Genomic DNA, 206,175 nt, shown 5'->3' with positions numbered 1-206,175 from the left:
AGAACTGGTTGTGGATTAATATGTGATCTGCTTGGTAAATGTTAAAGTCTGTTCTTTGTTACAAATTTGTGATACAGATAGTAAAATGAAAATACTTGCCTAGCTCCTTATCTCTAAATTGGAGAGATGTGGATTTGATGGGTGGACCATCCAGTGGATAAGAAACTGGTTAACAGACCGTAGCCAAAGGGTGGTGGTCAATGGGTCTATGTCCAGGTGGAGGCCGGTGACAAGTGGTGTCCCCCAGGGATCTGTCTTGGGACCTGTTCTCTTTAACATCTTTATCAATGACATCGATGATGGAATTGAGTGCACCCTCAGCAAGTTTGCGGATAACACCAAGCTGAGTGGTGTGGTCGACACCCTAGAAGGAAAGGAAGCCATCCAGAGGGATCTTGACAGGCTGGAAAGATGGGCCTAGGTGAACCTAATGAGGTTCAACACTGCCAAGTGTAAGGTGTTGCACTTGGGCCGGAAGAATCCCAGACACAGATACAGACTGGGAGAAGAGCTTCTTGAGAGCAGCCCTGCTGAGAAGGACTTGGGGATTGTGGTGGATGAGAAACTTAACATGAGCCAGCAGTGTGCTCTTGCAGCTCGCAGGGCCAATGGTATCCTGGGCTCCATCAGGAGAGGAGTGGCCAGCAGGGACAGGGAGGTGATTGTCCCTCTCTACTCTGCCCTCGTGAGGCCCCATCTGGAGTACTGTGTCCAGGTCTGGGGCCCCCAATACAAGAAAGATGTGGAACTGTTGGAGAGGGTTCAGAGGAGGCCATGAAGATGATTAGAGGGCTGGAGCACCTCCCCTACAAAGAGAGGCTGAGGGAGCTGGGCTGGAGAAGAGACGGCTGCAGGGGGACCTCATTGCAGCCTTCCAGTACCTGAAGGGAGCTTATAAGCAGGAGGGGATTCAACTTTTAAAAAGGATAGACAATGGCAGGACAAGGGGGAATGGATTAAAACTAAAGGAGGGAAGGTTTAGATTAGATATTAGGGGGAAGTTTTTTACAGAAAGAGTGGTGAGGTGCTGGAACAGGCTGCCTGGAGAGGTAGTGGATTCCCCGTCCCTGGAGGTGTTCAAGGCCAGGTTGGATGGGGCCCTGGGCAACCTTGTGTAGATCCAGGCCTGGACGTTGGTGTCCCTGCCTGTGGCAGGGGGGTTGGAGCTCTATGATCCTTGGGGTCCCTTCCAACCCATGCCACTCTATGATTCTATGATGCTCCCAACGGTTATATAGGATTCCATCATTTATTTTGAAAAAAAAGAAAAAGAAAAATTCAGGTGTTTCAAGTCTCTATAGTACTCACTAATTAAAGTGTTTCTAATATATGCTATTATTACAAGTTCTACGAGTGAATGAATTTAGATGTATTGTTGTAAAATGCAAATTGAAGAGCAAAAAATAAAACCTAGAAGACTTTTCGCATAGAAAAGTTTTCTTACATTTTATTTTAGCTTTATGTTTTCAAACTATTCAAAATACCAGCTTCACACTTACTCATGTAAGACATGCAGATAATAAGTAGGTTTATAACTCATGTTTCCCTTTCCACTTATATATGCTCTTCTTATTGCATTTTCATTAGAAATTGCATAGATAAAACTTTCTCAGAGGCTTAGAAATCATGCTGCTTTTGATTTGCACATCACTGTGGTGCTTCTGAAACTTTGTCACATGTGCCTGAGTAGTGGAAACAAAACTTGATCTCTCTCTTTATATATATATAAAATTTCTCCCTATAGGTCTTTGTATAGGGAATTCAAATTGCTGCTTCTGTGCTTACATAAAGTACTGAGTAATGATAAAGTCAATCATCCCTGATTTTAGTTTTTTGTAGTCAAGTTTAGAATTACGTAAGTGTGGAATCCCATACTAGTTTGGGTTAGAAGTGACCTCAAAACCCATCTAGTTCCAACCCCCTGCCATGGGCAGGGACACCATCCACTAGCCCAGGTTGCCTAAAGTCCCATCCACCCTGGCTTTGAACACTGCCAGGGATCCAGGAGCAACCACAACTTCCCTGGGCACCCTGTGTCAGTGTCTCATCACCCTCACAGGGACAGAATTTCTTTTTAGACATTTCAGAATGTCTAATCCATTCCGCATTGTCCTATTACCCCCTGCCCTTGTAATCACCTCCTCTCTAGCTTTCCTGTAGCCCCTTCAGGAACTGGAAAGCTGCTCTAAGGTCTTCCTGGAGCCTTCTCCAGGCTGAACAAGCCCAACTCTCTCAGCCTGTCTCAGTCTCTCAGGAGAGGTGGTCCAGCCCTTTGATCATCTTCATGGCCCTCCTGTACTTGCCCCAACAATTCCATGTACTTTTTGTACCAAGGACCGCAGAGCTGGACACAGTACTGCAGGTGGGGTCCCTTGAGAACGGAGTGGAGGCAGAGAATCCTCTCCCTTGACCTGCTAGTCATGCTGGTTTTGATGCAACCCAGGATAGCTTTTGTGTTGGTTTTGTGCCTTGTCCCTGTGCTGTGCAGTTAGAGATCTCTGGAGTATTTACATCACTGTGATAGCATTCCTTCTGCTGAGGCTCTGATAACTGTCCAAAGAAAAGCAGCAGTGGCAAGTCTGCTTCCCTTTCATAATGGATCTCTCATTTTGTCCTTCTCTCTCCTGGGTTCCTGTCCCAGCTTTAAAAAACCTCTGCAAGGGACCCAATTCCTGTGCCCTAGTGAAAATGGTAACGAAATTGCCACACTAACTACCCGCTCAAGTGTGGTTTTTTGGTAACTCCCTTCTGACTTGAGTGGTGACATTAGTTACTCTGTCAAATAAGTATGCTCTTATCTTCTGGGACTTACTAATGAAATGCTGGAACACTTTAGCTTCTACAGAAGACACAGAGGTGAATATTACAGATTCACAGATGGGTAAGGGTTGGAAGGGACCTCTGCAGATCATCTAGTCCAACCCCCTCTGCTAAAGCAGGATCACCTACAGAAGGTTGCACAGCATTGTGTCTGGGCAGGTCTTGAGTATCTCCAAATAATATCCATCTACTGGCAAAAAGGATGCTGGTTATTCAGATAGTACAGCATTTTGGGGTAGTCCCTTGTAAAAAAGGCAGAGGAAGGTACTGTGAACAAATATGAAGACCTAGGGTCTGTGCTACATAGGGAAAGCCCCGAAGTAATTCTGACTGTAACAGACAACGTCCCAGCACCAGTGTTGCAATATACAGAAGGATAAAGCTAAAGATGACTGCATTGATTTAACAGCTTGCCATACTCCATGAAGGAGCTTTTGCTGCTTAGTCCTGCTGTTGCCTTCACAAGTCAGTTCTTTTCTGATTGTGATGCTCAATGGACTGATTCATGAACTGATTCATTAGGCTTAATCGGTATGGCACAGAAGAACATTTACTTCTCTTATCTTCAGTTTGCTGCTGGATTATTGTGTTGAATTGTCCCTTGGAGGAGTCAGACAAGCTGCAGACGTGGCAAAAGGCAATCCTTGACTATCTTTTCCACTTGTGGCAGCAGAATGTTAAATGAGTTCAAGCTTCCTTGTGTGTAATGTCACCATGAGAACACAAATGGCCTGTTACTGTTGCAGAATGAATTCCACCGTGGCTGAACTGCCTATAAGTTTTCTATGGATTGAGAACAAGTTTTTACAGAAAGGCAATTTCTTCTGGTGCTTTTTCAGCTTTTGCCTTCCCAAGGCACTGATCTTTTGCATATAGCAAGCAGAGATTCTTCTAGTGGTTCTTCTAGTAAAGACTGGGATGCCAATGTGGAAGACAAGGAAAATGGAGCAGAATTAAATGAAGCAGACACTGAAATCCTTTTAGGTGTTAGGGCATAAATGATATGAAAATATAGGCCTTTCTGCTCTGGGAAAACAATAAACTTCAATTTGGCCATGTTGTGACTGCCTGAAGATGACCATTCTGACCATTTTTGCTTTCCTCATAGCTGCACTGGGGTGCCCTGAAGCCTACTGATTTCCTAGCTTTCATATGCTGAAGGAGCAAAGGATAAGAGCGTTGTGAGTTTTTTTCTGTGCCTACTTACACAGATTTAAATTGCATTGCCTGGTAAATACCTCACTTTACTGATGGTGAGTCACTGTTACCCAGTACATATTCTCTGGAGTTTTACAGAATAGTGGTACTGCTGTGGGTATCACTCTTATATGTGTTTTGGCAATTTTGTCTGCTTCTAGCTGTTTGTTCTTTAAAATCTTCTGCTGCAGCTGGAAGAGATTTAGTAGGTACAGGCAGAAGCAGGGATCCATTTCAATTCTGTTGGTGAGCAACATAACAGCTTTAAATTTTAAAAACAAGTTAAAAATAGGCACCACTGTTACGGACATTTGAGTTTGTTGTGTGATTGCATCGTAATGCAAAGTATGAAGCTTATTTTTTTAAATAGTTTCCTGTTGTGAATTTCATTTTCTCAGAAATGAGAGGCTAATAATTCTCTGTGGGACTTTTTGTGGTCAGATGTAAGAAATAAATACTTGCTCCAGAAGTTTACAACGTCTTCTTCAATTTTTGACCTATTCAGGGTAATTTATGGTTGGAGGTTTCCTGCTTTCTTATTTTTCTTAATTTCTTTTATTATACAGAGAAATTAGAATACTTGGCCTTAGAGAACACCATTTCCTCTGGGTAGTTTGAAGCACTTAATGCAGGATACTTCTTTTAATCCTCACTGAGTCTGAAGTACAGAGTCTTTCTGACTTGTCTGAAATCACTGTAGCAGACAGGAAGGTCTCTGATTTCTCAGACCTATGTCCTGACCACAAGGCTACAGTAACTTCCTTGAATTCAGCCTGTGTAGTATTCCTTCAGTCTACACTTGACTTTCAGAATAGGAGCGAACTATTTCATGGTTGTTGTGGTTTTGTGTAGCAGGGTTCTGGTGGAAGAGGGTGGCTTCCTGTGGAGAGGCCCCATGCTGGAGCAGGTGGAGACATACAGGACATGCTGTGACCCGTGTTGGAGCAAGCCCCTGCCAGCACTTGCAGCCTATGAAGACAGAGACACGGAGATGAGAGAGACCGACACCAGAGCAGGTTTGCTGAGCAGGAACTTGTGACTCTGTGAAGGACCAGGCTGGAGCCATCTGGGCCTGAGAGACTGAGATACAGTCTATGATTTATGACTGCACCCCACAGCAGTGACCCATGCTGGGGCAGCTGGGGAAGAGCTGAAGCCCTGTGGGAAAGGATTCTCATTGGAGAAGTTCGTGAAGATTGTCCCCGTGGGTGGGACCCCATGTTGGAACAGGGGAAGACTATGAGGAATGTGTGCCCCCCTGGCAGCTAAGAAGGAAAACAACTCATGAGGAACTGACTGAAAATGGCATTCCCCCATTCCTTGCCCCTCCCCATGCCACAAAGAAGGGGGAAGAAAGGAGCGAAATCATGACTGAAGTGAAGTCTGCTAAGAAGGGAGGAGTGGGGAGGTGCTTTAAGATCTGGTCACACTTCTCATTACTCGACTCTGCTGGCACTAGCTGTGTAGGGCAGTGTCATAAATTGGAGAGTTTTCTGTCCTTTATTCTGTGCTGAGTCTGTTCTGCCCATGCCGCTCACTGCGGAATGATCTCTCTCTGCCCTTATCTCGACTCCTGAGCCTCTTAATCTATATTTTCTACCCTGTCCAGCTGAAAAGGGGAGTGATAGAGTGGCTTTGGTGGGCATCAGGCCTCCAGCCAGCGTCAAACAACCATATTGCTCTTTGAAACTGCTATTGCTGCAAAGTTGTTTTGACAAAGATAGTGTGTTTGTAGAAGAAAAAAAAAATGCTACCAGGGACATTTGCACTTACTGTTTTAACATTTCTGCTGTCAGTAAAAACTGGGGAAGAATTTTACACAGACGCACACACACACCTATTTCCCTGCATATTTAAAGCATTGTCTTTCCTTGAAGAATACCCCAGTGGCTCAAACAAACCGTCCCCCTAACAAAAACCTAAGTATTTCACTGATTTTCAATCCTGCGTACAGATCTGTAGCAGTTGACTGAATCACCAGAGGTTTAGTCTCTAGTCTCTTTAAAAAGAAAGTGCACTGGTGTGAAATTGGAACAATACGTGAGTAAATCAGACTCCTGAACTTTGCGTGATCACCATGCAAAGGACAAATTGAAGTACACTCAACCTCCTGATAAAAAAAAAGCAATTGAGAGAGCAATAAAAGGATATGAAGCTGTAGAGAAAAAAATATAAGCAAAGGACAGAGTTCAGATTAAAGACAGAAGCTGAAGAAAGTCAAGGCAAGAAATAAACAATTCTTTAAAATAACTCTTGTGAAAGTCCTGCAGTGTAAAAGAAAAAATGCCTTCTCCTGCCCTGACCTCTAAAGAGAAGCCATCAGTTTTCTGAGATTGTGTGTGAAAAGGAAGTGCTAACATCTGTTTCCCCATGTTCAGACAGTGAAATTTATATTGTTTGAAGAAATTCACTTCAAGAATTCAGTCACGTTGGCTGTCCCTACCCCGCAGTGTAAGGAAAGCCCTTTTCTGCTGCCTATTTATGTTGAAAATGCATCATTCTCTCAGATCTTGAAGCAGGCACTGAATTAAATTGATGGAAATGAGAACCTGGCAGATTGCAGGGTGAATGAAACTGGATCTGTAGGTTCCACTTCTTCCCTCAGTCACTACAAGATTGATTACTTCAGTTACAAGCACCTTTCCTTCTCTTGTTAAGAAATACCTTAATAACTCCAAATCTCCACAGTTTAGTTAAAATTAAATCTACTTTTCAACTTTCCAGTATGAGGTCAATGAAACTGGTGACTGAGGAAACCTGCTATTATAGAATAACAGAATCACAGAATTACAAGGTTGGAAAAGACCTTTAAGATCATCGAGTCCAACCGTTCCTGTCCTGTGCTAAACCATATCCCTAAGTACCTCGTCTAGCCTCTTTTAACACACCCAGAGATGGTGACTCAACCCCCTCCCTGGGCAGCCTGTTCCAGGCCCTGACAACTCTTTCAGTGAAAATTCTTTTCCTAACATCTGATCTGAACTTTTTTTCTTTGTGAATGGCAGGCATGAGAGGGCAGGTCCCATTCATGGCTTAGCCTCTTTTCATTGCTGAATACCGTGATCCCCAAAAAAAGACCTCTTCACACATCTTTCAATTGCTACTCAAGAAGTGCAAACCAAACACCTTTCCTGCAGCTCCATAGTGGGAGACTGAAGTGAAAGGATGTATGGGGAGTTGAGTATGTCCCGCCTGAATCTTACTGGTGACACAGACTTCAGCTCTGTTCAATTATTTAGTGTTAGAGCATTTAACTTGCAGGTTCTTGCCCTTCAGCAGCTACTGATGGTCAGTGAAACTGATGCAGAGTTTTACATTTTGTGGTTAAAAGACTACTAAAACAAACAGAGAACTTACTAGATCTTTCTTGGATGCTAAGAAGGGGCTGTGAAGGTCAATGGTGGTTGCCATCCAAACCTGTAAATGTGATTCTCTGATTAATATGACATTAGTTTTCTGTAGAACATATGGAACATTTAATATACTATATTACTGTGTTATAGGAGCATCTACTACCTTAGATGGGACTGAAGTTACGTAGGAATGCCTGTGAAATATGGCACTGTCACCACACGTACTTGACTGAAGGTTTTACATGAATATTTCACCAAAATATGTAATCATTGTGTAAGCTCTTCCCTGGAGAGCTTAAATAAAGGCAGTCTGACTTAACTATAGCATCTCATTGAATCCTTGAAGAAATTGTGTTCTACAGTCTGAACCCACAGGGTGAATCATTTAGGCAGTCCTCTGGCAAGAGGGGGCTTAAAAAAGAAATGTTGCCAATATTAACTTGTTCTGCTGGAACAAGCCAAAAATATTTGAAGAAAGGGAAAGTGGGGAAATTGTGTGGAAAGCTTGTTTATTGGTATTTTGAAAATAAACACAAAATAGCCTCAAATTGCAGAGGTTTTGATAGGAGAATAGACATGAACAGTCTATCCAAAATAAATTTTATAGAATTGCATCCTGACTAGCATCAGACCTCAGCCTTCCTCACAATGTCCTTATCATCGGTCCCTCTTCTGATGCTCTTGATCTTCTTCATATCAACTTTCTGGACATCACAATCATCCAACACCATCTGTTATTGTCTAGCAAAATTGTCTGGCTTCCACAGCATCTGATGATGTGCTGGTACAGGGGTGGTGGGAGTGACAATGTCTGTAGGGTTGGTGTTCTACTAGACAAAGAAGGAGAACACAGACTCACAGAAGGGTAGGGGTTCACAGGGACCTCTGCAGATCATCTAGTCCAACACCCCCGCTAAAGCAGGACACCTTGAGCAGGTTGAACATACTCGCTTCTAGGTGGGTTTTGAATGTCTCCAGAGAAGGAGACTCCACCTCTCTGGGCAGCCTGTCCCAGGGCTCTGCCGTCCTTGCAGTACAGAAGTTCGTCCTTATCATAGAATCATAGAATAGAATCATAGAATCATAGGGGTTAGAAGGGACCTCAAGAGATCATCAGGTCCAACCCCCCTGCCAGAGCAGCTCCCTAGCTCACACTACACAGATAGGCATCCAGACAGGTCTTGAATATCTCCAGAGAAGGAGACTCCACCACCTCCCTGGGCAGCCTGTCCCAGGGCTCCGTCACCCTCACTATGAAAAAGTTCTTCCGCATATTGGTGCAGAACTTCCTGTGCTCCAACTTGCAGCCATTGTCCTTTGTCCTGTCTCCACAGACCACTGAAAAGGGGCTGGTCATTTCCCCCTGCATCCCATGCTTGAGATATTTACGAACATTAATAAGGTCCCCCCTTAGTCTTCTTTTCTCTAGGCTGAACAGCCCCAGCTCAGTCAGCCTTTCCTCATAGGGGAGATGCTCCAGGTCCTTAATCATCTTTGTAGCCCTTCTCTGGACTCTCTCCAGAAGATCCCAGTCTTTTTTATACCAGGGAGCCCAGAACTGGACACAATACTCCAGGTGGGGCCTGACAAGCAGAGTAGAGGGGGAGGATCACCTCCTTCAACCTGCTGGCCACACTCCTCCTGATGCACCCCAGGATCCCATTGGCTCTCTTAGCTTATGTTTATGTGGAACTTCCAATATTCAAATTTGTGCCCACTGCCTCTTGTCTTGTCACTGAGAACCACTGAATAAAAAAACCCCACATGACAATCTCCTGCTCTTCTACATGCAACTGCTTTTAAGTTTTTTGGGAGCTGGTCTGCAGGAAGTTATGTGAGAGAGAGCACATTAACTGATATTTTCTGGAAGTAAAAGGTAAAAGAGAAAAATAAATTTACATTCTAAGTAACGAATCTTAGAATATCTCATACATGTTACTAACCTTGAAATAAAATAAGCTTGTGGTAATACACGCACGGTCTTGAAAAATGCTGTTAAGAAGGTACGGTCGAGAGATGGAGCATTTCCTTACTCCCTTGTCCTATTTATACTTAGCCACCAGATGGCAACCACAGACTGCCCACTGATCTGAGCTTATCGCCTCCTGTTTATTTAACTTCAATGACCCGAGACCGTAATCTGACAGACCTGCTTTGCTTTCAAGGAAGTCAGCAAAAAGAAATGCAGCTGTAAAATGAACATCACGGGGTTAGTTCTTCTGATTTCCACTTAGACTTGCTTTATTATAAGTGCAGCTACAGCATTTACAATTTGGGAGAGCGAGGAATCGGGTCGGCTGAATTTGTATGTGTGCAAAGATGTGTCTATGGAATGCATTTAAATCCTCAGAGTAAATTCATTCTTTGAGAGTTACATTCTTCTCACAGCTCTTTTTCTGGTCTGGTTAGGTAAGGTCAGGTCAGGTCCTCAGCTTGCTGAGAGAGACAATGAAATACATTCAGTCGAGTTAGGTTGGCTTAGGCTAGTGAAAACAATAGTCCTAGTTTTACAGCATCTGGTGTCACGCAGCCTACCAACTCAGTGACATTCAGTAACTCTCATGCATTCAATGTCAGAGGCTCTGTCCAATTTCCTTCACCCCCATTCATTCTCTCCTTCCTTCTTATGCCTTCCATCCTTGCTCATGCCTACTGACTGGGAGATAACAGCAGTGCTGTAACTTACTTGGAATATGCCTTCTATGGGGACCCTGCTAGGATCCCATCTCCTTGTTTAAGCCCAGACTTCCACTCTTGTATACTAATGTTACAAAGATACCTCTGTTCTTCCATTCTGACATCATCAGTAGCATGAAAGTTGAAGTCTGACTTAAGGACCTTGAAAGCAAATGCTTTATATTCTTCATTTAGAGAGATGATTGTGTCAGAATTTTGCAGAGGTGGAGTACTGCTGCACTGAACCCCATGTGCAGGTTTGTCATGAAATGGGACCTTCTTAGAAGAGACTTAGAGGATAAGAAGGGAAGGGGAGGGGGTCAGTGTTGTGGCCAGACTTTATCGAGGGAAAACCCAGAGAGATCCCTGATATTCTGGGTGAGCAAAACAAATGATGCCACTTTTCCTGAACTCTCAGCAGTGGTTTTAATGTTGATGCAGTGGCTACCTAATTTTGAAACTGCTGTCCAAGGAGGACACAAGAATAGCAACACAAGAACAGGAGTTTTCCTGTGAACTGCCAGATGTATGCTTTGTATTTGGCTTTTATTTTCTCTGTGTGCTGTGAGTTTTTCTTAGCTGGCAGGATTTGGGGAACATATAAAAATCCATCATTTTGATACCTTTGCTACTTCAATGGATATTTTGAGCAGGCACCTGTAAGGATCATCTGGCTCAGAGTTCCTGAAACAGGTTTCACAAATGTCTAGTGCACCAGGTGACTCGGGGGGGTTGTAAAGGCGACTCAGCCTTGAATTGTCTTGAGGCTTTGTCTCTGCAGAGATGGAGACGACTCATGACAACTCATGGGGAGCTGTGTACATAGCTCAAACTTGAGTTGTCCTGTAAACTGAGACTAAACAGGGCAGTGCTGCACGATTCAACGGACAAAAACCGGGGTTGAGCCTTGAATTCCTTCAGCAAACAATATGGCCTGAGTCCCAATCAAGCCACTATTCAGCTGTCTGAATAGTGTCTGTAGGATAAAAGCAAGCCAGAGGGTCCCCATTTGGCCTTAATGGCCCCAGACAATGGAAAGATGTGCAACAGATAGGGCATAAGATAAGGGGAATCACTGCTAATGACAAACATAGAAGGTGGCATTGTCCACTGCGGCACAACCCTGCCCACTATCACCTACATCAGGCATAAAACCAAATAAAACCCCTCGGATTCGGTCTGAGATGGGGGAGCCGCTTCTCCAACTCTGCGAGGAGCCCCTTCCCCCGTGGCGAGGATGCTGGCTGAGGGAACGTACTGAGAGCCCTTACCAGAGAGATGGTAAGTGAATATTTGATGTGCTTTAAGTTTGTAGTCTCGGGTGATTGACTAACATACGTGTTATATAGTTAGTGAGCTTGTGATGGTGAGTTCCATGAATCTGCGGTGGTTGTAATACTGAACCTTGTGACTTGCCCGCGGGCGGTAACGGAGTGATGTGACCCTGTTGCGGGGTGTAACACCACATTTCGGGACTCTGCCGTGCTGGTAGTAGCCCATCTTGTGAATCAATTGTGGTTGTGATAAGCGTAGTCGTACTTCCGAACTGCAATAGCGCATTTCTCCCTCGTGTCCATGAAACCTGCAGTAGTGACATATTGAATCCGCATGTAGGTTTTAAATAAATTATTATTTTTATTTATTTATTTTTAAACCCTGCAGTCGAGTGTCTTTCCGTCCCAGCACCCTGGTAGGGGCCACATGTAACAGACACGCATGAAACAAAATGAGGCCTAGTGGCTAAACTTTGATTTATTATTTCCAGAAGGAATCTCTTGATACTAGTGGAGTTTCTCTGTATTTTCTGGATGCGAAGAAGGACAGCAAATGTCTTTCTAAATCTAATTGGGCATTGGCCAGTATTGAGAGTATTGATCTAAAAGGACTGCGGGATTTTTTTCGGTTCTTTAAATACCTGATTTCTTAAAAGAAAAAAGAAAAAAGAAAAAAGAAAAAAAGAAAAAAGAGGTCTTCAAAGGAAGTTTAAATACAAAAGAAAAACTTCCATAGATGAGCAGATGAAAAGAAAGGATATTAGAACTTCCCCAAAATTGGTTTGTAATATAGAATGGTGTAGGGTAGGAGTTGTGTGGTTTTTTCTCTATGGAAAAAAAAAAATCAAAACTTTTTGCACAGTTGGGGTTTCAGGGTGTGGTAATGACTGGAGAATCTTACACTTGTGTAGGCTGAGGAAGTAACAAGCCAAGTAGCATAATTTCCTTTTCTTCAGTCACTATGTGATGCGGGCAAACAAAGGGAGGCTTCTTCCTCGTTGCAGAACTATTTTTCTTCAGATAAATCTCATCACTCTCCAACATGACGTCCTGGCCACCAGCAAGCTCCTGGCTCATCTAAGCCTTGCTCTAGTGCCACTCTGGTTACTCCAAGTTGGTGGACATCAAGTCATGTATAAATTTAAATGGAAAATTGTATTAAAGTCCTGGGATCACGGTGTCTCATGGTAGGACAGTGTGCTCTCTAGCAGGATCCCGTTGGACTGTAGATCTCTAGCTGAAGTGTAGCGCCACAGGCTCTTCTCGTGCTCTGTTTACCCAATGGAAAGGTGCAGCACGGTGCTGGGATGCAGCTCAGGTCAGCCAGTTGCAGCCAACACATTAAATTAGTTAGCAGGAAGCGAGCTGTGATGATGTACCTTAAAGTACCTGGGGGGAACGCAGAGCCACTAGCTCGGGTCACTCATCCCCTCCCTCTTTATGCATTGGCTGAAGGAATGTGCAAGAGGCTATTTCAGTGTTATTCTTGGTTTTCATCCAACTGGTCTTCAAAAGGGATGTGGCTGTGAAGTTGATTCCTAAGTAGCGGCTTGTCTCAGTTCTACCTTAAACAGCAGCCTACACATGTGGAATATTGCATGGATGAGAAATCACAGGCCCACTTCTTTCCTTCCCTTGCATTTCATTTGCTGGTAGCTTTTCTGAAAGGCTTTACCATTGACTGCTTCCTGACCTATTTTTTTTTCACATGTGTATTTCAGGGATATCAGCAGTTACTGTTCATTCTTTTCTGGTAAGAAAAGCAGGCAATACTATTTTTATTTTCATCTTAGAAAAATAGAATGTTACTCATGTCCTAAGGCAAGGTCATCATTTGCCTTCAGTTCAAGGAATGCGAGGGAACACCCCAATTACAGCTTTGGATTTGAATATTAATTGCCAGTCCTTCACAAAAATAAAAGATGCTGCATCCTTATATTTTCAGGACTTTTTGAGTCCAACATGGATATCCTGAGCTGTGGGTGCTTTTCTGTTTCCAGTCTTGAAGATCAGGCGGTCATGCCTGAATAGCTGGTCACGTTGTGTTCATTTCTATTAGAGCTTTTTAGACTTCCTAACATCTTTTTTAAAAAAATGACCATCCAACCAAACAAGCAAACAAAAAACCAGCCACCCAGCTTCACATAGCTGAGAGTATAAAATTAACCCTTGCTTCTGTGAAACAATATCACGATTCACAATAAAAAAAATGGTTTATTCAATTTAGAATTGCACTTAGCATTGCATACCTCCTAGAATATATACTGTATAATTTATAGATCTTGAATAGCTGCTGTATTATAAACTTCTTCACTTTCAGTAGACAAATACAGAGGAAAAAACAAACACATTATATTGCTATTACTTAAGAGTGACAAGGATTATAGAGCACTGCAGGAACTGTAAATTACTTGCCAGACTCCACTTTGCTGCAAAACCAGAGTTATATTGTTCTTTTAAAATGCATTTGCAATGGTACTGCCAATGGAATATTTATATTATGAAAGATCCTTGAGGTTGCTGAATTGCTTCAGTTGAGGGTGGGTGATATTTTTTTAATGCTAGATAAAGTATTCTTGCAAACTTCATTATCTGGTATTTTGCTGGGCTGTTGGGATACTTCATCATTTTGTGAATGGAGTCATTAGGAAGGATGATGCTATGGTGCTTAGCCAGCTTTTAACAGGAAGAATGTTTGTGAAGCTCTGTTTGACCATTGGTCCTTGCCTTGATCCTACTTCTTGGGGAACTGGTCGTGCAAGGACTGTACTCTTGGACCTTTCTGAAGTGTTCTGTGCTGCGTGGCAACAGAAGAGCTCAGTGGTTATTTTTACCAGACGTTATACATGAGGAAATTCCATCTTGCATATTTGGTTTTTTTTAGAATAGAGACATCTTGGCCTTTTGTTATTATTATGGAAGATATCTGTTTATATTCCAGTGAGCAATGTTGGTACTACTCCTGAGATCACATGAAAATGCCTGTCCCTTTACATCCCCATCAGCTGTATCGTTTACACTGTATGCTCTGATATCTTTGCAGGCTTCTCATATGCCACAATGGAATACGTGTTTCAGGGGGAAGTTATCTAACAACTGCAACAGAAACCTGTGTTAAGACTTTCAAAAATGGCTATTTATTGCAAGAATTTGATTTGAGAGAAAGCAAAAGAACTTACCATTTTGTTGCTATTGTTCATTTGATTTTGCAGACAGGCGTGAGAACCTACTTTTGGAAAATCAGACTCTGAGTTGTGTGCAGGTTTGCATCTGAGATCCTGTCTTTACTCTGACTCTGACTCGCTATGTCAACTGGAAAATGATCCCCTGTGTTATTACAGTCTACTTTAGAATAAAACACACTCTATTTTACTCAATTTTCAGTTTCATTCACATAAACATATAAAGTAGTCCTCAAATTGTTAGAGGTTTTTTTCCACTCGTTTGTACTCTTCAGCTATGTAGAGGACAGTAGAGCAAAAGAAGACAGACTACTTCTGCAATCATAACAGTCGTATGACAATTTTACCTACAAAACTCTTATGGAATAACTGAATTATGCATTGGAACAAAGGAAGGAGGCTGAAAATCAGGTGGGCATAGCTGAAAGGGCATGTTGAACAGCCTATATCAGTGACCGATTGGCTAATCAGATCTGCTGCCTTGAATTTCACCCCAAAATAATTCTGAGAGTAGTTTTGTTAAAGCACTGCAGTGCTTTCTGTGTTTGATACCATAAAGAAAGTGTTTCTGGCCAATGGCCTGGAGAATGTGAATGCTGTTGTGAGGTTAGAGATGAGCACTAGGATCACATCACGTCAAGAAATGTTGTGCTGTTGTGTATACATGCTTCCTAATGTTTGTGCATGGTTTCTAACATACCCTTGGGTACTATGACTCATAGACTCCTCTGCGTATGAAACAGAAGATAAATCAGCAGAAGGTGAAAGAGCCTCACACCGGAATATTGCCTGCTGTGATGTGGTATCTTTCCTTCCTTCATTTCTACCCTATCCCATCTCCTCCACTGCCTCACTCTGACAGCCAAGCTCCTCTACCTTCAGCCTTGGGTTTTTTCCTCTTTCTACCCATCATTCAGCAATGTACATCCATGTGACTTAGCTGTCTCTGCAGACTGGTGACAGGTACTCAGAAATCAATCTACTTTATAAATGAGATCCTATCCTATTTTAGGTCAGCAGATCTACCCAGGCTGAGGCAATTGCTTTCCAGTTGCAGAAGGATGAGAACTTGCTCCCTCCCTGGCCAAAATTTGTGCTGTAGTGTTTACAAGAGCTTTGAATAGTTGTATTAATGTTTCAAATGATCCAGACAAAACAAAGCTTGATATTTGGCTTTTAATTCTGTGTATATTCATGTGCTATTCTTGTCCCCAGCGTCTGAACTACTTTAAGTTAAAAATCAGACTAGAGCCTGAGGTCTGCAAGGCTCCCTTTCTTCTCTCCTTGTAGAAATTTATAACTGTGTATCCTATCCTGGACAATTAGGGAAACAATATTATTATTAAATTTAATCTTCCTTCACACAGGTATTGTTGCATTAATATTCTCCTCTCCCTTCTTCTCCTTTCCTTTCTTCCTTTTTGTTAGCATTCATGTCTGGATCTGGTCCTTTAAATTTAATAGGCAACTTTGAAATGATAAACCTGCCCTCAAAAGTTCTGCTCGATATTGCTTCCATAGAACATTTCTGCTGACCTTGGGACATGTATTCGGATGTTGTGCTTTCAGAATACTTTTCCATTATGATTTCCAGAGCAGTGATATTTGGATAGAGATCCTTTGAATGGCAATATTTTCAAGTAAGGGTGTAAAGACAGATGATGCTTAGTTTCTAAGCCATGTACTGCTTATTTGAGATGAGTCGGTTAGATGGTTAGATGTCCATCTCCTTGCATCCTGTTTGAATACTATTCATAGACTTCAGTCCTGCTTTTATTAAAATCAGTGACAAATCTCAAACTGTAATGAAAGTAAAGCCACACCTCTTTGTAATGACTTATTTTAGGAAAACTTCCAAAGCCCACAGATGATATAAAGAAATCTTCAGATGATATGGTCTGATGCCACAGAATAGATTCAGGTGCTAAATTTTGTTATATACATCACATGCATATAATTTCTGATGTGTTTTTTTAAATAATAGTGATGAAATAATTTGTTTCGTTTAGAATGAAACTTCCTTTTGCAGTGCTTGTAGTCTGCAAATTGCAGCTCTGTGTTAGGATGAGAGCCAAAAAGTGAAACTACTTGGGAACAAATGAGCAATTCATTTGTGACAGCAATACTGCTTCAATGTGGAATTGGAGTGAAATCAGTTTTCTCTCAACAGACTAAGAAGCTGGGAATTTTTTTTTTTTTGGTGGGATTAGAGCTTTACATGAGGAAATTCACATGTTTTCCTGTAAATTGTAGTCTAGGTGGGGTTATCCTTCCCATTATCAAGGTTGCCTAGGATGTTTTTTTTTCTGAGTTAGACAGGATTTTGATTAGATTTGGTAGTTTTTTTGAAGAGCAGGACTAACAGCCTTTGCTCTCCAGCCTTAATGTGTGTGTTTTATGGGTAGCTTAAGTCTCCAGTATGATTAAAGCTGTCACTGCCTGAAAGACAGGTCAATCTCAAAAAGATTTTAAAATATAATACATTATGCTGCCAACATCCTTTTCTTGTAGGATATTTATACTTGTCATTATAGTTGCTGTCTGAAATGAACAGCAGTAGGGATACTAGTCCCTTGTGAACTTTGCAAAGATGTGGTACTTGGGTCTTTTTAGAAAGGGTAGTATGAGTGGAAAGTTCTTACTGGACTGAGTTTGTTTTTTAATTAGTGTTATTTCATCTCTGGGTGGTGGAGTGCATTGGCTGGTAAGAATTTAGGGACAGTAAATTACCTAAAGGTTGTCACGTGTAATGAAAAGACCTTTTTCCAGCTAAAATAGGCACGAAAAAAAATCAATCAGCTTCCCTAAGAGAGGCAGAGACTCTGGATTTACCCCTGGTCTCTATTTCTGCTTTCTTCTGTAATTTGCCTTTTTTTTTTTTTTTTTTTGTCCTTGGATGTCACACAAAAGAACTACCTTTTCATGCCTTTTAAAAAATACTTTCTGTTCACTATTCATCACAATTTCTACAAAACTAAGGAGAAATTGACTTGGCACTTGAATCTGAGGCCATTTCAACAAGCATCTTCATTCTGTAGCGTTTTTTTCTCTCAGTAGTCTAATTAAATGTATTATGTTTTATTTGCAAATGGTTTAAGCCTGCCTTAGTATCAGATGGTTGGGTTACATTTCTGTAACCCTAATCAAGAGCTGTCATCTGTCCTCACGCATCTCTAGCATTCAGCTATGCATATTGACTCAACAGTGGCAGAAGACAATAAACGATGATTTCTTTTCATGGGAGACCAAGTACCTGAGTTCTGTTTTCACTCACAGTTTGAAATAGGCACAGTCCCTTCTGCAGCAATGTCTGTTGCTGAAGGGCATGTCGAGGACTTTACTGCCAGCTTTTTTTAAGCATGTAATTTCAAGCAGGATTCCTGAGGTCTGGCCATCCCTTCCTGGGATTAAAATGGGTGTAAAGGCAAAGACTTCAAAACAGGAGGACTCTCTGAGGAATATCTGACTGATGGCATCAGACAGAACGGGTACAAAAACAGTGCCAGTATGAAAGCAGCAAGCTCATATAAGTGCAGAGAGCAAAATTGATGGTGAACTTAAATAAACTCCGGAAAGAGATGGTTATTGGACTTATCAGCATGTGATACGCTGTGTGCACTTTCTGTTCCTGGAATGCCAAGGATGCTGTCTTGGTCTGTCTGTTCTTGTGGAAAAGATAAGCCATCATTGACACTGCCCTTTTTTCCTCTCAGTGTGGCATAAGAAGCAGGCATCACATCCTTAGTGCATCTGTGTCAATCTCCCTCTGCACTGACAAACTGGGGGTGGGAGCAGCACTGACAGTGAGGTCTGTGGGGCTTTTGGAGCCTGGCATAGAAATCTTGTGTGCACAGGAGGTCACCAGACCTGCTGCATGTTCACTGTCTGCTAAGCAGGTCTTGCACAGCTGCTGTTTGGGGTGTTTCATGCTGAGGCCCTTTCACACGATGGGTCTAGGACTGACACAAACCACAACAGAACAGAGCACTGAAAAATGGAATAACTCCTATCCCAAAGCAGCCAGGTTGGCTGAAGAAGTCACTGCAGCTCAGAAGCCCTCATATGCTGCAAAATGGCAAGCCTAACAAATGTTTTCCTCTTTCCATTGCTCTTGGAGTTGGCCAGAAGAAATGTTTTATACTCTTCCAAGCTTTGTTTTGGGAGGATCTTGTTTTCCCTTCAATGTACCCATAAAATGAGCAAACCATTGCCATAAGGTGTCTTTTCCTCCTCTAAGGCCTGTACGGTGTTTTTACAGGATTTTAGACACTCTGTGAATGCACAGCTTGCAATGCTTCTCGGTTTTGCTGGCAGTACTTCCATAAACTCTAGGTGTGCCTGTGTAGTTCCTTATCTGGTCTTCAAAATAATACTTGGGTCTGTCAGCATATTCTTCTGCATTTTTGCAGAAAGCCAATTAACCCCTCTGCACCCCTTCAAAAGCAGCCAGAAATCATTTGCTAAAGCTCAGTGAAGTGCGACTGCTTTGCTCCTATATCTTAAAATAACATTTTTAAACTCTGGCAGTTAATAGCTTCCGTAGAAAGGAACCTTCCTTCCATCAAAATAGCATGACTGAAACTTTGCAGAGGTATGTGTCCTTTATTTCCTCTCTGGAGCCCTAAAAATGTTGGTTTTTTTTTTCCCCTGGCTATACCACCTCACAGCTAATGAAGCCCTTGGGTATTCCAGGATGGGAAAGCTAAGCAGGTTCATATTCTAAAGCTGTTCCCTTTAGCTGTAGTTAAACATAGTAATTATGGCCTTACCCTTTAAGAACACTGATTGCAGTGGAGACTTTCAGTCAGGTTTTTAATTTGGCATAGGTTACTATGTAATTCAAAGGCCTTTGCACAATTTCTGCTTATTTTTTAGAAACAATGTGACATATGATGATATTGGCATGTTATATGAGTGTTCTACTCTTGTGTATCCAATGTGAAAAGATAACCTACTTATCATGTCTTTTAATTGGTGAAGCAGCAATAAAAAGAAACTTCCTAAGTTGGTTGTTCAGAGCTACACACCTGCATCTAAACAAAGGGGTCTTAAGGATTTAAGTTATCTCCCAGTATAACTGGGACCTATATCTGAGGTATCAGGAAAAAAAAATTCACTGAAAGAGTTGTTGGGGCCTAGAACAGGCTGCCCAGGGAGGGGGTTGAGTCACTGACCCTGGGCAGATGAGGTACTTAGGGATATGGTTTAGCTTAGGATGGGAACAGTTGGACTCGATGATCTTAAAGGTCTTTTCTGTGATTCTGTGATTATTTTTCTTCAAATACTTGCCAGTATTTCTTAACCAACAAAGCTAAAATTTTCTCAATTATTTTCCTTTTTCTCATTTTTTCTCTCAAAATCCAAAAATCCCAGTTTGCTAACTGAAGCCATCCAAGGGGAGTGAGTCATGCTATGAGAGAAAGAAACAGAAAACTTGAGGACATGGTCTATAGGTGGACTAGGCAGGGTTAGGCTGTGGTTGGCCTTGATGATCTTAAAGGTCTCTTCAACCCTAAGTGATTCTATCATTCTAAAACATCCAAAGATGACACCTCTGGTAAGTTGACTTGGTTACCAGCTCTCAGCCTACATCATTTCAAAATTTGCACTGGTGTTTCATTTACTTGGGTGTTTTACAAAGCAGGGAACTCAAAGCTTTTATCAATTTGTGTTTTGGCACTTTAAGTGAACCAGTAATTTATGCAGCTGCCTATCTGAAGTATGTCACTGCTCAAAGGTCTTACGACATCATATACCCACACTTGAAAATGAGTAAATATCTATATTGTTTCTTACATCTAACATTTGTCATGTCAAGGAAATATGCCTAGCAACACCAGGCCAGTTGTACCACATAGATACTATTCCATGTTACTATCTCCTTAGTTGCTTCAGCTGACTATCCACTAGCTAAAAGGCAAAACTGTGTGATACCGTTTTAATACCTTGAGAATTCTGCAGAGATGCTCTGAAATCAAAGAAGTGTTCTTATCATGCAGGAAGCTCTCTACTGAAGATTAGACTGCTGCACTGTCCAGCCTATCCGAGATATTCCCAGCTGCTTGTTCGCTGCAGAATCTAGGCATCGAAAGCGGTTTACAAGAGGTGGACGTTAGTCAGGCAAATCAAAATGAAGAAGAGTATCAGAAGTATCATGAGGTGCACCTGGAAAATGAGGATGTTAGATCAATGTTAATTTAATAATGTTTTTTTAAAAGGCACATGAGCAACAATTCTAATAAAAGCAACATTTTTTCTTACTTTTTTTTTATTTCTTTCATTAACAATGCTTGTCATCTTATATGTGGCAAACACTGTCGGGTTTTTTCCATTGTATATTGTTTGAAGCAGAGAGAAATATATGAAAGAAAGCTGGACAGGAAGAGGAAAATTCCTAAAACAAAACAAAACAATGAAACCAAACATTTCTTTCAAAATATTAGAGAAAGCACACATAATTTTTGCAATAGTTTCTTTGTTGAAATCATAATTTTCCTTTTTTTTTACAAAATAATTTTTTGCCTACTTGAAAATAAAAGTGTTCTTGAAGTCGCTTGTTTTAGATAACATCTGGTGAAAAAAAGGAGAGGTTTAGAACCTTTTTAAAGCACAGAAGGTAAAGGAGTGTAAATTACCACAGCGAATCTTGAGTTATATCTGAGGCTGTGTAATTCTTCAGTATAGACTTTCCTTATTCCACATAGAATCTGTGCTTTGCAGGTGAGGTTTAGGTTGTATTATTACAAAACCAAACATTGAGCAACTCTCAATGATTTTGCCAGAATTCATTGCAACCAGGAAGTATAGTCTGAAGAAGTGCTACTATGCATTTGTCCTGGTATTACACTCTTCTCTTTATAGCTGTTAGAGAGAACATTCTGGACTGTGAGGACCTTTGAATTGACCTGATATAGTTGTAGGCAGTCTAATTAATTTTCTAATGAATCAAAAATAGGAAGAGACTACCCACAGCCAGGGTTTGTTGTTTGTTGGTTTTGGGTTTTTTTTGGGGTGGAGGCTTTTAAAGGTAGGTGTCATAAGTTTATGTGGCTTTTAAGGGGAGAAAGAATGACCAAGCAGGGAAGTGGGCTCTATACTTCAATTGTACTTCATGATTGCAAGGTTGAAAGTCATGGAAATGTGCCAGGAAAAGGGAAGAGTGTGCTATTAGAAAAGAGCACAATCTGAAGTATTTTTTCCAGTCACTTGTGCCAGAGAATTACGTGAATAATATAGCCACTAGGGATAATGTGATAATGGCAATGCCATTGTGGGTTGCATTTGTATCACAGATGTCCATTGCTTATGGCCCTTCTCCAGATTAGAGAACAAGGAAGAAGTGTTTCCAGGTGAGTCGATAATGGTCTGCCAGGCAGGCAAGCTTCATCACTCACTGAATAAGCAATAATATATTGATCATTCACAACATATGTCCTGCAGAGCTGCTTGGCCTGGAAAATCAATCCTTGACTAATTGGTGCATTTTGTAGAAGCAGAATCTACAATAAGTCTTAAATTACTTGCATTTCATGTTCTGTACTTTCAGCTGGGTACCTTGTGGGTTTTCTATAGAGGATGTTGAATATTTGTTCTGAGCTCACTGTTTAGAGTTAATAAATTGTACTAATGCCATTTCCTTAGCTCTTCAATGACTTCAGATCTTCTAAGTTTCTCAGATCTTCTCAGAGTTGGGAAGAAAATGGACCTTAAGTAGAGGTAAACTTCCACTGTACTTCTACTGTACTATGAGGAGCAGAGAATCCTGATCACTTTCAGTGATGAAGAGAAAGGCTGAGCTTTAGGGCACTTTAAAAATTGTATATAGACTGAAATATTTTAATAAGCTATGTAAGGTACTGCTGAATACTTTATCTTCTGTAATGGAGCATTCTTCTGCCCTTCAGCAAATACACAGTTTGATTTATGTTGATGGGGCTGGTGGCTGACTGTACTCTACAGTCATCATTCAAGGGTCTAGAGCAAATTGTTATGTTAATAAAATAAGTCACCAAGTGAACTAGAAAAATATAATATTATTGCAGCCTTGCTCTTTTCCCAGAACTGATTCAGATGAATCTTGGCAGTTTGGGATTTTCATATCAGAAAAGTCCATAAACAGTTATTTAATTTTCTATCAGTATTGTCCCTCATAAGACTTTTAGTAGAGATATATTTGAATCTTGTGCAGCAAAAAATCTGGCAAGCAAGATAAGTATAAGAAATAAAATGGGCATAATCAAAATTCTGTGGCCTGACACTAATAAAGAATGCTAAAATGCACTTATCACACAACCCCTCATAGATTTGGTATTTATGTAGCGAAATAGAGTCATTAGCTGCAACTCCATAGCTATCTTTTTCTATGCAATCAATGGAAATGTCTGGAAAGAAAAAATGGCATATATTGGGGAGGCTGCAATTGCATTTCAGAGCCATAGAAAAATCCATGACTTAAACATCAAACAATGAATCTTCAACTGAATGCTTCTTTCTATTATCTGAAAATGCTGAAGTTGAAAGTACATCGTAAGTCACAAACAGATGTCTAAATGCCTTCTGAAGTGGATAGGACTGCCTGAAAAACCATCTCTTTGAACCACACTTAAACAAAGGACTTGATCATAGAAAATAAGGTTGCAAAGTAGCATAGGGGAAGAAAAATATAGTACATATGAAGGTATACATGAAGTAGGTGTACATGAAATGGATTTTTTTTCTGAAAGGTGCCTATCCAAGAAATTCTTGCAATCTAGTATGGTAGACATTCTATCAGTGTTGCTTGACAACTTATTCCTATGCTTCATTGTGTTTATTGCTAGGAAGCTTTTCTTTCCCAATGTTGAACAAAATATCTACTGCTGTAATTTAAAACACTAATACTGGTTTTATTCACGGAGGGCATAGAGAGTAGTTTTTATGGGTACCTTTTACATATTTGAAAAGCCAATACACATCTTCTGAGTCTTCTCTCCCTAAAGAAAAGAGTTCATTTTTCTTTTTCTTTCCTCTAGTAAATCACAGAATCACAGACCGGTTTGGATTAGAAATGAACTCAAAGCTCATCTCATTCCAAACCCCCTGCCATGGGCAGAGACACCCTCCACTAGCCCAGGGTTCCCAAAGCCCCATCCAACCTGGCTTTGAACACTTCCAGGGATCCAGGGGCAGCCACAGCTTCTCTAGGCAACCTGTGCCAGCATCTCAACACACTCAGAGTAAAGAATTTCTTCATATATCTAATCTAAATCTACTGTCTTTTAGTTTAAACCCACTCCCCCTTGTCCTATCAGTCCCTGCCCTTGTAAACAAACCCTCTCCAGCTTTCTTAAAGGATTCTTCATGTACTGGAAGGCTGCTGTAAGCTGTCCCTGGAGCCTTCTCTTCTCCAGGATGAACTAGCCCCAACTCTCTCAGCCTGCCTTCATGGGAGATGTGGTCCAGCTCTGATCATCTTCATGACCTCCTCTGGACAGCTACATGTCTTTCCTGTCACAGAGACATGACACAGAGCAGAGGGGCAGAGTCCTCTACCTTGACCTGCTGGTCATGCTGCTTTTGATGCAGCCCAGGACACTGTTGGTTTTCTGGGCTGCAAGCACACATTGCCAGCTCATGTTGAGCGTCTCATCCACCAACACCCACAATTCCTTCTCCTCAGGGCTGCTCTCAATCCAGTCTTGACCCAGGCTGTAGTTGTGCTTGGGACTGTGCTGTCCCATCTTCAGGACTTTGCAATTGGCCTTGTTGAACTTCATGCGGTTCATGTGCACCCACCTTTCAAGCCTGTCAAGGTCCTTCTGGATGTCAGCCCTTCTCTCCACCATGTCAGCAGCACCACACAGCTCGGTGTCATTGGCAGAGTTGCTCTCAATCCTATTGTTCATGTTTCTTACAAAGTTATTAAACATGGCCAGTCCCAATGCCGAACCCTGTAGCATGCCAATGGTCTAGATTTGGACAGCGAGCCATTGGCCACAACAGTGCGACTGTCCAGTCAATTCCTTATCCCATGTTAGTTGTCTTTATACCAGCCCTGTACTCTGAACCTTCTCTAGTTGATCTACAAACTTTCTGGATTGCCATGTGAAAAAATTAGGTGGCTTTACATACCAGACATGTAAAGAGTTGTCCTGAAAGAGATACAGATGGTAAAAGATAGTCTTTAGTTGGCTTGCATGGAATGCTTCCAGATTAATGCATATGGAAAATTGAAATGCAGGCGTAGGTGAAGTTGTGCTTAATTGGTCCAAGCAGCTGTCATTGAAAGTCACCAAAATCTGATGCCCAAGATAAGGTTGTAAGACATTCATAGATATATCAATTGCAGTATGAATTCAATATATCTGGAGTCAGATTCTGCTGCACCACACCCTTGTGTAGCTGAGACTTCCATGCTTTAGAAGGTATGAAGTGAAATATGAGGTAGCTGTTATTTCTTTTGAACAGGCTGTTAGCATCAATCAGCTGGATTACTGTGCTTTGGTGCACTTGAGTAAGGTAGCAATTCAGTGGTGGAGTTAGTGCAAGAGAGACATGAACATCCTGGAGAAAGATCATCAAAGGATCATGAAGATGCTGAAGGGTGTGGAACATCTCTCCTATGAGGAAAGCAAGTTGGGACTGTACAGCCTGGAGAAGAGAAATGTCAGGATGGATCTCATTAATGTCTATAAAAACCTGAAGAAAGACTATACAGAAAATGGAGTCAGGCTCTTTTCAGCGGTGCCCAGTGCCAGTACCAGAGGCAATGGGCACAAACTGAAACACAGAAGCTTCTCTCTGAACTTCGCAAAACATTTTTGCTGTAAGGGTGATTGAGCAATGACTTGGGTCACCCAGAGAGGTTATGAGGTATCCATCTTTGGAGATACTCAGAAACTGTTTGGAATTGGTCCTGGGAAACCAGGTCTAGGAGAACCTGCTTGACCAGGGATGTTGGAGCAGATGACCTGAAGAGGTCCCTTCAAACCTCAACCGCTTTGTGATTCTGAGACACTCCAAATATAAGGAGTTTAGTTATGGTGCTAAACATGTGCTGTGGCAGGGGGATTGGAACTGTGTGATCCTTGGGGTCCCTTCCAACCCACACCATTCTATGATTCTATGATTCTATGTGAATGAGAAAAGGTGAAAGCTGGTCACAAGTACAGCTCAGTGTCCAGGGAGATGAAGATTCTACCCCAGGTCATACCATTATTGAACTACTCCAGAATAAAGGAAATAGACAATAATGCAAAAATTATGGAAGCAGTTCCAGTAAGCATTGGCAGTATAAAAAAAAGCTGTTTATAAAGGAATCATTATAAATGCAGGACTGGTTAGCAAAGAGCATCACACATATCCAAAGGAAATCTCTTTCCTGCATTGAAAAAATACCTCGTTAAATGGATAGCTTTGTTAGTGTGAGGAATTAATTAGGTCTGCAGCTGAATAATAGCTTTTAAGTTTTAAAATGCCAGAAGGAAGTGGCAAACTCCAAGGGAAACTCTTGGAAAAGGCATTCTAAAAAAAAAAAAAATGTGGGAAAGGTGTGTGTGTTCAGAGCAGAAGTTCTCTAAGTTGAGTTTGTAATCCAGGAACATGCAGTCATCCAAAAATGGGATAAGTTTACTCTAAAATCCAAGAAAGAAGTTTGGGTCATGGAAAAACTGATCTGTATTATAGCATAGCTAATAAGTTGAGAATCAGTCCTATGGCAAGTATCTGGGAAAACCTATACAACTGTTGAACAACGGTAGAGCTGAAAAAGAAAGGGGGAGAGGATGAAGTTAAATTTCAAAATCTCTGCATGGAATTTTTTGGTTTTGTGCAAGGCCATATGATTATATGGGGGACAGGAAAGCAGTCAGAGTTCCTGTTTCAGAATTACAGTTTTGACTCAGGGTAGAATAAATGTTATGAGGAGCGGCTGAGGGAACTGGGGGTGTTTAGTCTGGAGAAGAGAAGGCTGAGAGGAGATCTAATTCCTCTTGACAACTACCTGGAAGGATGTGGAGAGGTGGGTGCTGGCCTTTTCTCCCTAGTAACAAGTGACAGGACAAAAGGAAATGATGTCAAGTTGCTTCAGGGGAGGTTTAGATTGGGTATTAGGAAAAACTTCTTCCCCGAGAGGGTTCTTAGACATTGGAACAGACAGGTGGAGTCTCCATCCCTGGAGGTATTTAAAAGATGGTTAGATGTGGTGCTGAGGATTTAGTGGTTGTTGACAAGTTAGGGTGATGGTTGGACTTGATGGTCCAAAGGGTCCCTTCCAACCAAGATAATTCTATGATTCTGGTCCAATGTAAAATTGATACAGGATATCCCAACTCATTAAACAAACTCGTGATTTTAGTGGTAGAAATAAAGAATTCTAGTTCGCTTAAGAAAATACCACAAAGGTTCTAGTGAGGTTTTAGTCCATAGTGCTGGTTGAGAAGCACCAGATTCTGGACAGAATTCTTCTGGACAGAATTCTTCTGGACTAAAGCACCAGACAGCACAACATGAGACTAAGTGTAAACACGTCTTGACTGTAAAATAGATGATACCCTGGAGGATGTAGCAAGTCATCCAGATCTCTTACACACAAATTGAGCTTCGGAAAGTGTAAGATGTTGAAAAACAGTTGTTTTCAAGGAAAATAACTTACAGATTAATTAGGGGCTGTAAACCTGTCTGATCTGAGGCTTTGCAGTAGTGGTGGGCTGTTGGCCTCTTAACAGATCTGCTAACACTGATAGGTCTGAAATGGGTATGCAAAATTTTATTGCAAACCCTTCAGTAAAAAGTGGAATGCCCTTTGACCCAAGAGAGCACAGATCACTAAAGCTAGTACTTCACTGCTAAAAGTGGAAGGGTTAATCCATGTGTCGTGTTTTCCCAAGATGTTTATCCTAGGACAGTACAAAACTTCAGAAGAAGAGCTTGTGTATTTGTAGATTGGCAGTGTGTGGAACTGAAAGTGACAACATGGACTAGAATCCAAAAAAATAACATTGGGTCCAGAGTCAGGAGGAAGAAAGATGATACTTTGGCTCACAGAGAGATTTAAGCTTGCAATATCAGAATTTCACAGCTCTTCTATTAGAAATTATTTGGATTTTTTGAGGCTTTAAAAAAATTATTATTATTTTGGGCAGTTTTGCTGTTATTCCTACACTGCTGCGTGGACTGAGCAAATCTCTACAGTAACCAATCTGATGTTATGTAGTATTTTCAGGTTTGAGGTCTGTGCCCACTGTTTCTGTTCTGGGCTAGCTGTGTGTTTTGAGAACCTTTTCATGTTAGGCACTACAAGTGCTATTAATTTGGGGGGTGGAAGTCTTGATGAGCAAATGTAAATTATTAAACAAAGAAATGACTTGCAACGTTAAAAGTCTAAATTCCTATGAGAGGGAACATTGAACCAGACTGATGAATTCCTAGAGATGATTAATGATTAGAAATCGGTCTTCAGTTGTGTGGGAAGAGCCTTGTGAATAGAGTCCCTGTAGAAAACCCTTATAATTTTACAGGGTGATTTGCCAAATGGTTGATGACATTGTAATGCTGCTCTTCCAGTCAAAAGTGGGTGTAGGCACAAGTGTGGTAACTGTGATACCTTCTTTAAGGCTTAAATAGAAAAGAAAGGAATTCATTGCTCAAGGACAGTGAGCATGTTCAGCATGAGAGTTGTCTCCTGCTTTTCATCCATATCTCACAGAGGTGCAGGTGGTGCTGGCCTTTTTGCTCAGACACTGATGGTAAAGCTGCCAGAATACGCTGCAGTAATAAAGTTTTGCAGAGGTAAAAATAAATGCATAGCCCAAGTCTGCAATAATGTAGATGCCTCTATACTGGTGCTTGCGGGGTTTTAATTTGCTAAAAGCAGCTAATACAGTGAATTTGCATATTCCCATATTAGTTTAGGGGTTCTGATGTCAAAGTACGTGAAACTGATTTATGGTTTTACCTGACTCTTCCTCCCCTGCCTCCAACAATCCTTTGTTGGTTTTGTTTTCTTTTCATGCTGTGATTTCTCTTCCTTCTTTTTGTTCCACTTACATTTTGTGATTTCCCTGGAATCTAGGGGAAATCTATCAGCATTCACAGTCATGCCTAGAACAGTCTGTTAGAAAGTGGGTTGATGAAGAATAGCTGATGAATTTCCCACACCAGATGTTCTGTCCAACTGCTAACAGTTCAGCGAGAACTGTGCAAAAGTATATTGCTCAGTCATCCTCACAATCTAACAACATCTGGTTCATTTGCAGGTGCCCTCTGCCTCAGTAGCATTATATTACATTCTGTGCACTTTATTACATATGTAACTAATTTATTTTGTATCAGGCTGTGAGGAAAAACAGCTTCTTTTCTCAGTAAATAAATAGCTGCTTTTGTCAGTCTACTACTAGCTGTTGAAAGAAAATGCCTGGAAATAAAGAAGTTTATTTGCTGCTGTTTAGATTCACAACTTTCAGATAATCCAGAAAACTGTTTTCAGCCTAGCTGCAGTTTTTCTCCTGCACGATTGCTTAAAAAAAACCAACCCCAAAACAAACCCAAACCACAAAAAGTAGAAATGAGATGCATTCTTTTGCTTTCATTAATTTTATTATTTCTGGAAATGCAGTCACAAGTTGTTAATCTCTTGATTGTGAAATTTCATAGTTCAGGAATTCAGAAAGCTATGGCTTTGGAAGATTAGATAGCTGAATGTCAAGCTGGGACAAAATTTATCTGCAGTGCAGTACTTTGGTAGAGTGATATGACACTGCCTACACAATCTTATGAAAGGGAAAACAGCATTGTTGTTAAAATCATGCTTGAGTGGCATGTGCACAAGTGATTCCCACTGCTGGCAACCTGAGACACCTTAGATTCCACACTTTGAGGTGTGGAATAGAGGATCAAGATCCCCAGGTCTGTCCTGGCCTCAACATGGCATTTCTCAAACATGAATTTTGTTAACCAGTTCATTTCTTCCTGACTCCCTAGTTTCCTGTAGCTGATATTTTCTCTCCTTTATCATTAAAGAAGGAAACTGCCTTGCTAAGGCTGGTACCTTAGACCCAGGCAGTGGCATGTCTTCTTGGTCCTGCAAATCCATGGGGAGAGGGAGCTGCGTGGCTCTGGAACTGGAACTCTCTGGCTCTAATGGGATGTATGTTCCTAAAAGAATGAGGAGAAAGGCTGCTGTGAGGTCTGACAGAAGAGGTTTTTGCCTGCTTCTGCTGAGAATGGCCACAACTAAAACTTCCCTGTTGCAGGCAAATTTAAAAAAACTTATGACCCTACTTTGTCCTTTCTTTGAGGACAGCTGAAAAAAATGCTAAAATGAATTCTGCTTCTGCACAAAAGTGGCCAGATTAAATCTTTAATCAAGATATGTGTCTCATCCAGAGCCAATTTCTTCTCTTTCAAGCCTTCTTTTATGTTTGTTATAATCTAAAGACCTTTTCCAGAGATCCGGATATCCAGATCCAGAGATTTGATGGGAACACAGTGAAATTAAATTCTTACTTCTTCATCTGAGGACTCACTCTGCTTTAATTTGATTTGTCCAATAGTCTTCTAGATTAGTATAATAGAAGGTACTTGAATGAATGCCCACGCCTCTTCTAGCAGCCAAAATAGGATTTTAATAGCCCCTTTATTATGGGGCTTACTGTGATATCTTTATTTCTTTTAATAGGTCTGTTCAAATACACAGAACAACTTGGGGTACCACAATCTGTCAACAACCAAAATAATCCAATGAACTCTTGGGTCAGAAGTCTAATTTTATAATTTGTTACACTCATACAATATGTCTGTGAGAGTGGATCTGAACAAGTTCCAACTTGGGGCTGTGGATGTTACTTGGAAATGTGAGACATATTATCCTCTTTGGCTGGCATAAATCTGGTGTAAATATGAGATCAGCTTGGCCAGCAAGTTGGCCAGCAAGCTGACCACAAAGACATCTCCTTGGTCGTCTGGGGTAACAGCAGGGTAAATGCTCTGCCTTAGTCCTGGCCCTCACTGTGTGTCTTAAGTCCTTTGTGTTGATGCTATCTTCCTGTAAGCCAGGTATGCAATGCTGTGGTCAGAGCAACTCTTGTAGATGGTTGTTCTTGAGATCAAACACAAAATGCAAGAGGCTTCAGAGTCATTAAGCCTTTCACCTCTGCAATGAATATTAAATTAACACTGTAGGCCAGTGTTGATGGTTCATATACAGAACCATACATGAGATCCAGCTCTTCTGCCTCATTTAAGGCATTTGTAGGGCAGGGTTAATGATATTCTTCCCAAACAATCAGTTTAAAACACACTGCCCTGTCTTGCTTTTAAAGCCCTTACAAACATCTTCACAGAAAAGTGATGCAAACAAATGCAGAAAAGCCACAATGAAAACATCAGGTTTTCTTCACAGCTTCCCAGAATTGCTATCAATTAGATCATGGGCTCTTTTTTATAAGATGAGAGAGAGAGGGATTTGGATGTTGAATGCCTGCTGTTAATAGCTTTAGAAAGAGCTGAGGTATCTAGATACATATCTTATTTTGCCAGTATTGACCTAGAGGAAAGAAAGGGCTTCAATTCTTAGTAATAATAGAGAAAAAATTACGCTGAAACAGTGGGATAGAAAAATCCCTGAGCTGTTGCTTGGTTGTTTTTAGACAAAGAACTTGGTTAAAGTCAAAACTATCTATGTAGCATTTTTCTCCATTGGCTATAATGTGTGCCTGCAATCAGGCACGTCTTACAATCAGCTCCTGTTGTCTTGGTGTGCTTACGGTCACAGATGGGATTGTCTTCATTCGGAACAGTGTAACTGACTCCGGTATTCTGTTTCCAGGCTGAGTTTCACATTCTGTGAGGAACCAGTCTGTGAATCACACTGTCCCTCAGCCAGGACCAGGGCTGTCACTCAGTCCAGAGCAGTCACCAAACTCTGCAAGATGGATGTGGTGTGGAGCATCTCTGCTCTCCCCAGAAAGCAGCTTCACAGAAAGCACAGAGATGGCTTATAGTGATCTAGAAATGCAGCTCTGGTGCAATTGGGCAGTGTTTCTATTTTTGCTGCATTCCATTCTGCATTGGCAGAAGAGGGTTGAGCGGTTGAAAGGTGGGAAGATAAATAGGAGTGCTACTGATTTTTGGAGCAGGTGAATTGCACTGTTGAGGATATTTTGCTATTAGTGGTTGTACTTTTTCTGGCTTGGATGAGATCAGCTGTGGATAAGCATTTCTCTCTTTCGCAGCTGTTTGTAGCGCTGATGCCTGTGTACTCCAAGAAGCACTTGAAGTACTTGAAGAAATTTGATCTACTGAGTTAGATATCTAAGTTGGGATAGTTGACTGAATATCATATTGTTTCCATCATAACAGAATATTAAGAGGAAAGCTGTCCTGTAAGTTTTGCTGGGAGCAATGCATGTGCATTGTGTAAAGGCATCCTTCATGAGAGTGTTTTGTTCTCTTTCCTCTGGGTTCACTTTTATGTTCTTAGTTCCTTCCCAATAATGTTCGTATACTTTGTGCTGCACTTCTCTTCTACCTTTGCTTTTTTGATGTTATGAGGTTCTTTCCTAAGGCTAGGCCACTCGACTCTGGATTAAATGATAGCAGTCTGGGACTTAGTTTGATTTGTAGTTTTTATCCCCTCAAAGCTGCTAGTGATGGGAGCTTGATTTCTTTTAGAAATTATTTTCTTGGTTTATTTTTTTCAGTTTCCTTATAGCATTACCATTTTTGTTTCTTAATGACAGACTGTGGTTCATTTGATTATATTATTATTGTTATATTATTGTTACTACTATTACTACTACTATTAATTTTTCTTCTTTGTTTTCCGGAGGATTTCATGATTCTAGGAACTCAGGCTTTTTCACTAACTCTTCTGACCAAGTGCTTTCTCTTTAAAAACTCAGTGCTGTTATATTTTTGCTTTAATTTCTTTATTAGCTTATCAGTCAAGAATAATCTAGACATATCTCCTCATATCTGGGCCATCTGTTTTGTGAAGAAATTGATTTATTGTAATTATTCCATGTTCCTATGTAAGTATTTGTGATTTCTTTTTATTTCTTTGGCGGAATCAAATTGCTATAAATTCCTGCATTGTCCTGAGACACGTTTTCCTGTACAGGTTTGTTATTTCAGTGACGAGGAAGGATATAGAATCCCTTAGGGTACTCTGATGTTCTGCTGAGATTTGTGTTTCTTGTACACAAAATATTGCTGCAGTCATGAGTTCTAGTAGCCAGTATAGTGCTGTGGTTTGGATTTAATATGAGAATGATGTTTATACCACCCTGATGATTTAGTTGTTGCTAGGCAGTTGTTGTGTCAACATTAAGTCAAAAACTTATAAGCTTTTCAGGTGCGCAAGAAGATGAAAGCACAGTCAGGACAGCTGACCCAGGCTGGCCAGAGGGATATTCCCCACCACAGCATGTTGTGCTCTGGATATAACTAGGAAGTGACCTGGGAGGTGGGATCATTGCTCAGAAATAGAGTGGGCATTGGTTTGTGGGGTGTTTTTTCATTCCACATGCACTGAGCAATTGCATTAGTGCATCACTTATTTTCTTATTGCTACTTTTATTATTGTTATTACAATTATGATTTTATTTTTTTTTGTAATTGTATTAAACTGTCTTTACCTGAACCCACAGGATTTTTTTCCATTCTTCTCTTGGGGCGGGTAGGGATGAGCGAGTGGCTGCATGGTGCTCAGTTACCTGTTGGGGTTAAACCATGACAAGTCAAAACATTGGTCTTCCTTGTATGGCATTTCTTAATCCCAGCTTCCAAATAATGCCAGACAAGTTTCACAATTCCTGTTGTTTTGGGAGAGATAACTGAAGTACCAAGCAGACAGAATGCCTTGTTGCACTTGCACAAGACATAGGACCAGATCCAAGGCCTCTTAGATATCCACTTGCCTCTGTAAATACCCTCAGTTTTCTCACAGTTATTTCTATACCCGATAATATTAACGGGCTCCTTAGCTGGAAAGCATCTCATTTATTCAGTGATATTGCTCATGAATAGGCATGTTAGTAGGGCATATCTTGCTTTGGATGATTTCCATTACCTATCATGGCAAGAAGGATGTTTAATTTGGAGATAAAATGCATGTGCGTAAGGCAAGGTCCCTGGGATCTCGTTCTGACTGATGCACTTCTTCAGTTATATCGAAGGGTTTATTCCTGTGCTTGGGTTTCAGCAGTTCTGCTGAATGAACTGTAAACAAGGTCTGGTTCAATTACTGCTGTGGGGCTGAAAACAAAATGACTGTATAATGTGAAAAAAACTGTTCTCATGAAGAAATTACTATCACAGTGCAAACAATGCCAGAGTTCTGCTCTTAGACTTGTTGTGAGACATTGGGAAACTCGGATGTAATTACTACCTTGCCTCAAAGGGATAACTATGTGAGGATAAGTATATTAAGACTTAAATGATCTGTGATGGTAGAAATGGTTGGCCTTGGAAAGTCCACATGGAATTTGATACTAACCTTTTGTCAGCTCTTGGGTTTGATTAAACAAATATTTTGCTCAGTGTAAAAGTCCCAATTCTAATGCACTTCTCCCTTGAAGAGAAAAAAAAGAGACTGTACCTCATGTTTATAGATTAAATCTCAAAAACATGTTCAAAGTAGCTTAGATATTTAAATGTGAAAATCTGCCTTTTTTAATTACTTTTTTTTCAAGCTGCATTCTTTGGAGCTGACTCATAGATGTATTTTTAATGCTTGAATTTGGCAATCTTCTACTAGTTGAATTGTCACCCCAAGGTAAAATAAAAATAATATTATAACTCTTAAACAAGGAAAAGAACGTTTATACAACAAAAAGCTAAAACATCTCTTGGTGAATTGGATAGAAAGAGTTGGATGTTACTCATTTCTGAAATTTCCTGGCAGGGTTTGAAACCACTTTTTGACATGGTCATAAGTTAACTACTGTGGAATTAGTCCCTGATGCAAAGCTGGACTATTTCAATATGTGGTAAAAAGACAGAGAATTAATTTTCTTAACCTCTTTTATCTCAGCAGTTCCCCAGTCTGCGAGGCATCCTAAGGATGGCTTTTTAATTTAAACAATTACCTATTAATATGTTTGAAGCAACAAGAAAAACTGAGCAGCTACTGAGTTTCTGGATTCAACAGACTGAATGCTAGCTTTAGCTCTGAAGTGCAGGTTATGACGTGCTCTCCTGAAAGTCAGAGTTCCTCTTTAGGGGCCTGATTGTACTGTTTGGGATATATAGTCTCTTCTTTTCCTTTGTTGGGAGATATTCTTAGTGAAATGGTACAAGAAACTATCTGGGTGTGAAAAAGGACAGATTTGGCAGAGTTCCCAATTTCCTGCTCTGGAATCCACACTACCAGTTGGTAGATGTGCTTCTGCTGCTGAGGTTTTGTGTGAAGTACCTCAGCACCCTCAGAGCTGTCACCTTTCTTCAGAGGAGTAACAGACTCCTAGGGGTGACTGCACCTAGGACAGAGCCTAAGTGGAAGCAGATTTAGGTCAGAGAACTAATGGTGAGGATGAACTTCCATTCTCTCTAAGACAGCTAAGCTCCAGTCCCTGAGGGATTACTGGTTGCCATGAATGTTGATTAAAAGAAATGGAGCTTATACCTTTCCTCCAGGTTTTTGGTTTGTGAAGACAATTACAGATTATGCACTCCATAAAATATTGCAGTGTGAATACAATACCTTTGTAAATATGATTTGAGTAATGAACAGGATAAAATTCCAAGTTGCAGCTCCTCAGTGTTGCTGTAGTCCAAAGCAGTTAGGAAAGAATTGGGCTTGGGTTCTTAATTCCCATGTATCTTCAAATGAAATGTCAAAAGACTGGAATCTGTTAAAAAGCAACTCGCCAGTTGGATCACATACCTGGGGATCACGCACCTTGGGCTGTGCATGGCATCTCACCCCAAAGGATACTTCCCAGCCCTAGAACAGCCAGGGGGGTTATGGCTGAGAACAGTGAGATGAGATGAAAGGATTGCCCACTTCCCAAACATACCTGTTTACTGGAAAATGGTTACTTGGGAAGTTCTTCCAAAATTTCTACAAAGGGAATCTGGATTTATCTCTATCTGTGCATTGCTCCTCGTGCTTTCCAGAGCTGAAAGTCCCTTCCTTTGAAGGCAGAGTTTTGGTTATTCCCTCAGTCTGAGAGAAGAAAGTTACTACCTGAACTGATACTAACCCGTGTCCATGGATTCACAGCACTGGGATCATTCCTGGCTGGCTGAAACATGTTAAGGGCAAAGATGATGAGTGCATGTTCTGCAAAATGAACCAGTGCATCAGAACTAGATGGCTCATTGCTCTGTTAAACAGTGTTCAACTGATGTCTCAACATTAAACTTCTGTATACAGTGCAAATCTTCACTACATATCTTAGAACAATGTAAACATTCCTACATTGTGTTTGTTTGCTTAGAATAATTAAATGAAAGTACATGTCTGAATCATGGTTCATACTGATATATTTGGGAATGTATTTCTTAGCTGAAAGCAATAATTAAGGCTATGCACTACCTAAACCTTAATGAAGCCCAGGCAGGAACCAACCCTCTTCATTTAGGCTTTATCAGTCTACAGGTACTTGGCTGTTTTATGCGATCATCACTGAGGACAGAATTTGCCATTTACCTAAGAAAAAGGAAAATATTCTTTCAAGCATAAGCATAATCATATTTTAGGGCAATGGACAGGAGGAAGGACAAACTAACAACTGTGTACTGGAAGTATCCGAGGTTGTGGAGCTTGGACACCTGGAATGCATTCACTGAACTTGCAGCAAGGGAGTCCAGCAATAAGGTTGAAAACACAGAACAGCATTTCTTGCTATTTTCCTTCCTTCTTGTTCTTTCAGCCTCATTTATGGACACACAGATAGACACAGGGGGCATTGTTACTGCCATAATTAATATTATCTACCAAATCATAATCTTCAGAAAGCTAAGCACAGTAGGGATAACCGGATGACTGTTCAATTTAAAGCTAATATATGAAACTATATGAACTTGGCAATGCTGAACGTAGGTGATGTCCCCTGATCTTACATCTGGGTCTTGTAATGTGTCTACTTCATACAACATCTGTTTCCTATTATATTGAGTGTATTTTAGCTACCTAATTCTTTCTACTGTTTCCAGTTGTAAAAGTGTTACTTTTGCAAATAAAACATTTTCAATAGGCATCTCTCTACTGTGCAATGACTCTCCATCTCTAGGGAACTGGAAATGAGCCTTATTACTAACACTGTCGAAATTTGAGGGAATAACAGTGTTCTGTCTGTCTGCAGAGTGCTGATGATAATTGCTTCCTTTCTCTGGACAAGGACAGCTTTCTTTTAGTCCTGGACCTCTTGCTCTGCTCTCTTCTGCACCTGCTGTGTTTTCCTCCCACTTACCACTTCAGCAGTGCCCTTGATTTATAGCAGTGTAATGTAGTGATCCTTCTGTGAAGGACGAGGAAGTGTATAATATTCCAGTCATTATTATATGTCATACCTATTGAATGTTGTAAGGAAGTGAAAGTGGGATCAAAATACATTAATGCATAAATATATATGTATCTTTTGCACACTGAACCCACGTACTGCCCACTGATGATATCTATTCAGTATATACTGTTTGATATTACTAGGTGTGTTCTTGATTCATAAAGGGGAGTGAAAGTTTTAGGCAAAATTTTAAAGCTTTTATGAAGAAAGCTTATGGAGTCTTCTGAAGATGCCTAACACATTCCCATGTGGTTTATCATTTTCACGTCCTATGTACAGAGCAAGCAAGCAAGCCTCATTGTAATGCTAGTAATTTCTAAGCAACCAGGGTATGGACAAACATTGTAGAAATTGTCTCTATAAATATATTTGCACATAGGGAGAGCAGAACGAGGCTCTCAAGAGAACTTGGATAATATGACATCTTGTTCATCCATGCAGGCCTGTGGGCATTATTGCCTGATTTCCTCTTTGTTGGGATATTCCACTCATGAGCTTGGAGGAGGTGATCCTTGAATAGTAACCAGCTGTCCCCTTCAGGACTTTGTCCCATGGTACTATACCAAGAAGGGCCCCAAAGAGGTCAGAGTCTGATCTCCTGAAGCTCAGGGTAGTGAGCTTGTTGTGCACCCTCCTCACTGCCCTAAGGATCTTGTGCTCCAGCATTGCATGGTCAGTCCAGCCCTTATTGCCCCTGAGCTTCACATCACCTACTAACCCCTCCTTGTTGGTGAGAACAAGGTCCAGCATGGCACCTCTTGTCATTGGCTCCTCTGTCACTTGGAGGAGGAAGTTATCACTAATGCATTCCAAGAATTTCTGAATTGCTTGCACCCTGCTGTGTTGTCCCTCCAGCAGAAATTGGGGTGTTTGAGGTGCCCCATGAGGGCCAGGGCTTGTGAACATGAAGCTGCTTTTATCTGTCGGTAGAGGACATCATCCACTTGGTCTCCCTGATCAGTTGGCCTATAGCAGACCCCCACTATAGTGTCCCCTGTCCCTGTGTGACCTTAAATCCTGACCCATAAACTCTTGGTCAGCTCCTCACCCATCCCTGGGTGGAGCTCCATGCACTCCAGCTGATTGTTGACATAGAGGCTGACATCCCCTCCTCATCTGCTCTGCCTGTCCTTCCTAAAGAGCCTGTGTCCATCCCAACACTCCAGTCATAGGAGCCATTCCACTGCAGGTTCTGATGTACTCTCCACATCTCACATGGTAGCCAATTAAACTGTATCCATTTAAAATACATAAAAAAGATAAAACATTGACAACTGTTGACCAAAATGCTTATGGATGACTTGGAAATCCCTGCTCTTTCCTCATTCTGCCCTCCTGGGGTCACAGAGGAGGGGAAGCAGCGAGCCTGCCACACAGATGCTTTCCAGAAGAGACAGATGCTTGCCATGCAAATAGCACCTACCACAATGGGAAACCTGCTCTGTCTCAGGTCTCTCAGCACTTGCAGAACACATTTAAACTCTCAAGTCCACTCCAGGTTCTTCTAGACGGAGGAGAGGGCCTCTTCTCTTTGATGCAAGCTGGGCATTGACTTTTTTCCCATGGTAAGGCGAGCTAGTTCCTCATTTGCAAAGACATCAAGGGTGAAAGAAATGCCATTTTTGCTGGGGTCGATCCATGTCTATTCTGGAAGCTGAGTGTCTTCCACATTTTAAGGTAGTAAAAGGAGTTTCAGGGTGGAAACAAGTAGCAGGTTAAGAGGACATGAGGAGATGAGGTAGCTATGTATGTATGTGTTACATATGTATTTTATCTTGCTATAGAAGTCACATCTGTGGTGTAACATAGTGGAATACAACTCATGGACAGCCTTGTTTTCTTTAAGTCTCATAACATATGGCTCAAGGCAGTACTGCTGTTACTTCACCATGCAAGAATCACAGCCATAAATCATCGTCAAAACAAAAATGGATAAGAAGACCTGCTTTGGGAGGTGAGCTGTTTAACACTGGGGCCCTTTTTAAACTTGTCTTCTCAGAGTTAATTAAAATAGCTACTACAAATCTATCCTGTTTGGCCTGAATTTAGTTTTCCATAACACTGAATGCATGACTACCATGATATGCACTGACATACCAGAGACTGAACCAAGCATATCCTATATGAAAAACATTAAAAAATTACAGCTGGAATTAAGAAACCAGTGTTTCCAAGTTGGTGCTAGAACATTTTTGTCTTTGCTGATTCTGGCCTCACAGGGAATGATCCACAGTGTGCATCAGAGGAGAAATTAGGATTCTGTAAAGATTTGGGGGAGACCATGGGCATTAGCAGGCTCAGTACTTCCATGAATTCAGCTGCACTATATAGTTCCTATTCTATTTTACCTCTCAGATATTTGGGTTGGAACCATCTTATTTAAACTGGAACTGTGTCAACAACTATCCTTTTATTTCTATATTTGATTAGTGGTACCACAGTTAAAAAAAGATTGTTTCCCCATGTCATGTCCAGCAAAGTTTATGAAAGCCTTGGATCAGATGTTCTGCTGTGAATCTGTCAAAATCCATGGTGTTCTTAGATGCAACAAGAACTGATTTTGATCAATGAAAGAAAAGAAAAAGACAAATAGACCATTAATCTTTCTTAGTTTTACATGGTCTTTTTTCTGGAATTCAGGATTCAGTGCCAATCCAGTCTCCAGAAGGTACAAATAATATGATTTTATGTTGGATTTACTCTCCTGATATGCTTAGGAAACTATATTGATTGAAAGATGCCATCAGAATAAGAACTTTAAAAGGATAAATCACTGGACATCACCACCCACTGCTAATATAAATATTTTTACTGCATTTACAAACTTGTATTATATTTTGCATCCCAAGTAAATAATTTATATACTTGACAGATAAACCTTCCAAACTTTTCTTTATCTAAATTAACTTTATCTCACAAAGGCAGCAAGATAGTCTACTTGTCCTAAATTCTACTTCTCTGGAATCATTATATCTTTTTTATGAAAAAGCCCAGGAAAAGACTGGAAAAATCTGGAGAGTCACACAGATGGGCTCAGAATATTATGCAGACAAATTACATACTGCCTGCTCAGGTCAACAGATTGCCCATTAAGGATAGATAATCTGATAATGATTTAGGATATATTTGTGGGCAGAGGGGAGCAGAAGTTCTGGCCAAAGTTGTTCTCACTGGGTTGGAATTATACCAGTGAACAATAATTTATCACCTAAAGCCCAAAGAACTGAACTGCGTTAGCTAGTTGGATATACTACCTCAACCTACCATGCCAGAAATGGGCAGCTGTATAAAAGCCACTGCTGAATTACACTCTGAGGCAGCTTTGTGTTGGCTCTTTTCCACAGACAGACTTGTGAAGGGCATGCAGCAAGTGGGCCACATCTCTGTCAAGTCAGATTTGTACTTACCACTTTTCCTTTTGACCGGTTTCTTCTTTCTGCAAACTAAATACTACCATTGAAGCTGACAATGAATGCTTGTGTTCCAATCCAGGTGACTATTTTTTGTTTGTTTGATGTTAGAACCAAACAAAATAAAATATTGCCTCTTAAACACAGAAAGCAAAAAATATGGGAGCATGCCTTTCATAGCTGGAGAGAGACTGTTTACAAGGGCAGGGAGTGATAGGACAAGGGATGATAGGTTTAAACTAAAAGACAGGTGAATTAGAACAGATATTAGGGAGAAATTCTGTCCCTGTAAGGGCGGTGAGGCCCTGGGACAGGTTGCCCTGAGAAGCTGTGACTGCATCTCGATCGCTAGCAGGGTTCAAGGCCAGGTTGGATGGGGCTTTGGGCAACCTGGCCTAGTGGAGGGTGTCCCTGCCCAGTACAGGGTGTTGGAACTAGATGGGCTTTGAGATCCCTTTCAACCCAAACCGGTCTGTGATTTTAATGTCAATAGAGAAGTTGTCTTTGGCTAATTTGATTTATATTCGTAAATATTCTTATTTCTGTTTTCTTTGATTATTTTATTAAGTGTTGGATATTTCTAATGCTTATAAGACTTTTGCACTAAATGGCCTGATTTATGTATAACTATTTATAATAATAGTTTTTAAAACCCTTTTCTATGTTGAAACTGAAGCATTTAGTTAAGTCATCATCTCGTAATGCTTTGCAGTGGCAGTTCTGCTACCATCATGGTATTAGCTGGCAGAATGTATTTAAAAAGACTGCTCAAAATGAATTCTGAAGGTGTTCCCCACGGATGTACTCTGTACTGGGAGAAAAGATGGCTTTGAATGCATTGCCTTCTTTAAAAGGAACTTGCAAACTGCTAGAAATATTTTGATTTATACACTACAATAGAAATGGGGTGTATATTTGGGGTGTTTGAACAGGAGCTGTGAACTGCAATAGGAATGCTGCAGCATGGAACTACGCCCCACTATTGGTAATGGATCTATGGATGCTTCCTTTCATATACTAATGTCAATGAAATAACCAAGTCTGGTCATTTTGGCCTTCTCAGATTTATTCTTTATACAAAATAACTTTACACTGCACTGGTATGGCCGCATCTAGAGTCCTGGGTGCAGTTTTGGGTGCCGCAGTACAAGAGGGACACAAAACTCTTGGAGAGTGTCCAGAGGAGGGCAATGAGGATGATGAAAGGTCTGGAGGAGAAGTCTTATGAGGAGAGTCCTGGGTTTGTTCAGTCTGGAGAAGAGGAGGATGAGGGGAGAGGTCACTGTGGTCTGTGGCTTCCTGACAAGGGGAAACGAAGGGGCAAGCGCCAATCCCCTCTCTTTGGTGACCAGAAATAGAACCCAAGGAAGCTGTGACAGGGGAGGTTTAGGTTGGATATTAGGAAGAGGTTCTGTACTGAGAGGGGGTTGGGCACTGGAACAGGCTCCCCTGGGAAATTGTCACAGCACTGACCTGGACTGAGTTCAAGAAGCATCTAGGCGATGCCCTCAGTCCCATGCTCTGACTTGGCTGGGCCTGTGTGGGGCCAGGAGTTGAACATCATGATCCTTATTTCAGACATTATTTTATTATTTATACAGCAATAACACTTACAAATATCTGATCAGATCATGTTCCCTATGAGCTTGGTACTATACTGTTAAGTTGACAACCTAAAGTACAAAACCAGAAGAATATTGCCTGCTTATACTGTCCTATTGGTATAATCGGAATTATTTAAAATATTTGATATGCAAAAACATTTTAAAAAACCCTATAAATGAAACAGGCTTTAACATTGTAGGTTGGTTGGGGAATTAAGGCAATGAAACAAAGAATCAAAGTAAAAAAGACTTGCTGGCATCCAGGGGGTTGTGAGTATTGTAGGTAAAGATTCACTTGTCCAGACCTACTCTGTGTGTCTGGATCCTCAAAAAAAATGTAATTTAGACAAGATATCTGAACTAACACAGCTTGTTTTGTTTCTAAGGCTGTGTTCAGATTCTCTGCAGGGTAAATTAGCCCATGTCAATCTCAGACTTACCATGGCTGGGCTGCTTCTTGCAGGCAAGCTAACTTGTTTTCAGTACGCTCCGCAGCAGAGTGCAATGTCGATGTGATGCTGAGACCACAGGAATCCTTGCCTCACAATTTGTGCCAAGATTCTTGAAAGTCTGGTCATACAATTAAAAATTACTGGGTTCTGTTTTGGTTTCTACCTGCCTGCCGAAGGGTGGTGATGAACCTGATAACCAGTGTTAGATGTCTGCAACTGAGAAGTAAATCACCTTAGTTTTATGACTAACAAGAAATAAACTGTTATGCTGCAAGAATAAAACCAATGTTTATATCCTGCCTTATGTAAGCTATTCTTTTCACATATTGTATTTTTTCAGTATACACAATATGTTTAATCTGAGCACAACTGTTTATTTTTCAAAGTAGCACTTGTCCTATTTTTTTAAAATATTGATTTTATTTCTTTTTAATATTAAATAAAAGGTAACAATTTCAGAGCTCTTTGTAAAGGGTGGGACAAATCAGGATATCTGTATGAGAGCCAGGTATGATATTCAGCCAGGAGACGTTCTTGGTAGCTTTGGGACTGCGAGTTTATGTCACTAAACAGTTTCACATGAATTGTTTCTCTCAAGACATCCTATTTTTGAGAATAAAGCAGACAGATGATGACATTTAGGCTGACCTTCCAAGAAAACAAATTTTGTTTTTATTATTTTAACAAGAGCTACAGATGTTTATCTGAGCATCTGCTAAATTTACTCTGATTTTGAAGTTTGATACAACAAATGAATGCTCAGAACATTAATATGAATTATTAATATTTTTTTAAAAAATAAAAAGGAAGTTTTGACCCATCCTGGGTGGGCAAAGGCTGTAAAGCCCTGACCTACGTTTCATCATATTGTAAAGCCAAGAAAGCATTACTGTCATGTTAATGGTATTGCCTCAGTTTAAAGTGTTAGTGTCTGGAGTCAGGGGTGATTTGGTTACTTGTTTCATACTGGGGTAAAATTTGCAAATTGTGGCACCTTTGAAAAGCTGCATAAAAGCTAATTGGTGGCCTTGCAGAATCACAGCAATATTTGTAAACATGAGTCATTCTGGGTCACAGTAACTGAGGCTATGAAAAAATGAATGTTAACCATTTTTTTCCCAAAAGTGTGCCTGTTTAAAGAGGAAGGAGCCCTTCTGACTGCAGTCACAGCATTCCAGTTGTCTTGTAAATAAAATCTCAATCAAAAATTGCATTAAAGCACTGTAAAGCTTCCCACATCTTATATAAAGCCATCTATTAACTAGATGCACTTAGTTGTGCTGCCCTGTGAAATAATTTAGCCACAGCAAACATATCAATGAGATTCAGGTGTCTTAGATATGTCTGTGCATGGATTCCCTCAACTTTCTTTGGACCCACAGAAAATCGCATAGATCCCAAAGGGAGGGACAGAGTATGGCAAAGCTTGGGACAGCTAACCAAGCTGCTGCCCCCAGTTGTCCTTCTGTCCATGCCACACAGAGGATGGGGCTGTTCATGGATTATCTTTGTTATGTTAAGGGCAAATTGGCTTCTTACTGCATGAGGCTTATGAGTCACTGGGACACCTCACTGATAGAAGGACCAATGAAGCTGGAAGCTCTGACCTGGTCAATGCTGTTGTTCTTACTTTCACCTAAACAGCTGGAGCACACAGAATAGTTCACCAGAGCAGCATGGGGCTCATCACTGTGCAAGCAAACAGCCTCAGCCTTCATCCCGTTTCATGGTTGAGACTGAAACCTTGCTGATCTCACAGCCTTTGTAGCCTAGTGAGTCTGAAACTGATTAAAATTTAGAAACATGTCCCAAATCTTTAAAATATTTTGCTCGCCCTGTATTACAAAGTGCACACTAATAGGTTTGGTGCTGTTTATGTGTGTGTCTTGTTTTTCTTTTACTTTGATTACCACTGGAAATTTGGGGATTGTATAATTTTAAAAAGGGAGAAAGAGAAAAAATGTGCCTAATAACACACATATGAATAAATACAAAAAAATGAACTGTAGCTCAAAGTCCCAGTCATCACGTCTGCTTGGTTTGTTCGAGGGGGTAACACACCCCTGTTCCCTTCTGTCCTGAGTGAATTCTGTTTCAGAAAAGGCTCAGATTCCAGAAATATGTGCAATTAGCCTTCAGAAAAATGCATGACAGCAGGAGGAAAAGGCATAAGGATAGATCGCCAGTTGACTAATTGATATATTCCCACTGAGAATCTTCCTCAGAAGCAGATCAACAGCCTACTCCATTTTTCTACAAGAAAGGCCCCTGCTAATACCTATGTGAACAGTACTCTTACAGTCCTTTTCCTAAGTAAGGACAACTCTGATGAGCTCTGCTTCTGGTTTTCCCCAGTTCAGAGCAAGGACTTTATTGCAGCTGCCACGTGCTGGAGCACTATCTTGGTTGGGTTGGATGCACAGCGTGGAAAGAGAACGTACCTGCTGCACCACAGACAAAGCAGATACATCCTCATGCACAATGAAGGGCAACTGCTCAGCTTCCAATGGACCTGAGCCATTGCACACACCATTGGATAACATACTGTATTCTTTGCTGAAGCTGAAATTACATTATTATTAATATAGGTCAGGAAATGTCTGCTCTCTCTCCCCCTGTTAAAAGACAATAGCACTTAATTTTGGGATATGTTTGTTAGCCCCTTGTTTCCAAGGGATTCATGGTGGCATTAGTGGGATGCTAAATGTTTTGAGTTAACCTCTGGGGTTAATGAAACTTAATTTCAAACACAGATTTGAAGATGACAGGCCAGCTCTCTGAAGGACACATGCTTTCTGTTCCCTCAATTAGTGTGAATGCATGTTAATTGATATTTTTGCAATGCCTCATAGATCTACTCTTTTAAGGGGACGCATAGAATTGTCTTTGCAACATTGTCTGACAGGCCCTTTCAACTTACCAACTCCGTGTGTCTATTCGGGAGCAAGAGCTTTTTTTTTTTTTCCTCTTTAGGACACTTAGTAGATGAACCTTAAAAATAAGGATTAAGGGTGGTAAAAATAGAAGATTGCTCAATTATTATATAACAAATATGACAAGTTCCAACTTCAGAGGAATCCAAAAAAGGGTGGGAACAAGCCGAAGAAAAATAATTTCAAGGAAATCTAATTTGGTTCTCATCAAGCTTCTTATAAAAGCAAGGGCGTTCATGAGAAGGAACAATTTATAATTTTTTAAATACCACCGAATAACCAATCATAACTCTTAATTTAGAGCCAAAGACAGGGATCAATGTGTTAGTATGCCTGTGCGCTGTAGATTTATTAATCTGATTCATCAGTAGTTGTAGGAGCTAGTTTGAATTTCAAGGAACAAGTAAGATTAGAGGAAGCTTGGATAAGGTAAAATCTTTCTGGCATTGCTGGGATATTTTTACTTTACAAATTTGATAATGGAGCATGAATATGCCTTGGACCAAAACAACTACTGGAACATTTTTATTTTTCTTCCAGGGTGACTTTGCAATATTAACAAAAAACATTTTTAAATTAAATAACTTTTGAAACCAGGCAAAAGGAGACTTAATGAACAGAAGATGAAATAGAATTCTTTTTCATTTTGTATTGAATTGTAATTTTTTCTCTTTCCTTTACTTTGCTTCCTTCCCTTTCTTGGAAAGGAGTATTGAAAAAATCACAGAATCACAGAACATTAGGAGTTGGAAGGGACCTCAAAACGTCATCTAGTCCAACGCCCCAGCCAAAGCAGGATCACCTAGACTAAATCACACAGGAACACATCCAGGCAGGGTTCAAATGCCAAAGTTGGCCGTGCAGTCCTAGTTGGTCCAGGATTGCAGTCCTACTTGATATTCTTTTCCTGCTGCATAAGATCCTGAATTCCACCATCTCATGGTCACTGCAGCCAAGTCTACACTCAACCTTCATCGCTTCAACCAGTCCCTCCTTGTTAGTGAGTACAAGATCCAGCAGCGCTCCTCTCCTAGTAGGCTCATCCACCATGAAGTTATCGTTGATACACTAGAGGAACATCCTGGACTGTGAGCAGCTGGCTGTGCCGGCCTTCCAGCAAATATCTGGGTAGTTAAAAATCCCCCATAAGAACAAGGGCCTCTGATTGCAAGGCTACCATCAGCTGTCTGTAGAAGGCCTCATCAACTTCCTCCTCTTGATCAGGCAGCCTGAATAGACACACATAACAGTATCACCCATGCTAGCCGGTCCTTTAATTCTCATCCACAAAATCTCAACTTGTTCCTCATCCACCCCTGGACAGAACTCAATATATTTTAGTTGCTCTTTTACGTAAAGAGCAACTCTACCTCCTTTCCTTGTTGACCTGTCTTTCCTGTAAAGGACAGCCATCCATGGCCACATTCCAGTCATGTGAGTTGTCCCACCATGTCTCTGTAATCGCAACTAGGCCATAACCCCTTGATTTCCAGCCCCTGTTTATTCCTATGCTGCCTGCACTGGTGTACAGGCATTTCAGGGAACAAGCCGAGCACACCGTTTTTGCTTTAGGGGGCTGTGAGGTCTTCAGGTTCTCATTATTACCCTAACACTGCCTCACACTGGTGGGAACCCAGCAACAACCCCATCCCCCTTTGAATCTCGTTTAAAGGCCTATGGATGAGGCCAGCTAATTTTCTTCCTAGAACCCTACTCCCCCTTCCCATATACTCCTGTCAAGCCTGTTGTCTTACAAAACCAGCTGTGACCAAAGAAACCAAAGCCCTGCCTTTAGCACCAGTCTCTGAGCCATGGGACAATGTTCAAGGGAAAAAAACCCCATCACACCTAGATGAAATTTTTTTTTGAAAGAGAAAGCAATTATTTTGCTCCACATTTTTTTTCCTTAGCAATTGTCACTGGAAAAACATTGAGTGTTGAAATTTGAGCAAAACATGAAGGGTTTTTTTCCCTCTGAAACAGGCTACCTCCTTTCTCCTTTGCCCTTTATCAGCTCCAGTTAACTTGCAAGCTGTCTTGATGCCATAGTACAAGTATGAAGGAATGATTTAAATATTTATCAGAGACTTTAAATTTAGTCTTATGCTTTCCCGTGCCACTCCTCCAGTCTCCCTGTAAAGAGCTCTGAAAGAAATAAGCAAAGGAAAGCACAAGAAATGGCTTCCAGGACCACAGGGTGCCAAGCAGACTTACAAGGCCTTGTTTTTAAAACTGTTGCTGAATTTTTAGGCAAGTGTAGGGTCCTGCATCTGGGGAGGGATAACCACAAGCAGGTCAGGGGTTGACCTGCTGGGCAGCAGCACTACAGAGAAAGACTTGGGAGTCCTGGTGGACATCAAGCTCTCCATGAGTCAGCAACATGCCCTTGTGGCCAAAAAGCCAATGGTGACCTGGAGTGAATTACGAAGAGTATGGCCAGCAGGTGGAGGGAGTTTGTCTCTCCATCTACTCTGCTCTGTTGAGTCTGCTGCTGGAGAATTCTGTCCAGGTCTGGGGTCCCCAGTTCAAGGCAGACAGGGAACTACTGGAAGGAGTCTAGTGGAGGTCTACCAAGATGATGAGGGGACTGGAGCATCTCGCATATGAGGAAAGGCTGAGAGAGCTGAGGCTGTTTAACCTGGAGGAGACTGATAGGGGATCTTATTTAATACTTATAAATATCTAACGGTTGGATGTCAAGAGGATGGGGCCTTCTCAATGGTGTCAGTGACAGGACAAGGGGCAATAGGCCTAAATTGGAACACAGGAAGTTTCATCTGAACATAAGGAAAAATTTCTTCACTCTGAGGGTGACAGAGCCCTGGGACAGGGTGCCCAGAGAGGAGTCTCCTTCTCTGGTGAGATTCAAAACCAGCCTGTACACAATACTGTTTACCCTGCTAGGGGTGATCCTGCTTTAGCAGGAGGGTTGGACTAGGTGATCTCCAGAGATTCCTTCCAACCTGTACTGTTCTGTGTGTGATAACTTCTGTAGGTTACCCCTTGTTTCTGGAAAAGAGTCACATTTACAGACCCTGTGCTTGTTATCTGAAAACTGAATCATTTGTAGAGTTGTCTGCTTGGACAGAGGAGATGTTTCATGTGTAAGTCTGAGGTGGGACAAGGTAAGCTCACTGCTACTCGGATGGAGGTGCTGCTCTCTGTTCCACCCTACACAAGCTCCCTGAAATGTGTTCCTGCTGTTTCCTACATGCTGTCGGGTCTGCTCTATAGCTCCAACAGAATTATTTGTTTAATGGGGGTAGATGTTTTTTTCCTGCCTTTAGTGAGCTCTACCAGTTCATGGAGACATCAGGAAAGCATAAGCACAAAGTAGCACTCAAGCATAAAGGAGATTGGGAGTCCTGACTTCTTTCAGCAATATCCTAGATTTGATTAGATTAGCTGTAGAGTAACTCTTAGTTTATAAATTAGCATATTCAAACAGTCACTGCATTTTCATTAAAACTGAAGCAATTTTGGAAGGTGATCCATAGGGGCAGAGATGCATCAGCTAGTCCAAATGAGAAAATAATAATGCCAAAACTGCACTCTTTCTGCAGTCACCTTCATGTCTTTCCCATGTTAATTAAGACTTCAACACTCTTGCCAGTTAACTGAGGTAGGAGAACATGAAGAATCTTGCCCAAGGTCACATAGCAAGGAACTAGTGGCTCCCAGGAGCCTCTGCCTTGCAAGAGCTAACTTCCCTGCTGGAGTTGAGAGGAAACAACAACACTGCTTAATTGAACTGGCATTCTGTGCCCCATTCTGTTCCCTGGAAACAGCAGAGGTCTGGTATTGGCAAAGGCAGAATATTCCTGCTCTCTGATCCAGGATTTGATTTGAACCAGATGCCCTTTTCTGTCCCTAGTGAAGGCTCATTCCCTTTGGGAGTTACTCCCTGGCATATCAAAAATTCTTCTGGAGGAAATGCTACTGGGCTTGGCAGGTCCCAAGAGGAAGCAAAAAAAAAAAAAAAAAAAAGAGAGGGAGTGAGAGGTGACTTTTCAAAGAGAAACCAGGCTGTCTTGGGAACCTTTTCTACCCTGCAGCTGAAGCCCCCATCATCTAAAATTTGGCATCCTTGGGTGCTGCTGCTGGTGTTTATTTATTTTTGATTGCTATTTTATGCTTTAAATTGCAGAAATGGGGAGTACTTTGCAGATTATCCATGAGAAAATGCCTCTTTTCCCAAGCACTGCCTAAGAAGCAGGTTTGTTGTTTTGTTTTCTTTTCTAATGTGACTGTGGGCTGTCACTGTTGCTCTTTCACTGGCGACCTTTCAGTCCCAGGACTGACTCCAATCCGCAGTTAGTTAACTCTGAGTATATTTAATTAAAGCTGTGTTTCACAGCAGGGGAAGTATTAGCGGTCTGTATATCATTAGGTTTGTTTGTTTGTTTGTTTTTATTTGCCTTAGAGTATTTTAGGACAATCACTATGAAAATATCATGACATCTCCATCTGCTTTCTTTCGATACAACCTGTAGCCATCTACAAAATGTAAACTTTGTGCAATCTGAGAGAAAACTATTCCCTCATCAACCTTGTCTGAATTGTAAAGCACTGTGACTACAGCCATGCTTTAGCTTTTTGTCACCAGATTTTGTACTACCTTATGCAATATACCTCAGTGATGAATATTACAGTAACACCTGTCAATGGCTTGTGCCTGAGCAGGCAAGGGAAAGTGGGAAAGAGGGATTATAAAACAGAGAAAAAAGACCTAGAGAGATTTGGAGACGCTAATCAAAGAATGTCAGTGTTTCTGTATAAGGTAATAAGGGGAAAAAATTAATTTGAGACATAATTACCTGAGAGGACTTTTTTGCTTCCCATTCCTGTTCCATCCCCTTTCTTCCAAACACACTCGAGAAGTTGCCATTGGAAATTCCATGGCTGGAGGCTGAACACCTACCTGCTGGTTCACCCATGCATTTTTATCCACAAACCCCAGAATCCTTCAAAACCCAAATGTTTCCCCTGTCATTACAGTCTCTGTCAATCTGCTGCTGGATTAGAAATGAAACAGAAAATATTGCTGCAATATTTTCACCTTGTACGACCTTTGGTGAGATTCTCTTCACAGTAAGAACTTATGCCAGCTCCTGCATTTACTGGGAATTTGGAAACTGAGCCAAATGCACTTGTAATTTTAAAAAGAAACAGTGGCAGAAGACTGAGGTGATTGTTAGAAACTGCCACTGATTTTGATGTTTTAAACCCATTCATTCTATCTAGATGTATTTTTATACAGCAGGTATCTAGTAGGAGAAAACTGGTAATAGAGTCAGACAAGTGGGTTTCTTTACAGGTTGCACTTAAATGTAATGGAAATTCAAACTGGTCAAATTAGAGCAAAAAAGAGGTAAAGCATTGATGAATCACAGCTTTGTTTTATTTTGGAGCATGGGAGCCATAGTCTAATAAAAATAATAAACTCTTGTCTGAGGTTACAGGTTTGCCATCATAATTTTACAAATTTCTGCTGCAACAAACACAGTTTGTTTCAGCTGCAGAAGCAGGTCCTAGTTTAAGAATTACACCCTTACTCTTCTCCAGAGAGTCCATTAAACTTGTGGTCGTCCTTACAGCATGTCCAGAAATGCAGCCTTAGGCTTTTTAGGGACATCCTGTGTTTTAAACTTGACCAGGGATTAAGTGGCTGATGAAATAGCAGGACTACCCTGAAAAGTGACTTGAAATTTTGTTGTGATGTTTGCACAGCATATGTTTTCTATGCCTCTCCCGGCTCCATTTGAAACTGCAGAATTAACAGGACAATCTCAGAGTGACCTTGATCAGTATTACTGTAAAAAAACCATCTCTATTATATCCATTTGAATACATTGACATTTACAGAGTCAATAAATGTTGGGCTGTGTAATGACATTGTAAAGAATTTACACCATAATTTAACAAAACATTTTTATACAGGTGTCAAAAATTTCCCAAGACTGCTACCCCCAACAAGGAACATTTTAGTTTCCCCAGAAGGACAAATGGAAGCAACTGAAAGAGTGTAGCATCTCTGTCTCCCTCCATCCCCCCCGGCCCCCAGCCCGGCCCCTTCAATGCTTTTGTTCTTGATTTCAACCTCCTGGAGTTTTGTCCATCTCTCTTGCTGACCATGGAAAAGATCTAGAGGGCAGATAAGAGCAACAGTGAAGGGGTTCTTCTGTCTTCTGCTGCATGCAGAAACGGGTGACTATAAAAGGGTTCATGCAGATAGATGCACTATTTCCAGTCTCTTTACCAAGTTTAGATTGTTTATCCTTTACCTTTCTAGAGCTTCTTCTTGTCAAAACCATGTAGGGTAGGGTAGGTACTGCTTTCCCAGACTACCATGATGTCTGAGTGCACCAGCAGGCCTTAATTGTTCTGACTGACCTCACCTTGGGACCTCCCTCCATGCACCTTTTGCTCCATCTAAACTTGGGCTACCTCTTTATGCCTTGCCTCAGCTATATGGTATGCATACATAGCCTTGTCTCTTCCCTGGATTTTGGACCTATCTTGCCAACATGTCTCTAGTCTTGTCTCCAGCCTGTCTCTGGATCACTTAGATACATGCTGGACTGCATTAATCACCTGCCCTTGTCTGGGGCTGCTGATGGATCCTGTTACCAGCATCCTGCTCTGCTCAGATATGTGGGACATGCATGACCCTTTTGCCATGGCCAACTGCAGCTCATCCTCCCTCATGCAGTCCTGCTCTTGCTGCTCCCTGACATGGGAAACATGTGTTTTCCTTTTCTTAGAAATTCTAAACAGGATCTTAGATATTACATTACAAACTACCAGAACTCAAGTTCCATTCAATCAATATGTTTCTTACACTGGTTATTAAAATTGCCAGAACTGAAATGGAAGCTAATCTCAAAATGCTTAGCATCTAAGGGAGATATCATATCACAGAATGACAGGGGTTGGAAGGGACCTCAAAAGATCACCTAGTCCAACCCTCCTGCCACAGCAGGGTCACATAGACTAAATCACATAGGAACACATCCAGGTGGGGTTTGAATGTCTCCAGAGAAGGAGACTCCACAACCTGCCTCTCTGGGCAGTCTGTCCCAGTGCCCTGTCATCCTTACAGTGAAAAAGTTCCTCCTTATATTCGCATGGAACCTCCTGTGCTCCAGCTTGCACCCGTTGTCCCTTGTCCTATCTCTGGCTCCATCCTCCTGACTCTCACCCTTTACAAATTTATAGACATTAATGAGATCGCCTCTCAGCCTCCTCCTCTCCAAGCTAAACAGGCCCACCTCCCTCAGCCTGTCCTCACAGGGAAGGTGTTCCACTCCCTCAATCATCTTGGTGGCCTTGCACTGGACTCGAAAGTTCCAAATCTTTCTTGAACTGAGGGGCCCACAACTGGACACAATATACCATCTGCGGTCTCACCAGGGTAGAGTAGAGGGGGAGAAGAACCTTTCTTGGCCTACTAACCACACCCCTTCTAATACACCCCAGGATGCCATTTGCCTTCTTAGCCATGAGGGCACATTGCTGGCTCATGGCCATCCTGCTGTCCACCAGGACCCCCAGGTCCCTCTCCCCTACACTGCTCTCCAACAGGCCAGTCCCCAGACTACACTGGTACCTGGGGTTGTTCTTCCCCAGATGCAAGACTCTCCACTTGCTTTTGTTAAAACTTCTCCCTGCCTAACTCTCCAGCCTGTTCTGATCTCACTGGATGGCAGCCCAGCTTTCCGGAGTGTCAGCCACCCCTCCCAGTTTTCATTCACCAGCAAACTTGCTGATGGTTCACTCTGTTCCCTCATCCAGGGTGTTGATGAATATATTGAATAGTACACGTCTCAGTACTGACCTCTGAGGAACTCCATGAGATACTCCAGCTTGACTCTGTCCTGTTGACCACAGCTCTCTGATTTCTTTTCTTTAACTAGTTCACAATCCACCTCACTACCCAATTCTCCAGACTGCTCTTAGTTTAACTGGAAGATGCTGTTGGCAACAGTGTCAAATGCTTGACTAAAATCAAGGTAGACCACATCTACTGCCCTACCATCATCTATTCACCTGGTTATGTCTTCATAAAAGGCTATTAGATTGGCCAAACATGACTTCCCTTGGTAAAACCATGTTGACTGCTCCTAATGACCCTCTTATCCTTGATGTGCCTAGAGACAGCACCAAGGTGTTCCATCACCTTCTCAGGGATAGAGGTGAGGCTGAACAGTCTGTAGTTATCAAGGTCTTCCTTCTTGCCCTTTTTGAAGACGGGAGTAGCATTTTCTTTCCTCCAGTCCTCAGGCACCTCTCCTGATTCCCAGGATTTAGCAAAGATGATGGGGAGTGGCCTAGCAATGACTTCCACCAGCTCCCTTAGCACCTGCTGGTGCATCCCATCAGGACTCATGGATTTATGGATGTCCAGATTGCATAATTTATCCCTAACCCAGTCCTCTTCAACCTGACTTCCTCTGGGGCCTCAGGGGTCTGGAGCTCTTGAGGACAGTCTCCATCAGTATAGACAGAGACAAAGAAGGCATTCAGCAACTCTGCTTTCTTACTATCCTGTCATCAGGGCACCCACCTAATTCATCAGAGGGCCTACACCTCTGGTGTTAGTTTTGTCTGTAATGTTTTTGAAGAAGCCCTTTCTGTTGTCCTTGAGTGAATATATGAGTAGAATAGGATATATTTCATTCTGGAATTCTGATAGTCTCATCGTATTAAACATCAGAATATTAGCGAGGATTATTGCCAAATGGTAGAGTGAAGAGGGAGAAAGGTGAGAGAGGGGTGTTATGTATAACTTTTAGAGAAGATAAAACAGTATCTGAATATGCTGGACTCAGTTATACAAAAGTCTTAACAATTTAATTTGAAGAAGAAAGAGTCTTACCCATGGGATGGTGTGTGGGAAACAGAAAAAGCAACATGAATTTCCCAAGAGCAAATAATATTCAGTAACTCAACCATTCTCTTTGATAAGATTTCTGGGTTTTGCTAAATAAAGGAAATGCAATAAATTTCCCTTATCTGGGCTTCAGTAAAGAATTTTAAAACAACAAACACAATGCTGTGATATATTGGACAACATATTTCCACCAGAGAGAAGGAAGTATTAATACCATTGGCCAAGGCTCTGGCAACCTGTCTGTGATTGTGGTCTCTTCCCAGAAAGGGAGTCATAACCTAGCCTTGGTAGACATCTGGGATGCAAGACTTCAGGCTACCCTGGAGAATATCCATGTTCCAAGTTTGGCTTAGCAAAGCCTGTCGGTCGTTGGTCCTTGTAAATGTGTTGGTAAAGAACAGCTGAGAAAAAGAGAAATTTAAACTAAAAGAGAGCACTGGAACAAATTCAGGGTTGATTTCAGAGATTGTAAATATGTTTCTAAAGCTGGATAACAGAAGAACGTATCTAGGTATTTTAAGAATGAAGCTGTGTGATCATTTGGTAGTAACCGAAGGATCAGAACTGAAATGAGAATGAATTTTAAGACACAGCTTAATCAATTTATAAAATAAACTTCCTTGAGTGATTCCTCAACGATCTGAGAACACTGACTGAAGATGTTCCTCCCATCCAATTTATAATTTTTTGCAATGGACTGAGAATGCATTGATTTGGACAGAGAACAAGAGTATACAGCAACTCTAACAACTGACATTTCCACTTTATACTTGTATATGGTCTATGGTTTACTGCCATGTGCTTCAACTTCTCACAAAACATTTCAGACTATTTAATCTTCCTCTGAATATTCAATGAGAAATATATAACTTATGCTGAATTAGCTGGTCCTGTATTGTTGGTTAGCAGATGACTGAGAGATCTTTCTCCATTACTGAGTGGTAAGACTGTGTCCACTGTGATATAAAGAATAATAAATTCATAGAATCATTTAGGTTGGAAAAGACAGAATCACAGAATCACGGAATCACAAGGTTGGAAAAGACCTTTAAGATCATCAAGTCCAACTGTTCCTGTCCTATGCTAAACCATATCCCTAAGTACATTATCTACCTTTTTTTTAAACACATCCAGGGAAGGTGACTCAACCTACTCCCTGGATCTCAATGTCCTTCTTATATGTAGGAGCCCAGAACTGGACACAGTACTTGAGGTGCAGCCTCACCAATGCTGAGTACAGCACAGTCACCTCCCTAGACCTATTGGACACGCTATTTTTGATACAAGCCAAGATGCCATTTGCCTTCCTGATCACCTGAGCACACTGCTGACTCATATTTAGTCTGCAGTCAACCATCACCTTCAGGTCCTTCTCTGTCTGACAGCTCTCCAGCCAGTCTCCCTCAAGCCTGTAGCTCTGCATGGGGTTGTTATGTCCCGTGTGCAGGACTCTGCACTTGGCATTGTTAAACCTCATCCCATTGACCTTTAAGATCATCAAGTCTAATTGTTAACCTAGCACTGCCAAGTCCAATCACTAACCCATGTCCCTCAGTACCACATCTACACATTCCTAAAATACCTTCAGGCTGGTGACTTAACTACTTCCCTGGGCAACCTGTTACAGTGCTTGACAATCCTTTTAATGAAGATTTTTTCCCTCTACTATCCAATCTAAGCCTTGCCTAGCATAACTTGAGGCCATTTCCTATATAAATTCAACACCAAGCAAAATTATATTTTCTGCTCCAAGTAGATGACTGTACCTATTTTCAGAGATATTCACGCTAAAAAAACCCTTACTTGCTTGCCAGCTTCCTAGAAGGGTACAATTTCTGGTGTCTTCTTTCAGCCTTTGAAGAACTACAGCAGGAAGATACAGACAAGACAATGATTTACAAAGAACAAAATGCTAACTGGCTTAAATATCTTCTTTAAGTACACAGACAAAATAAAAAACCCCGAGCTTATGATTTTCTACTAAAGAAAACAGCATTTTTAAAGTACTACTATGAGCTAAGATGAAGAAGTCTATCATAAACAAACCACAGTGAGACAAAATTTTTCAAGTCATGAATGATCGGCTAAGTTGTCATATATTTTTTTAATGTTCAAGGACCTAAAATTTCTTTAAAAGCACTTACAAAAACATTTTGTTGCTCGTTTTCATATAATGAACCAAATTTGGCTCACAAAAGTGAAATAAATTGTTTCGAGTCACAGCGAGAATTAATGTCTCTGTTGTGGTATTCAGGGGTCTTGTGCTTGAGGATGTTTTAGTTATCAGCAGAAATTTCTGCTTTTGAACTATAGTGATAAAACCAACTAAAAAATATGTTTAAAAACTTATCACTTCTATTTTTTGTCTGTGCAAAGCCAACTAAGCCAATAAGCCAGTGATACAGACAATACCACAGGTATATGACTGCTCACAGGAATACCTTTTTGTTGATAAGCCTCTAAGAGCAAATACAAAACTCCAGAGAGTGGCAAAGTATCAACCTATTAAATGACCAATATTAATAAACTGAGGTTTCTTTTGCTGAAGGGAAAGTAGAACTTTATTTGTAGTCTCTTAAATCAGAAAATGTAATAAAATAAAATTGAAGCACAGTAAATTACCACATGAATTTCCATGAAAATGTGCATCATAAATTCAAGGCAATATTTTGTAAATGCTGAGGATCCAGCATTTCTCCCAGGGCTGAGAAAATCTACCTTGAACTTGCAGGACAACTAGAAGTTTGTGTTTCCTCTTCCAAGGAGAAGAATTATATTCAGGTCAGTGCAAAACTTTCCTTTGGTATACATGAGGGAGTATCAGGGATGTAGAACAAGTACATTAATGGCCATGGGGTCTTCCTGGCGAAGGAGGAGAACTGGTGTTGGGAGCTGGAGCAGTGAGATGAAGGCAAATAAACATCCTCCCTCAAGCACTGAAATGCCCCTGTATTGCTCTGTGAACTCTAAACTGAGGTATGATGGGTGGAGAATAGATTGAGGGCAACCCTGAGAAGGATTTAGGGTATTGATTGATGTAAACTCAACTTTAGCTGGCAATGCATGTTTGCAGCCCAGAAAGCCAACTGTGCCCTGCGCTGCATCAAGAATCATGTGAACCAGCAGATGAAGGGTGGGGATTCTGTCCCTGTAAATCTGGTGAGACCCCACCTGAAGTACTGTGCCCAAATCTGGGGTCCTCAATACAAGAAGGACATTGAGCTGTTGGAGCAAGTCCAGAGAAGTCCATGAAGATGAACAGAGGGCTGGAGCACCTCTCTTGTGAAGACAGGCTGAGAGTTGGGTTTGTTGAGACATAGGGAGACCTTAGAGTACCCTTCCAGTACCTGAAGGGGCTACAAGAAAGCTGGGGAGGGACTGTTTACAAGGTCATGGAATGATAGGATGAGTGGAAATGGCGTTAAAATGAAGGAGGGGAGATTTAGATCAGATATGACGAAGAAATTCTTTACTATCAGAGTGGTGAGGCCCTGGCACAGGGTGCCCAAAGAAGCTGGTGCTGCCCCTAGATCCCTGGCAGGGTTCAAGGTCAGGCTGGATGGGGCTTTGGGTCTAGCGGAGGGTGTCCCTGCCCATGACAGGGGGTTGGAACTAGAGGGATGGGCTTTGAGGTCACTTCCAACCCAAACCATTCCATGACTCTATGATTCTGGGATACATCCTGTGAGAGACAGAGAGGTGAAACTGCTACTTTGCAAGATCAGGCAGCATCTCTGTGAAACAAATAAGCTTCTTATAATACAGAAATTCCCATCAGGCTGTATCATGGTGCCTGGCAGCCTGCTGCTCAGGAATGTAAAGGAAGCAACAATCTTCCCTCCCATTATACAATTAACTAATTATGCTCCTCATTAGAGTTAATTTATACATATATATATATTATTTGCTCATTCATATTCATAACTCTCATGTCTCTAGCACAGTTGCTAGGATTTTCCCTTATTAGAGTTTGAGTTACAGGAGCCTAAATCTGCTTATTTTTCCACTTCCAAATACTTCTCATCCCTTCATGTCTTTGGCATGGCTGCTATTTCTGAATCAAAGGCAAACTGAGAACACATCATTTTCCTCCCTTCTGTGTCTTCTCAGAACTGTTTTATTGCTCCACAGGGAAAAACATTTTAGCAAGGCTGCATGTTATGCACAAACCGTTCCCCGTTTTGTCTGGAGGAAACCATCGTGCTTTCTGCTTCATGGTCTAGGTGGTGATTCACTGTCACTACTGAGCTTGTGTAACCTAGAAACCTTATTTGTAATGTAAACCTCTTTCATTATATGCAGCATCCCATGTCTGAAGACCATTTTTCACTACTAGAGATGAGGATGTGCTGAACGAGGTATTTAAAACTCTCAGTGGCAAATAACCCCCAAAACTTCAAAATTTGTTACATAGTTATACAAACACACAGAGAATTTAACACATAAACTTTGGATCAGGGTATGCAACCCTTTTACCTTCACCTCAGCTACTATCTTGCTGTGAACATAAACCCTTTTTGCAAGAGGAACCAAATATTTAGTTGTCCAGGTAAACTGCAAATATCCCTTAGACATTTGAAATGAAACTGAATTAAATTGACACTGCAGTTATCTAAAGAAATGTGACCAAATCTAATGAAATTGTCTTGGATTAGGTTTGAAGAATCACACTAAATCACACTGAATCACAGAATCATTAGGTTGTAAAAGACCTTTGAGATCAGCAAGTCCAACCCCAAACTTACAAATCTTCTCCCTAAATTTCTAACATATTTTTGTACTTGTAAAGAGCTGCCAAGAAATCATTTATGATCCCTAAAATGTTGTCTTGATTAAAAAACCCCAAAGCATAACCCAAACCCCCAAGTAAACCCCTCCAGTAATAGAACTAACTTTTCATTTGTTATTTGAGAGGAAGTATGAATTGAAAGTATGCAACTTTTTTTTGAGAAAATATGGGTTTTTTTTGTTACTGTATCCAGTCAAAACATTGGAGAGAAGTTATCTCTGTGTGCAGGTGTACCTTTGCCTCACTGCAATGAGAAAGACTTATAGCCCTACTGCAGGCTGGCATCTCATTTCCTTTTAAAAAGGAGAAATATATGGTCCTGCTTGATGAGGAAATAGCTTTGTGCTGGAATCAGCGAGTGTGGGCAGATGAATTAGTTCTAGACATAGAATCACAGAATCATTAAGGTTGGAAAAGACCTCCAAGATCATCTAGTCCAACTGTCCCCCTACTACCCATATTACTCACTAAACCATGTTCCTAAGTACCTCATCCAGCCTCTCCTTGAACACACAAAGGGACAGTGACTCCACCACCTCCCTGGGCAACCCCTTCCAATGCCCAACCACTCTTTCTGAGAAAAAAATTTCTCCTAATTTCTAACCTGAACCTCCCCTGGCACAACTTGCAGCCATTCCTTCTTGTCCTATCACTACTTATCTGTGAGAAGAGGCTGACCCCCAGCTCACCACAACCCCCTTTCAGGTAGCTGTAAAGAAAACAGTCCCAGTTCCCTCAGCTGCTCCTCATAAGACTCGTGTAACTACAACTAAGAATTACAAAATTTCAGCTAGTGCCTTCTCCCAGTTTGCTTGAAATGTAGTCCTGGTTAGTCTGAGGTTTTTACTGGGAAGCCAGAAAGGGATATAGCTTTTTTTCTGAAACTCAAAGAACAGCTATAAGGAAAACAGACCAGGACATAAGTTGAGGCTTGGACCAACTGTGGAGAGATAATTAACTAAGCTGAATGCTGCACAGAGTTTCATGGGTTTGGGATACTTATCTAAGTCTGCTGGAGAACAGAAAGCAAGAATATAAAGAGCAGAAGATGAACTTGCAGAGTCACTCTCAATAGAAAATAACTTTTAGATTAGATCCTTTTCATTTTAGTTTCAGATTTTAAGTGAAAGCAGATTTTTTTCTTTGTTTTTCTTAGAAAAGGAATTAAAAGCAACGTCTTTCCTAACTGATGTCTTACAAAGACAAAAGAAGGGCATTCAGGAATGAATTTGTTTTCCCTGGGTTTTTTTTCATAGTTTTCCCTACTGCAGAAAAATACCTTGGATAATTTCTCTTACTGCTTACAGAGCATACTGTGATATATTCCTTTATGATGTGGTTAATGTTCCTATAGGAGGACTACCCTTTCAGTTTCCTTTAATTTTTGTACAGTTTAAACTTCCAAAATATCTAGTACATTTATGTGGAGGAACTGCATTACCCCTCTTAATGGTGAACTCGACTTCTCCAAAGAATTGCTGGAACATATTCATGGCCAGCTCACTTCTTAGAACCAGCCGACTCAGGCAAAAATAGGATGAGGTCATCTCTTCCCAGTGTCTGAACATTTTATGCTATGCTACTGAGTACATCTACTTTTCCCTTAGGTTTTTGTGCATCTCTCCAGACACGCAAATACTAAAAAAAGAAAAAAAAACCCAACAACAAAAAAAACCCCAACAAGTTGATCTAGCAAATTAAAAACAGAGAATCTTGCCAGGAAAAAAGATATTAAAACACAGTTATTCAGTCTCTGTTTATCTCAGCTGGAATGACTGATGGCTGTTTTTCTTGACTGTTTCCTCTTTTCCAACTCAAGTTTAAAAACTTCATGACAATATTTAAATTTAAAGTAATAGTAAAATCTAAACATCCTAAATCTTGAAGTGCAGATACTTAAGCCCCTAACTTAGTCTTCAAAATTTCTCAGTGTGTGAGTTTATTAACTTGCTAAGACTGTCTCCAGGAAAGCAATGGTACCAGATATGTTTAAACTATTGATACATTTTATTTGCTTGGAGGCTAGTTAAGAGATTACGTTCATGTGTGCATAAGTGTAGCGTATATTGAATAATAAAAAATATTCTTGTTTTCCTAATAGCAAACCAACAAACATCTGATATTTCCTCATGATGGTCTTGACCCCGTGCTTCTCAGCTGGTTACTAACTGTTCAAAAGGAAATGTTAAATGAGCACATATGCAGTTCTCAAATAATATGCAAGTTGGAGGACAGGTCAATTATACAAACAGGTTTCTACAGCTTGATAAGGACTGCACCTATGAATAATTTACTTCTTTATAAAATCATAGGGAATGCCAAGGAAAAAGATGTGTACATATGGTGAGGAACCGTCTTCTGGAAAAGTGATTCTGAGATAGGAGCTGGGGTGTAGTAAATAAAGTGCAAACGTCAAGTGTGGTGGTGTAGTTAAAGTAAATAAAGTACTTGGATCTACTGTCAGAAGACTGTCATCTAGAATAAAGACGTGATGTTATTGTCATGTACAGAAAAGACCACTACTAGAGTATTTTGTCTAGATCTGGCTGCATTCCTTAAAACTGGGCCTAATTATTTTACAAATAGAAATATCATAAACTATAAAAATACCACTATAAAGTTGATGAAAGGACCTTTTGAATATACCAACAGAAGAAAAGAAATCTGATAGAATGTGCTCTTCAATCCAGGCAAACATGGTATGCCTGAGATCTTGTCTCTAGAGATTGATGACATATCAATTCAGGCTGAGAATGGAGTAAAACATGTGAACAGGCATATTAATAAACTACTAAGATCTATTATCAAAAGCTGTAGAAGACTTTTTTTTCAACATATTCATAGAACTGTTTTGGTTGGAAAAGACCTTTAAGATCATGAAGTCCGATCATTAACCTAGCACTGCCATGTCCAACCACTAACCCATGCCCCTAAGCACCACATCTACGTGTCTTTGAATTACCTCCAGGGATGATAACTCCACTGCTTCCCTGGGCAGCCTGTTCCACTTCCCTGGGCAGGCCTGTAGTTCCCTAGAACCTCTTTCTGGCACTTCTTGTGGATGGACATCACATTGGCTAACCTCCAGTCAACTGGCACCTCCCCAGTTAGCAAGGATTGCTTATAATTGATGGCAGCGGCTTGGTGAACACATCTGCCTGCTCCCTCAGTACCCTTGGGTGGATCCCATCCAGCCCCATATACTCATGAGTGTTTAAGTGGTGTAGGTAGTTGCTAACCATTTCCCTTTGGATTATGGAGGCTTCATTCTAGTCCCTGTCCCTGTCTTCCAGCTCAGGAGGCTAGATACCCCAAGACCAATTGGTCTTATTGTTAAAGACTGAGGCAAAACAAGCATTAAGTGACTCAGACTTTTCCTTGTCTTTTGCCACCATGTTTCCCCCCCTGCATCCAATATAGGATGGAGCCCTCATTTCGTTTTTAATGTATTTATAAAAACATTTTTTCTTTTCTTTTATGGCAGTAGCCAGGTTAAGTAGCTGGACTTTGACCCTTCTAATTTTTTCTTCCTGTATAGAGTAATTATATCCTTGTAGTCCTCCTGAGTGGCCTGTCTCTTCTTCCAAAGGCCAGAAACTCCTTTTTCTCTTGAGTTTCAGCAAAAGTTCTCTGTTCAGCCAGGCTGGTTTGTCTTCTCACCAGATTGTCTTTCAGCACATGGGGATGTCCTGCTCTGCTCCTGCAGCTTTAAGTTTTCCTTCTTGAATAGTATCAGCCTTCTTGGGCTCATTTGCCCTTCAGGACTGCCTCCCAAGGGACTCAGCCAACCAGTCTCCTAAACAGGTCAAAGTCTGGCCCCTAGAAGTCCAAGGTAACAGTTCTGCTGACCCTCCTCCATATTTTTCCAAGAATTTGAAACTATCAATTTATGATTGTTATGCCCAAGACATCCTCCAAACACCACATCAACCACAAGTCCTTCTCTGTTTGCAAGCAACAGTTCCAGTGGGGCACGTTCCCTACTTGGCTCACTCACCAGCTGTGTCAGGAAGTTATCTTCCACAGACGCCAGGAACATCATCATCTGTTTCCTCTCTCTGTCTTCTATTTGCAGCAGACATCTGGTAAACTGAAATTCCCCATGAGAACAAGGACCAGTGACCGTGAGATTTCTCCTAGCTGCTTATAGAATATTTTGTCTGCCTCGACATCCTGCTTGGGTGCTCTGTAACAGACTCACACCATGATATCTGCCTTATTAGCCTTCCCCCTGATTCTTACCCATAAACGCTCAACCTTATTGTCACCATAATTAAGCTCTAAACAATCAAAACACTCCTTAACATACTGGGCCACCCCACTGCCTGTCCTTCCTTGCCTAACTCTTCTGAAGAGTTATCATTTGAACATTTAAATGAGAGAATCTTTTAGAAAAATGAGATGGCATCAAGTATTTCTTCTATATGTTTACAGTAGGAAATGCTGGATCAAGTCCTTTAACCTGTGATACACAGAAATTAAGGCAGAATGATCTTAATTGTATAGTGTGTTTTAAATCCTGACAGTTTTTTAAGTCTCCAATCAATTGTATATTAGGTTTTATGGAATTTTTCAATTGGATCTCTGTAAGTCATAATTATCCAACAAGTGGCATCATTTGGAGACTGGGATTTAAGATTTAAGCCCTCTCTCCTTCAAGTCAGAAGCAAAGAATTCCAATACTTCACAGCAACTCCTGAAAGAATGGAGCTAGCTGTAGAAATAGACCATCAAACCCCACCCCTTTGAAGAATATGAAAATACAAATAATGCTATCCTCACAAATAAGTTGTTGGAAAAGAAAATTATGCCTAATGATTTGTAGGAATTCCTGTTGACTCTGAGAGTCCTGATACATAGCCAGTATCATTATCTGTTAGGTTTTTCTGGGTATAAAGTGCTTTACAATATATTAAGGTGTACATGATGGACATTGTAAATGATGATTCATTTTTGGGATATGAAGAAGGTAACCACTTGCTCTGTTTTTGCTGCTGGGTATCCCTTAATGTTTGGGGTGGGTTTTGGTGGGGTTTTTTTGTGGGGTTGTCTTTTTCTTTTTTTTAATGTTATCACCTATTTTCTGCCATGTCCTGGCTCCATTCCTGACACTTGTGCATTGTTCATTTCCTCTGCTACAGCAATAAAGATGCAGCACACAGTGAGATTACATGAAGCAGAGGGAGAGTATGCTGATAGCAGTATTTTATTGCAATTGGTCGCACCCCAAAGTGTAAGATGTCTTTTACTGCTCCAATTGACCCAAATTCTCTTTAAAATGCTCAAAATGCAAACTGTAAGATTGATTTGTAGCAGAGCAGAAGATTCAGTTCATATCTGTGATATCAGAAGCACCGTTTCAAAAGAAAACCTGAGCAGTAAGAAGGTATAAACTGCAGAAACACGTGTTGCTGATGTCCCAGCTGATACATGGTACAGACTCAGGCTTGCAGGTTTCCTTCTCCAGGAGCTTCTGGAGGATGCTCTCACTCCTTTTTCCATCTGCACACAAGAGTTATAAAATGACATTGAATGCAAATGAGAATTCAGAGCAGTCCCAAGGAACTCTCAGTTCTTCCTCCATAACAATCAAGGTTCAGTGACTTCTATTAACTGTATTCTTTGTGAGAACAAAACCATGCTTTTTGTCTGTATTGGAATTACATGTTGAAATTCTGTGAGGCTTGATTGTGTTACTTTCTACCTCAAGATGACCTCTCCACTATGAATTTAATTGCATTACTGTCTGAATCTGATTTTTTTCCCATTCCATGTGATTTTGCCCTGTGTAACTTTCTATGGCTTCACAACAGCAGATCATAACATAAATATTTATCTGTAGACTTTGATACTCTTACAATTCTTGACATGTCTCTGGCTTTGCAGGAACCCTCATTCCAAGTTACCAACACAGAAGTCCAAGGCAGACTTCAGGGTGGCTTCGCTTTCTCCTCCTGCTTCCAACTTCTGGTTGATTTTAGGGGCCAGGCCTGATGACTCACTCTATGAACTTCTGCAGCAGCCCAATCCTTGTTTTTATGCTTTCTGTGGATTTTTTGTTAAGTTTGAATGTTTTACAGAATTGAACTTGACAAAATCCCATTTAATATGGACAAGGACTGGGAGTTCTTCCTCTCCTTATTCCCATTTCTCATTTTTTAAAGTGCTGTTTACCATTTTTTTTCTTTGTTTCTTAGCAGCTTCACATTCTTTCAGATGACCTTTTTCTATTTGTCTTCAGATGTGGCTAAACCCAGCTCTGTTCAGATAATTAAATGATATCCATTTTCCTCTCTTCCCAGCCTGCATTGAGTTATCTTTCTTCTGTACAGCTCTGTGATTGGAGGCTGTCATACTGCTGCTTCTTCCAAGTTGGCAGCAACATTTCTTTCCCAACAATCTTCTCACAATTTATTTCTTCAGCCTCTCCCAGGAGATCCCCAATGTACCATCCTTCTCCAGTAATTTCTCTTTGCATGGTTTGGTTCTACTTTCAGATACTTTTTGACACTGCTCATTATTTCTAAGGCATCCTTTTCTTTAGTTTTTTTTTTTTTTTTTTCCAGTTTCTCCTCCTCTTAGACTACACTGCACCATTGCTAAGTAAGTAGCATTCTTGCTTAGATTTAGCAGGTAGCTCAGTACCACCCAAAATGTTTGAAACTTAAGACACTGCATCCTTTAGTGATTCCATCCAGCTTTGTTCCATCACCTGCAGCTCCTTGACATTACTAAAATGCTGATGTGTTTTAGCTTTTATTTAGTCAACATTAAAGAACCCCAAGCTTTTCTTTTTTAATTCCAATTGATCTTTTTTTCAGAAATTTGAGCTACAGTTTGATATTATTTTTCCCCATTTTCTAGTAATATTTTTTCTGCATAGTCAGTACAACTTTTACATATTATAGGGTGGTTTGGGTTTTTTTTATTTTTTGTTTTATTCTTCAAACTGTTAATTGTCCTATTCTGACCAAACATGACAATTGTCTTAGTTTGCATTTTTTTCTAAAATTCTCGGTGTCTTCTATGCAAACCTTTGATTCCTTTGATTGTTGCACATATTCTAATTACAGAGTCCAGAGACAATGTCAAGGTTCATTTGAACCGGTGCTACACTGTGTTTGACCCTTTCCAAAACATTCTTGTACAACTGAGTGAGCAACAGAGAAAGCAAAGTGACTCGCCCTTGAGAAATAATTAATAGCAGAATTAGAAGACATTGCCCAGGAAGAAACATAACTTTGGGTACATAGAAATCTTCAAAATGCTGAGCACTTTGGTAAAAATTAGTACAGAACAATTGTACTTCTAAAACAACAAATAGGAGATATATCAGATGAAACTGGGAGGTGAGTGGTCTTAAGTAAGTGAAGAAAATATTTGTCCATTTACAGTTCAGCTGCAGAATTTCTTACCCATGGAGGCAGTGGACACTGAAAGTCTACACGATTCTTAAAACGATGGACAATGAATGTAAGGAAAAACAACTCAGGAATTCCCTAGACCACAAATAATTAGACTCTGGAAGATTATTATGAGGGTGTCCTGGTCAGGCCAGAGTTACCCTCCCCAAGCAAACAGCACACGTAAGCTGAGTCAGCCCGAGCTGTTTTCTACACCACCTGACATCACTCCCCCAGAAAAGGGGCTGGTTTGGGAGGGGTGCTCCTGGGAGCCTCTGGAGCAGTCTGAGTGTGGCTGGGGTGTTGCATTGGTCCTTGTGGCATGCAGTACTCAGTGTTATCACTGGGTTGGTAAGGTTCTCTGTGTTATCACTGGGTGTGAGTGAAGTTTGTTGTGGGCTGTAATGGTTCCCCTTTCACAGTGATTTTGTCAGTAAACTGTCCTTATCCAAACTCACTGAAGTTGTGTTTGTCCTCCAGGAGTAAGCCAGCGGTGTGTGGTGTTCAGCTACTGTTTAGAGCTGAACCACCTCAGAGGAGCAGACTGTGTTTCCTTCTGGTTTTTGCTTAGGTATCTGACCCTGGCCATCCTCAGAGAGAGGGCAGTGTATGAGGCCGTTTGCCTGACCTGGGATGGATACTGCATGCTAAAGCATTTTTTATCACTTTTATAATCTGAACTTGGATGTTTAGAATTCAATAAATAATACAAATTGCATGCTGTCTTTCTGCATTTTGGGGCACTTAATATAGCAGAGACTGAAGCCTCCAGGACAGTCAACTTTGAAAACTGGACTGGCTTTGCAGTGGTAGAGTCTTATCTGCTATGTTTAGTCTACAGAACTACACGTAGGCTGGAGAGCATGAGTCCTTAAAGCAATTCCCTTGTGAGCTGAATCTGCCTGTATTAGAGAGCTATTTTGTAAAAGTGGAAGCAAAGGAAAGGTACTGAGACTCCAAACTTTCTCTCTTCCCCAAACTATTGTTCAACCAGTGCTTGACATGTGCCTGGAAAGCTGGCCAGAACCGCAAATTCTTTCTCAATCTGTGTGGGGAAAAATTGTCTTCTATCATCCTGCTTTGTTTATTTATTTAACACTGACAAGACACAAGGATGAGGAGGCTATTGGTCTTGTAAATCTTGTTATGTAACAAGTGGAAAGCCAACATAACTAGAGATCAGAAGAGGAAGAAATTGAAGGATGTAAGAGCTGAGGAAACTGAAGGATGTTAAGAACTGAAGAACCCCTCTCACTCAGAACCAGTAAGCCTTTTAGGGACAAATCACACTAGTTTCTTTTCTGTAGAATAAGGACATTTCACAAGGCTGCATCCAAATTTGTGAAAGTTAGAAATGTTTATTTTCTGCAGTAATACACACAATAGAGAAGCTCCCAGGGAAACTGAATATTCTGTGCTCAATGCAATGCAGAAAACTGAGGCCACACATTGGATGAAGAGGATTTAAGATCAAAAAGGAATAAATAAATAAGAAGAAAATTCTGAAGACCAAGAAGCTTTGTTTTCTGAGCACTCTCCATCAAAAGATCTATTTAAAAAAAACAACCCAAGCAACAAGATCTATTCAGAATAGAGAGACAGTCTTCTGAAGACAAAAGAAACAGCCTGATTAATGCATGTTATCCTACAGCAGGACTGGGTTAATGTGAAAGCATGGCATTTTCATTTTTTTTCTGAGGGCAGGTTTTTTCCTACTTTTTTCCCCCCTTTCAACTCTTAACTAGTCACTGTACTTTTCTGAATACTTGTCTGCTGTCCTCTACAACCTTGTGCATTTTCTGAAGCCATTCTGGACCTCGTGACACAAATGTCTGCTCCCTGAAGCTCCCAAGCTACTCATTTTGTTGGTACTGTGTCAATTTTCTCAGTCTTTGTGGTTATGGTACTGGATGCTGAAGGTATTCATATGGCCCTAGTTGCCACAGTTCCTGCATGTCCTTCCCTGCACAGTAAGGTATCTCCATTTTATCGGAGCTCAGTCAATACTTCATGTTCTTTTAGATGCATCTCTTTCACACTGGCAATCCTCAAGCATCTTAAAGGTTGTGCTTCTACCCAGGTGTAGGCACCTTGTGTTCCCAGCAAATATCAAGCTGCCCATTACATGCTCTCACCCAAGTCCTGGTCTCATCTGAAAACTTTAATGACATTTAATAGGCCCTCTAACTCTTGTCAAACTGTGAACTTTGTTAAATGCTACTGGATTTTTGTTTTCCTTCAAATATAGAATAAGATGGTATCTATTTTCATCCAGTAGCTTCATTGTGAGAGTGTATAGGCAAGGTGCAAGAAGATTAATGATGAATATACTCCTCAGCCACAGGGAGCGTATCCTAACCATCAAAACCAAACACTGTTCATGCTGGTGGGTTTGTACCACCTTTTAAAGTTATTCATTTTCTTGATAATAATTGTCTTGGCTTCAGTCCATCCTCTTGTGTCTTTCCTTGGAAACGATGGAAAGACACAGTCAAGCATGATGTAAACCTGGGGTGGCTATGCTCTTATAAAAACTGCTTCTGACATTCTCCTCATTGAGAATGTTTCTTTTAAGTGTGTTTTTTTAAACATAAACACATGAATCTTGGTGTAAACCTGTGGTGCCTTTTGAGATACAGTATTGCCAGACCTTTTCTGTATTACGTTAGCTTTATTATCTCTGGAATGGAATGAATGCAAAACCAAACTTCCCAGCCTCTAGGCTAGGGTTACCCCAAGGAACTGACATTTCTAAGAAGTTTGTTGTACTGTTCAGAATTGCTTCATTTTAGTTCATTGAAATGACAGGAAGGCAATTTTTAATGTAACAAACAGGTTAAATAACAACTCTAAAAGCTTTCTTACAAAATGGTTTTAGTTTCCTTTTTTTTATTTATATGGCATAATAAAGGTACTCACTATGCATCAGCCTAATTGAATTTGAACGAATACAACTCCCATATGTTTCTTTCATTTATATGGTTTGGTAATCAAAGCATGAGAAATATCCAGTTAAATTAGAACTGCACTGATCACACTTCAGTACACATCTGACACTCCTTTGAAATATCACTGTCTAGGCTAGCTTAAAATAATGCAAGTGATGGAAGGACAACAGTTGTGATGAGAAATCTTATATAATATTATATAATTTGTCAATTATTCTAGCTTTCAGAGAATAGATGTGCTGTCTGAGTTGTGTGAACTAAACATTGACTCAAAGACTGGTTTGGGTGGGAAGGGACCTGAAAGATCATTTAGTTCCAACCACCTGCTGTAGACAGAGACACCTTCACTAGACCATGTTGCCCAAAGCCCCATCCAACCTGGCCTTGAACACAGCCAGGGATCTGGGGCAGCCGCAGTTTCTCTAGGCAACCTGTGCCAGGGTCTCACTGCCCTCAAGGGAAGAATTTCTTCCTAGTATCATCTAAACCTGCCTTCATTGAGCTTGAAGTCACTGCCCCTTGTCCTATCACTGCACTCCCTGATGAACTTTCTCGCTTTCCTGTAGGACCCCTTTAAGTATTGGTAGGTTGTAATTACGTCACCGCAGAGTCTTCTCCAGGCTGAACAAGCCCAACTCTCTCAGCCTGGCTTCACAGGAGAAGTGCTCCAGCCCTGGCTTCCTCTGGACTCGCTCCAACAGCTCCATGTCTTTCCTGTACTGGGGAGCCCAGAGCGGGACACAGCACTGCAGGTGGGGTCTCACCAGAGCAGAGAAGAGGGGCAGAATCACCTCCCTTGACCTGCTGGTCATGCTGCTTTTGATGCAACCCAGGACACAGTTGGCCTTCTGAGCTGCTAGAGTACACTGCTGGCTCACATTGAGCTCGACACAAAATGCTCACAAAGTCCTAATACAAATAGCACCCCCAAGTCCTAATGTAAGAGTGTTGCAGATCTCCAACTGTTTGCTGCTTTGGTTTTGTTGGGTTTTTTTTTTTAAATTTCTGCAGCTCTGCATATGTAAGTCATCCTTGCTGCCTTTGTTCCTGCAGAAGGAAGGTTGTGTGAGCAAGCACGGCTCCACAAAATACATGGTTATTTACTTTCTTTGACCAATAGGGTTTCTACATACCAGTTTTTCATTTCTATAGCAAAGAGAAAGAATAAAGCTCAATGGGAAACCTAAAGTCAAATGTTGCCTTGGAATTCAATAGACAATTGAGAATTCTATCATTTAGGAATTATATGGAACAACAGGTGAGCAATCAAAACATTCCCCAGCAAGAACAGCAGTTTCTCTGTGGTAAGCCCAGATTCTTTGTTTGATGAGAACAATTTTATTTCAAAGGACTGGGAGTTCTTTATTTAAAAAGATAAATTGTATATATATTTTTTTATAGCTCCAGCAAGCGTAAAAAAGGAAGTGGATGCAAAAAGTGTTCCTATTAGGTACTTAAAGTTGAAAATAATGCTGCTTACAAATATTGTGGTATATAAAACAAATGGATAAAACCATAAAATGTTACCAGAATCTTTAAGATGCATTTTCCAATTTATCACCACAGTGGTTTCTTTTGTTGTTGCTACAACAAAGAGATGTTGTTTTCAGGAAATACGTTCTTGTCTTTATGCAAACATAAGCAAGGTACTGTGGATTTTTGTTAAAAGGGGTTGAAATTTAGTACTGTGGCTATACAAGCAGCACTTATTATGCATAGGTTTGCCTGGAAGATGGGATGTAGCAGTGGTCAGTATTAGCAGTGGTCAGTGAATGATGCCTATGTTTTATCGCTTTATTCATAGAATCACAGAATCTCCTAAGTTGGAAGGGACCAATAAGGATCATCGAGTCCAACTCCTGACTCCACACAGGGCCAGCAGAGCAGATGTAACCCAATTTGCTATCACACTCTGGGCCTGACCCTTCAGCCAATTGCCCACCCAACACATTACGGCTTTGTCTAATTGTATGTCCAGCAAAATACTGTGAGACACAGTATTATTGCCAATCACTGAGGGTGTTTAGGGGCTGTTAAAAGAAAGGGAAGGGACTTGTTTGTTTCACAAAAAAAAAATGGTTATTTTAATCATAATTGAAACTATCTTCCACATTTGGTCCAGAGTGGAAATTATAAAAATCTTATTTTGGAAAAACCTAGCAGTGTTTTTAGTCTTTATAGCTCCATTTTGTAATGCCTTGTTAACACCACATCTCCTTGAAACACACATAGCATTTCAGTAGGAACACTGTGAAATTCTGTATCTCAAATTACAGCAGTCATTGAATGTTAACAAAAATACCTGATTTTCTGGATCCAGCTGCTTCTACAGTAATCAGGTGCCATGTCACACAAAGGAAGGTGGTAAGCGCCTGGTGAACTAGTATAAGGAGCAGCTGGTTTTGGCAGGTTGTGTTCACTTGTCAATGTGCTACTCAGCAACAACGTCAGGAGCAGGGACTGCAACTGCAAATTTATACTTTCTATTTGTGCTTCTCCACTCATGGCAGAGTCAAGATGTGCTCTTCTTCCCTTTTGCCACTTGAATTTGGCATCATTTAGAGCACAAGTGATGAGAGTTTCAGTGGCATATCCACAGTCCAGCCTACTCTGGAAACTGGTGGTAAGGAAACACAGGTCTGAATCTCCTCGGACTGAGGACAAAGAGCATAGGTTCAATATCAGATGCCACTCAGTGATTAGCTCTAGATTTAATGCTCATCGTCCATGATCTGAGATTCCTTAAATTGTATTCTTGCTTGCTCTACTGTGACCATGGCATATGTTTTGGTTTCTTGGAGCTAATTGATCATGTATTTTCAAAATGAAGGACTTCCAAAGAAGACCAGAAATCTTTACATAGATCAACTGTTACAAATCGATCAAGTTGCTGTGTGTCTGGAAATTTCAGATGGGGAATTAAAGTCCTCAGTTTCCCTCAGGAAAGCATGTCTTGGTGGAAGAAGATGTATCCAGGGCAGTCTAGATGACAGGTACCTTCACTTGCAGAGAAACATGATGAGAATGCAACTGTAATTTCACAGATTTATAATAATAATTAATAGTTACTATAATGATAAATAATTCCTATATGGACTAGAGAATGAATAGGGGAAATTAAAAGCCAATAAGACAAGTCCATATAACCAGGGAAGATGTATCCAAGGGTGTTGAAAGAACTGGCAGATGCCATTGTGGGGCCATTCTGCATCATCTTACAAAGGTCATGGCAATCATGGGAGATTTCTGAGGGCTGCAGAAAAGGCAAATGGCATACAGCTCCAAAAATATCAGGGGACTACAGGCTGATCAGCCTCACATCAGTCTCTAGGAAGGTGATGGAATAAATTCACTTACAAGTTATTTCTAAGCTCATGAAAGACAGGAAGGTGATTGGGAGGCTGTACAGGTTTACCAACAGCAAATCATGCCTGAGCAGCCTCATTCCTTTCTACGATGAGGTCACCGGTACTCTGGACATGGGAGAGTAGTGGATTTTCTATGCCTTGATTTTAGCAGGGCCTTTGAAATGTTAGGAGTTGAAAGATACCTCAAAAGATCATCTAGTCCAACCCCCCTGCCAGAGCAGGATCACCTAGATGAAATCACACAGGAACACACCCAGGTGGGGTTTAAATGTCTCCAGAGAAGGAGACTCCATAACCTGCCTCTCTGGTCAGCCTGTCCCAATGCTTCATCATTCTGAGAGTGAAAAAGTTTCTCTTTATATTCTCATGGAACTTCCTGTGCTCCAGCTTGCACCAGTTGCCCCTTGTCCTATCTCTGGCCATCACTGAGAAGAGCCTGGCTCCATCCTCCTGACTTTCACCCTTTACATATTTATAGACATTAAAGAGGTCATTCCTCAGTCTCCTCCAGGCTAAAGAGTTCCAGCTCCCTCAGCCTCTCCTCATAAGGAAGGTGTTCCACTCCCTTAATCATCTTGGTGGCCTTGCACTGGACTCTTTCAAGGATTTCTATGTCCTTCTTGAACTGAGGGGCACAGAACTGGACACAGGGTAGAGTAGAGAGGGAGAAGGACCTCTCTTCACCTATTAACAACACCCCTACTAATACACCCCAGGATGCCATTGGCCTTCTTAGCCAGGAGGGCACATTGCTGGCTTATGGCCACCCTGCTGTCCACCAGGACTCCCAGGTCCCTCTTCCCTACGCAGCTCTCTGATAGGCCAGTTCCCAACGTACACTGGTACCTGGGGTTGTTCTTCCCCAGATGCAAGACTCTCCACTTGCCCTTGATAAATCTCATTAAACTTCTCTCTGCCCAATTCTCCAGACTGCCCAAGTCTTGCTGAGTGGCAGCCCAGCCTTCTGGAATGTCATCCACCCCTCCCAGCTTTGTGTTGTCAGCAAACTTTCTGGCTGGACACACTATTCAGGTACTTCCTTTACTGATGTGTAGCAAAGCAAGGAATGGAGAGAAACATTAGAAATGAAAGTGTGCTGCAACAAGTTAATAAAAACAATTTTCTGCTGAACTAGCTTTTTCCTATTAAAACCATTAATTCTCGTCAAATAAAATCTTATATATTTACATACTTTAAAATGCCAGTACCTTAATTTTCCAGCACTCTCCTTGTAGCTGCTGGGGAATGTTATCTGATGAAAGACTCTGGCATTGAACTGAAAAATTTATTTCCTGTGGGAAGCAATGTAATTACAGAAAAATGTCTTTTCATTTTCACAGAGAATTGACTGTATCTTGTTTGTTTGTCTTTTTGTCTCTGATGTCAGTCAGTTACCTTTACTGGCAGGGAAATGTAAATGCATTTCATTCCTGGTAAGGGTATTTAACCTTCCCCTAGTGTCTCTTAATCCAATAGCAAAGTTTGTTTTCTATTAAATTATTGAAAAGTTATGCTATTTACTGACCTTTGGATTTTAAACATCCTTATAAATCTTCCCAATCTAAATTCCTTAAGATTAATTAACTGCTTAGCTGATACAGCAATTCACATTTTTGGCTTCCAAAGTAGATGATGATAGTTTAGATTCCACTAAGCATCCAGGACAATAAAAAGAACATCCAAAAAAATCTGTTTAGGAATACTTGGTGTATCATTCATCATTTAAATGATATACTGTGCTTCAAATTGTGTATGTGAGAGAAAAAGAAGTTTTGCTTTTTAATAACATTTAAAGAGTGAAACTGCTTTCAGGCAACAAATTACTAAGTAACAAGGAATTGCTGCTGTAATTCCAAAAGCCCAGCATAACTGAAAATAGATGTTATTAATCTATTCTAGTTTATAAAGTATTCATAATACTTTAAACAAAAAAGATGAATAATGATAAAAGAGTTTTTACATGGTGACTAAGAGCCTTTTAAAAAAAAGTTAAAAATCTTATATATTTTCCTTGAGATGAAAATTGAAATTACTGAACAATTAATTTTGAGTGTATATGAATGGAAGAAACTACATCATTATTGTCTACACTATTCCTTTATTGTTTTAACCAGTGGAACTGCACTTGCAGAAAGAAAAAATATTTGAAGAAAATATACATGAAGAAAACACGCACTTCCTGACACAGTATTTGCAAAAAGTTTGTTCATAAAGAATGGACATTAAGATCCATAGCAAGGGATCTAGTAAGAAAAAAAAAATATCTTGTATGCACCCAAAGCTTTTTTTAATCAGCTGCAAATCTTGATACTCTTATTGAAGGCGTCAGAGCTTTCCTGTGTGCAGACTTCCACGTTCAAGTGCAAACTTTGCTCCTCTTAATCATTACGTAGCAAACTATGCCCTGTAATAAATTCCGCTTCGGAGAGGGAATGTGCAGCCTTTATAGGGATATTCGCAACAACCTTTTTCGCTGATGCACCTTGAAGACTTACTTTTCTCTTAAATGAGAAAAATAAGGGAGGTGTGTTTGGTTACTGCCCTTAGTTTAACATAATCTCCAGTGGCACTCTTCTCAGGGGGAAGCCTTTGGCAAACACAGTTTGGATCTGCGATACAGAAAGGGACACCACATAAATAAGAAGAAAGAGAACAGTGCTATTGTAAAACATGGTTGGGGAGGGTATTAAATGGTTGTGGAAATGGCTCACTTAACTGCTGAACTGAGAGGTGAGACTGCCATGCAGAAGTATTTATTTCTCAGTAGTGGAATTGGTCTCACACAAACTCAACACCCACCTTTAACAGTTTGGTTGGTCGGTTCAGTTTTAGTAGCCTCACCAGAAACTGTGTTTTATTAATTCACAAGGGTTTGTGTAATGCTTATGGCTCCACTCCAGAGGAATGAAGAACATTAATATAAGCACTTATACAATGAGACCTTCAGCTTCTCCCAGAAGACTGCCTAGTTAGAAAGCCCAGAATAGTTTCAGATAACTAAGACCTGTCTTAACTTTTAACTTAACAAAAGAACGGCATGGTCTGAATAAAAAAGTCACAGAGTCAGTTAGAAGCACATCTGTCTATGCAAGCAAATCATAAACCTCTAGATATTCAGTAAAACTTACATGTGTTATCAAACTTTAATTGCATTTAAAATTAAGGTTCTCCAGCCACCAGCATTGTGCGTCAAAGCTTTGTCATAAAGTCTGTCTCCAATAAAACTGTCTCTGCCTGCTCAGACTACAGAGGGGAGAACAAGCAGAAATAGCAGCCATATTTCGTCCTCTAAGTGACATGACTCCATGTGTTTCGGTAATGTTGCTTCTCATTTATTCCTGTGTGAGATTTTGATTCAACAAAGCTCTTACATATGTAATGACAGCTCTCACCGAGCAAACAAATCCCTTTACTTAACTGGAAGAAAAGTCAGATTGGACCCCAGTCCTTGGGGTTTTTTTAAGTTAAATGTGTGCCTAAGACCTTTATTGGATGAGAGCCTAATTGAATAAAATAGGAGATTCCAATCTATCCACTGTAATCTTCTCCATAAGGTCCATAGACTTTCTTCTCTAAACTGTCTTGCCTGACACTGTTTACCTTGTCTTAGCACTAAATGCAACATGATCCGCAGGAAGTTCCTCATGTCATTGGGCTTCACCAAACTGAACGGGGGTGGGGATCCTCTACCATGAGGATCCTAGCCATGATTTGCTCTGTAAATTGCACAAGGCTGAGAATATGAGTTAAATTTGCTGCACAGTTAACTGCTAATTAAGAATATTAAGTATTACTTCTGCAAAAATTGCTGAATGCAGGAGTAAGGCCCCGTACTTGTGACAACAGGACGCTCATTCTCAAGGAAGTTTAAGATGTTTTTTATAGAATTACAGACTGGTTTGGGTTGAAAGGGACCCCAAAGCCCATCTAGTTCCAGCCCCCTGCCATGGGCAGGGCCATCCTCCACTAGCCCAGGGTGCCCAAAATCCCATCCAACCTGCCCTTAAACACTGCCAGGAATCCAGGAGCAGACACAGCTTCTCTGGGCAAACTGCGCCAGTGCTTCACTAGCCTCACACTGATTAGTTTCTTCCTAATATCTAATCTCAATCTCCCCTCCTTCAGTGTAAAGCCATTCCCCTCTTTCCTATCGCTCCCTGCCCTTGCAAACAGCCCCTCTCCAGCTTTCTTCTAGCCCATTCAGGTACTGAAAGCCTGTGGTAAGGTCTGCCTGGAACCTTCTCTTCTCCAGGATAAGTAACTCTTTCAATTAAACGTGAGAGAAACATATTCAATATTAAATTGAAAATCAAGCATCAGCAATAATTTGGCAATTCATACCCAAAAAAGGTTCTACTAATCACGGGAGGACAGTGCCTGACTGCTGGGAGTCCTGGGTGGCATTCCCCCAGCCATTGCAGTGATTGCTCGGAGGTGTGTTTGGGCTGGATGACATTTTCTGAAACTGGATCATTTAACAGTCTTCCCCTTACTCTGGAAGATATTACACAGTTCTTTTCAAAAACCAGTAGAGCTCTAATGTTTAACAAGTTCTTTTTTTCCTTCTCCTCTTACCGGAAAGCCGTTCCAGCACTTCACTGCACCTCATCTACTTTTCAGGCTAAATTTAATCATGAACAGGGTATAAATATTTATTCACGTACTGGTGTTCTCCTTTATTTAAAGAGTGGTAGAGTGCTTTCCCTCATTAGTGTTTACTCTTTTCCTGCCAACTGCAGTTGCGTTGTCTGACTGAATTCCATACTCAATTTCTCTCCAAGCTAGGCAGATCTTTCACCATATTGTCATTACTCTTCAATTCCCTGATGAGCGCTGCTATGAGTATGGCTCACTTAACTCTTCTGCTCTAAATCTCTACCAGCAGCCTGGCAGGCTCTGGGCTTATGTGTTGGGTTTGTTTGTTGGTTGGAGTTTTTTTCTGGTGCTATTACAACCTCACAGCTGCACGTGGGCATCTGGAGATTTCTGTATCTCTGGCAATAGCATGGATTGCACTTTTGATCCTCTATCTATACAAGACAAGTCTTGAAGGCAGCCTAAAGGCACCTTTCAGAAGGCAAACCTTTTCAGACAGAGTAATTAGGGGGGGAAATTCCTGAATAGCTTTTCTCTGCATTCCCATGGAAACTTCTTTCTCAAATATAGAGACATCTGTGAACTTCCATAGGAGCGATCTACACGATTGATTTGAGCAAGTTTTGCAAAGAAAAATGTAAATTCAGATTCAAGAAGAGTAATAAAGTTGGCCAAGGCATTTCTGTAAGAGGACTCTGAGGTGTGACAATGTGAACAGACAAAGAATGAATTCTTCCTTAGGTGGGAATCTCCAGTATCTAGTATCTGGGATATCTGACCAAAATATTCACACATTTATATTAATGTATCAAAGCTGCTTTCCTGATTTTACTTTTGTTGATCATGGAAAAAAAAGTCAGCTTTAGGCCTCAGAGCTCCTTTGTTAGCTTTGTGCCACCTTTTCCCTTGTGTTTCCATTTTTTTTTCCTGCCCTGCTAACATTGTAATAAGAGTGCAAATACCAGTTTGGCAGCATTAATGTAGAGGAATGTGCCGGCTTCTTGGATCTGCAGTCCTGATGCTTTTAACTTTACACTCTTCCAAGGAGAAAATTTTTTCCAAGTATTGAGGAATTATGAGTGTTTATTCAATGTTGATATTTATGATGCTTGCATAAGCATGTTGTTGGATGCTGTACTGTAGACTTCAAGAGCTTCTGTAAACTATCCTCTGTAAACTATGAAAGCTGAAGTTTGTACTGTAATTGTTTAAATTCTTTCAGTTAACCAGGACTGATGTGATTTGGATGAGCACCCCTGGGAAACCTGGATACTGCAGATTATTTGGCACTGCCCTTTGAGTTGCAGCACTGAATTAGGATGCCCAGGCACAACGTCAGCATGCACTATGCCACCTTGGGATGCAAGCTACCAGAGATCTAAAGGAATGTTTTATTTCTTGTCTTAAATAAGAGCTTTAAACCAGCTCTCCTCCTCTACCTGAGAAGTGACTGCACTGATACGAAGCATTTCTTGCCCACTCTTCACTTACTTCACAGACTTTTCCAAGACTCAGTTATTAATGATTTCACTAAAGCCCTGGCCTCCCTTAGAAGGGTATAACTTTTTTATTAAGTGCATATTGTTATTCAGTGGTAGTGTGTTAGTGTGATTGTTCAATAACTTTTTTCCATGCCAGCTCTGTTCAATTCCTTTTATTCACGGTCTGGAAGCATTAATAATCCTCAGTGCAGTGTTGTAGCTAAACTGGCAAATGCAGTAACTTGGCATATAAGCAGAGAAGGATCCTTTAATCTATTAAGATACTTGTACTCCTACCTATATTAGTAAGCCTGGCTTCATACTGTCATATAAAGAGATGGTGTTTCCTCTTCAGAAGGGAAGATTAAGTCTACCAAAATCCTTCCAACTCTGGAAACCTTGTCTCAGAGGGAGGAATTAAGAACTAGAAGCACAGTATATTTATTCAGTTAACCAGAAAAAAGGTAAAAAAGGTGACTTGATATTAAGGTATATGAAACTGAAGAGAAAATGGATCATAGAATTGTAAACTATACTGGGTTGGAAAGGACCCATAAGGATCATTGAGTCCAACCCCTGACTCCACACAGGACCAGCCAATCAGAGCATGGGACTGAGGGCATTGTCCAGATGCTTCCTGAACTCAGCCAAACTCAGTGATGTGACCCCTTCCCTGGGGAGCCTGTTCCAGTGCTCGACCACCCTCTGAGTCTAACATCCAACATAAACCGCCCTTGTCGCAGTTTCATGCCATTCCCTTGGGTTCTACCCCTGGTCACCAAAGAGAGGAAGTCAGCCCCTGCCCTTTGCTCCCCCTCGTCAGGAAGCCACAGACTGTGATGAGGTCTCCCCTCAGCCTCCTCTTCTCCAGGCTGAACAAACCAAGGGACTTCAGCCTCTCCTCATGTCTTCCCCTCCAGACCCTTCACCATCCTCTTTGTCCTCATTTCTGAGGGTAGATTCTGAGGGTAGATTCATTTCAGTGTAACAGCAAAATACATGATAATCCCAGTGCTCCTGAAATGTTTTTTGTCTTGTTTAAACTAAAAATACGGTGCATCCACAAAAAGAGAAAGTTAAAAAAAAATTAAAAAATAAGGCATTATTTAGCTTGGTAGGTTGTATTTATCTAGAAAAGATGTCCCTGCTTACTGCAGTGGGGTTGGACTAGATGACCCTTAAAGGCCCCTTCCAACCTCACATATCTATGATTCTATGATTTCCTTCTTCATAAGACTAGCAAATTTTTATATTACTTTGTTTTGTCTTTTTGAAGGACTGCTCAAGCTCAAATAGAACTGATTGACCAAATACAGGAATAATTGGCTGAGAATCTCTGGCATGCCAGTTTGGAGGAATATAATAGTTCCATTAACATGTAAAATCAATGCAAGGTAGGTTTTAACTACTGCACTACTCTCAGACCTGATCCCCACTCCTAGAAAAATCAAGGAAAGGCCCATAAATTCATTGGAAGGTGGATGGGACCCCAACACTTTTAAAAGGTATGAGATGCTGTATGTTAATGATCTGTGTATATGGGGCTCATTGCTGTAATAAGTGTTCAAGAAAATCTTACAAACAGTTGGGAAAACAAATATAACTGACATTTCTCTCAAATCGTCACGGAATGCACTCCAGCTGTATTTATAATACACATTTTCCCCATGTGCTATGCACTTGCATTCTTTCGTGATGAATGATGTTGCCGTGTGTCGGAGTTGTCATGCTATCTTTCTTGTTTGAAGCAGGAATGTGTGGGAGGTTATTTAAGGACAAAATACTGTCGAACCTCCTGTCATATTTTTGAACTTGGTGTTGGCAGCATGGAGCTGAGCAGTGGCTAAATCACTTGGTTTAGGCCAGAGTTCCAGCAGAAGGCCAAGGCAGCCTGTTAATGGTACCAGTGCACCCATGCCTTGCTGCCTGTTCTGCTGGCTGTGAGAATCACGGCTCAGATACCAACCTGTCACTGTCTGACTCTTCATCTGAAGCCTTTGGGCAGAAATTTTACTCTTCTGGTAAGGTAAAGCATGGGCTTGAGCCCGGCACTCCTAGACACTACGGCAGCAGTAAATAATGCATTGCCATGAATCACTGGAGCTCCACTGAAATTAATAAACTTGGCTGTCACCCAACTCCAGAGAAGTGTTTCACCCTAGGGAGGCCTCCGAGTCCATCAGGGAGCATACAAGAAAGCAAGATGATCTTGTGGTATGCAGCAAATGTAAAGCTCCAGTTTCAAAAAAGGAAAGAAATGACACAACATGTAACACCATCAAAGCCACGTGCCATTGCTCAGGATACTGCTCCCACAGTACAGGCATTAAGATACATTGTGATTGCTATGATTACCCTTCGGTTTGACTACAAACTAGAGGTATAGGGAAAATGATAAGCTCAACGTGTAGCTTAAGTTTAATGAGAAATTTTCTTCAAATGAATCAAGTCCATTTGTGGGGAAACCTTTGTCCTACAATTGTCATTTTCTCCTGAACAGTTTGAAATTTGTCTCACATCTTTACTTCTTATGGAAAAAAAAGAATTAACTACCACCTGCAATCTCCTTTTCCCCAATGGTCCTCTTCCTTCCTTAGACTTATGCTGTCATCATCTGACCAGCATCCTTTTTCAATTTTCTTTAACCTGTGTCTGTTGCATTCCTGGCTGCACAGTGGCTCACTTGGACATCGCTTCCTTCCTTGACCCCAGGAAGGGCAGTGGTTAAGGAACCTTCCCAGGATGTGAATAAAACGGCTTTGGTTCTTTGAGAAAATTCCAGCTCTCCCACTGTTGGGCAAGTGCTCTAATCACTCTGCTGCTATGCAGAGACTGCACTTTTTTGAGTCTCCATCTCTGGAGATATTCAAGACCTGTCTGGATGCCTATCTGTGCAATATGAGCTAGGGAGCTGCTTTGGCAGGAGGGTTGGACCCGACGATCTCTCAAGGTCCCTTCCAACCCCTATGATTCTATGATTCCATGATTCCTGTTCTCTGTAGTGAAATCAGTGCCAACATTTCCTTCTCCTCCCATGAGCTCAGTGTTAAGGGTAAATACTTGGAGAAGGCATGCTGGATCAACCCCCTTAGGGATGCAGGCAGAATTTGAGGCTTGTCTGACTAAGTCTAGATTGCACCAGAGGAGAAAACGAGGTTCCCAGATCACTCCCCAGACTGGAAGGACACTGTGTTGTGCTCACATGTGCAGTCACAGCAGGAACTTGCAGGATGATCTTGATATGCTGAGAAACAGAGACACCGAGGAGTTTAGGTGATTTGACTCTGTATCACTCAGGTATATAAGCAAAATTTAGGCACCAGAAACCTTTTAAACTATGTCTGTAACATTAACCTCAGCAAAGAGTTGTAAATTACCCAAACAAGCTCTGGGAGGGTAGATTTTGAATGTAGCAGAGGTTGGTGGGAAGTGTGTTGGTGGCGAGTGTGCAGTCAGGGTGACTTTGCGATGCAGTAGAAGCAGTATTATCAGGGAAAGCATGTGCTTAGCCTCTACCAGGCCCTTGACAGTGGTCTGCTCAGCTGGTGGGACAAAGACTGGCATAGCTGGGGGATGCATGTTCAGGAAGCAGAGAAGAGATGAGCTGGTGCTTAAATGATGTTTGACAGTCCTGTTATATCCTAGTTATTTGGGTTGTAGCTGGCATCTGTGGGCATTTGTGAGTGCTCTTAGGAAGAAGATACATGCTCATATATGTCTGGGGTGGTTTAAAACAGAGAAAGAAGACAGATGACTTCCAGAGATCCCCGGGAAGGCATGAAATAGGCACTTGGAAACAGCCTTCTGTGCGGAGGGAGAATGAATGCAGCTGTGCTCCTGTGGCACTGGCCTCTGCCAGCCTCTTCTGGGGATACTGATTCAAAACCCTTGGTTGTTTCCAGGGAGAAAGAAAAAGGGGACATTTTCTATAAAAACACGCTCCTTGTACCTAGATATGATGCAGGATCCAATGTTGACGGAGGCATGAGTCATTTACTCCACATGCATTACGGCGCTGGGTAGGTGGGCAGTGAAGTATGGTCGTGAGTCATCAGCTTCATGTGAGTGGGCAGTCAAATTCTGCATAAGCTGATTTTTCAGACATTTCTAAGGGTATTTTGAAGTACAGCATATGGCACGGGCAAATTATTTTGGTTTTGTTTGTGCTTGCTGCAGCTTCAGCTTTGGCCAAGGCCCTGTGTTATTAGGCATGACATATCCTACAAGTTTGGGTGTTTTTTTCTGTCGTTCCAGCTTTGACATGGTTGTCTTGAGAAGTTTCATCATCTACTCCTCTGTAAGCAGCTTCCATTTCCCGTTACGTTCCAAGGGAAATGAGGAAACAGCAAACAAGATAAATAAACCATACTCTTCCTTCTGCTGTTGGAGCTGTTTTGCCATCAAACTATGGTTCCAGTGAATTTTAAATTCAAAATAGGAAGTTTCCTTTTCACTAGTTCTCCTTTTAGTGTCATTTGACTGTAATCCTCTGTCCTGCTGTTTCAAAACTTCACCTGGCACCTCACAGAGGCAGAGATAACCTCCACTTTCTGAGACAGGGCTCCTGCTTCAGCCAAAACAACCCCAACTGAGTTTCACAGGAGCCATGCACTACTAATACTCTTTTCGCTTAGGGACACATATGGGTCAGATGCTCCCTCCATCTTCATATGGAATTGGAGAAAGATGCAACTTAGCTTCCTCCCAATTTTCTCTGGATCACAGGGAGCACAACAAATGGCAACTTTCTGAGTTGTAAGAGGAAGACAGCCAGCGCAAGCCAGACTGGATGAGACTTCTCGGCATGTCTTGGTTTTGACATTGGACTTCACACCTCCTGGAAAAGCTGCCTGGCTCTGAAGCCAGATGTCATGCTATCTCCTTGAGATAGCAGCACAATGCCTGACTGAGAATGGCAGCTTCCCTGATGATTCATGAGGGTATCCTGCTAGCAACAGGATACTTCTTAATATAAAAATCAATATCTAGTGGAACTCGCCCTCCAGAGAACCCCAGACAAAAAACCCCACAAAACCCAAACGACACATGGAAATCATATCACAAATCAGACTGGTCTCAAAGCACAGCAGCGATCGGAACTGGACGCTGTGGCCGCGGAGGTGCCCGCAGCAGCCCTGCTGCTGGCTGCGATGCGATTACACACCCTATCCCGGCACCGGCGGCTGCTTCGTGCCGGGCTGGGAGCCGGCCTCCCCCAGTCTCCCCACACACACCTGATGGATCAGGGCCAGGGGCTCGGTGATGGCACAGTCCAGCCTTTCCCAGCTTTCGAGGACCTCATGTGCCGCCCGGCAGCAGCTCCTTGGGCAGCCTCTTTGTTTTACCCCGAATTGCCGCTCCCCCGCTCCCTCCTGCTTCTTTGGATCGCATTTCAATACGGGGGGGGTTGGGAGGAGGGCTAGGGACAACCCCACGAACGGGTTTCTCCCGTGGGGAGAGGCGCTTTTCCAGGTGGGGGGATGCCAGGAGCCGGCCAGACCGCTCCGGAGCGGAGGCGCTGGCGGCCCAGAGCCCCTTCGGGGATGGCCCCTGCCGAGCTCTCCCCCCTTCTTCCCCCCCAGGCACCTCCGCCCGGCCTCGCTGCGGGTCCCGGGGAGCCCCGCGGGCAGCGCGGCGCACAAAGGGCGGCCGGCGGCAAACAAAGGGGCAGCTCCCGGTGGCCCCGGCGGGCCGGGACACCGCGGCGTAGCCGGGACAGGCGGGTGGGGGTGGGAGCCCGGCGGGGCCGGAGCGCAACGCCCCGGCGGCCGGAAGACAGGGCGGGGGGTGAGGGGTGGGGAGAGGGGAGGACCGGCTCAGCCCAGCTGAAAAGGAGGGCTCGCACGCCTGCCCGGCCGTCGCCCCCCCACCCCCCGCCCACCCCCCCGGTGCTGCCCCGCAGGCGTCCCGCACCATGGCTCTGTCTTGGAGGAGCTGGCTGGCCAATGAGGGGAGCAAACACCTCTTTCTGGTAGGGGGCTGCCCCCGGGGGGATGGGGGTCCCCTCGGCGCGGTTGACCCGCAGGGAAGGCTCGGGACGTGGGCGCGGGGGTGCTGGTAGGTGGCCGGGGCCGGCCTGGGAGGCTACTGGCTCGGCGGGGCACCGAGGAGCCCCGGGGGTCGCAAGCCCCTAGCACGGGGCAGGAGGTCCCAGCCGCGCTCGGCCTGAGGTGCCCGGCGCAGGGACGTGGTGCCCGGTGGCTGGGGGTACTCCGCGCCGGCGTGCGGCTGGCAGAGGGACATGCGTGTGCCGTGGCCCGGGGACAACGCGGGCGCCCGTGTCCTGCTGGGGCTCGGCACACGTTGGACGCGTGTTGGCTCTTTGTTAGATCCTCTCTGGGAAGCTTTTGGGGGAGAAGCATCTTCTGGGAGGTCAGGTTCTTCCTGCCTTTGTCTCTTTGTTGCCAAGTTTGACTCTTCGGGTCTTTTAACTCCGCACGTAACTGAAGGTTTGGGGGGGTGGGGGGAGGTTTGTATGCGGAGGGCTTTGCCAGCGCTCGGCGAGACACAAAGGTAAAGTTTTGTGAAGTGCGGTGACATTCCCGACTTCTCACACAGGGGCTTTGCCTTTTAATATTTGAAAATCTCCTATGCTAAATGCTTGAGGTTTGTTCTCCCATTCCCTTTACGTGTGTTTACGAAACTTTGTGCCTGTGAGTTTTATGAATGAAACTAACGCTGAAGGGTTTGCACATGTAAACTTTCACTTACAGTCACTTGTTTCTGTTTCATTTTAGTTTTTCTGGCTCTCCCTCAACGTGTGGTTCTTCTGGAAAACCTTCCTGCTCTATTATCAAGGGCTGCAGTATTATTATTTGCATCAGATGTTAGGGGTGAGTGACCCGGACGTTAAATTTTGCCCTGGAAATTGGGATGCTGGGAGATGGGAAGGTGGCAGAATGCATTTGCTAATCAGGAATGATGCAAACTACTTGGTAACTGGGTAAAGTGAGGTAAGATCCAGTAGGAAATTACAGGGATACTGTTGACAATTGTCTAGGAATAGCAAATGAACAGTGAGAAGAGCCAGTCAAGAGTAGGACAGCTATCTCTCTCCTCCTTTCCTCCCTCCTGGTGTTTCCAGCTGCAGAAAGGCTCACAGGAATACAAGCGTGCTCAGTGGATGGGGTTTTTTCACTTTTTGTTATCAAAACATTAGCCAAGCTTATGGGCTCGTGCTAGAAAATTCTTTCTAATCCAGTTATTGTGGCACATATTTGTGGAAGGCATTCTTCTGATAAGAGTTAGTTCTGTTTGGTCTCTGTCATCCCCATAGTTCCTCTGTTCTGTGTAAATCATTGTCATCTATTTAATTTTAGCTTTGTTTTCTAATAACAGATTCTTGGAACCTGAATGCTTTAACAAGGATTTGACTGTTTTGATTTAGTAAGGGCAACATCCACCGCAAGAATCCAAAAAGATAATTTGGGAAATGAAATACCAGTCCATCTTGTGAAGTTAGCCACAGCTACACCATTGCGGTTGCTTGAAATGACTTCTATCTAAAGAGATAGATTAAGGCTTAGCAACTTTCTAGAAAATGCTCTAGGCTTGCTCAGTTTGAGAATCTAGGATAAAGTGGGTGTATAACATGATGCTTTGCAACACTGTCGTGCTTGGGAATGTATTTCAGTGGAAGACTCACATGGGGTTAAAGCAGACGATGCATGTCCTAACCTGCTCTAGAACATCTCATTTTTATCTTTGATAGATCCAGAATACACACTTTTTTCATAAGGTTGATGTCATTGGCATAGTTAGCCAGTTCTGTAAACTTCTGTGAACTTGCTTGAAATTCAGTTGACCTAATAAACTTTTCTTTTTTTTATTTCTTATGACTGACGCAGATGTGCCTAAGAAATGAGGCTTAGCAAAGGTAATGGAGAAAAAGGGAAAGAAAATAGTTAAATCCTTAATTATGATGACTTTCTCAACAAAAAAGCATGGAAACGTGTTTAATTTTACCGTCATCTCTAATGGCCTTTCAGCCCAGTGCATCCATTTGAAAACTCTGTTTGTTCCTGGCAGGGCAAGTGGGTTGTTTATAAAGCAAATGTTCTGGAGTCAATATGTTGGGCCAGATTGTCTGGTATCAATCAGCAAAGTTCTTCTAAATTCAGAAGACTAGTCTGCCTTGTACCAGCTCATCGTCTGGTGGTTTGGTGGGTTTTTTGGTTTTCTTACACTTAAAAATGAAAGACACATACAAAGTAATACAGTGTGTTCAGAACCTGTGGATGATTTAAGCACAGATTCCTTGTCTTGGTCAGGAGATGAAAACCAGGAGGCCACGCTTTTGAGTTTGTATGTGTCATCAACTGTGGGGAAAAATACCAAAGTTTAGAGACTTTCTAAAGTGAAGAGGAAATTGAAGATCTAAGTGTAAAAGATACTTTTGCTCAAACTTCTGAAACTTTTACATTTTCAAAAAGTTTTAAATGACATTCTTGCAATTCTTCTTTTATAGTATGCCTGAGTATCATCCTTGGACCCCAAAGCTAGCTTTCTCCCTTCCCTTTGGGGTATTTGTATGTGCATAAAAATCATACAGATTATTTTGCAAGGGTTGAGAAAACTAAACTCAATTTTATCCTTTTCAGGAAAGACTAAGCGTATTCATCATAAAACTGTAGCTACTTTCCATGGGGATTATCGTTCCTCTTCTTTGTCTGTCTTGGTTTGTGCAGCCACTGTCCCGTTGGCCCATCTGCATAACCAGTCTCCTCTCTGTTCCATACGTGGGTGAGGGGCCTGCAGTGCCTCTGTGTGCCACCTCTTGAAGTTTCAAAGATTTTGAGAGCTAGATGAAAATTCTTAATTTATAGTTTAATGGCTGATTATTTTTTGTCTTAACAGAATGGACGTTTTTAAAGATAATTTTATGAAAATTGATTCCTTCTTCCCGCCAGTTAACAAAAAATGGCAAAAAGGAATGGCAGTTCTTGTAATAAACATCTTTTGTCTTTCGGTGAGGTCCACTAAGTCGTTTTCTCCCCTCTCTTTCTGTGCAATGATAGCCTAAAAATCTCAAGAACTTCTGTACTTGGCAACACTGACAGATTTACCACAGGTAATGTCATTGTTTGTCAAGTAACAGAATGGAGAACCAAGAAGAGTTGCTGCAGGAAATCAGCTTGTGATATAAAATTAGATCTTTGACTGAATATATTCAACTCTGCCATGTTTTCATGCCATGTCTTTTCTTTCTGCTGTGAAGGAGAAAGAATGAGGTTAGTCTTTCATCCAGTGGTCACTGAAGTGCTTCCCTTTCCTTCAGCATTCTGCAGAAGAAGGAGGCTTGGATTTGTTCTTTGCTGATGTGCTAGGATATGGAATTAGCGGGTAAATGTGTCACACGTCAGCACTTTGCTCAGTTGCAGTTCTGTTGATGAGACCATGAACCCCTCACTGTGGAATCTGCATCCCTGGAGGTTTTCAAAAGCTAATTGGGCAAAACTCTGAGCAAACTTAGTCTGAATTTGGCATAGAACCTGCTTAGGAGCAGGAGGTTGGAATAGAAACCTCCCAAGGACCCTTTTAACCAGAGTAATTCTTGTGTAAGTTAAGCCAGATCCTAGCAGAGACAGACCCCTTCCCAGAACATTTGCCTTCATTAGCTACCCCATTGGATTCTTAATTCCTTGTAACACTGCAGATCATAGTTTTACCACATGAATACATTCACTGCTGAATGTTTTTGAACATGATTTATGAACAGTAGTTTATGAACATGATTCAGATAATAATAAATTTTTTCATAAATAAATATAAACTTGTGGCATGGTTAGCCAAGAGAAGTACTTGAGGGTCACAACAGGCACTGATTTCATATAGGAAGGTATGGGAAGAAAGGAATATTCTCATCTCCATGTTCATGGTAGATAATAGAAGATGTAAAAGGCATGAATTACAGATAGGAAGATTGATAGACCACTTGACATGCCTCCAAAAATCCTTGTTGGAGGTTCTCAGGGAAATTGTCCAGATGATTCATTTCCTTTGCAGACTTCACATTAACTTAGCCATTTTTTTTTTGAATCAAGTTTGCTTGCATCTGAACAACAAATACAGTCCTAAATTCAGTACTGGCCTTACTATAGAATTAAAGTCTTGCTTTCAAAACCATTAAATAAAATATGTCCTTCTTGTTGCTTGAATTCAACTTGAACAGAAGGAGCATTGGGTTCATTTTATTGTGGCATAAAAGGTCTCTCTTTACTTTTTTCCCTCTCTAGTCCCTGCTCAAATAACTCTTAATGTAGCCAAATGGGTGTTAATACAAGAGATAAGCTTCTGGGTTTCACACTAAAGTGTAATTCACACTAAAGTGGAATTCTTAGAAGGGTCTCTTTGGGAGAAGATTGAATAACTGAAAATGGGACTGAAAAGGAAAAGTGCTGCATCACTTTTTTTGTCTACACAGTTGCTGTCTTATTTCTGTGCAGTACTGTACATCACATTTATGTCATCTTTATTTACTGCATGGAATATGTTCCAGATGGTCCAGTAACTTGCACGTCTTTCCTTGCTAGTTTATTATAACGATAAAGATTTTGGTAGTTGAGGCCAAATCCTGCTTTCGTTGATCCATATGCAACTGCTCTGCAGCCTGCTTCCCCCTCACATCTGAGCAGTGGAGGGAGTTGGGTGTCTTGACCCTTTATTTTCCTTAATGCAGCGCATGTTTTCCATTTAATTGTCTTGTAACAGGATATTTGGGATTTAGTCTTTAGAGTATTGCACGTAGCAATAATGTTTAATATTAGATTTATGTTGCTATGGAAGCTCTGTGTGTGTGTGTATATATATATGCACAGATGCAGGGTTCCCTAGCGAAGACTGAGGGTGTTAATCCACAAGACCTTACCGTGATAGTCACCTTGAATTTGGAAGTAGATCTCTTATTGCTTTTTCTTTGCCTCCTAGATATTTATTTTTTTTTCCCTAAATATTTTTCCTTCAACATTTTGTCCTTCCTAGACAGCCCACAGTTTAGCATCAGTGCTGAGATTATTCTCAGATATGAACCAGTGAAGAAGCTAGATTTTGCACCATAATGTTCTGGGGTTTTTTTCATGTCTTCCCCCACCCCTCACCCCTCCCAACAGGAGTAATCCCATGAAGGACATGTATATTAAAACATTTTATGGGAAAGCTTCAATCTTTGCAGAACTTGTGAAACACTCAATATTGGGAATTAACAGAACTACATCTCAAATGATTACTGACACTTTTACCACTGTATCATGTAGGCTTAGGTTAGAAATATTCCTGTTGATAAGGAGTCTGATAAACTCAAATCTGGAAGACAAATTGAGATCACTTCCAGTCTGTGCATGTATTGTTCTGCCTGGCACAACAGCTTAAATTGACTTTTTAATAAATCAATAAAGATGAACATTTGGTCTGCAGCCTTGTAAGTGTATCTACTTTGTTTGGAGTTGCCAGAGAAGTTGGAAGCTAGTATTGAGTTCCAGATGAAGATAGCTCTTTCTTCAGATTGCATGACTGAGTTAAGCAGAAGTAGTAGATTTAACACAAATGAACTACATATAAAATGAGAACATGACCTAAATATGCAGACAGAGAGAGAAGGAAAGCCTTCAAGGAATGCCTGATGGGTAAGTTACAAGTGAATGGTGGTTCTCAGTAGTGCATGTCATATACCCATACCTCATCAAAGAAGTAAAAATACTGTTGCCCTTGCTTACTCCTGATGTGTCTCTCGTTCTATAATATCTCATCCAAGTCCTGATTCATATGTGCAAGCAGAAGACTGAAGTTGAATAAACATAGAGGAATAGGCTTCTGTTAAATACTTTGCATAGGGAGTTGCCGGATTTGTGGGTTTTGTATATATGTGATACCTTTTTAGGTGTAATTAAAAATATCCTAATTAGCCTTAAAATGGTTTTTTAAAGTTTGCAATACATAAGGTTGGGATTTAGAGCCCATCCTTCAAACATTCTATGTTCAGGATCAGAAACAAGTCAATTTTTGTAGAAGCTTTCGTGTGTTTTGGTAGATTTCCACAACTCTTGCATTTTCCTTCTTTTTACCTTCCTTTCAGCTGCTTTGAGTGTTTTTTTTTTGCTACATCTCCAGCTAGATTTGGCAAGCCTCTGGGGAATAATCACTACCCGTACAATTCAGATCTGTCCTTCATCTTAAATTATCTGTTCTCTTATTCAAAACATGGAGCACTCTGTGAAGAAGAGGAAGTCCGTTCAAAGAGTCACATTGTGCAGCACAGTTTGTCCCACCTAGAAAACCAACTATTTTTAGCTGCTCTGGTACAGATTTGGGGAGTTGGTCTGTGACCTGTGGCTCCAGAGCAGTATGTGGGTTATGAGTCTTAGAACCTTTCAGGTTGCCCTAAATCATAGAAGAATGGAAAAGGTCAAAGAAAGACCTCCAGACAGAGAGTGAAATGTCTGCATTATCATCTATTTAGGATTGTTGCTTATCCGTAGTGAAGGCTTGAGAATCCAAGACACATCACTTTTAGGTATGGAAGGATTTGTCATGTTCTTTCTCTTATTTTTCTGTACAAGGTGAGCTTAAAAAGTAAGATAGGTCAATATATGTCAAAGGCTTCATGTGTTCTGCTCTCCAATATGCTTTACAGCCATGTATCGAATATTGGGTGTCTGTGCACAGCAGTTGCAGGTAACCTTCATCTCTGTGTTTCTAACTGATGAACTTTGGGGAACTCTGTGATACACAGTCAATTACTTTAGACCTCAACCTAGTAAACCATTCGCCCAACTACGGACATGGTCATTTTCCTGCGGCAGGCAGAGCATCCAATGGGAACAAACACTTTGCTTCAATGTCCTGCTTTCTGTGTTGTGTGAGTGTAGTGTGGGGAGGAGTCCATCCTGATTTCTGTGGGACCACACATCAGGCAGGGATAGCTGGAGAACTACATTCCCATTGTATCTCTGAAGCCCTTTTCTACTCTTATGGAGAAGGAAATACAAATACTTGTCTGGAGATATAATCTAGCCTAGGTTTTAGGGTTTCAGTTTGTAGTGAGGCCAGTTCCCTACTATTCACACCACAGATTTCCCTTCTAAATTTGATGAATCCTTCAGGTTTTTCTATGCCTGTTTTTCCCTTGATGAAATAGGATAACAGTGTGTGTGGTACCGGGTAGGCAGAGTACAGAAAGATGTTGACAAACACTTGGGTTTGATACTAGCAAAGGTGGATGAAAGAGAGTGTCCAGCAGAGATTCTGGGTGTGGTTTTTTACTCTCTTTTTGATCTTACAGGAATTGTGCATGCGACTAGCATGAAATAAATAACACTTTATTTTCCTTAAGCCAATGATAATCTCTAAGAAGAATATTATGTTTCTCTTATTTTTTAGCTAGTTAAAAAGGATATATATATATATATACCCTTCCAGAACTGGCAAGTTGCCGTGGAGCAAAAATCTTGTATTTTACTATTGTTTAAAAATCCAACAATACACTATGTTAATTTGTTCCTTTACCACCCAGGCAATGCAAAGGAAGTCAAGAAAGAGACCACTTGGAAACCATTTGGAAAGAATTAGTTTCATGGGGGTATTTTTAGCCTTTGGATATATGTTAAGAGCAGACTTAGAACTCTGTTATTCATCAGGGTCTTGAAATGAATTTTAATTCTAAGCATCACTAAATGTATTTCTTTTACTGTTATTTTCAAATTGGTCATGGGCTTATTACAGCAAACATTGCCCAACCTTATTTCTTCAAAATAAAACCTTAGATGAACTATTGGTGAAAGTATTTGGGATGCACTTTCCTAGAAGTTCCCTGCTTATTTGGAGAAGTTGTCTCTTTTTTTTTTTTTTTTGAACTCTTTCTACAGCAGCTGATAGCATTGGATTGGAATCAGTGTGAGGGCATTTCTTCACAGTAGTTACATTATGAATGAGTATTTACTATTTGTTAAATAGTGCCATGGAAAACCATGAAGGTGAATAGGGTATCTTATTCTACTCATCATAGCAGATTCCTGGTTTTTTTTAGCAGTTAAGTAAAATGCCAAACAATTTATTTCTTAAAATAAATTATTTATTTAGTACTATACAGTGTAGAATTAAATAAATTCTAGAGTATTCCAAACTAGGCTGTTTTTATGGACCTTCACAAGAATAGAGACAGTTGGGCTTGTTCTTTTTGAGGAAGAGAAGGGTCTGGGGGGAACTTACAGTGGCCTTCCAGTGCCTGAATGGCGCCTATAAAAAAGCCGGGGAAGAACTGTTCACAAGGGCATGGAGCAACAGGATGATGGTAATGGTTTTAAACTAGAAAAGGGGAGATTTAGGAAAAAAATCTTCAGTATGAGGCCAGTGGATCACTGGAACAGGTTCCCCAAAGAGGTGTTGGAGGCCGCATCCCTGAAGATATTCAAGGTCAGGTTTGATGGGACTCTGAGCAACCTGATCTAGTGAAGATGTCCCTGCTTACTGCAAGGGGGTTGGAGTAGATGGCCTTTAAAGGTCCCTTCCAACCTAGTGCATTCTATGCTTCTGTAATAGTTGCACCTGATAAAGGAACTTGTGTCTAACTAATATCATGCCTGGTTTGTGTTTAAACTCAGACACCTTAAATTGTTAAGAAGCTAATGATGTATCATATAGACCATAAAAGAGAAATTATGACAATTTTCAAATTGCTTTATATGTTAATGGCATTGCAACGTTTTTCAGTTTTGGGATGTTGGTAAAGAGCTACAAAAATGGTTCAGTTTACTTCTGTGTAAAACCAGTTCTACGTAATTCCTGTGTTTTTCAAATCATGCTCATTTAATCACTGAAATACTGTAGTACATCAGCAAGCTTTAATAAAAACACTTATATATGTTTAATGACCATATTTTTTGAGTTACTACTTTTATGAGGTGTAAAGCTCATTTTAGCTTCTCTTTAGAGAGGTAATAATTAATGAAAATAAGAGAGACAGCCTTGTATTTGTGAATGGACATTATAGAAACATTTTACTTCCCGCTAAGTCAAATAGTTTCAAGGTTATTGCTGTTTTCTCTGATACTCCAAAAAATATTTATGATGTTCTAAAATCACTTTAAGCTACTTTGGGCAAGGATAGAGAAATATTTATTGTGGTTGTTCACATTTTTTTGATCATTCTTTGACGTGGAAAGTGGCATTAGCATTTTGTAAACATCAACTCAGTTGCAGGGGTTGTTGTGGCCATTGCAGCTGGTGCTTGGTTGTAGTCATTGTGTTTAGGCTCTGGACCAGTTAGGAGAGTCCAGAGGATGAGAGGAAGTCTGAAGAATGTGACTGTGAGGGAAAAGTAGCAAGAATTACCTCTTGCTGTGCCAGTGAACAGAGTGTGAGGTAACAGATGAAATAGAAGCAAGGAAGGTTTTATGTGAAAAAAATGAATTGAAAAATTTTAATGAACAAAAAGTGCATTGGAAGAAAAAGTGAGTGAAATCTGGAGAGTGGGAAAGAGGTGATGTGGTTCATTCTATTCTTATTTTCTATATTTCTGTAGGTTAGGGATGACTCTGTTATAAGCCCTTCACTCAATATAACGTAAATGAGATCTGCTCTCAGGATGTTTGCCAGGGATTACAAATCTGCATAGTAGAGAACAAGACAGAGAGCACATATTGTGTGGTAATTGCTCCCACTTCTCATGAGCAGCTTTGGAGAGAAGGTGCCCTTAGTAATGCTTTGTTATGTAGAAGAAAGAAGATGTGAAGTTCCCACTGATAGGAAAAGGGGACACAGAACCCCCATTTTTAAAAAGGGGGAAAAAGGAAGACCTGAGGAACTACTGTCTGGTCCGTCTCACCTCTGTGCCTGAGGAGATCATGGAGCAAATCCTCATGGAAACTGCTCAGACACATGGAAAATAAGAAGGTGATTGGTGACAGCCGATCACTAAGGGCAAATTGTGCCTGACAAATTTGGTGGCCTTCTGTGATGGGGTTACAGCACTGGTGGATAAGGGAAAAGTGACAGACGTCATCTAAAAGCGTTTGACACTGTCCCACATGACATTCTTGTCTCTAAATTGGAGAGGTGTGGATTTGACAGATGGACCACTTGGTGGAGAACAAATTGGCTGGAAGATGACAGTGAAACAGTTGCAGTCAGCTGCTGGGTGACATTGATCACAGGTTGGTACTGAGACTGGCACTGTTTATAGTCTGTCAGCAACATGGACAGTGGGATTGAGTTCACCCACAGCAAGTCTGCCAGCAAGACCAAGCTGTGCGGTGCAGTTGACATGCTGGAGGTAACAGATGCCATCCAGAGGGACTTTGACAGGCTTGAAAGGTTGGCCTGTGTACACTTCATGAAGTTCAGCAAGGCCAAGTGCAATGTCCTGCACATGGGGTAGGGCTATCCTAGGCAAGATTACAGGCTGTGCAGAAAATGGATTGAGAGCAGCCCTGAGGAGAAGGAATTGGGAGTGTTGATTCAGGTAAAGCTCAGTGTGAGCCAGCGGTCTGTGCTTGCAGCCCAGAAAGCCAACCATGGCTTGTGCTGCATCACAAGGGAGGGGATTCTGCTCTATTCTGGTGAGACCGCACCTGGAATCCTGTGTCTGGCTCTGGGGCCCCCAATATAAGAAAGACATGGAGCTGTTGGATTGAGATCAGAGGAGGCCAGGAAGATGATCAGAGGGCTGGAGCACCTCTCTTGTGAAGACAGGCTGCGAGGTTTGGGGCTTGTTTGTCCTGGAGAAGGGAAGGCTCTAGGGAAACCTTAGACCAGCTTGCAGTACCTGAAGGGCCTACAGAAAAGCTGGGGAGGGACTGTTTACAAGGACAAGTGGCAATGGCTTTAAACTGAAGGAGGGGAGATTTAGATCAGGCATAAGGAAGAAATTCTTCCCTATTAGGGCAGTGAGGCCCTGGCACAGGTTGCCCAGAGAAGCTGTGGCTGCCCCTTGGTCCCTGGCAGTGTTCAAGGCCAGGCTGGATGGGGCTTTGGGCAACCTGTTGTATTGGAGGGGGTCCCTGTCCATGGCAGGGGCTTGGAATGAGATGATGGTTGGGATCCCATCCAACCCAAACCAGTGTGCGATTCTGTGAACCTGGTAATGTCCGTCCAGTTGTCCCTACCACTCGGGTCTAACTAAATAGTGTAAAGTGACCAGAAGAGAAATGGGGTTTATCCAGCAAGCCTGATGCATCTGGTAGATTGAACATCTTCACCTTCTTTTTGCCTACTCTGTACAAGTGTGGTACATGGGTGCTACTAACTGTGAGCAGGGAGTTCTCATTTTGTATGGTACTGAGAATCTCCTGTCATGCTAAAGTCCAGTTATTTTGTTTATTTATACTGGTTTATATATTTATCCATTTTTTTGGCATGTAGGTTTATCTGTAAAAAAACTCCCAACTAATAGCAACCATAAATTTTGAAATAACAAGGCTTTTCTAATAATTTTTGTTAAAAACCAAAACTAAACTCTTTCAATTTTTTTCTTTTTGGTAGGAAAGATAGGAATATAATGTTTCACTGAGGAAAATAATTGAGAAATAACAGATGTTCTTTTTTAGATAAAGTGGAAAAAGTAATACATCTTTAGCAATTTTCATTAGATAATTTGTACCTGCTCAAATCATTCACTTACATCTGCAGTGTCTGAGTTATAATATTGTAATAGTTTTTTATTAATTTCTTCAGTAGTTGAAAAACTTGCATTGTAAAAAGTATCCTTCCAGAAATCTGTTGTCAGTCGAAAAGCATCTTTTATATAAGCTAGCAAAATGGTAATTCAACCTAATAACTAGAACAGTGACATTTTTCTGACTTTTTTTTAAAAATGTAAATGAATGAGAGAATATAATAAGATTAAAAAATACAGGGTTATGACATTAATGTGTGCACTGTTCATTTGTTTGACAAGTGTTTTTGTTCTAATTATGTAAGTTCCAAATATACCAGTAAAGCATTAGCGAAATTAGATTTCATTACAGTTCCCAGCTATTGAGTAGTTTCAGTGAAGAAAACCTACTTTCCTTAGGTCCAGCTCTGCCACTGCATAGTCTGAATGGACAAGAAGTTCTGTGACAATTCCATAATAGTTCTTGAAACAATATTATCATTTCAGTATCATCTTTTCCTAGCTTGTTTATCAGAAAATCATTACTCTTTATTTAAGTGGCTCTCTAGGTTCTTCATAGTTTTTATCTCTCTTTCTTATTTAATTTTATGCCTGTTGAAACTTTGAGTGGACACTTCTTTGTCTCAGATGTGTTTTGTTCCATGTGGCTTTGAGCACTGATGAGGTTATTAGTTCTTTTGGTAGAAAGTTCTCATTTACTGACACTATTGGTAACAAAATAAATTTTGAGTAATGTTTTTGCTGTGAAGGTGAGAGCTGCTTTCCCTCAGAGAACTGGAGAGCATGCTTTGTGTACAGTGGTTTTTCTAGTATGTGTAAAACGTCATCAGACTACTATTCTGATTAGTCAGAGCATGGGAACTATTTGGGTTTGCAGTAAAAGAAGGGAGGTTGGATACTGACATCTGAACCATTAGACCGTCTTTTCTCCCTGTAATCTAACTCTTGCTGTATTTGTTCAGCTAGGATTGTGTATTAGCAGAGCTTCAGCATCTGTCCTCAATCTCAACTGCTGCCTGGTCCTTCTGCCAATGTGTCGTGTTCTCTTGGCCTTCTTGCGAGGCTCTCAGAAGGTGAGTGTTGTCCTCAGATGGTTGCAGACTGAAACTATGAGTTTTGTTCATCATGTGACAGTACCTATAAGATTTGATGCTTATAGAGGCCCATATATATGCAAATATACCATTCCCTTTGATCCTGCTCACTGAAACTCAGTGACACCTACAAAAATTAGTGCTGGAATTCTACATTTTAAGATCAGAAGGGATATTACCTTATGTACTCTTGACATCTATATCATACAGATCCAATTAATTCCTTCATTAAGACCTCAGAATTGACTCACTGACATAATCCTATAGCTTTTAAATTTACGTGCTGGGATTGCAAGGGGCTTATACCTAGTAAAAGCTGAAGTGCTGTTATGTTACTGCAATGCTGTTGGTATTTTCTTTCCTTTGCTTTGTTTTAGAAGAGAGATTGCTTGAATTCTTCTCTTACTAGGTTGCCAGCAGGAAAACCAGAAGGCTGCTAGATAAAAGTAAAACTTTCCATGTGACATGTGGTGTGACAATCTGCATCTTTTCAGGTGAGATCTTACTGTGCTGAGCAGCAAGCATGTTTGGGAAACACACTGAAGCAGTACTTCGTGGTTTTTCTTGTGCAGTACATTTGGGGGTAGTCTTGCTCTGTGCTTCCCTGCCTTAAATTGTGAGTGCTTTCTCAGATGCGTGTGGGTTTTGGTTTATTTTATCTTTTCCTTTTCTGAGCCTTTCCTTAAAAATCCAGTTTCTAAAAGGACAGGTATATGAGATCAGGTCAAACTCTGGTGTTATATCTAACCTTCGATTGTGCCTGAGAAATTTGAGTGAAGAAGCAGGGTGCTACAGGCTTATATCTGCAGAAGAGGGAGCAGTCCTTTCTCTGAAGAGGAAATTCTCTTTGGTGGACACCTTTGAATGTTGTCTCCCAGCTGAATTATTGCAGTACAGAAGTGATTGCTGTAGTGTTAAAAAGGGTCTTAAAATACATACAGCTTTGTGCCATGAATATCTATAGCATGATTTACTGTGGAAAAATAATTCCTTAGTCCCTGAGGCATCTTGTGCAGGTGATGTGATTATGACTTGGCATCTGGGTAGCTACTTTTCTTTACTTCAGGGGAACATCTACCTCTTGTTTATGAATCTGTTTTACCCTGTATTTTTTTTTTAACTTTAGTCTTACATGTTGCTGCTCATCTGGTGAATGCTCTTAATTTCTCTGAGAACTACAATGAAGAATTTTTGTCACTAAATGCAGCAAACTATCGTGGTGAGGTGAGCCAGCCATCCTTTTATATTTTCCTTTAAGTATATTATCTAAATATATGATTAGTTGTATGTCCAGTTCCTTCGTAGGATCAGTACAGTGCATGCTGATGATTTTGTGCATGGAAAACTCACCATCAAGTGGACTGGTGTGGACTTTCTTTCTTTCTTGGGACAAAATGTGTCTTAAGCACTTAAAGCCAGCAGGACTCAGATCTATTGGGTTGTGAGGTGGAGAATTCTGTCTTCAAGTCCTTTCACACTGTGCCCTATTCTGCTTCTCTACAACATGCTTTAACTTCTGGTCAGCCCTGAAGTGATCAGGTAGTTGGACTAGATGGTTGTTGTAGGTCCTTTCCAACTGAAAAAGTCTGTTCTGTTCTTCTGCCTCTCTGCTCCTTCAGCAGGCCTGATAGAGACACTTCTGCAGGTGTTTTGGGAAAACAGATACTGCTTTTGGAGTATTTAGGGTATGGCGCTATGTGACATATACTGGGGATTTGGGAATAGTGAGGTTTGAGTGATTTTTGCACTTTTAAACTGCAATTGGAACTGTAGTATATATGCTGAGATTTTAATTAACTGGGCTGGAAGCTGACTTCTGCTTAGGAAGTCACAGACAGAATCACAGAATTGTAGGGGTTAGAAGGGACCTCCAGAGATTGAGTCCACTCCCCTGGCACAGCAGGATCCCTAGGACAGGTCACACAGGTCGGAGTCCAGATGGGACTTGAATATCTCCAGAGAAGGAGATTCCACAACACCCCTGGGCAGCCTGTCCCAGGGCTCTGTCACCCTCACTGTGAAAAAGATTTGCTTGACTTCTCTGTCTGTGGTGCAGATCTCTTGAAGGTGTACCACAGTCCTAGTCCCTCCTCTGGGTGCTTGCTTGTGCATTTGGTGTTGGAGAGATGTTTGCAGATCCTAGGAGTAAGACCATAGTCCAGGACTCTTTCTTCTTTGGGTTACAATCAAATACTCTCTTGTTTATATTCTTTCTAGTCCCAAGTCTGCATTTCTTTTCTACCAGCTTCATTAGAAAAAATTTAGAATGACCCTATCCCAGCTGCATCCTTTCCTGGAAAAGCAGAGCTTGACTCAGCCTGGGCTCATAAGGACCAACAACCAAGGTCTTCTACTCCCTGGGTGAATGATCTAATCATGGAGCTATTCAGTGGCAGACAGACATGCCAACACCAACTATTGTGCTGAGGTTCTGGATTGAACTCAAGTGTCTGCATGTGTTAGGAGTGGTCTGATAGACTTTGTCTCATCAGGAACACTACTGGGAGCTTGCCTCAGGCAAGAACGTGCCACAGTGTGCATGGCAGCCTGTGTGAAGCAGCCTTAGGGATTTTGCAATAGAAAATAGAGATGACAACAAGTCTTAGTAACTCTAGGATCAAAACCTCACAGATCTCTATTAGTACTCTATTAGATACTCTAGGTATTAGGTACTCTGTTAGGTCTTGAGTATTTGTTCTTGAATTCCACTTAAAGCTATTTAACTGTGGTGGGCAGTCTGGATGCTACCATTATCTTCTGTACATGGGTGTGCACATTTGGATGCAGGCAAGGTCAGGAAGAGGGAAGCTTCATTTTTCCTGACCTGTATGAAAACTGCCAATTGCATTTTACTGCAAGTTTAAAAAAAAAGATTTTCTCCTCATTGAAGAAGAGAAAACCCCACAAAGTAAAGGACTCAAGGGGAATGAGGCAGTTTCCTGGAAGGTTGACATGTCCCCTCTTCCTTTCACATGTGGTGAAGGATACAGGAACATCTGGCCTTGAGTTATCAGCTCCTTTGTGTTCAGTCCTGCTTTACTGGAGTCCACTGCTCATCTCTCAGTTAAATGCTCACCACTTGTCTTTCATTTAAATTCAGCATTTCTTTCTCTTCTGCTTCACTTTGTCCTCTCAAAGAGATACCTGAGTAAAGTTAGGCTTTCAAAAAATAATTATCTTTAAAATTACCTCTTATTTTTCGTAACAGATGAGAATTGTTTCACTGGGGGAATGTAAAGGCTAAAGGTTTAGTTCATATTGAATTGCAGTCGGTGTAGACCAAATCCTGAATCCATTCCTGCATGCAGATTTAGGGACTGTGTATGCCATCGAACATGGGAGCTTTATGAGCTAGTTATAACCATTGCATTATTAATATGGATATAAAATCGAACATGTTGATTCTTTTTTTCCCTTCCATGTTTTTTTTCAGGACCCAAGGAAACTGCTTTTTGCTACTGGTAAGTCTGCTGCAAAACTGAGTGAGAAAGTTTGCTTCTTCTCATCATCCCTCTCCAGCCAAAACATTTTGATCCTGTGTTTGCATGCTTCGTTTGTCGTATCTCAGCTAGGTTGAGATGTGTTATTTGTGTTAACATAACATAACCTGGGTTTGCTTATCTGGTAGTCAGGAGGGAGAAGTTACATAAGCCCTGTAGTAGGATGAGCAGCATCTTCAAAGCTGTTGTACAGATGAGTCAGTGGAAAATCATCAGTTTCAAACAGAGATTCTGCATAATATTAAAACTAAATTCCTAAGTGATCCAATTTCTAGAAAAAGAAACACAACAAAAAGTGTACTTCTTGCTTCAGCTGGTTTATTTAATGGACAGTTTGATTTGAGAGTGATCTAAACTGCTACATGGGAATCAGACTTGAGCACTCATAAAGAATAAATAAAGACATTTTTGGTGCAGGAATTTAGAAGGGAGCAATGTTTGGGTATGGAGGGGTAAATAGAAGCCCAAGCTGTAGTGCTTCACGAGCAGGTAAAGGTCATTCGGATATCAACTCTCTTTCACCTTTATTTATAAGAAATGCAAAATTCCCCAGCTTGATAGCATTTAGGGCAAGGTCTGAGGGAATCAGTCTGACAGCAGTAAGTGTGGTTCTAGACCTGTCAATTCCAGTATTTTTAATAGAATTGGTCGTCTGTGGGCAAAGGCTTTCAAGTACCCTAAGCAAGGTCTAGATCAGTTGAGAGTTGGGAAAATGAGGTCAAATGATAGAAATTGAGGTATAAGTGAACTGTGAACTGGAAATAGTTGGGTAACTGGTAACAGAACAGCGGCCAAGGATTATTTTTAATATCTTGGAGGTAGGAGGAGGGTTTTAGGTATAGAGGCCCCATCAAATACTGTTTGGCTTCTGGGGACACATTGAGAGCTCTTTAGCTGCGCAGAGGATGTTCAAGGTGGAATTCCTTTTAACCTTCTGACAGCCAGGATAATACTGCATGTTCAAACGTTTAAGCACACTGCAAAAAAGCAGTGTCTGTAAACTTGCCTTCAATTTAAAATTACTCAGATCGCCACCCATCCTAATAATGGGTAACTAACATTTATTATTTATCTGAAGGAGTGCCCAGACTGGGACCGAGATTTTCCTGCACTGGGAGATGTACAAATATGGAAAAAAAAAGATCTCTTCCCAAACATATTAGAGTTAGTGCAGGAAAAGGCAGGGAGGAGGGCAATGCTAAAAATTTGCTCAAGAATTTGGGCAAGGTTGTGAGTGACTTCACATTTGCAGTTTGATGGAGAAGAGAATTTAAGAATTGGATATGGAAGGTGATCTGTGGCTTGAGTGACAGTGTAGAAAGCTGGATCAGGTGCTGAACTGCAGTTGGGTTGGAAGCATTTGTGGCAGAGACGAGATTGATTGCATGCTCAGATTAAGAGAAAGAAAGAATAAATGAAGAAGGAGGCAATTGAAAGAATGTATGTTTTGTGGGGTTTTGGGTTTTTTTCATTATAACTGCTTTTAATTGTAATATTTCCGTGAAGGGATGAAATTACATTTCTTATGCAGTCCATGCAAAACTTCTATTGATTGTAGGACTAGGGGGTTTTCCCTATGGTTAGTGATTTGGGATGTATCAGATTTTGGGTATTAGACTTTTCAATAAGTGGCTATTGACAGGTTTATATAAGTTAAGATTTGAAATTGTCCCTTTATTGATACAGGGTCTAAAATCACAATTATTTGAAAATTAGCTTGTTCTTATCATTAGGATGTGATCCTGTAAAATGTCCTGGACCATTAAAGTCTCTGGTTTTGCCATTTACGTCCATGAAAGCTGTTTGAGATATTTATATTCTGACAGAAAACCAGCACTTTAGCACCAATTTAGCTTTGTGCTTGGTGATAAGTCTGACTGGCTTGATTTAAATCCAAACACATGGCTGTAAGGGTGACCAGAGATTATGCCTAAAAGCTATCATTCTTTGAGAAATGAAAGATTTTGATGTAATGCTTCATGGATTTTAGGTTCTTAATTGAGATTTTTAATTCCTCGCATGGCAATCCTGAAGATAAGGTGCTCAGAAAAAGAGGCAACTTTGGGATTTTTCTAATCTGTTTTTCAGCTGATGGTTTACTGTACTTCATGGGCAGATTTCAACTGTAGGATGAGACAAATCAGTCCATAGAAATACTTGTTTCTTTCCTTTGACTTAAAAAAAGAGTCAGAGGTAGACTAGTTTTGATACAAGTCTGCATTCGAACAGATGAATCCAGTCCTTAATGCTTTTAACCTTTCCTTCTCAAATGCTGGCTGTAGATCACTCTCACAGACCTTGCTCTACAGGCAACAATTTCAAGCATGATACAATGCCATGGAGAGTAATTTCAGGCTCTTTCTCATTCCAGGATGAAATGGGTTGGCAAACAATTGAAGTGACAGCTTGCATGGAAACTGATTTGCTTGAAATTCTGTCCCTGACCAGGTTTTTAATTGTTGTGCTCAACAGAGTTTAGGGATTAGAATAAAAGAGATACAGAAACTTGTACAGTCACACAAATAGACAGGATTTGTTCTTGCTTACCTGTTCAGAGACAAATGTCATGAACAAATAAGTACAGGAGCAAAGACTAATAGGAAATTAATGGTGCATGGTGAAATGTAAGGAAAAGGGCAGTTTTCTCTGGGAAGGTGGGAAATAACACAACTGCTCTGCTTTCCTATCTAGTTTGGTACCTGAATGGTCTTCAAGAGCTAAATACATACAAGAGTTTCATTGAATTGTGATTTGTATGTCTTAACTTCCACTCTTAAAAGGTCATAGAATACAGATACACCTCTTTACAGTTCAAAAGTAACCTCTCTTATGTCTCTTCTAGTTCCAGGTCTGACTGGAGTCATTATGGTGTTAGTATTATTCCTCATGTGTACAGCTTCTACGTATGCTATCAGGTAAGACGTAAGCTGATCATTAGACTGAAAAATGCCATTTGAGTAATTATATTCTCATACTGATGAGAGGGAATGAAGAGTAAATGCAATGCAAGGCAAGTATTTAAACAAGTGTCAAAATTACTAGTTTTCTTCTCTCCCCCCCTTTTTTTTTTCACTTGTTTACAGGTAAAATAGCACTGTGAATTTTGTATTCAGAAAAATTACAAAACTGATTTAATTGCCTTCAGAAAAAGAATTGTGTTTGGTTATAAATTGAGATATTTAAACAACAGCTTTTTGTTCCTGTTCATACAGAGCAGCAGCAAAGTAAACATATGGAAAATTCTGTCCAATGCATAAATTAAGTCCACTGGAAGTAAAGTAAGATATCTTTATCCTAATTATTTCCACCAATTAATTGCAACAACAACCATAAACAAAAAAAAAAGACAACCAGAAAACCCCAGCAGCGAAGCAAACTGAAACAGAATTGGGATACTTAAGTAGAATTAGAAAGTTGTGGGTTTCTTTAAAGCCCTGCTTCTGGTTGTCAGATACATTCTTCTTAAATGTTGATTATAACTTTGAAACATCGATGCAGTATTGGCTCAGAGTAGCTGGTTTGGTCCTCCAGTGGGTTCACGTTCTGCACCGTTATTGAACGTGTATTATTATACATTTGAGTGACCTTTCCCTTGGAGGATCTAGTCCAATGTTCTAGTCTTTTTAAGGCTTAGATTCTGCAATTGAAGCATATGAGTTCCATTCCCCACACTCCCCCCCACCCTTGCCCTTGATTTTTATAACCAGTCTTTGAATTCACCAGAGACTCTTATGTAAATACATCATCTCAACCCAGTGGACACTGAAGGATATTTTCTATTCCATATCTTCAAACGTTGATGTTGCTCCAGTGATATGAGCTAGATAACATGGGTTTGAACTTTGAACTAATCAGTCTGAGTAGCAATGTTACCAGGTACTGATTGACAAAAATAGTTCAACAGCTGTGCACTCTTTGTGAACAAAGATGCTTCAAGGGCTGAAGCCTCTGTGAGATACTGTAGGCTACTGAAGTACAGGGTAATCTGCTGCACAACATGTCAGGCATGGCTGCACATTGCATAGTCCACACAGCTGGCTTTACTTGCAAAAGAAAGCCAGTTTTGGGAAGATGGAAAAATGAAACAATTACTTCACTCAGCAGCACTGAGCCAGAACAAAGTCCTGTTTTCTCCAAGGCCACGATAAATTAGAAAAAAACCTGAAACCCAACAGCATTTCTTAATGATTGGGAAACCTAGGAAAATATATGTAGTTTCAAGCATATTCTTGGAAATAATAATTTTCCACATCACGCAACAAAGGTTTCCATCTTTCCAAGTTACATGCTGGTTATTTCCTCCAGTTACTCTGAGTGCAAGTGCCTTCCCGTCTTTCTGCCATCTAGCCAGTGGAGTCAAAGCCCTTAAGACATCATCTGCATCTCCTGTTACTCTAGCAATAATCCGTATTTAGAAGTTTTATCCTGGCTTCTCCCTCAGGCGTATAGCTCAAGTTTGTCTGTACAGTGTGTTTTACTGAGGAAACGAGCTTCCAGCCTGCATCTTTATGTTGCTTTTCAATCTCTTTCCCTGTGGATTCTCATGTGCCTTGTGACGGCTAAGCTCATGCTAATGTCTTAGAAAAAAGAATTGTAAGTGTTCACTGCCTACCAAAAACTGGGCTTTTTTAATAAAAAACCCTATCATACTCTCTTGGTTTTCAGCCTTAATCCACTCTTGCACGCTGACCTGCTTCATCACTTCCTCCTTCATGTGTTCTTCCTGAAATCTTTCTGTGCATGATTTTCCTGCTGGTTTCTTGCCTTTGCTTGTTCAGTAAACTCTGTGAATGAGTATTAGGAGGATGGGATTAACTGCTAATGTTTTAAAGTGGGAAAGCAAGTACCACTTAGAATTTTTTCTAAATTTTTGCTGCATCATGCCTGAGAATTCAATCAACATTTTTTGGTAAGTAGTTGTTTGTTTTAAGGGTAATAAAATTATTAGGAATACGATAAATCCTGCAAATAAATGCTGACATTTCTGCTAACTTTCAAATTAATGTTGTTCAGGACAGTTTCCACTGAACACAATTGCTAGTGACTTTGGAAATCATATACCTAATGGAACGTTAAAATACAGGCTGCTGCCATCTCTTTAACATCTCTGTAACAAAATATTCCAGTCTTCAGTTTCATCTTTTAACTACCACATGCATCTTCCTTTTCAAAACTAGCTGTAACAGAGTTAAAAATATTTATGGAAAACTGTGCTGCTCATTGTGTCCCTTTTAAGCATGGCAATTTCTCCTTAGGTTTGCCAGTAAGTTAACTCTCGCAGGCTTTCACATGCAAAATTCTAGACTTAAACATTCAGCTTCATATCAAATTTTCAGGAGTTTGAGTTCCTAAGAAATGCATTAATTCTGTGAATAATATACATTCTAAGCCCTAAAAAGAATGTAAAGAGAGTAACTAATGATCTGAAGAACTGTAAAAATAAAATACAAGCAGTAGAGGAATTATTGAGTGTATTAGAATGTTGTATTTATCTACACAACACACAATTGAAGAAGGATACAAGTAAGAAATGCATAATTATTAAAATATTGGAAACTATGTTTCATGGTAAGAGGTTCAAGGATCTCCATACTTTTAGTTTTAAGGAGGTGAAGTTGAGAGGGTTTGATTACATTTAAGGGAACTTGATACATGTGAAGAGACAGTGTTTTCTAGTGGAGGTATCTGCAGGAAAGCTGAAAGAAGACTAAAATGCTTAACTGGGTGGAAGCTGACGTTTAGATCTTTTCAGACAAGACATGTACAGTAATTTCACCAGCACTAATAATTAGTGGTTGAAAACAACACGTCAGAAGCTGGGATTGACTTTCCATCACTGAAATTTTGCAAGATTTGTGCATTCTGAAAAAAAGCTTTTGGTATTATAGCAAGGTAACCGAGACCTGTTTTGGGTCTGGGGGTAAAAGATACTCTTTGTGCCTTTTCATTTTGTTTCTGCTCACCACATCATCATCCAGGCTTGTATCTAGTGAATTCCCTCAGGGGTTGGTACTGGGACCTGTACTATTCAGTATAGTAACTGATGACCTGGATGAGGGAATAGAGTGCACACAAAACTGGGAGGGGTGGCTGACACCAGTTCAGCAAGACTTAGACAGGCTGGAGAGTTGGGTGGGGAGAAGTTTAATGAGATTTAACAAGGACAAGTGTAGGATGTGGCATCTGTGGAAGAACAACCCCAGGTACCAGTGTAGGTTGGGGACTGGCCTGTCAGAGAGCAGTGTAGGGGAGAGGGACCTGGGAGTCCTGGTGGACAGCAGGATGACCATGAGCCAGCAATGTGCCCTCCTGGCTAAGAAGGCCAATGACATTCTGGGGTGTATGAGAAGGGGTGTGGTTAGTAGGTCAAGAAAGGTCCTTTTCCCCCTCTACTCTGCCCTGGTGAGACCACCCCTGGAATCCCGTGTCCAGTTCTGTGCCCCTCAGTTCAAGAAGAACATAGAGCTCCTTGAAAGAGTCCAGCTTGGGGCTGCCAAGATGACTAAGGGAGTGGAACACCTTCCCTATGAGGAGGAACTTTTTCACTGTGAGGGTGACGGAGCCCTGGGACAGGCTGCCCAGAAAGGTTGTGGAGTCTCCTTCTCTGGAGGCATTCAAACCCCACTGGGATGTGTTCCTGTGTGATTGAGTCTGGGTGATCCTGCTCTGGCAGGGGTGTTGAACTAGATGATCTTTTGAGGTCCCTTCCAGCTGCTAACATTCTTTGATTCTGTGATCCTTTAATCTTACTCATGCTCACTCCCACAACTCCTTGCAGATACTACTCAGTGATGGCATGGAAATGCCTACCAGACTGTGGGTAGTTAGAAATGGTCTGAGCAGCCTCAGAGATGAAGAAGTGTTAGCATGGTGCCGAATGAGGGAAGGAATGAAGGCTGAAGCAGGGGTTTCGGAGCCCCTTGCTGTTGCTGGCCTCCTTAGAACTGCTGTTGTTTAAGTTTTATTTTGGTGGCACTCAGAATATTTGAGCTGTTTCCTTTCTCAAGAGGAGAAAAAGTAACTAAGCCCAGTATTGACAGAAAGAAATGCAGTGGATGTGTTGGATGTATTGAAGCAAGGGTAGCTGCCTGGTTATGTAAGAGGCTGTGGGAGGGGGAAAAGTCTGAAAACAGCTAGGTATGTCTAAAGAGTAGCTTCTAAACTCAGAGTTAAGGTTGGGGTTTATTTAATAGTTTTGGCTTATGAATGGGGGTAGGGGTTTTTTGTTGTTGTTTTGGAAGGGGCTGTCCTGCCATGCTGTGTAGTGTGAGATGTGTGCTTGTGCTGTGAAGTAGGGTATTTTCTTAATCATTTGGTTGTTGGCTTTTGGTGACTATTTTACTCAAGAAAAAACAAACAAGCTTTACAAAACCGGTTCTGGGTGAGTATTTTCTTTGGTCTTGGTTCTTCCTATGTTACCCAAGAAGTTACAGATGAAAGTAAATCCTCACAGTGATAATGTTGTTCTTATTCCTCCCAAGACCATCAGTCCTAGAGCTCTGCTGTATGTGACCTCCAGCCCTGAAAATCCTCCTAATTGTCTTTGTGTTACTTGCTTGCTCGAGTTCCCTTTCCTCCTGCATCTCCTTCCTCTCCTTACCCTCTAAGTTTCTTTTACCATTCCTACTAGCCCTTCTGCTGCTGTCTAGGCTACCCATTTGCATGTTGCTCCAGCAATGACTCATTAAACAGTGCAGCCCTGTGCTGGGGCAGGGAGAACACAATGAGGCACTTCCTGTGAAGAGGTTGAGTTCTGAGGCTGGAGCCTGAAGAACTATTTTAGCTGTCGGTATCTGATAAGGGCTAAGTAGGATCTGTGAAAGCAGTGAAGTTTTCAGCAGGCTCTATGCTTAGATTCCTTCATCTTTCTCAGCTTTTTACTTCTGTGGCAGTCATCCATTCTTCTCAACGCTTGCGAAGATGGTGTGCCTGAAGGGATATGTTCTGGGCTTTCACTATCCTACATGACTCCATGGTATATAATGATGTCTTATGTGCACAGATCTGCTTTTAATTAGCACTGGTTCCATCTGAGCGAAACAGCATTGAAACGTGGTTTATTCTTTTCAGGGTTTCAAACTATGACATCTTCTGGTATACACACAACCTTTTCTTTGTCTTCTATATGCTGCTGATGGTGCATGTTTCTGGGTAAGTAAATGGAAAACACTGTCCCTTTTCCAGAAAGAGCACTTCCCTTGACTACTGCCTTTCCTGAGCTCACTTGTGCATAGTGGGCCAGTTCCTTTACAAAATGGTCATCAGTTTTTCAACAGGTTATTATTTAAATAAAGTTCAGACTATGGGTTGGAGAATTGTGTGTTGCCACAGCCAGCTAGCACTGACTTCTTCACTTTTACATTTATCCATTGTCCATTTTACTAGCTTATAGTGGGAAATCAATCAGTATTGTTTCTTTTCTGCCCACTCTGGCTGCTGAGAGTAGAATGTGAAGTAAAGCTGCTCATCAGTCTTTCCTCTCTGTCTTCTATTTTGACTGCTAAGGAGAGGGAAGGAATGGCCTTGCCCTAATTATCTCTTAATAATTGTTGTGATACAAATCTTACTAGGTTTTTTTCTTGTTTTCATAAATGAGATGGGTATTCATGTACCGTGGAGGTGACGATTAGGTCTGTACCTGGCACAGACGAGCCTAACTCTACTCCAAGGTAAAGCAGCTTCCACAAGTTGTAGATGAGAAAATCTGGTCCATTAATGTCTCTGAAGTTTCCTTTATGGATGTAGGTGCAGAGATGGTGTAGGGAAAGGTGTGTTTGAACGAGGTTTATTTTTCCACATCATCAAACGTCTGCTGAAACACAGGGTGCTGGAATGTCTCAGACTGTGACACTGAGCACCGCTGCTTCAAGTAAACAGTGAAAGGTAATTAGGCCTAGAAAGATCATTGGAGGACTATGTTGTTGAACCAAACAAACACAGCTTGAGGCCTGGTGAATTGAAATAATGAGTTCAAAACAATTGAAACTCCTGGATACAATTCCAGTTCTCTGTGGGTTGGGTTTTTTTGTTTGTTTTTGTTTGCTTGTTGTTTTGTTTTTTTGTTTGGTTTCCTTTGTTTTTCTCCTGTGGCATAGCTCTTGTTCATAGCTGGAGAAGGTGGATCTAACCTGTTCTCTACAACTTGGGGCAGGATGAATTTCTGCTAAATTATGGTGACCAAGGTTCTCTAAGCTTCCTAAGCAATCTCTTCAGAGCATTTTTCATATCCAGTTTAATTTATCTCCTTTACTGTATGGCCCTCTGCCCATTGTCTTCCTAACCATGTCTCCACTTCATGAAGGAAGAAGTCTAATTGGAGCAGATAGCAAACCAAGGCTGCAGGGATATGCCAAGTGGGAAACAGGCATCTTCTACGCAGCTTCTTTACTATTGAATTGGAAAACCTTTCAGCATGAATATAAAAAATGTGTTTGTTTAAAGTGGGAGAAGAATGAGTCATGGAGAGTGAAAGTCAGTTCAAGTTTGACACGTAAATGTAGGTACCTACATGTTTTCTAAGCTTCTGTCTCCCATTATAGTCTAATGAGTTGAAATAAATACAATCAATGGAGCCTCAAGAATGCTTTAGTTAACCTGCTGCTGCATAGATTTACATTCAACTGAGCTGGATCAATTTCTGTGCTCCATTGAGGATGTTAATTAGAAGATCTCTTCTGAGAATAAAGGAAGCATAGACACCCATGTTTAGCAGCCCAAGTAATTCCTACATAGCTTGCCTTAGAGATTTGCAGACATATAGAATCACAGAATGTGTTAGGTTGGAAGGGGCCTTTAAAAGTCATCTAGTCAAATCCCCTGCAGTATGCAGGGACATCTTCACTAAATCAGGTCGCTCAGAGCCCCATCAAGCCTAACCTTGAATATGTCCAGGGATGGGACCTCCACCACCTCTCTGGGCAACCTGTTCCAGTGATCTGCCACCCTCATAGTGAAGATTTTTTTCCTAATTTCCAACCTAAATCTCCCCTTTTCTAGTTTAAAACCATTATCCCTCATCCCATTGCTAGATGCCCTTGTGAACAGTTCTTCCCCTGCTTTCTTATAAGCACATGGCCAGTTACTTGACAGAGCAAGGCGACTCCTATTGCTGGACTGCAGAGGCAGACTGGGTGACAATTTACCTTTCTGGGGAGTCTTCTGAATATTTCCACAGAATTTCTGGATTCTTGTTTTGTTTTGAACTATTATGGGTATGTTCTTACAGTATCCTCTTCAGGTTAGCTGGGTACTTCTATATAAAGTGACGTGATTCATCATACTCATTTTTATGTCATGTTACTCATTTTTTATTTCATCCTTACCCTAAAGGAGAAGAGAATCTTTCAGGGAACTAGCCTTAAAAACATCTGTTGTACTTGCAGTGTGACTTTCAGACATTTTAATAGCTTAGGACTTGGTGTATCTATACATTACATTATCTGTTTTTAAGCCAGTGCTACCAACAACAAATAGTTTCTGTAAAAGCAGAAGCTTGATGTTTCCAGTACCAATAAAAGGAGTTACGAAACATGTGAAACGTTTGGAGCTCAATCATCATCTGATCCCGAGTACGTACTACTGTGGAGTTAAGTGGGTAATGCCAGTTCCCGGGAACGAGAATAAGTCACTAGACATATCCAAGAATTCATCTTCCAAAGGGTGGAAATTCTTAAGATTCTACCCATATGTTCACCTTTAGGAGACTCCTCAAGCAACTCACCTTGAGTTGAGCAGAACGTGGATGACAAGAAGAGTGTAGTTCCCTATAAAAGCACTGAGAACCATTGACATCTAGCCTAGGTGAAGATAGGCTTAGAGAGTTGGGCTTGTTCAGCCTGGAGAAGAGACCTTAGAGCAGTCTTCCAATACCTGAAGGGGCTGCAGGAAAGCTGGAGAGGGACTATTCATCAGGACATGTAGTGACAGGGCAGGGGGTAATGGCTTTAAACTGGAGTGGAGTTTAGATTAGATATAAGGAAGAAATTCTTTACTGTGAGGTTGATGAGGCCCTGGCACAGGTTTCCCAGAGAAGTTTTGGCCTCCCTGGATCCCTTGCCCTGGGTTAGTGGGATGTGTCCTTGCCCACAGCAGGGGGTTGGAACTAGATGGAATTTTGAGGTCCCTTCCAACCCAAACCAGTCTGTGATTCTATGATCATCATAAATCAGTCAAGAAACAGTGATACATATTTTTTTACTCTATCCATAAGTGAATGTTGTCTCTAGTTTGGGGATGTCGGGGCAGGGTGTGCCCATACCAATAGACAGCATGCTGTGTTGTTCAGTCGGTGGGACACTTTCATCTGATTTGCCCTTTTTGTCTCTACCACTTTTGTTTGCTAAAGGTGCCCGTCTCCTACTTACTGATACCCACATACTGTATTCAAGTGTTGCACAAATAAATACGTGAGGGTATATCTTAGGCTCCTTAAGAGTTGTGCAGAACTCAACCTTTCTGGGAACTGATCTTGGGTGTGTAAGACAACTTGCCTTTCTTTGACAGCTTTAGAAATGGGAGCCATTGCAGCTGCTGTTAAGAGGCAGCTCTGTCATCCCAGTTTGCCACTCAGTTAGCATGTTTGTAATAGTTTGAACAAACTCGAGATCACTGGAAGGGATGCTTATGTTTGCAGTTCAGCTATTCATGTCTCCAGGAAAATTTTGAGTCCTCTTTTGGGATGTTCTGAGAACAGAGAAGCTGTGAGAGCAGCTGACAGGCATGCACACAAGGCTGATTGATTGAAAAAATATTGCATGTGCTGTGACTTCCAGCTAAATCCGTGAGGCACCATAATATTTATGGAGCAGGGAACTAGCATAATGCTAGGGGTATCTGCCACTTTGCAAATATGTGATGACCAGCAGTGATGCCAGATGCAAGCGATAGGCCTGATTGGGCAACAAATACATGCAGAAGCATGGGTGTAGGCACATGGAGACTTCACAGGTAATTCTCCCAGGGTCAGATGTGGAGTGTAGAGTGAGCAGGTCTAACTTTCAAGCAATACATCATTCACTGAACCATGTGGGGAGCTTGTTGCTAGCTGTCAGGACTTCATTTCAGTAAGGAAGATTGCCAGTAGCTTGTTGGAATCCATTTAAGTTGGGAATATTGCTGATACCCGACTTCTCTCTCTCTCTCTCTCTCTCTCTCTCTTTGTGAATTAAACAAAGTCTTTGTAGCTGCTGCTACATGTATATTAGGGAGAGGAGTGGGGAGCATCTGCTCTTATGTTTGATTCTATACCTGAGATGAGCTTTCATCACACGGCCTCATGCTCAGAGGACACTTCTCACCAGACTTGGTGTCAGCGTTCCTTATTTCCCACCCAGCACCATCTTGTGCAGCTGTCATTTAGCCCTTTGTTTTTTTAAATATTCCTCCTTGTGGTTTTACTGTCTGTAATTCCAGACTGGGAGGCGAGTAGTACTTCCAAGGAATTTTATTACTGTATTATCAGTTCTTCCCTGTTTTCAATAATTCATTCATGTGTTGAGATAGTCCAGAGTGTCTCAGGTTTCTACTTCTTTCTTCGTACATTCTAGCTACAGCTGCAAATTTCTCACTTCATTTTACTATAAATTTAACTTTTGCTTAAAAACCAAGCATGGACTCCACAAAATAATTGGCAATAAAGGTTCCTTGGCTATCATGCAGGACTTTATTTTTCCTTCTGTTCAACAAGCTGATATTTAAAAGAGCAAGTGTGCAGACTTGATAAACACCAAGTAGCAGGAACATTCCTACAGTTGATGATTTCACAGCTTTGGCCCCTTCAGCTACAGGTTGCCAGAAAAAAAAAAGAAAAAAAGTGCTTGCTGACTGTAGGGAGGATGAGTAAAAACAGCCTGGGTGTGATTGAACTGGAAATGTGATTATTTAGTGGTTTTTTCAAGGCTTCCACAATATCTCCCCCTTTTCAAGCAGTATTAAGCTTGAGGCTGTTCAGTGGGGGAGTGCCAAGTGAGCTGGAAAAGTTAAACCTTGCCTCTAGTAACAGAGGGCTCTATTGTTGCAAACATCGATCTCATGGAAAGTCCTGAAAACAAATGGAATACAAATTCTTACAGAGGATGAGCCTTTTGACTGCTTTCTAGAACCTCTCCGAATTAAGATAAGTACCTTGGCTTTGACTGTTAACTTCAGTGTCTTTGCTGGTTTTATTTTCCTGTAGGGGAGTGCTCAAGTACCAGACCAATTTAGAGGAACACCCTCCTGGTTGCTTTAATCCTAACAAAACACTCCGAGAGAATATGACGGTGCCAAGGGCTTTTGAAGAGACATTTCCTGACTATACTACTGAGCCTTTCCCAGAGGACTTACCAATACCAGAACCCTTTGTACAAAATAACTTTATGAGAATTTGTTCTGAGGAACCCAAGTTCCAGTCACACTTCCCAGAGGTCTGTATGATCCGACGTTTCAGGTATTACAAGCCATGCCAAGTCTTTCAGTCAGTCGTAACCACTAATTATTGCTTTTCCAGACCAGATGTTTTAATAATGGAAAATATTATTAAAACCTTTTCAGGCATTCAAAGATTCGGTGGGGAAAAAACAATCTGCATTAAACTTTGAACTGCATTGCAATGTGGTGCATAGAATAGGGTAGAAAAACATCAAGAGATTGTAGTGTTCTTTTTTTGTACCACACGGTAAGAGATGTGTTGGTCTTGCTATAAATGTGACTTTAAATTACAGTGTAGCATTTTGGAGCAAACATTTATATAACATTCATCAGGTCCCTTTGTAAGCATTGTGCAGCAGTAGTTAATTGAAATAATCAAACTCAATTTGTTCTCTTTTTTTACTGTGTGGATGCTAGTCCTAATACTCATTTCTGGGTTTCAGTTGGCTGTGGTTTGGCTTTGTGAAGCCTGTTGTTTGCAGACAGGCTTGTTTTATATGCGGCATGTGTAAATGAGTATGATGACAGTGGGATAGAAAAGCCTTTTTTTTTTTTTCTGTTTTCCTTTTTTCCTTTTGTTTCTTCGTTTTGTGGCAGCAGCTTTGTCTTCATCCACATTTTTTTCTTCTCTTTTGAGAAAAGATGAGCTAGGCTGTCTTGGCAGAGTAGCCTGAGGAAGTTTGGGAATATGAAGTTCTCAAGTCCCACAATTCAAGGTGGTCCCATAACAGACCTCACAGGAGTTTTTTAGAATTGTTTTCTGTAGAACATGTATACCACTTACTAGCTGCAGTGGGAACCCATTTTACTATAGAGCACATCATTGTAATAAGAAACAGTCAATTCTATGTGAACGGCCTGCAACAAAGTTCTTTGGATTTGTATTTTGTTGTGGAAATACTCCTGAATTACAGGCATCAATGTATACCAGGCTCCATATGACCAACAGGTTATCAGACAGTCTTCTTTGGGACTTACGATGTCTACTTGAGAGCCCTTTATGGGAAGAGAAGAGCCACGGAAACAGTGACCACTCACTTTTCCCCTGGCAGCTTGCAACATTTTTTTTTTGAAAGTGTTTTATGCACGCAGCAATACCAAGGCAAAAAAAAAACCCCAAAAAAAACCCCACAACCCACAAAACCCCACCTTAGGTCTTACGAGCTACTGAGGTTTTTAAGGTCAGAGATGCTTGAGGAAATCAAATATTTTGTGAGTCACAAGAGATCCGGATGTGTAACTTCAAAAATTGGGAAGGGAGGATGGATGAGAGCCGAGGGCGTTTCAGTGCCATGGCTTGAATAACTGAGCAGATGTGGAATTAGCAGTAGTTAGGTCCGCCATAAGCTGTTAGTAATTGCCTCTTTAGGATGGGATTTAGCTGAGCAGCAACCAAGTGTCTCCATCTGAGGTAGTCACCCAGAGGCTGTGCAGAAAAATGGGCATTTCCGTGCATTATTTATTTAGCATACGCATCTTTCACAAGGGCAAACGAATCATGACTCTGAAGTGCCCATTCCTCTCTCTTGTGTATGACGTTACACTAGTTTTATATTGAATATAAATTCTATAGCACAAGAATTGCTTATTTCCCAGCTTTTTTCTTGTGCCTGAGATGATCAAAGTAACGTAGTAGTCAAATAATATCGCCAGACAGTGTGAACCAGTTTTACAGTTGTATTTTGAAATACTGTGCCATTCAGTGCTGAAACCAGTTGCAGTCTAACTACATAAAACCAGAGTAACATGATTGCAAATGAGGTAATTAGCATTTTGATCCTGATGAGTTTTATGATTGAAATTGTGCTTTTGGATGCCAGTTAGACTGATTAAGACTCCATAACATGCTTGGATTTCTGCACGTAGAGATGTGGATATTACTTTGTGACCAAAACACAGTTCCACAATAGATGAGAGCAAGCACTCAGGTAGCTTTGAAATTAGAGAATATAAAAGGAAAAGTGCTTGAGGTATCATATTTTTATTGTCCCATAGACCTGGTTTTGGATTTCTGGACCTCTGTGCCTGTACTGCATGGAAAGGCTGTACCGCTACATCCGCAGCAATAAATCAGTCACAATAACTTCTGTGATAAGCCATCCCTCCAATGTCCTTGAAGTAAGGATGGTGAAAGATGATTTTAAAGCAAGGCCTGGTCAGGTGAGTTAATACACCCCTAAAAAAATCACTCTTGTTTGTGTAGCATCGTATACAGGGATGATTTCTACTTTCTTTGTACTAACCCATGACTGACTAGTTCGAACTTGCCTTTCCTGTCATTTTATTTTCTCTGTTTGATTTTTGTTTTCAGTATGTTATTCTGCACTGTCCAAGAGTGTCTGCACTGGAAAGCCATCCCTTCACGCTTACAATGGTAAGAAATACGATCATTTTTTTCTCTCTGTACCTTCCCTTTTATTTCCATTTCGTAAACAAATGGTTTTTATTGCCTTCAAGGTGAAAATTCCCTCTAGAAGAGCTTATGTTTCATTTATGAGGGTACTGATGAATATGAAATGGCATGATTATTATGTGTAGCAGTAATCAATACATATTTAATTTTCTCCACTGTTGAGAAAATAATGGGAACTCTTTTCAAAGTCTTCCATAAGTGAAAAACTATAATAACGAAGTAAATGCAAACCATGTGATTTTGATAATTGTTTCATGAAAAAGGTTTCAGCCATTTATGTGGACCTTAACACAGAATGAGCATAAACAGTAATAAATTTTCTGTCATCTTTCCTATTCAATGAAAAGACATTTTACAACTGCCTTTTCCAAAGTTAGAAAAGCAATATGCTTAAAAAAGAAGCTTCTAAAACAGTATTTATTTTTGTATTGGGGAATATATCGATGACTTAAAGTGATTTATCAGTGAAATCATTCAACGTAGGGGTTATTCCTACCTCAGTTCAATGGATCTAGAAGGGGAACTAGAACCCCTGGAGACAGACTGGACTAAAGTCTGACTGTATAGAAACATATGTGAAGCTCTTCAGGAGTGAGTAATGCAGAGGCCTGGGAGCTGCTACCAGAAAATCAGTGTACTGCACTGGCTATGTTGTTACAAAAAGCAAAGTCTAAGGTTGACTGTTAGTGGCAGCCTCTTCCTTCCAAAGGGAGTAATTTAGGATTGCCTGAAACAGATAGTCTTCTTCCAGAAGAGCGTGGAAATAAGTATTCACATTTCGTTCTTTTCTTTGGACTGATAACTGATGCTTTATCCCCGCTGAATTGTACCTAGTGTTGTGGAACAGCTGAGATGTTTAACATTACTTGAGATTCAGAGGACAAAACCAGTTCTTGTTCAGTTCCAGCTCTTGGGTTTTGTGAGGGGTTTTTTGGTTTTGTTAATGTATTTATCTATATGCTGAGCTGGCAGGCAGGTATAGTCATAAGGGAACCCACATTAAATTCCATCCCGAATAAACTTTGTTTACTCCCATAAATCTGGGAGTGAATCTCACTTAAAGGAAGCTGCCTCTTTATAGCTTGATGAAGCAATATTGGCTCTTGCATAGCTTTATTTTGGCAAAGTTTTCCTGGCTATTCACTTAACTAGTAGAAAACAGGTGCTTGGTTTTTATCTATTGTTAGCATCAGTAGGTGAATTTTTAAGGCTTTACTCTACAGTGTGTGAGGATAAGTAGATATGTAATGCTGAAAAATGAATGCATTGCAGTACTACATTTTTCATAGAATCATATGATGGGTTTGGTTGGAAAAGACCTTCAAGATCATCGACCTTCAACCATCTATCCAGACCTACTAGGTCCAACACTAGACCATGTCACCAAGGACATCTGCTCTTCTTTTAAACACATCCAGGGATGGTGACTCAACCCCCTCCCTGGGCAGCCTGTTCCAGGCCCTGACAACTCTTTCAGTAAAAATTTTTCCTAACATCTAATCTGACCCTGCCCTGGTGCAGCTTTGTGCCATTTCCCCTTGTCCTATCTCCTGTCACCTGGCTGGAGACTCCCACCTCTCTACAACCTCCTTTCAGGTAATTGTAGACAGTGATAAAGTCTCCCCTCAGCCTCCTCTTCTCCAGGCTAAACACCCACAGCTCCCTCAGCCACTCCTCATATGAATTGCCCCTTCATCAGCCTGGTTGCCCTTCTCTGGACTTGCTCAAGGAGCTCAATGTCTTTCTTATGATGAGGAGCCCAGAACTGGACACAGCACTCGAGGTGCAGCCTCACCAATGCATTAAGATACAGGGGTACAGTCACCTCCCTACACCTACTGGCCATGCTATTTCTTATACAAGCAAGTATAGTCTTTTCTCTGACAGAACTATTTGTTAAGCTGAGAGGTTTTTATGATCTAATCCAGCAGGCCCATGTCATCAGTTTCTTTTCTGGTAGATTGAAGTTAAGTAGGATGTTTTACTTAAGTCAGATTCTTTGCATGACTTGAGGGTTTCAACCAGTATTTAAAGTTACATACTATAATAATGCAGGTTGCAGAATCACAGAAGGGTAGGGGTTGGAAGTGACCTCTAGAGATCTAGTCCAACCCCCCAGCCAGAGCAGGATCGCCTCCAGCAGGCTGCACAGGGAAGCATCCAGGCATGTTTTCAGTGTCTCCACAGGGTCCCAGCCTGTCCCAGCATTATGAAAGATGATTTTTGTACAAAAACATGTATATGTAGGAGCTATGGAAGACAGATCTCTTGTTGTGAGCCTGGGTTTTCTTAGTGAATATAACTTCTATATATGCTGAAATATACTGCACAGTATCTGAATATATATTTATGTTGATAAATTACAGTCTATGTAATTTTTAGTCACGTATTAAATAAGTAACATTAGAACTAGCAATTTCCACTCAGGCACAATACATTATATTTTAAGTATGTAATACTAGACCCAGCAATCTCTGTTCAGGCTTAATACTGTGCACTTTACAGCGATATCCTTCAGCGCAACAGCATATCCTTCAAGCTTGCATATCTGTGTTAACTATTACAAGACACGGTTACCACTGAGTTGCTGAGCTTTGTTTTATTGCCACAGCCGTAGAATGTCAGCTACACTGGAGCAGTGTGCCCACTGGGTAAAGGGCTGTTTAACAGTGTCGCAAGGATTTGAAATATCTAGGTTTATGGCAGTCTCTTTGCCCAGCTGAAGGAGAGGACAGTTGTTTCCACATGTGTTTCTAGGTAATAGGATATGCCTTGGGCTGCTGTCATGCTTAGAAAGCTTGTTTCTATTGTCTTGCTGCTGTTTAACATGATGCCAGGCATGGGGCTGTGCTTATAGAGTGTGCAGGCAATAGAATCATAGAATCGTAGAATAGTCTGGGTTGGAAGGGACCCCAATGATCACATAGTTTCAATCCCCTGCCACAGGCAGGGCCACCAACCTCCAGATCTGGATCTACAAAGGTTGCCCAGGGCCACATCCAACCTGGCCTTGAACACCTCCAGGGATGGAGCATCCACCACCTCTCTGGGTAGCCCATTCCAGCATCTCACCATTCTTTCTGTAAAAAACTTCATCTAAACCTTCCCTTCTTTAGCTTTAATCCATTCCCCCTTGTCTGGCCATTGTCTACCCTTTAAACAAGTTGATTCCCCTCCTGTTTCTCTGCTCCCTTCAGGGACTGCAAGGCTGCAATGAGGTCCCCCCCACAGCCTTCTCTTCTCCAGGCTGAACAAGCCCAGCTCCCTCAGCTTCTCTTTGTAGGGGACGTGCTCCAGCCCTCTAATCATCTTCATGGTCCTCCTCTGAACCCTCTCCAACAGTTCCACATCTTTCTTTTACTGGGGACCCCAGATCTGGACATGGTACTCCAGATGGGGCCTCACGGGGCAGAGTAGAGAGGAAAACTTCACTTATTAATTTCTCTGCTCCCCTCTGACGTAGTTGTAGTTACCAAGCGTGCTGGACCAGTACTGCTGCTTCTTTTGTTGGATGGTGACAATCCCTGGGTTATTTTTCTAGGCTGGTGTAGGATCATGGGTCTTTGGATGCTGGAAGTACACTGAAGAGATGACTGTGGCAGAGCTAGGGGGAAGGCTGCAGCCATCTTCCTGGTGCTGTGGTCCTGTTTAGGTTCTATGTGATGTCCTGTCTAAGCTGACGAAACATCTCACTGTGCCTGGGATATGCTTAAAAGACAAGAAGTGACCGGTTTAGGCATATCTTTTACGTGAGGACTGTAAGCAAAAGCAGAAAGGAAGGGGTGAGTCAGCGTGAAGGAGTCATGCAGATATTTTACTAGTCCCTTCCCTTTTCGAGGTTGTGTAATATTTACAGTTTAGCTCAGTCTCTTACATAACGCTGGAGTGGAGAAAAACACTGGGGGTTGTGGCCAGGGCCTGAACCCACTCCCTTTGCACTTTGGCAAAGCTCCCACGTGCTTCACTTGGAGCCAGAGGGTGCTCCAAATTGTAACCAAGCGAGCATAAAGACAGAAGCATTGCTCAGAAATGTGTGCAGTGGAGATTTTCTTTTTGTCAATAGAAGGTGTTCCTTCCCCTGCTGATGAAAGGCATAAGCAGAAGTCACTGGTGCAAAATGTGCATGGGAGTTTGGAGAGGCAAAATCCATGTTGGTCCAAACTCAGATCTGCTAGTCTGGCTGCTCTGACCTGGCCCTGGTGTCAAAAGCTTCATGTCACAGAAGCATAGAATGGTTGAGACTGAAAGGGACCTCTGGAGATCATCCTGTACAACTCCCCTGCTCAAGCAGGGCCATCTAGAGGTGGTAGCCCAGGACCACGTCTGGATGGCTTTTGAGTACCTCTGAGGATGGAGACTCCACAACTTCCCTGAGTAACCTGGACCAGTGCTTGATCACAGTAAAAAGAACATTTTTTGGTGTTTAGAGGGACCCTCCTATGTTTCAGTTTGTACCCATTGCCTCTGGTCCTGGCACTGGGCACCACTGAAAAGAGCCTGACTGCATCTTCTTTGGGCCCTCCCTGCAGGCATTTATATTCATTGATAAGGTCCCTTTAACCCTTCTCCAGGCTCAACAGTCCCAACTCTCAGCCTTTCTTCATAGCCCTTTAATCATTTCCTCCAGCCCTTTAATCATTTTCATGTCCTTTAGTTGGACTCTCCCCTTTGTGCATGTGTCTCTTGTAGTGAGGAGCCCAGAACTGGATGCAGTGCACCAGCTGTGACCTCACAATTGCAGAATAAAGGGGAGGCATCTCCTTGTCCGTTGGCAATGCCACTAGTACACCCTGAAGTTCAGGCACTGTGAGATCCCAGTTTTATCTCACAATCAATGTGCAGATAGCATTTTTAGCTCTGCTTTTGAAGCATGATTCCACCATATTGTAGTTACTAGTGTGACTGCTTGAATTTGTTACCCGTGGGAAAGGCAGGGAATGGTAACGAAGGGTTGACTCAACATCTGGAATTCCTGCAAGTGATCTGCCAGCCAGTTCTAGGTAGTTCATAGCTTGCTATGAAGACAATGGAGCAATGACAATACAAAGCTTGCTATGAACTACGTTTTGTATTGTTATTGCTCCATTGTCTTTGGTTTCACTTCGACAAAACACTTTCTTTTTAACATGTTTTACTGTTCTTCTTTCACCAGTTTCTGCACGCAACTGTTAACTATGCTGTGTAATACAGTGAGTAACATTTTCCATCCTGTACTCTCTTTACTTACTTTGTTAGGGTATTACTGCATCTCACAGCTGAATCTGAACAGAATGCAGTCAGCTTCAAGATATTTTGATCTGTACTGGGGAGAAATACTTTCTGTGAATAAATATTTTAGTTGAGGGTTTTTAAAGGGACAAATGATATTTTTGTTTGTTTGTTTCCACTCCACTCTTAAGGAGATTTGTCTTTCAGACCAGGTGCACTGTATGGTCTGGAGATCAGACCATCCAAAGAAACACCAGGAATCTTCTTTAGTGCTCTGCTTCCCAAGACCGACACTTCTTTATGCCTCTGTGGAAGAAGTTGTGGAACTAATCTTCTCTGGAATTGAGTTTAAATGTCATTGTCTATAGAAATCTTTAAACACCTTGGAAAAGAAAACAAGCATTGGCGGTAGTTTCAATTTCTAGTAGAGAGGATGGTCCTTCATTGCAGTTCAAATACACAGAACATTGCTACCATTTTATTTAGTAAACAAAGTCCCACCTCTTATCAAAACTAAGAAAAAATATGGAGATTCTCCAATTTTTAATATTTTTATTTTTTGAAAAGTGTTTGTTTCCTCCGACTTCATTATGGTTCCTTTTTATTTTAACTTCTGCAAACCAGAAGAGACTCAGGCTTTCAGGTTTCTGGTGGTGTTGGCTTTCCTTCCATCCCAGTCTTATGTTTTCCACTTAGTATTGAGCTCTGCCTCTTTCCAGACACTTAACCACACCACTTATAATTTGCAGTACCATAGTACTGACCATTTGTGCTGTGCACTTCCTTTTCTTTGCTAATGAATGATGTCGGAAGTAGGTTCCTATTTAGAATATATATTAGTGTCTTACAAGATAAATCACCTTTAGTGCTGTGCTTGTGGAATTTCTTGTGTTGGCCTGAAGTAATTGGCAGTAAGCCTCATGGAAATAGCCTTGTGTTTTGCGAGTGTTAAGTGCTTCAGAAGATGTGTTGGATCCTTTCATGTGGGCTCTGCTGAATCTACCACAGAGTCCATGCAAGCCACAGACTCACAAGTTGCAGCTTGGACACTTTGGCTACCAAAAGACTGGTGTCTAGTCCCACCACCTCATAAAGCTTGGTAACCTTGTTTTAGTAGTGTTGATTTGCTTGTGGCAAGAGAAGGTGGGAAATAATCACATCACTTCATATGAGACTTGTGACATAAGAGATTGTGACAGACCTTGAAATAAGGACAAGACCAAAAGGCAAATTCTTCTAAATCTGGAGATGGCTCAGATCTTAGGTTTGGTGAAAACTTCTCCACTGTAAGAAGCATCCACAAATGCAAGATCAAATGATCAGTTATCTCAAACTTGTCACAGTTTTGGTTGTCACTAGCTGCTCTCATGCCTCCATTTCCCTTTGGAACTGAAATCTGTGTTGCACAGAGATAGGAGATACTATTCTGTTGTGGTGTGAATTTAGAGCTCACTTAAACTGCTGGCTGAACAGCTTAAAGTTTAAAATCCTTCCTTCTCTGGCATGCAAGAAACAGTGCAAACTGTTCAAAACTGTTCCTTCGGTAGGTACCATCTCTAAAATAGAAGTGTCACCTCCAAGGAGGAAGGAAAAGTAGTCCCAGTGTTACATGCAGTGGAGAACTGAGTCTTTCAGCAAAGCTTCTTTACATCTGCCTTTTGCAGTGGTGAATATGGAGGAAAGAGTATCAGGTGCCATGGTGATTGGATTGAGTCTGTTTGCAGTATCCTTTGCTTAACTGCTGATGGAAATACTAAGTTTTGGTTTATGGCAACAACATAGATCTGCTATTTGGAATAGTAACTTACATTTTTTCCAGCTAAAATGTTGGTTCTCAAGAGACTGTCCACTTATTTCTGACAAGTGTATGTATAATGAATTGTGTTTTCAGGAATTATGATATGTCATGATAACAGATACCAAGAGTATTACTTTAGCACCCAAGACACGCAACATCAGTGTTATATGCACAGTATGTGGACACTGAGACATCACCCCCACTCAACTGGGACTCTTCTTGTGCTAATCCATACTTCTCTGGTGTGAGGGTGGGAGAGTTCCCGGAGACATTCAGGACAGGAGCCAAACCTTAAGTTGGCTGAATAACGTTATTGCATTGACTAGAGAAGGTGCTAGAGTTAGACCTTGGCATTTCTCTTTCAGATGCTCTCGGTGATGGAGAGGAGGGAGGGTTTAGGAGTTTCTGGGAATTAAATTCTGCACTCAGCCACAAATCATTGAAGCCACTCAGGAAGGGCTGAAGGAACTGGGTCTCTTTGGCCTGCAGAAGAGGAGACTGAGAGGTGACATTATGAATGTTTATAAATGTGTAAAGGATGAGAGTCAGGAGGAGAAAGCCAGGCTCTTCTCAGTGATAACCAGGACAAGGAGCAACAGTGCAGGCTGGAGCATAGGAAGCTCCATGTGAATATAAGGAGAAACTTTTTTCACTGTGAGGGTAACAGAGCCCTGGGAGGTTGTGGAGTCTCCTTCTCTGGAAACATTCAAAAATGCCTGGACGTGTTCTTGTGTGATTTAGTCTGGGTGATCCTGCTCTGGCAGGGGGGTTGGACTAGGTGATCCTTTGAGGTCCCTTGCAACTCCTAATGTTCTGTGATTCTGTTTGAAATAATCCACATTAAATTACTCAGAGATTCAGGGCATCATTTTGTCAGAAGCAATGAAACAATAAATCTTAGTCCAGTAGCTCAGGGTCTTCAGGCAGAACAAAGGCGTTCCTTGACCTGTACAGATCAACCTTCACTCACTGACTTTGCATAGAGATTTCATTACTTTCTCCATCATTCTTCCTGACCAGCGCCGTTGGTAGGATGCCCCTTCCCTCCTGCAGGTCCCCTTTAAGCATCCAGAATCCCTTTTGGAGTCAATTAGAAAGCCACCTGCTATTAAGATAAAAGGTTGAATGCTAAGATGTTAATCTGTGTTGTAAAAAGTTCCCTCTGTGTAGGGGCACCTCCTCTGCTTCTGTGAACAGTGCAAACTTAAATGTTTTGGATAAATGTCTTTTTACTTTATTCCTATCTGTAAAGCTGTCTAGGACTTCCTTTGTCATTGCAAGAGATTTATCTATATTCTGAGCTTGGTATTGCCTTTTCAGATTAATTTTGTTTTATCATGTCCTTCAGTTTTGAATTAACACATATATGTATCCCAGGATAGTGTTCTTGATGATAATCAGACATGGATAACTTGCTTAAGCTCTTGTTGAGCTTCCTCTGGTTAATATTTACTCTACATACCCACTGATGAGTAACTCCACACAGCAGAGCTAACAGAGGCAGATAGCATGGGAGTGGCACATATAAACCAAAAAATAAAACCAAAACAAAGATGCAAAATCCCAGCCTTCAGACTCCAGGACTTTATGAAATATCTGCTTTTTATTAGCACAAGTGATTGCTTCTTCACATCCTCCAAAGAGTTTTGGCTCTTGGTTCAGTGTCTAGATCCTAGCTCTGGTGGCAGGTAAGCAGAGATTACTCCCTGCAACAGGTAGTTTGAAACTTTCTTTGAAAGTTGACATTTTCTGCTGTGTTGTTATGTGCTCTGACCTCCCTTACTTAAATGATGTATAGCAAATCTGCTTTTACATCCCACAGAAGTACAAGCTGGAAGAGTCTGGTAATAAAAAGCTCAGAGTAGTTCTGTTCTTTTGCTGGCTCTCCATCTTTGTGCAGATGGTTAATTTAAAGCAGATCACATCAGGAGGGTTTGTAGTATGACATCTTTCTTCCTTTCCTTCCACATACTGTTCTGTATGAGTAAGAGAAGATTTTTCTGCTCATATACATGGATGGTCCCATCCTTGCTGTGGCATATACAGCATGTAGCACGTAAAGGGGACAGTATGTGTGTGTTTTCTAGTAAGTCAAAGCTGAGTTTTAAGGAAGGAAGAGGAGAAGTTTCTATATGCAAACACTCAGATCCACAGACAAAATCCAAGTATGTATTATTGAGGAAGAATATTTTTGTGTGATTAATATTCAGATCTAAATTTTATGAGATAGTAATTGCTGAACCCCAGGCAGAGAAACTCTTTGAGGCCATTAATTGTCTCAGAATAGGTAGAAGAACTGCCTGAAAGAGGTTCCTGGATGTACATGACAAATTATACTACTGTACCTAACTGTTTCAAAGCTACTATTTACACATTTTCTACATTTAAGGTTTTAGATTTGTAGACTGAGTTTTCCTTGTTATATCTGCAACTCTACTGAAGTCCATTTGGTATTTGGATTTAGGCATAATGGGATTACAAGCTGGTGGCCCTGACCCATGTATTTAAATTTTGGGGCTTGATGCTTTGTCAGAAAGATGTCAGCAGATAATTACAGAATCAAGAATCTTAAAGATCATCAAGTCCAACCATGAAGTAGTAATATGTTGAAATATTTTGGTATTTCTATCACTAATACATGAATATAAACAATACCGTGAGTAACACGCTCAGTCTGGTAGATGAAAATCGGTGTTTTGTAGCACCAACATTGACTCTATCCCTACATAATCCAAGGGTCATTTAAAATCAGTGAAGGTATTAAGAGTTGAGCTGTGATGTTCTGGCTCTGAGCTTCTTTTGAGCAAGAAATTTGCTTTTCTCCTTTGCAAGGAGAAAAGCTGGAGATGCGGATGCCCTGTACTGTAAACTTGAGAAACAAACTATCCACAACAGAAAAAGCTTGGGGACAAAATTCCTAAATACTTCATTAAAAAAATAAATTGAGAAGTGGTTGGAAGATTGCCTGAGTAAGAAGTATTTAAAGACATCAAGAGCTGAGTTCATACTGAAGATAAATACAATAAAAGGAAAATCTAGCATGATGACATTCTAATAAGATTTGTTAAATATCTTGTGCAAATGGTTGTGAAACTTGTCTTGGTGAGATGATTTACAGAGCATTTAGGGAAATGCAGATACAGTGAAGTATCTTGCTGGCAAGCTAAAGAAGTCTCTAGAGCTTGTCTGCTCTTAATAGAAGTAGAAAATCTAGCAGCTGTTTGACAAAGAATTTTAAGTAAACCAAAAATAGAATAGATTAATATTTCAGATGCATTTAGTACTTCCTTAGACTTGTTTGTTTTGGTTTGGTTTGGGGCTTAATAGTTTTGGGATCTGTATATAAACCCCAGAAAACCCCTTGACTTTCCCTTAAGTTTACAAATCTGACTTTTCTGGATCAAGGGAGCACAGAAATCACATTTAAATTCACTAAATCCTGAGTGCTCCTTCAGCAGAGACTTTAAACAGAAGGTCTCTCTTGTGAGCAGTTGTTTGGGTTTTTTTTTTTCTGATGCTATGAAAGTGAGTTTACAATATATAGCTGGCATCTGCTGACTTTAGCAGAGAAGTGTGTTTTCTCCCATCAGAGATAGTTGCTGGGTCAGGTTAGAGAAAGGTCTAGGAAGCACAGGAGAATGTTAAAATGAAAAAAAACACCCAAGCACAACTTTTAAGCATGAATACGATTAGCATGTGGACAAAGTATTAGAGGAAATGAAGTGCCCTACCTCTTGCTGTCTTAAAAGTAAGGCCAGCTGACTGACTGGCATCTGTGCTTCAGCCTGTGAAAATAACTGTGTCTGCTGGTAGGGTGGTTTGGAGGGAGACTGTTCTTCAAAATGTTGGTGATCTGACTAGAAAGCCTATCAGTCCTTTGCTGGTTGAGCACCTCACACAACCGGGAGCCAGTAAGCACGAATCTGGAGGTGGCCTTATAGTTCTTTTTCTCAAGGATGGTGAAGATGGAGCCTTTTGTGCCATTCAGTTTCCTCGTTGGTGCCTTTCTCAGCTCATGGCAGTGGTATTTGGCATTGTGTCTGCATGCCCTTGTAGAGGCAGCACTGGGCAGAAACATTGCCCTACTGCCTTTTGCTCCTTCCAGGTCAAAGGCTTGCATCCTGAGCATCCCGTGAGGTTGCAGGTTGGTGGATTCTTTTGGGGGTTTTAGATTTCTTTTTTCCCCCCACTAGCTAGAAACTTCCAGTGCATAAATGACATGGACTCGGTGTTGCAAGGCTTGAGACATTTTTATTAAGTTCTAGGGAGTTGGTTTCAATGATCCTTATGAGCTCCTTCTGATGTGGGACACTATGAAATGTAATGTGTCTGATAGGGATAAAAGGGTGGTCAGGAAGTTTTTTTTTACTTTGCAAAGAGGCAAAGAAATACTGACTAGTCTGTAGAAGTCTTATCTTTGTAGCACACCTGTATCAGTAAAAATTTATGGTGTCAGGCTACTACCAACTTACTGGAAAATAAAATAATTCCATGCTATTTATCCAACAATGTAGATATTATATGCAATACTGTATATATTTTACACTTGCAATTATTGGTCTAGTTACAATCCTAAGACATCTGTTACAGTAAAGATGTGTGTTTTGTTGTGGTGAAACAAAAAGAAAATGTTTGTGATTGAAACAAAAAAAAAGATTGTTTTGGACACCGAGAGTAGTTTAACAACTGAGACTGAAGGGACTGAGGGACTGAACTAGTAACTACAGACTCACAGGAATTAGTGGGTGTGGGTTTGTGGTTTATATTACAGAAGAAGTCAGACCTCAGATGACTAGAATGATCCTTCTTGGCACTGCAGCTGACCAGTGATGCATCCTGAGCATCCCACAGTGTTGTGGTGTGTTTTTCCTGCTAGCTAGGCTGCAGGTGTTTGGGGTTGTGCAACAAGGGGAATAAGAGAATGGAAAGAGAAGGGGAAAAGTGTTGGGGATATGTTTCTGCAGCTGGGCTGCTTGCAAGGTGTCAGCTCTGCAGTGGGAGAGTTCTGGCTGAAGCCATGAGTATTCAAGGCATGGTGGTCTTGCCTTGATCATGCAGACACCCTTAATACTTGAATCATGTTCCATGGTTAGGATTTCCACACATTTGGAGATGTTATGATGTCTGCTGATGTCTGCCAGTGAAATAAGGATAAATGTAAGGTCAAGTCTCTTAACAGGGAAAGCTTTTAGACAAAATCCAATCTGTGAAGTAACACAAAACCAAAAAATAAACACAGCCATTTCAGAGGATCTCACAGCCTTTGAGGCAGGGCTGTGTTTAAAGGAGTAACTCCTCAGATCAACTTTTTCCCTCTGAAATTTGCTTCTTATGGGATTTGTTAGTTAGAACAGGGGTGCCCAGTGTAATGGAGTTCACCTCCTATGACTCAGACCAAAGTCTAGCTACTATTTTTTGGCTACCTTTACATAGCACGCCTGTGTTGGTCATCGCTCCTCTTCATTTTCTAATGTAAGGATGAATCATTTTAGGAATGTTTATATCAGTTCTGTATGAAACCAGACAAACTACAGCTTAGTGAGCTTCCAAGGTTCACATTTTCTTGGCAGTTGATAAAGTTGAAACAGCTTTTTTCCCTTTTTTTAATTTTTCTCTTTTTTTCTTTACCCTCTACAGGAGGGAAAATAAGTTAGTTGTGTTCAGTTCTTTTCTCCCTCCCAATTCTGCCCCTTTCTCAAATATGATGTCTTTAATGTGTTTTTCTTGATCTGTGAAATGGTTTCTCTGAGCCTGGACTAAGGCTGGGCTGATGAAATGGGGTTTGCAGTGCGGCTGGTTCACTCTGGCAGACAGGTAGAGCCTGGCAAACAGCCCAGGGGCTCAGCAGTTTTTACAGTCCCTTCCAGGATACCCACACATCTATATTAGGATCATATCACGGCTTTTTCCCCAAGGCGGAAGCTTTTTTGAAGGAGTTTCCCTTTATTTATGCAATCCTCAATAAGGCCTTTAGCTCCCAAAATCAGGCTAAGGTAAGGTTACAGATCTTTGCAACTTTGGGCACTATTCAGGTCATCTACTGCAGCACCAAACACAGAAGTTGGTGTTCACTGTGGGGCATCAGCTTGAGAGCAGTATCTCCACAGGAGCTTGTAAGAAGCTTTATTTGCAGAGCCACGTGGGGGTAAACAACACGGGGACCCCTCTCATCCTCTCTTTTTTGATAATGGATATTCTGCAATGCTAACGCTGGTGTGTGCATCAGCGCTTCTGTGACAGCGGTGTAATCAAAAACCTAATATCTCTCTAAAGAGTTTCCAGTTTTATGGTAGCAATGTACAGAAGAACCAGAAAATTTCAGGATTTAACTCTCTTTTCTCGCTGTTTTGCTACTGTTGAGCTACCCCAAATCCCTGCACCCTCAAGGTCTAAAAGGTGTGTTTTACAATATTAAATATTGTAAAATTCAATTTCAGTATTCATTATTTCAATCAGGTTTGTCTTGCTTCTTGTTCTGGGCAGGATTCCTGACTGAGAGTAGATTCCAGTGATGTTAAATAGTTCAAGTATTCTAAACTGGAAACAGAGATGCTGATAACACAGTTTTCGTTTGCTGTGTGTTGTACTCTCAGATGCACAGATTTCTGCACTGCTCATTGACCCCAGTAGCTTTGGGGTTTTTTTTGTTTTATACCAATATAAAGTGGGTTTAAAGTACTACCAGTATAATCACAGAATCACAAGGTTGGAAAATACCTTTGAGATCTCAAGTCCAACCGTTCCTGTCCTATGCTAAACCAGATCCCTAAATACCTCATCTACCCGTCTGTTAAACACATCCAGGGATGGTGACTCAGCCCTCTCTCTGGGCAGCCTGTTCCACATTCTGACAACTCTTTCAGTGAAGAACTTTTTCCTGCCATCTAATCTGAACCTGCCCTGGTGCAGCTTTGTGCCATTTCCCCTTGTCCTATCTCCTGTCACCTGGCTGAAGAGACCATCACCCACCTCTCTACAACTTCTTTTAAGGTAGTTGTAGGTGGTGATAAGGTCACCCCTCAGCCTCCTCTTCTCCAGGGTAAACATCCCCAGTTTTAATCTAACAGTAATTAGTTCACTCACTTTGTGTTGCTATAAAAGCAAGGCATAGAGGACAGTTGAGAATCATGCCCACAATGTAAAACTGATAAATAAAATGCATTTCATGTAAGTATTAATCTAGTAGTGCATTAAACATTAATTGAATGATTAAGATTATTAAAAATTATATATTTTATCTCATCTTAGAGATAAATAGTAGAGCTACAGCTGCTGGTGAGTGTAATTAATTTGGTGGTCTATAAACATAAATTTCACCAGGGATTGTTGCAAATTCCCAAGTGATAATTTGCATTTGTATTTAAAGTTAGCTTGACAAAGAAAAAAAGTGGGAGAAAAAAGATCTATGGAAAGCTGTTTTTTCATCAAGATATAGAATAATCTGTATTCCATAAATTTTATCTACATATAAAATATTCTCAATGTTTGGAATGTGAAAAGCCATACAAAGAAATAAAAAACTTTGCTTGTAGGTGATTAACAGCTCTGAGGAAATTACCAACTTTCCAATGCTAAGAACACAGTTTGGTTTCTCTGGGGGTGTAAATCCAGGGGTGTACTGAATTTAACAGAATTCCTTTGGTTTTCAGTTGGTTTTGGAGGATGGCCAAATGCTGGCAGAGAACCATATTGGTGTGGATGATCCTACTTGTAAAATCTTTCACTTTTTAAAGATGTACATAGCTTGTAGTTAGAGTAAGATTAACATATCTGCCATGGTTCATTTCTGTACCATAGCATATTAATCAAATGAGTGTGGGAAATGGGGTTCATTTAACTCTTTAAAAGGTAGAAAGAACTTCTGAAAAACTTACGGCTTGTGACCTCTTGTCACAAGAGGTCACATCTAATGCCCCTTCACATTGTAAACTATTCAAGTTAGTGGTTTACTTGTTTGGAAAATACTGTTTACCCCGTGCAGCACTACACGCTTGGGGCAGAGAGGCTGGACAGCTGCCAGGCGGAGAAGGACCTGGGGGTGTTTGTTGACTGCTGACTGAATATGAGCCAACAGTGTGCCCAGGTGGCCAAGAAGGCTAATGGCATCTTGGCTTGTATCAGAGTGTGGCCAGTAGGTCTAGGGAGGTGACTGTGCCCCTGTACTCAGCATTGGTGAGGCCACACCTCGAGTGCTGTGTCCAGTTCTGGGCCCCTCAGTACAAAAAGGACCTTGAACGAGTCCAGAGAAGGGCAACCAGGCTGGTGAAGGGGCTGGAGGGCAAATCATATGATGAGCGCCTGAGGGAGCTGGGGCTGAGGGGAGATCTTGTCATTGCCTGTAATTACCTGAAAGGAGTTTGTAGAGAGGTGGGTGATGGTCTCTTCATCCAAGTAATATGTGATAGGACACAGGGAAATGGCACTAAGCTGCAGCAGGGTGGATTCAGATTTGATGTTAGGAAAAATTTCTCCACTGAAGGAGTTGTGGGGATGTGGAACAGGCTGCCCAGGGCAGTGGTTGATTCACCATCCTGGGATGTGTTTAAAAGACGGGTAGATGAGGTACTTAGGGATATGGTTTATTAGTGAACAGGTATGGTTGAAGTTGATGATCTTAAAGGTCTTTTCCAACCTAGTCATTCTGTGATTCTATGATGTAAAGAAGGGTGGGTGCCTGGAAGAATGGGGCAGTCTCGTCTCTGTGGTGCTTGGTGACAGGATGAGGGGCAATTGGCACAAGCTAGATTACAGGAAGTTCCATCTCCACATAAGAAAAAACTTTTTTACTGTAAGGGTGACAGAGCACTGGGACAGGCAGCCCACAGAGCTTGTGGATTCTGCTCTGGAGAGATTCATGACCCATTGTGATGCTGTCCTGTGCAATGTGCTCTAGGTAATTATGCTCTAGCAGGCGGGTTTGGTGAGATGGTCTCGAGAGGTGACTTCCAACCTCTATGAATCTGTGAAAAGAAACAAAGAGAAAGATTTTTTTGGTGTTGTTTTTCAAGGTTGGCTAATCTTTAGAATTTTCTTGTGGGCAGTGTACTGGGAAATAAATTAAAAATAAGGGGCTGTCTTCAGCTCTTGCCATATTACAGTTAATAGTCAACGGATTGTTTCTTAGGGCTCCCAGATTAACAAAAGGAGGGAGATATACCAATACTATTTGGCAAAAATGTTTTAAAACAATTGTAATAGTTCTTGTTCACAGCAGCAGAGAGGACATGATGCATTGCTGAGACCACTTTGGTATGCCTTTATTTGACAAAGGCTCATGTGCTTGATCTCTTGGTTTCCAGTTCAGGAGGGCGCTTCAGTTGCTGGTTGTCCCAACAGAACATAAATAGATGTCAGTTTAAATGCATATATGAGCTGAGCGTAATAAGGATCTTGAAGCAGTGTGTAGCTGTGCATGGTTTTAAAGATAAGATAATGGCAAATGAAAAGTGAAATAGGTGATCAGACATACAGATATATAAGGGAACAAGGGCATCATAATTCACAAGATTTTTGACACTGTTTCTCATAAAATCATCATACAGAAGTTGATGAAGTGGGGAGTAGATAAATAGGCAGGGAGGTAGGTGGAGAACTGTCTGAACTCCTAGACTGAAAGGATTGTGATCACTTGTACAAAGACCTGCTGGAGGCTGGTCAGTAGTGATGTACCTCAAGGGTCAGTACTAATATGCAAATAATACAAAACTGGCAAGAGTGGTTGATACAGTAGGTGTTTGTGCTGCCGTTTGAGAGACCTTGGGAGGCTGGAAAAATGGGCTGACCATAATCTCATAAAGGTCATGAAAGGGAGTTGTCAAATCTTGTCTCTGATGAGGAATAACCCCATGTACTAGTACATGATGGAAACTGACTGGCTGGAAAGCAGCTCAGTAGAGAATGACCAGGATGTCCTGGTGGACACCAGGTTGACAATGAAGAGGGACATGGACATATTTGAGGACAAAGTGCCACAAAGATAGTTAAGGAACTGGAGCATCTTTTATGAAGAGAGGCTGAGAGAGCTGGAACCAATGAAGGAGTGAAGAGCCAGACTCTTTTGGTGTCATCCAATGACAGGACAACACAAACTGAACGATAAAAACTTCCATCTGAACAGAAGGAAAAACTACCAAACCAAACAATTTTTTTCTGTGAGGCTGGCCCAGGTTGCCAGAGAGGCTATAGAGTCTCTATCGTTGGAGACGTTCAAAGTGCAGTTGGATGCTGTCCTGGGCCACCTGCTCTCACAGACTCTGTTTGAGTAAGAGGATTGAAGTAGCCAGTCTCAAGAGGTGCTTGTGATTGTGTGACTGCATGAAGGAGGTTAAATATATGAGAGGATATTTTCATTACACTTCATCTGCTAGTAACACAGGAAAGTGTACCCACTTTCATGGTTAACCTTCTGAAAACCAGTATTTTCTTAAACTTCTGCAACATATTCCGTAACGGTCTGGAAACAGCTAAAATTTGGAGAATTAATTGTGTTTACAGAGATGAGAGGGAGAAAATAAGTGTTCTGTGCAGTAAAAACATAAACACAATTTTCAAAGTTAAAATTGCAGGTCTATAGGAAAGTCTTAAGTCAGAAGAGGCCGCTGGAGTTTGTCTGGTTTGGCCTTCTGGTGCAAGGGCTACAGATTATATTACCCAGGGACCTGTGAAGCTGAATTAACAAGAGAAATTGCACCATTTTTCCAGCTATCTATTCCATCATGAATAATATTTTGGTTTTATGTATTCAGAAGTAATTTCCCCTGTGCCCCTGGTCTCTTGTCCTTTCATCACGCACAGTGACGAAGAGACTACCTTTATCTTCTCTGTAGCTGTTTTTCAGGAAGACAGTGATTTGCCCAAGCCTTCTCTTTTGTGGGTTTCAAAAGCAAATTCCCTTTTTTGACCTCTCATTGTATGTAAGGTTCTCCAAGCCTTTCATTGTCTTTGTGGTCTTCTGGTGGACCACCTACAATCTTGCTCTCTTGAACTGGGGGAAATTCATCCCATGTAGCCTAGATGGGCATGTTTCTTCTGGTAAGATTTAGCAGCACAAAAAGATTTTTCCAGAACTCTCTGAGGAACTCTTATACCCAGTTATCAGTATCAAAATGGGCTTCCTAAGGTCTAAAGAAATAAATCTCTTTTTTTATTGGATAATTTTTCAAAGTAGTACAGAAAAGAGTTAGTCACAAGGGTAATGTAAAAGATAACAGGTTTGAACTTATTCTGGCCAGAGACAAGGGCTGTTCTGCCATTAACTTTAATGGAAGGAGGGAATGACGGACAATTTTATAGTAGATGTGCTGAACTGGGACTGTGTATAGTTGGACTAAGAAAATCACTCAGCCTCCTGTGCAACACAGAAAAGCCTGTGACAGCCTAGACTGAAGAATAAATTCTGCTAAAGGCTCTTACAGAAGCTCCCAGGAGAACAGCTCTTTTTGCTGTCAGTACACAACTTTCTAGCAGAGAAGCTGCTTGCTTACTTGTACATGGAGAATTGGTCTTGATATTTTTGTTGGAACACATTGTAACTGGCCACCGCAAATACTGGCCTTGTTGGGTGAGGTTTGCCTGCATCCCATCCTTGATGCCATTTGTTTGAGGGCTAAGACTTGCTGAAATAATTTGGACCCTAAGTATCTGTTCCAAATTTTTATAGGAACACTTTAGAGATGACAAGGAATTAAATATGAGTCTGTTTAGTAATCAGTGCTCTTAACAAGAATGCTCTTCCCCTTCTGGAAAATGGGATGACTAGCCAGGATATTATATTCCCTGTTCTACTTGTGCCAAGATGTAGAGAATACTGAAACTTATCTGTGTCTGCTGCTAAATAAGGAACTGATAGGAACTGATCTGAGGCCAGTGGTTTCCCACTGTGCAACAGATTGTCTTGGGAACGGAAATGACGATGGTTCAAAACAGAGCCAAGAAATGTCCTCACGAGCATGGTGGATGATTATGTGGTGCTTGGATTCACTACTTGGGCCTCTTGTATTTATAATAAAGAGGTGTTCCTTGAATTTCAGCCCTTTCCTCAAAATTCACATTTGTATGTAGCAGCAGTAGAGAGAGGAGTGTCATCAGTCATTAACAGGTTCTAAAAAGGGAATCAAAACTCAGTAGTAATATCTTCTATCAAATTTAAACCAATGCTATAGGCTTATAGAAGGAAAGTGATAGGTCTTTTTGTAAGGAGCAGTTGCTTGTCTTGTTTACATGTGAAATCATTTGGTGTACATGCAAAAGCTGGTACGGACAGTGCATCTGAAATCTGTAGGTAACAATTAACAAAACAGATATGGGGGCTTTAGACCTTTGTCATGGATTGACTGGAGGTTTTTAGATACTGTGGTGTAGATAAGACTGAATAATATTATTCCTCTGTTGACAGTCACAAGTAAATTGTCTTGAGGTGAGGTCATAGGTGCAGATTGAGAGAATCGTGGCTACAGTAATTTTTATGATGTTCCATGCAATCTGGTGTTTTTCCTTTGTAAATTCAAAGCTCTTTGAATCACAGAATGTTAGAGGTAGGGAAGGGACCTTGAAGCATCATCTAGTCCAACTCCCCCACCAGAGCAGGATCACCTAGATTAGGTCACACAAGGACTTGTCCAGCTGGGTTTTGAATGTCTCCAGAGAAGGAGACACCACAGCTTGTCTGGGCAGTCTGTCCCAGAGCTCTGTCACCCTCACTGTGAAAATGTTTTTCCTTAAATTCCCATGAAACATCCTATGCTCCAGCTTGCACCCACTGCCCCTTCTCCTGTCATTTGACATCACTAAGAAGACCCTGTCTATGTCCTTCTGACACTCACCCTTTACACAGAGACATTTATGAGGTCACCTCTCAGTCTCCTCCAGGCTAAAGAGACCCATCTCCTTCAGCCTGTCCTCATAAGGAAGATGTTCCACTCCATCTTAGTGGACCTGCGCTGTGCTTTTTCAAGTAGTTCCCTGTCCTTCCTGAACTTTGAATTGCAGCAAAATGTCTGTTTCCCTTTAGAAGAAGGTGTCAGTTTTGTGAAAATGATCAGCCTGAAAAGATCTGCCCAGACATTCAGGAACCAGAAGTCTATTAAGCACTTTGATAACGAAGTGATGTGACAGTTCCTGATTTTGAATAAGTGTCAATAGCATTTCTGTACCGTTGTATCCTCAGTTGGTATCACCACTGAGTAATGCTTAGTGAAGTGGCTGTCCCAAACCATACCCCCAGATAAGCCTGTCCCAAAATCCTCTGTGACCAGAAGAAAAGGTTAAGATTTTTTTTTTAAAGTGAAGACCTAGCCATGTTTGGCTTCCTGAACTCTACTGATGCAAGACTTGTTTTTTGAAGGGTGTAGGTGCATATATGTCTGCTCAGGAATGACCTATTTACACCAGGTTCTGTCTTAACAACTGTGGTTTGAATGCATTTTGTTATTTCCTTGTTACTCGGGAGCAGTCCTTAAATATATTTAATATTTTTAGTGCCCTACAGATACCAAAGCAACGTTTGGGGTCCACCTTAAAGTAGTAGGAGACTGGACAGGTATGTAGAAAACCGATTCCTTTTCAGAGCCAAATACCTTTACTTGAACTGTTACCCCTTTCTGGCTTCAGCATGATCGCACCTCGGTTGCGGTGTATTCTCACTAGAGACTGTTCAAGCTTGCTCTCTCCCAGAGTTGTCTGTGTTACAACCTTGATGAAACCCCTGCTTTATTCAGATGTACATTTCTTAAAATATAACGTTTTTCTGACTACTAACAGATCTTCTGATTTGCAATGTCATAATGTCCAGCCTCCCTCCGTTTCTGCCTCTTTTCCTTACGTTTCCGCTCCCTGTTGCCCCTGTGCAGTGCCGTGCCTCTGTGCATAGTAGGGTCCACAGAAACACCGAAATGTGCAGCTCCCAGATAAGCGGATTTTTATGCCAGCAGTTTGGATGGCTGCCATGTTAATTAACGCCTGTGGTACGCTGAGATTACAGGCTGCTTTCATGTTCTTCCATGCTCTTCCATTGCTCTTTGAATGTCCTCCAGACCAGGGGTGTAAGCCAGGATTCCCCACGGAGGAGAATGGTAATTTGCTGCTCCCTGTGACAGTTGTATACTCAAGTGATAGTTGTCATTATTCCTCGGTGACAGACTTTCTTTTTGCACAGCATAACATTTCCTTGTAAGGAGAACAAATACACAACACCATCTTGTTCATTTCTTACCAAGAAATGTTTTCTGTGTTAATTTCTATCAGCTTGTGTGTTTGTGGAACTGAGTCAAATGAGCTTGTTGCCCTAGAAGGGATTAGACCAAATCAGGGAGAGTAAGTCCATAAATAACTCTTTAACTTGTTGTTTCGGCTGCATACTTTGGCTGTGGAAGTCACTGCAACTTTCATAGGCAAAGATTGGGAGGGCAGTGCCATCTACACCTATGCTCCATAATCACCCTGATTTTCTATTCTTGCTTGAAGTATAGGATGTTGGTCAGGCAGAGGCAGATTCTGAGCCTAATTAGCCTCTTGTCTGCTCCAGTATGATGGCTCTTTTATTGTTAAGCATCATTCCTACCTGGGAGATGATGCCAGGCTATTGGGACAAGTAGTGGAGAAGTGCTAGCTAAATGAGTTTTCCAAAAGAAGTGTCACCTTTGAAGTTTCTGGTTGCCTCTGTGGCATGAATTGCTCTTTATTAGCATTTCAATGTTATTATCCCAACTCAGCATCTATATTCTCCATTAAGAGGTAGGACTGTATGAGATTCAGGACACTGTCATATAACAGAGACTGTTTGTGGTATTACTTTTGCTAACAGGGATATCTCTCCTGGGGTCACACATGCTGTCGAGGAGCAGGTGGTTTGTCCAATCCTTTATGCTGCATCTGTACCATGGAGCCCTGTTCTCACTCGGTCCCTTAAGCCCTGTGACAATTAATGGGCTCTAATCCACTGACTGTTTGAGGAAGGATTATTATATTTGCTGTGTTCATAGAATCATAGAATGGCATGGGTTGGAAGGGACCCCAAGGATCATAGAGCTCCAACCCCCATGCCACAGACAGGAACACCAACCTCAGGCCTGGATCTACACAAGGTTGCCCAGGGCCCCATCCAACCTGGCCTTGAACACTTCCAGAGACGGGGCATCCACTACCTCTCTGGGCAGCCTGTTCCAGCACCTCACCACTCTTTCTGTAAAAAACTTCCCCCTAAGATCTAATCTAAACCTTCCTTCCTTTAGCTTCAATCCATTCCCCCTTGTCCTGCCATTGTCTATCCTTTTAAAAAGTCGAATCCCCTCCTGCTTATAAGCTCCCTTCAGGTACTGGAAGGCTGCAATGAGGTTCCCCCGCAGCCTTCTCTTCTCCAGGCTGGACAAGACCAGCTCCCTCAGCCTCTCTTCATAGGGGAGGTGCTCCAGCCCTCTAATCATCTTCGTGGCTCCTCTGAACCCTCTCCTTATCTTTTTTTAAGCGTGCTCTAACGACTGCTTCTGCAGACAGGATATTGGCTTGGAGCAGTTTTTATGCGCCGTACTGTCATTCAAGCTCTTCTCGGGACCAGTTCTCTCAGCCTTTATCTTATTTATTAAAATTTGCTTTTGTAGAACATTTTCACATTCCTGACAGTTTACATCTGACACCAAAGACAGTTAACAATTTACTTCAGGGAACTCAATTACAAGCTTAAATTAAAAAGATGCAAGGAGTGTGCAGATAGGCTGTGAAAAGCAGAGAAATTCGAGACGTTTCTCCTCTCGCTGGCTTCAGCTTCCACTGCCTTACACCCAGGAGATGTGGAGGAACACTTTATTAGCTTTAAGGACTTCAGCTGGGATATTGGGAAAACCAATTCTACAGGTTAGGTTTCAGGTCAGGTCTCTAATAGAGTCTTAGGTTTTGAAAATTTAATACCTTGTGGCCTTAGTGACTTTCTTTTGTAGGTTGGGAACGTAGCTGCATGTCAAGAGAAAAGGGGTAATATAATTGCCCATGTCCCAGTGCAGATCATTTTAGATGCCCAATAGAAGAAGCTGCAAGATGCAGTCACTTAAGAAATAAGGGGTTGTTGCATAGGAGGAGATATTTAGTAGATTTCCAGGCAATATTGTTAATTTCTTTTTAAAACAACTATTTGAATACTGAAAATCATAATGTAGAAAAGAAAGAAAGAGGGAAAGAAACCTCAGAAGCAATAAGTCTTTGTAAACCAAGCAGTAATCCAGACACCCAAGGGGTACATTTCTTGCACCACTGAAATCAAATGGTGCAATTTGAGCTTAGAATAGCTGAAAACCTGCCCTTCCCAGAAGCAGACTTGGATGAAGGCACAACATTCCCTCCCATTATGTAGGCAGCAGCATCCTTCAGATAAATTTCCAATAGAAGTCTGACCTCTCTCATTTCTCATCTGTGTTTCAGTGGTATTAGTAACTATTGTGCTTAGCTTTCATGTTCATCACAGAAAGCACAGGTACTCTTACTACTATAAGAATCTTTTGGATGCCTGTGTGGTGTATACTTTCACCTGGCTCCCTCTGTAGCTCTGTGGCCTGTGTATCTGTCCAGTTTAGGATGAGGAGATCCAGGCCATAAGCACATTGTTTTCTCTTAATTCATTGTATATAAGGAAGAACTTTTTCACTGTGAGGGTGACAAGAGTCCTGGGACAGGCTGCCCAGAGAGTCTCCTTCTCTGGAGACATTCAAAACCTTCCTGGATGCATTCCTGTGTGATTTAGTCTAGGTGATCCTGCTTTGGCAGGGGTGTTGTACTGGATAATCTTTCAAGATCCCTTCCAACTCTTAATATTCTGTGATTCTGTGATTGTAAAGGCGGCCTTTATATATATGCATTGCTACCTTAGAGGTAGTTAGTTAATTGACAATTAGTTGTGATTTTTCCCATGCAAAGGTTCCTAACATGATTTTTGTGGTGGGTTCATTCAGGCTGGAGGCCAGGTGCCCCCCAGTGCTGCTCCATCACTGTCCTCCTCAGATGGGCAGGAGAGAGAAGATATAAGGAAAGGCTCCTAAGGACAGGGAGAGATAACTCACCAGTTACCCTCATGGGCAAAACAGACCTGACTTAAAAAATAATAATCTAGTTTATTACCAATCATATCAGAGTAGAGAAATGAGAAAAAATATCTTAAAACACCTCCCCCCCGCCCCCCCCTTCTTCCCAGGCTTAACTCTGCTCACCACTTCTCTCCGTCCTCCCCCCAGCAGCACAGGGGGATGGAGTAGGGGTTGGAGTCAGTTCGTCACACCTTGCCTCTGCTGGTCCTCTCTCCTCACAGGGAGGACTCCTCATACCTTTACCCTGCAAGAGCCTGGGGTCCCTTCCACAGGAGATAGCCCTCCATGAACTTCTCAAATGTGAGTCCTTCCCATGGGCTGCAGTTCTTACTGAACTGCTCCAGTGTAGGTCCCTTCCACACAGTTCAGACTTTCAGGACCAGATGCTCCAGTCCAGGTCCCTCTGTCAGACATGGGGGAAGCTTCTGTCATCTTCACACAGAAGCCACCTCTGTAGCCGCTCCTCTCCCCACCTCCTCCCCAACCTTGCCATGCAAACCCAATACATTTTTCCATCTTTTGCCATGTGCACTGGGTATTGTGAGCAGCAGCACAGCTATTTTAGATCTCCTAAAGAACAGTTTTGCAATTACTATCCTTGTGCTGACGTGACTACTTAAGACAGCACTTTTGTATCTGGGAAGTGTTCCGTGGCAATTTGGTAGCTCGTACTGCAGCTATAATTATTTTGTCAATTTACAGGACTGATACCTGTTGCTGTAGACCACAGCTCAGTGAGCCTGTCAGGACTTAGACACCCAAATTATAATGGGTTTACAGTGGCTGGTCTGTGGTAACTGAAAACATGAAGGCCTGCAGGTTGGTTTAGCCCTGTGGCTCAGAGCAAAGTCAGCATATTGTCCTCTGCAGATGAGCTGGTGGATGCAACTTCAAACCTGACACTGACACTGAAGTCCCCGCAGTGGCTCTTGCATGGATCAGAGCTGTGAGGTCCAAGCTAATCTTGTTAGTATCGTTCCTTCTAAACACCTGTTTTGTTCTGCTTCTTTCTTATCTGTGGTCACCTATTTCTCTTTCAGTGTTTAAAAAATTGTTGGCTTAGTATTTACAGAAAGGTGTTTTGAAAGTTTGTGTTTTTGTTGGGGTTTTTTTTGGTCTCACTTACTGTCTAGTTTGTCCTCAGCATTGTCATCTATCAGCCTTATGCTTCTTCCATCCTTGCTGCTGCCTCAAGTATTACTGCTTGTTTAGCTGTTAAACTGACATTTCATCTGGCACCTCCAGAGGGAAAATGAGAGGCCGGAGGCCATGCCTCATGTCCAGCCACTTGTCAGCAGTGAAAAAACCCCATGGCAGTGTATCAAGACAATGTGTCTCATTCACCAGACAAACTTCAGGGTGTGAGACAGAAAGTGTTATTGATGATGCCGAAATAACAGACTTCTCAAGCCACGCGGCATGTTGTTGTGTGGAACAAATACACAGCACTCAGAGGTCTTAAGGCAAACTGCATGCCTTATGGCAATAAAACACTGCTGCTGTCAGGTTGCAGTGTGCTGCTGGTGCAAATTGATGTGAGCCCGTGTGTAAAATGCTGCTGCTATTCTGCACTCTACAGAAATGTTTATCATGTGATGACATCATCATGCTGTGTAGCAGCGTATGATCCTAGAGACGTTCACAGGACCTGTCCACCATTCTGAGCAGCACAGTATTGATTGTGGGCGTGCCACAGGAGCACTTTTAATACCACCCGTTAAGTCTGAGACTTCTGTCCTATACTTAACCAAATACCATGGCAACAGGAGGTGTTGGTGTGTGTGAGAACTCTGTGGCTAGAGCCAGAGTTGACAGGTCATGGGGTACCAATCTGCATCACCATAGTAAACTCTAGGTCTCATCAGGAAAAATGTATCTTTGCTTAATTCTCCCTGCTAGAGATGAGGATATACATGGGCACTAGGTCATTTAGATACTGACTGCCTGGATTCGAATCTGATGAAGTGTGATGGGAATTTTTGTTTCATATTTCCATAGTCCTTTTTCTGGAAGGTCCAGATCCAGAGCAGGAATTTCCAGGTGGAAAAAAAACCAAACCCTTTTTTCAATTGAAGCCAACAATTTTTCAGAACATGGCACATGTATGAAAGCATAGATCTCATTTAACTTCCTATGGATTGAAACCCAAGACAGCAAAGAGTACACACACCAAATTACTTATTTTTAAACAGACAGACACTTTAAGACAGTGGTTTGGGATTTTGGAGGCTGATTAAGGGTGTTGGCATGGTCATCAGAAACATTCCTTTTGAGGGACTCTGAAAGAAGAAAGATCTAAACTTGCTGGACTGAGAGGGTTTGTCAAATTGTTCAGGAGTATCTCCATGACCTTGTTAAGCCCTTGCATCTAATGGTGTAGAGAATGCCTGAAGTATCCCAAAGCTCACTCTACATTGCTGTGCTTAGCTGGAATTTATCAGTGGGCGTAGGAGCTAGCAGAGAAGCAATATTTTATTTTCAGTAACCCCAGGGACAGTTTTAGAGATATTGAAGTAGTGGATCATTCAGTCAGTATCTACTATATTCTTAGTGGATCTTGATTCAGACTGGAGGAATGTGTGAAGCGGAAGATGACAAGAAGGAATAATAAGACTACAGAGTCTTCCCTCAAGATGGAACAAGGTTGTCCCAGGATCACTATATCTGCTTCAGAGTTTCTTTAACAAAATCTAAGTCACTGGGGGTGAACAGTTGGTCAACTCTTTTGCTGTTACCTCAAGCTCTGTTTGATTTGGGCTTTTTTCATTCCACGGTAACACATATTTTGTGGCACTTATTTATTCCATGAGATTTCTTGCAGTGTGGAAAGGCGTTTATGATGTCATACTGTTGGTTGTCCCAGCAAAATCAGTGTGTGGCTTTGGAAGCAGAAGACGAAGGTGGGATAGATGTTATTTTCCTGGTAGATTTTGTGGTTATTGATTCTTATATTGTCAGTGAATCTTACTCAAGACTTGTGAGGAAGATATCAAAATTGAGTGCTTAAAAGGTTTAACTGTGTTTCTTTTTATGTAATTTGAAATCAGTAATAAAAGTAATACTGTTACGTTACTGGGAGGTATAAATGCCTTAGCAATATAATTAGCCAAAGTGTACCATAAGGAATACCAGTTTTATTCCTCATTGCCATTAATGCTTATTAATTATATTTATGACTGCAAACAAGTTGAATAAAAGGCAGGATTTAAGAGAGTGGAGAAAGTGGAGACCAGATTCAGTTTGCTGTCTCAGTGCTGAAATCTGGCTCAGAGCTTTTCTCTGATTAAAGAATTAGTGCTGAAGGTGAACACATGAGAATTTTTGGCTCCAGACCTGGATTGTTTTATGTTAGTAAACTCCAGCTGACTGGAGCTGAACTCCAGCTGACTTAATACCAAAACCAGCATAACTTGGGTCAACTCTGATTTGAACAGTTAATGAGTTTTACCTCTACAGGGAACAAAGATTTTTAGGTGAGAAAGTTGCCTTGGAGTAATTTCCCCCTTAGGTTACTTGTAAAATTCCACCTTTTTGCATATCCCACGCTCTTTTTAGTCAGGCAATGCTTATAGAAAATTACGTCTGAATGATGCATGTTACTTTTATCCTTTGGTATAATATGCATAGGATGTTGCTGTAGTAAAGAACTGATCCAAGAATATAAAGTTGAAGGTTTCCTTGCCATGCCTCAGATGTTCTAAGCACCCTTACAAACTGCAGGAATGAAACCTGTGGAGCACAGAAATATGTAGCAGCTGATGGGGACCTAAATATAATGAAAAAAGGCAAAAAGCTACTCTCTACTTTGAAAATAGTCACAAGATAGGCAGTCTTTGGGACATGTATTTGAATGGACTGACAGGCAAATTTCTGGTTTTCTAACCACTAGTTGTACGATGATAGAATCATAGACTGCATTAGAAGGGAAGGGACCTTTAAAGGTCATCTAGTCCAGCCCCCCTGTAGTAAGCAGATCAGGTTGGTCAGAGCTTCATCAAGCCTGACCTTGAATATCTCTAGGAGTTGGGCTGCTACCACCTCTCTGGGCAACCTGTTCCAGTCTTTCACCACCCTCATGATGCCTTTGCCTATTTAAAGAGGCAAAGTTGCGGTTCTGGAATTGCCCATGTTTCACCACTTTTCTGTTAATCTTTGTTTAGGGATGCTTAGGGCAGTCTCTTTCTTGTGGGAGCTTCTGTGCAGAGGTACACAGCTGCTTCAAGCAATGAACATCCAAAGTCTGACTGGACTTCTCTGGTTTCTTTGTGTGAGCACCTTTAACAAGCTGAGGTGTGTAATGGTTTCTAGAAAAAAGTGAGAGTTCATAGCAAAATGCTGGGTCTTCATGTATGCCTGCATTCCCCTCAGGACAATAGTGTACTCTCCTATATGCCAGTCATGGTTTGCTGAAGATTCCCTGCCAAAACATATTCTTGTTTTGTTCTCAGTTCATTGAAACTTCTCCCTCAGGGGCAGAAGAAAAGAGCAGACCCTCTTCATACGTAGAATTCCGAGTTACTACAGTTTAACTAACATTTGCAAGTTAAACTATCTTAAAAGTAGATTTTAAAGATTTTAAAAGGTTTCTTTCTGGGATCCTTTTCAAACAGATTGTAAAAATGCTGTGGTTGATTAGGGAAAATGTATTTCAAATGGAACATAAAAAAGAATAGGGAAAACTTCTGTTGGAACTGCTGATATTTATAAACTTTATGATCAGAGGGGACAGTTATTTTATGTGCCCACAACTCCTGCATGATATTTTAGAATTTCTTATAAGAATTTCTGTGTAGAAGTTAAGCCAAAACCAAAACCTGGGGTTGAAGTAATCATCAGGTTTTTCAGCTTCAACCTTTGGATAGCCATTGGTTCTTTCTGTGCTGCATGTGAAAATGAATCTTGACTTTGTGATGATGTAATAATCTTTTACTGTTTTTTCCTGTTTGGAAACTCCCACAACATTGCCAATGTTATCATGACCAAATAACATGGTCACATAATATTTTCCCTGTGTTTACACATCAAATATTTTACTGCTCCCTTTTGGCATGATATTGCTGTTGAAGTGTTGCCAGTACAAAACATTTTTTTTAATATGAAGGCATCCTTTTGTCAGTGTCAATCCACTACCTTAATTTCTAATTAAACCTCAATTTACTGCATCCAGCTCAGGGGGTCCCCAGTACAGGAAAGACATGGAGCTGTTGGAGCAAGTCCAGAGGAGACCATGAAGATGTTCAGGGGACTAGAGCACCCCTTCTATGAAGACAGGCTGTGAAAGTTGAGCTTGTTCATCCTGGAGAAGAGAAGACTCTGGGGTGATGTCATTACAGCCTACCAATACTTAAAGGGGTCGTACAGGAAAGTGGGAGAGGGGCTGTTCACCAGGGAGTGTAGCAATAGGACAAGGGCCAATGACTTCAAGCTGAAAGAGGGAAGGTTTAGATGAGATATTAGAGATTCTTCCTTGTGAGGGCGGTGAGGCCCTGGCACAGGCTGCCCAGAGAGGTTGTGAAAGCCCCATCCCTGGAAGTGATGTCAGGTTGAAGGCCAGATTGGATGGGGCTTTGGGCAACCTGGCCGAGTGTGAACTTGTCCCTGCCCATGGCGGGGGGTTGGAACTAGATGGTCTTCAAGGTCTTTTCCCACACAAAGCATTCTGTGGTTCTATGTCTCTTCTTTCTGTCAGATTCTGAAATTTCACAAGGCAGTGAGGCAGAAGTGCCTTAAACACTGTATTTATGGCAAGGTGAATTGATTGCTAGTGCATTGGAATTTGGAGCCGAATTTGAAATGGGGGTTGCTATGTACCGAACGTGCCATTTCTTAGCAAGACAAATAACTCTATTATCTCAGTATTAGCTGAAACATGGTGAGGAGAAACCGTAGGAGGCGATTCATAGGCTGGAAATCACGTTCCAAAATGTGAATGGGATTGCAGCCCGGTGTGTTGTGGTACGCGGAGCAGAGTCTGGCACATCAGTCATGAATGGCACTTTGGTATGAAGAGCAGCAGCTGATGGGCAGGGTGCAGCGTGTATTTTGTTTCACTGACACTATAACCCAGATTTCTGCAGCTCTGGCATGCTCTCACTCTTCCTCTCTTTCTTTATTTGAAGTGCTTTTTTGCTCAGAACGGGGCTAAAGCGACAGGGCTTGTTTCAAAAGGCTATCGTGATACTTCGTATTTATATAGTTTGTACACATTTGTGGCAGATTAGACCAAAGTACGCTGTAATGCAATAATACTCCATGAGAAGCAAATTTTATAGGGAGAGGTAATATCTTTTATTAGATCAGCTGAAACAGCCAGAAAAAACAGGCATGCAGTGCCTTCAGCAGGTCTGACAGAGAGGAAGCAATGTCAAAGCAGAGAGCAGGGAATAAAGTAACATTCCCTCTTACTCTTTAAAGCATTTTTTTCTTGAGAAATATGAGTGATAAAATTGCTTAGTAACTGAGTAGAAGATGTGTGTCCCCCATTAAAAAAAAAAAAAAAAATAAAGGTTGATTTACCTTTTCCATGAGATGTCATTTGTTTCTCAAAAAATTCATATGGTCAAAAATAGTCTGAAAGCCAAAAATATCACTTGTAAATTCTCTCCTCACTGCCTCTTAGGATTTGTATGTCTCCAGAGTTCTTTATCATCTCTTGGCTGGGTTCCCGGTTTGGGGTATATTTGCTGTAATGCGCTATGGTCTCACTCTCTCCTGGAAAGCACTTGCGTCGCGGCAGATACAGTCCGGCTGGCAGCTCTAACTGGGAAAAGAGATGTGCACATGAGAAAAGTCCATGGTGGCTTGCATGAAGTGCTGTATTTTATTTATATATACATACATATGTGCCACCACACATCCCTCAACTTGAAGCATTTGGTTGTAATTTTTACAGATTTTTTTTTTCTCTTAAAATCTCCCTATCCTATCAAAACAACGTTTTGATTGAAGATGTTTGACCATCTGTAGAGAGTAAAATTTGGACAATGCTTTGTGCATAGTATCACTGTGTTGAAGGGACCCTGTTCTGTATGTAGAAGCTGCTAAAACCTGAGGGAGGGGTATGAAGCTGCAACAGGGGAGGTTTATGTGGGGTGTTAGGAAGAAGTTCGGTACTGAGGGGGATTCAGGCACTGGAACAGGCTCCGCAGAGAAGTGGTCCCAGCACTGAGCTTGGCTGAGTTCATGAAGCATCTGGATGATGCCCTCAGTCCCATGCTCTGACTTGGTTGGTCCTGTGTGGAGCCAGGAGTTGGACTCGATGATCCTTATGGGTCCCTCCCAACTCAGGAGATTCTGTGATTCTATTATAAAGAGTGGATAAACTTTGTGACTCACCTGGAACTAGAAAATTTTAAGTTATGCTATAGTAAATATCACTATCATGAGTAAGAGAGAATGCTTCTTTACAGGGAAAAAGGTCTGTGCATCCAAATGGGTGTATTTGTGTGTTTATGCATGTTGCACAAGGGGGGGACTCAGTGCTGGGTGGCATTTACCAAGGGTCGTTGACACGTTTTTTCAAGGTTGAAATTTTGTCCAGTTCTGTGATTATTGGCTATTTTGAGTTTTGCTGAAATGGCTTCTATGGTGATTTTACAGTACTGTGGATGGTAACTATCACACCTACAGCCTCCGAGAAGCCTCCTCACACTTTGTGAAATGAAAATAAATCAGTGGGCAGTTTGTGCTCTTCATTGCAATAAGCAGTTCTAAGGACTATCTCTTCCCATGAATTTAACACATTCCCTTATTCATTAAGCATTCCATAAGTGCTGTTTCCTCAAGGAAAATGCCACAGACACCCACATAGATTTTCAAAGCTGAAGCTGTGATGGTTTGCTGTGCTTTTCCAAGAGGCTGGTGCCAGCCTGATGGCGCAGGGCTTTCCCTCAAGGATTTTGCTTACACCGTGTGAGCTGACTGTCTCTTGAATTTAGCTGTAACTGGCTTAAAAGAGGCAAAATGTATAAAATAAAGGAATACATATTTATGAGTTCTGTTATTTGATGTTTGCATTATTTAATGGGTTGAGGGGATTATGTTAATTGTGTCCTGTCATTAACAAGCATTAACAAACAAAATGTTTTAGTGCAGTTTCCAAATAAGGCAACATTTCATTAATTAAAAAAAAAAAAATGTTTAGAAAAAAAGTTCTATAAAACTCTTCCATACTTCTCAACAACAGCATGTGCTGTTGATGCATGGGGAGTATTTTATCATTTCTGTGCCATCTTGTGTTGCTGGATTAGTGACAGTACATCGATGCATTGCTATATGTCAGCTCATGATTGGGAACAGAAAGAATCAAAAGATAGGTATCTAACGACAGCTTCCACATATATAATTGGCAAAATAACTCAGAAAAGTACAATGCGAACCATTTTGTTTAAATGATGTGTGAGGAATTGTGTGATCTAAATCCTGTTAAGCCACTGGTTCTTTGTTCTACAAAATAGTTATCGATGTGGTATTACATAGTAACATTTTCAAACTTTCTCTTCCACTCAAGGATAGTGGGAATGCTTTTTCTGTTGATTTTAGTAGTAACAGTAGACAGAGAAGGTGTCATTACTTGAGAGTTTGGAGCACCTCTCCTGTGTAGATAGGCTGAGAGAGTTGTGCTTGTTCAGGTTGGAGAAGAGAAGGCTCTGGTGAGATCTTATAGCACCTTCCAGTACCTGAAGGGGCTACAGGAAAGATGGAGAGGGGCTGTTTGCAAGGGCAGGAGGTGAAAGGACAAAGGGTAATGACTTTAAACTAAAAGAGAGTAGATACAGATGAGATATTAGGAAGAAATTCTTCACTGTGAAGGCGGTGAGGCCCTGGCACAGGTTGCCCAGAGAAGCTGTGGCTGTTCCTGGGTCCCTGGGAGGGTTCAAGGCCAGGTTGAATGAGGCTTTGGGCAACACGGTCTAGTGGATGGTGTCCATGGCAGCGGTTTGGAACTAGATGGGCTTTGAGGTCCTTTCCCACCCAAAACCATTGTGTCTATTTAGTATTTCATTACATTCATAACATAGTGGTAGTTGAAAGATGGAGGTGACAATGTGATAGAAAATACTGCAGCATATTTTAAGGAGAGATATTACTAAGTCAATAAATAAATGTATTTAGAGAAATTATTAATTGAGAGTAAAGGAAAGCTACCCAGACTAGGTTATATATAGTAGTTTATATTCAGGAAGTGGTCTGGTTTAAGTTCTCAGGAACAACTTATCTAATTCAAATGTAAAAAGAAATAACAAAATTGGTCACAGCAGGGTGGAATTAAACCAAAAGTTTAACGCAGTTCTTGATACACTTGTGTGTATTATGTTTATCACCTATCAAAAAAAAAAAAAAGTAGTATCTAATGACTCATTTAATTTGCCAGTCATTCAAATTATTTCCTGCTAAGGTTTTGATATTGCCCTTTGAGAGACGTTATAAGAAATGGAGCCTCAGATGTGATTATATCTCTGGAAAAAATGTGCATTTTTGGATGGATCATCCCCAGTTGTCTAGCAAAATTTATATAGAAAATAGGATCCAGCTGAGCTCTGATCACTTTATCCTGTGTTATACTTCAGTGCAACTAGTGCTTGGAGTGCTTTTAGAAAAGAACTTCTATGTGTTCTCTGGAAGACACAGGCAGCTGAAAACACAGGAGGAATTATTTTCATTTGTAAGTAGAGTCACTTAATACCTTATTTCTTCTTTTGTTTCTTATTTGGAGACTTGTTGCTGCTATTTCCAGCCTTTTATTTTAGCTAAGTGGTTGGCTGGACAGGCTTTTCTCCCACAGGGTGTATATCAGCACTGTTTTGTCCAAGTCCTGTTCACTAAGTATTTTGGTGTATTTCAGCTCTTCCTTTGGCCCTTTGCACAGACCTTGCAAACAACTTAGTGCCTTCAATATAGGTATTCACGTGGCTTACTGTGAGAAAGTAAAAGTTATGCTTAATCACCTTACAAACCTTAGTTAAGCCTCGGTGATAGCAACATCATGCACAGCTGTGTTTGTAGGGTAGTGTCTATAGCTAAATCCTTTGTTAAGCCCAAATCCACTAGTGTTCGCCTCCAGCTGTAGGAGTGCTTTGTACAAGGCTGGCCTGTTGTGTGTTTTGGGTATACAAAGTGTTTTGTACATCACCCATCCCCAAGAACAATGGCTGAAGATAAAATGCAGTCTAATCAGCTTTACATAGCTCCTTATACTGCACAGGGAAAGGTTGATTAGATCTTGAATCCAAGTCTCATGGCATCATAGAATCTGTTAGGTTGGAAGGGGCCTTTAAAGGCCATTTAGTCCAACCCCTCTACAGTAAGCAGGGACATCTTCACTTGATCAGGTTGGTCTGAGCTTCATCAAGCCTGACCGTGAATGTCTCCAGGGATTGGGCCTCCACTACCTCTCTGGGCAACCTGTTCCAGTGTCTCACCATCCTCAGAGTAAAAACTCCTTCCTAATGTCTAATATAAACCTAGCCTCCTCGAGCTTAAAACCATTGCCCCTTGTCCTATCACTACGTGCTCTTACAAACAGTCCTTCTCCAACTTTCTAGTAGGTCCCTTTCTGGTACTGGAAGGCTGCTCTAAGGTCTCTTCAACCCTTCTCCAGGCAGAACAAGCCCAACTCTCTCAGCCTGTCTTCGTAGGAGAGGTGTATCAGTCCTCTGATCTTCCTTGTAACCCCCTCTGGACCCACTCCAAAGGTGCATGTCTTTCTTGTGCTCAGGGCTCCCAAGCTGGACACAGTCACTTGAGGTGAGGTCGCACCAGAGCAGAGTAGATGGGCAGAATCACCTCTCTCAATCTGCTGTCCATACTTCTTCTGATGCAGCCCGGGATGTGATTTGCCTTCTGGGCTGCAAGTGCACATTGTTGGCTTGTGTTCAGCTTTTTGTCCATCATTCGCCCCAAGTCCTTCCACAGGACTGCTCTCATCATCTCTCAGCCTGTATTGTTCTCTCCAAAATTACTGTCCTATCTGCTTTTACTTAGTAGGGAGTAAAGCAGATGGATCCAGGCTCTTGGTGGTGACCAAAGACAGGACAAGAGGCAATAGGTGTAGATTTAAATACAGGAAATTTTGTTAAAGTGTAAGAAAAAAGACTTTCTACTTGGAGAGTGGTCAGGCACAGCAACAGGTTGCTCAGTGAGGTTGTGGAGTCTCCATCTGTGTAGATAACTGAAAACTCAGCTGAACATGGCTGTGAACAACCTACTCTTGTTGACCCCATTCAGAGCATGGGGATTGGACTAGGTGATCTCCAGAGAGCTCTTCCACTCTCAACTGTTCTGAGATTCTGCAGTGTTATGATACAGTAATTTATTTGCATGTTTGAGTGTACCAATGAAACCATGTCTGTATTAGTAAGAGTGTGAAATGATCCCATGCTTATGGTCTAAACTGAGACCGAATACGAAGAGACAAAATCCCATGAATGAGTTTCCAGTGACCAGTGGTGGTTTTGTTACGATAGTGAACTTTTGTCTTGGATGGGCTTAACACCATTATTTTTGTGTCTGCCATTTAAATATGTTTAGTGAAAAGTTCTTATCACTTGTTCACATGTATAAAATATATTGCTCTTATGAACCTATTTATAGACCTGGCTAAAAATACCAGTGCATGTATGCATTTGGGTACATACTGATGTTTGATATATTTGGTGACAAAGTAAGGCACATGGCTGGAGATGATGTGACCATGACAGCCCAAGAATAACACTTTGGAGTTATGGTAATTATTTCCATGAAAGCATCAGCAGAGTTCTCAGCAGCAACAAAGAGAAAAATTACCAGAAGGGTAGAGAATAAAGCAGAAGAGGTCACTGCAGTTTCTGTGGTGCTCTGAGGACTTGAAGCCTGCATGCAGGTCTGGTCCTCATCTCTGACAGGATGCTGGACAGTGTTCAGGAAGAAATGACAAAGATGATCAGAAGCATGGAAGGGCTTCTAAACATGGGACAGCTGAGTATGCAGAGGCTCTTTAGTCTGTAAAAGATATAAATTAAGGGAATATAGCAGTGGTGTACCAAATCATATATAGCAGTGCAAGAGTGAGTGGGCAGAGCTGGACTATTCATGGTTTCTGCCAGGATGAGAACTTTAGGCTACCAAATACAGTCAGCAAGACTGCTTCGGACCAAATGTATGATGTATCTTCATGTAGTAGGTGAGGGACTTATGGAACTGCTTGTCAGAGGATGTGGGATAGATTAAGAGGTTTACATGCAGGACTGGGCAAGTGCTTTAAGGAGAAGTCAGGGCATTTCTTAATGGACAAACTGGTTTAGGCTCAGGACATCTGCTGAAATAGAAATGGTTGGAGGCTGGGAAAATGCCAGCAGCAGGGTCTGCTTCCATAGGTGCAGCATGTGAAGAGAGATATTTGGGGGTCGGAGGGCCCTTAGTGTGACTCAGTGCAGCGTGACAAATGGCGCCTTTGCTGGGCTTTGTAGAGGCACACCCTCTGGAGCTCTGCAGTGCTGGATAGTATTGCAGTAATCACACAGCTGAATGGTAGCTCCATTTCAGCCATAAAATCCCACGTAGCTTTTGAAAGGTTGGGCTTTCTCTGGTTTCTGTATCAGATTACCAGTTACAAAGGCAGAACCAGTTGCATCCCCCCCCTTGCATAATTTGAGGGGTTTTGGGGTTTTTTTTAGTGAATGTAAGGACTTTTTAGATCAAATGTCACAACTTTACCTTAAAACCAAAAATGGATATACCAATGCCTCATAATTTCTTCCAACATGTTGTGAAAGAGTACAACCCTTCATGGCCAAAGGCAGCATAAATCCGCATAAATAACATTTGCTTCAGAGCATGTACGTGCAAGGATATTTTTTAAAGTTAAACTTCCCATTTGGTGTTGTTTCCAAACCCTGTTTTAACTGCTGCAATTTGTAAGTGTTGAGTTTTGGAAGAGAAGAGTTCCTTCTGTCATGGCAAAAGCAGTCTTCAATAAATACCTCTGAGAAAAAAAATAAGTTCCTTGATTAAGACATTGGTTTTGAACTCCAGCAGTCTAGCTGCTCCCCAGCTCTGCCAGGGAGTTGCTGTGTAACGACAGAAGGAATTCTAACTTTTGAACATCAGGGCTGCTGAATTTTGGTGCTATGCCCACCTCTCTTTGTTGGCTACATAGGGATCCTCAATCTGGCAGTGTGGCTACCAGGCAGTGTGGGTCACTCACTGCTGTTCTATCAAGTTAGACGTTCAAAATGCAGCCTGAATATGGTCCTCAGCATCTCTCTTTCCCTGTGTTCCCGACGCTCATCTTCGAACCTTTTAAGGCACCTTGTACAAGGAACTGCCTTTTAGGGTTTCTTTGTTGGCTGATAGATTGGCATACACACATAAATCATGCAGTATATGTGATTGCAGTGTGAGTGAGGGAGGTCTAGTTGAATATAAATCTGTCCAAGCTAATTTTGCCATAGTTGGTGAAGCATTTTAAAAACATAAGGAAGCACCTAGAGTTCCAGCGGGGAAAGGATGTGCTGATGCCAGAATCAGGGAGGGAGAATGATTTCCAGCTGCTGAGCACACAGCTAGAGAAAGGGAAGGCGATGACTACTTTTTAGGAAACAAATGTGGGTTAGGAGGGAAAGCAGCGTGTACAGAGGCTTTCTTCAAAGAAAGGACAGCTCTGTAGGCCCAGAGTGACTGGAAGGTTCACTGCTGACCTTTGTAATGACCAGTTGGTTTCCTTATTTTTTTTTCTTTTTCCTTAAATAAACTCCTGCAAAAGGAAATGTTGAACAGAAAGGTGATAGCTGTTTATTTACCTGGAGTAGAAAATGAAGAGACCAGTTGAATTTTTGTAGAAGTTTCTCTATTTCCCTTAAATAAATATAAACAGCAAAGGTTTTTAATGTAGTTTTCAACTTTCTGAGTTTTTATTAGCTGTGTAAATGGTGGGCTCTAATTAGTCTTTCAAATGACTGATCAGGATGGAAGAAAATGGTGGTGAAAAACCAGAAGAATTAAACTCCTTGAGGCTTAACGGACTCAGGAATGTGTAAGCTCAAACTGTTCAAAAAGCCTATCTGTTTGTATCAGCAAAATATGTATGTTTTATAGGAGTCCCAAGGCTTATGATGTAATAATTTTGGAACTTTAGGCTCATCAACATTATCTCATCATTTTGGTTCCTCCCCTTTTAATCTGATGGAGGATATGTGTAGCACTGATTCTTCAGGAAGAGAGAAGCTATACTTCCTTAACTTAAAAAGCTTGGGCTATTAATGAGCCACAGATCAAACTAAAATATTAGACATTTCAGTTTTATGCCATCTCATTGCTCATCATAGTTTTATAGCCCATAACTGGCACAGACTTCCTCCTAAATGCTTTCTCTTTTTACAAGGCACTTAGGAACCACTTATGACAGCATTTTCAAATTTACAGAGTTTGAAAACAAGTCAGATTAGTGGGTCTGAAATACCCATTGCAATTTAAAGAAAGCTGATTTAATTTTTAATTTATTTTTCAAATGATTGCAAGGTGCTGAGGAGCAATTCATAACACAGAAGGTGCTCCAGGCCAGTCTGCATTTTGTATAGAACCAGTCAGATTTTTAATTACAGGGATTGTGAGTGTCCATGTAGCAAAATGTGGAACTGAGATGTGTGTCTCAATGAATGCAGAAGGGCTGCAGGTAATTACAGTAACATGATTGTGAAATATCCAAACCCTATGGATAGGCCTTTCGGTAGACAGCAAGGATTCGGGACCAGAGTGCTCTGTACTTTATAAGTGACGATGCTATTCTGATCTCCCATTCTCTGGTTGCTTTCTAATCACATTTCTGTTTATTCTTACAAATTGTGATTTTAAAAATAATCCATAAAACTCATATTAAAAAACTCATATTAAAATCTTTATCCTATTAAAAGCAATTACCATTAGTTTTACAGTGTTCTAAATTGAGTCGATTGGATGCAATTCAACCTGTTTTTGTTAGAGGTTGAGTGGTCCGAAGCTGCTGGGTAAAACATGGTTAGGATAAACAAAACAGTAATATCTCAGACTTCAGTTATGTACTGCTACAGCCTCATATGTACAGACCCATCAGACTCGGAAAAAGCAGGAATTTGATTTCTCAAGACCCTTGGAACTCAGAGAGTTGAGTGGAGAGGAACCAAATGAGATTCAACAAGGGCAAACATAGGGTCCTGCACCTGGGGAGGAATAACCCCAAGCACCAGTACAGGTCAGGGGTTGATCTGCTGGGAAGCAGCACTGTGTAGAAGGACCTGGGAGTCCTGCTGAACAAAAAACTCTCCATGAGCCAGAAATGTACCCTCAAGGCCCAAAAGACCAATGTTGTCCTGGGGTGCATTAAGAAGACTGTGGCCAGCAGGTTGAGGGAGGTTCTCCTCCCCCTCTACTCTGCCTTGGTAAGGCCACATCTGTGTTACTGCTTCTAGTTCTGGGTTCCCCAAGTTCAAGAAGGACAGGGAGCTACTGAAGAGAGTCCAGTGAAGGGCTACAAAGATGACTAGGGGACCGGAGCATCTCTCTTATGAGGAAAGGCTGAGAAAGCCTAGGAGAGACTGAGAGGAGAGCTGATCAATGCTTATAAATATCAGAAGGGGGAGTGTCAAGAGGATGGGGCCAGAATCACTTCAGTGGTGCCCAGTGACAGCACAGGGGACAACAGGCACAAACTGGAACACAGGAAGCTCCATATCAATATGAGGAAAAAAGTCCACACTTCTGAGTGTGACAGACCACTGGCATAGGCTGCCTAGAGCAGTTGTGGAGTCTCCTTCTCTGGAGAGACTCGAAACCTGCCTGCATGTGATCCTCAGGTTGGACTTGATGATCTCTTGAGGTCCCTTCCAACCTGTGATTCTGTGATTATGTGCAGCCTGCTGGAGGTGATCCTGTTCCGGCAGGGGGTTGGAATAGATCTCCAAAGGTCCCTTCCAATGCGTAAGATTCTGTGATTCTGTACTTGATCTGGAAAACTGCAGTATGTGACATTTGGCACATCACTTTGGCATCATCTTTGAAGTGCTAAAACAGTAAGATCTTCAGGGGGGTGGCAGCATCGAAAAACAAGGCCAGCGCTCCCTGTGCCATGGTACTTCTTTCAACAGTGTGTGAATAATACACAAGGATCTTCTATAAAATTATTTTTCTTTGCTTTGAGAGCACCAGATATTAAAATGCTATGTTAAAATTTCCTTTTGTCTCTCAAACTCTCTGGTAGTGTATCATTCACCAGTTTGAATGGGCTTCAGCACATCCATGCACATGCTCTTCCTCACATTTTTCTGGCATTTTCATTTAGTCGCTGTACTGAGCACAACCCCATTATGACTCGATAACAACAGTAACCTGTATGTATTTTAAGGGGGAAATCTCCCTTGATATGCATACCTCTGTCATTGTAAATTGGTAATTGGTTTGTCAGAACAGATGTTAGTGGGCATTTTTACTGAGAGTCCACTGGCTGACTTGCATGAGCTGGGAGAGGGAGGGAGGAACAAAGGGTGACAAAGAGGAAAGAAGAGTCAGATGAGAGGGAAGAGAGGTTTATGTGAGCGGACATGTTAAATCTCTAAAGCTATCTATGACAAATTTTCTCTTCTCCTGTGTAGTCTACAACCTTCCTGTTTTAGGAGGACAGGACATAAGATTATTACAATCCCCTAGTCATCACGGGTAACTGTGCTACACGTGTAGCTAAACATATATGATCCCAGTGAGACTCCTACATTTAACTAATGACTTCTCACTGATCAAGGAATTGGAGGGAACCGTATGCTTAAAATGAAAGCCAGGGAAAAGTGGAGACACTCAGCATGAGAAGGAGAAGTCTGAATATAAGACGTGACTATACAACCATTCGTGTGGTCTGTGAGAACTTCATCCTGGGGGTAGACTTGTGGGAGAGCCAGTGAGACAACGGCGGCTGTGTCACACTCAGTGACAAAACAATCGATGGCATAATTGATCTCAGAACAATGTAAAAAAATCACTGGGAGACCAGCTAGTACAGCAAATTGCAGGGATGGAATGAGGGACAGAGGAGATAATTGCATATTTTCAGAATTAAGTGTTTTAAAACTTGGCTAAATAAATGTTATTGGTGTTTTATTAACATATGAGAGCAAGACCTATACAAAAAGCATTGTATTTCAGATACTAAGCTGCAAGAGGTGCTGAAAAAGACTTGATTTTGGGAGATGTCTATCTAAAATGACCCATGTAATGATAAGATTGTTTGTGACTTGAGACCACCATGCTGATGAAACCACACCTGGAATATTTTGTCCAGTTCTGGGCCTCTCAGTTCAAGAAGGGCATAGAACTCCTTGAAAGTGTCCAGCACAGGGCCACCAAGATAATGAAGGGAGTGGAACACCTTCTTTATGAGGACAGGCTGAGGGAGCTGGGCCTCCTTAGCTTGGAGAAGAGGAGACTGAGGGGTGACCTTATTAATGTTTATAAATATGTAAAGTGTGAGTGTCAGGAGGATGCAGCCAGGCTCTTCTCAGTGATGGCAGCGATAGGACAAGGGCCAACAGGTACAAGCTGGAGCATAGGAAGTTCCATGTGAATATAAGGTAAAATATTTTCACTGTGAGGGTGACAGAGCCCTGGGACAGGCTGCCCAGAGAGGCTGTGGAATCTCCTTCTCTGGAGACATTCAAACCCACCTGTATGTGTTACTGTGTGATTTAGCCTAGGTGATCCTTCTCTGGCGGGGGCGGGGTTGGACTAGATGATCTTTCGAGGTCCCTTACAAGTCCTAACATTCTGTGATCCTGTGACTTGTTTTGGTTCAGTTGTGGTCCAGCGCCATCTGGCAGCTCAGCATCATGGGGCCACTTGCTCACCACCATCCCCACCGAGGCAGGATGGAGAGGAGAATAGGGAAACAAAGGCAAACCGTGTGGGTTGGGATGAGGACAGTTTACTGGGACAGCACAGGGAAAGGGGAACAACAGGACTTACAACAGAATATACAAAACTGGTGATACAAAGTGTAGTTTCTCATTGACAGCTGTACAACTCAGCCCAGTCCCAAGGCACATGTCCTGGAGCCGTGCCATCTGTCCCACATAAACCCCCTGTTATACTGAGCATGATGTCATGGTATGGAATACCATGGTTTGGGTCACCTGTCCTGGCTGCATCCCCTCCCAGCTTCTGCTGAACATTAACCCTATTCTAAGCAAACCCAGGATAGATTCTACTGATGAAGCAGTGATTGCAAATCAAAATGATGTAAAATGCTCAAATGATTAGTTTCATCTGTTGTTAGGTTCTGCATTTATTGTTGTAGCATGAATTAGAAGAAAATATTAGTCTTTTTAAAAAAAAAAAATCTCCCCTTGGAAAGTAAATTGTGATTTTATTTTCTTGCAAATTGAAAAGCTTTCTCATATCAAAAATCAGGCTTCTGATACTCACTTTTGTAAGAGCACCAAAATTACCTGTCTTCTGCCAGTAACTGCCGAAGCTCTCATCACCTCCCTCATCACCTTGCTGGAAAGTACTTAAAGGCAATAGTGTCATTTGCACAAGTATGACTTGTGCTGTGCACACATATATGTAATATGAGAATATTATAGACCTGAAGGGTGAAGCATGTACATAATGGTCCTGTGGGACAAATTAATCCTAAATGTTTCAGTTCAGTTTGCCATTTCTCTTAAGAGGATTTATGGGATGTGGAGGCTACATGTGCTGGAGGAGTCATAGGATGCATGTGAGATGAGGTGGAACACTACCATATAGCACGTTGCCATGGAAAAATGAGTAAAGTCATATGGTGAAAATACATCTGCCTGGGAAATTTGCCATAGTGTGGGAAAAAAAAAACCACACAAAAGTTGACGTTAACTAAAACAAGATCCAGTAGTGAAGCTGTTTGGGCCAATTTCAGATGCCATAACTTGGCTGCTTTCACGCCAGTACAGGCCAACCCTGTCACATTACTATTCAAAATATCTTCAGGATCACGGCTTGTTGGACTGAGTCCTGGAGTGCAGCCAGGTGGCCTGGATCAATGGGAAAGGGCAGCAGTAGAGTCACGGAGTAGCGGTTAGAGATGGAATATGGCTGACTGCCTGGGTGCTGTCCTTCTCAGACAGAACAATGGAGTGGGACAGATATGCACTCTCCCTGAGATATGTTCTGTTGCGAGGTCTGCCAAACCAGCCTCACTCACATGCATGTAATGTAGTTTCATGCAGTACAGATCTGAAGACAAGCATGTTTCCCCATGGTTTGCACTGCTGTTACACCTGTTTGTAGGTCCTAAAAAAAAATAAATCAGAACATCCCAAAGATAACACTGAGTGCACCCTCAGCAAGTCTGCTGCTGACACCAAGATGTATGGTGCGATCAACGTGCTGGAGGGAAGGGATGACATCCAGAGGAACCTTGACAGGCTTGAGAGGTAGGACCACACAAAACTCATGAAGGTCAAGAAGGCCAAGTGCAATGTCCTGCACACAGCTCAGAACAATCCCAAGTATAACTACAGGCTGGGCAGAGACTGGATTGAGAGCAGCCCTGAGGAGAAGGACTTGGGGGTGTTGGTGGATGAGAACCAACATGAGCTGGCAATGTGCACTTGCAGCCGAGAAAGCCAACCATGTCCTGGGCTGCATGAAAAGCAGTGTGACCAGCAGGTCCAGAGAGGTGGTTCTGTCCCTCACTCTGCTCTCATGAGACCCCACCAGAAGTCCTGCATGCAGCTCTGGAGTTCCCAGTACAAGAAGGACATGGAGCTTCTGGAGTGAGTCTAGAGATGGCCATGAAGATGGTATGAGCACCTCTGATCTGAAGACATGCTAAGAGAGTTGTGCTTATTCATCCTGGAGAAGAGAAGGCTCTGGGGAGAATTTAGAGCAGCCTTCCAGGACCTGATGAGGCCTACAGGAAAGGCTGAGAGGGACTGTTAATATTGAGTGTAGTGATAAGACAAGGGCTAATGAATTTAAACAGAAGGAACGTAGATTTAAATCAGCTATTAGGAAGAAATTATTTACAATGCAGGTGGTGAGACCCTGGCACAGGGTGCCCAGAGGAGCTGTGGCTGCCCTTGAATCCCTGGCAGTGTTCAAGGCCAGGTTGCATGGGGATTTGGGCAACCTGGGCTAGTGGAGGTTGAAAACCCTGAAGTCATGGAGGGAAGTGCTATCATTCAGTGTTTGCCATTGAAAACTTTGTCTCATTCCTCCACCAGCTACACACAAAGGCTGTTGTTCATTCAATGCCTTTTTATAAAGGGTTCCAGCTTGAGTTGCATTGGGAGGTTCCCAATGGTTGCATCCAGATGGTGGTGGTCAATGGCTCCAAGTCCATATGGAAGACTGTGACAAGCGATGCACCTCTGGGGTCTGTGCTGGGACCAGTGCTATTTAATACCATTATTAATGATACTGACAGTCGGCTTGAGTGCACCCTCAGCAAGCTTGCTGATGACACCACGCTGAGAGTGATGTTAGTGTGCCAGACAGACTGGATGCAATCCAGGGGGACCTGGACAGGTTGGAGAAGTGGGCCCAGATCAACCTCATGAGGTTCCACAAAGCCAAGTGCAGGGTCCTGCACCTGGATCAGGACAATCCCTGTTATCCATACAGGTTAGGAGATGATGTGTTTGAAAGCAGCCCTGAGGAAAAGGACTTGGGGTACTTGTGGTTGAGAACCTGGATATGAGTCACCACTGTGCATCTGCAGCCTACAAGGCCAACCGCATCCGGGGCTGCATCAAAAGAAGTGTGGCCAGCAGATCGAGAGAGGGGATTCTGCCCCTCTCCTCTGCTCTGGAGAGACCTCACCTGGGGTACTGCATCCAGCTTTGGAGCCCTCCACACAAGGAGGACATGGACCTGTTGGAGCGTGTCCAGAGGAGGGCCACAAAAATGATCCAAGGGCTGGATCACCTCTCCTATGAAGACAGGCTGAGAGAGTTTGGCTTGTTCAGCCTGGAGAAGAAAAGGGTCTGGGAGGACCTTTTAGCAGCCTTCCAGTGTCTGGAAAGCTGGGGAAGAACTGTTCCTGAGGGCATGGAGCAATAGGACAAGGGTAACTGTTAAACTAGAAATGGGGAGATTTAGGTTGGATATTAGGAAAAAAATCTTCACTATGAGCGTGGTGGATCACTGGCACAGGATGCCCAGAAAGATACTGGAGGCCCCATCCCTGGAGATGTTCAAGGTCGGACTTGATGGGGCTCTGAGCAACCTGATTTAGTGAAGATGTCCCTGCTCACTGCAGGGGTCTTGGACTAGATGAACTTTGAAGGCCCCTTCCAACCTTACACATTCTGTGATTCCCGAGGTGGGGTTGAAGTTAATATACTCACTCTTACAGAGTTGCGTGGTTTTCACCAGTAAAATCTTCCTCATGCCTTTCAGTTCTTGTGGCATTTGAAGATCATAGCATATCATCTTCAAGGATGGTAGGTCATGCCCACATACAGCATATTGCCATGTACCAGAAGACCAGAGAAGACGACATGGAAGAAGGCAAATTGCTGCATCTTCTTAAAAAGATCAAGAAGAGGTCAGGAAGTAGGTGTCATGGCAAGCTTTTTTGTCAAGACAATGAGAAGGCTGTTCCCTGAAAGAAGCACATGGAGTTTCACTTCCATCTTTACAGCATAGTATTTATTGGTTTAGACCACATCCAGCCTCTGTCCCTATTCTATACAGGGAAAGCTAAATTACATTGTGAGGATTCAGTAAGAATTTTCCAGGTACAAGGGCTTGAGTATTTCAAAGTGGAATCTGAAGAAGCGTAGAAATAAATGAACGAGAATACTAAGTATCAGTCCTTGTTTCTTCACTGACAGATCCTGATTTAATCTCACAGAATCACAAGGTTGGAAGACACTTTGAAGATCATCAAGTCCAACCATTCCCATCCTATACTATATAACATATCCTGTGCTGTATAACATATCTCTGAGATGTTTGCAGTGTATCTTAGCCATCTGGTTAAAGACAAGATCAGGCCATCTGAGACAAATGACCTTTAAAACTGAGCCCTCAACAAGAGAGTTTTTCTTCTCAATTTAGTATGGTTTCTTCAATGTATTTTAACTTTATAAAGTATGGCTTTGGATTTGGTTGGGTTTGGGTTTTTTTCCATTTTAGAGACTGCATTGCAGAATTGTATCCAGATTAATGGAGTTTAGTTATGATAACATATCAGTTCATAAAACTGATTAAGAAAACCACCATATACTACTAACCTGTAAGAACTAAGAAAACAGCCATGGTTCATTTTTGGAGCTGGAAGATTTAGATTTTTTTCTCTGCTGATTTTCTGTCCTTTGATTTCCTTATCTGTAATTCCAGTGTTAGAGGATATTCTTAGTTGCTCCTCCGTTCTGTTTAGACTAATCTCTTCAAGGCAGGGACTGTTTATGGCTGTCTGTTCACGGTACCCAGAAGACCTGTATGCAGACCTCAGAAGCTTGTAAGCACTACCAGCATTCAATATTGTTTGAAAAAAGAGGTAATTTAAAATAGTAATGCAAGGTTTTACAGGAAACAGTGATTTCTAGTCTTAGCAGCAATTTTGCATGAATATATATATATATATTGTATTCTCTGTAAACTTAGCTTTGTGCTCTGGTAAATAATACTGGAGAAGAGAATTCACTGAAATTACTGCTTGCTTACTTGTGGCCTGAACTTGTAATGCAGAGTCACAGTCTGGGTTTGTTTTTTTTCTTTTGTTCTTTTTCTCTTTGTCCTGACAGAAAGATTTCGGGATTTACTCCTTCTACATTCAAATCAAGATACAGAGATTCTTCCCATCTTTCAGCAGAGGCGCTATCCCAAGTAAGTAAGATGGTCTTCTTGGGAGAACTAAAATCTTTACCTATTTCCAGTGAGGGAGAGTGAAGCATTTATAGCACTGTACATGCTTTTGGTGTGAAGTCCTACAGCAGAGCTGTCAGGGAGCCACACTTAGCTTTGCAGCCTTTCAGCGGTGTCAGGGAGAAGCAGACGTGCTTTGCAAGTATGCCCAGCTGTCAGCAGGGAGGTGGTGGTGGAGTCTAGACACTAAGTTGCCTGGATCAGTGTCTGGTGGAGCTTTGTTTCACTTGACACTGTGTTGACATGGGCAGATGTTTTGTCGGGCTAATCCCCACGCTTCTCTTGCGGGATTCCATCATTTATGGTGACAGATTCCTGTGGATTTTAACAGGCTCCCCTCTGGAAGCCTGCAAGCACTAGAAAACATACATTTTTCTGCCCTTTTTAGGGATGTATGTATAGGCAAACCAAAAGAGTAGTGTTTAGGAGGTCTTGCATCTATTTAGTATCCCAGACAAAACCTACTCTCTTCTCTCAAGTGGCATACCGGAATGAAACAATAAAAGCTCCTTGATATAATACTGATTAAGAGAAGTAGTCACTCTCAGCTAAATCTTGGAAAGAAATGGTGAAAGGAAAAGAAGAAAAAGAAGGAGTCCTCGTGTTAATCATGACCACAGTGAGCAGTGAAAGAAGGCTAGTGCAGGATGGACAGAGGGATGAGATGGAAGAAAGAATGTCTGGAGCAAATCCAGGAATCATAATGAAAATAAGCAAAGTTATTTATTTAAACTTTTATGATTACCAGGTTCTTGGAATACATAAGAAGCCAGTGGAGCTAAATCTTAGATACAGCTCTTAAAATCTTGAAATCTTTAAAAGCTAGCAAGAACCAGAAAGACTGAATGTGAAAACCAGCCACCCCCTCACTGTGAATACTCAATAATATCACTTAAGGGTGAAATCCTGAATCTGAAAATGGTGAAATTTTGCCTTGACTTCAAGAGACACAGGATAATACCCCCCTGAATTTATTATTTGCCTCATACATTGTCACTGTTTTACTGGCGTACAGCTTATGTTGATGGACTGGTCTGTCTGTTTGAATAGGACTTCCTTTGTCTTCACCCTTTGGAGCACTGCAACAGTTACTTTTCCACAGTAGTTGAATATTTGCTTGGCTTAGATGTTTTCACTTATGGTATGGACACTGTCAGACTGTTCTGAGAAGCTAGTTTATTGTGCTTCCTCAAAGAACAAACATCCTTCTATTTAAATCATTCCTGAGGAGTCAGACTTCCCATTTTACATTCTATTTATTTCTAGCATTCTTAGCAGGTAATGTCTACTAGCAGTGGTACCCACTGTCAGAATTGTGGGTGAATGAGTGCCTGTTGTGTTATGTTTAACAGAAACTTCAGCTCTTTGAAGATCATGCAACAACTAGCTCATACTATGGAGTATGGATTGCAATTTGAAGTAGTAGTGGCCTTGTATCACAAAATGATACATATTTTCAGGCTGGCAAGATTGACTGATCCCTCTAATATTCAAAACCAGCCAAACTTTTCACCTAATTTCAAGATAAGTTTGCATTCTGAGCGGCTGAGGGAGCTGGGGATGATCAGCCTGAAGAAGAGGAGGCTGAAAGGAGACCTTATCAATGCCTACCATTACCTGAAAGGAAGTTGTAGAGTGGTGGGTGATGGTCTCTTCAGCCAGGTGACAGGTGATAGGATCACAGAATCACAAGGTTGGAAGAGACCTTTAAGATCATCAAATCCAACCATTCCCATCCTATGCTAAACCATATCCCTAAGTACCTCATCCACCCTTTTTTTGAACACATCCAGGGATGGTGATCAACCCCCTCCCTGGGCAGCCTGTTCCAGGCCCTGACAACTCTTTCAGTGATTTTTTTTTCCTAACATTTAATCTGACCCTGCCCTGGTGCAGCTTCATGCCAATTCCACTCACTGGTGAGGCTACACCTTGAGTACTGTGTGGAGTTCTGGGCTCCCCACCATAAAAAGGACATTGAGGTCCTTGAGCAAGTGCAGAGAAGGGCAACCAGGCTAGTGAAGGGGCTGGAGGGCAAATCATATGAGGAACAGTTGAGGGAGCTGGGGATGTTTAGCCTGGAGAAGAGGAGGCTGAGGGGAGACCTTATCAACACCTACAACTACCTGAAGGGAGGTTGTAGAGAGGTGGGCGTCATCCTGTGATTCTTACTTAAAAGATTTATGTTAATAGCATCACTAATTGGTGAAAATCTATTCTTGTTGCAGAAATGTTTCATTTATTATAACCTAGGGACATGGTTTAGTGGTGGATTTGTCAGTGCTATGTTAATGGTTGGACTTGATGATCTTAAAGGCCTTTTCTAGCCTAAACGATTCTATGATGCTATGACTTAGAAACTGGTTAAAGGCTGTTGACAAGTCCTGATTTCCCTAGGGGTTGTCTTTCAAGTGAAATACTTGTGTTCAAGGAGGTGGAAAACCTGTTAATCTTTGTAATATGTTTTTTCTTATTCCCATGCCAATTTTTTCCCTTCCCTACGCTGTTTTCATTGAAAGGTCAGTTAACAGAAATGAAGATAATGAATAGACACATCTCACAAATCAGTTATCCTTCATTAACTTTAGCTGAGCAGTGGCTGCTTGTGCTACATAAGGATCTGAGTAGCAAGGTCATTTTAATGAGATGTTGTCATGGGGCACAAGCTGGAGCTTGTAATGCTTAAGGAAATCTTAAGAATATGGAAAGTTAAAATAGAGAAATTTTAATAATGACTTCGCTGAATAGCTTGGCTAAGCAGGGCTTAGTAGGTAGGAAGGACAAAGGTTTGCATTTATTTCAGACACATATTGCATGGAGGGAGGTTAGAAAGGAAGATGTCCAGCATCTCTCAGGGTGGTCAGTCATAGTAATAAATATTAAAGGCTAAATGAACAAGCTGTAATCCACCAGGTTTTGAAACACAGAAACCTTGATGTTCTGGCTTGAACTATGTTGTTATACATTTGTTATATTAAGACCTGAACTCCTTCCTGTGGAGCATCAGGGTAATTTTGAGTATGTGCTTGTTCTCAGAGAAGATGTCTGTATGCTGGAATGGCTGGAAGAATTTGTCAAGAATAAGTATGCAAATTGTTATGGATTTGCTGGGGTAAATGTGTAAAAGAATGTATTCCAGGTTGATGCAGGGAGAAATGCAGAGTATTTGCATTTACCTTGCATTTACCTGAGTTTATTCTACTGGTCTTGCCTTGGCTGAGGAGCAAATACCTAATCTGAGATGTGGAGGAGATTTTAGAAAGGCCTGAGTTCACAAAGGTTCAGGCTTGTAAAGCCACATGGCAGATCATGGTACTTCCTCGACTTATCACTGTGTGTCCACAAATAGTGTGGCATCATGGGCACCAGTTCTAATCATGGTCTGTGGGCTGAGACTCAGCACTATGCCAGCACATGAGTACAGCATCCATCCAGTCAGCCCAACCTGCTGCATGTGTCCTCTCACTTTTCTTTACAAGGTTGCAGAGCGGAATGAGTTTGGCTTTGTCTTACACTTTGCTCACATGACAAAGTACCCGTGTCTTGGAAAAATTGTAGTTATTGGGGAAGGAATGTGGAAGTATGTTCTCCCATGAATTTCTACAGTGGAACATCCTAAGGAAACATATGGCACTGTGCATAGTCACAGGTGTCTGAACTAGCTGACCAGGTCAGTCTTTTTGATACTGCAAGTGATTGTCAGAGTGTGAAGTGTGTGGCTCAGAAATCAGACATCACTAGACCCCCCTCATCTATCTCAGATGGACATCCATGCATCCAGAAAAATGTTTTAAGAAGATCTGTCTCCTAGCTGACATGAAGCCATTACTGTATCTGTGAGGATTTGCACACCTGAAACTAAGAATAAACCTGCAGCTGTGGGCAGCCAAATGGGTTGGGGTGCATAGCAGCCTCCAAGTGTACCAACAGGGGTAGAGCCTCTGCACCGCAAACCAAGTCGCAGACATACTTGCAGCTTGTTCTTTCTCCCCCTTACTCCATGAGCATGCTGAAGTCACCGTGGTAAATTATTCCAACGTGATCAGGCCTGTCAACAAGCTAAGCTTGCTGCAATGAGTCTTATCCTGACTCGTTACTTTGACAGTGAGTATTAGGGCTCCTATATCTCAGAAAGAAGTTTTCGGAGTTTCACCCTTAGCACATTTCTGCAGGAGCTTTTCTCATGTTGGTACCAAGCTCATACTTTCCTTGGTCGCCCACTTTGCTGACGATGCTCCTACCATCTTATCATGCAGATTTACTCATAAAATGCAAGAACTGTTGAAGTGCTGACACCGGTTACAGAGGATTGCTTCTGAAGAAGATACTACTCTGTTCAGAAGTTGGGCTGCAGGGTCCAGGGTGTGACAGGGGGTTTTGTTGCTTCACTTGGCCAGAGCCTTTTGGTCTTTTCCTGTTGACTGCATTCCACTCCTGGCCATCTGTATTGTTTGTGCAAGGGAAGGATGAACAATTGCCTTGCGAGACTAGAGAGAAGTGTCTCCTGTAGTGGGGTCTGATAGTGTTAAAAAAAGAAAACAAATCCCCAAAGCACAGAATGATAAGAGAAGGGATAAAAGAAGTGTGAGAGTGAGGAATTAGGTTGGTGGGTAAAATGACACAAGAGAGGCTGACTGCACTTGAGAGGGATGCACAAGAAATCCTAGGGGGGTTACAGCTTGTTAGCAAATTTCCCTGTATACAAATGAGTTGAGAATTGAGCTGTACTTAAAGATATTGCAGGAATCCTCACATATATATGTGAGGTTGTTAGATGGATTATATGCTTTTTTTGTCCCCCTTCAGAAATATTTGCAGTCTTCATTCTTATCTACTGTGGGTTTGGTGTAAAAGTTCTTGGATGATTCACAGATTTTAAGAACAGAAGGAGCTGTTATGTTCCAGCTAATTTGAGTCCCTGCTTAACATAAGCCATAGAGCATTACCTGATAATCCCTGCAGCAGGCTTGTAGTTCCACTGGAGCATGAATTTAGAAAGACATCTAGTCTTTAAATTGAGATGTTAAAAACCGGAAAATTCACAAGCCATTAGAATCATAGAACTGTCTTGCTTGGAAGGGACCCTTTAGATCATCACCCTAACCTGCCAACCACCACTAAATGATGTCCCTCAGTACTACGCATCTGGGATGGAGACTCCACCACTTCCCTGGGCAGCCCATTCCAATGCCTAACAACCCTCTCTGGGAAGAAGTCTTTCCTAATATCCAATCTAAATCTCCACTGGCATAACTTGATGCCATTTTCTCTTATCCTGTCACCTGTCACCAGGGAGAAAAGGTCAGCCCCCACCTCTCCACAACCTCCTTTCAGGTAGTTGTGAAGCACAATTAGGTTTCCCCTCAACCTCCTCCGGACTAAACACTCCTCATAACATTTATTCTCCAGCTGATCCATTAGATCAGCTTGTTTCAATTGTTAATTACTGCAGGAATGTTTAACATTGATTTCTTTAGCTTCAAGTTCCAGTCTCTGCCATCTCACTATACCGTTTTCTGCTAAACAAGAAAGTCCTATACCAACTGAAATGACAAGAGTTTGGAGGTCATTAAAAAACTTACCCTTCTCTTGGTCAAATTAAATAAATAAAACTTTCTCTCAGGGTAAGGCTTGTCTGAAAGGTCTTGTTCTAATAACTCATTTTTTCTTTTTAATTTTTTCCAAAGTTTTCTTTAAAAAAACCCCAAATAAAGAGAAAAAAACCCTCCAACCACCAAAGAAAAAACAACAAAACAACAAAAAACCCCCAAACAAACAAACAAAAAAGTCCTGGGCAGGAATTAAGAAAATAATTCATAATGTGCATACAGAGAAATAACAGCACTTCTTTGGAGTCAAACAGGGAGGCAATATAAATTGAACACTGTCTTATTTTTAAATGCAGCAACAAAGTCTTGAACTTAGGAGAAAAATAAATGAACTTAGAACTTAGCAGATGTCGTGAAATAGCAGAGTATTCCAAATACATTTGTTTTCCATCAGTCATAAAGTTACAAACCTTTCTTTGGCATGTATTGGTAAATTAGGTTAGTCTTTTTGCGTATGCATGAAAGTCCTGGTCATTTTGCTGCGACAAAACCCTAAAAAATACAGGATCTTGATTTTTATATATATGTGTGTGTGTCTTCAAATACATATTTTTGAAGGTCATTTTGAAAAGCTGCTGAAAGTTTCAGCTCAAACAAAGCCAAATGGTGTTATTTGATTCTCATCATGGAGTAGTCTAGACAAATAGGCGGCAGAAAGTTAGTGCCCTAAACCATTGTGCCATCTGGTTTCCTATTGCTACTCATTTTAATGATAATAGATCTGTAATGGATCCACGCCAGTTTACTACAGTTTGAGAGCCAAGCCAAGAAACTGATAATATTTCATAAATAATACCCAGTTAACAAAACTTGTATCTTATTTGTAACTGTTGTGAGAACAGAACAGTTTTCTTTTTAGAGGGAAATATTTGTGTTCAAATCTCGAAGTAGAGAAAGTAGTGAATTGTGACTTCTGGAAGTAACGATTCCCACACAGTGCATCTGCTGAGATTCTCCCTGAATTCCAGATGTAAGCACACACCACAGCAGCTAGCAGGGTCATAGCCCAGAAACCTGGTTCAGTTTACATTAGAAATAAAGGCAACATCTTCCTTGGTGTTCAACAGGGGGAAAAATCATGACCTATGTGTTTGTCAGTCTTCATTGTAAAGGCAAGGAAAGCTTTAACTTTAAAAAGAGGTGGAAAACTTCAATGGAGTGATTTTCTATAAAAGGCTTTCTTTGAAGTGCTTTACAAAAGGTGTTCTCTTGTTATGGAGAAGAAACTGAGGCACAAGTCTCTGATGTGAGTTACCGGTGTCATCCAGGAGTGACTATCCTTGGTACAAGGCCAGAAATAGAAATTAGGTCTTCTACTGTCTTTTCAACTCTGTGCAATTGGCTCTCTCATCTAAAATAGCATCTATCCCGTTTTCCACTGCAAAAACACGTGGCCTGCCTATGTTGCTGAAATCAGATGGGAAAGTGCCAAATGAGGGAGCCTTTCAGAAGTGCCCACATAGGCACTTTAAATGCTTTGTATAGCATTGTACATTAAGCATGAAAATTACTGGGTTTGAAGTACTCCAAGATTTATTTCAAAATGCAGGCTAGAAGCTGTCTCCCCAGCAGCACTGAGCCCCCAGAACAACCTGAGTCTCAGAGAATTTTGATTATTTGATAAAAAAGAAGTGATACCTGCTTGAGGAATCAGTAATAACATTTAAAAGAAACGAAAGCTGTTTATGGAGAAGAATGTTTATAGTGGTTTTTAGTTGTTTGGGATTTTGTCTCTATTTTTCTTTATCTTTTTGTTTTGAATGTGGTATCAGATCACAGAACAGTGCAGGGTTAAACTCCATGATGGTAAAACTTCCACTATAAGTAAATGGCATTTTCCTGTCATTTAGGTTTTTTACCAAACCGTAAGAACAACAGTGACAATGGGGCAAAGGCTGGTAGCTATTTATAAAAAACAGCAGTCATGTTGCAGGAGTAATCATGTCCCTAAAAATGCATATATTGGATCTAGATTTTGTTGAAACCATAATGAAAATGAGAAGAAAGGGTATAACGGCATGTTTGGGCTCAGATCCTACAAAAACCTGTGTGGACACATCCACATGATATCAAAGAAGGCCAAGTCAATATCTTGAAATATTTAGGACTGCCCATTAAACTCAAATGGGATCATAAATTCCTCAAGACAGAGGCTATATTTGTTGAGAGTATCAGTGCAATGCCCCAGTTACTTCTAGTACAAAATAAAGACGCTTTTGTGCTGTTTCCAAAGACCTTGAGTTCCAGTACCAGCACCACAGGGTGAACTGGTCCCCTTAAAATTGAAGGGAATTTTGCCGCTAACTTCAGTGCGGCTCAGACCTGAAACATAAAAAAGTTTGAAGAAACAAGTACAAGTCTTTCAAATGTAGAGAGATGTGGGGGAAAAACCTGTATCCTGTTGAGTTGCAGTAAAATGTGGGGAGAAAAACCATGTCCTGAGAGATTTGTGCAGCAACATGCATGCAGAATTGAAGCTCTGGGTGCAGAGATATTCCGTGTTAAGTACCAGGCAGTCTCGATTGTGGGTCTAACTTAGCTCTGCTTAGCATAGCACAGTTGTGGCACATTCACAGTCATGAACTGGTTTATACAAAACGTTGCAATACTCCCCATTGAGAGGAGGAAAGGGATGCATAAAAATAAAAGATGCCTCAATGTCTCAAAATGTTTGGAAGATTAAATCATTGCTTTGTTCAAAGTGAATGGTATCAGTTCAAACGTTAAGGCTGCTTTTCATCCTAGTATTTGGGAGATGGAGCATGGTTCTTGATAAAGTCTGTCGATTTAATTGATACATACCTGTCTGCTTCTGAGCAGAAGTGTGAGACTGTGGGAAATTACCTGCCACAAGGTGCCTTGAAGGGTGTTTTATTTAAACAGCTCAAACACAATTTCTAGTAGTTTGATAAAGAAGTTATTAGTGAAGTTCTTTAATTCATTATGCAAGAGAGAGTTACAGTGATCCCTTCTGGCCTTATATCCAGTTTTTAACATTGTAAAAATAATGACTTGTATTAGTTTAAAAAATAGTTTCACAATTACCATAGTTACAGAAATCCAAGCACCAGGCTCTTGAAAAGGAAAAGCAAGTGCTGAAGAGTTGTGGTTGTTGACAGTAGTGACTTTCTCTTTGATTCTATGGATAAAAGGGAACAGCATCATTCATTCTCTCCTGTACGCCTACCTGCACATTAGCAATTTAATTTCTAGCCCCGTGCTTTTAGTGTGGGACCCTGGAGGCTGTTTTCTTTCATAGAACCTATTAAAGGAGGAAGCATCTTTAGTTGGTGTTTTATTAGTGAGTTGTGGTGAAAAAAGGAGAGAAGGAAGAATCCAACTAGAATAAAGGTGAAAATGGACAATATTATATCTCTGAATATGTGAAAGAAACTGGGAGAGAAAAAGGAATTGCCTACCAAGTCTTTCTTTATATTTCATGTAAGACATATAAAACCTATATTTCCTGTTCTTTAAGGAGGGCAGAAGTCTAGCAACATTCATGGCTCTCTGGCCACTCCCCAAACAAGGTTTGAGGAAGCAGGAGACTGTTCGATGAATGCCTGAACTGTACCCCAAGTTGCTCTTCATGCCAGAAAACCACATGCATTGCTGCTTCCCCTGGGGTAACAGCAAGTATATGTTCTGGGTAAGAGCAGAGGGGAGCATAGACATTCAAGCCAAAGGAGACAGTTAAGGTGTTCTACTTTGGCATAAAATGGGCAAGGATGACTTGTTCTCAGCAGAGCCTGAGCCTACATTGCAGTTCTAACAAGCTTTCAGTTGGGGTGGAGTGGTTCAATTCTGACTTCTTTTTCATGCAACAAGTTGGGCTTTAAGCTCTTGGTGACAGTCAGGGACAACAAAAGGTTGATCCAACAGCTCCCCCGTCTCTTCTGAGAAATCGGTAAGAGATCTGGACAACCCTGAATTGAGCATCCCCAAGTAAACATGTATGTCAACCACATTTTGTAGAGGAAGGTGTCTCAGCATCTAGGCTAGAATGTAGCTAAGAAGTAACTCAAAAGTCTGAAAACCTGATTGTAGTATAAATCCCTCCCATCCTATAGTACGTTATTCCAGCTGTTAATCATCATCAGTCATGGGGATGGGAGTTGGCTGCTGGGAGATTGTACTCAGTGGCCCATGCTTAGCCCCAAGGAAAGGTCTTTTATGACCACATCAAGAGGTTTTTAAGAATCACAAGTGCTTTTGAACAGCCAGACAGCTAGCAGATGACAAACAGCAATGGCCCATGATATTAGCTGCCAAATCCTTTCTGAGTGTTGCCTGATGAGCTAGCTGTGGCTGTTGATGAGCAGAATTGGAGATGGAAGTTGATAAGACCTAACACTAACACAAAAGCTGTGTGACTAAACGGTACGTACTGAGTTGTTGGATGGAGAAAATAAATTGGATGATATTCAGAGAGCCTGGCTGTTGTTTTTTAATATGAGAATTTTGTAGGTTACAGATTTGTTGGAAAATTACCAGTCTAAGCATCTACACCTAAAATGAGGCACTACATGTGTCGAGTGAGGTGACCAGCAATGCTCTTCCTTGGTATCATGAATGTACTGACATTTTTCTCTCCCCAAAGCAATGACAGAAGCTATGTTACAGGCACCAACCAGAAAGAAAAGATAGTAAAATCATTTGCTTTAGAGCCTAATGGCTTTCATGTAACACTTTGCTTTATGACTTAATTATCCATTTCTGTCAAGGTGTCTTTGTAATACAAAGTTTAAATTAAGTTTGTGTGCAGTTGAACCTAATTTTGAATAAAACACTGCAAGGAATGTTCCTCATTCCTCTCAGAGCTTGTCTAAGGCAAAATTGTTCCATGCTCCAAAAAACCACATGGGAACAGGGTCAGTCCTCCTACCCCAGATCCACTCGACTGGTATGTAAACAGGAACATATACTACAACCTGAACAGTTGTCAGTATAGGCGTTCTCTGTATTCTCTATTCTTTCTGGTTTCAAAAAGTACTCTCAGAAAAAATACTTGAGAAGTGCCTAACAAAAGCTGAATGCCTGAGCACTTCTGAGAACTGGGACCTTGCTTTCCTTTGCATTGAGATGTTACCTAAGAATATTACAACTTTGTATTTCCCTTCACTGTGTACTATGTCTTTAAGACATAACACAGTTCTTCAGATACATCACTGTCAGTGATTTCTAATATTGGAATGTTTAAGATAAACTTAATTCCTCTTTTTGGCAAATCAGCACAGAAGATTTAATTTCTTTGCTTTCCCTCTGCTAGCCCAATTCTGAAGACTCTTAAAACAGATTAAATTGTCATTGTTTTAATAGATAGATAGATAGATTAAGCTTCCTAAACTATATTTGAAATGCAGGCATTTATTTCCAGTATTTTCTCCATAATAAAAGTATTTGCATCCCCTCTCAAAAGATTCTTCCCCTTTACTCCACTCTTGTGAGACCCCACCTGGAGTAGTTCTGAAGTCCCCAAGGTAAGAAGGACATGGAGCTGTTGGAACGGGTCCAGAGGATGCTACAAAGATTATTAGAGGGCTGGAGCACCTCTCCTATGAAGACAGGCTGAGGAAGTTTGGTTTGTTCAGCTTGGAGAAGAAAAGGCTCTGGGGACACCTTACAGCAGCCTTCTAGTACCCGAAGGGGTTTAGAAGAAAGCTGGGGAGGGACTTTTTAGAAGAGAATGGAGTGACAGAACAAGGGGTAATGGTTTTAAGTTGAAAGGGAGTAGATTTAGATTGGATATTAGGAAGAAATTCTTCACTATGAGGATGGTGAGGCACTGGAACAGGTTGCCCAGGAAAGTGGTGGTTGCCCTGTCCCTGAAGGTGTTCAAGGCCAGGTTGGCTGAGGCCTTGAGCAGCTTGATGTAATGTCCTTGCCAATGGGATTCTGTGACTTTGAAAGTTATTTGTAGTTTATTTTTTGTGCCATGCTTTTTATGCTGTTAGGGATTGGTGACAATTCTCCATTGCATGGTACTGTTATTACCAGAGGAAGGCCAAAGAAATGATGGTAGAACTGGGCCATACATTTTCATGCGCTTCATCCTCAGATGATCAGGAGGCTGGAGCACCTCTGCTATGAAGACAGGCTGAGACCGTTGGGCTTGTTGAGCCTGGAGAAGAGAAGGCTCCAGGGAGACCTAATTACAGCCTGCCAATACTTAAATGGATCCTACAGGAAAGTGGGAGAGGGACTGTTCACCAGGGAGTGCAGTGATAGGACAAGGAGTAGTGCCTTCAAGTTGAAAGAGGGTGTGTTCAGATTAGATGTTAGGAAGAAATTCTTTACTATGAAGGTGGTGAGCCACTAGCACAGGTTGCCCAGAGAGGTTGTGGATGCTCTGTCCCTGGAAGTGTTTAACTCCAGGTTGGATGGGGCTTTGGGCAACCTGGTCTGGTAGAGGCTGTCCCTACCCATGGATGGGGGGTTGGAACTAGATGATCTTTGAGGTCCTTTCCAACCCAAAGCATTCTATGTTTCTGTATATTTTCAATTTGGATGAGACAGATCACATAGATGTAATGCTATTTTGGCACCTTGTTCAAGCTGGTATAAGATAAAATCTGGCAGAGTTGTGAATTGAACTCAGGCTTTCCATAATTTTTTAGTATAAGCTGCAAGAAAGACCAGTAACTACCAAAATCCATTAGTTAGGGTGATACAGTAGTCAATTCACTGGCTGTACCAGTGTTTCTGAGTGCAAGGGCACTGTCCTGAAGGATCACAACTGATATGAAGAGGAGTTGTTTACCTATTTCAGTTATCTTCCAGTGAAATGCATGCTGCTTTCTCTCCAGAAAGAACAAACTCTTTACGAAGGACAATCATTCCATGCCAACCTCTCCGTTGGCCCAATTTTGTTTCAAGAAGAGGACATGAGTGCTTATGTGAAACTGGTGAACTGAAGGAATACCTCTCTGAGTTTGTTTTCTGAATGGTTTGGAATGGAGCAGTGATGCAGAATATTGTTTGGTCTGATTGGTAGAGGGAGGGAGGGAGGGAGGGAGGGAGGGAGGGAGGGAGGGAGGGAGGGAGGGAGGGAGGGAAAAAGAGCAGGGAGGAAGAAAAGGCAGATGTAGCTTTCTGTTTTCTGCACAGTCAACACATTACATGGAGAAGGATACCTTAATTCAAAAGAACAGGTTTACCTTATGGGTTCAGCAGAGCAAAATAACACGAGCTTGTTCAGCTGCATTGCAATGAGAGCCTCTGGGCAATTCTCTTCCCTGACAGGCAAGTGATGCTGGTATTGATGGACAGCTTGAGCTCCTTCTGTCTCCTGTTAGGGAGGAGGGTTTAAGAAATGTCTTGTTAATTTATTTGTGGATTGATATGTCCCGAGGAGAAAACAGGCTGTGAGTTTGGCATCTCCAAGGCTTATTTCACCCATGGTGCCATTAGTAAGCACTTCATCTAATTTCAAGCCCTAACTGCAGCAGAAGGGCTGTCCCTCAGGAATCAGCCCCTACTTTCATCTTTCACAGTCAGCACAGGGAGCACTTCTGAGGTGGGAAACTTTTCTAGCTTTCACTGGCCTATCTGCAGCAGCACTTTGCTGTTTGACTGCATTTGTGTGTGTTTGTCTCTATCTGCATTTTGCTTTCACGTTATTAGATGGCAATAACTAGCTGCACAGCAGTTGATAGTTAACCTTTCTTATCTCTTGGTACAGTTAAGGAATTCACTTTAAGTGATTGCAGCAAACAGTGGTTATCAAAATTTGAGCTTGGTCTCTCAAGTACTTAGATAGCAAAATAGAGCAGGTTGGCTGCAAGCAGCTTTAAAGAGCAGAACTGTAGCTTAAGAAATCCATTTATCTCTACATTGGCTATGCCAGCTCTACATGGTAGGATGAACCCCCCCCCTCACTGGATTAATTTTGTTGTTAGTTATTTGTCACTGTACTCAGATTGTGACATGAGAGAATAGCATCTGTATGGTAGGTTGAACCAGGCTGGAGGCCAGGTACCTTTTTTATTTAAAAAAAAAAGGAAAAAGGGTGTCTTGATTTTGCTGAGTCTGGGGATCTGTTTTTCTTTGCACTTAAGGATCAAAGTTCAAGGCATTGCACCATAAAACTTCTTCATAGGAGAAAAGATACCAAAAGTGCTTCTAAATCATGAATGCTTTTATTATCACTGGGTCACTGGTGTTAAAAAAACCCCTGTGTGGTCAAGTATGAGTGCTGTCATATAAGGTTTACCAAACTAATGAAATAGAATTAACAGGGAAATAACAGGGCTGGTGCCCTTATCCACAGCCATCTTCACCTTTCCTTTAATTTCTTTGTTTTGGCAAGACTTCTCCAGTGAGATATGAATCTATTGCTTACGCTTTTTTAAACTGTGTATTAGTCACGTCTGCAGATAAAAGCCATCAGTTACACAGAGTAAACCATGATCCAGTGTATTTCTAGAAACAGTCCTTTGTGTAATGTTGTCCTTCCTTTCCTTTTATTCACTCTTTGAGGACTGTGATCCATGTATTGATGGTGTTTATAACCATCAATACAGATGCATCTGTGGGCCTCATGGCCTTTTAATGAAGCCGTCGTTGCAATGCTTTTCTCTGTTTGAGAAATGTAATTGTTCCCATGTAACAGACAGATGCTGTCACATGTTGTTGCACAGACTTGCCCAAGGAAGGAGGGGATGGCAGATAGTGGGTTAGATCCCAGCACAGCCCTGCTGCATTCACCCTTCCTCCTGGTGCTCTTTGTAAACGTCACTACAGAGGGGAAAAGACCTTGAGCACTTCCACAGTATATGTGGCAGTAATACACATGGTGGTGTTTAGCAAATGGTTGATGACTGAAATAATTAGGAAAAACAAACCCACAGTTTTCAGAAAGGATGAACCACAAAGTATTCCTCATCAGTCCAATTTTTACTTTACAGTTTGTTTAAATCCAGTTATTAAGGGAACAGAAAGAAAGTAGATGGTATGTGGAACACCTAAACCACTGATCACAGCTGATGGATACAGAGCGAGCTCTTGAAAAAAGTGAGGTTTGGTAGAATTGGGATTTCATCTGTTGTGTGTTCCTTGTATCCTGGTGTGTTTGCTTGGAAATATAAGTACCACAATAGGTAAATAGTAAAAAGTAGGCTAGGTATATGCGTGTATACATATATATGTGTGTATATATATATATTGTATGTGCATATATATATAAAATATATATATGTGCATATGTATAATATATATAAAAATATATGTGTGTGCATATGTATAATAAATATATAATATATATGTGCATATAGATTTTTATATGTGTGTATATATATGCATATACTATATATACATATACACATATATATATATGTGTGTCTGTGTATATATGTGTGTATATATATATATGCTCTGTACCGTGGATACCTGCTTGGCAATATGCCTTTCAGACCTCCAGAATTAAATCCTGGTATTACAGAAATCAGTGGTATTTTTGCCATTTTATTTGTCGTGGAATCAGATTGGGGTTTTTTTTCCATAGAGTATTCAGCAGAGTATTGTCTAAATATAGCACAGTGTATTAAAATAAATAATCAAACAAATAAATAAACAAAGTCAGTGCTGACCAGTAGTAAACAGCAAATATTTCTTAAGTAGACAGTTTTTAAAGGGATGAGGTATCAAATATGCAGCAATTCATCTTGGAACTTGTTCTTTTCAGAATAACAAGTAATGAGTAACAAGGAGGGAGATATAAACACCAAGTTAATTAAATCCTTGAATGCTATTGGATTGGGGAGGATAACATATTTCAGAGCAATTGGATTGAAATTTCTTAATGATATGGCAAATTTTAAGAGGTGGGTGTAAGAAAAAGGACGTGAGTTGGAATAGCAGAAATGTCAGACAGTTCACACAAGAGCAATTATTATCATCAATAATGACATGGGTCTGGCGGAGAAGTGTTAGGACCATACTTAATGCTTTATAGCAGCCTTTTGGGTGCATTTATCAGAGTGTTATAGCTGTTAAATTAATCATTTCCAATATTATGGAGGGATTTGAGAAGGTATTGCTACTGGTTTCACCAAAAGGAAGAGCGTAGCTGAGGATGTAAATGACACTGGATCAGCGTGAGGGAGATGGGATTAAAAGGCAGGGCTTTTATGCCTCTCTGACTGATCAAAACTGGCATTTGAGGTCAAACCTGGGGCACAATCCTGTGATCTACAGTTCGCAATGACAACAAACACGATGGGGATCAGCTTGACCGGTGTGGAGCTGCAGGACACTGATTTTCTGCATGAAGTTCCACGAGTCGAACTTACTGTGTCTCTCTAGAGCAATGAGACCAGTGCTACACAGTGTGTTTTCTCTGTATATTTGCAGAGCAGTTTCAGGATATTTGGTCAATAGGGACTGGTATTAGACCTACTGGAAGAGCCCCTTCAGCTTCAACTGTGACTCTGCCAGATCTGTTTTGCTGGGATGTCCAGCCTCTGTTCTCTCCAGTGCCTTACACTAACACCTTGCCTTACAGCAGTGTCTCAAACCCAGTGGGCTGGAACCCTCAGGATACTTCTGAAAAATAAGGATAGGAAGGGTTATGAGAGGAATTACGTACCTGAAGTACTTAAACAGTACTCCTTTCTCTGTGTCTCTCACCAAGTCGCTTGCTCACTTCTCTTGTTTGGGTTCACTTGTTCTGTCACAGCTTCTTAAAACTCAGAGAGATGTGAAAAATAAAAACTCTGTCTGTTATTCTGGATACTCTTACAGCACGTAGAAAGGTAAGAACTTGAAGAAATTTTAAAATTCTAGGGATAAAAAATTCTTTGTTTTGAACAGCTGAAGGGGCTGGAGTGCTGTATAGGGTAGGGGCATCTTTGTATGTCTACAAAAGTAATAATACTTACACCATCACCTATGAATAATGATGCCGTTATATAGAACCTTGGCAGGACTGAAATAGAAACACTGCAGACAAGATGGTTTGTCCACTCTGAAAACCCAGAAATAAGAAGTTGGAACATATTCAGAGAAAAACGATTGAAGAGGTCAAGATGGATTAAGCTCACCTATGATGTAATGCAGGGTGTTCTCTGGTAGCTTGATAAGCTTCGTCCTGTGGATCTATATGCAGACTCATGTATAAGCTTAAGTTAAATTCAGAAATTTATTCTCTAACTTGAATGATCTCATCCTTAATCTGCCATTTTACTGACTATGTATGGTTTACTCTAGTGTTTGGCAGGTGTTCTTCCTTTCCATTTTGGCCTTGCCAATTTTCTGTATCCCTTTCCAGATAAGAGACTGTCTGCCTAAGGAAATGAGCTTGTCTGACCATCATGGAACATCTGGAAGCCATTTGAAGTTGCTTTTTCATTATCTTGCATACGTCACTCCTCAACTGGCTGAGCAATTTTTAGAGAATTTCTTTCTAGACTTCCTGGCAACTAAGTCCAAGCAAAGATATTTTACAACCCCCCAGACCAGTAACTATTTGCTTCATGAAGCTTCCCCAAAGGGAACTTAGTCCTATAGGCACATTTGCTGTTCCGTATAAGATGTGAGGCTCATGAAGAGCATGTTGCTTTAAAGGAGTTGTAGCAGTGAGAGACGTTTCCTTCCAAAGAGAGTTTTCCAGAGAAGAGATGGGCTTGTGACTGAACTAAGACACTTTGCTTTCCCAAATGTACTGCTTAAGGGTCAGCAACGAGACATGAAGATTCTTTCTTGGGGGATGATTATATTTTAGGTAGCATATTTGTTCTTAGATTTACTATATATTTGGGATCCCATTTGATTGTAGGATCAACTACTTCATTTCAGCTGCAGAACTTTTTTTTGTGCAATTTGTCTTTTTTTTTTCTTTTTCCCTCTTATTCTTTTAATTTTGAATTCTTCATCTCTACTTAGTCTAGTCCAAAGGGTCCTAGTCTTAGCCTGCAAAAGCTGCTTGTGAAGTTGCCTGGCCTTGTCTTAATATTGACCTGCTGCCAACTAAATCTTCAAGCACTCTAGTCAGCTTTTTCTCTCCTCCCCTTTTGCTTCTGCAGATACCTAGCTGGGATTTTCATTTGTCTTCCTTGGTATTTGGCAGCTGATGCAAACTTTTCTTTCCCCAACCCTAAGGTGTATTAAAGCTTGACTGTGAAAGCCTACTGGCAGTGTGGATGTCTAGTTAGAGTGGTCATTGTCTTCCCCCTCGTCTACTCATAAAAAATAATGTATTTTGACCTTTGGTATAATATGCTCACCCTCCCCGCGCAAGCGTATTTGTAAGTGCAAAGCAGCTGCCAGGGGCTGAGGACTACTACACATCCCACTGCTGTTTGTACTAACTGTCAGGCTTTCCTGAATTCTGGACTCCCATTTAGACTTTTACTTAACTTGAAAATACCTGTGTTAGACCTCCAGCACTGGTTAATATATTGCACAGGTATGCTTCAGTTGCTTAAGCTATCCCATAGGACCCTAAGGTACTGATGCTACAGTTATTTCCACTAGCATGGGGACATGGGATATCCTGTCTTGGTGAGTATGATTTGCCAAGTGAGGCAGTAGGCTCAGTGCTAGTATCAGCACTGCTTTTGAGAAGGATGCATGGCAACTCTGAGATGACCACCAAAGGGAATGGTATAGACAAGAAAAAGCTTCCTGTAAATGCATAAATAAACAAAAATTCAAATATGGAAATGAGCTACTCTAAAGCAGAAATGCCATTTGCCATGAGGTGGACAGCTAACCACTCTGCCAGCGAATGAGCTGTGGAGATACATGGCCAACACACTCAACGTACTTGTCATTGCTGGTCTGTAGCACCTTATTGCTTAATGAGATAACAAGCTAAATTTTCAAGGTGAGTTACAACAGGTGGTACAGTTGGTAAAGTACTCTTCTTTGACTTTCTTCACTGAGGCAGAATTGGTAGGAAACGAGTTTACAGAGAGGCAAGGCACTTCACAAAATAGATACTGTAATTGGTAAGGAAATAAGTGGAAAATTGGATTTCTTGTTACAGTAAAATTAAATCATGTGTGATATTTAATCAAAGGAATACATTTTAGAAACATTTCATAAAAATGAATGCACAAAGGCTGCCATGGAGAAGAACTAATAAAACATTAATTAATAATATTGACCCCAGAAAGTGCATATACTTTCAAAGAACAAAGTTGTCGGAATGCATAATTATACTTGACTGTAGTTCTCATGGTGGTTTTACAGACTTTTTTCATGAGGCGAATGGTCCAAACTGTTGCTTCTCTCCTCTGATAGCACTAAGAAATAAGAAATATGGGCTCTCCATAAATACTTTAGGCAATATTTAGAATGTGTAGTTCAGTTCTGAGGAAAATTATCTTGGCCTGAGAGATTGCCTTCAGGTTGCTGTAGGACTCCTGACCAGGGAAGAGCCCTTCTCAGAGGCGTGTCTGCCAGTTGTACAAATCTTTTTTCTGTTGCTTCCAGTGAAAGTTCCGTTTCTACACTTTTTAAAATTTACATTCATAGTTTGCTTGGTTTTTTCCTCCCTCATTCTCCACACTTCTGTGCTACAAGTCCCCCTTCCCATAGGTAGTTGTACAACTTGTACTGCTGTAGTGTTCCAGCCTAGTCCAGTGGGATCTTCATGAACCTGGAGTGGGTCACTGTGTCTCATACAAAATGATGGGTTTTACAGAAAGAGCCTTATCTATGAAAATGCAGTTGCCTGCTCGGTTTTTCTGCTTTCTTGCCCTTGTCATCATGCCTTCAACATATTTTCTCTTGCTAAGGATGATGTAGAAGTGGAAATTCACCTTCAGTCATCTCTGGGACTTTGAGAGTATAAGAAGCTGAAGAGCAGGTGATTTTGCTTTGTTTTGCCCAGCCAGAGGGAATTAAGTGGAATTCAGATGCACTAACAACAATGACTTTTCTAGAATTTTTAAAATAATGATAATTTGGCATGTTTCTATGAGAGGAAAATCTAATGCTAATTGATTTTATGGGGTTTTGAGCCATCAGCATTGTTATAATTGGATGTTTCACCAGCTGATAAAGGAAGCAACTTCTGTAGAAGGGAGAAGGAAACTTCTACAAACTCTGGTACTTATTGTAAGAACATATTTGATTTTGAAGGGGAAAAATACAAATAATCAGAAAATAAACTCAGACTGTTAAAAAAAGAGAGAATGCCTAATGAAATCTGAATTGGAAACATAACACTTTGCGATCTGGCACAAAATAGTATAGAAAGTTAATTGGACACACTGGGTTTTGCAAGCTTACATGTCTAAGGGGCTGCTGTTTTCTTTAATGAAAACATCATCCTTTACAGTGTCAGGAGACCACATGGGAAACTCTCATCTCACATGCCAAATGTCACATTTTGTTAGACTTTTAAACTTTGAAAGCCATTATAGTTTCGGAAATCCATATAAACCAAGGATGATGTGCTTTGTTCAGTGGTGGTTCTTCCTCTGTAAAAGGCTGTCAGCAATCACACTCCTTCTGGAGAAATAGTGTCAGAGTGTACACTCATTAACTGAGGTTTAAATAATGACATGAAGTGTCATATGTTGACTTCAAAAGATGAAGTGTCTGTCCTGATTTTTGCTGCAGAAAAATAGTTTAAAATCTTCAATAAGAGTAAGTGCAGCTTCTGTGAAAAATACAAATCATATAATTTGTTGCAGTTAGGTTTTTATTGAAAACTGTGTATTGAGCCTTGGACTCCAAAGTGGTCTGGAACACTTCTGTACTCAGTTTGCTTTTTGCAAGCCTACCATATGAAAGGTTGCCTTTGATATAAGTTTCAGATTTGGATGGTTTCCAGTAATTCTTTATTCATCAGTATTATCCTGCGCCCTGAAGAACCAGTCATGCATCAGGAAGCCAACCTGATACACACAATCACACAGCTCAGGGACTGTCCTGACCAAACCAACTTAAATTAAAAGAGCAGGAGATAACAGATGGATAAAATCAGACAGCAAAATTCAGGGAATTGGTGAGACGGTACTGGGCCAGAATACAGCTGAGCAACAGCGAGCATGTCGGCAGCCTAAGTACTGCCAACTTCTGGTTTGTTGGTTTTTTCAGATATTAGAGAGGAAAGGAGTCTTAAAAAGGAATTTGAAGGGAGATAATGAAATAGCTCTGCAGATGTTTACAGGGATTTCTTCCCAGGCATGAAGGGCAGTGTGGGAGGAACATGAAGGCACTTGTTTGAATATTTATAGTGTGGGGGTGGAGGCTTGTGTTGTGGTTTATCAGAGGGAGGTGATGGCATCTTTCTGGTGCATGAGAATTACAGAAGCAGAAGAACCTAAGAAGAGTGTTGCAACCATCAGGCAGTTGGTTCCTTGGAGTTCTGAGGCTGTATCCATCATGGATACATATGGTTTTAGTAGGACAAGTTAAAATAAAGAACAAGTGTGGGGAGGGTTTACTGTTTTGATTTTGGAGAACTTGATCAAAACCGCAGTGAAGTCAATGACATGGGCTTTTCATAGGATGTCATGGAAGGGATTTAGTGCCAGCTAGAGATGTCTAAATGTAGGTGCCTGTGTGTGAGCTAGGTACCAAGGTCCTGTTTTCTCAGTGGAGATACAGATCTGGATTTGGATTCCTCAGGCTAGGTGTCTAATGCCACTTCAGTTCTGCTTGGCCTTCAGCTGTTCCAGAGAGACACCAATCTCTATGGTCCTGTTAATTGAGTCAGTACAGTCTGTAGACATAGAGGGCAATTCATCACATCCTGAAACTCTCTCTAAGCTACATTAACTGTATTGTCTGCATCTCTTGACTGTATCAGGGACTTAATCAGTATGCTCACACAAAGACACCTACACCTGGGTCTCAGTAACAAACTGAATACTGCTCCAAGGATATAAAATCTCATACTGCTGGGTGAAATCCTTACTCTGTTGACATTAGTAAGAGATTTGCACAAACTGCAGTCAGACTAGGACTTCATTTTCTGTGCTCTATGCGGTATTTCTTATCCGAGTGTTTTGTTCAGCTTGCAAATGCTGATACTTCTTTAATTAAAACTTCCTACAAGCACTTGAATTAACTCCCTTACCCATCTGTTATTCCACTAATATCCCTGATAATGTCTCACAGTAGCTCCCAAAGAGCCTAGGAAAAAAGCTGCAGTATAATATCAGCATTTACAGTTGGTTAGTGAAGTACAAGATAAGCATTAAACTTTTTTAAGGGCACCTACACCCTGCAGTAAAACGTGGCACTGAGGTCCAAGTCCAACAGTGGGCCGGTGTCTCCACACATCACTGTGCAATTCCTTATGGACAATAGAAAATTGGGTCTCCAAAGCTGTACAGCTGCCTGCATCCCTGAGACAGCCTCCCTTAGTGTAGGGACAGCCCCATGTTAGTGCAGTTACATTGCCCAGCACTGGAACAAGCTATCTTGGTGCTTGCTGGAAAATCTCTCTACCTCCTACTGCAGAACATAAGTGGGCTTTAAATGGAAAATATGCTTACCACCTATCTGTAAGATGCTTTTCAATAATGTGCTCTGATATTTTTTTTTGTGACAGGTTTTACTTTAAGGAGCTTTTTTTTTTTTCCCCATTTGTGGGCTAAGAAATTGTGCCAGAATAACTGAGAGCAGCACTCCTAAGACTAGAAATAAGTGCATGTGAAAAGAACAACTTGTTATTTGAATAAGTTAGCCTGAAGGGGAAATTTCTAAACTTCTAGTAAAATTCCATTCCCTTCCTTCATGTTAATTAAATTAAAGCTGGGGGGGATAGAAGAGCGTTGCATCATCGTCTAATATATCTGGGGCACAACTCAAGAAACAAAAAGTCATTTACCCCCCTTGGCTTGCTTGTCTTTTTTATTGAGCGCTGTGAGATTTCATTTACAATAATGAACTGTTTTTATGCAAAAAACTTCACAGCACTACAAAACAAAAGGAGGGACATGTTGACAGGAAGTGAAAGTTGCACAGTCTCTGCAAAAGTCCATGACTGAATCGCTTCTTTGTTCATCACAGCCCTGATACAGCATTAGGAGGTTTGTTTCTTCCGCTGACTTGAATGAAAGAAGGATCAGTTCCTAATTGGCTGCTTCTAGAGAGGCATCACAACTACTTTTAGTTATAAATTACCTCCATAACGCGATTAAATAGCGCGTGTTTATGACATCCAACAAAATCATCCAGGGAGATGATGTTATCCCTGGAATCAGGCTTTTCCAGCAGTCTTGTGGAATGGGTTAATGCAGTAGCAATATTTCTCCACTTTCCTCCCATTTCTCACACTTGGAAGCAGTGACTTCTGGCTGTTCTGTGCTGGGCCACATGCAGGCACAGCAGGAGGCTTTTGGCTCCTCTCACTGAATTTGCTGTCCTGACAACTGCTCCTTACTGCCTCAGAGAAAGATCCAGTGGGCAATAGAAATAGCAGGCCAGATGGGGCAGGGGCTAATGGGCCACAAACTGGAGCAATCTGACCAAAATGCATATTTAATTAAAGACTGTTTCTTGAATTTCTGGCATGGAATTATGCAGTGCCCTTGACTGGTCTGTGGTGACCAGATCTAGTTTTGCCATGTTTCAACTCCTGATCATGTCAGTGGTATTCAGCAGCACTCAGTCTTTCCAGGAATTGCTTAATCCCTTTAGAGATCAGATTTACAAGCATGCTTCAGATAGTCCTCAACTAGTGTGGTGGCTTAACCAATACCGAATACGAGGTGCCTACCAGGCCATTCTATTAGTCCCCTTCTCAGTACGACCAGGAGGGGAGAAAAGGAAAAGAAAAAAAAGAAAACCAACAACCCCAAATTCGTGGGTCAAGACAAAGGCAGTTTAATACAGGAAAAAAAAAAGGCTGTGCACAAAAACAAAGAAAAAGCAAAAAGGAGGGGGAGTGATGGAGCAGCTTTGAGGGGCACCTGGCTTCCAGCAGTTCTGCTGAGTGTCACCCCTACCCCTATTGTCACATCCACTGCGGTCATTTCTGGAAAAATCTGCTTTGATACTTTGCTTTTTCTTTGTTTGCTTGTGTTTTCCCCCAGAAATGTTGCCTGTAAGATTGTATGTCCAAGTAAAAGTTAATACTGCTTGTGCAAAATGCAAGGAATTTCCTTCAGGTCTGGATTTACTGCCTTCATACCTTGAGGAGCTGTTCTCTAGGTTTTACCAGTAAGGCAGGATCTGATTAGCCTAACATATGTAGAAGAGGTATGCCAGGAATGACAGTGAACTTCAGTTGCTGGTCTTCATTATCCAGTATTTTTTTGGTTTTTTTTCCTTTTAGTCCTGCACTTAGATCCCAAAATTGGATATCTGTTAAAGATATGTATTTGAGACCTATGACATTTGTGGACTTACCTCAAAATGGACCAGATTCCTTTCAAAGTAATGAGCCACTTCTCTACATATGTCCCCTCTTACCTACTTAAAAAGACACACTCCTTTACCTCCTCAGTCAAATCATAGTGCAGTGCTTAGAAGATCTCTTAGAGCAGCTCCTGCTGCACTCTGCACCAGCAGTGGTATCCTTTCATTAGTGGAAAATAAACCCTTGTTAAGCAAATGGTGTATAATGATTTAATGATAACATACCTGAATATCTGTTTATGTTGTATGCACATGTCTGGTTAAATTTTTCTTGGCCCCATTGTGCAAAAGAATTTATCTGTCCTAACTAAGGAGAATAGGTGGGTTTTTAAATATTCTCATCATGCTGGTAGTAGCATCCTTGATACTGAAAAGCTGTGAAATTATGTTCTCCAAGAGAACATTCTTAGAATTACCACAGTGACTTCAGAATACAAAGACAGAAATTAGAATATGCATATTTAGGTTGCAGTTTTATTAATAATGAATATCAGTGAGTGTGATGGGTTGACCCAGGCTGGAGGCCAGGTGCCTCCCAAAGCCACTTTATCACTGTCCTCCTCAGCTGGGCAGGGGAGAGAAGATATAATGAAAGGCTTGTGGGTCAAAATAAGGACAGGGAGATGTCACTCACCAATTGTCAGGCAAAACAGACTCAAAAAAATAATCTAATTTATTACCAAGTAAAACAGAGTAGAGCAATGAGAAATGAGAACAAATCTCAAAAATACCTTCCCCCCACCCCTTTCTTCCCAGGCTCCACTTCACTCACAATTTATCTAGCTCCTACCCCCAAGAGAACAGGGAATGGGGATCGAGTTCAGTTCATCACCTGTTGTCACTGCAGCTCCTTTGTCCTCAGGGGAGGCCTCCTCACACTCTACCCCTGCTCCACCTGGGATCCCTCCAGGAAATTCCCCAACCAGAGTCACCCCCATGGGCTGCAGTTCTTCATGAGCTGCTCCTGTGTGAGTCCCTTCCATGAGGTCACAAGTCCCGCTCGCAAACCTGCTCCAGCGTGGGCTCTTCTCTCCACGGGGCTGCAGGACCTACCAGGAGCCTTCTCCAGCATGAACTTCCTATAGGATCACAGCCTCCTTGGAGTGTATCCACTTGCTCTAGTGTGGGCTCCTCCACAGCCTGCAGGTGGATATCTGTTCCACCATCATCCTCCATGGGCCTCAGCCTGCCTCACCAGGGTCTTCTGCTGGAGCTGCAGAGGAATCTCTGCTCCAGTGCCTGGAGCACCTCCTTCCCCTCCTTCTTCACTGACCTTGGTTTCTGCAAGGTTTCTTAGATCTTTTCAGTCCTCTCTCTGGCTGCAAAAGCTGTCAGCAATAGCAGAGGTCCTGAAGATATTTCCTAGAAAGGATCATATTGGCCAAGGACACACAGATGAGACATTGTCTCGACTGGTAAGATGCCAAGGTTCAGACCACAAAACAGAAAGAAATGTGATCGGAGTGAGATACTAAGTTGTGGCTCGGATCCAGTCCTCAAAAGAGAAAAATCTAGTGAGGGTTGGAAGGCTTTGTCTGGAGAAAGACATATCTCTACTGCCTTTAATTCTCTGCCTAATGTTATGAAGGAGAAGCTTATGCCCTTTTGTTAGATGTAAATTATGCCTAGCTTAGTTGTGTAATAATACCATTATGTGTGTTTATAAAACTAATACATTTGGAGATTTTTTTTGTGGACTCTGGCCAAAGGTTGATCTCAGTCAGCTTCTCTGTGAGCAAATATCTAGTTACTGAACTACTGAACACAGTGCTGGTCCCAGAAAATTGTTCACCAGTTAACTGAAATGCAGTGATCCACTCATACACAGAATGGACCCTGACTAAATGTACCGTTCAAGTTCTTTTCATAATAGTTTGTAATGGTGAATCTATTGCTGAAGTTAAGATACGCAGTTGATATTCCAGGGACTATGTGAATCTTACTAGAAAAATTACAGCCCATACATTTTCAGCTGTCTATGGATGACCTTGATAAGACTTTCATCAATATAGGAAAAGTTTCGAGATCAAACCATCAAAAATGCCTAAGGCCCCATTATTAAATTACAGTCAACTGATGTTCTGTCAGTCCCTGAAATACTCAGAATGGATTGGAAATGGAACTGTCTTTTAAATGATCTTCAAAAGCAGATAGACAAAACTGTAAGGAGAGGCATGAGCCAAAGGGGTGCAACGCACTGATTTTCCTCCTCTTCACGTATCCTGTATGACTGGAGTAGATCACATTTCTGAGGGCCTGAAAGTGGAGTAAACAGAAGTTAATTTGTTCTTCTTGTGCACTGCAGGATAGGTGTGTGTCACCTATTCTTCATTTTCTGGAGGTCCTTGGAAATTTTTTTAACCCTTTGTCCATCTCAACTGTTTCTTATGTCCAAGAGATGAACCTCCTTGGCCGGTCTAGCCAAAGTCTTTTTTTCTTCCTGTGTGTGACCCACCAAGTTGTTATTGTTTCCAGTGCAGCACTTTCTTTGCCCTCTAATATCAGACACAAAGGGCAGTCATAATGTAGTCACCTCCACTTGTTTGATTAAAAAATAGCTTGTTTAATCATGGAGTGTGCCAAGAGATTTTTATGTAACAGTTTTTCATACCACCTGTACAGTTATTATCTCCTTTCCAGGAAAAAGATCTTCACATTTTGCATCCTAAGACTAATACAAAATTGAAATAAATTCTTTGTAGGGTTTTAATTCCAGGACGTTTTTCTTTTCCTCTTTCAGATTTTAGCAGCTTTCTCTGAAAGTGTTCTTTTTTTTCTTTTTCTGCAGACTGTTTGTGGATGGACCTTTTGGAAGTCCCTTTGAGGAATCCTTGAACTATGAGGTCAGCCTGTGTGTGGCTGGAGGTATTGGAGTTACACCATTTGCGTCAATACTCAACACACTGCTGTAAGTGAGCTTAAGCCTTTTAAAGCCATTGCCCCTGCCTCCAATTTACCATAGTAGTGCATGTTAGAAAGACTTTCAGAGTATTAAAAAAATTCAATTAACAAAACATGAATGATTCACGGAATCATAGAATGGTTTGGGGCTGGAAGGGACATTAAAGACCATCAAGTTCCAACCCCTCTGCCATGGGCAGGGACACCTCTAACTAGACCAGGCTGCTCAAGGCCCCATCCAACCTGGCTTTGAACACCTCCAGGGAGGGGGAAGCCACCATTTACCTGGGGAACCAGGGGTCTACCACCAGTGATCTACCGTCCTCATAGTGAAGAATTTCTTCCTAATATCCAATCTAAATCTACCCCCTTCCAATTTAAAACCATTCCTCCTTGTCCTATCACTCCATGCCCATCTAGAATGCCCGTCCCCAGCTTTTTTGTAGGCCACCTTTAGGTACTGGAAGGCCACTCTAAGATCTCCCTGGAGCCTTCTCTTCTGCAGGCTGAACAAGCCCAAACTTTCTCAGCCTGTCTTCATAGAAGAGGTGCTCCCACCCTCTGATCATCTTTGTGGCTGTCCTCTGGACTCATTCTAGCAGTTCCATGTCCTTCTTATGTTGGGGACACCAGAATTGAACACAGTACTGGAGGTGGGGTCTCAGGAGAGCAGAGTGGATGGGCAGAATCACCTCCCTGGACCTGCTCCTTTTGATACAGCCCAGGATACAGTTGGCCTTCTGGTCTGCAAGCATGCATTGTCAGCTCATGTCAAGCTTCTTGTCTGTCAGCACCCCTAAGTCCTTCTCTGCAGGGCTGATCTCTATCACATCATCTCCCAGCCTGTATTGATGATTAGGATTGCCCCGACCCATGTGCAGGACCTTGCACTTGGCCTTGTTGAACCCCATTCCTGGGAGAGAGGTAGGACAGGGACTGGGATGTCTGCCAAAGAGCATAAATCATCTCATACAGTCTTTGTAACACAAGGAGTTGTGGCAGAGTTGTGGCAGAGCTGGAACAGTGTCACTGGCTTTTATATCCCGCTGCCAGCTTAGCCTGTGGTTAATATAAATACAGCTCTTCAGGTAGACTTGTTCCTCTAGGCCCGTCTTAGATGGACTATGGACTATAATAGTGAGTTTTTGAGAGTCAAGAAGTTGTGACAGTCTTTCTCCTGGAAATGCAGGCCAGCTCGCCTGGTCTGTTTGACTTCTGTAAATGTGTAAGCTTAAGGCTTTAAAGGAAAGGGATCAACTTGGATTCAGATAGTGTTTGGATGTTTAACTCCATTTGAAAGGTTTAAATTGTAGGTATGCCTTTTTATTTGTGGTTTTTTTTTCCTTCTTTTGCTTTTTTTTTTTTAAATGTAAAGCCTTTGACATTCTCTTCAGACAGAACCTTTCACCTCTTATTTCTCTGTCCCATTGGCAACATGGTTCTTACCAAATGGTGTGCTGTGTGAAATAGGCTTGCTTTTATGATTGCTATTGATTTTTTTATTGCAGGTTGTGGGTTTTTTTTTTGCTAAAGTGTTGCTAAGAGCTCCACTCAGGTTAAGCACCCCTGTTTCATAGGCACAGTGTAAAGAGACGATCAAAGCAGCAAGCCTTCCTTAAAGTGTTGAAAGGCTAGCTGGCTTTGGAAGGGTTTTATGATACGCGACTGAAGCATTTGTTCTAAGATGAACATTCTGATGGCCTTAGCTCCAAAGTGAGGTTAAAGCCTGGAATTTAGATGCTGCACACATTCTTCTGGCCTTGATCTGGGCTAGACCTGCCAGTGCTGAGCACTTCTGAAAGTTGTCAGCCCCACCTGTCTCATAGTGCTGCACTCATCAAAGACCAACTTGGCCTCCTTCATTTTCTTTTCCTGAAGGAATGTGAAACACAGGTACATTTTGGCTGAAAGCCTGGGGCCCAGGTGGATAAGATGGCTATTTTCCTTGTGATAGATTATCCTTACAGTGCTTAGCAAAAATGTCACAGATCATAATGGTGGGCCAGCAGCAAGTAATGTTTTCCTCTACCAGTGTGCTATCAGAGGCCGTAGGAACTTGCCTAGACACTAGGTTAGTGTCCAAAAGCTTTTTTGCATATCCATTTATCTGGATAAAGCCATAAACTGGCTTCCAAGCAGCCAATCCCACAACCTGCCTTTGTACCCAATCTTCCCCTTGGGCCCTGTACAATATATAGGGGAATTGTTCTGTGATTTGGGGGGAGAATTGCAGCTTTACCCTTCTTTCCTTCTCAGTATTTAACCATCCACAAAGCACTGACTGAGTGGGTGATCTGCCTGTTGTCTTTGTTCTGGCTTAGAAGCAGAAATTAGCAGGTAGTAACATGCAAACTGCTTTAAGATGTGGAGCACTCCTGTTGTGTCAAGGACACAACAGATCAAAAGCCTGTCGTTGTAGTAATTTGTTTCCTGATCAATTGTGTTCCTGTTGTACATCATTTAATTCCTGGTCCTGCTTAGCCATTGAATGCTATGCCCTGTTTCTAAGAAAATGACTTACATTAAGGAAAGCTAGTGGCTCTCCTGCAGAAGGGTCTGTAAATAATGGCTGTTATTATGGGCAGTGGTAACACAGAAATGCACAAGAAGCTTTATCTACATGTGGGCTTGGTTGTAATGGGGGATAGCACCTTCCTTGCATAATATATACTGTTGGAGGTAGACACAGGCATATGTACCTGATGTGCTATTTTAAATCTATGTTTGACATCACAGGATTACAAGGTTGGAAAAGACCTTTAAGATCGTGAAGTCCAACCGTTCCTGTCCTGTGCTAAACCATATCCCTAAGTACCTCATCTACCCTTTTTTTTAAACACATCCAGGATCGGTGACTCAACCCCCTCCCTGGGCAGCCTGTTCCAGGCCCCAACAACTCTTTCAGAATTTTTTTTTTTCTAATGTCTAATCTGACCCTGCCCTGGTGCAGCTTCGTGCCATTTCCCCTTATCCTATATCCTGTCACCTGGCTGAAGAGACCATTGCCCACTGCTCTACACCCTCCCTTCAGGGTAGTTGCAGGTGGTGATAAGGTCTCCCCTCAGCCTCCTCTTCTCCAGGCTAAACACCCCCATCTCCCTCAGCCACTCCTCAGAGGATTTGCCCTCCAGCCCCTTAACCTGGGGCTGCAAAGTCTCCCAGTCCAGCCTCTTTGTCTAGCTGCAATGTTTCATCCCTGAGAGCAGCCTTTTGTTAGTGAGGTACAGGAATTCAATACAAAATGCCTTGCATTTTTCTCTTCTTTTATCCCTTTTTTACATTGAGAGGTGCTTGTTTTCCTTGCTACTGCTCATAGTTATCCTGTCACATCTGATCAGATTGTGGCCCTTCCTGTGGGCTTGTCTTAGTATAGACAGTCAGAAAAAAAGCAATGGAGGAAATCCTGCTTGGTGGGTCAATGGTTCACAAATCAAAAAGCTGAAATCAGGATTTAAAAGACAGTGTACTCTCCAGTCTTACAGCACTTTTTTTTTCTCTGGGGGTTGTTTACACAGAAGGTGAGTTCTCAGACCTTATAAGCTGCTTGAGAATGTCTCCATCCTTGCTCCTCAGACTTACAGTGGAGGTTAGGGATACAGTTAAGCAAGACACTGGTTGGAGCCCTATTGTTGCAATATTCTTGATGGATATGCCAGCAACCCTAGAGTCTGAAATAATGCACAATGGGTATGGTGAGATGTATCATGAAACTATTCTACTAGGGTTGGCTCTGGGAGTAACATTTGAAGTTTCCATCTGAAAGTTATTTTAGGAGGAAAAAGAGGAAACAAGCTGTGCACTGGCTGTTTCTGTAATCAACAACAGTAAACAGCACTGGCCAGCTAAGAAGACACTTCCTAGATATTTGTTTTTTTGTTTGCATTCATTAATCATCAAGATATTTTCACTTTTGTTTTCTGTCCCAGTTCATTCCAGTCCTTCCTTTGTGCTATATTTGTGTTTTATTTGCATTAAAAATCTGACACGAGTCCTGTTTTTCTAAATGCAATGCTGGAATCTGCACTTTCCTCACCAGCGTTTTCTGAGGACTGCAATATATCACAGTTCCCTAACACAATGGAGCACTGATTTGATTTAGTCTTTGTGATTTTGCTGGGGTATTAATTATAATCAACCAAAGCCTTTCACATATAAAGGCAGAATTAGGTCCTGACATTATTGCATTTGTCAATATTTTTCTCTTATGGGTCGCTTTGTAAACCTAATAAAGAATTGACATAATACACTTGAACTCAGAATGTCCGATTTGCTTCGAAATAAAAGTTTGATGATGATGCATGAATCCATATTTGCAGCCCAAATCATCTCTATAGCTGACAACTTCCTAATGCAGAAACAGTATCTGTGAAGAGTGTTAGCTCTGTGCTGGAGATTTAATATTCTCAGGATCATCCTAATGGGTTGCATTGGCCATTTCAGTGTCTGATGTGTCATAGGATGAAGAACAACTTAGCCGTTGGCTTCTAATGGAAAATCACATTTCTACTAATGAATATAAAGCATGTTAATTAATGTTTCCTTTTTAAATGACGATTTTTAATTACCCAAGCATTTTATTTTCAAGTGACGGCTGGAAATGCTACAAGCTCAGAAGACTCTACTTCATTTGGGTGTGCAGGGACATTGAATCTTTCCGCTGGTTCGCAGATCTGCTCTGTATGTTGCATAACAAGGTAACGGGTGTTTCTTGGAGGGATGCTGACAACTTAATAAACACAGGGTATATCCACACCACATCATAACTGGCATACAACAGAGAAAGGCAGCCTTACTCAAAGCAAGCAACCTTCAGCAGTACCTCTGCTTCAGCTACCTGACCCAGACTCCTTTTTGTTCTTGCAGCTGCACAAACCACTCTCAGTGGTATTTTATTGCACAGTGTTGCCATCCACAAGTAGTCTGTACACTTGTCTGTGAAATTCATGAAATGGAAGAAGAACGTGCAGTTTGGGGAACCTGAATCGCCATTAGCCATTTGGCTAGTAGACAGCTTGAGAAGGGAGAGGAACTTACAATTTCAGGTGGATTTTAAGAGCAGTTTAGCTTCCTAAAATAGCATTTTGTATGCAGCACGATGCACAACATTCTGGAGTACACAGAGGTGTGCTATGCAAGTGTTTCTTCTTCTTTAAAAAGATTACTTCACTGAAGCTGAAACCCACGTCCTTCAGGACAGTAGGCAGAAGTGACTTTACACTTACATTAAGAGAAGGGATATTATTTCACTAGCTGTTTTTATCATCTTCCCAGCTTTGGCAGGAGAATCGACCAGACTATATAAATATCCAGCTGTACCTCAGTCAAACAGATGGAATACAGGTATGTGGCTAAATGCTGTTTATAAACCTAACTAGACCTTGGGGTAGTAGACAATGCAAACTGTCAGTCAGAGGCAAAAGGGAATTACTGCAGATGATAAAAGCAGGAAATGAGGTCATAAACTCAAATGACTGATTCATTACTAGGGCAAGAGAGCAAGTCCATCCCCACAGCATTAAGAGAATCTAGACAAGTAGCCTTAACTTGATTAGATGTGGGCACAAATCCATATCTTCCTTTTCTAGGAAGGAGGTTCTTCCAGGGCAGGCCCCAGACCAGACAGTTGGCTGTATTTGATGGGAAATATGCTTCATTTCTGGGCTAAGAATCAGAATATAATAAGTCTAGGACCTTGCAAGCTCAAATCCTCTTTTCAGATTAATATTTTGAGAGAAAATAGCTATTTTTAAAAGGTTTTTTTTTAATTTTTTCCTCAAATATAGGCAGAAGTTAGAGATTTCCTGATGTGTGAGACTGGAAATTACACTGAATTGTCATGTATTACCAACCCCGAAGCTGGACTAATTCCCCAGTTCTTGGCATCTCCCATACCTATTTACACTGACTGTCTTCATTTTGCATTAGTTAGCACACGACCCTTGGCCTCATTCTTTACCCCACAGCATCTGGAAGCTTTCCGTGGACTGCAGTGGGTCCAGAACCAAGCCTAACATGAAATGCAGCGAGAAACCATGCCCAAAGGATTTTGATCTGCCTGGTATCAGGTGGACGTAGCGTAACGTTCACAGCTCTGATAAGAACACTACCCAGTAGTCTAAATGATGTGGTATCTACAGTAGATATGAATAATGCTCCACAGATTTAATGCCTGGATGACATATGTCAATTGCAATAGGCTGCTTGAATATACCTAATTGATGAACTTGGTATGTAACTGCTAGGTTAAAATTAAAACCCAAAGAGAACTTTGTCGCAGTGACACAGCAAGACAGTAATAACAGACAATTTGAAGCAAGTTTTCTAATTCTGTGTATCAAGCAGCTATTGAATTTAATGAAGTCAACTTTAAGTCTTTGTCTAAGTTCGCTTTTGTTTTGTGGCTGTTGAACAAAGCTGGCATGAACCATACCTCATGATTTCTCAGGGGAGACTTAAACTCAACTCTCCATTGCCACACAGCTTATGTGTTCACTGATGTTAGTCCAAAGTGCTGACTACTGCCAAAATTGGGGAACTTCATGCTCCTTTCACTCAAAAGTAACGTGCCTCTGTGACAACAGGGACCCAAGCTCATCCTTTAACAAATGCCTCCTCTTGAATGCAAAAGGCCAGTGGAGGATGAGGCTCAGTGTTTGCTCTGCTACAAGCAACGTTTCAGGTCATTCAGCAGTGAATGTGGGAACCTAGATGAGATGAAACTTCTCTCTGCCTTCCTGTCTGATCAGGACAGAGAACCAGAGAAAGGGAATGTCTTGCAATTGAAAGGTATTTGACCTTATCGAAATTCTGGTGAGTTAGCACTGCTGGAATGGGTTGGGATCCATCCAGGGAGCAGTTTTGGCTGCTTTCTGCTGTTACAGCAGCTCAGAACAGCTGGCAAGCTACTCTCAGGGAGAAATGTAAAATTTGCCTTGTTACTTTTTCAGGCCTAGTCATCTTAATAGCTACTTGTACAAAGTGAAAAAAAAGGCTTCAGACAGAAATATGATTTTTGGATAAACAGTGTTTCTTCCAACTTAGCATTAAAAGCCAATGAGGGAATGAATAATAGGAGTGTGGTTATTGTTTTATGGCTTAAATAAATTGGTTTAAAAGTAATGGGGAGATTAATGAGCAGCTGCATGAGGAACAATGTATAACAAACACCAAGGAGAGCCATTGGTGGAGGTATCGGGGCATGAAATGGCTGCAGTTTTAATCACAACTGCCTGATACCTGTGCTCAGTTTTACACCTCAGCGATACAGTAAGTCAGCCAGTGTCAGAAATGGGAGCCCTGGGTGATGTGAGGCAATTTGCAAATCAGGCAGAATGGATTTTTTTTTTTGTTTCTTGCAGAAAATAATTGGTGAAAAATATCAGGCTTTAAACTCCAGGCTTTTGATTGGACGACCCCGGTGGAAACTCCTCTTTGATGAAATCGCAAAGTGTAACAGGCGGTGAGTACCAGTCTGCTGAAAGGATGCCACAGTTGGAAGGGTGGAGATGTTACCTGTGCCCAGCTCTGTTTGTATGGAAATATTTCTGCATTTTATCTCAGAGTGTAATGTTTAGGCTGCTGATGTGGAGATTAGCTGATGTTGTGCTGTGAGGGATAGCCTGTACAAACTGAAACTTCTTTTCTTTTTTTTCTTTTTTTAACACTCAGAACAGATCATCTTTTCATGCAGCTGGGATGTTCAGTGGCCCAGAAAATAAAAGTAATAGATTTCTATCTCACTGCACAGAGATTGCATATGTTTTTGTTCGTGGCAATATCTCACTTGCAATATATCCTGGGTTTATATATAACATTACATTTTTTAAGATTGTTGACTTCTGCTATAATTTTCATGATTTATAGTGCTGCTTTATAAACAGAATGCACAAGGAAGAATCTGACTGCCCTGCATTGTTTTTATTCAGAGGATATATTGTCTTTGGAGACTCCTGGCACTTTTTTATTCTTTGTTAAGACCTGGCAGTGCCTTCTTACTATGTTAGCAAGTGTTACGTTCAAAAAGAAGACAGTTGTAAACCAGAGAAGACATGCAATTAGACTGGAATGTCTTTGTCCTGATCAGACTTTATTGGTTGAGTCTTTTGCCCCCTCACTGGCAGTTTAATGCCTCAGAAGTGGATGTGGTAGAAAGGATTATGTGAATCTTCCCTGATCCACTTCAGGCAAAGTCAACAGCATGACCACCCTCGGTAGCTGTTGGTAGTAATCTGTGTGCGCCAGGTTCAGAGGTGCTCTCACGGTCACCCCCAGAACATTCTCTCAAGAACTTTGTGTCCTCTATTGCACTGAACATCTGCCCATGGCTTATTGACTCTTCTGAGGTTGGATATGACTAGGGGACACTGAGCCCTGTCTGTTAAGAAACTCTCAGTGACAGTATGTTTCTCTATTGTCAGTCATCACGTAAAGGGTAAGAGCTTGATGTGTGGCTGAGGGAGGCCCTTGTTGTGAGGTTCAGAAAGGACCCCTTTGTTTTCTAAACATCTCAGGGAGGAGCCTAGGTACAGCTATGTCCAGTCGTAGTCCAAGACTTGATTTATGTCTAAAGGCGTTTATATAAACCCACATATCAGAAGCATTGTTGCTTGTCAGAGCCCCTGAAGGACTTTCACTGAAACAGTTTCATAGAGTTGAGACTAATGGGAAGTTTATTAAATGACAGATACAAAAAAGGATCGCCATTGATAAATGCACTTACTGCAGTAGTGCTAATACATCACTGTGATTATAACTGAAATGCTAGCAAAATACTTTCCCAGGTATTCTCACCAAAAGGATGAAATCATAAGTGCTTACTTAGAAGGGAAGACATCCCTGTCTTGGATGGAGGAGAAGGAGCACAGCCCATTGATTGCCTCTTCAGGGTCTTCAATTTCTTCTTCCCCCCCTTCTTGGGGTAACTGCCTCAACACCCTTTATGCCCTAATCTTAGCCGTTCGCTCCCAGGGGTGACATATATCATGATTTGGGTGGAGAGTTGAGTACTGTAAGTATATGTTAGCATGTACTGCTTCTAGCTTATTAGCATATTTAGGGGTGTCAACTTTAATACTAATACTGCAGTTAATGAAGCAAATGATCTCACTCTGGGCACCATAGCCTTCAAGATTCTGTGTAGAAACTGTCTGTTTATTCTGCAGTTTCTAGCCAAAAAAGAGTTGTCCTGCTGCTGTAAGACTCCTGCCTTCAGCTGCTTCTCCTGCAAACATTGTGGATCTCCATCTACAATATTTGCGTAGGCGATAAGCAAGCACCTGTGGTTTGAACCCCTTAGGTGCAATTCCCACAGCAGCATAAGCTGCTGACAGTATGTATCTTGGGTTCAAGACCTAGAGGTTCTTGTAGACAGGGCCCCTTGCCAGGATTCCCCAAAGGCTGCTGCAGAAGGACATCCCTAGTAGGATTCTCACATTGGTCAAATGTGTATCACATTTGTGTCTTTGTTGCAAAGTATAATGGGAAAGAAAGGGAAATAGAAAGGTCAAAGGAGCAAGTTGACTCTGGCTCAGACTCCTCTGCATAGAGGACCACTGACCTTTTATGCTCCGTTCTAATGTCTTTTTTATTTAACTGTGTGAATCCAGTTCTAAAATATTAAATTGATGAGGTTTCTGCCGCTTTCTTGCTAGGGAGTAAGTGCACATAATATAGATGAAGCTATTAGTGGTAGTCATACTTGCTTTTTCTTTTGTGCTTTCCATCACATTACTCCATATTAGACTTCAAGTGCCATTTCCTCTACATTTAAATTGTGCCACCATTTCTAAACAAAGTATCTTTTAGTACCTAAATAAGGTTCTGACTCTCTTGAATATCCTGCAGTTGCTAAGATGCAGGCTTCCTCACCCTTTGTCACCCCTTTATCAGGATTTATAGATAAAGGTCTATATCTATAAACATAGTTACATATTAAATGATAGACAGTAGTGCATCCTGTAACTCAGTAATCCCACAGAAATGTCACTGTTACAGAATCATAGAATGTTTAATGTTGGAAGGAACCTTTAAAGGTCATCTGGTCCAACTCTGCTGCATTAAACAGGGACATCTTCACTAGATCAGGTCAAGCCTGCCCTTGAATATCTCCAGGGGTGGGGCCTCCACCACCACTCTGGGCAACCTGTTCCAGTGATCTATCACCCTCACAGTGAAGAATTTTTTTCCTAATACCCAACCTAAATCTCTTCTTTTCTAGTTTAAAACCATTACCCTTTGTCCTGTGGTATGTGGATGCTCTCCTTGTTTTCCTGGATGAGACAGGAACTTCCATTTTTCTCTACAGTCCAATTTCCTGGTCTCCCACTAACTTTATTTCAGTTCTTATTTCTCAGTAACTTTCCACCTAAACAACAATGCTGCAATATGGAGACGAAAAAAAAACCCACAAACAACCAAAACAACCCAAAACAAAATACCCAAAAAGCTCATAGCAAAGTAGGGCAACAGAGTTGTTTCCAACATCTGGTGCCAGTGTTCAAGGCTTTCTCATGTATTTGCAATCATCCCCCTGGGTTTGTTTATGGGCAGCCAAGATATTTTCTACTTTTTGTCTTGTGATTTTAGTAAAAACTGCACATAAATAAACATGCAGCTGGCAAACCTCTCATCGGTTTAGACATCTGATTGGTTTGTGGTTTGTGAATTGTTGCTGTTTGGGTCCCAAATAAGCAAAGTGCATTTGTAAGTGTTTGAGCTTTGCCAGACCTTCAGAGTGTGACATGGGACAACCCAGCATCAGGTTCCTGATTCTTTCTTCTGGACTAATAGGAGCAGACGCATGCCATCTACTGTTGGTATTTTATATGACACCCGCAGTCCCAAGGATGTAATTTATATAATAAATTGCTGGTCTTGTTTTTCATGCTTTGTCTTTGGGAACGGAGCAGCAACCTTGTTTCTGTTCAGTTGTCTCCTGGATGAAAAGCTTACACCATGCCTTGGCTGCCACGGTCTCTCAATTCTGCTCAGGTCAAATGGACACGTGCTTTTTGACAGATGGAGACTGACCTAGATAAAGACGTGAATATCTGTAGGAGAGAAAGGCATGGAACACTGTGATACGTTTCTCATGAACTGTAGAGGAGAAACCTCTCTCTAGGAATGATTGTGGGATTTAAAACTGGAACAATTGGAGTCCTGACTCTGTTCTCTCTAGGTAGCACAATGTTTCATCTCTCCCTCATCTCCTGCTGTTCATAAAATGGCTGTAAGACCTCCTCATCCCATAGGAACACTGAGGACTTACTTGCATAGTGCTCTGAATTAGTAAAATCCGATATTAATGTTTATGATTATTACAAAGAATGGCCTGTGACACAGTTACCCTAATAGTGAACGTGTCAGTAGTACTGATCGGATTTTCAGACGTTACACCTTGGCAATACTTAGCTGCCTGTTCTTGGCTTCACAAGATGAAAGGTGAGCCATTGACCTAAATGAGAGAGATGCAATGAAAGCCCATCAGCTCGGCATAGTAGTGTGCTGCTCTGTGTAGTGGCTGCTTTCAGCTGCCTGCCTGCTCACGTCACAGCAACCAGGGATGAGCCAAGCTGGGAGGAAGGTATCTGCAAGCTGGGAAGTGGGGAGCATAGGTGAGGGAAGACATGGGCTGTGAACTGTGGGATGTAAGTGGAAGGATGTTGCTGGGATGAGGATACATTGGCAGTATATGCTTCTTAGACATGTCTGTGCTTTGGGGGCTAGTTATATATGTGGAATGAAAAGGAGAGAGACAAATGAACACGTTGGGTTTTATTTATCAGTTGTCTGTACTAATTAGACTAATAAAAAACCCAACAACGTTAATTCTGTCAATTAAATACATGGTAGAAGACTGATTCTTGCTGGCAGTTCATGTAGTATTTTTCTCCACTGCACAGTGTTCAGGTTCTGCAAAAGCCAAGGAATCTTACTTGAGAGCATCGAGTGATAGCGTTCTCATTATTTCTGCAAATTCAGCCTCCAACGCAGCACCCCTTACCATTAAAAGGAGTTCTGCCACGACAGGAAAGTTTAATAGATACACACAAGGGTGAGAAAAGCACAAGTTACTGTTGTGGTTTAACCCTGGCCAATAACTAACCCTCACTCAACCACTCACTCACTGCCTGACCCAACGGGATGAGGGAGAGAATCAGAAGAGTAAAAGCAAGAAAACTCATGGGTTGAGATAAAGAAAGTTTAATAAATAAAGCAAAAGCCACACACCAGCAAAACAAACCAAGGAATTAATTCCTCACTCCCCATGGGCAGGGAGGTTGTCAGCCAGCTCCAGGAAAGCAGGGCTCCATCACACCCAACAGTGGCTTGGGAAGACAAATGCCATTACTCCAAAAGCCACCTCCTGCTTCCTCCTTCTTCCCCCAGCTCTGTATGCTGAACATGATGTCATAGAGTATGGGATATCCCTTTAGTCAGTTAGGGTCAGCTGTCCCGGCTGTGTCCCCTCCCACCCTCCTGCGCACCCCCCAGCCCACTCACCGAAAAGACCTCGGCTCTGTGCAAGCACTCCTCAGCAGTAACTAAAACATCCCTGTGTTATCAACAGTTTCCAGCACAAACCCAAGCCACAACCCTACAGCCCTACTGTGAAGAAAATTAACTCTATCTCAGCCAAACCCAGCACACTTAGGAATATGTACTATGGATTGATATCAGAGGTGATGTAATTGAAGGCAATTAATGTCAGTGTTGTGAGATGACTGTGCAAGGACACTGTTGCAGATACCAGCATAACTTTGTGATCCTTTCTGATATTTGGGTCCTCAGTTGGGTGATGCCAGTGCTGCTGTGCACAGGTACAGCATGTACCTGCTGTGCTACCTGAGCTGCTGCCTGACATTTGGCACATGCACTTGACAGTATGTGTCAGGGATTTCTTCTATGTGTTAATTCCCTCCTCTCACCAAACTCATACCTGGGCAGCTTTGAACCACGCATTTGATTATCCTGCATGTGCTGAGATATTTTATATTAAATCACCACTGCATAAAATCCTGAAGCAGTCCCGGAGGCAGGGACCAGAACTCAAGTCTCCATCCTCTTGGTGAATGCTGTAGATCACAACAGCTAGAGCTCTGTCCCACCTTGTGTGTTCACTCTCTCTCCATCCCACTAAATCTTTAAGATCTCTCTCTGTAGTGGCATAATTTCATCAGGAAGGTGAGGAAGTTTGATTGTCATGATACAGAAGAGAAAGCAACACATCCTTTTTCCTTGCTCCTTCCTTTCCCTTTTTCTCATCTTTCCTAAAAAAGGGGGATGATGAATATCATGAGCACCTCAGTCCCACTATTGAGGATGTGTCCTGTTCTGATGCTGGCTACTGTTCTGAGCCCTCAGGTGCTGTGTGACAGTGAGTCTGACTTTAAACCTGTGTTTATAGTGACCAGAGATCAGAACACTTTTTGGTGGAGGGACGTGAAAGTCAGGTCAGGTTAACTAATGAACCCAGGCTGATAGCTGTGGGTGACGAACAAGGATTGTATTCGGTGTTTGGCTTTTTGTAAGGCTTTCTGATACGGCTGCTGAAGGAAAGATTGCATGCTAATGTGAAACTAAAGCAGTAAAGTTATTCTGCTGCTGCCAGAAATAATCATGGGTTAGTAGTGCTCTGTTTTCATTAGTGTAGCGAATCACTGTTAGTGACTAGATCTCCTGCCGGTGTAAATCACGAGTTACACTAATGAAGTCGTTACAGTGAGGTGCATTTTTAACAAGAAAAAAGTGATTAATCATGGAAAAAATTGGAGTGGGAAGTAGTAATTTTTCATCACTTGGTGTGTTGAGACTAAGATGAGGTACTGTTTTCTAGGGGTTGTCGTAGTCAAATAAAAAAGTGGTAGGACTTGCAGGGGAAACTTATGAGAGATTTTCTGGCTTTAGTAAGACTAACCAGGTGGTCTAGGGAGCTGTTCTCACCATAAAATCTGTACATAGTTGGTGTATGCATAACACAGTGAGGCCAAAGTCCAGTTCTGTCTGTCGTAAGAAGTTATTATCATTAATGTCATAACTTTTTTCCTTTTTTTCTTAACAGGAAGACCATTGGAGTTTTCTGTTGTGGACCAAACAAAATCTCTAAGATACTTCATAAACTGAGCAACAGCAGCAACTCTTATGGGACAAGGTTTGAGTATAATAAAGAATCCTTCAGCTGAAAGTCTATTGGACTAGCAAGACTCTCTAGAAGATAAAAGTGCAATTTATTTTGCTTGTAAAACTCAAAAGTTCATCTGTGGTTTAAACAGACAGAAATGTACCAAAGAATAGCACAGATTTTCTTATTTATGATTATTTAAGACTTTGGAAATTGATGGATGCAGCTGTATACCAACAAATAATAAGTGCTTATGCTCAAAGCCAAATGCACTCACACAGTATTTGTGTCAGTGATGATTCTTTGGAGCTGTTTCTGTTAATTAAAAAGCACAGAAGCTGGGGAGACACAGTTGCTTTAAAAGCTGATGAAAGAAGAATCTTTGGAATGTTTGAACTTCTTCCACTTCAGTCCTCTGAAGCTCGATCAGTAAACCAAACCCCAGACTAATCCAAATGATAAAATATTGTGTATCACAAGGACCTGTTGCTTTTGTTGGTATACAGATCTCATGACTTTGGGATGGAAACACTCTGTATTAAAAATTTATACATTGCAGAATTGGGATTCTGCATTTAAAATACAGAGTCCTACTCGTGCTAGTCTATTTCTGTAATGGATGTGCATATTCCCACTCTGCATGGAGGAGAGGGCAGAGTATGGGGAAAGATGTAAGTTCACCTCTGCATAACTATGTAGTACCTGTGGGCAGGCTCCGCCGTCATGTAAATCCCAGCCTTTTGGCAAGCAAACAGCTCTACGTGGAGAACTCTTTTATCTTGCATCGATTCAGCATTCAGTAAGTTTGCAAAGTAAGTGTGATTTATGCAGCCAGAAAGATGGAGCAAGAAAAGTGATTAACAGGAGAAGGCAGGATATGATGTTTTATTACACCACACACTCAATGTGGAAGTTGCACTCATTCTGCACTCACATGCCTTGAATGGCAAATACTGCAGTCATTCACATGATCTTTCTGATTATTTTACAATGCAGCAGGTTGAAATCCAATCTTAGAGGTTCCCCAGTATGTTTGGTTGACTGTGATCCTTTTGAGTACCTTCCCTGGACTCACACTTCATTGCACTGATGTCACCAAAAGCAGGATCAGGACAGATCTACAGCAGAGTAAGAATACAGCCCTCATTACTGTGCCACTGTGCATCATGTGTGGAGACTGAAACCTTGCAGGAGCTGCAGTATGGTTCCTCTATGTCCCAAAGGGGAGGACCTGAAACATCCAAATTTAAGCTCTCCTTTCCTTCCTCCCCACAGCCATTTTCCAGTCTGCTCATAGTTGCCATGGCAGGGCTAGAGGTTGAAACAGGCACTTTAGAAACTTCTTCATTCTGAGGAGAAACTTTTTTTTCTCTCCATCCAATAGCCAATCCAACTTTATTTCTTCTTTACCCCC

The 206,175-nt window shown here is 41.4% G+C and overlaps 1 protein-coding gene across 1 annotated transcript; it reads left to right on the top strand.

Annotated features, from left to right (window-relative positions):
• Positions 1 to 84,780: 84,780 nt before the first annotated feature.
• On the top strand, positions 84,781 to 204,822 carry NOX4 (NADPH oxidase 4; the record flags this gene model as incomplete). The annotated part of the gene is made up of 18 exons (XM_084279332.1): positions 84,781 to 84,837; positions 85,604 to 85,699; positions 97,434 to 97,544; positions 97,975 to 98,059; positions 98,692 to 98,789; positions 100,999 to 101,026; positions 103,908 to 103,980; positions 109,136 to 109,216; positions 114,240 to 114,468; positions 116,468 to 116,632; positions 116,784 to 116,846; positions 137,368 to 137,428; positions 163,691 to 163,772; positions 190,530 to 190,649; positions 195,228 to 195,336; positions 195,914 to 195,982; positions 198,001 to 198,101; positions 204,702 to 204,822. 18 exons carry the CDS (start codon positions 84,781 to 84,783, stop codon positions 204,820 to 204,822), a joined length of 1,749 nt encoding a protein of 582 aa, XP_084135458.1.
• Between the last annotated feature and the right edge of the window lie 1,353 nt (positions 204,823 to 206,175).

Source organism: Gallinula chloropus, assembly GCF_964237585.1.
Source record: "Gallinula chloropus genome assembly, chromosome: 1".
In the NCBI taxonomy this organism is placed as follows: domain Eukaryota; kingdom Metazoa; phylum Chordata; class Aves; order Gruiformes; family Rallidae; genus Gallinula; species Gallinula chloropus.
The sequence above is the reverse complement of the archived record's forward strand: the minus strand, read 5'-3'. Positions and strand labels throughout refer to the sequence as shown.